Below are 234,996 nucleotides of genomic sequence, written 5' to 3'. Positions count from 1 at the left end.
TTGCTGAGTACCATCTATAAGATATTCTCCGCTATCTTGTTAGACCGGATAGCCCCGTAGGCCCAGAACGCCATAGGCCCATACCAAAGAGGCTTCACTTCAGGCAAATCAGCAACAGATCAGATTTTCTCTTTGCGGTAAGCGATGGAATATGGACATCAGTTGCACCATCTCTTCATCGACTTTAAAGCCACCTATGATAGCATAGCCAGGATAAAATTGTACACGGCCATGAGAGAATTGGGTACACCGACGAAATTAATAAGACTGACTAGGCTGAGCCTGACCCATGTGCGAGGCCAGGTAAAAGCAGCAGGATCACTCTCAAGAGCATTCGACATCAACAACGGTCTTCAACAAGGGGATGCCCTATCATGTGTCCTCCTTAACCTGGCCCTCGAGAAAGTGATCCGTGATTCTGAGGTAAATGCAAGAGGTACGATCCTCTTTGAGTCCACCCAACTACTGGTCTATGCTGACAATATCGACATCATGGGAAGAATGACCCGAGACGCACAAACTGCCTTCATCCAGATCGAGCAGGCGGCGCGAGATCTTGGACTGCGCATCAATGAAGGCAAGACAAAATATATGGTGACAACCTCAACACCAAAAACCACTGGTCAAACGAGAAGAATAAAGATAGGAGACTTCAACTTTGAGACCATTGATAATTTCTCCTATCTAGGGTCGAAAATCACAATCGATAATGGCTACGACAATGAAATCCGCGCACGGTTGTTGTCAGCCAACAGAACCTATTACAGCTTACAAAAACTGTTCCGCTCGAAACGTCTCACCATAGGGTCAAAGCTCTTACTGTACAAGGTTGATCTTGCCAGTCCTCATGTATTCCTCGGAGACTTGGGTTCTTAGCAAGAAAAATTGCGAACTCTTGGCCGCGTTCGAGAGAAGAATCCTCCGACTAATTTTTGTTCCCCTAAATCAGGAGGAGGCTACATAACGACGAAATCTATGAGCAATACCATGACCGTCAGGTTGTGAGTAAAATCCGGCTCAATAGGTTACGGTGGGCGGGTCACTTAATCCGTGTGGATGAGGATGATCCAGCCTGGGAAGTCTATGAGGGCAATATCTATGGTAGAAAAAGAAGACGAGGCAGACCCTGTTTGAGATGGAGCGATGGCGTAGGTGAGGACGCCAGACAGCGCTTTAGAGATATCGAATTGGTGGACCTCGGCGCAAAACCGGGATGTCTGGAGTTCCTTATTAAGGCAGGCCTAGACCGGATACCGGTTGTTGCGCCGTTGATGATGATGATGATGATGATGATGTTACTTCTTAAAACCAAAATATTCAAAATAAAAATGAAATATATTACTTACTAATGAAGTACTAATTTATCGACGTTCTGTTTTCATGAGAAAAACTACTCTTAATTTCTTACTACAGAATACCGATAGAGAAAACTTGTACTATTGTACAATTGAAAGCAGCAATTATAATAAAACTGAAATTTACTATTTTCAATCGTCTAAACAACAAAGATTGAACGGAAACCAACCAGAAAGTAATAGTTTGGCTATTCACAGAGTATTGCAAACTTAATACGGTCTCAAAGATATCAACGGTAAGACCATTTAAAATTGCGAATGCTTGCATTACTGGAGTTATTGAATGAGACCACTGAAACCCTTACTGCACCTACGGATACTTTTGCACCTATTACCATTGCAACTTCCTGTCGCATTTGTATCGTACAGGGTTGTCAGTCTTCGTGAATCTGAATGTTGAACAGAATGGATTTGCTACCAATGGAGCTTTGGGTGATGAATTATATGGAACATCTGGGCTTCAAAAAACTTTGCTAATATAATATTATCCCTTTTATTTTCAATGAGACTTTGCTTCAGTTTCATTACACTTAATGCTGAGCAAATGATAAACCTAAAGTAGTAACACAATTACAAAGAAGAACGCAAGGTGCACATAACGACCGGGAATCGAACGCGAGGTAATGAGATTGAGAGACTAATCGTCAATTAAGCCAATCATTGCACCCTTAAGGAAGATAGACGAAAAATAGATTGTCAAGTTTGAATCTGGGTTTTCGGAGTCCTGAATTGATAGTTGATAGTTAAGCCATCATGAAAGCCTTAGAGCTGGCGCTTATATAATCCAAGTTGGAATATGTAGGTAACCTAGGTAGTTTGTTCAAAGTCACTTTCCCAAGAGTTCTCTGCAAACTAGCCAGGTGATGTTATTAGCCTTTCGGGGTGCAGTTTGCGTAGGAAGTGTGAAAGTCTAGACTAGCCATAAAAGTGCAAACGCGTACAAGATCATGATCGTCTGTAGTTGGCAATGATCTTTTGGGATAATATCGTTCGATTCGGAATATGCAATGCGCAGCAGAGCAAAGCGGCATCCTCATGTACTTTCTTTGTGACTAACCAATTCTAACTAGGGCCAGGAAAACCGTTCTTGGCGACCTCAAGGAAATTTCTAACCATGGGATAAAGGGGTTGATATATCTTGTGATATCACAAGCTGAATCTAACAACCATATCCCGTCGGGGTTTCTTTTTCCATTGCCTCCGTAAAGTTGTCGTAGCCTTTAGGATTGTGGCACAAGGACCGCGTAATATATCACTGCTTGTGCTATTAGGCAGCCCCTCGTACAGAAAGAATGGCATTTATCATGAGTTGATTTAAAACGTTCTGAATGCAGCTGAAATACTGTTATCGAAAATTTCAATAATAAACTCAGTTAAAGAAGCTGTTCATAGAGAAATCACGAGTACTTGATCAAACGGGAGACACGCAACGACAAGATAATTAAACCCTAGCATTGAGGAAGATGAGAAATAGTCGCCGAAATATGCATATCTGCAAAGGAATTGTTAAATATTTACAAGCAAGTGTGTGGAAGACCAATGTTGGCGCTCAATTGATGTCGAAGATACATTGACTTTTCCTAAAGGAAACTTTAACACAAAAGTAATCTCTAATCTTCCGCTTATTTAACTCCACAATCAGTAAAACATTTTTCAATATTCGGAGTAAAAACTAAATCTTACTTTTCACAGTTAACGGAGATATTAAATCCAATAATTTGTAGCAACCCTTAAACAATTATGTAATAACAATTTTTCTCATAATCATGGACGAGTACCCAGTAGGAGGGGCGGAATGTCGATGAGTCCCTCAGTCAGTATGAACAGTTGGGAGTGGGAAAATGAAAGTAGACCTCACTCTTCTATCGAACCGTGAAATATTATTTTAGAGATTTCGCAGAACGTTTAAGTAAGGGTTTTGAGTTAAAATAAAGGACTAGGTCAACTTCAAATAAATTTCCTTTTAAAAGTTCGATAACAATAAAGCTTAGTTACAAATCAACAGTAGTTTTTTTCTATTATTACTGGGAACCTACCTCAAGAGTATCCTTTTACGGATTGAGCCCGCTTGAGGTGATCGTTAGATGTTAGGGGTAGATTAACATTAATACCGAATCAGGGCGAAATGTAGAGGTAAGTGCGGTTTTGCTTTCTTAGAATTTTCTTTAATTAAGACGACAGAGTAAAATTTACTTTCACTATTAACTCATTTCTCATGCGATATATCGCATGGAAGACTTTCAAGATGGCGACGATCCTGACTTCAATGCAGGGAATACTGTGAGGGGACAATTGCTTCGTTAATAAGCTCAAAAGATGATACTAAAGCAATGCACTATGTGGTCACTGTATCTTTTAGCGATATCAGAGGCCAAGCCAAACACCTTGCAGCATCAATGGAACCTACAGGAATTAAGCCGCTTTGACGGCGAACCACACAAGCAGGCACAAATCCAGACCCGCAGTTATTTGTATTGCGAAAAGAATCCAATTGATCCGATAGGGTTAGGATTGGATGAGTGCCCTATAGTAGAAAGTAGAAGATATCGCCGGGAACATTTTTTGCCTGTTCCATTTTGTAAGAGGGTTTTCCACGTGTACCAAGGGAATAGGGTCTTAATGAGAAATAATTTGCAAAATCGTTCACATTCACTGGAACATAGGAAATTCAGGTTAACTGATTTACACTTTCTGGGTACCTATTGTATTTGTGGTATGTGGTCTTACTAGAATTTCCTACCCGACAATACTCTTCTCCTCCGTTTAACTTCCAGCAATAGTTTAGTTTTCTAATGGATATCTAGCGCAATGCTGACCACATTGTCTCCTACAGTGTACTGTAGTGTACCATTACGGTCTTGAATGAAGTGCTCTAACACACTTCAAGCCCTGATGCAATTGGATTGTCGCAACAACGATTATTATTATTATTATTAATGGATATCTTAGTATAACTAAACCTAAGGCAGAAAGAAAAATGAAATAAGGAGCAATCTGTCCAGGGGTTTGCTTCCCATAATAATCGTGGCATAAGGAGAATCTTTAATTATCGTGGGTGTCCGCATCTCAACCGAGCATATCGGTAAGTGTTCTCAATTGTAAGATTCCCTACTGTGTAAATACAATTTCCGTGCATTGCAACAAGTAGTTCATCCTAGAGATCTATAAGGGATCGAAATTGCTGGCTGAGAAAGCGGCGAGCAAGTTCAGCTAGTTGGTTTAGTTTACTGGGGGGAGCCGCAGTTTCGAGCACTCAGACCATTGTTAGGCCCATTGTACTATCCCCGTAAATCGCCTATTCAAAGGCTTCCCGCCTACGGTGTTCGCAGGCTTTAGCGAATCTGAGAACATTCTCCAGAGGCAGAGAGTGTGCAGATTCTTCATTGAAGAAAACCTTGCCAAGGTGTCTTCGTCTGAGATCTGAGGAGGCCGGCAGCTGCATAAAAATTTCGGGGTCGCCTCTTCCTCCTCCTCACTTTGGCTGCACATAGCCGAAACCGCTACCCCAATCTTTTCCATATGGTAGTTTAAGGAGCAGTTTTACCCTTAAAAGCCCTACTAGGGTTTTCATGTTCCACTTCTAAAGCGACAACAAAAATGCCGCTCCAGTGGCCCTAGGTCCTTTCACAAGGATTTTTGCTTGCCGAGAAGAGTCTAAATTTCTCCATTCGGCTGCGTGAACCCTTGCAATTTCACCCTTCAGAGTAGACTTGACAGTAGATGGTCGGATTCCAAGAGCTGGTTCTGGCCCCACAATTGTGGATCAAGACCCTTGGCGAGCCAATCTGTCAGACTCCTCATTACCAGCGATGTTAGAGTGCCCTGGCATCCACATTAGGAATGTTTCGTTCAGTCGGCCAAATTTCAACAGTACGTGATGACAACTCCACACCAACTGGCTTGATATGTCGTTTCCATTTAGCGCTAATAATGCCGCCCGACTGTCGGAACAGATTCGAATAGTACGACCCCTCCACTTTTGTCGCAGACATTCTACTGTTGCCAATGAAATGGCATATATCTCCGCCCGGAATATGGTCGTCATTTTTCCGAGGGGTCGGGCCAGATCTATAATCGGATTCTCCGAGAACACCCTTGCCCCCGATCCACCCTCCATGACTGACCCGTCGGTGAAGATTATTAAGTCTGTAATCTGAAAAGGCTCATGGCCATTTGTCGACCATTCTTCTCTTTCGGTGATTACGACAGTGTATGTCTTTTCAAAGACGAATCTGGAAACCATATGATCGGGCTACCGGATGTTTTGCAAGAAATTTCCAGATAGACGCATGACCGTGTGATTGGCCGCTATTCCACGCCCCAATAGTATCAAACCTATATGCGTCGTTGGCTGCTTTCCGTTTCACCTTCAAGTGAATGGAGGGTAAATTTAGAATAGGTTCAAGTGCCGCCGTCGGCGTAGTACTCATTGCTCCAGTAATACTTAGACAACCAAGCCTCTGAATCTGCGTTAGCAGCTTCCTGCTGTTAGCAAAGTTCAGTCTTGGCCACCAGACGATGCATACATACATCAAAATGGGTTTTATTATGGATGTAAACTTCCAATATATCCGTTTAGGTGAAAGTCCCCAGGTCTTACCTATCGCATTCCTACAGCACTAGAGCAATCTGCAGGAATTCTAATATTGTTCCTGGATATGGTGCTTCCACGTTAACTTGGAGTCGAAATGTACTCCTAAGTACTTGACTGTTTGTGCCAGCTGGATTTCCGTCTCTGCTAAGATGGGTAGCGTATAGTTGCCCCACTTGACGTTCCTAGTGAACATAACTAGTCCAGTCTTCTTAACATTCACCGTGAGTCCATTGCCGTGAATTTCATGCAGAGTTGCATTTAAGCGGTCACATATTGTGTCCGCAAACTTGCCGGTAATTATTACGGCTAGATCGTTCGCAAATGCTCGCGCGAAGACTTTTTTGTCCTCCAGGAGCCACAGCAGGGTATCCACTACCAACAGCCATAACAGCGGAGAGAGAATCCCTCCCTGTGGGCAGCTCCTGAGACATCCTGCTTCAAGAGACTTCTGGCCGACCGATATGTGGGTTTTTCTCCACTCTAGCATGTGAAGGATCCAACTGATTAGCAGCGGTTCGATTCCATGGTATCTTGTCGCATCACAAATTGCCGCGAATGAGGCATAATTGAAGGCACTTTCGATGTCCATGAATGCGCCCAAGGGGTATTCTTTTTCGAACATCGCCTTTTCAATTTTTGCCGTAAGTTCATAGAGTGCTGTATCCGTGGATTTGCCTTTCTGGTAGGCGTGTTGCCTATGGTAAAGTGGCCACTTAGGAATGTATGTATCCCTTATGAACCGATCAGCTAGTCTTTCTAGTCCTTTTAGCAAAAAGGACGTTAGACTGATCGGTCGAAAGCTTTTTGCGTCTGGGTGGGTGGGTTTTCCTTGTTTGGGAATGAATAACACCTTCACATCACGCTATTTAATTGGAATATAAGCGTGTGCTAGGCATGCGCGATATATATTCCGAATATGTAGACCCAGGGCATCCACTCTCTCTATTACTTGCGCAGGAATGATGCCATCCGGACCTGCTGACTTGTATCTATGGAACGAGTTAAATGCCCATTTTACTCGCTCCAGTGATACTACTTTGCATGCCAGATTCCAGTCTCTCGGTTGAGGGCTGTATGCACTTGTTGGCCCCGAGATTAGATTTTGGATGCTGGCTGGGAAGTGCACTTCAAGCAAATGGTTTGCCGTTTCTTCATCGCATTTTCGTGAAAATTATTGTCCCACGTTGATTTATTTCTTCCAGTGTGTAATAGTCTTCATTTTTGATTCTTATTACTGACTTTTCTCTTATCACTACACATTTTTTAGCATCGCAATCATTGCATTGCAATAAAAGATTAATTTTTTTAGCCATAATAACGTTTATTGTCTTTTTAAAAATACACTGCCCTTATATAGTTTTTAATAACAAATTCATCAAGTGTTACATAGCCTCTAGATAGATAGAAAAAATAAAAAGGCAATGTCTCTTTTTGTGTGTTTTCATGATTACTTTCGTTATCTCTTGTAAATTCTACGAAGTGGTAAATTCTTTATTTCAAAAAGCAATGCTATTAATATTTTATGCAGAAATTTTTCAAAACAAGATTTTCTAATGCAATACTAGGACGACTGTGAAATTACAGAAATTTAGTTAAATAGATGGAAACACAATACAAAATATATATAGCCAACAATCACGTTGTTTACGGAAATTACCAAACCAATTATTTGCGAAAAACGAAAAAAGATTTCTTTTGTAAATACAGAATAAACATTTATCTAGCTATAATTTAGAAAAAAACGTTGTTCATGCAGTGTCCTCATTCATCCATTAGTGTTGCGAAAGACGTAGCTGCTGATAAAGAAATTTTGCGTCGGTCTTCATCCAGTTCAAGAATCTTCTCAGAGTTTTCCTTCACGTAAATGCAATCTTCGGTTGGTCGTCTCTCGCGTTCTAGAGCTTGCAGTTTGAAGAAATCTTTCTGGCTAGCTTGCGATGGAACTAAGAAGACGCTTTCCTATTGATTATAAAATAAACATTAGATCTAGCATATTTACAAAACGAATGTTTATATTTTAGGAGTTGAAGAGGATGTTCATTTGGGATGAAGTACCCAAATACTCTTCGCAAAACATCGACTGATAAGAATTTAAGGCTCAGTTAAAAAGAAGTGGGGCTCAAATCTTACTTCTTTTTTTCCAGCAAAAGAAGAAAAAGCCTTTTTAAGCAATGTAGCGACAAATTGTTGATGTGGAAATAAAAGCCATCAAGCACGTTCTTTATAACGCAAGGAACAAACACAATATCATCGAAACTACATTTGCTTATTGCGGCTTGGACGCCCATGGAATAAAACTTCATAAATTTGTAAAAAATGAAGAACAGTTCCACGCTTTAAATGTAAGCCATCAACACATATTTTACAGATGCTACAAATTTCTTCTTGAAAGCTGATGAAAAGCCAATTCATGTTTTGCTCGATAAGTATTTGGTACGATTGCAGAATAGATACATAAATGAACAGCCAATCATAATTACGGAAGTATTTCGAAAGAAAATAATTATCCTAACATTGGAGATAGTACTAAATTACTATTTAATGTTTTGTTATTTTTGGATAAAAATATGTCATGAAGCGAAATGCAAAAGTAAATGACAAACGCAATGTAGAGTGGTTTTTATGTTCATTTAGGTTATTTGAAAGCACTGAATTGGAAGAATATACTAACGAACAACCCGCCTTGCAGCAGCGTTAGTAATAAAAGGGTAAAAAATTGCATAATTTTTTCTTTGCATTTAGTTTAGTGTTTTGAAAACTATAAGAATATTATTTCTTTAGGCAAAAAAACTTGAAAAATGTATCTTTAGAAGATGTGGAATTTGACTACATACCTTGGTCTCCTTTGATGTAAGCACCTCCATTTTATCATAGATAATTGCATGCAACCCTAAATTCTTCAAGTGCTGGATGGTTTCCCTGCTGTTGTTGTCATCACCCCAGCAGAACATTATAAGGCCTAATTCTCTTGTTAAGCTCACCTGAAATAATCAAGAAAATGTTTTCATAAACTAAATGAACAATTGAGTATGTACTACTACTATAAATCATACTGAGTGATATTAATTATAAGTTTGTTAACTTTTGTGCACAATACATTACTGTGCCATTCAAGAGGTTCAAGGGGGCATACATGTGGAAAAAGGGCGGAAAGGTGCACTTGGAAATATTTCCAAAATGAACCCTTATTGAAACTCAAGCAAGCACATTGGTTGATAAGATCGGAGTTTATTTTTAACCTCCTTCTCTAAATCCGACCACCTTTACACCTTCTTCCGGTGTGCGGAGTTTAGATCACCGCTTCACGTACTCTGCACCAGTTTTCAGGGAACTTCTGAAAGCCCGAACAAAGAGTTGAATGACCTAAGCAGAAGAAGCATTCTGGAGAAACTAATAGCTACCTTCACAGACACAATTAACCGCCCACCTTTATAATTCGTCGCCCTGTCTGTTTACGTTTACTCTGGGTTATCTGAAGAATTTTTGGCTCCCTACATAACGACGAAATCTCAGGTGTCAGGTGTCAGGTTGTGGAAAAAATCCGGCTCAATGGGTTACGGTGGGCGGGTCACTTAATCCGTATGGATGAGGATTATCCAGGCCGGAAAGTCTATAAGGGCAATATCTATGGTTGAAAAAGAAGACGAGCCAAACCCCGCCTGAGATGGAGCGATGGCGTAAGTCAGAACGCCAGACAGCTTTTAGGGATATCGAATTGGTGGACCTCGGAGCAAAACCGGGATGTTTGGAGTTCCTTATTAAGGCGGGCCTAGACCGGATATCAGTTGTTGCGCCGTTGATGATGATGATGGGTTATCAACTGTTTTGTTTTTCGTCAAGTGGATACCTTTGCAATTACTTTAACATTAATACCGTTATTTCGTTTCCTAAATTTGTGTCACTGAGGGGGTTTTTATAATTTAGTCGTTGTTTGACATAGTTGAAGTTGTGTTACTTTATTAATCTTTCACGTTCTTTTCTGATATAATATGCGAATATTGTTTCATTTAAGTTTGTACAGTTCTCTTATTATTTGTGACTGTAAAAAATACCACTCGATGCAATTGGTGCAGCTAGAACAGTAGCTGACGTTGGGTACGCCAAGGTCGCATCGCTCGTACACTCGATGTACCTCGTATTACGATACGAGATGCCATTAGATGATTTTGGGAGACAGGCTCATACACCCGCAGGATAGATCAAGGTCGACATCGATGCATATCAACTCAAGATGACCGCTTCGTTGTCAGCAACGTGTTGAGAAATCGTTTTTGCACTACTATTTTCAGGTGAGATTTGCCAGTGTGAGTGAACGCACCATCAGAAGAAAACTGTCAGATAGAAATCTGGCCGCTTCTTGCCCAGCTTGCGCCCGTCAACTACTCCCGAAAAGCCGTACTGAGGAGGGATGGAAGGACGTACAAAGCAGAATAGCCTTAAGAATTCCAGATGGACGTCAGCGTGTCTACCGGAGCTAAAATGAGAGGTTTGCTTCGTGTGCTATATTCGAAACAGTAGTTCATCAGGGAGGTTTCATAATTGGTTTGGGGAGGTATTTCTTACGCGGTTTGTACGGATCTTGTTGTGTTCGATAGAGGTAGTGTGACCGTTCAAAGACGCATGGAAGATGTTCTTCAAGACCGTGTCATACCTTTCTCATCATCCTTTGCTGACAACTTTAGATTCATGCATGACAACGCACGTTGCCATACCGTAAGATCCGTCACGGAGTACCTTAACGAGGTCGGGTTGCAAGTTTTTCTTTATCATGGCCGGCACGCAGCTCCGTTCTTAATCCAATTGAACACATTTGAGACAACCTCAAAAGACGTGTACGAGCAAGAGTACCATCCCCTATGACCCTAGGAAAACTCTTACTGCGATGGTAGAGGAGTGGCATAATATATCCTAATCGATTATCTAACATTCACGAAAATATTGCCAAACCGGCTCCAAGAAGTCATACGGGCCAGAGGCGTCAACACCCATTACTAATTTTAATTCTTTTACTGAAAAATTTCTTTTTTTTTTCATTTTCATCGAACATATCCACAAAATTTTTAATAAATATCCTTTAATAAACGACTTTTTTGCAAGACTTGTCTTTTTTATTATCCCAAAAGTGGTTTTCAAAACATCTCCCATAAATTATCCTCAACATTTGACGATTTCTGCAAATTGAAAGAAGACCGGAATGTTGCATCGAAGTAAAACATCAGAGGAATTGGAAATCGAAAGCGGAGTTCACTAGGGTTGCATTTTGTAACCGACATTTTTCTTCTGGCTGTCGGTAACGTTCTTCATGCTGACTTAGCTGGAGGACGTAGAGGACTTCAATGGATCATGTCATATTTCTTCGAAAACCTCGACTACGCTGATGACAGTCATAGACTTTGATCAAATGGATTTGGAAAAGGAGGCAAGTAGAGTGGAACTGAATGTAAATACTAATAAAATCAAGGTTTTCTTTATACGCATCGCATTCTTCTTATCCGGACTAGGTAGAATATTGCAGGGGTTAGATAGCCTTGTTTCTACCGGGTCGAATTTTATAACATACGACGAACTTCAATGTTTGTCTAGAATCTAGAACTGCATCTTTCTCAACATCGACATCAAGTTGGGGCTGTTTTATGGCAACGTTCTCTCTATGCTATTATGTGGGTATAGTACACGATAAAAGACTAATTTTGGGGTACGTCGCACCGCTTCGCTGAATGCCGCGCGGCACAGCTTCGGTCAAGCGTATATTGTTGCCTGCAAAATCGTCGCGCCCCGTAGCGTAAATGCGGTCATACCTTCACTTGGAAGCTCCAAGCTTTTATCAATTCATCCTGTGCCGTATCATTCGGGTATTTCGGCCCAGGACAATTAAACATTTGGAAGTTGTGTCGGCGTATGGGGCTCATAAACGTAGATATATTGATCAGAAAGTAGAAGTGGTAGCCGGTAGGTTGCACAGTAAGAAAGGGTGGCACCTACTATACTAAGATGACAGAAAAGTGTGTCGTCCTAGACTTACGTAGCGTAGAATAATAGTGTAGGAATGCAAGCTTCTCAGAAGATCGTATTGAGAGTTAAAGCACGTTACCAGGAACCAACAGCAAAGCCCGTGGATGTGCTTGACACGCTATGCTGAAGCAGAGTTTATGCCATCTATATATTCTTGTGAGCTTTGCAATGCAGTCAAATCAATAGCGTCCTACAGGTAACAATCCAAGAATGCACTTTTCTTTATACATATATACAGGATTGGGCGCGAAAATCCGGACAAAAATCAATTTGAAATTCCCGCAATACTGTCCAAATGATTCAGCGTGTGTGGTAAATGAAATCGACCGTATATAATGTCCTTGCGAAGAACAATGAGCCACTGAAGTCCAACAGAGGCTTTGCAACAGCGGCCACGAAAACACAATCGAAGGAGCGCATTGCATCTAACGGTCTTTGAAGCTGTACCATAAATTAGGAGAATATAATTCTGTAATGTTTATCTCGTTATGTATGCGTTAATTTAAGTGCTCCAACTCAAACAAAATTCAAATACCTTGACATTTTTGATGCTTTAGTCTTTGCAAAAAATGATCCAATAGATTTTTGAATATGCTATAAAGGATAAATTTTACCAAATATGTTTTGTTAGATATAAATCAAAATACGTAGATTTCAATGTGCTAACGTCCTTGAGAAGAAAACTTCCAAATATTTTATTTTAAGTGATATAATAGTTAAATCTATTTCAATTTTTCTCTGACTGGAACACCATTTATCTGCCAGGGAAAAATTAAAATGACTCTATTACACTACTGTCGATAGATTTCGAAGTTTCTTTGAGCAAAATAGTTAGCACATTGCAATCTACATATTTTGATTCACATCTAGCAACACATCATCATCATCCACGGCGCAACAACCGAAATCCGGTCTAGCCCTGCCTTAATAAGGAACTCCAGACATCCCCGTTTTGCGCCGAGGTCCACCAATTCAATACCCCAAAAAGCTGTCTGGCGTCCTGATCTATGCCATCGCTTCATTTCAGGCAGGGTCTGCCTCGTCTTCACATACTTGGTAAAATTTGTCTTTTACAGCGTGTAGACTTTTACTGGTTATTTTTCTGAAAGGCTATAACCCCCACCTTATTCTAGAGAAGTTTCTTTTGAGATATTTTCAACTCGGCTAATAAGATAGTGCACATTTTCTATCTTTTCTCTTTTTTTGCATTTTTGGCAAACTCTATTCTTGATTATATATCTCTAATTCATATTATTGATTATTTGATGCGTTGAAGCAATTATAAAAATTTAAAAGCAAGAAAAAAAAACCAACTTTCAATTATCTGGACATCATTTTCCAACAGGAGAAAAAATCCGGATCCGGGGTGGAAACTATTCTGGAAAACTGGGGTGATAATTTTGTGGCCTTTTGATATCGATTCTTTATACTAATATTTCTATTCCGATCACCTGTGGAGAATCCCCCTTTTTCGAATCCTCCCCCTCTCGTCACGTGTAACTAGACAAAATATGCAATTTCTAAAAACCACCTCTGCGGAAAAAAATTAATTTCACGTTGTAGAGAACAAAAGATGGCATAAGTCATAATTTTAGTTGAAATTCAAGGAGACTATACACAGGAGGTGAAACTTGTCAAAAAAAAAGCAGGCCACAAAATGAATCATTCGGTTTGAGGCCGAGTCAAGATCGCAGTGCGTTCTGCGCAACTGTCAATTTATTGTGTGTCGGGTTTTTGTAGCACTTCTGTGTGCGAATCCCTGTAACTAGGCAACCAGCTAAAAACAACCAATACATACATACCTAAATATAATAGGAAATTGATAAAATGTCACTGCAATATTATTCGGATCGCCGCCAGAGGCGTTTCTTTCCACGGACCTTTATTTCAACATCGTCATTTCAAAGGCAAGTATCTCGGTTAACGAACCACGTGCCTGGCTTGGTGAACCCGAGGGTTCCATAGGCCGCTTTGTGAATCGTGTTTTCAACTTGATTCCACAATTCTTCTATATTCATAGCGGCTGATAATCGCGTAAGTGAGATAATTTCCTCCTGTTTCTTACGAATGGCTTGATTCGCAAGACGGCAATCAATGGTGGATGTTTTATTATTTCCACTATAAAATGTAGAAAGATGAGACAATCGTTTGATGAACCATGTATTCACAAGTACAAGGACAATACGCTCGCCACCATCATTGCGCGTTCCAAATTCTTTTCCCCCGTGGTACCTGTTACCATCTGCCTTTTCATCCACTTGACCATTAGGATCGACCGCAATAACGATATAGTCATTAGTAGGCACGTTACAGGTCTTCGCATCGAGAAGTTGCCAGAAGGCATCCTTCTCGGCATCAGGTCGAGCTAAAGTGAATAGAGCGATCAGCTGATAAAATAGTGAGTTTCATCAGCCGGTCATCAAATCGTTTAACTTGTTTAATGGCATAACGGAAACCCTAAGAGATGGCAATGCCAACACCGTATAGAGTATGTGGGCTACCAAAATAGAGAACTTAATAGCCATTTTTATCGCGTTCGCGTTCTATGCACCATACCATCTGGTTTCTTGAAGAGCGCGATTATCAACGCGCCTTTTTTGAAGAGCTCTTGCGAGTTTCTTGGTCTTTCTAGTGAGGGTACCAACATTTAACGTGCAGGCACGTATTTGCTTTGCTCTAACTAATTTCCTTTCGTTTTGACGCCGTCCATACGTCAAAAACCCTTCCTTATTTCTTGACAGGACCGGGGCCTGCCCAGTCGCGTCTCCTGGGGTGAATCCTTTCGCATTTCTCCGAGGTTTAGGATCTGTCAACATGATCATTTTTTTTTAAATGACATTGGATGCATTTTCTTGGCCGGCCTGTCGTGGGACCTGTTACTAAGAGAGAACAGGTAGAATTTAATATAGTGGAGCACCCCAACTATACTTTATTGATCCCTTTCTCTGATCTCAGCGTTTCATTCGTTTTTTTGTTTATAATTCACCATCATTTTTGGCAAAACTTTTGTTTATTATTCCATTTCAAGAGCAATACACTGTTCGCAGAATTCCTCCAATATTTCAACACTCTTCGTAAAGCAAAATTTGCCGAATACTTCAAAATATACTTTTGTTTGCTGTTTAATCTCTTCATTGCAGTAAAATGTCTGTAGCCCTCTCCTCAATCAACAAGTAATAGCTGAGTGCCATGTCTAGGGAATATGGTAGTTTAATTTCGTCACTGTTTTTCCAGATGCGTGAATTGGTGCATTATAGTGGTCGTAGTTAAATTATGGGCATCCAAAAAAATACTTCTCACTTCTGCCGAAACTGTTTACTGTTTACTTTATCCAGTCAATGGAATATTGTGGGGTAAGATGAATCTCTAAGATTACGTGAAAACAGTTTTAAGCAGGCTTTAAAAGACCCGCACTTTGTTGCTTTTGATCGCTTGTGAGAAAATCCGGGAACTATCGCACACAATATTTTTTTTCATATGCAAATATTGAAAAAATATGTTTCGAATACGTTCTTTTAAGAATGGATACAAGCGGGTTGCATTGAAAACCGGATCAAAAGGAAATTACACCAGGCCTCAAGACAGCAACTTTCAACACTTCTCCGTGAGGCGAACAAAGAACTAGACAATGGGTAGCATCAACCTACTTGGGTCGGACGCAGAACATCAAAAGCCGGCTACACAAACGTGGATTCCCAGCCACCTGGACCAGCAGACGATACTTAGGACCCAGTTACAATGTGTCAAGGACAAAAAAGAGTATTTTGCGAAAATGCGGCATTTATAAGATTTCCTGCCTAGACTGCAACAAAATTTATGTGGGGCAAACAAAACGGCTAGTTCAGACCAGGGTGTTAGAACACATAAAGGAGCCCAAATCCGCTAAAAATAAGAATAACCCACACATAAAGCCCGCGGTTGCCAGACATATAATAGAGCAGGGACACAATTTTTTGTTGGAAAACGCCAATATTTTGAAGGAAGTGAACGATATTCGAAAACTAGACTCCTACGGCAGTTTTCACTTCTCGAAAATTCAAATTGATAAAAAGGCTAAACACGGACATGGGCAACAATTTTTCCACCTTTTTGGAACTCCCCCTCGGACACCACCTTGTCGTGGTGGGGGAGCCTGTAGTAGTTTACTACTACACTAAGGGTGTCCAAAAATATGAATATGGAAACGATGGATTTAAACTCTCCAAGTGGTAAGAAGTCACAGACTTCGAATCCACCCGCGACCATGAGCAATCATGTCGCGGCCGAGGCGCGGATTTTGGAGGCCTCACCACATTCATACTCGCCTACAGATCAATCTGTAGAAGGCATGCTTTCCGACTCAGTGGAAAGTTTGCACTTGGTGCCTACGGCGAAGTTAGCCAGAAAGGAAAGTACGGAAACTTTCAAATTGGGAGAAACTGGAAATCCGACTGCGGCTGAATTCTGCCTGTCAGAACCTTCTCCTTCATCCTTACCAGGAAGAGCGGAAGAACGGGAAGCTGGTGACGTGGACGCTACTGGTTTAACGCCGGTGTGTGGAAATGGATCCAAGCGGTCCGGACACCGTGAACCTGGAAAGGCCCGAAGCCGACGGCAGAAGAGAGCACTGCGAAGGAAGATGAAGCACCTTGGAAATGAGGACATGGACGTGGCTGTACTACTAGGCGCGGTAACGCCCAGAGAAATCGGACATGTGGCGCGGCAGGATCTGTAGCATTCGAAATTTATTTCGAATGTTGCGGATGCGGACGGGTAGATGGCGCGGAACTCTCCACTCGCTCATTTTCAGAACGCACCAGGGGAGTGGAGAATTAGCCGTTGGTTGGGACAGTAAGGACCGCATGGAAATAAGCCGGTCTCTTCTGTTTCCAACCGCGGCGGCGTAAACATCGCATCATATATAAACGACATCAGTTAGTGTTGGTGACTTCTGTATGCGACCAACAGAATTCATATGCCGACAAGTTGCAACCGTTTTACAAAGTGGTGCCCCGATATATTCAGAAAGCCCGACACTAGAGCCCGCACAAGCGCCGCCGCCACAGACATCGCCATCGCAGCAACGGCCTCAAGTCTGGTGATTCCGCCATCGTCATCCTCGTGGATATTAAGTTGGAAAATTTTGTGAATACGGAAGCATACAAAATCCCATCGAAGTGCTACGAAAACATCATTGCTACGAGCCGACGACGTAAACAACGCCGCATCGCAACCCATCAGCACTCTACAACGGGCACAGGCAGACACTTCGAATAAACTTTCTTCGCTTCAATTTTCGTCGAAGGCGCATAAATCTCCATCCGTCTACGGGTCCAGTCAGCTTGGCTTGAAAGTAGCACACGCAAGGAGTTTCGCAGGAAAGTCAACGGCCATACCACAACGGTCCACCGGTTCTCGTCCGATCACCGAAGTTAAGCGTTCATTCCAAGAAGATAGCAATCATCAAATTTAATTGTTATCATTAGTTTTGAAATATTCGCACTAATTGTTAATTATATTAGTAAAAGTTAAAATTGTGATAATAATAATTAAAAATCGCTGCAAGAGACGGCGTTAGGTGTTTCACATTGCGGGTTCTCTATTTCCTTAGTGGTGTTTTTGGTCTGCGCTGGAGAGCGTCCGCTTCGGTCGTAATTTTCTCTGTTCGTGCGTGCATTTGTGGGTGCGGCCTGCCGTGTCGGAGTAAAATTCACCGCGTTTCGTTATAAATTCACCGCGTTTCGTTATAAATTCACCGTGTCTGCATTACAACTCGTACTTTTCGTTAAACAAGATGTCGTTTGACAGCAAAGACGCGCCAGGCCCATCGGACCCACAAGTGACCGCCCTCGCCGTACGCGTTCCTCCGTTTTGTCGGCGGAACCCCGAGCTGTGGTTCGTGCATTTGGAAGCGCAGTTCCAAATGTCCGGCATCACATCGGACGCGACCCGCTTCAACTACGCGGTGGTCGGCCTGGACGAAGAGTCCATTCTTATGGTGTCGGACGTAGTGAAGTCGGCACCATACACGCAGCTCAAGAGTGAGTTAATCAGGCGCCTGTCGGCAAGCGAGTCGGCAAAATTAGACCACTTGCTGGCGGGTTTAACGTTGGGTGATCGAACTCCCAGCCAATTGCTTCGCGAAATGAGGCAATTGGGTGGGAGCAAGATTGGCGACGACCTGATCAAGTCGCTCTGGCTGCGACGGCTTCCGAAGGGCACCCAGGCGATTCTAGCTTGCGTTTCCGGTTCCTTGGAGGAACTGGCAGCTACGGCCGACCAGGAGGTGTACGTTCGCCCAACCATAGCGGCCGTTCAACCACAGTCGGATGAGGTGAGCGACTTAAGGCGCGAGATAGCGGCTTTAACGGCCAGCGTGGCCGAGATGAGAGCGACGTTGGACGCTCAGCGTTCGAGTGCCAGATCGCGAGCTCGCTCACGGTCTGCCACAGGAAAAGGGCGTTCGGGTAGCAGGCCGTCAAGACAGCCTGCGGACAAAGGTATTTGCTGGTACCATCGTAACTTCGGAGATAAAGCGACAAGATGTACGCTACCTTGTAAATTCGCGCCTACCGCAAAAAACTAGGTCCGCGGGGGGTCTTGGCGACGGCCACCCAGAGCGCAGCGCCACGTTGCTAACTATTTTCGACCCCCTCAGCAGGCGCAACTACCTCGTCGACTCGGGTGCGGAGGTTTCGGTTCTTCCCGTACCCCGGCATCATCGACTATATCCACAACCCCTCAAACTGGCGGTAGCAAATTCCTCCCGCATCAATACTTACGGGTACAGGCAAGTGGACGTGAGTCTTGGCTTGCGTAGGACGTTTTCGTGGCGTTTCATCCTGGCGGATGTCAGCTTCCCCATATTAGGCGCAGACTTCTTGTGTCACTATGGGTTGCTGGTGGACTTGCAAAATAAGTCCCTTATAGACCCCACAACCAACCTTAATTTGTCGGGCCAAATGGTATCTCACGCTGACAATAACCTTTCCGTTTTTTTGGAAGACATCACCGACTCTCGTGTTCGGACACTCCTCCAAAAGTTCAGCCAGATTACTACCGAGTGTAGTCTCTCGAAACCAGTGAAGCACAATGTGCAGCACCACATAAATACTACTGGTTCCCCGATTTTCCCGAAGGTGCGTCCTCTACCACCCCAGAAACTGGCTATCGCGCGGAAAGAATTTGAACAACTTGTTCAACAGGGTATCTGCAGGCCCTCAAACAGCTGTTGGTCTTCCCCTTTACATATGGTCCCTAAGCCAAATGGCGAATGGCGTCCCTGTGGGGATTACAGAAGGCTAAACGCACAGACTGTTCCTGACCGATATCCGATTCCACTCATCCACGACTTTGCGCATCATCTCGCGAATTGCCGCATCTTTTCGACCTTGGACTTAGCCAAGGCATACCACCAAATCCCAGTAGCTCCTGAAGACATTCCAAAGACGGCAATATGCACACCCTTTGGACTCTTCGAGTTCACCCGAATGACTTTCGGATTGTGCAATGCGGCGCAAATCTTTCAAAGGTTCATTCACTCAGTCCTGCGAAACCTCGATTTCTGTTTCGTCTATTTGGATGATGTTTTGGTCGCTTCTTCCACTTAGTCTGAGCACTTAGCCCATCTCGAGTGCATTTTTCAACGTCTCCTTGAGGCCGGTTTAGTCCTAAACGTTGAGAAATGCAAATTCCTTCAACAACAGGTGAGATTCCTCGGCCACTCCATTTCCTCTGAAGGAATACAGCCCGACCCAGACAAGGTGCAAGCAATAACAAGCTTCCCGCGTCCAAAAACAGTGAGGGAGTTGAGGAGGTTCTTGGGCATGCTAAACTTTTACCGTCGTTTCCTCCCCAAGGCCGCCCATCACCAGTCCGTTTTGAACGCGTACTTGTCTGGCCCCAAAACAAAAGACACACGAGAGATTGTGTGGTCTGAAGAGGCTGTCCGCGCGTTCAATAAGTCCCGACAGCAACTGGCCGATGCTACACTTTTGGCATTTCCTCAGCAAGATGCACCCCTAGCCGTTTTTGTTGATGCCTCTGACATCGCAGTAGGTGCTGCCCTTCACCAAAAGGTGGATTAAGTTTGGCAGCCGTTGAGCTTCTTCTCGAAACAGTTGAATCCCGCTCAACGGAACTACAGTAACTACGATCGCGAACTGCTCGCCGCGTACTTGTCCATCAAATACTTCCGTTTCTCCCTAGAAGGCAGGCCGTTCACAGTGTTCACGGACCATAAGCCTCTCACGTATGCTTTGAAACAAAAGCCCGACAAAGCGTCCCCTCGTCAGCTTTGACACCTGAGCTTCATCAGCCAGTTTACGTCAGACATCCAGCACGTGTCTGGCAAGGACAACATAGTTGCTGACGCTTTGTCTCGTGTCTCCGAGGTTAACATCCCCGCCTCACTCGATTTCTCGGCTATTGCCAAGGCGCAGGAGGATGACGCAGCACTTCAGAGCCTCAAGTCCAACCCCAAATACAAATTTCGGGAGTTGCCCATCTTCGGCTCAAACCTCTCGCTCTGCTGCGAAGACTCGGAAAAGGGACCTCGGCCATACATTCCGGCCACATTTCGCAAGGAAGTGTTCCACGCAGTTCACGACCTTCGACGCATCCCGGCATCAGGACAACAAACCGGTTAGTCACCGGAAAATACTTCTGGCCCTCCATGAACAAGGATATCAATTCCTGGGCCAGAGAGTGCATCGCATGCCAGAAGTGTAAAGTCTCCAGGCATGTAAGGAAAGAAGTGGGCTCATTCCCCCGCACTACCAAGCGTTTCCACACGATACACCTCGACATAATAGGGCCTTTGCGAGACTCGCACGGTTACAAGTATTGCCTCACAATCATCGACAGGTTCACGCGGTGGCCTGAGGCAATACCTCTGAAAGACATTACGGCGCAATCTTGTGCCGAACCCCTCTGCCGAGAGTGGATACCTCGCTTTGGCGTCCCTGCAGTGGTCATCACTGACCAGGGAATGCAATTTGAATCCACCCTTTTCTCCGAGTTAGGCAAACTCCTGGGTTTTAAACGCCAGCGGACTACGGCATACCACCCGCAATCCAATGGGATGCTGGAACGTTGGCACCGGACTCTGAAAGCCGCCATTATGGCACGTGACGACCCGTCCTGGACTCTAGTCTTGCCCCTCGTCCTACTCGGCCTTCGTACAACCCGCCGAGAGGAATTTGCTGCCAGCCCCGCGGAGCTGGTATACGGGGAGAACCCAAGACTCCCAAGCGTTTCGGTCTTCGACAAGAGATCGGGTCTCACGGAGTCGGGGTTGGTGCGTCTGCTGAGGGACAATCTCCGACGCATCAAAGCGCCACCACCCACTCGACACGCGTCCATACCTGCTTGTTCGCCCAAGGAACTGGACACATGCACGCACGTGCTGATCAGGACGGATGCCGTCCGGAAGCGGCTGCAGCCTCCATATGAGGGCCCGTACCGCGTTCTCGAGAGGGGAGAACATTTCTTCCAGCTCGAGATCGGTGGTCACAAAAAGGCGGTCTCTTTGTCCAGGCTGAAACCCGTGTGCGCCCCGAAGCAGCGTCGTGTCCGCTTTGTGGATTAACGGCGAATGAAGTTCCGGGATCCGTCGCCGAAACCCCCTAGGTTTCGTCTGGGGGCGGAGTGATGTGGCGCGGCAGGATCTGCAGCATTCGAAATTTATTTCGAATGTTGCGGATGCGGACGGGTAGATGGCGCGGAACTCTCCACTCGCTCATTTTCAGAACACACCAGGGGAGTGGAGAATTAGCCGTTGGTTGGGACAGTAAGGACCGCATGGAAATAAGCCGGTCTCTCTCTGTTTCCAACCGCGGCGGCGTAAACATCGCATCATATATAAACGACATCAGTTAGTGTTGGTGACTTCTGTATGCGACCAACAGAATTCATGTGCCGACAAGTTGCAACCGTTTTACAGACACAAGGAAGCGGAATCTCCGGCGGAAGGTGGGGATAAACTGGAAACCCCGATAAGATCCACACTGGACGCACCAGACTCTTCTGTCAGCGGTAATGCGCGCAAGAAACGTAAGACCAACACATCTGCTGTGGACAACGCTTTATTGAGCTCCGCACCAGGGCTTATATCCACGCGTCTCGCGGGGATTAGGACCGGTGTGCCCCCCGTATGGGGGCTCGCACTGGAGAAGGGACTACAGAGTGAATCCTACCTGCTAGTAACTTCTCCTACACCTTCCAAGGAACAGGCGGAAGGAAGGGAAGCCAGAGACGTGAACGGAACTGACTTGATGCCAGTTCGAGTGATCGAATCTATGCAACCCGGACACCGCAAACCAATTAAGGTACTAAGTGGAGAACAGACGAATGCTCTGCGGGATGAGATGAGATCTTTCGTGGATGAGAACATGGGAATTGCGGTACTTCCAAGTACGGCTTTTCTCAGAGAAATCAATCACGAGGGGATCGAGTCTCTGGCGGTACGGTGTGGGGGAAACCCCGTCATACGCGGACTGCCGCATACGCTTCTAACTGTTTTCCATAAGACAATAGACTAAGTTTATGTCGAAAAACATAAAGATTGGTCAAATCAACCTGCAGTATGCCAAAGCTCCCTCCTACCTGTTGGCAGCGAGAATGACAAAGCTGCAGGATTTCCCCTATATCTTTCTGGTGCAAGAACCGTGGGTTCGATTTAACAGAATCTGTGGCATTGGATCAGTAAAGGGGGCTAGGATCTTCTACGACGAAAGATCCATAAGACCGAGAGCTTGCGTCCTGATGTCAAGACGGTTAGAGGCAACTATGCTGAGACAATATTGTTCCCAGGACTTAGCTACGGTCATCATACAATACCAAATAAATGGCGAGAGGAAAAACATCATAGTTGCCTCCGCTTATTTACTCTATGATTCTTTGTATCCTCCACCGACGCAAGAACTTAGGGAGCTGGTGGCGTATGCAGAATCAAGTGGTCTCGAACTCTTAATAGGTTGCGATGGGAATGCTCAACATATTTTTTGGGGCAGTAGCAAATGCAATCCAAGAGGAGAGAAGCTATTTGATTTCATCACTTCAGCTGGTCTTATGACTGCAAACGTAGGGTGCGCCCCTACGTTCGTGGGACCGAGAAGAAGCGAAGTAATTGACCTAACAATCTGTACCCCTGGAAGTACACCACCCGGGAGAACGGGTGAGAGAAGTGGTAGGGGGAGAGTTGACGGTTCTTGCAACCCCTTCAACACGCAAGTGTTGCAAGGGGGACTGGAACACTGTGAAAGCCGTTGTTACCCATGAAAAGGTGAGAGCTGCCATACTGTCCTTTGAACATTTCAAAGCACCTGGCATGGATGGCATCTATCCGGCAATGCTAAAGGAGGGTATGGAGCATTTAGAGCGACCTCTAAGAAATATTTTTCGAGGATGTCTTGCTCTGGGCTACCTGCCTTCTTCTTGGCAACAGGTTAAGATAGTTTTCATACCGAAACCTGGGAAAGATGACTATTCTAATCCAAAGAACTTCAGACAAATCAGCTTGACTTCATTCTTGCTGAAAGGTTTGGAGAGACTGGTGGAGCGTCACATTCGTGGAAAAGCACTTAGGTCACACCCACTTAGTGAAAACCAACATGCTTACCAACGTGGAAAGTCCTGTGAGTCTGCTCTTCATTCTTTGGTCACAAAGATAGAGGATGCAACTTTGAATGGTGAGTACGCGATGGGGGTGTTCGTGGACATTGAAGGGGCTTTTGACTGTGCTCGTTTTCAAAAACTTTGTGATGCCGCCAGAGCGCATGGTGTTGATGATGCTTTAATTAAGTGGATCCATGCTATGCTAACGCAAAGATTGTTGTGCGCTGAGGTAGGGGTCGATCGCTACCTGACTTCGGAAGCGACGAAGGGCTGCCCCCAAGGAGGTGTGCTTTCGCCGCTTCTGTGGAGTATGCTGATCGACTCACTGCTATGCGAACTGCAAAATTTGCCAATACACGCTCAAGCTTATGCTGATGACGTGGCTGTACTTGCTGTTGATCGGGATCTTGGAACGGTGTGTAGGAATATACAGCGTGCCGTTGATTTGATAGACAGCTGGTGCCTTAGACATGGTTTGTCAGTTAATCCAAATAAAACCACAATGGTTTTATTGACAAAAATTAGAAAACTGGATGGACTTTGTCTCCCTGAGATGAGGGGTACTACCCTTCAACTCTCCGAAGAAGTGAAATATCTGGGGGTCACTCTAAATAAAAAACTTCTTTGGAACAAACTTGTAGAGGTAAAGATGAAACGAGCTCTCACAGCTTATGGGCTGTGCAGACGGACCTTTGTCTCGACATGGGGACTCAGGCCTCATGTGGTAATGTGGATATACGTTGCCATCATTAGGCCGATGTTCGTATATGCATCCGTAGTGTGGTGGGTTAAAGTGAGACAAAAAGGTTTTCACCATAAACTAGCTGCACTGCAAAGAACTGTTTGTCTGGGTATCACTGGTGCCATGAGCACGACATCCGGCGCAGCTCTGAATGCACTACTCAATTTGCAGCCCCTGGATATATTTATTCAAAGCGCTGCAATGAGAGCAGCTCATAGGCTAATTCGATTAGATCTATGGGAAAACAACGGATGTGGGGGGCACAGAGCATTGGAAGAGCTACTGAGAGGACTGAATCCAGTTCTTACAATGCCTTCCGATTCTCGTGTCTCCATACATCTGTTTGGTAGAAGATATGTAGTTACCCTGAAGCGTAGAGAGGACTGGGAAGACCCAGAGGAATGCGTGGCGGGATATACGGAAGTCTTCTACACCGATGGCTCAAAAACAGAAGAGGGTTCTGGAGCCGGAGTCTACCTCTCGAATAAAAACGAGAAGTGGGCTTTTCCTTTGGGACAATATGCAACGGTTTTTCAAGCCGAAGTTTATGCGATCCTAAGGGTGGCAAACTGGGTGATTGACGGGCGGTTGAAGGGCAGGCGCATCGCAATCTGCAGTGACAGTCAAGCTGCACTGAGGGCATTGAGCAGTCCTTTGATCACCTCGAAAATCGTTCTGGAATGCAGAAACCGTTTAAACTCTATGTTTAGATTCAATACGGTGGAACTACTCTAGGTACCTGGTCACTGTGGCATAGAGGGAAATTAAATCTCGGACGCTTTAGCGAAAGAAGGGTCAATCTCCCCTATGCCGGGACCGGAGCCAGCAATTGGGGTATCAGTAGCATTGGTTAAATCTGTTTTCAAAAACTGGGAACAAGTTTCCCATAACGACAGGTGGCAGAGCCTAAATGCTGCTCGACACACCAAACTTTTCCTGCCAGAACCCAACATACGTACCGCAAAGTTTATCCTGTCGAAAAGCAGGAGGACTTGCAGGTGTATTGTGGGCATTCTGACAGGCCATAATTCGCTAGCTGGGCATATGTTCAGAATAGGAATTACCGAAGATGATACGTGTCCCTCCTGTAGTGAGGAAGCGGAATCTACGGAGCATTTCCTATGTGAATGCCCCGCCTATGGACGCATCAGGCATCAGATCTTTGGTGCCGATGTCCTCCAATTGCGACGGGTAGCATCACATCCACTAATGGAAATCCTGCGATACGTTAACGAATCCGGAATATTCCGTTAGACGGGGGAGGCGAGTACAATGGGCCAACACGGCCTGAGTGCTCAGAAGCTGTAGCTTCTCCCCCACCATACACACACACACACCTTTTTGGAACCTTTAGAACGGACTAGGAGAAAAAAAAATCATGATTAAGATATCATAATTACAGGAATAGCTTTAAAAACGTAAATTGTCAAGAAAATTTTCAAGAGATAAAACACTGAAGAAGGAGCCAGTTTTTCCCCGAAATACGTATTTGTATACATCACCAAAATACTTTTAGGCAAAAAAAGGAAAATATCTTCAAACCCAAATCTTTCACTTATCTTTAAGAAGTTTAAGGTCATTTAAAGCGATGCAGTGGATTTCGTCCATATTTTCTGAAGTGTTAACTTCATTCGGGCTTCTGAGTTACCTACTGAATATCTGAAGCAAGAAAAACATGGATTGAGGATATGATCCCGTCGTGAATCTCCCCACTCGATCGCGGGACACGCATCTCCAGTGTTTTTTTCATTTTGCCGTTTTAATTTCGGGTTAGTTGCGTGTCAACGTCGAACAATCTCTCTATTTCAATTTTAATTAATAGCAAGTGAGGGACTGAATTGTCCAAAAAGACACTACATTCTCGAGTCTGGCTAGCGGGACGCTTCAGTATTCGCGGGTGGATTTTCACAGCCAGTTTCGTCATCTTTTTAGGTTTTTTGGATAATTTTGCCCTCATGGCCGATCTTGACCAACTAGAATGATCTCCTGGCTATCGCCCAATCCATTAAATCATTAAAAATACATATACGAAAGAAAACAGTTTGGGGGCCTCTTCTCAGTACCACGCAGCTCTCCGCGTGATATGGGCGCAACCACCACGAAATTACTTACCATAACGTGACCAACTGCAAATAACCGAGCTGAGAATACATCTTCCAGGAATTCTCCTGGAGCTTATGCTCTTAATGGCCATCCCGGCTCCCATGATACCAGATAACTTCGTGGCAAGAGCCACTTTATAAAAGCCCCATTGCCAACTCGGGTCTTATCGCCCTCCTCATGTACGTGGGATGAATGATCTGATGATAAATAATTTGCGTTTATCATTATCAACTAGAAATATCTACAGAAGATGATCCAATTTGAATATTAATGTGGCAAAAACAATGGCGCCAGTAGTTTGCATTATGTAATTTCTATTAACTGTAGGATGTTTACTTTCATTTCTAACTTCCATAATTAGCATATATTCATTAAATTATACAATTAGAATTGCCCACGAGATTTGAAACGATGGTGAGAATTATCAAGATGTGTCTGATCTATGTCAACAACCGGAGAAGAATCTGTTGTTTCATCAGAATCAATAACTACGTATTCATTTGCTTGGAAGATTTTATGGGATAATCAAATTTGTGATTACAATTGAATGAAGTTCACGCTTTAAACTGTTTATTATTTCTAATCATTTTCAGTCGCTCATGATACATATATAAACAACTTTGTAAGTGAATCAATATTTCAACTCGACATTCTCGGGCATGAAACTGGGAAAACACAATTGCGGCTCGGTTTGACCACTGTGAAATAGTCATGCTCGACCGATCGATATCAAACTTGTTATTACATATTAGCAGCTCCTAAAGTAACATTTATCATGAGACTTTGTTTACAGCGATATTATATGCTGTGAAAGTCACGTTTTTCCCCGATGAAAGCATTGTGAAGTTATTTTTTTTGTAAATGTTTTCCAAATTGAAAACGAATAAAATGAAAATTATGGAGTGACAATATGGTAAATATTATGGCCTTTAATAGAATTGTTCTCACGAATTGACGGAACATAGGGTGTTTGGCAGAAAATGTTTAATGTGCTTCCATACTAAAACAAATTGATGCGACAAGACGTTAATATTGGGGCGTTAGTTGATATTTGTGTATATATTGTGTATGCATTGAAAATTTTCCACAATAGGACATTAAATAAATTCTCATTTTGTTCGAGGTCAATATACCAATAGCTCGAATAACATGGCTGTTTCACATGTTTGTGTTAGAATCATTCTTTCGGAATGCCGATATCACGCTATCAAATTTGGGAGATTATAATCAACTCACCTGCGTTGGATCCCTCAATAAATCTTCAGTATGTGCAACTATACCAAGAAGCTCCATACCACGAGAATGACATGCAGCCTTTTCGATCGAATTACATCTTGGATCGTTGTACAATGGATAACGGCTCGTCTGTCCAAGTGTTAGGAACATAACTGGATACAAATTTTGTTTGAATCTCAACATTGCACAAATATCAGGATCAAAACACGAGAACACAATACGTCGTGAATTTGCCTTGGAGAACACAACATCCAAAATGCAATCTAGATAGAGATTTCGATCAACATTCTGCTCCATTTCCATTGATCCGTCAATTAATTGTTGGGACCATTTAATTTCAATATTGAAGCCAACATGACTGTCGATCGCATCTAGCGTATCAGCCAAAGTTGGAAACGGTTGGTGTTCCTCCATACTATCGTTATCAAAATTACGTGGTTCACGAGTGCGGCCCTCGACCAGATGGTATACCTGTAAGAATATGTACTTTCTCTAGGTTGTCCAACACTTATATGTAATTATGAAATTACTTTTAGATTTTTCAATTGTTCTAAAGTCAATTCTCGCATAGGCAGCTCGAGAAGGTCATGAGTATCAATAGTTTTCTTGGATCGTAATGACACATAAACATGAAAGTCGTGATAAATAACGGGCACTAAATCTTTGCTTAATTGAACATCAAATTCAACCATATCAGCACCATGTGCCACCGCATTTTTCAACGAAGCAATAGTATTTTCACGAATCACAGCCTCTTTGGTTTTAAAGCTAGTTCCTGATCCACGATGTCCAACATCTAGGCCCGACCATTTCTTGTTCCAATATCGGGAAAAGGATAATTTCATATCGAGTACGTGTGAAGTGAATGGTTTGATCTGGAAGCGAGAGAGACTTGCATTAGTTGCAATTGTTTAATATATCTGCAGAACTCAATTAACTGCTAATTTTTAGATTCGTATATTTTAGATAGAACTTACCAACAGGTAATCCAAGCGCATTGTTCCAAGTGGCCGGTGTTTGGTTGCGCACGTAATTGGCATCTCCAATTTACCTTCTGATCTTTTCAGCAAGTTTGGTAGGATATAATGATATCCCAAATGATACGGGGGTTCTTCCATTGAAGCTTTCGAACTATATGTGTATAAATCGACTAGATACGCAACCGAATCGATATCACCAACGGTAATATGGAACACGACTACATCATTCGGTGCGCATGGAACACCAAACTGCGGTTGCGGCTTTATGTCACAATCATCATATTTATAACAACAAACTTCAGCAAATCCGTATGGTGCTTGCTCACTACCGTTTTCCCGAGTATCATTTGATAAAGAATCTTCTAATGGTGAAATCACGTTATCCGATGTATGTATACGAAGATTCATTGGTGTTACCTGTAACGGAATTCTTGATATACTGAAGCAAAGGAAAGGATTTTCTTGTAATCCTTGAACTTACCTTGATGTAAAGTAATCGTGATTTCATTCTTTGCTTCAAAGCAAATGGTGAGTTAAAAAATTTCAATTGTACTATAGATTCTGTGGTGAGCCAGCCCCGGTCAATTTTTTCTTCGCCTTCGACATCGCCAAAAATATCATCCGATTCAGCTTTATCGCCCATTTCAGGAATAGATCGCGGATGTAAGTGCGTCTCCCAGCGTCTTACATGCTTGCTCTCGGTAGTTGGATCGATAGAGCAAACGAAAAAGCGATAGTATACCTGACGATCACGCGGTATGTTAGTTGTTAGCGACCAATCATTCGTGCCTGAAAATAAATATGAATATGTCAGTATTATTGCTTAAAGATATTTCAATAATTGAATAAAACAGTTCTAGGTAATAAATGAACGTTGTATAAACTCATATCATGGTCAAACTCGGGCGGTCAAAGGGTAGTATAGGTCCCAGGGCGAAACGTGGGTTAGTATTAACGATGAAGCATAAAACCTGGGAAACGCCTGCTGAACCAACACCAACAGCTCAACCAAACCCTATCTCCACCTCCACGTGGTGATAGCTGCGAGTTCTTTCTTCATAAAAAATTGCAGACAGAGAAGAATGAAGGGCAGTCTCTCGCGCCTAAAAACGGGACAAAATATACCAACTGGTCCTCCGGGTTGGGTAGGGCTAACAACCCTACACGAAAAACCGATGTTACGAAGCCACGGAAGGAGCGTCGGACAGGATGGGTTTTACAACGACGAACCCGGCAACGACAATGGATTAACGATTTGCGCATTTTCTCATGGAACGTGCGCTCCCTGTACAGACCGGATGCTGCTCAGCAGCTAGCCGATACCCTGCCCCAATATAAGGCCGATATAACAGCGTTGCAAGCGATGCGATGGACCGGGACCGGTCTCCTGGAGAAGAGCCACTACACCATATATTATAGCGGCCATCCAGTAAACCATGTGCTCGGAGTAGGTTTCTTAGTCAGCCAAAAAATGAAACCTGCTGTTATCGGCTTTGAAAACATAAGCGAACGGCTATGCACTCTGCGTTTGCGAGGCAAGTTTAGAAGTATAAGCCTCATAAACGTTTACGCCCCTACAGAGGAGACTGCAGAGTCGGAGAAGGATAACTTCTACGAGGCAGTTGAGCGGGCCCTCCAAGCCTGTCCCGAGTATGATATCAAAATCACACTTGGAGATTTCAACGGACAAGTAGGGACGGAATCCGTATTCAGGCGATACGTCGGCTCCCATAGCTTACATAGGAATACCAATGATAACGGACTGCGGACTATTCAGTTAGCAGTATCGCAAGAAATGGTTGTTGGAAGTACCTGGTTTGCGCGGAAAGCGGTCCAGAAACATAAAAAGGCCCCTCCAGACGGGACCACTTGCAGCCAAATTGACCACGAGCTAATCAGCTCGGCGTTCAATCGAACGCCGCCACCTCTCAGCCTTGATAAATGTCAGAACATATAGGGGGCCAATATAGACTGGGACCACTATCTCGTTGGCATAGTGCTCCGAGCTCGAATTAAGACACCACCTGCAATCCCCTCTGACAATCAGGTGAGAGTGAATACTGAAGCCATTGACAACACAGCCCTTCGCAACGCCTATAAGGGCGAAATGGATGCCGCAATAACCGCAATCAACAAAGATCCTGGAGATGGAGCATCAACTAATGATCTTCACAAGCACCTGAAGAACGTTATCATTGATACGGCCACAAAGATACTTGGCCCAGCCGCAAGAAAAACCGGAACGGCTAGTTTGACAATGAATGTAAGCTAGCAACGGAACGGCAGAATGCTGTATACCAAGTAATGTTGCATTCTCAAAGAACGCGGGCATGTCCAGGGAATTATCGCGAACTCCGTCGAGCGGAGAAGCGACTTCACAGATAGAAAAAGGAAGCCAGGGAGAAGCAACAAGTCTGTGAACTACAAAAGGTGGTTGCGCCCATATCACGGGGAGAACTGCGTGGTACTGAGAAAAGGCTTCCAAACTGTTTTGCTTCGTATATGTATTTTTAATGATTTAATGGATTGGGCGATAGCCAGGAGATCATTCTAGCTGGTCAAGATCGTCCATGAGGGCAAAATTATCCAAAAAACCTAAAAAGATGACGAAACTGGCTGTGAAAATCCACCCGCAAATACTGAAGCGTCCCGCCAATATGCGCTAGCCAGGCTGGAAAATGTGGTGTTCTTTTGGACAATTCAGTCCCTCACTTGCCATTAATTAAAATTCAAAATAGAGATTGCTAGAAGTTGACACGCAACTAATCGGAAATTAAAATGGAAAAATGAAAAAAACTCTAGATGCGAGTGCCGCGATTGAGTGGGAAGATTCAAAACGGGATCACATCCTCAATCGATGTTTTCTTTGCTTCAGATATTCAGTAGGTAACTCAGAAGCTCGGAGTAAAGTTACCACTTCAGGAAATATGGACGAAGTTCAATCCATCGCTTTAAATGACCTTAAACTTCTTAATAAGCGAACGGCTATGCACTCTGCGCTACCGAAGCAAGTTTAGAAATATAAGCCTCATAAACGTTCACGCCCCTACAGAGGAGACTGCAGAGTCGGAGAAGGATACCTTCTACGAGGCAGTAGGACGAACTCTCGAAGCCTGTCCCAGATATGATATTAAAATTATACTTGGGGATTTTAACAGCCAAGTAGGGAAGGAGCCCGTATTCAGGCGATACGTTGGCTCCCATAGCTTACACGAAAAAACAAATGATAACGGACTGCGGATTATTCAATTAGCAGGGTCACACGAAATGGTTGTTGGAAGTACCTGGTTTGTGCGGAAAGCGGTCGACAAACATACGTGGGCCTCTCCAGACGGGACCACTTTCAACCAAATTGACCACGTGTTGATCGAACGCCGCCACCTCTCAGCCTTGATGAATGTCAGAACATATAGGAGGGCCAATATAGACTCGGATGACTATCTCGTTGGCATGGTGCTCCGAGCTCGAATAACAATACCACCTAGAATCCCCTCTGACAATCAGGTGAGAGTGAACACTCAAGCCATCCACAACACAACCCTCCGCGACACCTATAAGAGGGAAATGGATGTCGCAATAACCGCAGTCAACAGAGGGCCTCGAGATGAAGAATCAACAAATGATCTTCACAATCACCTGCAGAACGTTATCATGGGTACGACCACAAACATACTTGGCCCCAGCCGCAAAAGGAGCCGGAAAGTGTGGTTTGACGATGAATGTAAGCTAGCAACGGAACGGAAGAATGCTGTATACCGAGTAATGTTGCATTCTCAAAGAACGCGGGCACGCGCAGAGACTTATCACGAACTGCGTCGAGCGGAGAAGCGACTCCACACACGGAAAAAGGAAGCCTGGGAGAACCAACAAATCTGTGAACTAGAAAAGTATAGGGAGCAACCGCACCAGGCGCGGAAGTTTTACCAACAAGTCGGCAGGATGAAGCCTTATACACCTCGATGTTCATCCTGCCGAGACAAAGAGGGAAATCTGATTTCCGACAGAATGGGAATATTGGAGCGATGGGTTGAATATTTTGATGAACTGCTCACCAACTAAAATATCGGCGAGTTGGAGGTCCCGCCAACTGAAGTCGATGGACAAATATTGACACCACCAAGCATAGAAGAAACAGTCCGTGCAATTCATCGGCTTAAAAACCATAAGTCGCCAGGAGCCGATGGAATTACAGCCGATTTGGTTAAATATGGAGGCGGCCAATTACACCAAGTGGTTCATCAACTGATGCTCAAAATATGGTACAGCGAATCAATGCTTGACGACTGGCAACGAGGCATTATCTGTCTCATACATAAAAAGGAGGATACCACACAGTGCAACAATTATAGAGGTATCACGTTGCTGAGTACCATCTATAAGATATTCTCCGCTATCTTGCTAGGTCGGATAGCCCCATACGCCCAGAACATCATTGGCCCATACCAAAGAGGCTTCACTCCGGACAAATCAGCAACAGATCAGATTTTCTCTCTGCGACAAACAATGGAGAAGCTGTTGGAATATGGACATCAGTTGCACCATCTTTTCATCAACTTTAAAGCCGCCTATAACAGCATAGCCAAGATCAAACTTTACACGGCCATGAGAGAGTTCGATATTCCAACGAAATTGATAAGAGTGACTAGGCTGATCCTGACCAATATGCGAGACCAGATAAAGGCAGCAGAATCACTGTCGAGACCATTCAACATCACCAACGGTCTAAGACAAGGGGATGGTTTATCATGTGTCTTCTTCAACCTGGCCCTGGAGAAAGTGATTCGCTATGCCAATGTATATGCGAGAGCCACCATCCTTTTCAAGTCCACCCAACTACTGGCCTATGCAGACGATATCGACATCGTGGGAAGAACAACCCGGAATGTACAGTCTACCTTGATCCAGATCTAGCAGGCGGCGCGGGATCTTGGGCTGCACATTAATGAAGGCAAGACGAAGTGTATGGTCGCAACGTCAGCGCCAATCAAATCGAACAACATCGAATCGCACTGGTCAAACGAAAACAATGAAGATAGGAGACTACAACTTTGAGACCGTTGATAATTTCTCCTATCTAGGGTTAAAAATCATAACCGATAACAGCTATGACGATGAAATCCGTGCACGGTTGTTGGCAACCAACAGAGCCTATTTCAGTTTACAAAAACTGTTTCGTTCGAAACGTCGCATCATAGGGTCAGCTCTTACTGTACAGAACTTTGATCTTGCCAGTCCTTATGTATTCCTGGGAGACTTGGGTTCTTAGCAAAAAAACCTGCGAACTCTTGGCCGCGTTCGAGAGAAAAATCCCCCGAAGAATCTTTGGTTGGACGATTCCATAGCCTACATAACGACGAAATCTATGAGCGATTCCACGACCGTCTGGTTGTGGATAAAATCCAGCTCAACAGGTTGCGATGGGCGGGTCACTTAATCCGTATGGATGAGGATGATCCCACCCGGAAAGTCTATAAGGGCAATATCTATGGTAGAAAAAGAAGACGAGGCAGACCCTGCCTGAGATGGAGCGATGGCGTAGATCAAGGCGCCAGACAGCTTTTAGGGCTATCGAATTGGTGGGCCTCGGCGCAAAACCGGGATGTCTGGAGTTCCTTATTAAGGCAAGCCTAAACCGAATACCGGTTATTGCGCCGTTGATGATGATGGTCAAACACGAGAAGTCTCTCATACATTAATGAATGTACTTCCTTTCAAAGAGCCCTTAGCTTCCAACAATGCATTTTCCTATTCGCTAAAAACGACTTCTTTCTTGTTTGCATACCATATATTTCTTCCACACAGTACTCGCATTACCTAATGTGTGATAATCAATCATTGTTCCGTGGAAGTAAAATCAATTACTTTCTCTACAAAAGCATCATTACGTTCATGGCATGTGAACGTATGATATATGGGTCATATTAAATGAAGAATGGAAAAGCTATTTCGTGCTTTGCTGCATAATTCTGATTAATCCACAGATAATAAGCTGGGTAAGTTGTACGAGAAAACCACTTGGGAGTAAATGATATTGAGCCTAATGATTTGAAAATATATGCTTGGGGAAACTGAATAGCAAAGGCATTCCACAATACAATGTGATAAAATATTACAACGAACTTTTCAATGGAGAAACATTTTATGCCTTGACATTATGTTTTCGGAGATAATGATGTGTTGTTACGACGATTTCGGAGGGAGGCTTCTGATTTTTCGACCTAAGCTGGATATAAACTAAAAGGAAAATTCAATAAGTAGCTAGGATTGAGAACTTGAAGAGAGAGAGATGAGGCACAATTTTCAAGCGTCCGAAGGCGGCCGTTTTATAAGGTCATGTCACGATTTTGAGAAATCGGTCCACTTTTGTCCTTTTATGACATAAGCCGACAAGGCGTGACAAAAGCTGGTCCACTGAACCACTCTCGTTTACGACAGCAGAAAGCGTAAAACTCGACAAAGAATATGAGCTTGTTTTATTCTTTAGGTCTTGTGTAAAACCAAAAGATACTAAATCAGTTTACTGCTCGTACGTACTTTATCTGAAAATATATGTATATATTGTCACACAATTTAGTAGAGATGTTGGGGCTAAGATTGAAAAGTCTGGATTCCCGACCATATATTGCATATATTTATCCATCAGAAGATAAGACTACTCTCATTAATCACTTGGATCGGCCTTTCGTATCTGGCGTGAATAGGCGAATCTATGATTTTTTTAGCCTTTGCCCCGTCAATACATTCTTTGCTTACAAGCCATTTAATATCGACGTGTCATAGTAGTTTTTACAAAGGAAAAAACCAAGTTTCGTGCAGTGGCTGAATTTTTATTTTTGGAAGGTTTAAAAGCAAAGGAAATTTATGAACGAATGTTGAAAGTGCATAGGGACTCTTTGCCTTCAATTAGTCCAGCATAAAGATGGTTGCTGAATTTAGATGTGGTCGTACAAGCCTTGAAGACGATTAAAGATCCAAAAACAACAACAACACCAGAAATCGTAGAAAAATGCAGAATATGATATTGGAAAATCGTCGAGTGACTGAAAGAAATTTAGGAGAACCCTTAGGCATCTCATTGGGCGGTGTAAGCAACATTTTGATTTAAGTATTGGGTTTAAGAAAGCTGTGTCCACAATGTGTACCGCATTCGCTAGCAATGAAAGGAAACCATATTCGAATGCGAATTTCTTGGCAACATTTAGAGCATTTTCGAAGGGATAAAGTGGATTTTGTGGGTCGATTCATTACTATGGATGAGACTTCGGTCTATCACCATGATCATGATCATCAAAACAAGAGACAAAGAGTGGAGTGAACCTGGTTCTTAGGGTCCAAAATGAGTTCATGTCTAGAAATTGGCCAAGGAGGTGTTAGCATCAGTTTTTTGGGATGCGAAAGGAATTTTGTTCGTGGATTACTTGCAAATTGGTAAAACAACAAACTCTAAATATTAATGCAATCTTTTAGGACAGCTGAAGGAAAAAGACCAGGTTTGCTGAAGAAAAAAATTCTTTTTCATCAGGACAAGGCACCGTGTCATAAGAACATTTTGGCAATGGCTAAAATCCATGAATTCAAGTTCGAATTGTTGGAGCACCACCGTATTCACCCCTAGCGACTTCCATCTGTTTCCAGTCCTACAAAATTCATGCATGGAAAGCGTTTTTCATCAAATGATGAGATTATAACAGCTATGGAAGCGTATTTTTCAGTCTTTTCAGATTCTCTCGTCAGGGGTGGAATTTATAAATTGAAATCTCGTTGGAACAGGTGTATTGATGTTCACGGAGATTTCACTGACCAATAAAGTGAATTTCAAACCATAAAATTGTGTTTTTCTTATCGAATCGCAAAACTTATTGAACAACCTGGTATAATGGTGATATTTAACGGAGCTAAAAATAAAGGAATGGTATTTGAAGATACAGCATATTTTCCAGCACTTGTAACAGCTTGGGAGGATGAAGAAATTTGATAATTGGGTTCTACATGAATTTACTAAGCAGAACATAATGCTTCGAATTGAAATTTGCAGTTCTCTGGTCTTCCCCAACATAAAATACCTCTTTCTGAGTAGAACAGCGGCTATAAAACATATGCCAAAACCGAGCCTTCATCTTGAGAAGGTAATGATGACTATTTGATGGTCTGTAGCTGGAGTTGCCCGCTATTCTTTTGAAACACCGCTATTCTCTTTTGAAGCGTGATGAAACCTATAATGGACAAAGCTACTGGGGCGATGAAATGCATTTCAAGTTTAATATTCAATGCCTAGATTGTTCAATAGAGATGAAGTGATACGGCTCCATTGGAACGCACCACCTTATATATACAGAATAATGGCCTAAAAATCATACGAATTGTAATATGCGCCGCTTCGACCGTATTCATCATATTCTTTTTATAAACATTTGGAACCCTTTTTGGGAGTGAAACAATTTAGCAATGAAGCAGCTATCAAAGTTGCCTTCTAGGAATTTCTTCACACTAGAAAGCCCAACTTCTACGAAACTAGCGTATACAGTGCGCGCAATTTCTATATACGCACCCCATATATTGCTCGTTGTGACTATATAGAAGCCTTGAGAAATACAAAGTTTATATGATGATGTATCTTTATTTTAGTTTAGAATAACAAAAAAAATTAACAAAATACATCTTCATTTTTTTTTTAAATTAACAAAAATTGCATTTTTATTGCGCAATTTCTATATACGTACTTGCACTTTCAAGCCTATTGAAATAAATAAACGCATATTGACTGGTTGCTAATATTGTTTTGCCCCCATTGGACCTTATGACTTCGAAAATTCGATTTGGCGTTGAGGCTGTGAAATTTTTGAAGTGTTTTCTACGATTTGGTACCAGCATTCTAAATTTTTTTTTTTGTGTAAACACAAAACCTTATTAAAATCGGTTTACTGTCTGTCTGTCTGTTTGTCCGTCACACGCATTTTTCTCGGAGACGGTTACAGCGATTGACACCAAATGGTAGAAAGGTGGGAACTGTGAACGCTCACGCATACAGTAAGTTACATTCTTTTACGTTGAATTTAAGGGGGGGTCCCCATACATGCAAAAGGGGGGTGTAAAATTTGTTTTCATTAGATATAGTCGTGTGTGGTATCAAATTAAAGGTCTCGGTTAGTACTTTTCGAAGTTAGTTTTGACATTTGTTGGAAAGGTGGGGAGTACGCGGGGTTGAAAGTGATCCTTCCTTTAAGGGGGCCATTCTTAGAAACTACTAAACCGAAAAATCTGAAAAAAATCAGGAGGCTGCCACTATATGGTGCCTGGGCTCCGAAATACCTTCTATATTGATATCTGTACAAATAAAGTTAATAATAGTATATTACTATAATTTTTAATAATTGGCTGGAAAACCCCTCTTAAGTTCATGTTAGCACCATGAAATTTCGCAGTAATATAGGGTGTAACATACAGCATGGTCTCACCAAGTTTGATGGAAATCGCACTATTTCTAAGTTACAATACGTCAAAGTTGTCGCTTCCTTGCAAATTCAAGTCTATGAATGTCAATATCATCCGAAAGTGGATATTCTCACATAATATATGCATATATTACGTGCTACGTTCTAAGAAATACACAAAACCTTTCGTACCTGAAGCGTCCTGCTTCCGGTTTCCCGACTTGTTTTTAGATCGTGCCAAAATGTGCTAAATCCAGCTGAGCTGTAAAGCTTGAATTTCTTCTCATCCGAAAAAATTACTGCCTTCCATTCTTCTTCCCATTTCATCCACGATCTAGCTAATTTGAGACGAGCCTTATTATTTGTCGGTGTGATGAGGTATGAGGTACTTTAGCAGGTTTTTTATAGTTAATGCTGTTATCAGCAAGGAAAATCTGTTGCAACCGTCTCTTTTTAGTAGAAGTAATTTCGGCATGATCTGGAACGAACTAAAGTTTATTTCTTGTAGCTTCCTCTTTAATCAGGGCGATTTCTCTTTTACCGATTTTTTTATTTCTACGCATATGCTCTTTTGTACCGTATTTTCCCTTTAATCTAAAGAAATTCCGCACAACTCCGTCGGGTCTACTAATTTCCCTCAACATCGCTCTCATTGTGCAGCCCGAATCTTCCATTCTGGCAAGTTGGGCTTTTTCTTCTTCGATTAACACTTTTCCACGAGGCATCGCTATAATCCAAGCTAGAAAAGTTAAAGTTGAGCTCTGTTTTACGTAGAACTCTACAAAATTTCACGTCACACCTTTTAATTACAAAAAAAAAATTTCAAAAGTAATTTTAGACACGTTTTAGGTACCTGCGTTTATAGAAATTGCGCACTTGCAAATGATTGCTTTCGACCAGAAACAAAATATCATGCAACATTTTTCAGCTGATCTAAATGTCGCTATCATAACGAATTCTCAAGAAACCAAGGAATTTATATTCCCTTCAATTGTTTCACACAATCTTCGCTTTCTATGCATTTTCTAAGAAAAAGAGAAAAAATGTGAGTGCGTATATAGAAATTGCGCGCACTCTATGCACCTGCATGGGGCTGGAAGAATTGTCTCATATATACTGGTGCTAATTTTGACTATTAAAATAAATATTCATAAAAGACAGTTTTTTGAAATTTTAGTACTTAATCAGACATTTCATCTGCTACAACGTAATATAAGTATGTATCTGCTGGAGTACCTCAGATATTAAAGAGAGATTTAGAGAAAGTGGCAACTAGCACTGAATACGTGCAAAAGGCAAGATTTTTTTTTAAACAAAACTGAACTACTGGCATCACAGTCACGCCTGCTTCAGCAGAATGGCATCTGCTGATGGATTAAGTGCGCGCAGTTCCTTTTAACCTGTTGAGATATATTATTGTTCTTATTGATTTCGAGAAGAATATTGATAGAATATCATTTCTAACTTGTACGAATCGACAGAATATCGAACAGTTTTTATATCCTGTAAGATTTGTATTCGCTCCAAGCAATTCCTTATGATTACCTGAAAACTGACATTAATAGAGGCAGGTTCGTGTCAACCTTTTCAAAATTGAACGCTTCTGTCACTCACAGGCCCCATTGTCTCGCTTTTCTTTCTACTATGCATCAATCCAGGGTCGTCACCATACTTAACTTCGAATGAAGTATGCAGGGGATATGAGTTGGCCTCTTAAATAGGGGATACCGGATAGGTCATATATTAAGGACGATGTTATTATAAGTGTCCAACAACTGACTGAGAAAAACAGTATGACTCAAAGAAATTAAAAAAGAGCTGTAAATGGAATACGTAAAAAATATGGTTCTCGGTAAATAATATCCTTGGCTCTATGAAACAATGCCATTCTTTGTTGCACAAGCGTCTAGGTATACAAGATTCATCCGGTGCTTAAATTTTAGTATTTAAATTGGAATAAGTTTTGAAACTTATATAATAGGTATGGATTCCTTAGGCTGAGAACTGTCGCTAACTGATAGGCAATAAAATCAGCAAGTTATCGTTATGAATGTAAAAATACTTGTTATTTTTTTTCAAATCGAATATGATGTGAAGTATCTATGGATCTGTACATTATATTCGCACAGCTAGATGGATACATTACGTAAGGCGTCCGATATTTTAATATACGTGCAAATTATTTCAAGAATATCTTCTGTCACGATTAAAATTTGCTTTTCTGATTCTCAATTTTATTGTAAGAACATATCGTTGGCGTTGGTAACACGCAATACAAAAGGAAGCATTTATTTTGTTGATCTTCATGTTTTATGATAATGGATGAATTTATATCGTTTTTCACTCAATTATTCAAGATATATTATTATTAATGAGGCGCGAAAAATTTTCGAAAGAAACCGGGTGCGTTGAATATAATGGAATTTTCACATATTGAGAATTCTCACCAAACTACGACCAAATGTATTTGCATCGAATGATGACCTTTCCATCACCTTTATTTTTGAAAATCAATATCCTGCATATTACCGGGTGGGTGACAAAGGGATACGACAATAAAGCAACAGCAGAACTCAGTTTCCACTATAATGATAGAATATGAGTGTAATGCAATTAGCCTGTCATTGATATGATTTATATTTCGAGACAGTAATATTGATTGTTGTGATTAAACCGAACGAACAATTTAGATTTGGATGGATATTTCAGTATTAGTAAAGTGTATGATAAGATTTTGTATCGGTGACTTATGTAATTACTGTGCTTAAATTTTTTTTATCCAATTTTTAAGATTTTATGTTAAAAGAAAGCCTTATTAAAATCAGTTTACTGTATGTCAATCTTTTACAAGTACTTTTCTCGGAAACGGCTAAACCGATTGAGATGAAATTCTTTGGACATATGCAGACTGTGAAATGCAACGCAAACAATGAAATAATTAACGTTGAAGAAACAAGTTTATTTTGAAAGCGACTCCAAAAAGAAGCTATCCCGAAAGAATAGAAAAATCAGCAAATGGTCGTAAGCTTCCAAAGATTACTTGGAAACTCTTTTTCGTTTTAAGCGTAACTTAATTTACTACTCTGAAAACCCCAAAGAAATGACAGGTATATGAACCTCTTTCCTTCCTGTTTTATTGGATGACTGAATGGGAAATTGCACTGTACTATTGTTAATTGTAACATCAAGTTATCTGCCGTTCTTAAGGCGGTATTTGATTTTAAAAATTCTGACAAATCGATTTTTTTTTAAATAATAAAAACTTGTTGTTTCTTTTTCGTTGGTGTGAATATTTATTCTTGCAAATACCGATATTTCGGGAACCACTTGTTCCCTTCATCAGGGCTAACAAGTTTCTTGGGGATTTTTCGAAATTATATTTTTTTTAGGAGTTACAGTTAACCATAAAAACGGTTTTTGAAACGATTGGCATATCTCAAATTCTACTCAACCGATTTGTTTGCACAATTTTGCACAGGGTTTCTTAATATATTCGAAATTCGTTTGAAGAGAGGTTTTTTTCAAACATTTTTGTACCACTTTGAAGAAATTTCCACACTTGAAATATGGAGCATATAAACTACATACTTTCTGTCCACATGGCCGCAATTTTAAAAATATTTTCGTTTTAAACCGCTTTCGTCAAACGAAAATAGCATCTTTACTTTTTAAAAATTCGGAAAATTTTTTAATTTCAGATTACCGCGACGATTGGAATCATGTCAACCGGAAGATATCTTTTTTTTGAGTTCCTATTTTGGCCGCCTTGGCCAATTTTCAAAAGTTTTTGATTATTTTAAAAATTGATAAAAAAATGTTTTTTATTATGGCTAAAAACAAGGGAGATTGGAGCAAAAAGGTAAATTTTCAGTATTTATTTTTTTCGAGTATTAAATTGTTGCACACATATAATGATATTCATTTTGTAGGGTAATATGTCCTCTATGATTGTTATTACTATTTTGTGATTATTTTTCGAAACTATCGTGTTATGGCCTTTTTCCGAAGTGTAAATTTTTTACCATTTTGCTCCACCGTGGGTATTTATTTATTTCAATATACTTCAAAAAGAGAGTGATTGCAGAGTCTAATTCTTGCGTCGACGGCCGCGTTTTTAGGAGCAGTGTCCTGCCTTTTCTTCCGCACTGCCAGTCAAAATGGCCATCGTGCGTCGTTTTCTCCCACGATTAGATGATGCACGCGATACCGCTTTTGGATAACGGCGAATTGATTCAAGAGCCCTTTCAAATTCAGTTTCTTCTTCAATGCTTGAACCGATTAAACCTGTCACACTCCCGAAAAAAAAAATAAAAAAAAAATCCAAAACCTACACATTCCCACTCATACCAATTTCTTGAAAACACGAGTCTACAAGTAGCTCAAAATACAAGGAAGGAGTGGTACTAGTAAAGAAGCAGAACGAAATTCCAGAGATATTGACGGAATATCTGCAAACGGTTTGGAAGATGTGTTAGAGTCTCACTCTCCGATTAAACCCTACTCCCCAACTAACAGCAAAACGAATCGACAGAAACTATTGACGAAGGCTTGGATAGTTTGTTAAAAAATGGTGTGTATAGGCAACGAAAAGGAGGAAATATAAAAAGAATAGAATTTCGAATTATTTAAAAAAAATTCATTCAGGATAGCGGCTCCAAGTGCGAAAACTTACCGTTTAGAGAGACTAGTGCACCGCACGAGTACCAGGAGGAAATTAAAAAAAAGACAAAAGCCCAATTAAGCGAAGTTTGGTGAACACGATATTGCTAACGCACCCTAAAGGACGGACTACTCTCCGACTGATCGCAGATGTGTCAGACATGGGAATCAGTTCCACTCTCAAAAGCTACGACCGGCTGATCGGCGGTATAGCATGCACACCCGCGAACTCTTAGCGATACACCAAGCTAAAAAGCAATTTAGACGCCTTCCAGAAAGACGACTCTTCGTGATCCAAACTGATTAGAGACCACTGGTATATTGTTTTTTCCAAACATCAGACAAAACATGCCCTAGGCAAGCTTGCTAACTAGATCTCATAGGGCAGTTTAGCACCAACATCCAATATGTAACAGACGGGGGTAATGTGGCCGTAAACGCATAATCAAGAATGGAAGCAATAGAAACAGACATCATCGATAGTGAGAAATTGTCCGATGCCCGTATGTCATCACCCATGACCAGTGCAGTAAATGTGAACCTCAAGTATTTCACAGCTCTAACCTGTTTAATTGGTTGCAATGGAGCAAGGGAACCTTGAACATTTGGATGTCAAAAAAATTACAACGCATTCTGCCTGAGCAATTTACTAGAAAAGAGAGGAGGGAGTTGCGTAGCGGCTCCAAGTGCGACAACGCACCATCAAGGAAGAGAGGGATCGATACTAATTTCCAGTCCTACGCCGCTGTTATAGTTGCATATGATGTTCTAATAGCACCCACCTTTACAAGCTTCTTTATAAAATTTGCTAACGTTATGTTAACTAGTTCTAAAGTTATACTACTTTGCGTGACGTTACTTTCTTTAATGTTGGAAACATGATTAACAAGGATTTTTTTGGGCTAATTAAATGTCGTTTTTGTTGGCTAGCCTGTGAAGTACAGGGAGCAACCGCACCAGGCGCGAAAATTTTACCAACAAGTCAGCAGGATGAAGCCTTCTACACCTCGATGCTCATCCTGCCGAGATAAAGAGGGGAATCTGGTTTCCGACCGTATGGGTATATTGGAGTGACGAAGACGACGAAGGCGAGGGACAAATGCTGCTACCATCAAGCATAGAATGGCTTAGTGAATTGCACGATTTTTTGCTTCCATCTTTCAAACATAAGTCGCCAGAAACCGATGGAATTGGAGCCGAACTGGTTATATATGGAGGCGTCCAATAACATACTGGTTTACCAAGTGATGCTCAAGGTGTGTAATAGTGAATTAATGGCTAAAGCATGACAATGTGGCATTATCTGTCCCATACATAAAAAGGGGGACCTGGCAGTGCATTATAGAGGTGTCACCTTGTTGAGTACTATCTTGGCTATCATTAGCCCATAGTATAGAGACTTCACTCCAGGAAAATCAACAACAGATCAGATTTTCTCTCAGCCGCAAACGATGGAAAAACTGTTGAAATATGACCATGATTTGCACCATCTTTTCATTTGGGTGAAACTACATATGGCCATTAGAGAATTCGGTATCCCGTTGAAATTGATAAGATTCATTAGGCTGACTTTGTTCAATACGCGAGGTCAAATAAAAGCAGCAGGGTCACTCTCGAGACCATTCAATATCAAAAACGGTCTAAGACGCAGGGATGCCCAGCCATTCGCCCTCTTTAACTTTGTCCTGGAAGAAGTGACCCGCGATGCAGATGTGAATGCAAGAGGCACCACCCTCTTCAAGTCTTGTTGGGTTCTTAGTAAGAATAATTGCGATCTCTTAGCCGCGTTGGCGAGAACAATCCTCCGAAGAATTTTTGGCCCCTTACATGAGGATAGACGATTCCAGGACCGCCTGCTTCTGGATAAAATCCGGCTTAACAGGTTGCGGTGGGCAGGTCGCCTAATCCGTATGGATGAGATCTATGGTAGAAAAAGAAGATGTAGCCAGACAGATTTTAGAGATATCGAATTTAAGAACTTCGGCGCAAAACCGGGATGTCTGAAGTTTCACTAAGGCAGGCCTAGACCAAACACCGGTTGTTGCGCTGTTGATGATGATAAAAGATCCTAATGATATTAACAGGACAGAGAAATATCTTGCATGACCATTAACTCCTTTACTATATGCGCTGCTTGGAGTTGCTTCAATGTAATCCTAGCGAATTCATATGACGAAGATCCAACATTACATACCACAGTTTAATAAGCAATTTGCAGAGTGGTTTGAACCAAGCGAAAGATAGACAATTGAAGGTGCGAAAAATAGCTGAAAAGGTGTTGTATTTTTGGAGAGACAAATGGATTTACTTTTACAGATTACCCCGGAGAAGAAAAAACGGTTATAGGATATTGTGCTATATCACTGGAGCGATTGAAAGATGAGATCAAGAAAAAACAACCGCACATGGAAAAGAAATGCTTTAAGATAATCCACCACCTGGCACATTAGAAAAAGCAATGACCAAATTAACGGACCTGCACTGAGGCTTATTTTAAGGGATCAGACAAGTGTAGAAATATTAGAGAAACGCCGAGAAAAATGTATTGCTCTTGCAGGAGATTACGTTGGGCAAGGAATAAACAATTTTCTGAAAAAAATATTTTTCATTTCGAATTCAAGAGGCTTTCACCCTCTGTAATATTTCTGATCATGTATAAAAACCGTTTTTAAACTTATTTCATAGGATTTCGTAAAATTCTGCTGTCACGGAACGGATCTTGAAAATTCCGTATAAGTGCTTTCTCACTTTGCATTACTTTGTTTTGCGCCGGGTTGCCTGATATAATTGCCCGCTTCTTCTCTATAAAACATGCAGTTCATGATCTAGCTATTGTTTTTCTATAAAAGTTAGTCTACATCGACGTATATATTTTTTCAACAAAAGATGTTCTTTAATACACCGCGCCATTTTTATTATTCTCAACCTTCAACTATCATTGTAAACTAGGAGGTTATCAGACATCTTCTCTTGTTTGTGTATTTGAATAATAGTTCGTAAAAAGAGCCCATGTAAAACTGCATCTTTTGTTGAAGAGACCTTTATGACTAATATTTTTTATATTTTAAATTTTCGTCCTGCTATTTCACATTTACTTATCACTTTTTATCAGCGGTTTGACTGCACTTTTTTCGTAGCCATTTTAAGTAGGAAGTAAATCTATTGGGTCTATGAAAATTATTCGCTGCTATTTTATGCAATTTCCTCAATAGTTAATGAACTATCTCCCTTATTTTTCAAAAAGATCATGGAATTCTAGAAGGTGGTGTATACATACTATACAATTCATTTATATTCTCAATATTTTTTCAAGTCTAAGCTAATACAGACTCTTTGATAAAAGAAATAGTTCCATTCCGGGATAGACATTTTCAAACCTATAATAAAAACAACATTGAAGTTGACATGGAAAGATCAAAAACTGTTATTACGGTTTATAAAAGAAATCAAGAGAGGGAATAAATAACTAAGAGATTTCCATTATCTTTCTTTGTTAATTTGGCGGTCGGGCTACAGAATTAAAAATAAATTTAACATCTGGTCTATCACATCTTTTAGTTTTATTTGGTGCCTCATCAGTAAAGTTAAATAAATTGAGTTCACTTTCTACAAAAGGAAAAGTCAGCAGTTTTTGTAATAAATGAGAATGGGAGTATTGCCGAGAGACGAAATCTAATTAACAATAAATAATTGATGTGATAGTTTGGCTTTCAATTCATAATTGCTTTAGATATTATTGTTTAGGCTTTCAATAAAAGCTATCGGTTTTTACAACTCTATAAAATAATTTACAACAACATAAGCATTACCAAATATAACCACAGAAAACTGCCAGAATTTGAGCTCGTTTATTGAGCGTTTTTACCCAATAATCACTTGGAGTGTATTGAACTGCGAATGGAACAATGGAATCTGAAACTCAATTAAACAGATGAGATGTAAAGTGTGCACTTGCCAGAATAAACTAATTATATAATACTCCTATGTTGTCCGAAACAATAATATCAGTTATAATGTTATAATTTCTCGTTATTATTCTGTTCTCCTGTGCTTATTTCAGATGTAAGGTCCTCGACCTTAATGATTTTGTGAATCATTTGTGTCGTTTGCACGTGAGTACCTTGGCAAGTTGCCAAACTTTAAATATCTGTTCCAAAAAATAAGCAAGCAATATTCTTGCGGAATAAAAAAAAAACTAAGTAACTAAGCAGGTGGGCGTACAATTATGTTGTTGATAATTTGTTAGTCTTCAGCCAATTAAGTAATCTCAGAAAATGATTTAATAGGAAGGAGGAGGAAATCCTAACTTAACTGAAGTTCGTCAGTTTGCTGTAAGCGGTCACAGATAGATTTTAGTGACGATAAGAGAGAGATAACAAATAGACCATTGTGAATATATGTCTATACTCCGCCTTACTAATATGAGAGGTTATCAAATTGCGCCAGCTGTTTGGTTATATGTACATATATTACAATACCAATCCTACACCTCCCATTATTTATTATTTTAATTTATTTATATCCTTTTTTCAAAGCTCTGTAGCATTAAAAAGCAATCATCCAGAAAATTTTATTCAAATTAATGTTGCAAGTGGAAGGCCGAGATGGATGGTGGAGTGGAGTGAACAGGGTTTGGAGAGATACTTCTCTCACCGACGAAAACAAAACAAAACGCTATAAATGATAATATGAATAAACGAATTTCCTGCCGTGAACAAACGAAGCTGGTAGAATCAAGAAGCAGTAGATCGAGGCCATGCTGCTCTTTCGCTATGATTCCTTGACGTATCTCTCGAGGATTTTGGTGCAAGAGGAATAGAGTGAAACAGGACGATAGTTCACCGCTAGAGTCGAGCCCCGCTTTTAAGATTAGGGTCAATAAAGTTTTCTTTATAAACATGAAGAAAGTAGAATTCTTCGAGATTTTTGTTAAAAATCGTACATAGAGGAAGGAAGACGTATTGTTTACAGTTAACTGGGACGAAGTTAGGAAGTATACGTCCAAATCCGATATTGTTGTCAAGTCTGTGAATAAGAAACTCAACCAAGGAAGAAGTTGAAAGACGAATGAAGAGGGAACAAAACATCTAGTAGAGGCATAGAGGCGGTGAGGAAGTAAACACGGAAGGGAGGTAAGAACCCAATACGTCACAGAATGGTTATGAAGAGTTAATAGTAGAGCCAGTAACATTGATGGTAGGGAAAGATTGAATGGGGTTACGAAACTTACGAGTATCGGAACAGAGAAGCATTAGCCATAGCCCTCCTTCGTCTCGACTTCAAGCGATACTGCACAGGTTCAAACGAGGTGCCTTACTTGTGCTGAGAAACAATAGATTTCCAACAACAATCGAAAAACCGGAAAGCTGGCTATGTCGAAGCGGGTCGAGAATTTTGACATCAAATTTAGGACACCTTTAAAGGAAGGTATTGTTGAGCGTTTGGAGAATTGGCGGTGATCTGGTTTATGCTTTCAAGTGGTAAAAACATCGCCGGTAATTGTACACTGATTGAGAAGCGTCAGTTTTTTTTGTCATCTGGACAGTAACAGATCACATACTACAGAACAATAGGCGCCAAGTGTGAAAGGTCGTTGAGAATAACGGCAACTATTATATAGTCAGATGTCTTTCTGTCTTGGAATTCTTATTCAAATCAAACGTCATATGACCCATTTTTTGGGGTAGCCTACTGGAAAATTACCTTCGCTGCCCATACATTTTGTCATGAATTATATGTTTTCTCATCAACGAGTGTAATATTCATTGGTAACCTTTTAAAGTCTCCGCTTTCAATCCAAGTTGGATTCACATGTTCTATGTTACTGTCAATCAAAATCGGAGCCTGTGAAACCCATGTTGACCTTTCCAGTGACATATCAATAGAGACAAATTTTTTCCATTCAATTGCTATTAAATATAACAAGCAGTTCCTTTTCCAATAAACTCGGCAAGTACAAATAAGGATTCAAACGAGATACTTCCGTCCTTGCATTCAATGTTTAGTCAACAAATTGCATGCTCAAATTCAACATTGTCGTTCAAGTTTTATACAGCTTTGTCCAATAAATTTCAATCTGTGAATTAAATTAAATCAATTTTTGTCCCCGGGTTAAGGTTGTTGTCGGGAACAAAACAATCAACGCAATTCATGTTACGCGAATTCAATGGATTTAATGAAATTGTCTGATGCAATTAAGATATTAAGGGCAATTTACATGCGAGTTGAATGAATGTTTTAGTATGCAAAACAAACAATCAGATGATAATAAAGTTTTACAATTTTGAAATGTTTTTACCTGTTAATTAATCGAGTGAATAGTGCTTGTTAGTGTGTGCTACTATCAATACTAAATCGTCTAGAAAGAAGAACATTTAGCATAGGCACAAGTACCTGACCCACAATTCAATGCCAAGAGCGCAATATGATATAAATAGATCAATGCAAGAAGTGGTGTCAGTAATCATAAACTCAGTCTAAAATTCTCATAGTGCAACATTGACAAATTCTATTTTAAACTAAATGGCGATCTTAGATGTTCAGGAATAGCTTTCGTTTAGTTATTTGGCAGGCCTGCCTTTTCCGCTAATAAATTCTAATTAAAAAGGAGAATGCAATAACCCCCATATTTTGAAGAATTTGCATATATATGAATAGAAAGAAAAAGTTCGAATCAATATGTGCAGGTACTGTTTCAAACAAGTTAAATCTTTCTCCTTTTTTGGAAGCACATCACAGTCTATAACACGAATTAATAAAGATAGGCAAACCATTCCCGCAGTCTTTTTGGAGTGGAAAACACAATCTCAAAGAAAGGGAGCTATTTGCCCTATTTTTCGAAGAAATAACCACCTGCTAACTATCTGAATTCCACTGTGTGCGATCATGTTGAACTAGATAAGTTTTAAGAGGTTGAAACCATCCAAATAATGGCTAATTGGAGAAAAATAGAAGAGTCCCTAATGCTTCAGATATCAGAGGTTTTATTAATTTTTTATGCAAGGATTATTCTGTGCACGATGGTTCTATCTGCATATGCTCGTATGTAGCTGATGGTGTATATTTATTGAAGTATGTTCGATTTTTCACTTCAGTGTTATATTGACATTTTATGTCTTAGAATGATGCAACAGCTTCAGGCCGAAGAGACAACTTGGACCTAATGAAGTTTTGTTAATAATAGTGAGATTTTCACCAAATTTTCCAGTATCATACTTAACCGCGTGAATTATATTTCAATTCTACGATTGACTTTTCTGACGATTTCGTTTACGAAGGTAAACATAAATGTTGCTATTAACGCGGTAACTTTGGTATTAATTCCGAAAAATCGTAGGAATCATGTACATTTGTATTCACTAAGAAGGAAAGCTAACTCTACCATCATTGAGTTTATTAATTATTAAATGGTTGAAAAGTCGAAACATTAATTGTAGATCTTGGGGTCAGAAGGCCATTCGTCTTATAGGATGACTATTTTCACAGTTCACAAATCAGATAATTTCCACAAAATCTTTCCAATTTCCTGCCATTAAGAATCCCAGCATTGTATAATCAAATATCACATTGACGCCAGAGGTGCACCAGTTGCTAAATGACCACGCTGCAGCTAAAAAGACGAAGCAGCTAAATTGTAATGGGATAAGATGGTTGAAGACAGAATCTCTCGTCCATGAGCTAGACCACTATATCCTAGAAGTCTCAAGAATGCGGCATCTATTAATGACATTGAGTCATCCGAACACCAGATAGGTACAATATTTTACGTACAATGGATAGAGAATGTTTGCGCCTGTCTACGTGATCTGGGGGTCCTATCATGTACAAATCGCCGAAGAAGCTGTCTAAAAAAACTGCAGTCGTAACACCATTTCAATTATACGAACCCGTCCACATCCACTTTGAATTATTAATGCAGCGCAGACGTTTCAAGGATATATAGAAACGATTCTTCGAGGTCTAGAAATCTGCTTCGTGCACCTCGATGACATTTTGGTCGCATCCAAGGAACATCTCCACGTTTATTTCACTACGTTCAACGAAAATAATATCAAGATCAATGCAACTAAATGCCACTTTGGTCAGAAACAGTTTCTGGATCATTTGATGAGTGCTAATAGTATACAACCTCTTTCATCGAAAGCAGATACAATCAGAAACGTTAAAAAGCGGGAAATCATTGTCGAGTTGCGAAGATACTAAGGAGCTCGTAGTGTATATAAGTTGGATATATCCGACATTCAATGCGATGTTCTGTGGTGTTTAATCTCTTAGGGAGCATTAATTTGACGCGAAAGTAACAGCTTTGACCTTCTATAAACTTAATAATAGTAGGATTCCCACCAAACTTTACAATATGATGCTTCCTACTAAAGTCTATCTTACTGTAAAATATTGTGGATCCAGGATGAACTTAAGGGAATTCGGTGCAAATTTTCAAAATATAATAACATATTATTATCAACATTATTTGAGCAAATATCGGCAGCGAACAGTATTTTTAATCCTAGATACAATGTGCATGGACAAGTATGATTTTTTTCAGATTTTTCGGATGGATAGTTTCTGAGAATGGGTCCTTGAAATAATTCCTTTGCAATCAATGCCAAAACTGATAACTGTATTCAAAAGCACTAATCGAAACCTTTTATTTGATACCCCACATGGCTATATTCACTGAAAAAAAATGTTGCGCTCTCATTTAGGTATATAGGGAGACAACCTTTAAGTTCAACGTGCAGCAAATAACTGGATGGACACACTGCCAACAGTTTTTCTGGGACTTTGAACTGTTATCAAAAGAAGAACTTAAATATTCGCCCGCCGAAATGGTTTATGGAACGTCACTAAGTCTTTCAGCAGATTATTTCGTCGAAGACAATTCACCATCACATCTAATAATTTTCAACGAAAAGTTCAGATGTCGATCTAAACTGACACCAGCATCACATCGCTGTTCGGACAACATCTTTGTTTATAAGAAGGTAAAATCTTGCAGTCAAGTCTTTTTGAAAATCGATTCGGGGAAAAAACATTCCAGCAACCATACACCGGCCTCACATTCAAAAAGACAACAAGCAAATCAATGTTTCTATTGAATGATTGAAACCTGCTTTCGTATTAGAAACAGCGATTTGGATTATTCTCCGGAAAATGTTGATTTAACATTAGAAAGACCATTTGGTAGTAAAATATGCCCTACTTCGAAAAAAATGAGGTCATTTCGACAATAACTCTTCCTTCCAGCTAGCTGACACCAGTAGCCGTAGAAGAGACGCAGTATCTGATAGGTTTGTCTTCGTCCTGGCGAATGCAATCGCCAGCAAATACTTTTTTGAAAAATTGGATATTCACTCAAAAAGTATGGTCCCTGCACTGGAAAGAAGGAGGAAGTCCCTCCACAAAATTAGTGTAGTCCGCCGTCTACATCAGAACCATTTTTTAAATTTAAGTGTTCCCTATTAAAACCCTCCCCTGCTTCACAACAGAAACTAAAATTAAAGCCTATTTCAGAAAGTACAAGTTGAGACCTTTTATTGAATACCCAATATGATCACATTTGGTGAAAAGTAGCATTACATCCCCCCTTTTACATATACTACTGTGTGCAAAAGTAAGACCAATTTTCAATTTAAATTGCACGAGTAAACCACACATCAATTTTTTTCCTAAATGATAAAGATAACAAAAAAGCCTTCGGGGCAATGCTTTATCACAAAAAGATGTTTACAAATAGTATAAACAGTTTAAAGAAGGTCGTGAAAGGGTTGAAGACTAAGAGGGTTCCGGGCGATCACCAACCTCTACCGATCAACAGCACGTTAAAGAAAATTGAAGAACTTGTGCCTGTCAATCGTCGAATGACTGCTACAGACTTTGCTAATGTTTTTGTTATTTGGGAAGGGTCTGTCAACACCATTTTGAAACATATTTTGGATCCGAAACGTGTAAAGTCTCAACAAGTACCAAAACGACTCAATTTCTTAAAAAAAGGGCGTCACCTTAAGGTCCGTGAAGGTATGCCTTCTGACTGTGAATCGGTGGTGAAACGGATTATTACTAGAGATGAGACTTAGATTTATGCTGACAACCCGCCAACTAGCGATCAATCCAGTGAATATCGTGCAAAAGATGAAGCCAAACCGAAAAGATCATGTTGACAGTTTTCTTTGATTATCGTGGTTTTGTTCATTCAGAATTCCTTCCATCCGGCCAAATAGTCAACAATGATTATTATTTGAATGTTCTGCATCGCAGCTCTGAATTATGGGCAGACAATTCTTTGTTTATGCAACACGATAACGCATCTTTTCACACTGGACTCGTTCTTCGCGACTTTTCCGCAAAAAAATCGGGGCATATCGTTCCACAACCACCGTATTCGCCAGATTTAGCACCGTGTGACTTCTGGCTATTCCCAAACCTCTAATGATCGCTCCGGGGAAATTGTTCTGAGACGATAGAAGAGATACAATGTGATTTGCTACGCGTTCCGAACGCTATCCCGGAAGGCGACTTTATTTCTAGTTCCGAGAATTGGAAAATATGTTAGGTCGGCGTAAGTTTATTGTAACCAGAGGGGATAAATTTGAAGACGACGGAATAGATTTCGTAAAATTAAAAAAAAATGGATTTTGAAATAAATAAAATTCCAAACTTTCCATCAAACAGATGTAACTGCTTCTGAGAAAAACACGTGTGACAGTAAACCGATTTTTATAAGATTGGAATTTGGATAAGGTTTAACCCCTAGCCACTGAACCATAATCCGCTCATGGATCTTGCCAAGTGCCGAGAGAAGGGATATGGCTCTGTACGAACGGAGATTTCTCAACCACCTTGACAGTCTTCCGGAATGCAGGAAAATAACTCGCCCGTAACCAATACTCAAATAGACACTGGACATGAGATCGGATGGCTCGCCAGATGGTTTTGTACATCTCGCCAGTGTGAGGTGTTGTGAGACCGCTAGGCTCTCTTCGATCTCACAGCACCTCAGGGAAGGAATTTCTTCCCACCCATCAGACCGTCGGCAGACATCGAAGGTTTAAATCTGGGAAATAATTCACTCAGCAAGGCACAAAGACTATCACGCCATATCAACATAGGTTTTTCGTTCACTTTGATGCCGGCTATATCATGATTTCATCTCCTTCTACATATCCGGTATACCCTTCCCCAAGGGTTATCACTGTGGTCGCCGGCGAAACGCCTCCAGTCTTCCTCTTTCGGTTGTCTCAGCAACTATTTATACGACGAAACACCTCGCCTATAAGCGAGCCTAAGTTGGTCAACATTAATATCAGGATTGACAGCACTTTAACCGAAATGACCGAACAAACAAGGTATAAACTTAGATATAAACGTGCGTATCATATAATGAGCAAAAAGTGCGAAATTATAGTCAATTTTTAACTAAAAAGAAGATGGTATAGTACTGCGTCTACCTCTCTTTTTAAATGGAAAAAGTGAGAAATGTGATATCTTCAAAAAGTCTCGCCAAGAATTCGTAAACGCGTTTTTTTCAAAATAAGGATTTTTGCGAATTAGCCATTCTATAAGTCCCAGTGTTTGCCACGCTGGCTCCTGACAGACAGCATTATTTTAAGATGTTTGATGGTTAATAATTTTTCGATCAATCTAACCATTAACTCGTTAGAGCGTGACAGTACTTCCTAGCAACTGCCAAGTTGGCCAGTTACCATGATTTGGCCTAGTAAAACAGCCCAGTGACTGGGATGAAATTGGCGGGCTTCTCACTCGAGCAGTTTCAAGCACTGAGGCTCCGTGTGTATATCACAGGGGCTGTCAACAGCAGAGAGATCATTCTGAGATCTGACGAAAGCAGGCAGTTGCATGCGAAACCTAGGGTCGTCTCGTTCTTTTTCTCACATTGTTTGCAGATAAAGATCCTCTGAATCTTAGTTAATGTTGAACTAAGATAAATTGTTTATTCATTGAATTGCAAATTTATTTTCTTCTTGTAATTAAGTGTGTTCAAAAATAAATGCACTGTTTTTGTAAGAATGGTGATTTCTTGAAAGAAAATTCTTAAATAATAACAGCAATTTCTTTGTAGAAATAAGCAGGAGAAAGGAAATATTGGAAAGAAATTTCTTACATCGTCAGCAATCCAATGACATGATCATTAATAAAATGCTAAATTTTACTTCTTTTCAGACATGGTCGCTAAAGCTGATAGGACAACCTTGAGTTGATCTTACTTAAGGTACTTGATAATTTGATTTTATTAATTTGGAATATTTTTCCTGTTTTCTCAAGATCCACATCATTTAATTTGTTGTCTGGAAATTTTGTTTATTTTCTATATGTACTTTACATTTGTATGCAGATAAACCTGGTTCGTTGATCTGAAGACATGAAATTAAATTAGCGGAGTCAGAGATTAAACTAATTTGTTGCATCTGAAGTTGACGTCATTGGAAAAACATGACAGTATGAACTCAGTATTCCATATGTATAAAAGAAATACCACTCAAAAAAATAACTGAGTGTTTATGTTATCATTGAATTTCATGATATACACGTTTTATTTTGAGAAGATAATTCTAAAATTTTGAAATAAGAATAAAAATTCACTGCATTTACGCAGTAGCAGTACAGTAAATCATACAAGCGAGTGTAAATCTATCAAAAAGCGTACATTTGTTCGTCATTATAAAAATGGTAAGCGTGAAAATCGTTAGCGTCAAATTTAGTTAAACGGGGGCAATAAGTGATTGGGGATGAATAACCACATCTCAACTTCCATTTTTGTCAAGATTAATGCTAATCGAGTAATATATGGATGGTTGGGTTATCAACATTTATCTTAAAATACTGGGATATCGGTGCAAAGTATTCGTAACTACATAAATAATTGTTTGAGGTTATTATTCCCCAAAGGTAGGGAATATTACAGAACAGTTCTGAAAGAAGAGTTGGAAACGTAATTCCAACTACAAACAAATATGAAAATGGCATTGCCAAAATCATTTCAGAACCCTAGATGAAACCGTCAGTCAACTTTTTTTAAAAAAACTGCTTGTGTTGTTTAACCCAAAAATTTTTCCCCATTTGAGTTTGGGGAAATTTTTTTTGTGAAGATAAAACACTGAAGAAGAGAGCAGTTGGTCCCCGAAATACGTATTTGTTTAAATCAGATACTTTTAGCCAATAAAACGGAAAATATCTTGCAAGACAATCTTTCTTTTCTACTAGTTGGGAAGGGAAAATGCGACATAGGAACACTTGCTTGTAGGGAAAAGGCGTGAAACCTAATACATGAACGATGAAGTCAAGTGTATATGGAACCTAGCCGGGAACAATTTTGAGAAACTATTGTATCTCTATCCGATACATCAAAACGACGATTCCGTGGGTCGGAATAGGCTATCTTTCACTGGTGTATTTGTTGGAACCAAATGAATTTCGAGCCATAAACCTAGGAATTGTTAGGCTCAATCATAATCAATAATAATATTGGATTGCTGAGGGTATCCAAAACTTTCTTGCAACATTTATTTTCTGTTGCTTATTTCTAGAACAAAATTGATGTAGAAGTTGGGGGCGCTTGTTTTCTAAAATCAGTTAATTAATGTATATTAAATCTGTGCATTTATTATTTACTACCTTCATGTTGAAAGTTGAATTTAAGTTCAAAGATTTACGAATGTATCTTATTCGAGTAGTCGCTAAATTTTGAATGACCGTTTCCATCAGTATTCAGAAATTATTCTGGCTTAAGGGGCGCCCATGCCTGTATTAAACTCAATATCTCAAAAACTTTGAATGCAAATTTCTTGAAAGGCATGGTGTGTCTTTTTGGTGCGCGTTAATGTAATCAAAACTCATTTTATGCCTAAAGTAGTGAAAAACAAAATTTTCCACAAATACTGAAATATGTACAAGAAGCTAGTTTCCCACTTTTGTTTAGGGACTGAGAGATCATAAGTCCCATTTTGTCGGATGGAATGGATGCGGACTTAGGATCCCTCAATCCTTAACCAAAGTTCTAACTCCGGCCAAACTTTGGTCTTTTAGATTTCCATAAGTTCGGCGCCAAGGTTTTGATATCGGCGATTTTTCGTTGTATGGCAAAACCTACAAACCATGTCTTGAATATGGCCACTTTGAGACATTTCAATAAATGAGCTGCAACTCATTTCTCATGAGTCCAAGCCAGGTCTGATGAGAGGAGGATTTCACTCGCGCCTGGAATCGAAATTTCAATGAAAAAAGGGGTTAATTTGGGGTTCCGCATAATTTTCACTCCAAACCAGCGTAACTTTTGCGCATAATTCGATTATTAGTGAACACAGTTAAGAAGCAGCTTTCTAGATAGCGTTCGAACTCCTTGATGGCGATGAAAACAGTTCCCGGCTGTAGGAATAGAGCGTATCTCTCTGTATGACTGCTTTCTGGAGAAAAATCCCACTTGCCTTCAGGTGCCACCAAGAAACTCCTCCTCCTCGAGGGCGATGCAGATAGTAATATTGGAAGTACCCATTCCCAGGGCTAAGGAGGTGTTCGACTTCAGGAACAAAGTTGTAGTAGCATTGGCGGGCGCTGGTTTGGTGTTTCAAAATAGATTTTTTGCCTCGTGTATCCACGCTTCACGCGCTCTTGCGTTCTTGGCGGGTGGCTCTTTGAGTAAGTGTTTTTCAGTAAGTGAACTACACCTGCTGCCCTCACGAATCGTCGGAGCTGGATGACCATGTCCGGTTTCGAAAAATCTACGATGTCTTCGATTTTTCGCAATGGATACCTTGTACTGAAACGTTGCAACGAGGTATTCTACTAAGGTACTGTCACTGTTCGAAGTTCACGCTTCTAATTTGGGTGGATGCATGGCTTTACGTGCACGCCGTAATTGTTGGAGGTGTCCACCACGGTTACCGGAAGTCATGAAAATATGGTCCAAACAATACTTGACAAATGAAGAGCATGAATGAGGAATGGATTGTGGACAAGTGATGCTCTTGCAGGCTTAGATGCGGGGACTGGCGAGACTGCGTGGGTCGGTTTGTAGGAAAACCAGCTGTATGAATCTCGCGGTACACTGGCCGACCGGAAAGCGAAACAATTCTCCTGTCTTGAAAACAGACGTCCTTGACTTTTAAAGCAGTAAGGATGTGTTCATCACTTGTATCCATCTCGAAATTTATATTATGCCAGACTAGTCACTTTAGTATAATACCCACATTCCATCTTAGATTGCAGTAAATGAAGAGAGGGTGGTGGAAATGGGGGATTATTCCAGGGCCCAGAGTGTTCTCGAGAGCTTAAAATAGAAATTCCAACGAAAAGAAGAGATAATAGGCGTGCCAACGTAATTTTTTCCTTAGATTCGTATAATTTTAACTACGGGTCCCATTTTTCACATAATTTTCACCTCGAGTCCGAATTTTTTACCTACGGTTTTAGACCAAACGACTTGGTATTAGCAGCTCAATTGTAGTTGGCAATTATTTTCTTTTCAACGGTAAATTTAATCGAGCTATAATAATAATCGTTGGGGCGAGAGACAATCCAATTCAATTAAGACTTTGAAGTGTGGTCAGCATTGCTTGATTTTAATCACGTTCTCATTCACAGCTGAAGCGACTGGTACCCGTCTTCTAATCATAATGCAAATCTCGCTGCTACCAGTGAGATTGGAACCGAGACTTCCACAACGACATCCTAGCGCTTTAATCACTGAGTCATCCGGACATCGAGTTATCGCCCTTAGAAAAAAGGCTTGACAACTTAAACACTTTTCATCTACGTATTTTCATTTTTTTATTGACAAAGAAAAATATATACATTATCATAGTCTTTTCATCAATTCTTCTTCTTTTTCTTTAGCCTTTATCACTTTTAAATTGAGTAAAAATAAATCTCTTTTAAAGTTTGAAATTCGGTCTTCTGGGGCTGGGGCCTTTTAGGAAGCAAAGACTCATCAATATTGAAAATAAAATAAAAATACTACTACCCATTGGAGCTGTTCCATCAAATTATTCAGAAATTTTTTTAGGAAAAAGCTGAAAATGCTTTTCTCATATTTTCCGGTAGGTTGCTTCCTCTAAATGGTTTGCTATTTAAGCTATTAAATACATTGAATGGCTGAAAATTGTTAAGCATATAATTAAGAACAATGCAAAATCAGGCTAATTCGTCTGCAGCACCTGAATTATATTTACATATTATTTAGGTTACCGTTATTTTCATTCATGCCTTTTTTGTTAGGGGCTCTAAAAGGCATTATAATATTTTGTTGTTATCACTTTGTAAACAGAATGAAATTGTTTATCAAATTTCAAAACGTGAGTAGTTTGTTGAACTTTTTAGGAATAAATTACTAGGAAACGTAGCTATAATTCATGAAGATTTTTTATTACTATGTATATCTGAGTAGATAATGGCTGCATTTGTAAATATGAAAAGTTCAGATTATAGCACTTTTTGAAAGCCATCAATTTGCTTTTTAATGTTTAGACATCTTATTAATGCAAAATGTCAGCGGAACTCATCTTGAACTGGATTGCGATAACAGGTTCATCTACATGAATTTTATAATTTTCTTTTATTTATAATATTGGCCTACTAAAAACCACTAATTGGCTTAATTTTGAATGAGTTGTATTCAAGTGAAGACTACACTAAAATCGAGATCAGTTGCTTCGAAACGTAAATCACTATTTGCTACTGTTCGGTGAACTTTTAATTTAGGATATTCTTTAAGTGTACAAATCTTTATCTCCGCAATTAGTTCATCGTTTGTGACAGATTAAGCTGATATATTTGAAGAAATCTATTGTATTGTGTTGTTTTTCGGATCGAATATATTCTTCCCTTTTTGCATTTTAAGGTCCAAGATCTTAAGGGGTTATTCTAGTTAAACACTCTTTTCCATGTTTTTTCTTACATATTTTAATATATTTAGGGATAACTGTAAAATGTTATAAAACGTTAAAAGTTCATTTTTCATTTAAATTCTACCTACCTGCCTTCTAAAGATGTGTGTAAATTTTATTTTTCTCTTTCAATCAAACTTTTAAAATGATACTCGTTTTTAGGCGTTTAACGCTAAAATAACCCCTTAACTGTAGTGTTATATCATTTTTTAAACAACCTTTCACACTAGGTGAATTATTATTATTATTAATTGGCAAACGTCGTAGTAACCCAACATTGTACCTATTAGAAAACTCATTCTCAATCAATAATATCTCGGAATCAGTGTAATACGATCATTTTTAGAAATCATATATGTGAAGAGTTACATATAAACTAAAACTCAAATCAAATGATATACGGTTTCTGGATTATTTGTTCATTGTTTTTTTAGTCATGTCGAAATATGATATGGTTTGTTTCTCAAGTATTTTAATCTATCTAATTGTTTTAGATAAAGTGTTAAAACAAGGAAGCGTGCCCGATAAAGTAAGCTGATAAGATTATAATTTCGGGACGACTCAAAGTTTACTTAGCGACAACACATTAAATACTGTTTAATTTGGATATAATAACTGTTAATAAAATCATTTAGAAAAAAAAAATTCCAAAACAGCATAAACAAAACAATCGAGATGTTATCATAGGGGAAATATTATTCTTGGCTTTAGAAATGAAATTAAATTGTAGGCAATGACCTTTGATAGATAATAGCGGAAAGAACTTTTTATTCGTAGAATGACGTATTTTGTGCAATCGTTATCAACAAATATAGAATAAATTGATTTGTAGAGTTTATTACTGCAATCAGTTGAATTTACTTTCGGAAGGCATAGTGTTACTTTTCTGATGCGCAATGTACTCAGTTATATTCATATGTAATGTGTATAAAAATATTTGTTCATTCGATCTTTTGAAAATATTGTTGCTAATTACCAAATATCATCGTAGTCTGGGAAATAAATTCAAACAGTGTATTTTCGCTAAAGGCCGTCTAAACTATCCGCATATAGAAATATATTTACAAACGCTTGGAAAGAGAAGAATCCACTGAATGCTAGATTGGCATAGACTAACCATCATCATCACCGGTACAACAACAGTAAAGAACATTCCGGTTTTGCGATTCCACCATTTCGATATTCTTAAAAGCTGTCTGCCGTCCTGACTTACACCATCCATCCATCTGAGAGAGAATTTGCCAAGCTTATTTCTACCTTTTCTATCATAGATATGGTCCTTATAGATTTTCCGAGTTGGATCATCCTCACTTGTACGGGTTAAGTGACCCACCCCCCACAGAAACCTATTGAGCCGGATTTTATCCACAACCAGGCGGTTGTGGTATCGCTTGTCGTTATATAGGATATGGAACTATTCATCCTCTTGTAGGGGCCCAAAAATTCTTCGCAGGATTCTTCTCTCGAGAGCAGCCAAGAGTTCGCAACTTTTCTTGCTAAGAACCCAGGTCTCCGAGGAATACATAAGTACTGGCAAGATCGTTGTCTTTTACATTAAAAACGTTAAACCTATGATGCGACGTTTCGAGCAAAATAATTTTTATAAGCTATTAACATAGCATGCTGGTCCCAAGCTCAGATGTAGGAGGGGGGTTTGAAGCAACGTACTTTGTACTACTTGGTTCCTCAGTAAAACAAAAATAAAATGCTGAGACCAGGGGAAGAGGTAAATAGTTGGAGTTATTCCACTATCCTAAATCCTATCTGATCTCTTTTGGTGACAGGTCCCGGGACAGGCTGACCAACAAAATGTTTCCAATGTCGTTAGAAACAACATGACACTTCACTCAACGGGTCCTGTTGAGAAATGGGCAAGGGTTCTTGATGCATGGATGGCGTCAGGACATAAGTAATTTAGTCCAAGCAAAACAAATAACTGTCTGCATGCTAAATATTGGCACCCTAACTGGAAAGACCGAGGAATTCGCAAGAGCCCTTCGAAAAAGGCGCATTGATATTTGCGCCCTGCAAAAAACCCGATAGTCTGGTGCCAAAAGCTGCGACATTGAACGCACACACGGTAAAAATGGCTCGATTTTGTTAGTCCACGCACTCAATACGGTGTTGGCAACGCGATTTCAGAGGGTATTAGTAATGCCATTAGATAAGTCGAACGGTTTGATGACCAGCTAATGAAGCTCGCCATTATATCAGCTGATCGCACTATTCACTTTTTCACCATGTACGCACCATAGGCAGGTCGACCTGATGCAAAGCGAAATGCCCTCAAGCAAATTCTCGATGAAAAAGCTAGTAACGTGCTTGCTGACTACGATATCATCATTGCCGGCGACCTCAATGGCCATGTGGATGAACAGGCAGATGGTAACATGTGTCATGGCGCGTATAATTGATTTTGCTTCATTAAACGATTGTCTCATCTTCCTACATTTTATAGTGGAAACAGTAAAACACAAATCGAGTATATGCTTATAAGACGCTGACATTTATGAGACCACCGCACCTCAACATCGGCCGTTGATTGCCGTCCTGCGAATTAAGCCACTGATAAAACAACGTGAGGAACGCACTGCTCCGCCGCACATTAAATGGTGGCGATTTCGTGAGAAGAAAGAAGAAATGATCTGACTTACGCGATTACCAACCATTATTAATGTCGGAGAATCGTGGAATCAAATGAAAGGCATGATCCATAAAGCGACCTCTGCAATCTTCGAGGTCACCAAGCCAGCTAAGCGGTAGATCAACCGAGACACTTGGCTTTGGAATACAGATGTTCAAATGAAGGTACGTGAGAAGAGACGAAACGCTCGCCCATTAGCAAATTTATAAGAATGCCAGGAATGCCATGAAGCAAAGAAAGCAATCGCTGTCACCCGAGAGGCCCATTACAAAAATCTTTACGATAATTTGGACACTCGGGATGGCGAGGGAGATTTGTATCGACTTGCCAAAAGCCGAAACGAACGTACACAGGATATCGAACATTTCGGTTGTGTTAGTGAGAAGAACGGTGCTTTTCTTACCAACCGTCGAGCAGCGACTGATAGATGGCGTGAATATTTCGAGCAGATTTTAACAGAAGAATTTGTTCATCCTCCCCTTCCACAATCATTGCCGATATTTGCACCAGTTCCACCTGCCAGTGCAACTTAAGTGGGGGACGCAATAAAACGGATGAAATCGGAGAAAGCAACAGAATCTGACGACATCGCATTTGAGCTCTGGATAGCGAAGAGCTGGAACCCAAAACTGTGGCCCAGTGAATTCTTTAATTGTATTTTTCAGGAAGGAAGAACACCATCTGACTGGCAACAAAGTACCGCAGTTCAGTTCATCAAGGAAACGCCCTCTCACCACTACTCTCTGTTCTTGTTATGGACACCGTCACACGGGATATCCAACGTCCAGCGTCCTATATCCTGCTTTATGCAGATGATGTTTTCCTAGCATCTGATAGCAAAAATGATCTCGAGCAACTTGTCCAAAAATGGAATGATCGCCTCATGCAACACGGTCTCAGATTGAACCTGAATAAAACTAAGTTTTTGCCGACCGATTCCCATGAAACAGGAACAATCACAGTCAGCGGCAGTGACCTGTCCAGAACTGAGCGATTTAAATATCTGGGGTCAATACTATCAGCCAATGGAGAACTGTGTTATGAAATTGCTTCACGCATTAACGCATTCTGGATGAAATGGTGTTCCACAACTGGTGTCCAATGTCGTCCGCTCTGTAGCTCTCTATAGTTCTGAGTGTTGGCCACCTATAAAAGACAATGAATGAATGAACGAGACGAAGATGTTGCGTTGGACCAGCGGCGTGGCACGTTTTGATTAGATCCGAAATGAAGAATCCGCGATCGATATGTAGTTGCCCCGATCGTGCAAAAACTGCAAGAGAGGCGTCTTCGATGGTGTGGTTCTGTAATTCGCGCTAATGAGAAACTATTTGCCAAGATTGGTCTGAACATCGAAGTCGATGGTAAACGACCAAAAGGCCGGCCGAAACAACGGTGGTTTGATACGCTGGATGGGGATTTAAAAGCCTCGCAATTGCATCCATATCAGCCATTTGTTAAAATAAAATGGCGAAACCGACAAAAGCTAAAGAAAAAGAAGAAGTGGAGCCTAGCCCGGAAGAAGGTTGGAAAATTTATGTCAACTCTATTTGGTAAACCAAAAACACTGTGGGGAACATAAGCTGGCTATCTTCCACAAGTATACCGTCATGCGGCTTAATGGATATCGGGCCCTATGTTGATCACTTTTCTCTTTTTTTGAGGGATAGCTGTGATAGATCACCGACCATAGACGTACCTTAGCTGCTTTAAGCTGACTGTTATATAATGAATGAAATTCAATTGAAGGTTGGCAAATTAACGAACAGAATTTAAAAAAGACGGAATATAAAAGGGTGGCATGAGACGGCATGGTGCCACCTATGTCCATTGCTAGGGACGCAATATCTTCTTGTTTACTAGGATTTATGATTATATTATATTGCGAACGTCAAAATCATGTTCTGTTTCTTGAGGAAGTTCTGTATGTGAATCCGATTGATGACAAACCACACTAATTGTGGAAAAAACGTTTCTCGCTTGGTTTTACCACGGATACCTATTTAGTTTTTGACTCGGGTTAGTATAGGGTAAAGGCAACTTATCAGAAGTTGATTTACCTTTGCCCTTGGAAACAGTGGATGGTAAATCTTTTTGTTTGGGTCTAAGCCTACTAATACTTTTCTAATTAAAGAGTCTTAAGGCTGCATCAAGTTCACGACAGAGCATACCGGGCAAAACGATCCAGTTTTTCAAAAATTATTAATGAAAGGGAGTAACCATTCTGGTTGACATTTATGCACGATGACGCTGCTTCCAAAGAAAAACTGAGACGACGTGAATAGTTGCCAGCACGAAACATTTTTATAATGCGTCTTAGAAAATGTAATGGAAATATGATAGGTTTAGCAATGACAATCATTCCTTTTTGTGAGGAAGCTTCAATTTGTCTGTTTAACTAATAGTTCCGATTTCCTTTTTGTAATCCAAATTAGCTAAGTAGACGCAGAGATACAGTCTCTACCATTTTCACCCAAAAGGTTCTAATGAAAAGACGAGAACTCAACTCAAACTCTTTCCCGGATATATATAAATACTGTACACAAAGCGAACCTAAATGGATAACACGGATTAAACGAAGATCAAAGATCATCGACGAAGTATGATGATAATAAACTAGCAGCAATCTGACAAACATTTTCAGGGTCAAAAAGCCGGTTATGAATTTCACTCTTCTATTGCACTTAGAACTCAATACTTCAATTTTACGTACCTTCTTCATGATTCAATAACACGCTCTTTGTAAGCGACCAGTTGCCAAGACTTGCACAGCTACCAGAAATACCCAAACATTCATTCGGTAGTAAATCATGATTCATTACAACCTTGAAGGTCCATTCTCTCTCTTCACCGCTGCTTTCCAAAGTCTTCTTTGATCGAGATGATGCGGCTGAAGATGCATCGCTTTCTAATATCTCATTGTCATCCATAAAGAACCAGCGCTGCATTTTGGTTGGTTGTACTTTATCCTTAGATCTGTAAAAGAAAGAAAAACAGCCTTTGAAAAAAGTATTTAACGAAATTGTTGAATTTTAAAAGGATCCTGGAATACTTCTTAAAACTGGGATATAATGCGAAACTGCTAATCTGTTGTTATCTCAGATGTCAGAGAGAAATTCCCCGGGTATAGTTGTGAAACGTGTCCATAACTGTGTTACAATAAATGACTGATTTTGTGGTTTGGTCTACGTTTTACCAGTATCTCCCAGCTTTTCAAATCTTATCTTGAACTCAATTTTCCTTCAATTCGTAGATTGTGTATTTAACATGGGATCTCATTAATTACTTATATAACCAACACGAAAGCTAGCTTGGAAGCTGGAGCTAGATAGCAATAAAGACTATAGTGCTTTATTGAAGTTATATTGTTTTCAATTCGATTCGATTACTCTGTTTTGGCTTATATTTTCCTTATCTCCAAGGGGCAGAAAAGAAAGAATTACGACTGTTGGAATGTGTAATTAAATGTCATTTGTGCCGTGTTACAGGATACGAAACAATCTTTTTGAAATTTAGGTAAACTGGATGACCTCCTCGCTCCATTTGTAGTCCTTTGACTTAAGCTTTAGTTTCATCTATTGTCTCTTCTGCTGAAAACTTTAGTGTAAACTGTTGCTCAGTAACTCAATTATTTTTTTTCCAAGTTTTCCCAGGATCCAAGTTTTTCCAAAATCACTGGCCTCTCTGAAGTGGTCCATAGTTTTAGACGAGCACTTTAAATCATCTCATCGATCTCTAATCACCTGACTTATATTGTATTTGCGAACAATGAATAATATTTCAAATGCTTTTATCAAATATGGTTGACCGGTAGTAATGGTAGATACGGTAGAGTATTTGTCTCTACCATGGTATTTTATTTTTAGTTGCCACCTTTTTAACACTATGGACTCCGCATGCCTTTTAATCTGTATTTAAAATGTGTTGGTACTGGAGCTAGATAGTTTCACTTATTATAACACATCCAAATTGGAACATTTTTTATATACATCTAAAGAAATTGGCCTTTCCATCAAGAGATGGCGGTGGCATTAAGGCCGCTTTTGCTTTGAGTAAGAATGATTATTTAAAAAAAATAATACGCTGCTTATTCGGCGTTACAATCTTGCAAAAGCGTCTAAATATAGGTGTAGTTATAATTTGATATTTGATTAAATAATTCTTGATACTGCTTTTGCCCCATTCATGGATCCTCTAATTTCGAATTTCTAATCTAATGAATTCTTCGATGTTTGCGTTAATTTTAATTTGAGGTAAATTTTAAAAATTTCATATAAATAAATAACAGGCCAGAATACTTAAACATATCATGAGGTCAGAGAAATGTAATCAAAGTCTATACATCTGCAAATTTTGAAATAATTCATTCAATTCCAGACAAAAAACATGAAGTTTGCATATGATATTATCTTGAAATTGAGTAAACAATACTTTTTCTTGTACATAAGATCTTTTCACACATTTTCTATATTTCAATTAGTGAATACATAGAAATTGGTATGCTGTTCTCATATCCATGCACCAGTCATGACCATGAGAAATGCTGCATTGCTTCTAGCATTGTGGAACATAAATAGCAGAAACAAGCATGCGCCGTAGTAAATATCTGCAAATTCTTCTTCAAACTCAATGGCAACATGTTTTCACAATTTTTGTACATACGAAGTTCGTAATAGCAAGAAACAAGGCCGAAGTGAGTGAAAGTTTGTGAATTAATTAATATTTTTTATCGGATCGGATGTATTACCATGTATGTTTGCATTGATGCGTGTAACGACAGTACACAATACATTCACAGTAAAGGATTAATTAAATATTCAATTTAGTGAATGTTCTCAGTTATGGCTATTGACTCATATATTTTGTAAATTATTATAAATTAAGAAATATCTGGATTTGAATTTATGTAAAATATGTACAATTAAATAGATTTGCATTCGACAATGTTTGGAATGTGGATGATTTACTGAAATAACTGATTTCAACAAATATTCCGACCAATTGATTCAAACATTAGAGCCCAAAAACGACAACAGCTCTGTAATTCTGGATTCTAAATATTATTAACAGCGATCTACAAAACCTGCGGGTTTTTTTCAACTAATCTGTGTGTGCACTCAAACGGAAAAATATAGTGCGCTTCCTCAAAACCTTCTTTAGAGAGAAAAGATGATAATGGTATCAAATAGCAGCAAATGAATAATAGATGTATACAAGACATAAGCAGGCAATACATGCAATATCCCAAAAGCGATATTACTTTAAAGTGTAATATCACATTACTATTATCGAGCGCGATCTAAACATCACAACATTATTTAACATTACAACATCACCACAATACCACCCAGTAGAGAAACTATTATGGTATTACTCTTGTGAATTTTGTTATGTCCGCGTCGAAGTGATATCACATGACAAAACATCACCAAAACACTATTGAGTAATGCTGTAATGAATTGTTCGATATATCACAGCGTTCGTCTTAGTACAAAAGCCGGTTGTCGAATGTCAAGTCGATGCCGACTATCACTTGTGAATCTGTTTTCTTAACTGGCCTGAAAAAATGCTTTCTAGCCTGTGCGATAAATTTTGACTACTTCTTTGTAAGAAGTAGAATATACATACTTTTAGGTGATAAGTAATTCTTGTTCGAAGAATTAGGATTCCCTATCCTTTGCATGTGAAAATATCTTATTTATGATATATGGGAACTTTTGCTTTTTTTCTTCTCTTGCGTGAAAGATTCATTCTTCATTCATATCTACTTAGGGCTGCCGTACATTTTACGTTACGAATTCGAAAAGTTCAGGGTAAATATCATTCTAGTGGTAATTAATATTTGGTCGCCAACTGTAATATGTGATGTTGGATGGATTACTTGTACGGTTACAATAACGAAAGGTGATGTATTTGTGATATTACTTTTCATTAAACTTTTTGTGATATTAGTTTGTGATAGTTACTTATCTCAAAAAGTGATGTGTTATAACAATACCCACTAAGATGATGTTTTGCGCATTCTAATATACGGCAGTGTAGTAAAGATCAACCGCGCAATCGTTCTCGGTTATTTTGAATTTTCCGTATTGACCTTTCTGTTTAAACCGTAATAGTTTGAGAAAAGGAACCACTATTTTTCCAAATTGTTACCTTCTCAAAAGATACTATTTGTATATTTCCCCTAGTTAGCTTTCCAAATGTGAATATAACTGATGAGCGGTAATTAATCTTTAAGTTCGGCGAATTTTGAATGATGTGGCATTCCACAAGTGCGATACAACTAGAAACAGAAAACTTTTTAGGAATCTGTAGCTTTTTAAATGTTATTAGGATATAAACCTGCTCCCATTGCAAACTTGCTCCCATTGCAAACTTGCTCCCATTGCACTTCAATAACAAAAGGAGAATGAATGTGTTTAATCAAAAGAAAACTGGTGGACCAACACAAAAGGGAAGGAATATGAATGTTACTTGTTGGAGACATTCCTCAGATACTAAATTGGAGTCCAAATGTGATTGCAAACTTGATAAAAGAAAAATGTGGGAGGTGACTTCAGATTGAATGCCAACGACGTATGATATCAACGAAGTAGGGAATATATAAATATGCGTCAGAACCTTTTTTTTGACAAAAAATAATTTAGTTGCAATGACCTCGATGGGATATCATAGCTTGCGGAAACAGCGACTAATGCTGATATGGGAACAACGAGGAGATGATGAGGGTATGATATGCGTGCCAATTGGATTTGACGAGAAAAACAGATCCGTAGCGATTACAGGCCGTTAGCAGGTAGCACAGAACACTGAAAATTGCGTGAAACAAATGCAAGAAAATTTAAGGAGGTTTGCTGAAGTCGAAGCAGGACGATTTTAACATAAATAGTGAGATGGTTTTCTTTTTGCTAGAGGTTATTTACCTTGGCAGGCATATACCGATATTTCGGGAATAACGTGTTCCCTGCTATAAGCCCAGTACTGAAAAAAAGTAAAGATTCTTCCCAAATATCGGCAGATATGTTACTTACCATAATAAATAACCACTAGCGAAAAAAAAATCGCCCATTATTTACATTTAAACTGATCGCTAGAAACGCCGCAGTAATACTTTTGGTTGAAAGACGATGTTTAGAGGCGAAAAACTCAACTAGTGCCTGGTTGACATCGGCTCTAGTTTTGAATTTTTTCCCCTGTAAAAAGCTTTGTAACGAGAGAAACAAGTGATAATCGGAGGGTGCTAAGTCTGGGGAGTATGGTGGATGTGATAGAATTTCCCAGGCTAGCTCTGCGATTTTCTGACGAGTAGCCAAAGCAGCATGTGGTCTGGCCTTATCATGATGCAGTGTAACGTGCTTCCTATTGAACATCGCCGGCCTCTTTCCTCTTATTGCTTTATTTAAATGATCCAATTGTTTACAGTATCTCTCCGAATTGGTCCTTGGATGTCTACCATATACACAACACTCTCTTCTTTAGGGATAAGGTCCACTTAGAAGTGGAGGAAGCAGTTTGTCCGGGCTTGCAATATCCTCTTTTCCTCACGATTTTTTCGTCACCAGTTATCATCCTGTCCGAGAATGGTTCATTTTTGTACCGAGTAAGCAGAGATGTGCATATGACGACTCGATCATACAAATTTTTCTCGCTTAACTCATGAGGCACCCATCTGGAATATTTATAGACCAATCCTAGCTTCCGAATATGGTCGACAATGGTTTGTTGAGTTGAACTCAGCTTCTCAGTAATCTCCGATGGTCTCGAAAAGGGATCTTGCACTATCATAGTCGTGATAATGGCGTCATCGATCAAAGATGGCCGTCCTGAATGTGGCTTGTCACTAAGGTCGAAATAACCTGCTTCAAATTTTTCAAACCATCGTCCATCTAAAGTCCTATCCGAAACTGCACTAGCACCAAAAACTTTCACTAAATTTCGATACGCTTCTGTAGCATTTTTTCCTTGTTGGAACTCGAACAAAATACAGTGGCGTAAATGAATTTATTGGTAGCCATGTTTTCACGATCGTGTCTCACTTAATAATGACATGAGCCATCTTTGTTTTAGTTTATTTAGGACAGTACATGTGTGTAAATGTATTAATAAGGAGAGATAATCATATATGTCTCAAATCAACATGCGCATATAGATTGAAACTGAAGTGACACTATCGGACAGAACCTTCCGGTAGACCTAATATTTGAGTGCATTTCATTTGTACGTAGCCCGTAATGTAAGTAGCATGTCAGACTACTCACCTTAGTGCTATATTGATATTTAGTGTATGGATTGCAGTAAATTTACAGGATAAAGACAACTTTGAACTAAAGTAACTTTAATAGTAATAGTATGATTCTGATCGAACTTGAGGATAACATGCATCCTACTACAATCTATATCAAGGCTAATTTTTATATCAAGACCTTCCATTTGATACTCAACATGACTAATCGGTGAAAAGAAAATGTACACCCCTGTTTTGCATGTATGAGGAAATTTGCAGAAGTGAAAGTTAAAAAAAATGCGGTGAGAAGGATTGCTCGGGATGACAGAAAAGAAGTTCTACATGTTTGTGATTAATTATCTGAAATAATAAAAAAAAAACTTTTTTTTCTTTTTCGCTGGTGTAGATATATTTATTTTTGCAAACATCAATATTTCGGGAACTACTTGTTCCCTTCACAAGCGAGCGAGCGAGAGACTTCAGTGACTTGTTAGCACTGATGAAGGGAACAAGTGGTTTCCGAAATATCGGTATTTTCAAAGACAAATATATCAACACCAGCGAAAAATAAAAAAACCAGTTTTTTTTTATTATTTCGGTTCTACATGGCTTCCACAAAAACATTTGAATTGAATGTGATGTGTGGTTTTTGGGAAGAAGGAAGAGTATTGCCTCGAAAATATTTTGCGTTAACGTCAAAGCATTTTTTTTTAAATTCTGATAATAATTGCTCAATTGGACATAGAAATCAAATGAAATGGAAATAGTGCTGCTGGTAATAAACCCTCCCTCCTCCTAGGCCATCTCCATTTACGATGATCGATACTATAGATGCCGAGGTAGAAAGGGGACTTTAACGACCGCTCCTCATTGCCATGTGAGGGAGAAGAAATACTGGATGGGATGATTTGCCATGCTTTTGCTCTTGAGTTTTACAGCTCCACACTCGTCGAGTTGGTATTTTCTTTTTTGTTTTTCCCATTTAGCTTCGGGTGCATTTTTCGGTAGATTCTCCCGACATTCCTCCTTCACAACCTGATGCAATCCCAACAAATCATGTATGAGGTACGTGAAGTTTATCCTTGCCCCCATATTCCCGAGCCTAGCTATCACAAACCCGCAGCGCTGGGACACTCTAGTGAATTTGAACCTACGCACTGGCAGGACTACACGATCAACTGCCGTCATTCTTTTTTCCTGGGATAGCTTCGCTCCCGTCATTGGCCATAGACAACCTGAATGAGCATTCTGGGCCTTCCTCAGCTTCAATGTTCATTTCAGTCCCTAATTTAATTTCTTTATACATATTTATAACAGTTTTTTATATCGCATGTTCGGGCTTATCAAACATCTGAATTTATGTTGGAGTTTTTGTCGCACTGAAGCTTGCCGAATAGAAAACGAAGCTGGTACTTTTTAGAAAGCAACGAAAACGAAAAACCGTTCATATCTGCATCGGCTCACATACCGTTGGGAGTAACTTTCAACTCAAAGCTTACTTTTAAACACTCATTAAAGGTTACTGGACAAAAAGCGGCGACCATCAGCTGGGCATTAGCAAGGATAAAGGATGAAGGCGAAGAATGGTCCATGGACATACAGGGTAATCCCGAACATATTTATTTTACACAAAACCTTAAAAATGAACCGAGTACAATAATCCCAGGAGCAAAAAATCATTGGATAGGCCCATTCAACTGTCAAAATCAGTTGCGAAGCAGAAAATCTATTGATTCAAGTTCCTGTTCTGGATTTGCGCGGTTCAGAGGGGTGTGATATATTATGAGTTCCTAAAACCGAATGAAACCATAACTGAGGATCGCCGTGTCATGTATTAAAGGTAAACGACCAGAATATTACGAAGAACACGAAAAAGTAATTTTGCTGCACGAGAAGTGTTTATCTACAAGTTGCTAAATTGGTGAAAAATTGTGAGCCCCACCCAGATGCTAGCTTCCGTTTTCTGGCTATGACTTCTATAAGTTTCAAACAAGCGATTATAATGAAAAGGCGGATCTTTTTAAAGAACTATAGTAACCGCTTTTGCGTTCTTAGTAATGCTTTAAATACGACAGTTTGGATATAAATATAGGTATGGACATAAGAGAGCTTTTCAAAATATGGCAATTGGGAATTTACCAAAATCTAGATTTTTCAACTGGCAACATTGATTAAAACGGCTGTTATTTTGTAGAATAAAGTTTACAGTATATAAGTTCTTAGGTAACAACCAGATAAAAGTCTTAACGAAATGGTTTCTGGCTTTTAATATTGATAATGCAATTTGAAAGGTCAGCTTTGGATGATGTTTATAAATATTATTTGTAAACATGGCACAAATGAAAGTTGAGAAAGTAAAACTCAAGATAACACACCTATCGGATTACACGATATGATCGTATTTCTGTCTACTAAGCCAAGCACTGAACCTTGGGCTGCAGCAGTTAATAATTGCGAAATCTCTCACAAATCAATCAGCAGTTAAAATGCGATTAGCTTTTTCAAGGCATTTGCGGTGTCAGATATGAAGATATACATATATAAACACATAAATAATAACGCATATTTTTGCTAATTCTTGGATATGATCTAGTTTGGACTGCATACTCTACACACAATATACACAGTATAATGGGGTTTTGGTGTCAGTTGTTGCACATGTTTTGATGAGAAGAGCAGATAAATTTGAATCATTGCTGATCATTAATATGTACGTATATAATAATACATTTTTTAAAATGCTTAATAGCCGGCAAACACCAGCGAATACATACTATCTGTATTCATCTCTGACCTTGCATGGAAATTATCAGTGTTTTGTTGTTGTTTCATGAGCAAATCTAGAGGATGTTATCAGTTTCAAGTCACGTCGTTTTGTTGTTTTCAATAAGAAATTTCATTTCAAATATGAATAATGATATAAACTAAACGAAATAAATCGCTAAATCTCTAAGGTGTGAAGCAAAATTTTATTAAAATCGGTTTAATGTAGGTCTGCCACACACAAGTTTATTTCAATGTATTTTTGAATTTTGATAATAGTCCGTTTTGATATTATATAAATATTTTAGTATCCGGGTAGCTGAGTGGTTAGAGCACAAGGCTGTCGTACGGAAGGTCGCGGTTCTAATCTCACTGGTGACAGTGGAATTTGTATCGTGATTTGACGTCGGATACCAGCTGTGAATGAGTCAAATCAGGGTAATAATCTCGGACGAGCGCAATGCTGACCACATTGCCTTCTACAGTGCTCTAACACACTTCAATGCCCTAATCCAATATGGATTGGTGCGCCAACGATTATTATTATTATTATAAATATCTTAAGCCAAATTCAATTTAAGGTTTATTCCAAGTTTACAGAGATTATTACTATGGATATGTTAGAAATCTGACACACATGCAATGTTGACACCTCGTTGCTGAATTAATTCTTGTCATTCATGAATTTCGCAAATGTATGCCAATATTTCACACTATATTTAATTTTAGTTTCCCAAAACTGCATAAAACCTTTAATAAAGCCAATAAAATATGAACCATTGAGGACAGACATTGAGGTGCTTGTATCGGTTTTTCTCGGTTTCCTTTACTGTCTGCTAGCCCCGTCGGATTGAAGATGGGAAAACTGGCGGTGGATGCTTATTAAAATTTTGTATATAAGGCGACAGTATTGTAACAGAATGTGTGTATGAGCTGTGGTTTTAATGTTTTCAAGATGGAAAAAGTCGGATTTAAGACCAGTCGCGTTTTGGAAAGCCAAACGTACTTGAAAGTGACGAATTATGAGTGGCATTGTTGTTGAACTATCAGAGAGGTTCCATGTACACCTTAGCACCACAGAAAGAAGAATCGGATCCCTAAGTGATGATGCGCAATTTGTTTCCTGGGTTCCCCAAGAAATATCTCCAGAAACAACGAAGACCGCCTAAACAATTGCGGTTCATATCTGAATAGACAAAAATTGGAAAGTTTTCTTACCTATTTGGTCACTGTAGATGAAAAGTGAGTTCATTACAAAAATGTTGAACATCGTAATACCGTTTGTAAGAAGAACGAAACATCATCATCGACATGAAGATTAGGACCACACCTTATGGGAGTATTATTGTGCTGGGTGGGCTATTCAGGGGATTATTCACTAAGAACACTAACAGCCAAGCAAACCCTAACAAGGGAAGTATGCTATTCGTAGATAGAAGGTTGCGTGGCGTTTGTCCCTGGTCAATAGATGAAACGTCATATTTCGCGATGACAATGCTATATCTCGTACGGCCGCACTCGGAGTTAAGTTGGCGGTATGTTCAGTTCAGCCTGTCAGTTACGTCTGAAGAGTCCACAGTCGGTGATCGAATGAAAAACGATCGGGTCAACCAGCCAGACATGCTTGTTTTGGCTGCGAGCGAGGATTCCACTGCTATTTAAGCTGTGAGCGAGAATTTTATGGGTATCATTATCGTTCTTGAACATTTTTGGTAAAAACCTTCCACATCCAGAACTAATGATAGTGCAGCTTGCCGATACGCAGATGGTGCTTCCAGTTCAATTGGCGACCGGGTGCATTACAATCTAAACACCCATCAAACTGTGTCACCAAATAACAGTACAATTTTTGTAATTTTTTAATTTTTCCTTTTGAAGATTTCTAGATAAGGTAAGATGCGACCAAAACGTCGATAATGGTAATACCATGAAATCTCCCATAAGACTGAAGTCGTCAAACATGTAATGGCCTGTTTTAGTCCTCAAATTTCTTATCAAATGTTATCAAACAGATTTGTTCGTCTAAACTTCGCTTTTGATTTCAAGAAATTTGGTTTTAATAAAGTCAAACGTACAGTCAGTTCGTGTACACCCATGAAACAGATGATTCGTTTCAGTATCATTCAAAATATATGATCTTGTTGATCTAAACATTCAATAATTACATAAACAAAGCACTGCAGATTAACTACATACTTAGATTGTCGGCTTCTGAAGAGATAATCGTCTTGATAAAATATGGAGCTGTAAAGCTGAGGTCAGTATAAAGAGGTCCAAAACCGGAAGCTCGACGCTTCACGTATGAAAAGTTTTGTGTACTTCTTGTGTATAAAGATGAAATATCTACTAAGGTATCAATAAACTTATTGATATGAAATTAAGTGGTTATAAAAATACAATAAGTAAACATTTATTGATTTGTTTTTTTTTATTTTGTGGCTAATAGAAGTTTTAAAAAGTTTTCAATTTATGATAATCAAAAACATTTTTTCTAATAATATATAGGGGCCATGTCCTTTCGCCTTTGTCGCTGGCTCGCATTTGCGTGGCATAGAGTTTACAATATTAATCAGGACATTACGGACAATTACGTGCCAAAGGCCTGCCAACGAGAAAAAAATACCAACGGGTGAGTGAGAGGAGAAGTACGAAATACAAAGCTTGCCGGAGAGAGTTGTAAAAGGCAATCCGATTATCAAATGAAATTCCTCTAAGGAACAGTGCGAAGAAGCCAACATCAACTTGTTGGGAAGAGCCTATAGAGCGGTAATAACTAAGCTGAAAGTGCCCAGTTTTTTATCATTTTGTTTCCTCTAAAGGATATTGCAGCTATAATAATAGATGAACTTACTATTGCCTGCGAAAAGTCTAAAAGCGGCTAAAAAAGCATCCGGGCTGGATGAAAAATCGAACGTGGCTTTGAGGGTGCTGATAAAAGCTGATTCAGTGGAAAAAGCAGGTGCTGGTGCTGCTACCAAAGAGTGGCAAATCAACTGGTGAGCCATCGTCGTATCGCCCCATTTGTTTACTGAATAGTATGATCAACCTTTCAGAGCCACCAATTGTAGGGAAAAAGCAGACGGGACTGCACAAGAGTACGGTTTTCTCTCTGCCCAATCAACAATGGATGCCATTAAGTAAGAAGTAAGTGCATGTATTAGGTAGCAGGACGATACCAAAAAATATTGTGCTATGATCACCTTCAATGAGACGCTTTCAACTCTCGCAATGGCGGGATGTTATAACATCCCTAAGCCAACTGGATGTGTCCGTGTAATTCAGGTAATCACCATGGACGAATTCGTGGATAGAAAACTCCCCCATGACACCGAGATAGGTCCAGTTTAATATTTGGTAAACGACGGAGTGCCACAAGGATCAGTAGCGGACCCATTACTCTGGAACGTGATTTATGAATCGGTGACGCTGATCAACTAGTAGGTTTAGAATTGGTGCAGCACAAAACTGAGGCTGTACTAATCAGCAAGTTCAAAGAAGTTATAAAATGTCGTGCCGGTCAATATATGAGTCTCTTTGAAAACTACGTCGATAATCTTTATTCCGGAAAGGAATGAACATGGGACATACAACTATAGCCTGCCAAAAAAGTTCGGATGCCTTTCCTCCTTTCAACGGACTTTCTATTTTTTACCAGCAATAGTTTGCAATTTCAGTCCCTGCTTTAAAAAATGGCATATGACTTTCCTCTGTGTTGTGGTATTCAGTCTTGATCCAAATTTCAAATCTATTATGCTGATTTTTAGGTAATAAATTTTATATTGAGATGCTAGTGGCATTTATATTTTTGCTTATTACAATAAAAGTCGTCAATTATTGGCTTCCTTTGAGTGACAAAATGGAAATATATGTGCGGAAAAAAATAAGGCCTGAACAAAAGACTAGTCAACAAACTTTTAGAAGTGACGGCAGATCCGCAAAAACTATAAGTGATTTTGGTAACTCATTTACAACTTATGATTGATTGATGATTCCCAGTCGTCGTGAATGCTTGTGTTCGCCTTATTAGGTTCTTTCCAACCGTAATTTGTGATCAGGTAAACACGCGATTACAAAACTCACCCCGTAGAAAGTCGAATATTAGATTTTGATCAAAATTTGCATTTATATTTAGCTGTAAAATGTTAAATTGATGAAGGTTTTGATCGACACCGAAAGCCTATAAGCGCCTTGTTCTAAAATTTAATGTCGTAGCTAACAAGGATCCGAATTTCTTCTTTTTAGCACATGTGCCCTTTAGAAGGAGTATCGATCGTTTTGATTGGCTGAAGCATTTTTCTCGGTCATGGGCCTGATATGGATGGAGCCGAGAGGCTCTCAAATCACCACCTAGCATAGCAAGTCATCGTTATTTCGATTGGCATTTTGGTCGTTTCTCTCAGATTTCCATGTTCGGGATGATCTTAGCTTGTAAGTTCCAGTTAGCTCGAATCACGGGATCTTGTTGGTAATTTGCCATAACGAGTAAACTATCTTATTGATCGCAGAGATGTTCTAATTAGAGATTTTACGCCACGGGTGTAACCAACATCTTAGTTCTCTTTACCGCGACGCGCTTTCCATTACTGTTGATAGTCGGCCAGCACTTAGAATCGGACGAAGCTGCAGTCGATTTTGGATTTTAGACATTCGTGTGTTGATACCTCGATCAAAAGACACTCATTATTGAGCAGAACCTCCTCCAGTTCATTGTGGACTGAGAGCATTGTCCCGAAATTGTTGCACTGCTCAATGCCTACTTCATTGGGTTCGGTTGTTAAAAAAATCTATTTTGTTACACTCAGTCTCAGACCATACTCCATGAGGTGATCACTCCACAAGTTCTTCAAGACTATTGATTTGTTGTAAAAGGAACATCGACTGCATAGAGCAATGCTTCCCAATCTTAATAATAGTGTGTGTATTTAAGTGTGTATTTAAGTTTTTAATCATCCTTCATAATTCATAACTCGGGGTCCCTATCATTGTAACTATCAAAAACAAGCGTTTGAATTTTTTTAGATTTGGAAAAGAAACAAGAGTAAAATTATATTTCATCGCTATTGAAGAGCGATTCTTTCATTTGTGTACTACAATCGACTCAGTACGGCATTTTATTTAAACTAACTTGAGATATTCATTTCTTCTCTTGCCACTTTTAAAAGTCAGCAACGCTTAGTGGTTTTTAACTGTTCCTTGAGGCTTGAAATTTCTTTAGAAAGTGAATTATGTACAAATCTCATTCTCTCGTCAGAAATCGCGTGATGTGGGTCGTCAGTGATAACAGAAAAAAGCGATTATCATTAGTGGCAACATAAGGCTGAAGTCCAAGTGCCTTGTTACTTATTTAACTGTTATCGTCAATTCAGCGCTGCAGAATATTTTGTCGTAAATCCACGCAAACTTACTCAGGCAACCAACATACGGTCTCTGCATTATAGTATCTTTTTTTACGATTTGAACAATGAATTTGTATTCAAGTATATCTGGCTACCTTGTGTCGGTCTTGTATCACACCCACCCCCTCTAGCTTCTTGCTTGAATCGACTATGGCAATTGATAAAAATAAAATAAGAAAAGAGCTATTCGCAAAAAAATCAAGGTGAAACTAAACGAAATGAAAAAAAATATTCAGATTTACGTCATGAGACAACTTATTTCATTTCTTTCCAAGAAATAAATATATAACATTACAATAGCACTTTATTTGTATGTAGATGCATTTGGCTCAGGAACAAATTAAGCTATTTTTTAAGATGACGTAAATATGATTGAGAGACAATTTTGGAAATATCAAATAACAAAAGATTTGTACCGGATTACCATAATAGTTCAGTAAAGGTGTATGACATTGATTAATTCGAATCACTTTTCACGAGGGAAGCAATTGGAACACACTGTACAAAAATTTAGTTCAATAAGCCTGATACTAATCGACCCCAAAAGATTGATTGGAAGTAAACAGTTTGTTCAGGGTTATGGGGTGGTTACAGAATTATGCTTTATGACACTAATAAAATGGATATGGTGCGCAGAATACAAATACAGGAGATTTTCGATAATCCGAGTTGCGTGGGATGTAGGCTGTAAAGGACTAGTGGGAGGCAAAAACATAACTTCAACACCTTTGACGAAAATCGGGGCGTGATGTCACACCCCGGGCGGAAAAAAAAAAACAATTTTCAAAAATTATTGTGTGCATTTAGGCATTTATCTAGTTTTTGTAAGATGGAGGAACCTCGGCAGCATTTTCGTTACTGAATACCCTAGATTTCGTTTCTTTTCCTGTCATAAATAATCGAAGCTGGTATATCCCAAGTGCATTTGAACAGCGATGCTTTCTATGCTTTCTATTTAAAATTCAATCCGGTCTCATCACAACTACATATGCAACTAGTTACAAATGTACCCCTCTTCATGAATAATTGTCGTTCATCTGAACGAATTTTGTCGGACAAGCCCAATCAACTGAATATTTTTCACTGCTTATTTGTAGCTATACCACTTTTCCATTTATCAAGCCATTCAGCATTGGTAGTAAAAGTCCTTCTAAGTGTCGATGAAAATATAGCGCCTTTTCTTTTAATATGAATCCGGGAATCGGTACAAACTTGCAGCCTTAATTGAAGATTCATGCATCCAGTGCCTTAATAACTTTTTCGTGTCCCCCATTTATTCAAGAACTAAATGTTGGACCACCCTCTAAATAAAATGCTGCGCTTCCAATCGTAGTAGCTGCTCTCTGGTACTGTTCTTAGGAAAAAAAATCTTGAACAATTGGCAAGAAAGTTTCTTATTTTACTTTTCAAATCATAAAGACATGTTTCCTCTTACTCATAATATCTAATAAATGATAAGGTAATTTTTAACCTGACCCCTAGAGGAGGTAAAGAGTGTACGGAAGGGAAGAGGAAAGGGAAGGTCTCCCCCATGAATCCCGATGAAAAACGGCCATCCCCTTCCATTTCTTAAAAAAATGTATTGATAGCCATTCACCCCTTGATGAGGTACAGCGCTTCAACCACACCTACGCACCATCGTTCGTGTGTTGGCTAAAATGCGCTTAAACTTTCTCAGGACAACCCGGGATACCCAAACTCCTCTTTTGTTCGGCGTCAGATGCTCTTGAAATTTTGAAGGAGGAGACAGGTATGTAGGATTAAGAAAAACGTCCCTTCTCTCTAGTCCCATTGAAAAATTGCGGTCACCACACGATAAAGTTTGATTTGCCAACATCACTCCCAGGGGAAGGGGGAAAATCAAGGTCCTCATTCAACAGCCTCTTAAAAGAATTGCAGCAATCACCTTCTCTTGTACGTCGCTCCAAAAAGAGGCTATTTTCATATTAATAAAAAGAATAGCGGTTAAGGTAGCCATCGCCGCGATTTGCAGGGGGGTTGCAGAGAAGAACAATGACTGTCACTGACTCCCTTGAAATGAGGCATTCAAATATCTCCGATCGGCTTCAAGCATCAGCGCAATTTGGATGAAATGGCCTTCCACAACTAGTGATCTTAGTGATCCACGCATCAATGAACGTTTCGAATCCAAAATTTGCCGGGGTGTAATTCGCCCTGTCGTCCACTATGATTCTGAATGCTGCTTTATTATCAAAGACAATGTATTGCGCCTCGCGGAAATGGAAACAAAAATGTTGTATTGAACAGGGCAATGATAACATACGAAATGAGGATATCTGCGATGATATTGGGTTGCATCGACAGCGGAAAAATTTGCGATAGATGCTCTGGAAAGGCTGACGAGAAGAGCTTAGACTGAGTTGATCATCGAGGTTGGTGGAAATCGACCAAAACAACGATGATTTGAGATTGCTGATCTGAACCGGTTTCCAGATCAGGCCGATGACCAAACAAAGCGATGCAAGCGATGACTCGATCCCACTTCTGGGCGGGACACAGGCTAACGAAGAAGAACAAAGAATTTAATTTTATTTGTAAAGTCACAAAAGTATATTTTCCCTATTTATAATAGATTCCCTAACCTAAAATTGAAAAATTTCCGAATAATGGAGTGGTTAGGTTATACTGTTTTTTTTTGTGCTGGAAATTCAGATTATTGTAAATTTCGATTGTTAGACCTCCTACTTTACTAAGAGATTCTACTTGACTATGTATATAGAGAAATCGAGCGTATTAGACGGTCGAAAGGCGTGAACAAGGGTACCTTCAGAAAGTAGGTTTTAATGACGAATATCACTTCAATCTAATTTTTTTATTGTTTAAAAAAAGAAATACCAACTGGAAGCAACGACGCAATTTTTCATTCTAGGCATATCAATATTTTGAAGCCAGATAATTCCTCCTTCAGTGCGTTTTACAATTCCATAGAAAATGACAAATAAAAAACAACTAAAAAGATATAAATCCAGAAAATACCATGGCTACATATTTTTAATATCATTTATTACTTATTCAGCCAGATGCTTTTTATCAATTTTTAATAACAGATCACAATTAGCATTTTCATTTTTACCCTTCACTAAGAATTAATTCATTTAGTTTACATAACTAATCGGAATAATAATTTGTTTATAAAAAACATAAAACACAATCAAGCAACAACATAAAGCTTGCTATCTCGGGGCGTAAATGTGGCACCAAGTCATCTTGTTTACATTCGGTGGGTGTGTTTCGCCCAAACTCAATGATAAATTGTTTACTCGGTAACGTATAGGCTTTGTACGTGTGATATGAAACGATTATTTCCGGAAATAAAGTGTGAACGCTACATATACGTGACGTCAACATATGAGCAAAGTTGTTATGAACATTTGTAGAGTCCACAGTCCAGTTCTAGGTTATCGACTGTGACAAACAAATGGAATTTCACAATATCATGAGACTTTTAACGTAAATCGAGAACGTGTTTTCCACCTATTAGAACTTTATTTTCTTAGTTCTGTCATAAGAAGCACGTATATCTGTAAGAAGCTACTAAATTAGTAAACACAGTTGAGAAAACACGACAAGATTGCCATTTGGCTTGCGATATTCACTAAGAAGCTAGTCAGCAATTTGATTACAAACTGATCCATCTAATGGGGGCAATCAGTTCTGGGGCCTGAAGGCCTGTAGTCCGGAAAACTGTAGACTATATAAAAGTAATCGCGATATGATAAGAAAGTCAGTACAATCCAGAAATTTGTATGTGTCAATTCTCTGTCTTAAAAATTATTATCCATATCTATTACGATCTAGTTTCAAAACCCATTTATATGAAAAGACTGCACAATTATGGTCCGATCTTAAAGAGGTCGACGTTCTGCAACCATATGTGAAAGCCTAAAAAAGGCAAAAAGTGATTGAGTAATTCCAATCAAGTGGCTTCGCCCAATGGGGCCGCGCTAAATATCAACAACTGTGTGAAGCTAGACAATCCGACTCCAAGTGCTCATTGACATTCAGACTGAGTAGAACAACGTTCTGATGTATTATTGCACGGTGATCAGACGCTTAAAGATGCTAAATCACTAGATTCTATCCGATTAACAACAAAGAGCGCGTTGGTGTACAAGGTCCACCGCTGAGCGCTGTGAAGACCTAGAACACTAACAAATTGATTCGAATGGAAATTTCTGGTTTTACCTCAAAAGTCAAATGTTATGGTGTCTGATAATGGCTTTTTGGGTGGGAATCGATTGAAAATTAACGAGATTACGTAAACTAACTTTTCAGGAAATTCGTCACGTATGTTAAAGCTATTGAGGGGCTTGACAAAACGACTTCGAACTTACTTTTTGGCAAATCTATTCTGACGAATCATATATGTAAGGAAAAGTACTGTTTTCACATTGTTGATAATGTGCTTAGTAATAAGCATATATAATATTTCGAGATTAAATCAAGATTGCATCGAGATTCACAGAAATTGATCCTATAAGAAATTGATCCTATAAAGGATGTGCTTCAAATCTCATGGTGGCAGAGGAATTTGTATCGCAGTAGGGATAGAGATGAGCGGAACCTAATGTGGACAGTTGACAGTGTACTAAGAAAAGTATAATTGGCGATCGAAATGCGTCGTTTTAGCAAAAGGCATGGATAAAATCAACAGAATTGAACTTTAAAGCTAAGAAGAAATATTTAATGCTTATCCGGCCGCCTGTTGAACTGAAACATCATCTACGTACCGGCAAGCCAGACGGCACCATCAGTTCAAATCTGGCCGCCAAAGGCGTTAAGACGCATTCAATAAATAAATAAATATATTAATAAATCTCCATTACGGCCTAAACTGCCTGTAAAACAACCGTAGAAAAGGCACATCACCGCACACACGTACTAGTTTGCCTTGTCTCCTTTCCGCCCGCCGGATATACGAACTATTTTTCAATCGGTCACCAGCCGCCTGAACAGTCCAAACTGACAAGGCAACCGGATTCCACTCATATTCCGTCGTCGATCAACTCTAAACTATTCAGGCGTAACTGATAGGTTGATCTGATCGTGCATGGCGCCCTTAAGTTGATATGGCCGGAAGGTTGAAAGCGGCTTTCGATCAGTACAGGCCGCCATTCATAATCAGTTGAACAATACACAGTTGACCGGCAGCCGGAACGTGAATGAGAGGCGGTTGACCTGTCAGTTTGGATTGTTCAAGCGGCTGGGGATTGAATGAAAAATGATTCGGCCATCCTGCTAGACGCAAAGAAGATAAGGCAAAGCGGTACGTTTGTGTGTGGTGTTTTCAGTCCAGGAGGCGGTCGGATAGACTGTTCAGATGTGACTGATGGGCCAGAATGACCGGAAATGGAGACCTTTAGACAATAGGTACACTATGAAATTGGAGGCTGATGTCCTCAACTTTTCATTTAATTTTCTTTATAGTGGGGTGCCCACTGATTTCCACCAACCGTCTATGCCTAATAAATTGAGCTCGGTTCTAGACATAGTTCTTGCTAATTCTGCTAGTCAATGTTGGCAGTGGATAAAATATCTAATAGTTACCACAGTCCCATTTGCATCTCTACGCAGGTGCTAATGTTTTACCTAAATTCAAGATTGATTCAAATAAGTTAAAGGCGCAGATCAAACTTGGCACTTCAAGTTTATATTTCTGCTCTTACCAACACTTTAAAAATTGAAATTTCTGATTCAATTACACCTTGCACTAATTACATGGGCCAGTTGAAGACGTGGTGGGCCCCGGAGTTTCAATTGTACTTTAAGGGGGTCATCCCGTGTGAAAATCGGCTGCCACCATAGCCAAACGAAATGCTTTGAAATTTACACGGTCCGAAAATTAGGATAATTGCGATTCATTCAGTAGTTTTTTTATTCATTAAAGAAGCCTTGAAAAAACCCCAAATTTCACAAAAAAACTTTAAAAAGACGCCAACAATTTAGCTTTTAATCCTAGTGTGCGGACTGTAGTTAAGTCTGCACGTTAAAATGCCGTTTCCTTTTTTTTTTCTTTTTTTAAGATCGCAGCGCCCTCTAACGTGGCAGCAGAAAAACACCTTTTTGGAGATGGGTGTATAAATTGCTCTGTATTTCAATAATGAACTATGCTATCGAGCTGGAAAAATTACTATACATGCTCAAGATATTAATAAATATATGGTGAAAAACTCGCATTTGTCCCTTTATCTAGTTCTTCACAAAAAAATTTATAAAAAAAAGCGAAAAAAAACGGCCTTGACAAGGGATGACCCCCTTAAAAGGAAACAAATCGCGCATAGGCGATTCAGGGCTAGATCCAACACCACAATTTTTTTCCTATTTGAGGAGGCCAAACGTCTGTGGAAGATGGTTGTTGCTGACGTTACTTTAGCGACAAATTCCCATGTTGGGATCCTAAGAAAAGCCTTGAATATCTTGATTTTCTGGCTAGGCAGTACAGCCCTCCTTCCCCTTCTCTTTCGGATATTCTTAGATATTCCACTGTTACTCAACCGCTCTCTCTTCAAGAGCTGACTGCTGCTTTGCTTAGACACACGCGTGCCTCCACCCTTGGTACGGATAATATCACTTATTAGCATGTGCGCTGGCTGGCGACAAAATCATTTTCTGCGCTGCTGCACTGGCTTAACCTCATCTGGTGCAAGTTGAGTCCTCCTGGGGATTGGTGTATTATTCGGTGGTACCCATCCTAAAAACAGTTAAGGACCCGGAACTTATGACCAGTTACCATCCTATTGCTCTCAATAATGTGTTTGCCAAATTGCTTAATTCTATGATCAAGGTTCGTATCAATAAGTCCATTGATGAATACAAAAATTTGGCAGGCAAATCTGTCTGCTTTCATTAATGATATCCTTTTGCACATTTCGACAGCAAAAGGTAAAGATCAGCAGGTGTTGGCTGTGGTGTAGGATGTGAATAACGCCTATAAAAAGGTTGATCTGACTACCCTTAGCGACATAATGTCATATTTCCGCTTTTCTGCAGAAATTGTTTTATGTGTGTCAAGGATAATGTCCAATCGACGCCCACAACTAGGGTTGGACAGCGTTCAAGTTGGAAATGGCATGTTGTTTCATGTCTATACAACAACCCTGCATACTAAATGCTCTGCTGGCATCTTCCAATAGCGTACGATTTCCTCATTTTGGCCACTGGAGGCGATCGGTCAAATATTTGGAAAGGCAGGTAAATGCGTTTATTGATGAATCCAGAAGATTGGGCCTACTAATCAACATATCCAAATCTCTATCTATATCCTTCAATAGAAGCAGGGTAACACTTGTTTATTAAAATTAATAATCGTACCTTGCCCATGTCAAATCCATCACCTTTTTAGGTAAGAAGATAACGAGGATGTGTTCGGTCAAGGACCACTTGAAGTTCATTATTCCTAAAATCGTAAAGGCAGACAGGTTGGTTAATTTTTCAAGTGGTTTTTCTTGGGGTCTCACACCCCGTAAGGCCACTGCCGCTATGTCCACTATGAATCCGCCACCATACTTTGAAAACAAGGTCATCTGCTTGTATCCTGAGATGTTTGGGGCTGACCAGAACCACCCCAAAGCATCAAATTTTTGCTTTGGCTAATGAGCCGCATCTCCGTTTCAGAAGGATCGGTTTTGGCGGTTGAAATTTTTGGCCGTGTTTCAGACCATCATGGTGGCTTTCAGGATGGGTGAGGAGAAGGTTGCTATCATAACAGACTTTCTCCATACTTGTAAATTACTCAAACAAACTACGCCATCGTATCATCTAGTAGGCAAAATACATGCCCTTACTTCTGAACCCCTCTTTGTCTTTAGAAGTTAAAGAAACTCGCCCACGTAGAGGCCCGTAAGGCTCTGGGTTCTAGTCCCACAAGTTTGATCGAACCTCCTCCTGTAGATGTTCTGAAGGCAACTCATGAACACTTCTATAGAGAATGGAAGGATGACTGAATCGTCTTCAAACCAATCACACATATAACAAAGTTTTTCTCAAAAAATTTGAAAACATAGATTCGGAGAAATGTAAACTTGCATGGTTAGAGAAACTATTGAACACATAATCTTCGGGTGTAAGTTTCGGATTAAGCATAGATGGTATGATACATTTTTCATCTTCAACAAATCTTTTTGAGTAGAGATCCTTGCACGATTGATACCCTTTTGTATATCTTTAAGGAGACTAGAGTCAGATTATAATACTAATGGTTTCCGTTTCTTCGCCGCATGACATATCCTGCCATCGCCGTTCTTGTTTCTTGCATTGATTCATCATTACCCCTCGGCGGTCCAATGGTCAGTAGAGTCGCGGAGAAGTACCCGATCCTGTGAAGAGTTTTAGTCTGATATACTAGATTCGCCTTACGAATTTCTGCCAGAAGGTTTCGAAGCTGTGATTAGAGTTAAACTAGGCGAAACTCAAAAGTGTTTTATCACTAAGTACATAGCTAGTAGTTTCCGCTGAAACGAGCTACCTAAAGAAGAAACCGGCTCCGGCTCTAGTTACATTTGAGCCACTGTTGGAGGACGACTTCAATCACGAAGTGAAATGCATTAAGATGGGCAAAAATGCGTCGAATTTCGAATGCACAAGCAACGTTGCCTACTCCAGTGCCTTCAATGCTTCAAAAGCTGCGGTAGGTTTGCTGGTTGACTGGCGAATCTCCTTCCTTCTAAGTTACTTCATACTGGTTGGTTACGAGTATAAATGAATTCCTTTGACTATGGCTGACAAGGAATGCGTTTCTTCTTTTTTAATGAAATATTCTACGAAACTGTTTGCTGACTAAAAAAGCTAGTTTGGTTCCACCACCGCTCCATTTTGGCTGAACCTTTAGAATAAAGTTGTTAAGAGCTGACGTGTTTTTCAAATGACGATTAAGTAACTAATATGTCATGATGCAAGCATAGCGGAAGTCCAAGCCTTTCGAACCCTCCAAACGTGGAGAGCGAGTATGAAATTAGTGATGCCAGATGACCCTTGAAACTTGGAGCGCAGATAAGCGCGTGTGTGGATGAGGAACCGAATTAGTCGAACATAATCAGGCAGAATAAAAACGATGAAACAGTATCTTTTGCCATCTTTAACGACTCCTGATGGAATTTCCGGAATATCAGGTGCACAATTTTGCGCAAGTGATGGTTTCAGAATTAAATCTTCGGTCGTTTCAACATTGACTCTGAAAATAATGACTTTCGTACCTGGACTGTGATCGCGACCAACAGCGTTTAGGTCTGAACGACTTAATAGAGTGAGTCTTTAATTTGAACAGAGTAGTTAAGGCGATTTATGTCTTTCCATTAGGTTGTTGCACGTGAAATGGCCGATTTGGCAATCACGTGAAGTTAGTTGCAATTTTGCTGTATCAAACCACCACCAGTTGGCGCTGTTGGTGTCAGATAATGAAGAATAAATACTCCTACATTTAATCAAGGAGTCATTTTAGTTTTGACTATCGTTGTGATAACCGTGAATAAAAAGGAACAAGTCGGGAAACCGGAAGCTGGACGCTTCAGGTACGAAAGGTTTTGTGTATTTCTTAGTACGTAGCACGTAATATATGCATATGTCCACTTTCGGGTGATATTGACATTGATAGTCTTCAATTTTCAAAGAAGCAACAACTTCGACGTATTATAAATTTGTTAGTAATAGTGCGATTTCCATCAAACTTGGTATGATCATGCTCTAAATTATAGCCTACATTACTGCAGAATTTCGCTAGGATGAATTTAAGGGGGGTTTCCAGCAAATTACAAAAAATTATAGTAATATACTATTATTAACTTTCTTTGAACAGATATCGGTATGAAAGGTATTTCGGAGCCAAGGCACCATATAGTGGCATCCTCCTGATTTTTTTCAGATTTTTCGGTTTGCTAGTTTCTGAGAATGGCCCCCTTAAATGATCACTTTCAACCCCCCGAACTCCCCACGTTTCAAAGAAATGTCAAAACTAAGACCGGCTTCGAAAAGTACTAATCGAGACCTTGATACCCCACATGACTATATTTGATGAAAAAAAATTTTACAGCCCCCTTTTGCATGTATGGGGACCCCCCTTAAATTCAACGTAAAAGGATGTAACTCTCTGTATGTGTGAGCGTTCACAGTTCCCACCTTTCTACCAAATTTGGTGTCAATCGCTATAACCGTCTCCGAAAAAAATGCGTGTGACGGACAGACAGACAGACAGACAGTAAACCGATTTTAATAAGGTTTTGTGTTTACACGGTTTTGTGTTACGGCGGATTGGACTGTTTGGTGGTCTACAGCTGGATTTATCCACTATTCTTTTTTCATATATCCAGAAAAACGGCTCAAAAGTTGAACGAATTGCAGTATGAGACTCGACCTCATCCACCATATTCACCGGACCTTTCGGCAACCGACTACCACTTTTTTAAGCATTTGGATCATTTTTTGGCGGAAAAACAATTTAGGAATGAAGAGGCCATCAAAATTGCCTTCGACGAGTTTATCAACACCCAAAAATTTGACTTCTACGAAACTGGCAGACATGCTCTTGTATCTCACTAGGAGAAGTGTTTTGAATCGACTGGCACCTATTTTGATTAATTAAATAAATTTGTGTAAGCTTTACAGTCGTTTCAAATTGGCCATTTCATGTGCAACAACCTAATAGTTCGCAGCAATTAGCAGTGCCACCGTATGGACTAATGAAATAACTTACCAAGGTTTTTACCTTGGTCTTTTGTCAGTACTGGAAAGCAGGTACACATACCTAAAACATAAAAAATAACATTTTTTAGAATTTCTTTGCTTGTAATTCAATGTTTAAAAATTTCTCTTTCAAGCAAGGGCCACAACTGCTCAACTGGATTTAGATCCAATGATTGAGAGGGTGTGCGAAGCTGCTTAGGAACATTGTAGAGCAACCAAAGCTTAATCATCTCAGTTTTATACTTGGGGTCATTATATTGCTGAAAGTAATAGACATTCCCTAGTCGTAATTTCTCAGCGCTCTGCTTAACACTACTTTTCGAGATATTCACATTTCCATGCTTATCCATCGTCGACTCCATAAAAACTTGTCTACCCCGCTATTTGACACATACTCCCAAACCAGAACACCGCCGCCATCATGTTTTTCAGTGGAAATCAAATTTTGAACATTTAACGCTGTGTTCCTTTTTCTCCGCACTAATTTTTGTGTCAAATAGACAAAATTTACTTTCATCTGAAGAAAAGGACACCTTCCCAGAATTCTTTTGGCATGTTGACGTAAGTTTTTGGAAATTCCATTCTATACAGGCGATTTTTAACTGAAATGAATGGTTTTTTGAGTGCTACTTGACTGTGGTAACCGCATTTACTAAAACTTATAGGACCTAGTTCATCGCATATTGTTTTGTTGTATTTCTCTTTTATTGCTTGAATAAGTGGAATGCTGCTAAATGAGGGTTTCCTTTGGTAGAATTTAAAATACTTCGACGTTCACGCACTGTAATTTTAGGTAGATGCCCTGATCGATATCGTGAAGTAAAAAAACGGGTGATTTGTAGTTATCAACTACTGTTTGCATCGAGGACTGGATTCTCCCAACTAAATTCGTGATTTCAAGGAAACTGTAACCTTTTAGTCGCAAATTTAGGATCAGTTTACGCTGACAACCTTATTTCATTGCCACGAACAGCCATAATTAAGGATACTTTTTAATTTACACATTATTAATAGTCATTATGTATTACCAATGGATATTTAGGGGAATCCCCGAATTTTGTGATCTGTACGCGAATGCAAAAAGTATTTGCTCAGAAACTTGCAAATATTTTATTGTGATTGTTTTTTCATCGAAACTGCTTTTATGCAATCCCAAGATAGCGTTGGTTTTTAGAATGTTTAAATCAAGGACATTTTATTGATTAATATACTTTCCTCAAGATTTAGCACTTCTATTTTCTGGAGAGATATTAAATCCTCCTGCCTAGACATATAGTCTAATGAATTTTCACATATGGGACGATGTAATGAAAAGCTCAAAACATATGTTCTTGGAAGACATAGGCTTGGCCTATTCCTAAGGTAGCATTCTCTCACAAATTAAAACACAACACATTAGATTATACTGTTGCGAGTTTTAAGCTTTGTAGAGGCTTACCAAAAAGCCCAAAAATTAATTTATTTTTGGAAGGCCACAGGACTGAATACCAAAACTTCCAGATTTTTACTGCACGCTTTTCCACAAATGCAGATTGTTTTTCGGTTATTTTCTTACTCGGAATATGTTCTAAAAGTGTCTACCAAGTCCAAGTTGGTATAGTAAAACAAAATATTTCAATTGTTATTTTCATGGATAGAAGGCGCTAACACTGTAATGGTCTATTTTAGCGACGCAAGGGCATTCAGTATTCAACAACATAACTTGTCGATATGTTGATATGGTAATCGGAATGTCAACCATTCAAAAAGCCACTACAGTAGAAGAAGCAGCAAATTTTTTCGGTGGAAATCCTTCCAAATTCTGTCGTTTGCCTATTGTGATCGCAATCGCAATCCTAGGAATTGGTTTCAAGGTTAATTTACTCCATAAGATATTTTTGCGACAAAAAAAATTAACTTTCCAGCAGATTTCGATAAGTAGAAACAAATGCAACTTTATATTTTTCTCCAATACATTTTTTCTAGGAAATATTACAGCCAATGTGTGGAAAAAAATGGTCTTTTCCAAGAACACCAATCTAGACATTTCATATTACCCTCATGTTCTGTTCTGGCCAAAAAATACAATACGAATTGCAGACACTGCAAGATTCGTATTACCCAAGGTCGAGAACAAATTGAATTCAATCGTTTGAGTTCCTAGAAATACATATTATCGCAAGTAATTGTGTACGAATGCTAAATTTTCACTTGACTTTAGCAGTTTTCAATATTTCGCAGAAATTCAACATTAACTTATTTTGTTAATTCTTAACCCTTGTGTTTGATGAAACCACAACCACTGATGAAAATACAACTCTTGTACAGCATTAAGGGTATGATAACAATATTACGGATAGTCTCAATTAAAAACGATGTAAGAAAAAAGTAACAATAAAAAGAGATTGCGAATATACCTTTACTCTAAAAAAGACTGAAGATCAGATACATTATTGTTCATCAATTAATCTAACCTTTGTACCAACGATTTTCTAACAAATTGATTTTTGCCAAAATTTGGCAAACATTTGACGATGAAATGCGGCATTCACAAACCACAACTTTCTGATACTTCATTGACAATTCTAATCAAATACATTTTTTTTCAAGAATTAGCTTTTTATATGCAAAGCAAGGTCGGGAAGTTACATCCAAATCAACCTATCAATTTGTGATATATCTTGCCCGCCAACGTAATTTTAGGAAAAACGCGTTTAGCCCGTCACAATAGTTTGCTGGCTTGGCAACTTTCCAATTTGCAAAAAACCAAATAAAAATATGTCTACTAATCCGCTTATATGTTTAGCACGATCTACATATGATAATGAAAGTATCTGTTTTATTATATTCAAGGCCTCCAACGAAAAAAGAGGTGTGGCAGCTCGAGATCAGTTGCGTACTGCATAAATAACATTTCTTCAATTTTGGGCCGATTAAAATGAGACTTTCAAAAATTTTTTTCGTATGCTATGCGAAAGGAAAGTGTTGATTCCTGGTATCAATATTTTAATCCTTCTGATAGCAATGGGATCTAGTGAATTAATAATTATATTGAAACATTTGACTTTATAAATTTTCGAACTAATTTAGCCAAAATGCAAAAACGGACTTTGTTCGGCACTGTTTGGAAGTGTACACCTGTCCAAAAGGGGATAACCAACCAACCAATCATAAAGTTTTATTATAATGTTATCAATCAATTTTTGAAGTATTTTGTACTTTTCCGGGGCATTATATTAGAGTAAGTTCATATATTTTAAATTTACCATTGGAAAAAATTTTACATTGTTCAAAATATTCTTTATTCTAATTTCACTGACAAAATTTTCAAAAGGAATAATTGACAGTGAAATAGTGGCATGTCTCATATTCGCTAGGTGAAAAATCGTTTATAATGAGATACATCTGGCAAATAAATTTATTCGGGAAAAAATTGAACACCACAAATCTCTAGAGAAAGGGACATGAAAGAAACAACAAAACCGAAACTTTTTGCTCGGTTCCCACCGCATAAAAGAAATCGGGCAAAACTAATACCAAAAATATGTAAGCTAATGATATGACTGACAATCGGATTGTATGAGCAGCAATTGATTATCGGATATCTTCACATATGCAAATGTAAATCAGGCTAAAAGATAAATTGTTTCGAGCAGTTAAGAAAACAAGTTGGAACCGGAAACTCGACATTACCAGCATGAAAGGCTTTATGTATTTTTAATGTAAAGATATGTCAGTATACGCCGTTTCCTAGCGTATAACAACGGACTTTCATTTTAATGTGATATTACATTCTAGACGTATTGTCTTAGAATGCAGCAAATTTACACGAAAAAGACAATTTTGGTCTGCTATAAATTCGTTAATAATAGTAAAATTTCCACCAAACTTTTCAATATCATGTTTTATATTATAGCCCATGGTATTGCAAAATTTGACGATTGCGGAATGTGCTCAAGGTTTTTTTTGTGTTCCAACATATAAGTATGGTATGTTGTACTACATACAGGCAACCAGACAAACAGTGACCGATTCCAATGTTTTATCTCACCAACTCTTTTGCCCGTCGATGAAAAACTATATATTTTATACAATAAATATCGCATACACCCATAAAATATGGGCTTTAAAATGTACTGTACCAGAGGCCAATGTTCTTACATGGCCAACCGACATTCGAAAAATTGAGGTAAGAAGAAGAGTATAGAAATGGCAGAACCTTCCACGCCAGGAAAACCGATTAGAAATAAAATGGGTTTTTTCTTTAATTTTATTTTATTTTCTTATTCTCATGATACCTTACCGAATAGATCATTGATAATTGAAATAATCAGGAAAAGGGTTACATTTGATGAAAAAAATTCAATTAGGGAAAATGTTCACTTGCTAAAGGTTAAAACTTTATTACCTTTAAAATAAGTCACTAAAGAACGGAAAAATATGAAACGATTATGTTGGGAATAGGGTGTTTCGCAATTACATTGATTTAGTCAACGTTTTAATTTTAATCAATTGTGAAAATGAGTGAAACTATACGTAGAAACTGCAACTTTATTAAAGACATGGCAAAAGCTACTGAGGCCATGCTTTATCAGGAACCTTTTATCAACGAGAAACCCCAACATCAATTATGTGCGACCCTCCGCACACGGTCATAATGTGCCTGGCAAATACGAAAGGCAATTGAAGAAGATAAAAATAATTACGAACATAGTCCAATAATGCCAACATAATATTTGATGCAGTAAAACCATTTTCTAAAGATTTGAGTAAAAAAGATGAGTTACTAACGCATTGTTTGGACGAATTTATCCAAAACTTGAACAACAGTTTTAATGCGATGACATGGCTAATGGTTTCTTAATCCGGTTTCAGTAGCAAAATTGCCCTTAATATTACCGCGAACCTTGCACTGATTTATGCATGGTGAAATAATGAATGTTAAAAAGTAACTGGACGTAAAAATTGGGCTTCACTGAAGAAGTTAAGACAGCCTGTAGAGCATACATTTCATCAAGGAAGAACAGCTATACAGGCAGAAGCAAACCCAGACATCACAAATTAAAAATATTAGGTGAAGACACCTTTACGATTTCTTACCAGGGCAGAGGCAAATCGTGAGACGCTGCCTCACCTCTGCCTTGGGAGTAGCGTGACCGATGCCACTCGCAGATGTTTATATAATTCGCAGGACATGGCACGACTGCGGCGCAACAACCGATATCCGGTCTAGGTCTGCCTTAATAAGAACTCCAGACATCTCGGCTTTGCGCCGAGGTCCACCAATTCGATATCCCTAAAAGCTGTCTGGCGTCCTGACCTACGCCATCGCTCCATCTCAGGCAGAGTCTGCCTCGTCTTCTTGGCCAGAGCTGCAAATATATTTTTTTTTAAAGGATTGAAGGGTCCTAATTCCACGCCCACTTGATGTCGCCTAATATTTTTAAAAGTTTGGGTGCTTAGCCCTAGACGAGGAGTCCGTGGATCAAGAAAAGGAGAGTAAGATGCTGCCCATTCGGTCCGGTCAGACATCAAGTGGATGCGGATTTAAGACCCCGCAATCCCTAAAAACATCACAAATTCCAGTTAAAATACGAATTTGCTGAAAATTTAAACATTCGAAACTTTAAACACGTTTTTCTCGAAAAACTTTCAGTGATTCAAGTCCAAATTTGAACTCCAGCTTTATAGTAATATTTCCTAGTGAAGTAGGTAGGATTTTCTCGATTGGCACACATTGTCAACTTTATGATCGACTTTAGACCAACTTTTTCATAAAAAGAACAACTTTTTGAAAGCGATTATCACTGCGAAGCTTATAAATAAAACTGTCCACGAAATCCACTCCACAATTCAGCATCTGTCAGCTCCCCCCCCCCCCCCCCCTCATGATCCGAAACGATCCATGCAAATTGCCTCCTAGCATCAAGCGGCATATCAATTGGAGCAAAGACACAGCAGGCTTCGAGAATCGAACTTATTTAACAAACAAGTCGGAATACTGGAAGCTGGACGCTTGGGGTATAAAGGTGGTGTGTCCTTCTTGTTGAGAAATTCCCTATTCACGATTTCCCGTACACGTATACCTACAATTCAAAATCTTCCCTGATAAACATATGTATTTCCAAACTCCAACTCCACCGTTCATATAACTTTCTTAATAATAGTTAGATTTTTGTCAAACTTCCCAAAATTATGCATTATATTGTTACTTATAACCGTGACCAATTTTGTGTTTCTAGAATGAACTTAAAGCAAGATTTCGGATAAATTTCTAAAATATGGCAATGTTATATTATTAACTTTATAAAATGGGGCATATTTTGAAGAATAGATTTCGTATGGATGCAACATTGTGATTTGACTCAGATGGTTCGATAGGTTCTGAGAACGAGACCTGTTACACTTTTTGGGGCACACTGATAGACAGACGGACAGGCATTCTAATAAGGTTTTATTTTACACAAAACATCACCATCCAAGAAACCGTCGGTGCCTAAAAAGAACCTTGTGGCACCCAGTATTCGCAAATATCATGGCCACGGAAGGATTGGTTGGGCGAGAGTATATTCAATTTGCATAGCATTGAATACGTTTGGCATCTTCGAGACTAGCTGCATAACCGACAAAGAAACGCAATTTTGCCTGAACTAAATCCCATTCAGTGCCAGTAGAATGAGTTAGATGGAAGAGTGCGAGCCCAGAATTATAGACTATCAAATGACTTGGGTGAGTGGCGAAAAACAACAGAGTGGGCCGCCTCGTGAATTAGTGGACTTCATGCTGTCACGATGTGCAACCGTGACTACTGCATACAGAAACGTTGCTTCTTCATATATAAGATTAGTATTTCACTGGTATGTTGATTATGACGTCAGTAGCTTATTTCCGCGATTCCAGATGCTGTAAAATCGCGGGAAATAGGTAAGTTTGAGTTGCTGTAACTTTAACACCAATAGCCATATTTCCAGTTTCCGGTGTTATGATAGTAGTTCCTAAGCGGAGAGATCCTTGACCGATATTGCAAATCGGGTGAGAACCGATGCAAAACTGGTAAGGAACGAAAAGTAGAACAAGGGTGATAACCTAGAAGGCCAGTTGTATAGTGCACACATTGCAGGTTAAATGTAAAACGAATTTGTCCATATTTTTGCGGTTTTTAAAATATGTTTTTCTAAAAACAACAAATTTCAAGTTGGACGGACCGATAACTCCAAGAATTTTTATCCGATTGGCTTGAAATTTTTCCTTCATATTCAGAACAACTTGCTCCTCTACAATCAGTAGGTTTTTTTGTTTTTACTGATAAAAATTGGCACATTTTTATAATAATCAGAGTTCGGCCACGCAGCTATGACTATAGAGGTTGGGGTTAGAAAGTCTCCATCACTCACCATATTCGTCAAAACTCGCAACCATTTGTTTCGAAATCTGAACAACTTCTTGGCAGGCAAAAAATCAATTCTGCAGACATTGTGCAAACGGCCTTGCAACACTCCTGTTTGAGGATCCGCATCCACTTAATGTCGGATCGGACCAAATAGAGAGCAACTTACGTCCACATTTTTTGGCCCATAAAATCCTCGTTTTGTTCTTAGCACCAAAGTATTCAAAAATTAGGAACGAAGGTTCAACATTAAACAGATGAGGACTTGAGACCATCTTCCAACAAAGGTCTAGCCCCGGTGGTTATAATTCGCAGTTATGTTGTGTTTTGGGGGGAGTGTTGACGTATGTACGCCACGTCGGTCATACTGCTCCCAGGACAGATGTAAGGCAGCGTCTGATAAGTTGCCTTTGCCCTGAATGAAACCATAAGCTGCCTGAAGCAGGTTTTACAGTAAAGTATAAAGGTGAACAATTTAAATAAAAAAAAATGGTCGAATTTGGACTTGTTATTTATTTAATTCATACCAAAATGAACCCAATTCGTCATAGATGTTTTTGTTCCTCCTTGCGCTGTCTCACTGCTGTAGCCTTATGACTTGCACGATGTGATGATAACGAAACTGAAAATCGTTTTGCATTAATAAGTAAACAAGTCGGCAAACCGGAAGCTAGACGCTTCAGGTATGAAAGGTTTTGTGTATTTCTTTTATAAAGAGATTGAGTGTGCATTTGTCCCATTAGCATGTAGCACGGACATGTAACACCGGATCCACGCCAACGTTTCGGCGCTCAGGTTGTGAAGGAAGCATTCCCGACATCACTTTTGCGTCGGAATCTCTGGCATCATCGGTGGACGGGTGGCGAGTCCTAGAAGACTTCTCGGCAAGTGATCATCAGTACATTGCGTTCGAAGTGTTTGACGCTACTTGCCGGCGAGCACCAACACGACGTTCCCCCTGCGTGTGGAATGTCGCGAAGGTGAACATCGGAAGGTTCGTCGAAGCTCTTGGAACAGGTAGGGCCGCGCTGGGGGGCACTCCGGGGGGTGGTGGTGTCGCAGCTGACACCGTCGTAAATTCAGTGATGAATCTGATAACGACGGCGTGTGAGGCTTCCATGCCCCGGAGGGGCCCCAGGCGCGACAAGCCTTCTATGTACTGGTGGACGGCGGAAATTGCCGACCTACGGAAGGAGTGTCATAAGCTCCGCCGTTTGGCACAACGTTTGTACGCCAACGAGGAGGCATGTGCCATAAAGGCACAATATAGATCAGCAAAAAGGAGACTCCGCAGCGCTATAAATAAAAGCAAAGCTCGCGGCTGGCAAAATCTTGTTAATGAGGTGAATGATGACCCGTGGGGACTAGGCTATAAGCTTGTCACTCGGAAAATCGGGGCTCTGCGGAAGCCCTGCATACTGAGCACCGACCAGATGGACCGCATTGTTCCCCAGACACCCTGTACGGGTTGATGTAAACAGCGCGGAAAGCCTCGTGGATTGCCCCCTTTTCACAATGGGAGAACTCGAAGAAGCGGTTCTCACTATGAAAAACAGGAAGGCGCCAGGCCCTGATGGCATCCCGGCGGAAGTTTATAAACTGGTGTTCCGCCAACGGCCAGAATTGCTGCTCGAAGCGTTCAACGCGTGCTTGAAGGAGGGCATTTTTCCTTCTCGCTGGAAAGTGGCCAGACTCGCGTTGATCCGTAAGGGTAAAGGAGATCCGGAGCTCCCGTCTGCATACCGACCGCTGTGTATGATTGACACGGCCGGAAAAGTGCTCGAGAAGCTCATCAGGGGTAGACTCGCTGAAGCGATCCGTGCTGCCGGGGACTTATCCGCAAGGCAGTTCGGGTTTAGAACAGGGAAATCTACAGTGGATGCTGTTATGGAGGTCGTAGATGCGTTTAATCGACCCGGGGCGCACAGTCGCCGATCTCGACGGATAGTGCTCCTCATAACGCTTGACGTCAGAAATGCCTTCAATTCCGTAAGATGGACAGATAAGCTGGGCACACTAGAGAACTCCTTTCACGTGCCAAGCTATCTCTTGCGGATATTGAGGGATTATCTGAAAGACCGCTCCCTGTTCTATGAGACGCTAGAGGGCCAGAGGAGGATGGAAATCACGTCGGGAGTAGCGCAGGGATCCATCCTAGGGCCGGACCTCTGGAACGCTTCCTACGATAGTCTGCTGAGACTCGATATGCCTGAAGAGTCGCGCCTGGTCGGTTATGCAGACGACGTTGCGGCACTTGTTGCCGGACGCACTGTTGAACAGGCGCAAAGCAGACTTGGCATATTGATGCGACGGGTAAGTGGATGGATGACTGCTCACGGTTTCAACCTTGCGCTGGAGAAAACCGAAGTAGTCATCCTGACCAGAAGGAGAATCCCGACCTTGCGTCCCATATCGATCGGCGAGTTGACTATAGAGTCAAAACCAGCGGTTAAATACCTTGGTTTAATGCTCGACTCGAAGATGAGCTTCTTCGAGCAAATCAAAGCAGCCGCGGACAGGGCTGCAGCAGGAGTCGCGGCCTTGAGTCGGCTAATGGCGAATGCGGGTGGCCCTATATCAACTAGGAGACGTCTCCTCATGGGAGCAACGCAGTCCGTCCTTCTCTATGGTGCGGAGGTATGGGCTGATGCCCTGGACAAGGAGGTGCATCGTAAACGCCTAGCTCAAGTGCAGAGGCGGGGAGCTTTGCGAGTGGCGTCTGCTTATCGCACTGTCTCCGAACCGGCTGTGATGGTGATTGCGGGAGTGATCCCCGTTGCCCTCCTTGCCAAGGAGCGCAAAGCTATCTATCGCCGTAAGGGCGAAAACTTAAGAGAAGTGGTTGCCCGTGAAGAACGTCAACGCACCCTTAACGAGTGGCAAGTTTCTTGGCAAAATGAGCCAAGGGGCAAGTGGACTGCGCGGCTCATCGACAAATTAGACCCATGGTTGAACAGAAAGCACGGTGAGATTGATTACTTCCTTACCCAACTTCTAAGTGGGCATGGAGGTTTTCAGTCTTACCTGCACAGGGTTGGGAAGGCGCGATCTCCTGATCGTGTGTTCTGCAATGGAGTGCCGGATGACGCTGAACACACCTTTTTCTCTTGCGAGAGGTGGGATGGCCTCCGCCAGCAGCTTTATGCAGACACAGGGGAGCTCTCTCCAGACAACATTGTCAGAGAGATGCTGAAGAGCGCTGGCAGCTGGAATCGTATTGCGCATTATGTTCGGGCTCTTCTTACTACGAAGAAGATTGAACTCGACCGGCAGAGGAATCGGACGGTAAGGGGTTCCCTGAACTAACAACTCCCTTCCTCCCCTCCCCTCCCCTCCCGTTGGTGAAAGGAATTCCCTGACTTGAAGGCTCCCAAAGCCGGGAGAGCGGGAGGGCTAGCCCGAAGTAATGTGTCAAACGGTTCCAGGCTAGTTCTCTGATGACAGGGAGGTGTTTAGTTGGTAGTCCGCCAGCGTGCTTTTGCGGGAGTCCAACACTCTGTGCGTAAACGCATTCACCTACCCTACTCCAAAAAAAAAAAAAAAAAAAAATGTAGCACGTAAAATATGCATATATTACGTGAAAATAGGCACTTTCAAGTGATATTGACATTCATAGTCTTGAATTTGCAGAGGAGCGACAGTTTTGACCTAGTATAACTTTGTTAGTAATTGTGCGATTTTCACTACATTTGGCAGGATCATGCTCTATACTGTAGCCTACATTGCCGCAAAATTTTGTGATTCTAGGGTGAACTTAAGGGTGGTTTTCCTGTCAATTACTAAAAATTAAAGTAATGTACAATTATTACAGGTATCGGTATGGGGGGTATTTCGGAGCCTAGGGACCGTATAGTGGCAGCCCTCTGATTTTTTTCAGTTTTTTCGGTTGGGTAGTTTCTGAGAATGGGTTCGTTAAAAAAATGACCACTTTCAACACCCCGCACTCCCCACCTTTTCAACAAAAATCAAAACTAAGACCGGCTTCGAAAAGTACTAGCGAGACCTTTAATTTGATATCCCACATGACTATATTTGATGAAAAAAAATGTACTCCCCCCTTTTGCATGTATGGAGACCCCCTTAAATTCGTCGTAAAAGGATGTAACTCACTATATGCGTGAGCGTTCACAGTTCCCACCTTTTTACCAAATTTGGTGTCAATCGCTATAACTGTCTCCGAGAAAAATGCGTGTGACGGACAGACAGCCAGACAGACAGACGGACAGACAGTAAACCGATTTTAATAAGGTTTTGTGTTTACACAAAACCTTAAAAAGCGTCTTCTGGAATAAAATGTATCAATATGCGGCTTTCTTTTAACACATCATCGCGGGACCTGACTGATTGAGGGACTTTGGCACGTTAAGTCCAGCTGAACTTTCGCCATCAGAAATGTTGGAACACTAAATTTTTGCAATAACATATATAATCGTTGGAAACACCGCATAATTTCACTCTGAATAACATATGGCAAAATTTGCGCTGAATCCATTCATATGTAGACATATGCAGTTATATACAATGCGGCGTAAAGAGATAGTCAATACATCCCCTCTAGTTTCAAGTTTTTTCAAGCAAAACTTTATTAAAATCAACTTAAAGTCTTAAAGTCAACTTAAATGCACTTCATTCGGCCAAAGAGGTAATTATCGACCGGTGACGCTATGATTGCCATTTCTTATGATGCTCATGGAAAATTATAAGAGTAAAGTGAAACAAAAAAAATCATCACTTTCTTCAATTTCTTATCGATTTGTCGATTTGCAGGATAACAAATAATGGTGTAAAATTCCAATATTATCAGAATATAAGAAAGGATGAATTCTCTCGCGTCGAAAAACGAGTTCGATGTTGGCTATACGAGATAACCGCAGTACTTAAAGTTGAGTGTCGTATTACATAATTTAACGTTGAATAAAAAAGGTCAAGGATGCATTCATCGATCAACGGTAGACACAGAACGTGAAGTGATAGTTAAGATAAAAGATATCTGAAATATTTTTCCTTTCACACTACTATACTACCGAATGACGTTTGCTAGCTAGATGAACTTTCTTGTCTTAAGTACTTTAAAGACTATACAATTTTAACAGATTTTTTTTTATTTTGGTCAATACTGCAACGGAATTACGGGCATCGAGGAACTAAGAATTTCCATGGTTTTCTTATTGACATGTTTAAGGTTTTTTTGAAAACGAGCAAACGGCAGACTATTGACGGTAATTTTCTCTATTGGATATGGGAAAATAAATTCGAATAAACGACTTAATCCAACAGGCTTCAATTAAAATTTAATTAAAGCGAAACATTTTCTATTTTCCTTTCAAACTTAACTTTGAAACGAACCCAACAACCATAAATAATTAACCATGTCAGATATGTATGTAAAATAGTGCTGCGTTGCTTCAAATTATTGCATAACCTGACCTTCACATCAGTTCAAGGCTCGCATCGATCTTTTTCGTTTGCATTATTTATGTGGTTTGAATCACTTCTGGTTGGTAACTGCTAACCGTCCCCACACTCTCATTCAATACATTTATAAAATAGCCGGGAATGAGGGCATATTCTAAATTTTATCTTGATTGATAATTTTAAACAGAATTTCTACTAGTCGTGGTGCGCTGTGAGGGGTATTTGAAACATTGTAGTTGACTTGAAATACATCCCCCACTGACATTTATAAAGCAAACGATGCAATTAACATTTAATGTACACACAAGCTAGAAATTTTCGACCCCTCCTGTTTGAGTTGCATCGCCTTAAGTTCTGTTCCTAATTTAGGGAATTCTAAACTATGCAAATGAATGCTTGATGCAATTGCAACTCAACTTTTAAATAATTCACACTCTACTCTTGAAAACATGTGTTTTGAGCATACTAATTACAACAATGGTCCTCCTATTTGACTTTGTTGACATTTAGATCTCCATAGTTTGCAAGTAATTTGTTACTCATATGACAAGCAATTTGCAAGTTACTACAGGCGTAAAAGGAATATTTTCATATGATGCCAACTTTATGTAATATATTTCAGCATTGTAGATAGAAATTATACAACATTCAAGATAACACATTGTTACAAAAACCTAATAACCACACTCTCGAGCTATTTTTATTAAAAATTATTAAAAATAACTTTTCTAAAAATATCAAAGATGACAGCTAAGTGCTTATAAAATTAAAGTGTGCATCGTTATATCATTGGAACAAATCAATAATGATTAATGGAGCTGACGAAATTGAATTAGGACTTGAGCTGTCTGGCACTTTCGAATTTCTCATTTTAAAGCGTATTTCAAATGCGCAAACGTTCGCTGGTTGGTGGAGATTGTGAGCGCCGTAAAAATTCACGTGAATATTTTGGCGATTTTCGACACGTGATGTGAACGCAAAATGTAAATGAAAAAAGTATACATAGCAGACGATAAATATTATAGGTCTATTTTGGTACGTTTTCTAATTGGTTTTGAAAACATTTACATTTTATTATATATAATACATATAATATAATATACATAATTTGGAAATAGTGCACGGTTATCTTGTAGATCCCATTTGGTACCTGATCTAGAGGAGTTTTCAGTGAAATACTGGGTGCCGGTTGCATATACTAGGTGTTCCATAAAAGTTGGAACTTTTCGCTTACTGCTACTTACAGATACAAAAACTGTAGAATTAAGCCAGTTGAAAATATATTTTAGATACATATTGCAGGCCTACAACATTTCCTAATAATTATTCAAAAGTTCCATTCTCTCGAGGTAGACAATAACCTGCTTCTATGAGTTTTGGGACACCTTTCATAATGTATTTGGACTTATCTCTCCAAACGGAGCCTATCTTTCACTTTTAACCCGAAAAAGTCGGGTTGTGTTGAATCGGGATTCCGAAGGGAAGGGCGAACAATTGCCACCGAAATACATTATTTTGCATCAAGTGGCAGTTCTATTCTTCCAGTTTCAATAATGCAAGGAAGTTTTGAATGGTATATTGATAGCGTTCGGTATGTATAGCTCTAATGATACTACACTCTGGCGTCGGCCAGTTCAGTTAGTTCACCATACCAGACTGACAGATTTTATTTTAAAATTTGGAAAATATTTATTAGTTTGTCTCATTCTGACATAATTGATGGTCCATGATCATATCACGGGGCCCTTACGTCAAAAAAATTGATTAAATCGGTGATGAAAATGTCGACACCTTACCCAGCATGATGATTCTTTACATATAAGGGCGATTTGGCATGGATAAACGTCTAACGCATGTAAAATGTTACGAACATTCACAGTTTGCTCACACTTTCCATAAAATTTTGCCCACGTAAGTATGTTTTTGCTCGATATTTTATTTCACTCGCGCACTAGAATGCTTACTATTAATCAATGTTATCAACAGGGCCTTGAAGTGTGTTAGAGCACTTCATTCAAGACCGTAACGGTACACTACAGTAAACTGTAGAAGGCAATGTGGTCAGCAATGCTATTTCCGAGAATGGGTCCGCGAAAAAAATGGGCAATTTCCACCCCGTACTCCCCACCTTTCCAACAAATGTCAAAACTAAACAACTTCGGAAAGCACTAATCGAGACCTTTCATTTGATACCTCACATGACTATATTTTATGAAAAAAATGTACACCCCCTTTTTCATATATGGAGGCCTTCACCTTAAATTCTACGTAGAATGATGTAACTCACTGAATGGGTAGACGTTCACAGTTCCCACCTTTCCACCAAATTTCGAGTCAATCGCTATAACCGTTTCCGAAAAACATGCGTGTGACAGACAGATGGACTGACGGAGAAACAGACAGACAGACAGACGGGCAGTAAACCGATTTGAATAAGGTTTTGTTTCACACAAAATCTCAAAAACGGAGCTGTTCTCCGTTGGTGGTCTTTAAAGACCATACTGAAGAAATGTCACACTTACAAGTTTCAATTAGGCTATGTAAAGAAAGTATCTGATGCCACGTAAAGGTAGAAATATGTAGACCTTGGAAATATTAGCAAAGAGCACTTACGCAAGAAACTAAGAGGGTCCTTAATTTTCTCTTAAATAAATTAAAATTTGTTCAAAACGATTCACTCAGCGGACGTACTGTCTAATCTCACTGCTCTGAAGGATGGGGGATATTTTCTAAAAACATGAAAGCAGCAAATCTTACTCATTAGACAAAGGAACATGGGCTAGATGCACATTTAGAGCAGACTTTTTAAGCGTTGAATCAGATAGCAAATGAAGGAATACCAGACAGATCAGCTACCAATACTGCAAGTAGTTTAAATGGACTGGACAATGAAATCACAAACCTAAAACACAGCTGCTAGAAAAATCTGATGCATTTTATCTGAATAGCGCAATGAAAAGTGGAAGAGGTCATCATACCTAAATTAGGAAAACCACCAAAGCAAGCTAAATCATCAATATCACTACTCCTAACTATGGCAATACTATTTGAAGAGCTGCCGCTGAAAAGATTCTAGCCAATTCAGAAAGAATCCTTAAACCAATTTGAATTTTGTGAGAAGCATTTAGGTCACGAGTAGATGGACGGGATTACGGATTGAATTGACTTAAAACTAGCCAAGAGAATGGGCAGGTACGTCTTCTTGATGTTGACCAAGCGTTTGACTTCAAAAAGGTCTCCCGGGAAATTTATATGAAATATTTAAGTCCATATTTCTGGACGTCCTTTCAGAATCAAATACCAAGAGTGATATTTAGGCCTGTAGGAGATTGCAGGAGGTGTACCGCAAGGCAGTGTGTTGGGTCCTGTCGTATACCTTATATACACTAATAACCTACCAAACTGTGCCGAAGCTAGAATAGCGACATTCGCTTATTTCACGAGTATTTCCACAAGCCAAAATCAATATTAAAGAAGTGACAGTGGAAATGCAGTAGGCTTTCAACTACAAAAAGAACCAAAAAATGAATGAAATCAAAATCAATTTCATCAAAGCCAAAATCAACAAATAGGCACACTAAAACTCTGAGGTAGCAATCACAAAGCGAATCTAAAATTAATATAGACATTTTTTCAGCATGCATTAATCAGTTGTTAGATCTACACAACAACCACAGATTGTTGACGGAGAAAAGAAAGGCTAGACTTCCGACATGCTAGCTTGTTATATTACAATGGAATTGTTGGACTCCGTTTTCATATGGTGGTTTCAGAAACCTGCAGCTTCATCCTAGATAACAACCTATGTAACGGCGACACAACAACCGTCAAATTAATCATAAAAACTCAGCAGAGAGGTAGAAAGAATTCATTAGATCAATCCGAATTGCAATAGTAAAGGCATGGGGGTACTAGCAGAATGAGATATTAACCGTCATCATATCTGTTGGGAAAGTTCTAACATCAAAACGAGAATGTGAAGTCCATTCGAATATCTAGTAGGAACCGAACTGCGGATCCTCAACTTGGATAATCAGCATACTTTCTTCAATGAAATCAGGCGAAAGGTCATCGGCATCACGGTGGCAAGAGAATATCCAACGATATCATACTCTCAAAACACAGGCGCGTTGCTTCCGGAATGGGCATGGACTCACCTCCATTTCGAAATCCGCGGAGGATAGAATGGGCGAGGTCCTAAATAGAACTGAGCGCCTGATCCTTGGGAGACATTCGACATTGGAATTGAGATATGAATGCAGCTAGTAAAAGACAAATGGAGCTCTAAACTGAATACGCCAAAAAGGGGTAAAACAATGTGGTGGAACTCAGATTTGGAAAAACAAAGAGAACACAAGATCTTTGCGCAAAAATTTTAGACGTTTAAGACATAATAATTATCGTCAACCGACGCTGTATGGGAGCGTTTGAATACAACTGGTCTAGTTGCGCTCACTAGGAACGTTAAGTAGAGCAGCTACACGCTATCCACCTAATCAGAGGTAGAAATCCAGCTAGTACAAACTGTCAAGAACATATTTAGTATATCTCGACTCCAAGCTAGTGTGAATTCCGGCAAACTGCTTTGGTGCTGTAGGACTGCGATGGGTATTACCTGGGGACTTTCACCACAACCAATTCATTGGATGTACAAATTCAAAGCCCATTTTGATGTACGCATGAATCGTCCGGTGGTCGAGTTTAAACTATACTAACAGAATGGGGATGCTTATGCAAATTCAAAAGCTCGGGTGCCTAAGTATTACTGGAGCAATGATAGTGGCCCTCGAAGCTATCTTAAACTCCCTCCCACAAATTGGTTTGACAGTAACATTCATTCATATAGATGAATTCCCACTAAAGTTGCTGGTTTTGTGTTATTTGACCTTGAAAATACCAATTTTTTTAGACATTATGAATTTACGCTTGACGAGCTATAGCTGAGTCCATATTGCACCTATTAAGGTGTCTCATTCTTTTTGTTATTTAATATGCTTCGTTTCGAGTTATTTGCAAAAACCCTCTGAAAAATATGCATTTTTTCGATGAAAAAACGATATGCTCGAACATGAATTAAGGTTTAATGACTGGACTATGTTCCGACAGTTGGCCAACGTTATCAGCACTAAATAGCAAAAACATCATACCAGTTGGTGTGGAGTTGCCACCAGTTGCTGTTGAAACTTGGCCGACTGAACGAAACATACGTGGTGTGGGTGCACTCGAAAATCGCTGGTAATGAGGATAGAGAAAGGACAAACGTAAATTTTTGTAAAAGAACCGGGGGCCTCTACAAGGCTACTGTCCCTTAAGGTATGGGTCATGAAAACTCTAGTAGGCCTTTTAACGGAACACTGCTCCTTAAACTGCCAACAAAACAATTCAAATGATGGACTCGGCTATATATAGCCAACGTTAGGAAGAAGCGACAGTCTTTCATATGCAGCTGCCCGGTCTTCCCAGGCCTCACACGAAGAGGCCTAGGTAAGGTTCCCTTCAACGAAGAATCTGCGTAATCTCTACCTCTGAAGGGTGTTTTTCGATTTGTAAAAACTTGGGAACGTCACAGGCACGCGGTCATTGAATAGTCAATTTTGGAGGAGAGTACAATGGGCCTATCAAAAAGCCTAAGTGTTTGGAACTTTAGTTCCCCCCACTAAATTAAACTAACTAAGAATATAAACATTACTACATAAAAGAAAGCGTTAGCCAATATGCAAAAAAGCACCCGGAACGTCTGGTTTATCATGAAAAAATTGCCAAGTTTGGAAACTTACAAACGATACGAGCTTACTCAGACGACTAAAAAACTAAAGAATAATCAAGGCCACTATAGGACTATAAATTTATTAGACAGCTACAATAACGCTAAACAAAATTCTGGGATTGACCAGTTATTTACAAAAGAAACTGACGAATGGCTTAATACATTCAGTTGCATCATGGTGTGGGGTATTTTAGTGGATAAAGATCTCAGATTCCGGGCAGTCGTCTCTCCTGGGGTCTTCTCGAAGATTTTCATCTCATCAAGAAAATATTTGTATGTTACTTTCGTAACCTTTGGATACCACAACACTATTTTGATGTTCATCTTCCACATACATTTCCTCAAAGTTTCATCAACTTTCGCGATTTCTACTAGCTGCCTCATTCTATACTTTTTATAAATCGAACATACATCACATTTAATCGATAATTATTGGAATTTTCTTTTATTTACATACTCGCACCGAAGTGACTAATGTCACTTTCTTTTGTACTTCGCGTGCGAACCTATTCAGGACATATTTTTCTCCTCAGACTTCTATTGTTTTATTTCGTAACCTTAGCGTTGCCCACCTTTTTCAGCAATTTTTTTGGTCAATACTATTTTTTATTTTTCTATTTATATCCTTCCCAGCTATAGTATTTATTGAATTAATCCTCAATCAATATTCATAATCTTCCAAAAAATGAAAGAGAACCACCATCAGCTTTCGAATTGGACGTGAAAGTTTCATATTGGCTTCATCACTATTGGCGGGGATTCACGTTTCATTTTAATATTATCACACACAGAAATACTCATATCATTATCATTGAAGTGAAAACTTTAATCTCCATATCACCCATACACGTCATCAGCTTGAGCCTTCATTGCAACCCATTGTTATTTCAATTTGTCCAATTTTTACATGGAAACGAGTATGTGAGCAAATTTTCAATCATTCCAAATAATATTGACATTGAACACCATCTGGACAGTCAAGTATTTTTCTTTTAATTTATTTATTTCTACTCTAATGGTAGCTACCTAATTAGTAATATTAGCGAGTCGTATTCAAAAGTCTTAAACCATTCATTTGTAAAATGTAGCAACTAATTGCAAATTATAGACGGAATTACTCTTAGAAACAAGCCAAAAGGACTCATTTATGACGTTTGTCTTTTTACTGCTCAATTAGAACGAAAAACAAGAAAATATATTAATGGTAATTTCTAAATAATTTTTTTTATAAACTAGATAAACTTGTGATTCATCAGATATCTGAATACATTTCGACGTGTTGTCAATAGGACAAAATTTCTATTTAATTTGGTTCATGATGTCGGAGAATTGTCGAAATTCATGTTATGTCCCTCTTTATTTTGCTACTTTTCATATTCAGCGAGGTGATATTTGTCAGCATCAAAGGACCCTTCAACTACGTAGGAGAATGTAAACGAAAAGAGAAAACATAGTTAATTTTAGGGCATACATTGAGTGTTCATATCTGTCCATTATTAGATGTGATTAGAAGATTCAGGACATAATGCCGCATCAAAATGGATGGAAGTTTCAATTTTTTTATAAAGTTGAAATTCTATTGAAATGAAAAGGAATCACGTTTTATGATGATAAAACTTGGTAAGGTCATGCCAGCGCCAAATGAAGTGTATTGTGTCCACATTGAACTTGTTTACATTTGATTTGTGAAATATTTATTCCAGTTCAATTCACAAAGTATTATAACTCTTAGAATCTTGCATCTTACTGCCCATCGTATACATATCTGTGCCGCTAAAGGACGCAGATAGATAGAATTGTGTAACATGTTAAAGTATATTTAGATTTGACGACAGTGAGAAAAGGATTAGCTATGATTTAGCTTTAAGGTTAAATTAAACACGATTCTAATTTTAGATAGAAAACCAACACCTGCATGACGTTGCCACTTTCATATTCTTTGCATTAGCAATTTCATTCATGTTGGCTCTTTTGACATTACATAATCATGGGAAAGAAAACGATTATATATCATGCAAAATGCTTGTGGCTGAGATATGTAAGGTATATAGTACATATAGATTGGCCAGATTTCTAATTTTCTCTTCCTCAAAGCATTATGTTACGCATTCTACACGCCATGTCGAAAGACTTCGGCTTCACTTGTAAACCAGACACTTAACCGAGTGAACAAGAATTTCTATTGTTTCAAAGTTCTGCTTGCGCTCAATTCTGTATATATAGAATAGTTCTCGTTAGCAAATATTCGATGGGTAGAGGTGTACCATAGGATGTACAATGAGAACTTTTCTTTACATTTTAAAGTCCTTTATTTGAGCGCGAACGTAGATGTTGAGGATGACCAAATTGACCATCCAGGCTGACTGGAATCAACCACTGGGCAATAATCGATGGCGCAACAATTCAATTTGAATATAGGTCATGAAGCATTTTGGAGCTCTTCATTCATCCTAGTGTACTATCTAAAAGGCCATGTAGTCTTTACGCTCGCCCGGGATTATTATACTGATTTAACTCAGATATCGTTCAACGCTAATTTGACTGGTATTCTAGCGCAGCGGGGTTAACAACATTCGTCTCTACTCTCCCGTTCATGAAAAATCTACTTCTCTCCAGCCTTTTTAAGGTTTTGATTAAACACTTATAAGTAATCTAAACTTACTAATAGTATATTACAAACTTTTAGGAATTGGCTGAACAGCCCCCCTTAATTTCATCCTAGGAGTACTAAATTTCGCATCGGCATAGAGGCCAGCATCGTACATAACCACGGCTATTAGTGTCAAAGTTATCAATTTTGTGCGAGTTAATTGCATCTTAAGTCATAATTAACGAGAATAATTGACCTTTGAGTGAAATATTAAATTTCTATTCATGAAGAATCCACTTCTTCCCAGCCTTTTTAAGGCTTTGTTTGCGAAACAAAACCTTATTAAAATCGAAGGTGGGAACTGGGAACGCCCAGACATGCAATGAGTAACGCCTTTCTACGTTGAGATTAAGGGGGGAGGGGGTTCTCATACACCCAGCCAAAATATCTTAAAAAAAAAATTGTGAAGCTACCTCTATACGGCGTCCACTGCATATCATACTCCATATCAATATCTACTCAAATTAAGATAATAATAGCGTATTATTATGTTATCGAGAAATTGACTACTCCCTTAAGTTTATCTTAAAGTTATAAAATATTCCTGAAGCGTCGGTTTCTCGACTTGTTTGTATCTATTGTAGGTTGTCTTCTTCACATTTGTTAATAATATTGAACTCCTCATGTGAATCGTATGAGGTTGACTGCTATCAAAATAGTACTTTCCAGATCCAATTGTTTGTGTAAATGGTTTTTAGAAAGTAGAGTGCAATTGAATTTATACACGGAGCTGTCGTGCTCTCAACATTCCTCACTTAGGGAAGCACAAAACCTTTTACACCTGGAGCGTCTAGCCTCCGGTTTATCGACTTGTCAACTAAGGAGGGATTAAATTTTCGGAGATTTCAACTCGCTTGAAGATACAGTCTGGAGATGCTACACTGTCCCAGAACCCGGTGTTTACTTGAACCAGACAATTTAAGGGAGGTCGAAAAAGCGCATGAACTGAAACTAATTACTATCGGCAAAGATTAAATCTCACGGATGGCAACATTCGTTCCGTTCTAGAGCTTATCTAAAGTAATCGCCAAATAACTGTTAAAGAAATCGCGTATTATCAACGGGAGTGCTTATACTCGTAGTTTTGTTTACGATCGACGTATGCTGAATGCAGATTACTATTGCCAGAGTACTTTAAGAGTCAACGAAAGCCGCTTACCGAGGCAAAAACGAAGTATGACCATCAAAAATACATTCTTCTGTATGACAATCGCAGGCCACACACCGCAAATTTGATAATTGATAAATTGGGTGAGATTTACTGGAAAATCCTTCAGTGATACTCTCTGCAGATTTGTTGCCCTATTTGCCTCGCTGAAAGAGTCGCTTGAAGGCGAACGCTTTGAAAGCAGGATAGCCGTCGAAGAGCATCTGTGGAAGTTTTCCTCAAAGTATTAATATCAAATAAATGAAAAGAGGGAACTCAGGATTTCCCCTGAAAAATTCTCAAGGACGTCTATACAATTTCTGAAAACAATGACTTTTAATTTATCATTTACTTTCGCATTAAAACCGATCAATTTTGGTCTTTTGCGACAAGTCATCTTTTTGTAGCAATATTTTCCATTGAATGGTCTATACGAGCATGCGTGTTTGCTACTGAACCCGTAGATTCAAATTTTGGCACTAAATTCGCAATCGTGTTCTTCGATAAAATGAAGCAAAACACACTGCGTGGTTACCTATGGAGAAACACCGTGAGAAGCATCACCATCTTTACATTGCATCTCTGGATCTAAAGAAAGCGTTTGACCGTATACCACACAAACTAATCTGATATTTTCTAAAACATCTAGTACCAGAAGATCTCGTGCGCTGGATTAAATTGCTCTACAATAATCTGAAAAACAAAATTCAAAGTGTGGTGGGTGTATCGGGACTGCTTCGTGTGTGTGGGTTGATCGCATCCGTTAACGATCTCCTCCGGAGTAGAGACAAGTCCCTCAGTAACTACTGTGGCCGTACCAGCTCCGTCGTTTTGGCGTGGGAGCCGGGCAGCATGGTTCCTCCAGTTCCAGGCCCAATTCACTTTGGCCGGCGTCACAGCAGATGCCGTTCGCTTAAATTACGCACTGGTCGCAGGGGTCGTGCTGGACAGCGAGGGGGTTCAGCTTGTCTCCGACGTCCTCGAGGACAACTCTTACAAGCGACTAAGAGAACAGCTCATGAAACGCGTGTCAGTAAGTGAGATGGCTAAATTTAACCACTTACTGACAGAGCTAGCACTATGAGAAATGAAGCAGTTGGGTGGTGACAAAGACGGTACCTAGCTGCTACAGTCTTTGTGGCTGCAGAGGCTTCCGGAGAGCACATAAGTCATCCTGGCATGTGGGGATTCGGGATCTGTGAACATGTTAGCCGTCACCGCGGGCAGAATTCATGAGGCCTACATGCGACCCATGGTTGATAAGGTGGCTCAGCTACAACAGAAGGTGGAGGCGTTAAAAGCCAACGCCTCTGAGTTGGCAGAAGCTGTCGGTGCGTTAGGTTCGGGAAATAGGATTAGATCAAGGTCTGGATCCGCCTCCCGAAATGGGCGATCGGATAGTATATAATCGGGACCTTCAACAAGTACCGGGCATGCTGGTGCCATTATAGGTTCGCCGAAAAAACAAAGAAATGTACCAGCCCACGCAATTTCGAACCGAAAAAACCAGACTGGTCGGGAGTTCTGGCGACTGCTACCCGAAATGCAGCAACACGTCACCTCACAATCTACGACCCCTTGAGCCGGCGCAACTACCTTGGCGATACAGGCGCTGAAATGTCGGTTCTTCCCCTATCTCGGCATCATCATTTAATGCCGCAATCATTGAAACTCGCAGCAACAAATTCTTTGTCGATCCGCACGTATGACTACAGGCAGGTAGACTTGAGTTTAGGACTTCGACGAACGTTTTCTTGGCGTTTCATTATCTCGGACATAAGCATACCCATCTTAGGCGCGAATTTCCTGTGCCACTATGGTTTGCTAGTGGACATAATAGGTGCCCCATTGACCCCAGAACTTCCCTTAGGTCATCAGCAAAAATCTCACCCTGCTCACCCAGCGCTTTTCCATCGTTTTTGAAGACGTTGCCGACCACCATCGATTAATCCTTAAAGATTGTCTTGTCTGGGCCGAAAATCAAAGACTCGCGTCTGATTGTGTGGTTTTCAGAGGCTGATCAGGCGTTTGAGACCACCAAGCAACAGCTGGTGGATACTATACTGCAAGATGCACCCTTCGCTGTATTCGTCGCCTCAGACATTGCCGTAGATGCTGATCTTCACTAAAAAGTGAATCAAATCTGGCAATCGTTGAGCTTCCTCTCGAAACAGATGAATCCCACTCAACGGAACGACTGAGCACATTGTTCACGAACCACAAGCCACTCACTTTTATTTTAAAACAAAACCCGACAAAGCGCCCCCTCGTCACTTCGGCACTTGAGCTTTTTCAGACGACGTGTTGGACGGACGCAAGTGCGAAATGCGGTGGCCATGACGTTTTTGACAGTGAAAATTGATTTTCGGTGGTGATCTAATTTCTTCCTTTTTGGCTCGAATGCCCTTTAATAACTCCATATTCGCACGGTTTAGGAAATCCCGACGGATATGCCAAACTGTTTTTTCCAACTTGGAATCAGAGAATTATATCATGATCATGGCATTGTTGCAAACCTTGAATTTTATATGTATAGTAGGCTTCTTGCAGAATGTTCCAGTGATTTCACATCAGGGTTCACAGTACCTTTTTGATGTGAATAGAAGCTTTGAAATTTTTTGTTAATTTTATTTATTTTATGGTAACATTCCGGCCCAAACCAAAACTTATTTGGAACGAATTTACGATACACACATGAGATTTGCTTTGAAAATTGACAGCTGGCTAGCTATAGAAAGCGTCGATCATATGAGCCAAATGCTTGGGGATAATGCACTTATTTTAGAACACGCCCATCATTCAAACATCTCATGTGAAACATCAGAATGTTCTTATTCATCAATAAGTTTACAGGAATCCAGACCATAATACAAGTGTGACGAAGCTGATAATATTAGTTCATTGAACTCAGCGTACGTAATCTACCAGACACTTGAAATCTAGTTGACCAAAAATTCGTTTCATAGTCAGGAAATTCATCAGTTTTTTTTATATGAAAATATGCCACAATGAATACTTCATTACTTACGAATTAATATAGCAAGTGCTCATAAAGTGCATAATAATCTCAAACATCGACAAATGATAACGTCTTTTATCAATAGTACATTCCCCTTTTGGTTTCGCTATGAATAAATGCATATTGTGACAGTATCTTTTGTTAAATTCGCCTAAAAGTTTGATGTGTCAGCGCCTCGAAAAATGAAACATTGATTAGAGTGAACAATTCAAATACAAAGTTCCTGAGGGAGTACATAACACGAATTAGTTTGATGGTTCCTGCTTGTGCTGCATAATTTATTATTTATTCAAATCAAGCGCCCAAATTGACCATAAATTAGCATCAGCAATAAATAGCGCAAGTTTATCAATTTCCACCTGAAGAAGCAAGCATAACACTCTCCCTTATAGCCCCAAATTTAATTAAAATGAATACAAGATTCACAGCACGTTCGCCAAATTATTTGTTTCGAGTTCAAGATATGGTCAATTCGGAACGTGTATGACATTCTTGTTTGACTTTTTATTAGGTTATTCTTACTGCTTTTTTCGTTGAAGGTCCTTAATTTCTCAAGGTCTTACCCGTCGATCCGTGGCGGCAGCACACTACTGACGAATGTTTCTAGCGAATCTCATAGAAACTTCCCGACCTCTTTCTTTTCGAACTGCAAAAGGGGGTGCTTCGGTAATGAGTTGTTGACATTCTTCGCATGGTTCGTTTCGTAAGCAATTTAGATGAATGGTGCTCCTGCAATCTCACATAGTCGGGGAGAACATTCTCCTCAATTGCCTTTAGCTTTGTTTTACTCGTTCCCTGGAATGATTTCAAGTTCGCTTACACCCGGCCATGAAATATTGGCACATTTCTCATCATCAATTAACCTTTAATTGAAAATCGATTTCGAATTCAATTATTAAGACAAAGTAGGGACAGAGGTAATACAATGGAATTTATCATTTTAGCAGAGGGTCGCCTCTCTAAGCGACAAACCGATATCTGAACGTTGACTATCACCTCATCTCTCCCGCTACAATTGCAGGTTATTAATGTTTCCTGTTCACTCCTTGGTGGAGTATAGGACATCCACACAGGTTACTAGATATATCCATATGTTTTTTTGGATTTTAACCATTTACTTCCACTAGAATATATACAACTATCAATATGCCCAAATGGCTTAGTAATTAGAGCGCTGGATTGTCGCAGCGGAAGGTTGCGATTCAAATCCCATTGGTGGCAGAGGGGTTTGCATCGTAACTGGATATCGGAAACCAATCGACTCAACTGTGAATGAGTACCTGAGTAGGGTGGATTGTCGCGTTGATGACAATTATTATTGTCAATCAAAACATTTGCTTCGTCCATCTTCTAGACAAACCCCTTTTCCGTGAGTCCATTCAAGCTCATCATATTTTGAGAAGTTCTACTGATCGACCCTTGATTTCTTTTGTATATACTTATCAGTTAATAGAATCTTCAGCTTCTTTCGGTTACGCTACTCTCAGGAACCATGGGGTTACGTCAACACGGCGGGTAGTCACGTAAATCCACGAGGACCTAACTTTAATGCAAAGAGTACGCACGGTCGCAGTTGAGTAGTACAAAGGTTTCTTTACGGTTCTCCGCATTGGACTGATTCCGTTCAAGCCGTTCGAGAGTGCCGGCACCACGTACCCGAGAAGGCCGATCAGACCCAATTCTGCAATGGGATTTAATCTGAAGTGACTCTTGCGACTAAGTCACACCGGAGATTATCTGGTACTATGGGAACCGGGGTGGCTCTCTGAGAGCATATGCTCCGAGATAATTCCCGGGGTATGTGTTCTCACATGGTTGATCTCCTTCTTTCCGCGGACGGATCTCCTTGTGGGCAGATGTGCTAGATAGGCCTCACATCCACTAATATGAGTGCTGAGCCTGCACGCAGTATAAATCAGTACCGTTGTGTCGGTGATGGCAGACCTCTGATTGTAATCTCTAAATCAATCTGTGTTCGAAGGAGACCGTAGGATTATGCCTACATGGCACGTACTCACATTAAGCCCTACATATAATTGCAAAGAGATGCGCTTCTGAGGATTTAACCAGTCAGTTTGCTTTGTTGTTAGTAGAGATTCATTAGATATTTGAGAACGCTGTGAAAATCATCGAATGATCGAAGCTTATATCAAGGAAGAGTTGTAAAGTTAATTGGTTTCTTTTTACATTTATTTCTATGTCCCGAAGGTTTTTGCGCCTAGGCGAAGTTAGTCTCGATCACCCTATCTTGAAGCAATCTTCTAAGAGCGCTGCAGAGATTTCAGGAAGATCAGCTTCGATTTCAAGGTCTAACATTACTAGTCCTTTGCCGTTTTTAGGCTGTCATGTGTAGCAGTTTTTCTTTGCTTTCGCGAAGGACATTTTAGCATGATGCATTGGAAAAACGCTTTTCGGATGCATCGTAGGTCAGACAGAGCACCTAGTCGACTCTCCGGACTGGTATGCCGTCAAGAAAGTGCGTAGAGGCCAAATAATAAAAGATACTATCGCCGCTTAACTCTGTGGATGGGAAAAACTGAAAGTTTAGCAAAATTTGACGACCAAAGTAGATTTTTTATCACTTCTAATTTGATGTCTCAATGATTAGCAGTTGAGCTCGTTCTAAAATGTGTTCAATAAGAAAGTATTCGACCAAAATTAAATTTAAAAAGGAATTTTATTTCAAATTATAAATTTTATAATTTACAAAGGCTTTTCCTCAATTATTCATTATTATTCATATTCATTTCAACATTACGTCCGAATATAGATGCTTTTTATCGTTCTCCTCTTTCCAGTTGAACAATCAATTTGCTGAGACGGCGACAGACTTCAACAATACTTTCTGGTATAAATTCTCCATAAACTCTGCATCGATGATTCCGATAAAAATATAGTGTGTACCAAATCCTTGCTGAGGGATATATCCGTAATGATGCTGGATTGCAAAATTATTGTCATTTTTTCTGGCGCTCCTTCGCTTCCAACAAAGACTAATCGTAAAAATCGATTTGGCAGTGTAGGTTTTCTCGTAGTACTCTTGTAAAAGACACCGAACTCCGGGCGTCTTTCCCTAATTGTGTTTAATGACATCTTAATGTTCCTCTTCCGTAATTTTTCTTTTGCTTCACGCAAAGATAATGTTGAAGACTTCATGAACAAAGCGATAGTGCATGAGTTTCAAACCTACTAAATCATTTGGCTACGAATATCTTCGGAGCTTTTAGATACCCAGCAATCTGGGCTAGACTCCATTTTAGGACATTTTTTAACATACGAGAAACGTCACTTAGAAACTTTTTTGTCCTTGCAAGAGAAAGGACAGGTGCATTGTAATCGGCAGCGATAGTTAAACTACTAAGGGCGTGAAACACTTCTTGATCGCCTGAAATATCATTCCGGAATGTAGAAACTATTTGAATTGTATTTCTAGATTCAACACGGTAGAATTACTCGGGAGTACTTGGTCCCTGTGCTGTAAAGGGAAATGAAATCTCGGATCCCTTAGCAAAAAGGGTTAAATCTCTCCATGCCAGGACCGGAGTCAATAATTTGAATGTCAGGCTAATGTCACTATCCAAAACTGTGAACAAGCTTCCCATAAGAACAGATAGCAGAGTTAAAATGTTGCTAGACACCAAACTGTTCCTATTACAACCAAACAAACATATTGCAAAGTTTGTCCTATCAAAAATCAATGTGTACCCCCAGAGCATTTCCTATGTGAGATACCAAATTTTTGTTACTGATGTACTCCAATTACAACGATAGCATCACATCGACTAACGAAAATCCTGGAATATATAGAGGAATCTGTGATATTCCTTTGGGCTGAGGCGTCGAGTGCAATATACCACTACGGTCTGAGTGTTCTCCCCTACCTCAAACAAACACACAATCTGACAACGTTTGTTTTGTTGAAAATTGTGAAAATTACCGTTTTGGCTAATTCAATCTTCAGATGAAGTGAGCGGGCAATTCTTAAACTTCTTTTGACAGAATTTTCCACCGCATTATGTGTCAGGATAGCTCAGTGGTTAAAGAACTAGGCTGTCGTGCTGAAAGTCGTGGTTCAAATCTCATTGTTAGTAGGGGGATTTGTATTCTGATTTGACATCGGATGCACTGTCGACTACTGTAATACGGTCTTGTATCTTTCAAGGCCCTGATACAATTAGGTTGTCGCGCGTTTTTATGGAAAAAAATTGAATATTAAATTCAAATCTCACTGGTGGCAGAGGGATTTGTTATCCTGACTTGATGTCGGATACCAGTCGACTAAGCTGTGAATGAGTACCTGAGGCTGATTCCGGATTTTACCTTGGACTTGGTGTCAAGTAGTTAGTCTCGGTCAATTCTACTTATTCAAAAAGAAAAGGGATGCTTTGATTATGTTGGAAGGCACTAGGTTATTAATGTCAGGCTTATTGTGTGGATTATTGCGAAAAATTAAAACTTGTCGGTATCAATACAAGCAGTAAGCACAAATATCGGGTTTCCGTGATCAGCCCATGCTTTTTTGCAAGGGTCTCCGGACCACCGAAAGCGCAGTCTATGCAGCACTATGCCTATCCGTGTGTTGCACCGGTCGCAGTGGCGACAAAAATGAGATGGTCGAACATTTCTAAGGACGAACCATACATTTTGCACTGGTGGCTTTTCACCAGTTTTTCATTAGACGTTTTCTATAAGCATGCTCTGAGCAGTACACAGAAATTTATACGTCTCAGCAGATGTTTGCTCATCTCATGTGACAAGCCATAAACAGCTACGCAATGCCACAAGTCCGCAACCACGTGGGCGCCAACCAACCACCACTGCATCACATACATGCCTGCAACCAATGCGCTGCATCACATACATGGCACTAACACCAGACCTTATGCACGGAATTTTCCTCTCGTAACTACCATCACGGTCGAAAATGCGCAATGATTTTTCTCCACATAAAATGTGATTGAATCTCCTGGTCTTCTTGGTCTGACTTCACCCCACTCGAAGGATTGAGGAACCGATACTTCACGCTCAAACGCGCAGCAGATCGACTTACCAGTAACATTGCACCGCAACGTCTACCACCCCGCATAGCAACGTTTGGGTTTTACGTTCGGAATTTGAACATAATCTTCAACAACACAACAATCGGTATCCGGTCTAAGTCTAGGGAACCCTAGACATTCCGGTTTTACACTATCTGAAGTTGTTGTTTTCTATGTTTTTGGTGCTGACGCTGCCACCATATTTTAGTCTTACCAATAACGTGCAGGCCAAAATCTCGCGCCAATCGCTGGCTGACCGATTTGGATGACAACGTCGATATAATCTATACAGGTCAGTAGTCGGTTGAATTCAAAGAGAATAGTACCTCTGGGATTTAAATCAACACCACAGGTCGCATTTTCCAAGTCCAGATTATAGAGGATGCATGATAGGGCTATCGATGGCCATATTTCAAGTTTTACCATCGCTTGCCGGACAGAAAAAACCTGATCTGTTACTGATTTACCTGCAGTTAAGTCTCTTTGGTACGGTCCGATGGGGTCCTATGGCGCTATCCAGCCTCGCAAGATAGAGGCGAATATCTATATATATAATTGCTGCACTGCGTGATGGGTGTATAGGACAGATAATGCCTTGTCGACAGTCATCAGATATTGATGTCCAGATTTTGAGCACGTTGATGAACCATTTGGTGTGGTTGGTCCCTTTCATTTTTAACCACTTCACCTGCAACTCCCTCGGCTTTTGGCGACTTATAGTTCTGAAGCCGGTGCCCCTCTGGTGATAGCTGATATTCGCTTCAATATGCCCATACGGTCGGAAATCAGATTTCCCTCTTTATTTCGGGATGGTAAGCATCGATGTGGATATGGTTTAACCTTGCTGATTTGTGGATAAAAGATGCCAGATGCGGTTGTTCACTGTACCTCATTTAGCATTGCCGGATGCCAGGTGCTTTGAAATGTTCAAAGGACAGTATAGCAGCTCTCACCTTTTCATGGGTAACAACCGCTTTCGCAGTGTTCCAGTTCCCCTTGCAACACTTGCGTGTTGAAAGGGTTGCAAGAACCGTCTACTCTCCCCCTGCCACTTCTCTCACCCATTCTCCCGGGTGGTGTTCTTCCAGAAGCGTTTGTACTGAATCCAGCCTAGAGCTCATGAAAGTACTGTCGAGTTTTCTAAGAGAGTCCAACTTGGCCGACTCATCTCTTTTAAGGACTCTGAACAGCCTTAAAGTCTCTCTTTCGCCTTTCAGTTTCACCGTACGCTCTAAAGGAGTCTTGTTTCAAATACCAAACGAGCCTCTTATATTCACGCTGTGAGTTCCTAAAATTTAACCAGTTTTCGTTCTTATTACTTTCGCAAGCACGGTTCAGAAGTCGCCTGGTTGATTTCCCGAGTTTTTGCAGTTCTTGGTTCCACCAAGGAACCGTTTCACCGCTTTGGCCTCGAGAAATAGAACAAGCCTCTTCATAGCTCTCTAAAAATGTGCAATTCAGAGTTTTCAATTCATCTTTCAGCGCTAAAGGAGTCCTTAGTCACCTAGGGAACTGTACTTTATTACCAAAAAGTTCATTGAACTTTGTCCAATCCCTTTTCCTAGGGTTCCGTCTTTGTACTGCATACTGTTCGCCCGCAATAGTCAGATTGAATTCTAGGTATTGGTGATCTGACAGTGAGACCTTATTTAGCCAGTGTGTAATCAGCTCTAAGACTTTTGAGGTGCGGATTGTTAGGTCAATTACTTCGCTTCTTCTCGGTCCCACGAACGTAAGGGCGCACCCTACCTTTGCAGTCGCAAGACCAGCTGAAGTGATAAAATCAAATAGCTTCTCTCCTCTTGGATTGCATTTGCGACTGCCGCAACAAATATGTTCAACATTCGCATCGCAAACTATTAAGAGTTCGAGACCACTTGATTCTGCATACGCCAACAGATCCCTAAGCTCTTGCGTCGATGGAGGATACAAAGAATCATAGGGCAAAAAACGGAGGCAGCTATGATGTTTTTCCTCTTGCCATTTATCTGATATTGAACGATGACCGTAACTAAGTCCTGGGAAGAGAACTGTCTCAGCGTGGTTGCCTCTAACCGTCTTGACATCAGGACGCAAGCTCTCCGTCTTGTGGATCTTTCATCGTAGAAGATCTTAGCCCCCTTTACTGATCCAATGCCACAGATTCTGTTAAATCGAACCCACGGCTCTTGCACCAGAAAAATGTAGAGGAAGTCCTGCAGCTTTTTCGGCCTCGCTGCCGACAAATAGGAGGAGGCTTTGGCATGCTGCAGGTTGATTTGACAAATCTTTATGTTTTTCGACATAAACTTAGTCTAATGTGTTATGTAAAACAGCATTCGTCTGTTTTCCACTTAGCACCCTGACTGGTTTGCGGTGTCCGATTTGCATAGATTCGATCACTCGAACTGGCATCAAGTCAATTCCGTTCACGTTTCTGGCTTCCCTTTCTTCCGCCTGTTCCTTGGAAGGTGTAGGAAAAGTTACTAGCAGGTAGGATTCACTCTGTAGTCCCGTCACCAGTGCGAATCCCCATACGGGAGTTCCGTACCTGTATGCACTATTCTCTGCGCGCAGCTCCATTGTGGGAGGGCACACCAAAGCCGAGGATTCCTTCCACTGCCTCGTAGAAAGTATCCTGCTCCGACGCTCCAATCTACTCTGGTAGAAATGTGAACTCTAATGAAGTTTGTATTTCAAAATTTAGCTCGCAAACGCCAAGTGCATCGTGAATAACTTTTGTTTTGAAAGCCGATTAACAGTAGGCCTCATTTTTTGATTGACTAGGAAGCCTACTTTGAACGCATGGTTCACTAAATGGTTGTCATAATATGTATATGATGTAGTGGTGCAGGAAACAAGTTCCTGTCCAATGTTGTGCCTATTCGGCCCTTAACATTTCATCCCCACTTTTATCTCAGATTCTAAGCGTGGAAGTCTGAATTCTCAGGATTGCACTTTGTTTTGGTTTCTTACTCTACGACGGAGAACAGCTCATTAGGTGATTCTCCTTTACTATTATGTTTAGCGCAGCAGTTTTTTCTCGTGCACATAATGCAAACAAATATTGGATTGAGGTGGCATTTTGGTTAGCCGTGATTTCTTCGGAAGATTGTTGGCTAAAGAGTTGAAAAATCAGAGAGAATTATATTCTCAATTATTCCAGTCTGAAGATACCTAAGTAAGGTACGGACCACAAAGACCACATCTCCTGAAGATCCGAGGTAGGAAAAGCTTCGATTTATGATGATTGACCGCGGGACTACAACTTTGTTCTTATTTCAACATGATATATTTTCATCAGGTTTTGGTGCGGTCTCACACCCCAACTAAAGGACATGCAGTAAACTTTGCTGTAGACGTGAGGGACCAAGATGCTTGTCGACAGGACATTTCAGATGAGGTTCACTCAAGTGCTAGCGGCATTTCACGATCTATTTCAGCATCTTTTTTAGGTGTTGAGATAACTCAATCTTTGTGGTTGATCCTGACCGACAGAGATTGCAATTTAATCATCCCGCATTTGACGACTCGTTATGACGGCTTATGGCTGAGATCCGAATTAGATTGTTGCGACATCGATTATTATTATTATACTATTTCAGGGAACCACTTTAATCTGATGATCCCATGATCTGGCATTAAGCCCCCTGCAACTGAAAACTGTCTGTTTATGTAAAAACCGATCCTTGGGTAGGCTCATATTATATGATCTACCAGAGGTAATCTATGTCCCTTTCTCTCCCCTTTGTTGCTACACAATGGGTGTTTGACTCACTGTCCTTGAAATCCCAATAACATCATGAAACGAGATAGCTTTTTTCAGATATCAGTCGATCTATTTCGCACTGCATTTTTTTATTTTAGGACCCCAGTAGAATTATGTTAAATGAATTACTGGGGCATTGATAGATTTGCGCAAAAAAAAACCAAATGGCGCTGATCTTTTTATGAAAGCAAAGCAAGCCCCAAAAAACAATGCACATTTCATACTTTCTACGTATTTCAACACTGCAAATATGCTCAGCGGCTATGCTGACCAACAAGAAACTATTCTCTCAAAATAATCATTTTCCTTGAATTCTTTCACTTGCCAACTCGAAAGAATTCCCCGAAATCAATAGGAGACCCTGATCTTCTAGATGCCAACATATAAATAACGTCATGGCAGCAGTCACGGGACCAGCAAATCGTACCATCATTTTTGCAATAAGCTCTGATTCCTCGAATCCGTAAGCGAACTGCGTCGCAGGTGAAATTTCGCTGGTGTTTGCCAATACGACGTTCAAAAGAAATTCAACAAGGTGAACATGTCTTATCAATTGAATTTTAAATAAAAATGAAAAGAGAGCGGTCGCTCATGTAAATTAGGTTCAAAGTCCAAAAGTTGGTGCTACTTTGAGTGCGGAGCTGCCGGTTGTGGTAAGATCAAGAGATCAGGCGCAATGTTTTCAATTAGAAAGGGAAAATAGGAATTTTCGAAAGAGAGTTTAATGGGGATTTTTGCGGAGGATAGAAGATGATGCTAAGGTGATAAAACTGGCGTACACAGACTGATTTCGGTTATTGTAGGCAGCCACGAGCATATTCAATATTGCAAAAAGTTCAAGAGTTCAGAACTCACAGTTTTCAAGTGTTCTTCGGAAAACCTGCTTCCTTTAGTCATCAAATTTTCAATTTTAAGGCACGTTCTATGGAGGTCCCGCGTTTAATTTTCTCTTGAATTTTTTACTCTGCCGAAAACTTTCCAACTGTCTAAATATTTCTTATTGGATTCTTCCGGTCTATCAACTGTATCTTTTATCTCACTTAACTTTTGTGAAAGTTGCTTGTTCAGTACCCGCACCAGCGACTAAATGGTCGGCTTCAAATGAAGTCCTCCTATAAATTCTCGATAAAATATCGACGTGGATAAGCAAGTCTAGCGGTAACCCTGGCTGAGGGGGTCGACAAACGTTGCATTTGTCCGTCTACTTCGCACCGCCAGCCGGCCAACGGTTTTGGACGCGATAGCCAATCTGCGAAATTTTGGTGACTGTTCCGGGAGGGTGGAACGTTGCCAGCTCCCAATATGACCAGAAATAACGCATCACAACCTACACAAAGCCACCCAAGAGCGGCTTTGGGACCGACAAAGCGCTGACCCGCAAGTCGGACTTCGCTCGAGCGCCTGACAACGATGCAACCTAGCCCAATTCAGCGGCATCTAGACAAAAGGACAACGCATGCACCCAATTAGGGGAGACGCGCCTGTATTGACTTTTTTGTTAAGGGGACTCTGCAAGGAACTCACCTCAAATATCAGCAACGAATCTGTGAACGGTAGAAGTTGCGAACAGGATTCCGCTCGGGCTTTGTTCACTTTCTGGATTTTCAAGCCCCACAAAAAGCGTTCGCTCCGGTGACCTTTGAGCGCTTTCGGGTGTTTTTCTTATCGAAGTGCAATTTTTTGGATGAATCAACTTTTTCTTGACGCTGCTTCTGGACTGTTTTCAGTGACCTCAATCCGTGGAGTTTGGCGAGGGAGCACTGGACGGAGTGGCTTCTGCTAACGTTTGGCGTTGGAGCTGATGTAGCGATATACAGTGCGCGAATAACGAGCTATTTTCTGATTGCGATTTAGCGACGCGTAGACATTTTGTGGATCACACGCGTCCCGGAAATGATGAAAGACGAACAAAGTGATTTCAATTTTACAGAACAAAGGAAAGGAAAGTGGATGTTTCGCCTGCGTTTGTTACTTCAGGGGGAAGGAAGTGTAGAGGATTTTCGAGGATAATCGACTGATTCGAAACCAAATTAAAGAGAATTAAGGGCGGCAGGAAAATTCAGGGAGCTCATTGACCGCGACCGGACTCACACACGTTTCCCATTTTTTTCTCTGAATACGAAAAAAATGCTTTTCTAGAAGGATGTGGCTCAGCACATAATTTCGACGTCGTTGCGGACGCGAATTATCCGATTTTCACTAGGCGAAAATAACTGGCATGGCTATTCCGAACGGAATTGTCAGTTTTCACGCACTCGGCGGAAGCGAAACGCGCGCTTAATCACTTGTTCTGGAGCCTGCAATTAACCCAAAATGAAATAATTTTAATGTTTTTTGCGCGACTTGCAACGTTCGAAGCTGCTTTTGACGTCTTGCGTACACACGGACTGTTCTGCGAATGGCAATTGACGTGTGCCTGGCAGCCAGGTGACATGTTTATAATGGTTTTGATGGTAGTGGTGAACGGAAACCTTTTTTATGGGACCTCGGGTGGAAATTGGTAAGGCAGTTCGTTGACGCGTTCTGTAAGAGAAATTCGGGTGTTTGAATTAGATGGGGAAACGGTTAGGAGATTTGCTAGAATTTGTGACATACTTCCGGCCGTTAAATTCAAATTTGAATAAATAAAACATTGAGAATTATAGGTTAAGTTAAAATTGCCTTTACAGGATTTGAGAAAAAGAGAAAATATTTCTTATGAAGGGGGTCATCGCGTGTCAGATCCGATGAATATTTATTTTGGAATCAATTGTGTCTAGATATAGTAGCTGTGTTTCGTTTGAAGTTCACAATGTTTGCGAGCTTGGCGGAGTGTCCCGTTTGAGGTTTGTAATTAACTTAAGGGAAATAGAATGAATGGAGGATCATTCTAAGTGGCCGAAAATGACCAAGAGGGTTTGCGAAATTAACCGTGAACGTCCACCCGCAAATACTGAAACTCCATCAAAGTGCTCGATTGAAACGTTCTTGCATGCCTCTGTGCTAGCCAGGCTCGGGAATATGACGAAGTCCTTTGAGCGCTTTGAACCCACACGTGTGATTAATACAAAATTAATGTGTCTATACCGATGTGTGGGTCAGCATCCGATTTAAAAATAAACAAATAACGAAGGAATTCGCGACAGTCTAGCGAAAAAGAAACCAGAACCCGAGCTAAAACTGGAAAATAAACAAAAGCGGCTCGACCGCGTGCGTGAAGCCCTGAGTCTCCAAACCCGAGTGCCGCGGTCGAGAGGGAAGATCCACGACGGACCACAATCCCGATCATGGTTTCTTCTGCATCAGATCGTTATTGAGGCGCGGCCCGTGAGGTTTCCTCTCTTCCTTGGCATCCTCAGGCCATTATTTAGAGGATGTCCCTAATAAGGTTTTGCGGGGTCAAGGAGGAAGAAGCCGTCGGCACCCTGACCATCATTGATACTGGTATTGGCATGACCAAGGCTGATTTAGTCAACAACCTCGGTACCATCGCCAAGTCCGGCAACAAGCTGGCACTGACATCAGCATGATTGGTCAAATCGGTGTGGACGCCGATAAGGTCACAGTCAGATCGAAGCACAACGATGACAAGTCTGCTGCCAGTGGCTCATTCATTGTCTCCGCCGACCAGTCCGATCCATTGGGACGTGGTACTAAGATCGTACTGCACATCAAGGAAGATCAGATGGAATACTTGGAAGAAGCCAAGATCAAGTCCATCGTCACTAAGTACTCTCAGTTCATTGGTTACCCCATCAAATTGTTGCTAGAGAAGGAGCGCGAGAAGGAAGTCAGTGACGATGGAGACAAGGACAAAGTAGAGAAGAAGGAAGGCGAAGGCGATAAGCCAAAACTTGAAGACGTCGGTGAAGACGAAGATGCCGACTCCGCAGATAAGAAGAAGAAAAGGAAGACAATTAAGCTCAAGTAAACCGAGAATGATGAGCTAAACAAAACCAAGTCCATCTGGACCCGCAATGCCGATGAAATCACCAAGGAAGAGTACGGCGAATTCTACAAATCCTTGACCAATGGCTGGGAAGACCATTTGGCCGTCAAGCACTTCTCCGTCGAAGGTCAGCTCGAATTCTGTGCCCTCTTCTTCGCCCCACGTCCAGTTCCCTTCGATTTCTTCGAAAACAATCAGAAGCGCAACAACATCAAATTGTACGTGCGTCGCGGCTTCATCATGGACAACTGCCAGGACCTCATCTCTGACTACTTGAACTTCATCAAGATTGTCGTCGACTCCGAGGACTGAAATGCTCTAACAAAATAAGATCTTCAAGGTCATCCGCAAGAACTTGGTCAAGAAATGCTTGAAACTGTTCGAGGAGAAGTTCTATGACCAGTTCAGCAAGAACTTGAAACTCGCGTGCACGAAGACAGCCGCAGCTGGACGAAACTCGCTAATTTCCTCTGATTGCACATATCGGCTGAGAAGAAGAAATGCGAAGAGAACAAGGCCAAATTCGAAGGCCTCTGCAAGGTCATGAAGTCGATCTTGAACAACAAAGTTAAGAAGGTCGTAATTTCGAACCGTCTCCTCTACTGGCCCTGCTGTATCGTAACCTCGCAATACGGGTGGTCCGCCAACATGGAACGTATCATGAAGGCCCAGGCCCTCCGCAACTCGTCCACCATGAGGTACATGGCCAGCAAGGAGCACCTCGAAATCAACCCCGACCATTCAATCATCCAAAGCCTGCGCCAGAAGACCGAAGCCGACAGGAACGACAAGTCTATCAAGGATCTGGTCATCGTGCTGTTCGAGACCTCACTCCTCTCGCCTGGATTCTCAGGATCGTCCAGACCCTTAGGTGCACGCGTCACGCACTTACCGCATGATCAAGTTGAGCTTGGGTATCGACGAAGACGAGCCAATGGCCATCCGCGGTCACTACAGGTTTACGTCACACCGTATTACGTCGCGGGGCAGGATCAGTTATGAACTGCGGCTCCTGTCGTTATTTGTAACTTTCCTCCGAAGCTCCTCGCTCCTCAGCAGATTGTGGATCGCCTTCATTAATTTTTCCACCGCCCTCCAAGATGTTTCAGAGGCCAGCATGTGGTCCACGATATTCTCGGGTGTCAACCGTGTCCCGTCAATTTCCGCCTCCGCTCTGTGTGCGGCTAACTGCGGGCAGTTAAAAACAACATGCTCGCATCCTCCAGAATCATCACGCATGTCGTGCAATACGGGGAGTCGTCACGCCCGAAGCGATAAAGGTATGCACGGTACTCTCCGTGTCCGCTTAGGAATTGAGTTAGGTGGTAACTAACCTTACCGTGCCTTTTGTTTGATCCATTTAGAGACATCTGGAATAATCTTCTGTATCCAGCGTCCTTTAGATGAATCATCCCATCCTTTTTGCCTTTCCAAAATAGATTCATTTCGTGCCAATTGCCGACGATAGGTATAGGACTCGCCGATTGCATATGATTGGTCATAGAGGCGTCGACCCTCGTTCGCCAAGATGTCGATGGGAACCATGCCTTCTATCACACAAGTTGCATCGTCTGAAGTTGTACGCTAATCGCACGACGTTCGCAATGCACTCAGTCGGTATGGGGCTGTGATTTTTCTTCTATTTGCTTCCAACTTCAAAAACGGTGCCCAGACTGGAGCTGCATAAAACAAGATGGAGCTGACAACTCTCGAGATCAGGAGCCGACGGCGTTGCCTAGGACCATCTATATTTGGTAATATTCTTGCCAATAATGTAACCACTTCGGAAGCTTTGGTTGCAAAATTTTCAAAAGGGGGCCTGAATCTCAGTCTTCGGTCAACCATGACTCCTAGATATTTAAGCGTTAGTTGCGACTGTATGATGTGTTTACCAATCCTGATCTTTATCGACGTCTGCTTCCTTCGCTTGGTAATCAAAACTACCTCAGTTTTATGCTCCGGGAGTGTCAGACCAGCCTCTTCTAGCCAAGACCTGATTTCAAAAATTGCCTCGTTTGTGAGTACTTCGATCTCATTAATATTTTGTGCCAAGATAGGTTAAATATGGAGGCGTCCAATTACACCAAGTGGTTCATCAACTTGTGCTCAAGGTGTGGGACAGTGAATCAATCCCTGACGACCGGTAAAACGGGATTATCTGTATCATACATAAAAAGGGGGATATCACACAGTGCAGCAATTATAGAGGTATCACGTTGCTGAGTACCATCTATAACATATTCTCCGCTATCTTGCTAGGCCGGATAGCCCCATACGCCCGGAATATCATTGGTCCATACCAAAGAGGCGTCACTCCAGGCAAATCAGCAACAGATCAAATTTTCTCTCTGCGGCAAACGATGGTAAAACTGTTGGAATTTGGACATCAGTTGCACCATCTATTCATCGACTTTAAAGTCGCCTACGATAGCATAGCCAGGGTAAAACTGTACACGGCCATGAGAGAATTCGGTATCTCGATGAAATTGATAAGACTGACTAGGCTGACCATGACCAATGTGCGAGGCCAGATAATGGCAGTAGGATCACTCTCAAGTCCATTTGAGATCAACAACGGTCTACGACAAAGGGATGCCCTATCATGCGTCCTCTTTAACCTGGCACTCAAGAAAGTGATCCGCGTTGCTGAGGTAAACGCAAGAGGTACGATCCTCTTTAAATCCACCCAAATACTGGCCTATGCTGACGATATCGACATCATGGGAAGAACCACGTATAAACTGCCTTCATCCAGATCGAGCAGGCGTCGATTGGCGCGGGATCTTGGGCTGCACATCAATGCAGGCAAAACAAAGTATATGGTGACAATCTCAGCACCAAAAACCAACCAACCAACAACATCGCAGACGGTTGTTTTCAGCCAGTAGAGCCTATTTCAGCTTACAAAAACTATTCCGCTCGAAACGTCTCACCAGTCCTCTTGTATTCCTCGGAAACTTGGGCTCTTAGCAAGAAAAATTGTGAACTCTTGACCGCGTTCGAGAGAAGAATCCTGAGAAGAATTTTTGGCTCCTTACATGAGGATGGACGATTCCGTAGCCTACATAATGACGAAATCTATGAGCGATACCATGACCGTCTGGTTGTGGATAAAATCCGGCTCAATAGGTTACGGTGGGCGGGTCACTTAATCCGTAAGGATGAAGATGATCTCGCTCGGAAAGTCTATAAGGGCAATGTTGATGGTAGAAAAAGAAGATGAGGCAGGCCCTGCCTAAGATGGCGTAGGTCAGGACGCCAGACAGCTTTTAGGGATATCGAATTGGTGGACCTCATCGCAAAACCGGGATGTCTGGAGTTCCTTATTAAGGTATACCTAGACTGGATACCGGTTGTTGCGCCGTTGATGATGAATTATCAATTAAAGAAATCTGGAAACATTTTGATATTCTCAAGGCTGTTGAAAATATCGAAGCTTCTTGGAAAGAGGTAACTAGGGGCAGAATGAACAAAGTCTGACGTAAAATCTAGCCAGAAGCGGTTGAGTCTCCTTCTGGCATTCATGTCGACAGCGATTCAGAAATCAACAGAGAACTTCTGAAGATTGCGAAAACTATAGGCTTTGACGAAATCTATGAAGAGGATATATTTGACGTAATTAATACTCCTACAGTGCCACTTTCCAACGAAGAATTGTTAAATATTGTAACAGATGACGTAGAATTGGTACAACAAAATTTAGACGGAGGAGAAAAAGAGTTTCCAATCAAAAAAATTTACAAATTTTTTAAACACATTGAGAAGGCTTTGGAGTATTTGGAGGATGATCGAGGTAATGAAAGAAGGCAGACGGTGTCCTTTTCAATAAGTAAAATTGTTGAATGTTATCGGGAATTGTACAAATCGATAACGCTTAAAGCAAGTCAGACAACTTTAACTAAATTTTTCGAACCGTTAACATCTGGGACAGCTTCTCAACTACAAACCTCAGCAGGGATTCATCGTGATTTGTCATCAAGTAGTAAGGAGGGGCTTACAAATATTCACATTTATATACATGTGTACTTTTATAATATTTTCTAATAAATCCTCTTTATTATGATAGTATGAACTAAAAACGTTTACAGTTTTGTATGCATTTTTCTATGTATTGCAAAATGTTAGTTTTGGTACTTCATAAGCAACAAGCGACAATTAATGAAGAATTATACTCTTCTTTACCCTATGTATAAGATCATGGCCAAGGGTAGTATAGGTCCCAGGGCGAAACTTGGATTGGTACCCACGATGGAGCGTAAATCTGCGAAACGCCTGCTGAACCAACACCAACCCTACCAAACCCTATCTCCACCTCCATGTGGTGACCGCTGGGAGCTCTATCTTAACGAAAAGTTGCAGACGAAGAAGGATGAAGGCGAGTCTCCTGCACCTAAAAACAGAACAAATTGTACCAACTGGTCCTCCAGGTTGGGGGTTGGTTAGCGCTGACAACCCCACACGGAAAACAACTTGTTACGATGCCACAACAGGAGCCTCGGACTGGATGGATAACACAACGAACTCGGCAACAACAAAGGAATAACGATTTGCGCATTTTCTCATGGAACGTGTGGTCCCTGTGCAGAGATGGAGCTGCCAAGTAGCTACCCGATAACCTGTCCCAATATAGGGCTGATGTAACGGTTTCCTGCAGAAGAGCCGGTACACCATACATTATAGCGGCCATCCAGTAAACCAAGTCCTTGGAGTAGGTTTCTTAGTCAGCCAAAAAATAAAACCTGCTGTTATCGGCTTTGAAAACATAAGCGAACGGCTATGCACTCTGCGCTTGCGAGGCACGTTTAGAAATATAAGCCTCATTAACGTTCACGCCCCTACAGAGGAGACTGCAGAGTCGGAGAAGGATACCTTCTACGAGGAAGTAGAACGAACTCTCGAAGCCTGTCCCAGATATGATATCAAAATCATACTTGGGGATTTTAACATCGATCGAACGCCGCCATCTCTCAACCTTGATGAATGTCAGAACATATAGGGGAGCCAATATAGATTCGGATCACTATCTCGTTGGCATGGTGTTCCGAGCTCGAATAACAAAACGACTCAGAATCTCCTCTGACAATCAGATGGGAGTTAACACTGAAGCCATCCACAACATAGCCGTCCACAACACCTATAACAGGGAAATGGATGCCGCAATAACCGCAGTCAACAGAGGACCTGGAGATGAAGCATCAACAAATGATCTTCACAATCACCCGAAGAACGTTATAATAAATACGGCCACAAATATATTTGACCCCAGCCGCAAAAAGAGTCGGAAGGGCTGGTTTGATGATGAATGTAAATTAGCAACGGAACGGAAGAATGCCGCATACCGAGTAATGTTGCATTCTCGAAGGACGCGGGCACGCACAGAGACTTATCACGAACTTCGTCGAGCGAAGAAGAGACTTCACAGACAGAAAAAGGAAGCCTGGGAGAATCAACAGGTCTGTGAACTCGAAAAGCACAGGGAGCAGCCGCACCAGGCGCGGAAGTTTTACCAACAAGTCAGCAGGATGAAGCCTTATACACCTCCTGCCGAGACAAAGAGGGAAATCTGAGTTCCGACAGAATGGGCATATTGGAGCGATGGGTTTAGTACTTTGATGCACTAATGAACAACCGGAACATCGGCAAGTTGGAGGTCCCACCAACTGAAGACCACGGATAAATACTGCCACCACCAAGTATAGGAGAAACAGTCCGTGCAATTCATCGGCTTAAAAATCATAAGTCGCCGGGAGCCGATGGAATTACAGGCGAATCGGTTAAATATGGAGGCGATCAATGACACCAAGTGGTTCATCATCTTGTGCTCAAGATGTGGGGCAGTGAATCAATGCCTGACGACTGGCAAAGAGGTATTATCTGTCTCATACATAAAAAGGGAGATATCAAACAGTGCACTAATTATAGAGGTATACCCCTGCTGAGTACCATCTATAAGAAATTCTCCTCTATCTTGCTAGGCCGGATAGCTCCATACGCCCAGAACATCATTGGCCCATACCAAAGAGGCCTCACTCCAGGCAAATCAGCAACAGATCAGATTTTCTCTCTGCGGCAAGCAATGGAAAAACTGTTGGAATATGGACCTCAGTTGCACCATCTTTCCATCGACTTTAAAACCGCTTATGACAGCATAGCCAGGGTAAAATTTTACACGACCGTGAGAGAATTCGGTATCCCGACGAAATTGATTGGCTGACTAGGTTGACCCTGACCAATGTGCGAGGCCAAATAAAAGCACATTCATCACTTTCAAGACCGTTCGACATCAACAACGGCCTACGAGAAGGGGATGCCCTATCATGCGTCCTCTTTAACCTGCCCCTGAAGAAAGTGATACGTGATGCTGAAGTAAATGTGAGGGGTACGATCCTAGGCGGTTGTGGATAAAATCCGGCTCAATAGGTTATGGTTGGCGGGTCACTTGATCCGTATGGATGAGGATGATCTCGTCCGGAATGTCTATAAGGGCAATGTCTGTGGTAGAAAAAGAAGACAAGGCAGACCCTACCTGAGATGGAGCGACGGCGTAGGTCAGGACACCAGACAGCCTTTAGGGATATCGAATTGGTGGACCTCGGCGCAAAGCCGGGATGTCTGGAGTTCCTTATTAAGGCCGAATACCGGTTGTTGCGCCGTTGATGATGATGATAAGAGCACATATTTCTTACCCTTCGACTTATCACATTTTCGACTTACAGCTCACTTTCATGGAACCAATTAACGTGATAAGTCGAGGTATGCCTGTATTTTCAAGATCGGTATAGAAAAAGCGAATTTTGTATAATGACACGTGAGTGATCGGAGCCGCCAAAGGGATCCCCTCCGCGCATTCACGAGGCTGGCTAGCACAGAGGCGTGCAAACACATGTCGACCAAGGGCTCTGATGGAGCTTGAGTATTTTCGGGTGGACCTTCACAGTCAATTTCGCCAATTTTTCAGGTTTTCTTCAGGTTTCTTCCCTCTAGGTCATCCTCGGCCACTCAGGATGGTCGTGTGACCATCTCTATCCCATTTAGTTCATTACAGTATGTCAATGATAAATATATTTACATATATTGTTAAATTTCAACCTGGTCAGAGTTTCGAATGGTTTGTTTTCCATATCTCCACGTATTTATTCACATTTGAATGCTAAATACCAACTAAAAGAAACAGAATCTCAAAGTTCATACAAAACAATTTTAAAATGAATCCTTGACTTGTACCGAAAATATGAATACAACAATAACAAACACCTATTGACCACCAACGCTAAATTGTCTTCCGGAGTCAAATATTAATAGCAATTCCGCGTGACAAAGGCACTCTGTGTATTCTTAGCTTGTCAAAAGTCAAAAATGTTCAATAACAATTTATAATTTTAGTATGCAAAGGGGCGTATTTGCTATTCCAGCCAGAAAACGCTAATAAAAATGCATTTCACGTGCAAACGTGTGACATTCGAATTTCTTCCAGCCCACAGACCACTTCTAATTAAAGTAATTATGAACCGCGAGCGGCTGAGGAGTTGGCTAATGCATATGTACACTGGAAGTAGGTACTCCGTAATTACTGCAATTACCTGGATATGCAATGAGATTAAACGCATGCACAAGATTGGGAGACTTGCAAGAACCAAAGTTCCAAGCGCGACCTTCGCGGATATTCTGGGTACGAAATCACATGTGAGTCAGGTGGGACAGAGTCGTACAGACATAGTAACATCACAGTAGTATTAACCCCTGGGAATGGAGCTCGGCGGTAGGCAACGTTGACGAGTGATTTGAATAACGTATGGGAAATTAGTAGAAGTGGCACTAAAGTCAGTAGCTGGCGGGCACAGCATTTTCTTAGGCGGGCTCAGAAAGCTTCTCGAGGTGGTAATCAACAGTTGGTTGTCTGTTTTCGCGATTGTTGCAATCTCTCTAATTGACAAGACCGCATCTACCGATTTAGAGTTTGCAGTATTTTCGCAGAACGTGTCTATTTCGAAACAGTGCCCGCGACACCGCGTTTACGCTTATACTGCAAAAATTAGCGAGTGTTAATTTGCTTTGACGCGCGATATTTGATTGGCATTGATAAAAATGCAGTCGGCGTATGCAATTTTGATATTCTCCGCGTGTTTGTTTGGAGTGTTTGAAGGATGTTTTGGAGCTTTACGTGAGTGATTTTATGGTATTTATAGTCTAAGATGTTACCCTAGATCCGCGATTCTTTTATTCCACCTAAAATGATCCTGCCCCTATGCACTTGCTGCATTCATATGATTCGAGTCTAGTGATTTCAACGGTCCTTCTCATAATACTATAATTCTTGGACTATGTGTTGTCGGATTCTAGCTTCAGCATTGGGTACTTTGTTACTTACATTTGCTGGTTAGCCTTGAATAAAGTTTGAAGGAAATGTTTGTGTTTGAACTGCGAGGCCAAGGCAAATTATAGTGAGAAGAATGTATTGTGGGTGGTTATAAAAGATACTTTATTATCATGTTAATGAAAAAAAAGTTAGAAACAACGCCTTCGACGACGTTAGTCATGGTTTCGTTCAGGGCAGGGGCAACAACAGACGGAAATCCTTTCGTTTTATATAATCGCAGATGGAGAGCAACTTATTCTCGCTTTTTCGGTCCACGGACCCCTCGTTACTGTCACGCTGCCCCAAGTGCAGAGATGAGCCAGCGTCTGATGAGCTGGCTTTGCCCTGGACGAAACGGTTACTCATATTTCTTTCTACTGTTTGAATACTTGGGTTCTGTCCCCCAAAACCAGGGATCATCATCATTATCATCAACGGCGCAACAACCAATATCCGGTCTAGGCCTGCCTTAATAAGGAACTCCAGATATCGTGGTTCTGTGCCGAGGTCCACCAATTCGACCAGTGCAGTGTCTGCCTCGTCTTCTTTTTCGACCATAGATATTGCTCTTATAGACTTTCCGGGCTGGGTCATCCTCATCCATACGGATTAAGTGACCCACCCACCGTAACCTATTGAGCCAGATTTTATCCACAACCTGACGGTCATGGTATCGCTCATATATTTCGTCGTTATGTAGGCTACGGACTCGTCCATCCTCATGTAGGAAAAGAGGACGCATGATAGAGCATCCCCTTGTAGTAGACAGTTATTGATGTCGAATAGTCTTGGGAGTGATCCTGCTGCTTTTATCTGGGCTCGCACATTGGTCAGGGTCAGCCTAGTCAGTCATATCAATTTCATGGGGATACCGAATTCTCTCATGCCCGTGTACAGTTTTACTCTAGCTATGCTATCATAGGCGACCTTAAAGTCGATGAATAGATGGTGCAACTTTTGTCCATATTCCAACATTTTTTCCATCGTTTGCCGCAGAGAGAAAATCTGATCTGTTGCTGATTTGCCTGGAGTGAAGCCTTTTTGGTATGGACCAATGATATTCCGGGCGTATGGGGCTATCCGGCCCAGCAAGATAGAGAAGAATATCTTATAGATGGTACTCAGCAACACCTCTATAATTGCTGCACTGCGTCATATCTCCCTTTTTATGTATGAGACAAATGATGCCTCCTTGCCAGTCGTCAGGCATTGATTCGCTATCCCACACTTTGAGCACAAGTTGAAGAACCACTTGATGTAATTGGTCGCCTCCATATTTAACCAATTCGGCTGTAATTCCATCGACTCCTGGCGACTTATGGTTTTTAAGCCGATGAATTGCACGGACTGTTTCTTCTATACTTAGTGGTGGCAATATTTGTCCGTCGTCTTCAGTTGGAGTTGGAGGTCCCCAACTCGCCGATGTTCTGGTTGTTCGGTAGTTCATCGCTCCAATATTTCCATTCTGTCGGAATTCATATTTCCCTCTTGGTCTCGGCAGGATGAGCACCGAGGTGTGTAAGGCTTCATCCTGCTGACTTGTTGGTAAAACTTGCGCGCCTGGTGTGGTTGCTCTCTGTATTTTTCGAGTTGACAGACCTGTTGGTTCTCCCAGGCTTTCTTTTTCCATCTGTGAAGTAGCTTCTCCGCTCGACGCAGTTCATGATAAGCCTCCGTGCCGCGTCCTTTAGGAATGCAGCATTGCTCGTTAAACCATCCGACTCTTTGCGGCTGGGGCTAAGGCCAAAGAGGAATCGGTATTCCAAAAAGCGAGAATAAGTTACTCTTCGTCTGGTCCAGTCCAACATCAAGTAGATGTGGACGAAAGTTGTTTGTATTTTGCATCTTAGGAAAACGTTGCTACGCCAGATTGCAGCAGTGTATAGGATTCTCATCCCCTAAAACCATCTCTACTTCTCCGCCCATATTTCCGCCGGGATAATTTCAAGCAGATTTCAACAGAAGAATTTGCTCATTCTCTACTTCCACAATCACTGCCGATGTTTCGAGCAATTTCATTTATCAATGCCATCGAAATCTAGGAAGTAATCAAACACCCAGAAGATGTCGTGGTTGAGCTTTAGAAAGCGAAGAGCTGGGGTCCAGGACTCTGGCTTAGTGAGTTCTTCAATCGGGTTATTCAAGAGGGTATAATACCACCCGAATAGTAAGAGAGCACGAACGTTCCAATAGTGAAAAAGAAACGCAGTTCAGCACTATGTTCAAATTACGCATGATCTGGTAGGCACATCGTTCAAATGACAGTGAACCAAGCCGGGTTGGTCGAGAACTCTGGAACTACTGATGCAATACACTCTGCATGGTAAAATTTCGTGAGTAGTTCTCTCTGGTTTGCATTACTCTATCTAGAAATTATCCATGGCTTACTTTGCTAATAGGTTTGCTAGGTCGGGATAGTGGATTAAAACCTAAAACTTGAAGAAGTTTATATACTTAGTCAGGATATAATACTTAAAGCGCCCTCAAAATCAGCATGGAGAAGAAGATAAAGAAAGATCAAAGTTGGGTACTGCGATGGAGCATGACCAGAAGAAAAAGAAAAAATCTACCACCGTCGGATTGTCTGCAAAACCAATTAATGTTGCATCCTTTGGCACGCGGAGGCCGAGCACTCCGTCATACATTATGTTCCACAATACAGGGGCCGCAGTGCGGGCCTCGGGGAACACTTGCTGCCAAAACATATTCCTTCGACCCACCGTCCGTCTCGTACTAAAGAACTCTCTCCGAGAGATACTTCTCGATTAACTGAGCTAAGTAACCAGGGACATCCAGTCTAGCCAGGGTGCCCTTAATCCAACCCCAGTTGGCCGAGTTAAAGCTATTCCTGACATTCAACGTCACCTCGCCCAGCACTTGCCAGCGGTCTATGCCTCCCGGGCCAGGTCTACGGCCGTTGCTATCTTATCGACTGTGGACCGTGTTCTTCACTAGCGGAAGCAGCCTGTTGTAATATCATTCTCTACAACATCTTCCCCATAATGTTTGAAAACAGATTGAGCGATATGAAGAGGATGCAACAGGTGGTTTGTGGGGCTTCAGTGGCAGAGCAAACCTCTGCTTTTCCATTGGCCGGAGAACAGTCCTTCCACCATTCAAATATGCTTATGAACCATGCGGGCCCGATTCTAGTAGCCAACTTTAGGGCTTTGCTCGGAATCCCATCCAATCCCGGAGCGAATTCGGTCACAAATCTCTCGTAGTTCCTCTTCGGTCACTCCGGAGATTATGACGGCGTCCTGTTGAACCGTTGACTGAGGTCCATTTTCTTCCTGTTGGAGGAAAACGATGGCGATCATTTTGAACAAGAGTTGCGGGCACGTTACTTGAAGTGATTTTTGTCCACGAATCTTGTTCATTACAACCTTGTACGCAGCGTCGGACTGGTTCTTATTTGCCTCAAGGCATAACTACTTGTAGCAATTCTACTCATTTTCCTATATAGCCTCTTAAGGCTACTTCCAAGATCGCAGAATTTTTTCTCCGACACGATGCTCTCAACAGTGCGATTTCTTGGTTCCGTTAGTAAATTGGTTGCCTATTGTGCTGGAACTTTTGCCGTGGCATTATAGAGTTGCATGGCTCAGTTGCCCGCTTACCTAACTGGCTCACTTTTTCCAACTCGGCTCCTTTTGGGTCAAGATCTCTTTCTAAAGCCACCAGGAAAGCTCCAGTGAACCACCCAATTATCCTGGTTTTTCCACTTCTGTTGCTTACTCGACCGTCGCCTCCCCGTTTTTGATGTCGAGAAAGATGGCCTGGTGGTCACTGTGGGTGTAGTGTTCACTCATCCGCTAGACTATGCCTCTCCCCAACGGGGACCTGAGGTAAGTTAAATCGACGATTGAGCCTCGCCCCCTGGAAGGTGGCTATATATCCAACGTTGGGTAGTACGATGGCCAGCTCGGCGAAGATTTCAAGCAGGGATTAGCCCCTGACCGCCGGCAACGATTTTGTGGCTGTAGTTTCTAATGTTCAGAACGAAACCATCTAGTATCTCCTCATATAGCGCTAATATTGTATAGTGTAACACCTGTAGATATGGACGCTGTTGACTTTTGACCTCACAAAACCGGCTCCCGGAAATGCCATTGTTTCTTGAATGGCTTACCGTCCACATGCCAATATCGCGTTCACCCATGTAGCACTAACGTAATTTCGGGAAGATTCACAGATTACCGCCATGTCCGCATTTGACTCTCGAATGGTTTGCGATAGCAAGTTTGAGCTACCTTGCAGTGGTGGAGGTTGATTTGTATTAAACTCATTTAGCTCGCGGTAATCAATTTAATCCCTGATTCAACCGGGAAGCTAATTATAGCGGTCTGTGCACCTCCATATGCTTCCTTGATTCTCTTTATCACGCTTTCTTCAATTGCGCTAAGGTTGAATTGTTCTCTTAGCGCAGCACAGATAGCCTCTCGGGATGTGACCTCATCTAGATCTTTGCATTCGATTACTATCATTTGCTTTCGAGCTCCTATTTCAGCTAGCATCTTCTCCATCTGCCGCGAAAACTATCCGTTGTCTTATCGCTGGATTTTTTTTAGCTTCAGCATCAAATCTCCCTTCTACGTATGCCTGGTAAGACTCACACTGCCGCCCGGGTCTGTTAATTCCGGATCGTGTTTGACTTTCCGAAGGATATCAGCATAAGACATATCTCCGTTCTTGGGAATAATGATTATTTCCGAACGAATCTTCTTTTTCTCTTTCTGCCCCTTTTTGTCGCCTTTGCCCGTTGTTCGGGTTTACGAATTGTAGACTCTTCCCCTTTTGTCAAAGCTAGAGCCATAATCGAGCAACTACCCGAAACCCCAAGGGGTTCCCTTATTCCGTCGCTATTCCATTTTCCCGCGTTCTCATCTACCCTGGCGTCACCTGCTTCTCCCGCGTGACTTTGCCACATGACGCTTGGGTGCTTTTCTCCTCTACGCCCTAATATAGGACAACTTAATGCTTCGTATCAGAGCCTTGATATTTTGGTAGATATTCGGTCTCTCCTTGATGAACTCACAAAGTTCATTTATGCGTTTCCTCAGTGAAACAAACGTTGTTACAGTTTACTGTCTTCCAAGCTCGTCTTTTACAGCATTGTCAATCATGTCAATTCGGGCACTACACAAGTTTCTTTCCGAGTTCCGCGACGAATCTCAACTGCTTATGGGTAATGTTGCCCTCAGTGGTGACCTCCCAAGAAAAGGATCCCGTGTAGATCTTATTTCTACTCCACTAAGATCTCTTATAGTATTAGATGACAAATTAGCCCACTAATGAGGTACTGAGGCCGCCGGATATTAACGGCCATGAACCCGCTTGCCTACTCCCAAGAACTGCCGGGACTGGGTTAACGAAGCCTTGCTGAGTCGACTTGTATTCGACGCCAAATCAAGATAAAAATCCCACTGCCACCAGTGAGATTTGAACCGCGACCTTTTGTATGGCAATCTTGTGCTCTAACCACTCAGTTATCTGGACACGTCCTCGTCCTCCCTATTGGGTTTAATTTCTGGGTGTTCTTCCCATAGCCAATTTTTATCCACGGGTGGCTGTTTGCTTCCCACCTACCCGGCCTGCGCATAAGCATGCGTGCATGCACATGCCAATGACGCATCCACCGAACGTCCCCTTATCCGCATGGAGGGACGCGCCCCATGGGAAATTTGGCAACTCGACATAAGGTATCACAATATAACAGAGATTGTGAGTGGTCCACATGTGTCGATAGTCTGATTCAGGTTATGTTCGATTGATTCTACTAGTTGAAGGAAAAATATAAGGTGGGAGACTCATATTATCGACCGTTTCCTTGGTATCAATCCTGTTCGATGCTGCTCACCCTGCATGATATTTGGTTTTTTTGATGGACGACGAGTTACAATTCCATCACTCCGAATTCCTACCCTAGAGGACCAGGCCAATTATTTTATATCCCCTTGACGAAGGAGTGTAATCAGGTAGGATCCAGAATGGAATTAAGCCGAGCGTCCGTCTCCATTTTCTTCTCGCTTTCTCCGATCGCGGATTTTTTCCTGACGATAGCATTTAGCGTCAATCCCTCCTTCTTTACCTGGCTGTACCTGCTTCTCATATTAATTATGGCTGTTTTTGAAATTTCAATGGATTACTATACACAAAAAGGCATGGGGTACTCTTAAATAGTGGATGAAGAGATGTCGTAGTCTGAAGGAAGCCAATCGGTGCAGCGGTTGAAGGAATGAATCCCTGCTTTTTGAGCTCTCAAAAGTATTAACGGGAACAGCCCTCAGGCGAATAGGGGACCATCTAGAAGGCATGTTTCATACTAATCCAAGTTGGTCGTTTATGTGACCACAAATTCATATTTCTTATTAGTCACTTTTTGTTTCGTAAGATTCCATTATTCTTTCATTACCTTCCCCGTAGACTTAATATAAAAAGCGAAATTTTTACTAGTGGTCGGCTAGTAATGAACACACCCGGAAACTATAAAAGGAGCGGTTAGGCCGTAAAAAATATTTTCTTTGAAAGTGAAGACTCACTTTTATTTTTCAATTGTTGATCAATTTAGAAGATATCCAATATTTGCTGCTTCCAAAGTAGGAAATTCTAATTCTAGACAAACAGTTGAATCTAATTAATATTCATATTGTAAATATTATTGTGGTCTCAAAATTTGTGAATGCTTTGAGCATTCTTTTATCCATTTAGTGATCAGAAATCAGAAAGTACATAATTCAAAACGAGAATTGAAATAAGGCCGAAAACTCTATAAATGAATACTATGAGTTCACCGGCTACGCCCCAAAAGATTACCACATATCTCATCGAGGAAGAATCGACGAATGAGACTCAAATAATAGCGGGAAATCCCAAGAATAATAGCATAAGCTGCCTTACAGCAAAGGGTAATTTGGCATGCACCGTGCAAACCAATGATGCCACAAATGGGTTCTTTAAACTGCGTAAGAAATGGTTTGCGGACTATCGAAACTTTCTCAATAGACTAAATAAGAATGATTTATTGCAAAATGATCATGAATGATAATAAACCAATTTTAACTACTCTCAAGATATCTATAATTAATTAAATTTTTAAATTCCTTTTTGGGTGAAAGGAAAATAAAGAGAGTAATTATATTTGAGGATGTCTGGCATCCTGTGAGTTGGGGCTTAAAAATACACTCAAATTCTTCCCTGTTTGTCGTAAGAGGTGACGAAAAGGGATAGGGCCTCTGAGCACTAGTGGTCCATTGTACTCGATCCCCCCGTCTAACGGAATATCGCGGATTCATTTATATATCGCAGGATTTCCGCTAGTGGATACTACCCGCTGCAGTTGTAGCACATCAGCACCAAAAATCGGATGTCTGATGTGTCCAAGGACGGGGCACTCATATAGCAAGTGTTCCGTGGATTCCGCTTCCTCATTACAGGATCATCTTGGATTAATCCTATTCTGAACACATGCTCAGCTAGTGAATTATGTCCTGTTAGACAGTAGTAAACTTTGCGGTATGCCTGTTAGGTTCCGACAGGTCAAGTTTGGTGTGTTTAGCAGCATTAAGGCTATTATGGGAAGCTTGTTCCCAGTTTTGATCAGCATTAGATATGCTACTGACACCCCAATCGCTGGTTCCGGTCCGGGTATGCAGGAAACTGAGCCCTCTTTTGTTAAAGTATCCGAGATTCATTTACCTCTACACAACAATGACCGGGTTAGTAGCCCAAAGTAGCTCCACCGTATTGAATCTAGGAACAGAGCTCAATCGAATTTTTCATTCCTGAATGATTTTCGAAATGATTAGAGCACTGCTCAGCACTCTCATTGCAGTTTCACTATTACTGCAGATTGCGATGCGTCTGTCTTTCAACCGCTCGTCAATCATGCAGGATGGCATATTGTCCCAAGGGAAAAGCCAACTTCTCATTTTTATTCGAGAGGTAGACCCCTGCTCCAGAACCCTGTTCTGTTTTTGAGAATAGAAGAAGTCAGTGTATTCTAACACGTTCTTCTGGTTCGTCTCAACTTTCTCTGCGTTTCAAGATAACTTCATATCTTCTACCGAACAGATGTATGGGGATCTGAGAATCAGAAGGTATTGCGAAAACTGGATTCAGTTCTCAGAATTACTCTTCCAATGCTTTGTGCCCCCACGCCCATTGTTTCTCCATAGATCTAATCGAGAAGCTAGTCCCATTGCAATGCCCTGAATAAACAAATCCAAACAAATCAGCGAAAACTCTTTTGTTTCACCTTAACCCACCACCCATGCTATTAACATAGTATGCTGGTCCCAAGCCCAGGTAAGGGAGGAGGGTTTGAGGCAACGTACTCTGTACTATCCTCAGTAAAACAAAAATAAAATGCTGAGATCAGGGAAAGAGATAAATAGAGTATAGTTGGAGTTATTCTACTATGCTAAATCCTACCTGATCTCTCTTGGTGACAGGCCCCGCGACAGGTCGACCAAGAAAATGCATAGAATGTCGTTACAAACATGATGATCGGATTAAGTCACAGGCCTCGGAGAAATGCTAGGGCGTCCACCTCAGTCGACGCGGCAGGACCGGCCCCGGTCCTGTCGAGAAATGGGCAAGGGTTCTTGACGCATGGACGGCGTCAGGACGTAAGCAAGTTAGTCCGCACACAACGAACAAAACAAATACGTGTCTGCACGCTAAATGTTGGTACTCTAACTGGAAAGACCGAGGAACTCGCAAGAGCCCTTCGGAAAAGGTGCATTGACATCTGCGCTCTGCAAGAAACCCGATGGTCTGGTTCCAAAAGCTGCGACATTGAACGCGAACGCGGTAAAAATGGCTACAAACTTCTCTATTTTGGTAACCCACACACTCAATATGGTGTTGGCATTGCCATCTCAGAGGGTTTCCGTGATGCCATTAAAGAAGTCGAACGATTTGATGATCGGCTGATGAAGCTCACCATTATATCAGCTGATCGCACTATTCACTTCTTCACCGCGTATGCACCACAGACAGGCCGACCTGATGCCGAGAAAGATGCCTTCTGGCAACTTCTCGATGAAAAGACTTGTCACGTGCCTGCTGACGATTACATAATCATTGCCGGCGACCTTAATGGTCATGTGGGTGAAAAGGCAGACGGTAACAGGTGCCATGGGGGAAAGGGGTTCGCAGCGCGCAACGAAGGTGGCGAGCGTATAATCGATTTTGCGGACACCCATGACCTTGTACTTATGAATACATGGTTCATCAAACGATTGTCTCATCTTCCCACATTTTATAGTGGGAACAATAAAACGCAAATCGACTATATTCTCATAAGACGTCAACATTTTACCACTGTCATTGATTGCAAAGTCGTTCCCTATGAGACCATCGCACCTCAACATCGGCCGTTGATTGCTGTCCTGCGAATTAAGCCACCGATAAAACGGCGTGAGGAACGCACTGGCCCGCCGCGCATTAAATGGTGGCGATTTGGTGAGAAGAACGAAGAAACGGTCTCACTCATACGATTGCCAACCATTACGAATGTGGATGAATCATGGAACCAAATGAAAGACACGATCCACAAAGCGGCCTCTACAACCCTCGGGGTCACCAAGCCGGGTAAGCGGTACATCAACCGAGATACTTGGCTTTGGAATGATGATGTTGAAATGAAGGTCCGTGAAAAGAAACACCTCTACCACAAATTTCTCGACGATAAAACGCCTGCTAATTGGCAAATTTATAAGAATGCCAACCGGGAAGCAAAGAAAGCGGTCGCTGTCACCCGAGCGAACCATTTCAAAAATCTTTACGATAAACTGGACACTCGGGATGGCGAGGGAGATCTATACCGACTTGCTAAAAGCCGTGATGAACGCACACAGGATATCGAACACTTCTGTTGTGTTAATGACAAGAACGGTACTTTGCTTACTGATCGTCGAGCCGCGACGGATAGATGGCGAGAATACTTCGAGCAGATTTCAACTGAAGAATTTGCTCATCCTCCACTTCCACAATCATTGCCGACGTTTGGAGCAGTTCCACCAGTCAGCGCAACTGAAGTCGAGGAGGCAATAAAACAAATGAAATCGGGGAAAGCAACAGGACCTGACGACATCGCATCTGAGCTCTGGAAAGCAAAGAGCTGGGACCCAACACTGTGGCTGAGTGAATTCTTTAACCGGGTTATTCAGGAAGGAAGAACACCATCTGACTGGCAAGAAAGTACCACTGTTCCAATATGGAAAAAGAAAGGTAGTCCAGCAGAATGTTCAAATTACCGTCCGATCCGGTTACTTTCCCATACCATGAAGATTTTTGAACGCATTCTTGACAACCGTATTCGCGAAATCGTTGAAATAACCGTGAATCAAGCCGGATTTGTCAAGAACTGCGGAACTACTGACGCAATACACGCTGCGCGGTTACTCATGGAGAAACACCGTGAGAAGCATCGCCCTCTTTACATTGCCTTTCTGGATCTAGAGAAAGCGTTTGACCGTGTACCACACGAACTCATCTGGTATGCTTTACGACAACACTTCGGGCCAGAAGAACTCGTGCGCTGGGTTCAATTGCTCTACCACGATCCGAAAAGTAAAGTTCGAAGTATGGCGGGTGTATCAAAACCGCTTCGTGTCTCTGTTGGAGTTCATCAAGGAAGTGCCCTCTCACCACTCCTCTTTGTCCTTGTTATGGACACCGTCACACGGGATATCCAACGTCCAGCGCCCTACACACTGCTTTATGCAGATGATGTTTTCCTAGCATCTGATAGCAAAAATGATCTCGAACAACTTGTTCAAAAATGGAATGATCGCCTCATGCAACACGGTCTCAGATTGAATTTAAACAAAACTGAATTTTTGACGACCGATCCCCATGAAACAGGCACAATCACTGTCAGCGGCAGTGATCTGCCCAGATCTGAGCGATTTAAATACCTCGGGTCAACGCTATTAGCCAATGGAGAGCTGCGTTATGAAATTGCTTCACGCATTAACGCAACCTGGATGAAGTGGCGTTCCACAACTGGTGTCCTTTGTGATCGACGTATCAACGAACGTCTCAAATCTAAAATTTACCGCAATGTTGTCCGTCCAGTCGCTCTCTATGGTTCTGAGTGTTGGCCGACCATAAAAGACAATGAACGGCGTCTCGCGGTAATGGAGACGAAGATGCTACGTTGGACTAGTGGCGTCACACGTTTAGATCACATCCGAAATGAGGATATCCGCGATCGTTATGGGGTTGCACCGATCGTGGAAAAGTTGCGAGAGAGGCGTCTTCGATGGTATGGTCACGCAATTCGTGCAAACGAGAATTCACTTGCAAAGATTGGTCTGAACATCGAAGTCAATGGTAAACGACCAAAAGGCAGACCTAAGCAACGGTGGCTTGATACGCTGGATGGGGATTTGAAAGCCTCGAGATTGCACCCAGATCAGGCATTCGATAGAGCCAAATGGCGAAGCCGATCACGACGAGCCGACCCCGCTTGTGAACGGGACAAAGGCTGAAGAAAAAGAAGAAGAACCCACCACCCAGATACATAAACGAACATCGGCGTAATGATTGCAGCATATATTCACATTACTACCTAAGGCCTAAATCTCCATGCCGAGGCAAGGGGCGGTCTACACAGCACTTACAGCGTAGTAAGAGCTAATTTTGTCTTCACATCTACATATTTGTTCCAAAGAAGCTTTTCATCTAGAGTTACTCCCAGATATTTCACTTCTTCGGAGATTTGAAGGGCTGTACCTCTCATCTCTGCAGAGCAAATGCCATTCAGTTTTCCCCTTTTTGTAAATAATACCATTGTGGTTTTATTTGGATTTACTGAAAGTCCATGCCTGAGCACCCACTGCCAATCAAATCAACGGTGCGTTGTGTATGTCTACACACGATTCAATTACTGCGTTAGCATAGAGTAGATCCACTTCATTAAATTTTCATCAACGCCATGCTCTCTGGCGGCATCACAGAGCTTTTGGAAGGGCGCACAGTCATACGTCCCTTCAATGTCCACGAAAACTTTCACCGCGTACTCGTCTTTCAGACTTGAGTCCTCTATTTTTCAACGGTCTCAAAGTTGTAGTTTCCTATCTTCATTGTTTTCGTTTGACCATGTCCATATTCCAACAGATTTCCCATCGCTTGCCGCACAGAAAAAATCTGATCTCTTGCTGATTTGCCTGGAGTTAAGCCTCTTTGGTATGGGCCAATGATGTTCTGGGCGTACGGGGGTATCCGGGCTAGCTAGATCGCAAAGAATATCTTATAGATGGTACTCAGCAACGTGATACCTTTATAATTGCTACACTGCCCGATATCCTCCTTTTTATGTATGAGACAGATAATGCCTCGTTGCCAGTCAGGCATTGATTTGCTGTCCCATAGCTTGAGCATAAGTTGATGAACCACTTGGTGTAATTGGTCGCCTCCATTTTTAACTAATTCGGCTGTAATTCCATCGGTTCCTGGCGACTTATGATTTTTAAGCCAATGAATTGCACGGACTATTTCTTCTACGCTTGGTGGTGGCAGTATTTGTCCGTCGTCTTCAGTTGGCGGGACCTCCAACTCGCCGATGTTCTAATTTTTCAGTAGCTCATCAAAGTACTCACCCCATCGCTTCAATATGCCCATTCTGTCGGAAATCAGATTTCCTTCTTTGCCTTGTTGGTAAAGCTTGCGCGCCTGGTGCGGTTGCTCCCTGTACTTTTCTAGTTCGCAGACTTGTTGGTTCTCCCAGGCTTTCTTTTTCGTCTGTGAAGTCGCTTCTCCGCTACGCTGCTTTTCGTCTGCAATAGTCAGATTAAATTCTAAGTAACGGTGATCTGAAAGTAACAACTTTGAAGTGCTGACTGTTATGTCAATTACTTCATTTCTTCTTGGTCCCTTGATTCTGCACACCATAGATCTTGCGTCGGCGGTGGACACAAAGTAGGGTAAATAATCAGAAGCAAATAAAACGCTTCGCTTCTTGCCATTAACCTAATATTGTAAGTTGGCCGGAACTAGATCCTGTAATTATCTCAGCATGGTTGCCTCTAATAATTCTGACATCAAGATACAGGCCCTCCGTCTCAAGGATCTCTCATCGAAGAAGATCCTAGTCCCCTTTATTTATTCAATACTATAGACTTTGCTAAGACGAACCCATAACTCTTGAGCTCGAAATATATAAGGACAGTCCTGCAATTTTGTCAGTTTTGCTGCCAGTAGATAGGAAGAGACTTTGACATGCCGCAGGTTAATTTGACTAATCGTTATGTTTGTAGATATAAGCGTCCTCTAATAAGAAAATCGCCTCTCACTGAAAAATCTGCTGAGTCCCGCGTGGATCTCACCGGGGTTACCAGCTTGTCCTTACCTTCTGTAGAAAGCTCCGCTTTCTTGCGTCCGATTTCTATGGATATCATCACACTTAGTGGTACAGCAATGCCCACGCCCACATTCTCAAGAAATTTCACCTCCTTTTGCAGTACTTTCCGTTGTCATCAGCTGGGAGCCCCCAGGTTCACGGTTTCGTGAATCTGTTTCCACGAAGGCCAGTTGGTCCGTTTCCTGGAACGGTGTCACCGACAAGCCGGCCGTAGTCAGGTTTCCAGTTCCTCTCATTAAGGGAGTTGCTGTACTATCCTTTCGGGCTGACCTCAGATGCAGGTTTTCGACTAATGTGAAAAGCCCGCCAACAGATTCCCCCGTAGGGGAATATGAATCTGGTGAGGCCTCCAAAATTCGTGTCTTGGCCATAACCTGATTTCTCTAGGCCGCGCGTGGATTCCAAGTCTTCTTACCACTTGGAGAGTTACAATCCATTGCTGTCATCCTCATATATTTTTGGACACCCTTAGTAACTACAAAAGGTTCCCCACCACGACAAAGGGAGAGTACTCCTCTCCCTCTTGCGGCAATGTGCTGTATTCTGGAAAACCGATCTAGACATACGGATGTAGGGTTGCTTCTGACGGCTACCACAAGGCGCTCTCCCTTTGCCTAGGATCCGGTTTCTGATTTTTTCTAACTGCAAGATTCCAGTCCAGGTTAAGGAGCATCGTAATTGTTCAATGTTAAGCTCCAACGGAGAATTACGATGTAGTTGAGAAGAATGCTTTCACGAGTAATTACACGCAGTTCAGGGAAGGTTTTCGAAAAATGATAATATAATCGCGATGGGTGGTCTGAATGCCAAGGTGGGCTTTAACACACCTTGCTCGGACATGTGATGGGGAAAAACAGTTTAACCGATTGGAACGGTAATGGTGAGAGGATCGTGGTGGAGCACAATCCCTGCAATAAGGTCAGTTGAGTTTCAACTGATTGACGCCATTCGAGAAATCAGATCAACTATTTGGCGATCAACTGTAGATTTAGGAGTTGTCTCCTGGATGCGCGTTACAAAAGAGGCGCTGACATCGGTCTCGAAAGGGATCATCATCTGATAGTCGGTTACGTTCGTTTACGTATTGCCTTCAACGCTTTTCGAGGGTTGGAGAGCTGCGGACACCCAAGTTCAACATCGACCGCTTGTATAATAAAACTGTCGTTCGACAGTGGGAGAGCTATCTTACTGATCGAGTGGCAGATATATTGGGTAACTCGCCTGAGAATATCGACGAACATTGGACTGCTAGTAAAAATGTTGTTTTCTCGGGTACTACGTAGGTTGTCGGCCACATTCTGAAGGAACATCATAAGATTTGATTGACTAAGGAATCGTGGAAATGGATCGATGAATGGAAAGAGTTGAAGGCTGTATCGACCGCTGCGAGTGATGGCAGAACGACGCAATTGAAATCATTTTGAAGCCAATCATTTTTCGATGTTAATCAATGCCACCTCCGGTTACAAATTGTTTATGGTACCACCCGCAAAACAAATTTCGCTGGAAATGTAGGAGGTGTACATTTAGCTGATCCAATGATAGCAATAACATCACAATTATTTTAATGACTAAAGAATGTAATTAAATTTATACTAATGTCGGGTGTCAATGGGTAATTGGAGCTAATAACAGAGTAGAGGCCGCAGTTAATAAATCGACCAGTAACAAAAAACGATAATTCTTGTAGTGACTATAATATGTAATCAAACGGAATTTCCCCCGCCTATGGAGTGAAATAGTTTAATAAAGACCGGGACCGGGACTATGGACAGCCATAAGTTTATATCGGGGATGATTTCAAACAAAACTTCAGTAAACTTTTCATTATGAGAAGTCTTTTGGAATGCCAGTTTGCACACTTTTCATTCTTTACTTTGCCAGGAAAGTACCAAACACACTGCTGGTCGCGGTGTTTCCTTCTTTCTTGTGAAGACAAAGAACATTCAAGGTAATGCAAAAACATTGCACCTTATGACTTCGACCTGGAAGGAAATATTGACTTCAGTCTTGAACATAACATAAGTAATACCTCTTAAGAACAGATAGTGCTAAAAGATTCCATTATTTCACTTGTATTTGCCAGAATACAGACTTAACATATTTCATTCAATGACTTTACTCAACTGACTTTCAGATCAAGTTCAAGACTATTAAATATCGCGTTTACTTGCATAATTAATCGAATCTACCTTCATGTCTAAATGAAAACTTACATATATGATGCATGATAAGTTTGACACCGAGACAGATAGTAATTAAAAGGCTTGAGCAACATTGCTTAGACTAGTCTTGTAACTGAGCAAGCGAAACAGTGATTCAATCGGGGTTAAACTTGTATGCACATACGTATGTTTGGATGTCCATATTCCTGTAATCATCGCACAATTTCGTATTGCAATGTCTCTTACCATTTCTATAAACGAACTAGCGATTAAAGTTGCATCTAGATCACTATATCTTGCAAGTCAGTCAGTGACTTGAATCATCTAAGTTTATGGACTATCATGACTTAGTATCTGCGAATGTCCACATGCTTTGGCAACTACTTTCAAATTTATAGGAGAAATTAATATAAAAAGTTTATTACGTTTTTTCATGCAGCGAGTTTGAAACGTTCAGTAACAATGACCGTAATAAATGAAGCTTTTGAAACTCCTCAGCAATATTACGTCGTTCATTGAGGTGTTATCTCAGTAATAAACGGCAGAAAATGTATCAGACTGATTTCTGGTTTATCTGTTTCATTTCCCGGGAAACCAAGTGATGATAACTTTGTTGAATTGCTACTATAAAACGTAGACGATATTTCTCTCTTATCAAGAGACACTTCAGAAGGCGAAACTTCGTCAATTGACGATAAGGAAAATTGGAAAACATTATCCGTATTGCACACAAAAATAAAAGCTCGACGAACTGCGTGCCTGTTAGGCATGGAGAACAGTGGGCGAAGGGTATAGTATCTAAAATGGATCACATGTCACTTGAATCATCTGTATGGTCTCAGATGAAGTTGGAGCACGGTCTTCTTGGGGTTCGTACCCATTATTTAGTTACATTCGTATTTTTGTGATGAATAAACTGCCACTCATTTACCGTTAGATATCGAGAAGACTCACGCCACACCGATCATTTCAATTCAGCTCATTTGAACGCCGTATAACATATTCTTAATTTTGCCTTACTTTTCCGATCACAGGGGAAAATCTCGTTCAAAATCCACGTGTCGAGCAGGCACTATTTCCCCAATTTTTCAGCCAATCTGTATAGGGAAAGTGAACTTTTGAATTCATTATAATGCTTTTCCTGGGGGAAAAACTAAAGATTTGGAAAACTGATTCCCGAGATAATGTATTTCTTTCAATGAACCACTTTAAAGCTAAAAACACGACAGTCTTATTTGCCTTTATCACTTGAAATATTGGTTACCAAATCACTCCGAAATAGTAAATATCAGGATCTGTATATTTCCCGCAAAAAATATCACTTTTCTTCATTGTATAAAACTTTTTACCAGGCGTAGGAGGAATAAAGACTTGATGACATCGCCACTCGTCAGATAAGGCTTCTTTCGGAAATGACTTGGCAACTCTCCTGGATACCGAAATGGTCGTTGTTATACAGTCGAGTTGCATAGGGCAATTATCCTTAGTGTTGATTACGTCGACGTCTTACAGCGATACCTCGTTCCCAAGAGGACTACATTCTTGGGTATGTTTCCCCATCGCAAGCATCACATACACCAACACTATGAAAACGATGTATAAAACTTTTCATACGCAAGTGGTTGAAGAGCGTCGAACATGTGTAATGCTTTTCTTCCACCATGCTGCGTCTCCTGACGCATTGCTCAATGGGACGAATCTTCTGTATGCAGTCCTCGACTCTTTCATAGATCACCGCATTCGGTACTATCAACTCCGATCCGGACAACATTTTGGTTTATTTGGTTTCTCATACATCGCATTTATCACACCATTCGAAATTAGATTCATGCCTTTAATGAATTTTGGGGAGCACTATAAAGTATCCTCTCGCAGCTGGCATAAATTCAGCATCCCCAATTTCCAAGTAGTTCTGTTAAACAAATTCCACAGCCATATCAAGGCGAGAAATCAAATTCTGCCCAACCCCGATCGTCTGGTATACCGGACTTCAAGTTGCTCCTCATTCCTTCGTAGGGATATTCAATCTTGTAGGTATATCTTAGAATTGGATTTTCATTAGTGCGTCATTGATAGTATTGACCAGTTCAGTGCTTACAGTAGCATCTTGGAAATGGAGGGAGGAGGAAATATTAACGACATTATTCCGCGAATAGTGAACAGGGGATGTTCTTCATATTAGCTCATTGATATATACTGAGGGAACATCATCCTGAACGACAGGAAGAGAATCGTTAAATTTAACAATCCTCGTACCAGTCTTGCATTGCTGCCTCAATACATTTCAATCAAAGGGTAGTATAGGTCCCAGGGCGAAACGTGGATTAGTACCTACCATGGAGCATAAAACCTGGGAAATACCTGCTGAACTAACACCAACAGCTCTACTACCAAACCCGAATCCACGGAAGGAGCCTCGGACCGAATTGAACACACAACGACGAACCCGGCAACGACAACGGAATAACGATTTCCATTCCATTTTCTTATGGAACGTACGCTCCCTGTGTAGACCGAATGCTGCTCAGGTAGCCGATACTCTGTCCCAATATAGGGCTGATGTAACAACGTTGCAAGAGTTGATCTGGATAGGCACCGGTCTCCTGGGATAAATGCGAGGGTCACGATTCTCTTTAAGTCCACCCAACTACTGGCCTATGCTGACGATATCGACTTCATGGGGAGAACAACCCGGGATGTACAAATCGCCTTTATCCAGATCGAGCAGGCCGCGCGAATGAAGGCAAGACAAGATATATGATGGCAACGTCAGCACCAAAAACCAACCAACCAAAAATATCAAATCGCACTGGTCAAAGGGGAAGAATAAAGACAGAAGACTAAAACTTTGAGACCGTTGGTAATTTCTCCTATCTAGGCTCGAAAATCACAACCGATAACAGCTAAGACGATGAAATCGTCCCACGGTTGTTGGCTGCTAACAGAGCCTATTTCAGCTTACAAAAACTGTTTCGCTCGAAACGTTTACCCATAGAGTCAAAGCTCTTACTGTACAGGACAAGTCCTTTGTATTTCTCGGTGACCTGGGTTCTTAACAAAAAATAAATTGAGAACTCTTCCTAAACCGAATACCGATTATTGCACAGTTGATGATGTTTATTATTATTATTATCTTACTAGTTTTGTGTCCTGCGCTCGATAGTTTTAGCAACCGCCTTTCCGGTTCTCATGCACCACTTCCTCTGACGAGAGGATGCTCCCCGGATCCGCTGGAACTTCGAAAGATAAAGGCCAAAGTTTCACAACGCCAACCTGCTTCTCGTGAAAGCCATGGATGAACAGTGAAGGATTCTTCCACTACCTCTTGGTTGGACCTTGTAGACTCGTGTCAAAGACCATTTCGTCCGCGACACGCCCCGTTCTTGCAGAAGACCAACTGTCCCGGTCTGAAGATTATGTAGATACTCTCTAGTCCACCTCTGCTGGAAAGTCTGATGTATCACCATTGGTTACAATTATAACTGTGATTACTATAGACATCGAGGCAAAGACCACTTCTTCTTGAATGAATCTATTAAATGCTACCGAGAAATCGTTCGCTACCCCCAAATGTACCAAGAAACAGGAGCAATAATAGTCTCAATAACTATTTTTCGCGTGTCTGGCACAGGTCACACAATAAAAGAGTTAGCTCTGAACCACCTCCAGTTCGTTCCGAATTCAATATCACATTCTTAAGTGATTTCAAATAGCCGTCGCTCCCTATTTAGAATAATTTTATGCCCCTCCTATATTACCAGAAATTTATTATAATATGGCGATCCTGAGGAAGTAGAATGAGATGTTTGTAGCCGATCGCAATGTTAACATCACGCAGTCTATTTCTATCCTTAGCCAGCCTGGCTTGTCAACGAACGGATGCAGGTTTCGTCGTTTCTTCAGCATGTACCTGGAGTTCCCTTCCGATTTCCTTGGTAAAGACAGGCCTCTCTACTAATTGGATTACCCGAAGTCGGTTTCGATCATATTCTTCGGGGACATTGTACCTATTAAATGGGTAGTGAACTAAAGAGAGTAAACCACAGCTCGTACTAACTTCAAAAAATTTAAAAATCTTTCTAAGAAATTAAAAATGTTATTAACACTGATGACCTCCTCAGTAATCTGCATGTCCGATAGCCATTTCCACTACAGAACGAGATTCATCAAACTGCGAGGACTTATGCATCTGAAAGCACAATTTGCTGGGTTTCCCTTTGACCTGAAGTGGCTCCAAATTGAAGAATATAAACCAAACATTTTTAACTAGGCTATATGTTTGTTAACACCACTATCCTAATTTTGGAAGCGTGAACTTCCGTTTTATTGGCTTGTCAGGAATCATTATGTGAAGTAATCGTACCTTATACATTGCCCTGCAATATATGACCGAAGCATATGCTGATTCTGAAACATCACAAAAGCCTTGGACTTCTTGTCATGGATCCATCTTGGCACCAAGCGCGAATTCATATCTAAGCTTAATTCTTCAGGAACATTTTTCATTCGTTACTACAGATACGGGCTTCCAGAGTGCCTGATTTTACCATACGTTAGTCATATCTCTTCCAGAATATCCATTGCTTCATAGTTGTCTATAATTCCTTCTAACATTGCTCGCCTTTATTACTAAATGAAATTTGTCTACTCTGTTTGTTCTAATCCTCTAATCCTCATCAAAATCAATGAACGAAAGTGGGGTTTGGTGTGGATGAGTCACGCTGTAAGTTCTAGGAAATTTATTTAACTACCAGAAGATAGTTAAAACTTTATAGCGCATGGCAGCCCAACAGAATGGTAAATTTTTTCGAAGTCCTGAAAATAGTTAAGTCACTTTCTCAAAAGCGATGTTGAGATATTTTCAGTTTTGATATTAAGTTTAAAATTAACACGTTACAAAAATCATATATTTTTTACAAAACGATTTTACCTTGAAGTAATAAAATACAAATAAATAAGGAACATATTTACCATAATTGGATTGTGCCCAAGATACGTCCAGAGATATACCCTGCTCGTCGTTTTTAACCTTAGCGAAGTTATCTTTCAGAAATTAGTAAAACACTCAGGAACTGAGTGGCAGCCTGTAAATCATACATTCATAAATTGTAATTATAATCCAACCGAGTTGATTAACGAGGCACCGTAGAATCCTCGATCTACAGAATAATTGAACTAAATTAGACTTTCAACCTCGCACCGACTTAGAATACCATTGAGTCTGCTATAAAAGATGTCGCTTCGTTTTTAGAATGTGTTTACAATCATATATGTTAAAGAATGAGAATCTCCTCTAACATGCGTTTGAAGTTATCGAATTCCATGAATACAGAACGCACTACGTTTATCTGATAATGCATTGATGCTTGTGAAAAACGATACCCGCAACTGCATTCCAGCGTGTGTGCTAGAAATTTGTTATGCAATTCCCAACAAGTACTTATGTTCCAACATTATTTGCTAATGATCAAGGTAAGACAGGTGCGGTTTTGACCCTAAACTAAGCTTTTTGTTGGTTACCTTTTGCGAGTTTCTCGCTTAAATCTTTTGTTTTGTTGGTCATCTTTTCCGAGTTTCTCGCTTGAACCTTTTGTTTTGAAGGAAGTACCTACATGTAATGCAATGTATTTATAAATTTATGTTGAGGGATATGCATTCTACGTTAATTGATGAATTTTAATGCTACAAATTTTTCCTTTTCTAGCTTCTTCGATAAAGACATGTCCTAGAAATCATCCTGATCCGAACAGATGCATTTTGGATGCAGTGAACATTGTGCGTCCCCTACTTGCGAAAGGTGACTTAGGAGATGGATATCACACACCACCATTGGAGCCTTTGTATTTGGATAATATCGAAATGGGACGTGGTAACGAATTTCGAGCAGTATTCAGTGATATTCAAGCAAGAGGTGGAAGTAACTTCATTATAGAGAAATTGAAGTGAGTATAAATTTTGAAAAAGATAACCGAATAAGGGACAAAATCATGTTGATTGCATTTCTTTCTCCGGAGTTTGATTTTTTGGAAATTAATTTAGAAGCCAGTCTATCATAGACAATTAAAATTCGTCCAATGAAAAAAATATTTGGAATACGAACGTGTGCAGTATGGGCCCTTTTATCTGCTCATATTAAAAATTTGTTTCCTTGAATCAAAAGAACATTGGATCGCATTCTGTATTTCTAAGAATTATTTTCTTTAAAATATTGAATTTGCAAATATTTATACGTCTCTCAGTGACTCCTTTGTTTACAATAAGGTTTCCAGACAGTATGGTAATTTTTATACTGTTTGACTTTTCATGGAGCTATAATTTTGAATCCATATTCAAAGAAAAATCATCAAATAGCTGAGGTCGTTACCACCTTCAACTTTGCATCCAACACCAACATTTCGTTAGCGAGTTTACTTTGTCCGACAACTCACATACTTTGACAGTGTTCCTGAACCTCGGACAATGGGAGGCAACATGCTCCGTGTTGTCGGATATAGTGGAACATTCACGGCAGTGCAACCCGGATGTTGACAGCCACAGAGAGGTTCTCTACAAAACCTGTCAATGTTGCTTCCTCTGATGCTCGAAAGCCACGGACTCCATGATGTCTAATGTTTCGCAACGACTTACTCTCATAATGTGTTCTTTTGACCCGCGGTCCATCTCAAAACAGAGAAGTTTCTCCAAGATGTAATTCGCCAATGCCTCCTGAGCCATATCCACAACCATTGATATTGCAACGACTGTAAAACAGACTGGTTTCAGCAGCCAACATGGCCGCTTTGTTCAGAATCCTATTCAATCCCGAGGCATTGTTATCTTCAACATATCCATAGACGTCCTGTTAAATCATAGATTAAGGCCCGCATTTCTTTCACTGTTGAAAGGAATTGTAAGTATTTTGGACAGCGCGGATAAGTCGTTGGTACTGATCTTTTGCATACGTATCTTATCCATTGTAACTTTGTAGACATCGCCCTACACCTGCTTGTGGCAACTTGGACTGTATTTCCGCAGGGCCGTTTTAAGGCAACTTCAAAGATATCGGCATTACCCCTTTAGCTCCTAGAGTTCAGGCTTCCTCTTTACTTGCCAAAATCTTCTCGTTCAAAGGCAAGATGATCTCGTCATCGAAACCGCAGTCTCCAGTGACAAACACCAACCTGACTAGCATCTCCTCGCATTGGGTATTACTCAAAAACGGATAGGGCTTTAGAAATATGGTCAAAGAGAGTGTGCATGGTTGTAGAGTAGTGGCAGATTTGAGTGGTGTTCCGTTTTCTCGAAAAATCCTTCAATCAGATTGAGAACGTATTCTCCTAGATCCACGTAGATTCTCCGTACTAGATAATGGGCTTTAACAGGGTCTTGTAGAGAATCTGTTTAAACTTGGCCATAAGACTCACTTTTTTTGCAAAGAAGATAGTAGATTCTACGAAGTGCGCCGCGTACCTTACTGATAGCTAGCTCCAGGTGCATTTTGGCCGATGCTTGACGTGAAGATAAGCATATTATCAGCATATTGGATAATGTCAGTCCCGGTCTCGGGAATGAAAACGTCAGCCGGGAAAATTTCTATAAGGTAGGCATTGAAATGGATCCTTGCGGTATTCCTCATTCTTGATGATCGCAATTAGTAAGTTGTTTTCGATAAGTTAGTATTTGAGTCCATTTATCCATGCAGTGACCTAACGAATAGAATTTATTTAGTTTATTGGTGATGCTACGTCTAGAAACGATAGTGTTGTGCAAGTAGCTCAACACGGAACGGATGAAACCTGAACTGATGATAAGAGTTGGTATTTTTGAGATTACAATGCTGAACAAGTCCAGTTGTCCAAGCTCTCTCAAATAATTTTCCAAGGTTGCAAAGTAGGGAAATGGGTACGAAATTGTTTGGATCAGAGAAGATGCCTCTCTTTCGGATGACAACGATTTTGCCTAACTTCCAAACTGTTAAAAGAAATTTTAGGATAATGCAGTACTCGTAGCCGAAAAGATTTCTAACGAATTGGAATGCTCGGCGTAAAAATATTTGATTGTCGCTTCAACAATCGCATTTAGGGCCGGATTGTTTCAAGGTGGAGGGTTATTGACCTGAGTCTCAAATGATTCCGCGAAGACTTGCACGTTTCTACCTTGTAGATTCGTCCTTCTCAGCAAGAGAAAGTAAGTTTCGGGACTTGTGTTTACCCATCACCTGCTTATATTCTGAAATATATTGGGCCTGTTTGCTAATTTCCGGGCTAATCCTTAATTGCTCAAATTCGTTATAATTTTGCGGATTTTTGTATTCAAGCAATTAATTCGAGAAAGCATTGCCTTGTATTCTGAACTAAGTTGACTTCCATATTTGTAACAGAGGATCTGACAGTGAAAGGATGAGGTAGGTTGGAGTTCATCTGCAAAATGGTTACCTGCTGATATTTTAAAGGATTTCACGTAAAAACAGACAGCAGGAAGTGGTCATAGATGCACTGACTACTCAGTTTTGTTGGTGTATCAGGCAAAACCATCTCAATATTAGTTAGCTAAGAAGGGTCACTTTATCAGGGTTTCGCTATTTATATTGACTATTTTATCGCCTCAGGAAGGGTGTCTCGAATTGAAATCATCAACAAAAAGAAGATATTTTGACATTAACTGCAGATTGCCCAAAACTTCCAGGTCATAGTCAAGTTGCTCAGTTTAATGATATAGGCGCAGTTTTTTTTTTATGTAGGCTTAAATTTGCAAGATTCGTTGTCATGACAAAATGAGTTGGAGGTGGTCAAACGATCATCCTGAATGGTCGGAGATGACCAAGGAGCCAGAGCTATCTCAACCACCTGAAAAGTTGACGAAATTGACAGTGAAGGTCTGGCGGAAAATATTGAAGCTCCATTGGAGTGGTCCTTCGACACGTGCCTGCATGTCTTTCTGGGGAGGCCTTTGAGCACTTTGATCTCTCGGTGCATAGATTCGTAAGGGATCCTGAAAGTTCCACGAACAATGGGATTCGCACGAGTCTACCGGCAGATCAACACGTGAGGTAAAACTGACAGATGAAAATAAGAAAAATAACGGCACGACCGCACGCCTGGAGCCGGAACACTCTGGACCCAAGCTCTGCGATCGGAAGAGAGGATCCACAACGGATTATATCTTCAATCGATGCTTCTCCATAGAATGAAACTTTTCTTCGAAATCACTCGCTGTTCTGACACAGGGCAGGATACAAGACACAGGTGAAAATCGCTTCAACACCTCTCTTAGCTCGTCTCGCATTACTCACTTTGGTAAAAACGCCATCCCTAAATGCACTTTCTCCATTCTTGATGATTAATAATTATTAACTTAGAGTAATTCACAATTTTTGTTATAGGGCAGAACTCCACTCCTCCTGAAAGACAAAACTGACCTCCGTTCCTGCGTCCAGCTGCCAATCTCATCAGCCTGCCAACGAGGAGGCATGTGCCATAAAGGCACAATATAGATCAGCAAAAAGGAGACTCCGCAGCGCTATAAATAAAAGCAAAGCTCGCGGCTGGCAGAATCTTGTTAATGAGGTGAATGAGGACCCGTGGGGACTTGGCTATAAGCTTGTCACCCGGAAAATCGGGGCTCTGCAGAAGCCCTGCATACTGAGCACCGACCAGATGGACCGCATTGTGCGGGCATTGTTTCCCAGACACCCTGTACGGGTTGATGTAAATAGCGCGGAAAGCGTTGTGGACTGCCCCCTTTTCACAATGAGAGAGCTCGAAGAAGCTGCTCTCACTATGAAAAACAGGAAGGCGCCAGGTCCTGATGGCATCCCGGCGGAAGTTTACAAACTGGTGTTCCGCCAACGGCCAGAATTGCTGCTCGAAGCGTTCAACGCGTGCTTGAAGGAGGGCATTTTTCCTTCTCGCTGGAAAGTGGCCAGACTCGCGTTGATCAGTAAGGGTAAAGGACACCCGGAGCTCCCGTCTGCATACCGACCGCTGTGTATGGTTGACACGGCCGGAAAAGTGCTCGAGAAGCTCAGCAGGGGTAGACTCGCTGAAGCGAACCATGCTGCCGGGGACTTATCCCCAAGGCAGTTCGGGTTTAGAACAGGGAAATCAACAGTGGATGCTGTTATGGAGGTCATAGATGCGTTTAAGCCGCACACAGCCGCCGATCTCGACGGATAGTGCTCCTCATAACGCTTGATGTCAGAAATATCTTCAATTCCGTAAGATGGACAGATATGCTAGGCACACTAGAGAACTCCTTTCACGCGCCAAGCTATCTCTTGCGGATATTGAGGGATTATCTGAAAGACTGCTCCCTGCTCTATGAGGCGCTAGACGGCCAGAGGAGGATGGAAATCACGTCGGGAGTAGCACAGGGATCCATCCTAGGGCCGGACCTCTGGAACGCTTCCTACGATAGCTGAGACTCGATATGCCCGAAGAGTTGCGCCTGGTCGGTTATGCAGACGACGTTGCGGCACTTGTTGCCGGACGCACTGTTGAACAGGCGCAAAGCAGACGTGGCATATTGACGTGACGGGTAAGCGGATGGATGACTGCTCACGGTTTCAACCTTGCGCTGGAAAAAAACCGAAGTAGTCATCCTGACCGGAAGGAGAACCTCGACCCTGCGTCCCATATCGATCGGCGAGTTGACTATAGAGTCAAAACTAGCGATTAAATACCTTGGTTTAATGCTCGACTCGAAGATTAGCTTCTTCGAGCAAATCAAAGCAGCAGCGGACAGGGCTGCAGCTGGAGTCGCGGCCTTGAGTCGGCTAATGGCGAATGTTGGGGGCCCTATATCAACTAGGAGACGTCTCCTCATAGGAACAACGCAGTCCGTTCTTCTCTATGGTGCGGAGGAATGGGCTGACGCCCTTGACAAGGAGGTGAATCGTAAACGCCTCGCTCAAGTGCAGAGGCGGGGAGCTTTTGCAAGTGGCGTCTGCTTATCGCACCGTCTCCGAACCGGCTGTGATGGTGATCGTGGGAGTGATCCCCGTTGCCCTCCTTGCCAAGGAGCGCAAAGCTATCTATTGCCGTAGCGAGTGGCAACTTTCTTGGCAAAATGAGCCAAGGTGCAAGTGGACTGCACGGCTCATCCGCAAAGTAGACCAATGACTGAACAGAACGCACGGTGAGATTGATTACTTCCTTACCCAGGTGCTCAGAGGCGGCGGCGAGGAAGATGGGGCGGCAACCCTATCGGCCAAACCAAAACCAAGTGGCCGAGGAGAACATCCATAGTGGTGGCACCGGGAGACGCTGTAATCACTTTGGTTTGCCGGCCGTGATTCAGTAGGCGAATGCTCCAAAGGCCTAATCAGGGCGATCAGACCCGAGTTTGCACGGGGTACCAGGGGTATACTGGTATCATGGGAACCGGGAAAGCCCCTGGACTCACATACTTCGGGTGAACTCCTGTTCTATGTGAGGACAGCTCAGGTTATTTGCGGTTGGCCCCCCTAGTGGGAGTTTCATGGTGGTTGTGGTTATGCTCAAGCGAGAAGAGACCTTCGGGCCTCGACGTGGTGTTGCGTATCAACACGGGTGCCGTACTCCATAGTTCGGTAGAGATTTAGGTAATTCTTGCATCCACCAGTATGAATGCTAAGCCATGCACTTGGTATAGACTGGTACCGTTGTTGCTTGTCTCAGCGGGGCTCTGATTGTGGTCACAAAATCAATCCGTGTCTGAAGAGGACCATAGGATTAAGTCTCACGACAGGTGCCTACGTAAAACACCATGGGCTTCACTTCCTTACCCAACTTCTAATTGGGCATGGAGGTTTTCAGTCTTACCTGCACAGGATTGGGAAGGCGCGTTCTCCTGATTGTATGTTCTGCAACGGAGTGACGGATGACGCTGAACACACCTTTTTGTCTTGCGAGAGGTGGGACGGCCTCCGCCAACAGCTTTATGCAGACACAGGGGGCTCTCTCCAGACAGCGAGAGCGAGAGATGTTGAAGAGCGCTGGCAGCTGGAATCGTATTGCGCATTATGTTCGGGCTCTTCTTATTACGAAGAAGATTGAACTCGACCGGCGGAGGGAACGGACGGTAAGGGGTTCCCTGAACTAACAACAACTCCCTTCCTCCCCTTCCCTCCCCTCCCGTTGGTGAAAGGAATTCCCTGACTTGAAGGCTCCCAAAGCCGGGAGAGCGGGAGGGCTAGCCCGAAGTAATGTGTCAAACGGTTCCAGGCTAGTTCTCTGATAACAGGGAGGTGTTCAGTTGGTAGTCCACCAGCGTACTGTTGCGGGAGTCCAACACTCTGTGCGTAAACGCATTCACCTACCCTACTCCCAAAAAAAAATCTCATCAGCCGGTCTATTATTAATAAATACAATTGTAATTGCACAAATTAAAATGGCTTCTTGGGTTCAGGGGATAGCTACCGTTGTTAGTTTTTTTTTCTAATAAATAAAATTAATAATTTTAGATGTTAACTAAATTTTTTATATAAATGAATGTCCGGAGCTCCAGAATTGTTATCACTCCGGATAATGCTTTTAAGGTAGTAAAAGTCTGCATTGAGAGTTCCGATTAACAGTGAGTGAGATCAAGGACGTGGAGTTAAATGTGACAATAATTAATTCCATAAATTAAAGATGGGTTTAATTGCAACTTACCATCTAGCCACCTATCTTTTATATACTACCTAAACAACTTGCAGGGAGCCCAACTTGGCCGCAGTTGCAACAATTGCAGCACTTCGGTCGTAGGTCTTGAGCATTCCCTATATAGGTGGTTTTTTGTGTATTTAACGCATCTGTAAACCATCGAGCAATTTAGGGCTATATGCCCGAAGTTTTGGCAGCTGTAACAATGCACTTCCTTCACTGGTTTCCCCTTTTCGGGAATAATGTTGAGTGAAGGACATATTTTACTTAGCTCTTGGGAGGGCTGAAAATTGGCTATCAAAATACAAGTTTGAGATTTGATAAGGTGCGAACGATTCTTCTTGTAGGGGGCATTATCTTTCCTGGGCATTGCAATTTGCAACCGAGCAAATTTTCAGGAGTGGGTGCTCCGAAGTAGGTTCCACTATAATTTTATCTGGGCGAGTTTCCCTGTTGAAATAACAGAGAATTTATGGACTGGGTCCTAAGAGATGGAGGAGTCCTAGTAGTGGTATTGAACTTTTGCTGTTTAATGAGCGCAAAAGTGTTCCCGACCCCCGGTATATCCTGCAAAAATAGGAGCTCTACCACCACTTTTTAGGGTCGCTTTACAGTCCTTGTCTTTTAAAGTAATTCCGAGACATTAATATCATATCCTGTAATCGTAATTAATATTAGATGCTGTAGATTGTGTATTAGATTTTACCCGTTGCTTTTTGCTCTTTTTCCGCCAATAGTCGAAACCCAACGGATCTTCTTGTTACTCCTACAAGATACATCTTCTCTGCTTCGGATGTTATATTTAGTTTATTCATCCGCTATTGGTTAACAGCGGAGGTAGGAACTTCCTCTTGGGTAGGCACAGGTTGGTGGCAGTCCATATCTGCTGTCCACGGCAACTATATGCAAGAAGAGGATCTCACAATGCGTGCCAGATGAGTTTGTGTGACTTAAGGTCAAATATCTTCTCTAGATTTAGAAATAAAATATTGAGAGGACGATGTTTCTCCATAAGAACACTGGCAGCTTGCATATATGTATAGAGGATATTTGCAGCTTTCTTATGCAAACCATGAGATTTATGTCACCTTGTTCTTCAGTAACAAAGAAGTGGTAAATTAAATTTTTTTAGTTGCGACAGTGACACTCATTGAGATATCTAACGAATCTTATTTTTCTCACATTTAACTTAGCTTTTAGATAATATCATATTCCGAATTGTTGTTCACGCTCAAATTTTGATTGACACAACTAAAATGTTCAAATATAAATCTCCATTTAAAAATTGTTTTTAATATTATTTTTACGTTATTTTCCTTTAGAGCAAACATAACGAACCTTTCATTCGATGTCTATATCTTACTACCAAAAATCGAATTTGTTGGCAAATATTCCTTAAAAATTCGCTTACTTTTACTTAATATAAATGGAAAAGGAGATATGCGTGGAACTTTCAGTAAGTTCTCTTACCTACTCATATGACAACTACTGGTATTCATTATTTATTCCTCATTTCAGAAAATGCTCGTGCGTATGTTAAGATGCGTGGCATCAAAGTGCATAAGGATGGCAATGATTACGTTAAATTCAAGGAGCTGCCATTGAGAATCAAAGTGGAAGATGCGCAAATTCACTTGGACAATCTTTTCGGTGGAGACCCAGTTTTAGGTCAAGTTGGAAACAACATTATCAATGACAATCATAAGTTGTTCCTGGCTGAAGTGCTACCTGGTTTGGAAAAGGGTCTTTCGAAGAGTTTCGTTGAAATTTCTGATAATATTCTGCAGACGGCAACATTCGATGAAATGTTTCCGTTGGAATGATTCGATTTTAAGATATATTTATTTTTTTGTAAAATTATTTTCTGGAACTAATTTAGATATTGTAGGTTTAATATTGAGAGGTACCGAGGTACCAAAATTTGTTATACCTTAATTACACCAAATGGTTTGTTTTGTTTGTTTAGTCTTGTTAGAGATTAAACGGAACGTTTATAAATTATTCTAATAAATAGATTACTAAATTAACCTTAATTTTTTAGAATAAATTTTCTTGTTTCTGGAAACAAAGAAAAATAGCAGCTCCAGAGATTGTCAATTTTTGAAGATTTTGTTGAAGACCAAACCTTTTTATTAAGGTTTTGTTGAAAGCAAAACCTTTTTATTAAGGTTTTGTTGAAAGCAAAACCTTATTAAAATCTATCTGCCTGTCTATCTGTCTGTCCGTCTTCTCTGCCTGTATGTCACACACAATTTTTCTCAAAAACGGTTGTACCAATTGACACCAAAGTTGTTGAGAAGAGGGAAACACTTGCAAAGAGTTACATCGCTTCATGCGGAAATTAAGGGGGGGAGGGGTCCCGTATATGCAAGAAAGGGGGGTAATTTTTTTTTCACCGAATATAGTAATGCGGGGTAATGTCTTAATGTCTTAGTTTTGAAGCTGATTGTGAAGCGGAGCAGTCAGGGAGTCATAACTACCAGGCAGAAAAATTTGAAAAAATGCCCTCCACACCGATATTGCCCTTAAGTTACTCCTAGACACGTAAAATTAATATAGGTTTTCATATGAAGTAACCTACTGGAAAGTTTGGTGGAATTCCTACTGTTATTAGCAAAGTTACAGTAGGGCAAAGTTGCTTCTTTTAGGACGCATTGGTACTCCATATGAGGTAAAATGTCAGTACCACATCGAACTGAATATCGGGTAATTTCAACGTATATACACTACGAACTATGTATAAATAGAGTCATCGTGTACCCGAATATTATTTTATGAAAGATCAACAAAACTTTTCATACCTAAAGTGTTTCTTGAAAACAAAACCTTATTTAAATAGGTTTACTGTCTGTCCGTGTTTTTTTAACGACGTGGATATCTTCAAAAGACCCTGACCTGGACACGACAGAGTGTGGAGTTTTTTCCCCCACTAAAACCACCCTCGACTTTCCCCTTGCTCAGTGGAGCCTCCATTAGGTGTTACATCATTGGGCGTTCATCACTGCACTCCTGAGGTACATCATCGGCGTTATCCCAGAGCGTGCGTTCTCGCAAGTAGCTGTCTACAATGGCAGCGAGGTAGGTAGGTACACCAATCGTCGCTAATTGGCCGAATTGAATGCATTTTTTACGTCCAAGGTTGCCACGCAATATTTGCTGCATTTTTAGCCAATGTGATGGCATCAATGGTTGATTTGGCATGTGGGTCTATTTGGAGGGTGGCTCACCTGGAAGTTTGCCTATCTTAGGCAGCAGTACCAACTTCTACCGCTTCCATGCTGTATGGAATATTCCCACGGACATGTATGCTTCGAATAACGTAGCGAAAATGTTCGGTCTGAATTTCACGGCGAGTTTAATTGTTCTATTCGGTATTCCGTCCAAGCCCAGAGTTTTGTTGTCAAATATTCTGCTGCAGATCTCCGAAAGCTGGTCTGCGGTTACTGCTGGAATTGCCGGCATATTCAGAGTTCTCTGAATAGTATCAGCGTCCCTGTCTTGCGAGGGCAATCACCCCTGGATGATTTTCAATCATATTCCGCTGAATAGTCAATTTGCGATTTTTGCGGGCTTCTTTGTACGCATGGTCTTGTTGCATCTGATCGATTCTACGTTCCGCCCTCTGAGTCGCTCTTCTGGTTCTGTGGCAGTCAGTGCAAGGCTAACATTATCTTCGTTGGCCAGAACAATATTTAACTGAACAAATGCCTTTAATAGACTTCAGCCCTTTACATTATTCTCTTCGCTTCCCCATTTCAGGGTCCACGCATTAAAATCGCCGGCAGTCACCTTCGCACTTGGTCCCCTCGCGCCGTCAGCAAGGTTTTCCAATATATCCTCAAATTCATACAATATGAGACTGTGTGGGACGTAGCAGCTGCACATGTACATGCCGCTTATTTTTGCTTACACAAAGCGGACCGATCGATGTCGTTGGTGCATGCTTCCGCAAAGTGTCCAGCTTGGTGGACGTTATGCTTATCCTTAATGAACTCTCTCGTCTATATGTCTGTCTGTCACACGGTCATACTGATTGACACCAAATTTGGTGGGAAAGTGGATACTGTAAACACCCATGCATGCAGTAAATTACATCGTTCAATATTGAACTTAAGGCGGTCCTCCAATATAAAAAAAGTTCACTGTCAACCCACAATGTAGCCGCTAGGCTTGTACCTTGAGTGGTGAATCCTGTGCTGTCCTACATCGCTTTATAGAACTGCATGGCAAACCGCATGTAATGTTAACAAGATGAATGCAGTATACAGGAGGGTCGTCTCAAGAGTGTGATATGCGCTGTATGCGGGGTATGGTAGGTGAATGCATTTATGCACACAATCTTGGACTCCTGGTTCGGTACGTCGTCGGACTACCAACTAAACACCTTCCCATCGTCAGAAAGCTAGCCTGGAACTGTTTGTCACATTACTTCGGGCTAGTCTTCGAACTCCTCCGCCTTGCGGAGACTTCCAATCAGGAAATTCCTTTCCACAACGGGAGAGGGAGAGGAGGAACTGTCAGTTCAAGGAACCCCCTGCCATCCGACACCTCCACCGATCGAGCTCTATCTTCTTAGCAAGGAGAAGGACCCGAACGTAATGGACAATCCACCTGCCAACAATCCTCAGCATCTCTTCGACAATCTTGTCTGGAGAGAGATTCCGTGTGTTTAAATGGAGCTGCTAACGAATCTCATCCCACCTACCACAAGAGAAAAAATTGTGATGGGCGTGGTCCAGAACTCCATTACAAAACACACAATCCGAAATCGTGACTTTCGAATTTTGTACAGGAAGACTGAAAACCTCCATGCCGACTTAAAAATTTGGGTAAGGAAATAGTCAGTCTCACCATGCTTCCGATACAGCCACGCACCTAAGTTGCCGATGAGCTGCGCAGTCCATCTGCCTTTAGTTTAATTTTGTCAAGAGAGTTGCGACTCGTCTAGAGTGCGTTGTCGTTCTTCACGATCAACCACCTGCCTTGGCTTATCTCACTTGCAACGGGCAGCGGGTATTACTCCCGCGACCACCATCACGGTCCGTTCAGAGACAGTGCGATACGTAGACGCCACCCACAAAGCTCCCCGTCTCTGTACTTGCGCGAGATGCTTACGATATGCCTCCTTGCCAAGAGCGTCAGCCCATACCTCTATGCCGTAGACCAGGACAGACTGTATTGAACTCGTCAGGAGGCTTCGCCTGCTAGACGTAGGACCATCAACATTTGCCATTAGCCTACTTAATGGGGAAATTCTAGCTGCAGCCTTGTTCACTTCTGCTTTGATTTGCTTAGAAAACTCATCTTCGAGTCAAGAGTCAACGGCCGGGCGCGACTCTTCTGGCATGTCGAGTTAATGTAGACAGCGCTAGGATGGATTCCTGTGCTACCCACAACGTGACCTTCATTCTCCTCCGACCCTCTAACGTTTCATAGAGCAGGGAGCGGTTCCTCAGATAATCCCTCAATATCCGTAAAGGATAGTTCGGCACGTTGAAAGTATTGTCTAGTGTGCCTAGAATGTTTTTCCATCTTACGGAATTGAAGGCGTTTCTGACATCAAGCGTTACGAGGAGCACCACCCGACCAGTTCGGCGACTATGTGCCTCCTCTCGTCGAACGGCATTCACGACTTGCATGACAACATCAACTGTGGATATCTCTTCTCTAAAACCAAACTGCCGGGGAAATAAATCTCCGACAACGCGTATCACTTCATAGAGTCTACTTCTGATGAGCTTTTCGAGCACTTTTCCAGCAGTGTCAAGCATATATAGTGGGCGGTATGAAGATGGCAATTCGCGGTCGCCTTTCCCTTTGTTGATTAGCGCAAGCCTCACCACCTTCCAACGAGCAGAGAAAGTGCCCTCTTTCATGCAAGCGTTGAATGCCAGTTTGTATACCTCTGCTGGAATACCATCGAGTCCTGGCACCTCTTGCCATTCTTAGAAAGGATTGCCTTTTTTATAGAGAAAAGTGGGCAGTCCTTCGCGCTTTCCGCCTCGACGTCTTCATCCCATACGGGGTGCGCAGGGAATAGGGCCCTTAAAATGAGATCCGGGTTACTTGTTGATGTTGTGTTAAGCGGAGGAGCCTGTGGCATTCCTTCGCAGAACTAACAGTCCTGTTCTTGCCGCCATTTCCAGAATTTGTTTCCTTCTGGAGTCTGTGTCAGACACACTAAAAAACGTTATCCGTGAACACAGAATCCAGACAAAGCCGTCCCCTCGGCCTTAGGTAAGAACCCTCAGGAGAGTGCCATCCCGAACCCAGATGGCAGCGGTACCTGATAGGTCAGGGTGTCATGAAACTGGGTCCTTGTTTTGGTACTGCTCACTGATGAGAACTCCGTAGCAAACTGCGCTAGCAACTCGTGAGCGGTTGCACTCCGATGCATATTGATTTGTAGGACCTGAATTACGTTGACCGCCTCCTAGCTCTTTCCAGTTCTGCTCTGAAGTTTGGACACCGTCTCGAACCCGCAGTGTGCGCAACGTTCTTATCAGCCGTACCATCATCCCTACATAGGACGCAGCTTTCCTTTTCATTGCAGGTGTTCGCTTTATGGCCTGGCTGACCGTATTTACGGTTGCTCTTCTGTCAGGTCCCCGACGTTCATTACCTCTTGGACGATGTAGTACAAAGGCCAGAATGACACCTATCAATGACACCTATCGACATTCTGGCACGTGAAAACCGCCGAAAACGAAAAATAGTTGAGCATGTGGTAACAACGATGAGGACGGGTAGCAGAGATCAATGCAACCACAGATTGATTCCCGACTTTACGGTCTGGATGTAGAGAGAGCATCGAGAGAACTACGATCTCAAACAATTTCTCACAGGGTATGGAAGATATATAGTTAATAGTATAAGTTTAAATTAAACAGTCTACCTAACATTCCTAGCTGCGACAGTGATTTGCGGAAAAAAAAGGAGTTGCGACGGTGAACTAAAGTTTTAGAGATTAAAAATGCCATGAAGAATGGTAGCTGCTATCATCTGAAAATTTCAGGTTTTAAGTAGTTTTTGAGTATAATATTTTATTGGGGTATTTTGACCAAATATATTTTCAATTGAAATGCGCCGGTGGTCATAATTAAGTACAACCATGTTCAATGTTTTTTTTTAAAAAATGCTTTATTTAAATTTGAATCTAACTTACAATCTATCATCAAATTTTCTGTTCCTAAAGGGAACAGTACAATTGCATAAGTTGTCTATACTTTCACCTCAACATGCACACAGGCAAGACAAAATTATTAATAAAAAATCACTTATGAATCATTTGGTAGTAAACAAGTTTTGGATAAAACCTATCAACGGAAACTTATCAATATAAATTTGGCACCAGTCTCTAAAGTTATTAAATTTATTAAAGAAATCGCAAATGAAAATTAAAAAATTGGGAGGAAATTTTATTTTTATTTATCATTAAGATATTTGATGGTTTTACTGTTTAGCAAAACCGAATTCACCCCAATCTTCAACGAATTTTTGGTGGTCCAAAATTTGTGGGTACCAGTCCTTTCCGCTATAGTCAATTTTTGGCAACTTGCCTCCATATTCAACGGGAAGGACATCAGGACTGAGGTATTTATGTAATGATTTCATATCGCTTCCGTGGAAGAATATCTGAAAATATAAGAATTAATTTATTAAATTGTCCAAAATGTCTAAAAAAATAATAATCTAAATTTCAGTAACTTTGCGTACAATTTCACTGTAACTTACCCTCTTATTGAGCTTCTCCCTGATGAATGGTTTGAATAGTGACCATACCATTTTGAAAATGAAAGGTTGCTTCACGATATGAATTTCCTTAAGTCGGATTGGCATACCATCTTGAATGAAAGTCAACAATAACTTGGAGAACGAAGGCGACAATGCTTTCACTTGCGACATTGATAGCCCATCAAAGTCCATGACAACGACTGCTCCGCGCACTTGGGTTTCAGGTTCTAATTGTGCGCCAATGTGAATCATGTACAAAATTTTAAACAAGGAGTCGGAAGATACAGCTTTTGTATCCCATGTTCCACCTACATTCATAACTAAAACACGTCTACCCTTCTGATCACAGTTTGCCAATATGTTGACGGTGTTATGCTGGGTAAATGCAACTTCTTCGTCCTGTGGCATAAGGTGCCATACTAAATTTTTGTTAGCTTTTCGGAACTCAGCAACGGTACGCATCTGAAAAAAAATTTATTGTATTATTATATGGATATCATTTCATATTTTATTGAAAGTAGTGTTTAGTTTCTATTTCTATAGTATATTTCCAGAAGACGTGGAAGTTTGTATGTATATACATATATGTAGTAATAATGCCGTGTCAATGGAAGGTCCTGTGTGTCCTAGAATTATAGTGAACCTATTAACTATAGAATGTTGATCAAGCGCATAACCAACAGGAATTTTAATATGTTCCCCACATGTATTTCAGCCTGGCATCCAGTATTAAGTGTTCTCCCAGGTGCGTTAACTTACTTTGCCAAAGTGCGGGACACTGTCCGAAAACATGTCTGGAAGTCACTATCCTCTTAGAATCTGCAGATAGCATCCGTAGATGTTGCTAGTTTCCCCAGGCGATAATTCAACCTGCAGTGACCAGTGATGATCCTAAGGCTCTTCCTGGTTAAGGGTAAATAATCATTCGAGTCCTTGGGTTCGTATCGCCCCATGAACAGGTGCTAGGTTCGCCAAGAATAGTTCTCTCATATATGTAAAATAATATACTTCAATGAGTAGTAGCCTTTTCCATAAAACCACATAGCCAATCAATGCTCATGCATGAAGAAATGTGGTCATTAGCTTGATATATCTCAAACTTCGCCTTCAGAAACGGGCTTGGCCACCAGCGAATGGCCAAACCTTTAACCGAATCGACCACGTGTTGGTTCTGAAAGCAACGGGCGACTCGCTCGAATTCCGAGATGCTAACTGCGAGTTGGATCATTATTTACTTATGGAAGTCGTATAACTACAACTCATAAAAAAAGCCACCCCTTTCAAAAAATCCTACACCAATTGACTCCAGAATGAACCCTTAGCGCAGGCTTATATATAATCTTTGGAAAATTTAATTCTACATGAGTTCTCCGATGGATGGAAATAGAATTTAAGACCCGGCGCAAGTGAAACGATTAGTTTGACGATGAAAGCGACGAAGCCTTACAAGAGATAATCGACCCTGCCGACAATACATATGACGACCTACCACAATGAAGAATGACATGAGGAGGTAAGCTAACAGGCTGTTTAGACATCAGAAGAGAAAACATTTTGATCATACTCTGCGGAGCACTGACAGTAGCTTTGTGATAAATAACATCAAATCAGCATTTCAAGCAAAAACTACCCCTTGTAGAGACATGATGATAGCATTATCAGCGGGAAGGATTGATAAACAGAAGAGGGGCGTCCTACTTCTTGGAACTTAAAAACCTTGCCAGTACCCCAGCACCGACAAGGAGTTATCTCTAGAATGTGAACATCCTATCCCTGTAGTTGACCCTCCGTCCCTAGAAGAGATGGATATTACCATCACTAGCCAGAAATCAAAACAAAGCACCAGGCATTGACAGCATATCCCACTGAAAAATGTAACTTTATACATGAGCGATCTATGATAGATCAACTATTTACGGTGATGTAGGTTTTAGAGAAAAGCTGAGAGTAAAATAATGACGCCTATCTACCTACCATCTTTGTGTTTAAAAAATGTACCCCCAATGACGAAGTGGCGGATGGTGCTCTACATCGGAAGTCTCCGTTGGGATGTGGCGCTACACTATTGAGATGTTCTTCATATTGTTAGTCTTGTTTCTACTACCCAGGTCACGAGGTAGGTTTGCCAGAATATAATATCACCATGTTGGCAGAGGGAGAGTAATACTGCTCAGAGCCCCACCACCTAGCCTCATTTAATCTGAATGTGCTCACTCTGTATCGCTGAGTCCTTCGATGGTAGCCTTTTCGAAATCATAAAGAGTTCCAGAATTACAGGTTGATAGCCCACGAGTCTTTATTCCTTTCAGTCGCCTTTTATAACAAGCAGGGACTTCTTTGAGTAACTTCTACACCCCACAGCTCGCATCATTTATTTGAATAGAAGGTCCTACAGAGAATATTGGAAGCAGTCTGTGCATCAAGTGATGCACCAACGGCGAGCCAGAACTCTCGACAATGATGTGAGAATATCCAAAGTAGTATTCAAGGGAAAAATCGTCGAAAGGAAACTAGTCGGAAAACTAAGGAGCAGATGCTATTTAATGTGAGAAATTTAAGAAATTGGAGGATGCAATCACTGGACAGAGAGAGTTGAAAGTAAATGTTAAAGGAAGCAAGGGGCTGAAAGGTGTTTTCCCCTTTGACTTGGATTCGAAAGCGCGAAGGGAACTTTGAGTTGCACAACTCTGTTGAAAAATGAGCATAAATAAATAGAAGCGTCTTCTACCGATTAACTTAACCTAACTAGCTTCATTAATGTCAATCGATTATATAAGGTAAACCAAAATTAATGCCCCTATTGGAAGAATACACTTTTGCAAATGGCGTCGAATATTACTTCATTTATGACGTTTGTAAATTAGAGTCTTTGTGAAGAAACCAGGGAATTGCATTTCTTCTGAGCAGTAGGCGGAGGCAACTCCGTCGCTTGAGTTAGAGATTCTAAAGGGTGCGCCGTCTAGGAAGTTAATCGCTTTGTTGATATAGACCAATAGCACTTATAGGCACGGTGAATTATCTTTTAATGAGCTTTTGGGCCAATCTAAGGAAGAAATCTGGAAGCATTTTGTCGCTGAGAATAGTGATGATCTTTGGGAAAGGGTCAACCGAGCATGCAAAGGGAAACGAAGCCACGACATTGCCGGCTGAACGGAGAGCCTATGCTTACATGACACGATAGTGTTTGCGCCTTGCTAGGTGGGCTCGTTCCATACAGGGCCATATCTCTTCTGCCGGTCAAGGTCCTGGATAGAATGATGGTCCCGCAACTCCATTTGGCATCGGACAGACAGTATGGTTTCCGAACTGGCAGGTCCACCATCGCCGCCTTACTGCACGTGAAAAGTATTGTTATCCGTTGTGTTAAAAAATATGTCCTTGGAATCTTCGGAAATTTCAAAACAGCATTTGACTACCTGAGTTGGTCATTTGTGTTGTCGAAGCTCTGTAGAAGAGCCCATGGTAGAAAACCTTCGTCCAAGGTGTCAGAGAGCATGTGTGGGTTAATATGGAGCGCAGTTGCGCACAGATATATATCGCAAGACCATTCATATTGAACCTGTTGGCGGATGATTTATTTAGTGAGCTTAATGCGTGACTTACGCTCATGATCTCCTCGTTCTTGTTGAGGGGAACAACCGACTTTACTTTGAGCAGTGGAGTACTGAGTGGATGCATATTGTAAATATGTGGTCTGGCATCGCGGTCTCAAAGTCCGTTGCGATGTTGCAGAAAGGCAAATTGTGTCGTCCACCCCTAGTAAAGCCAGACAGAGTAAATTTAAAATACTGGCAGAAAGTCGAATACTTAGGAGTCACAAACTCAGAATGGGTATGCTTGTGCCCGCACTTGATCCAGCTCAGGATGCATTTAACCAAATTGGTATGTATTATATATTGGGGCGTGTGATGAGGTATGAATGAGATATATATATAGGACTCTTCTATGCATCCTTTGTTGTAGAAGTTAACGATGACGGTGCAGGGCAAGAAATTGTTCTACATTTATCGGCGAGTGTCGTGTCTTCCTGTAAGTCGTACGGTTTCAACCAACGCCATACAGGTTTTGTTCGGTATTTCTCCTCTTGCTCTAGAGGTAGTCCAGCATTCTGCAGCCTACAGGATTAGGAAGGGCGTACCTTTGCTGCAAGCTGATTTATTACGGATTAGGTGGAGGAATTAGGACTGGCCTGCAGTCGAAAGTTTGTTAGACGAGATTGTAATTTCTAACTTAAGTGGCAATTCAGATGGAAAGAATGTAGGAAAGGTCGGGTCACATATGAATATGTTAAAACTGTGTCTGCCAGAGAAAGTTCTGTCGGACTTTCGGCTTCGGATGGACTTCCTCCTGATGAGGCATGGCAGTTTGAATGAGTTTCTCCTCTCACGGATCCTTGCTCCCAGTCAGGATTGTATTCTGTATGAGGAAGATTCAGAGAACTGCTTTCATGTTCTCTGTGTCCCTCTAGCGTACTGTGATATTCGCAATTTAGATGACAAGGACGTTCAGATGGTGAATGGTGTCTCCGATTTTCGGCTATGATGCTTCATCTGCAGTATGATGGACGATTGGCCTGTTTCCTGTCAGTCTCATGTGTAATATTGTACACAGAGTCGCAGTTGATTGGCGACAAAGGTTTCGTTGCAATTCTCTGCACCAGTCCCCACGTATTTGGGGAATACGATCAGACTCGAATTTGCGAGGGACTTATCTGAAGCGGCTCTTACTACAAAGCCTCACCGGTTATAATCTGGTACCATGGGAACCGAGATGGCGTTCTAGGAGCATATGTTCTAGGGGATTTTCTGGAGGATGCGCTCTCGGTCTCCGTTATTTGCAGCGCTCTTATGGGAGCTTCATGGTGGTTTTGCCATATCAAGAGCTGAGCTCCTTGTGGACTCAAGCGTAGGCTCGGGTGCCGCACTCCTTAGTTCCTGTAGAGATTGTAGGTGGGCCTTGCATCCACCAGTATGAATGCTGAGCCTGCATTCAGCATAAACTGGTACCATTTTGCACGTCACAGCGAGTTTCCCTTTGTGGTACTCACGTTAAACCCCCACGATGTTTTCTGCAGCGCGTTTTGTAATTCGAATTTCGATTCTAGGATGTTTCCTTAGAAAGTGTATCATCGGCTACTGCCAGTTGAGTATAAAACATGCTTGAGACCTAATAATACAATGAGTGCTAAGAAAAATGCCTAATTTTTTTGTCAATACTAATTATGAGTGGCGAAGTCAATTTTCATCTACTCAAGGCGTGAAGGAAGAAAATTTTCATTTCTGGGGTTCTGAGAGCCCCCGTATTATTCATAAAGAACAACTAAATTTTCTGGAATTCACATTATGACGTGGAGTTTACTGGAGGCGTGATCAGTCCATTCTTTTTAGAGCAACGTAGATCAAAGGGTTACTATTTTCTCGTATTACAACTAGATGAATTGAGACTGAAGAATAGCAGCGTTTCTAAGCTGTTTATTATCGTATTTTGGCAATATCCAACAACTGACAAGATTACCAGATTAAATCGTTCTAGACTTCTTTCTCTGGGGCTTTTTGAATTCACAGACTGCTTATGAAGAACATCCTTCACAAAAACCGGAACTTACTAGAGGTGTTGCTAAAAGCAAGTGGTAATGGTGCGGTGCCCACTTAATTGTCATCACTTTCAAAACATAATGGAATGAATCTGAAAGCCCAAAAAGATATTTGAAATAATCGCACCATCTATAAGGAAAAAAATGGGTCATTTAATTTGGAGCCACCTTTTTCTGGAAGGGTTAGGTTATGGTTATTTAAATTATGTTAGGTGAAAGATGCAAGATTTCCACACAATAAGTATGTGTTTATTTTACTTTCTTAGGAAATCTAGAAATCCTAGGTCAATGAATCCTAATTGAACTTGAATTTTATTTACTGATAATATTGTCGGAGCCTGAACTTGATCGTCCATGACTCTCCAGCGGTAAACTTTAGTAATTTCTCTTGTGATTATAAATTATATGATAAGAATTAGACTTTGAACCATAATGCACTTTTAACTGAGTAGATCATGTCCATACTTTCACTGGAAATATTATGTTATCTTTAAACCATTTCTGGTTTTTATATTTGAAGTACTAGAAAAGTCATAAATTTGTCTTATCGACAATTCCACTCTAGACAGAAGGTCAAATTGATATTCTTTCGTCTTTATGTGCTTTATCACTATCAGTCGATATGTTCAATTTTACATTAATGATAAAGAAATACCACATATGTACATGTCTGTATATAGTTTGTAGAGATGGGTTGACAACTAACTAGCTGCGGATTTTTCTTATGAATGGATTTGACCATATTTTTGCTCAACAATTTGGCTCATCATTAATTTTCCATATCATCATGGAAATTACAAAAAAATTAAATAGATTAATTGCGGCAAACATTCGGTTTCCAGTGCAAAAATGTCCACATTTTATAAAGATATGTTGTTACACTCAATGTACATTTTCAACGTCACATTATGAGGCATTGTTTCACTCCTCCCTAATTTCGCTTTAAGGTTTTATACCAAACAAAACCTTATAAATTTTAGAGACTGGCAGCTACTTAGCTACTAATCCAATATATAGTGGCAAAAGAGATTAAAGATTGTATATTCGCCTGTTCATAGAATTTTCTTATCAAAAGCGATGTACATTCTCCGCTAGACAACCGGCCTATGTAGATTGGACAAATTGAAGATGGTTGGGGGGTATAAATAGAATTTATTACCCCCCAAGTGGTAGTTGATAATGGATTTTTTAAAAAAAAAGGAAAAAGGGACGGCTGTTTACAAAAAAATTAATATTTCTTTGTCAATTTTTGACTGATTTAGCACTCGACCAAAGTTTAAAAGATAAGGATAGGATTTTTAGTCATATCTTTTTGAATCACTGATAATTCTTTGTTTCAGTCTCGTGTTTGTTGCTTGGCAAACCAGCTTGAAAAAAAATATTGATAGCAATCTCAATTAATCTAAGAATGTTTCAATTAGTCGTTAGAGTAGGTCGACGTCACTGTTTGAAAATGTAGCTTTAAAATGAATCATCAATTTAGCCTTGATTGAGGTCACTAGTAATGACTCCGAAAATTATCCATTGAAATGTTGTAACGCCAATAAGGAATCTTTTGTAGCTCTACTATCATCGGTCAAGGGTTTGCCTATTTAGGCTTGCATGAAATATTGTTTATAATTATTACAGTTGAAATAATCTCAGCCAACTATGTATTATCAGGCGTGAACCTGGAACCTAAATATTATTTTTATATGAAATAGTTTTCTGGCTGATAACTGACGCCAATTCAGTAAACAAGACTAGATAAGACTCGAAATGAAGCGAGACAATATTATACGGAATTTAACCTAAAAAAAATAGCAAGAAAATATTTCCGGCAAACAGTTGTTTGCAATCATCCATCAACGTGGATTGAATGAAAATTTGAAAAAATAATGTCAATTATAATAGAAAGATCTCTAAATTAGTGCTTTATTAGTACTCTATACCTTTTGAAGGATTTTCGTTCTTTGTTTAGTATGTTTGGGGAAGATATGGTTGAACATGTTGATTATGAGACTAATGTCCTTCTTGCACAAGGAAGGACAATATCATAAACCATGATTACTATAGTAAATGCAATCAAGTTATCATCGACGGTACAAGAACCGATACCTGGTCTAACTCCAAACATCCTAGTTGTGTGCCGGGGTTTATTAATTCAATGTTCCGGCTTGATGTCCTCACCTATCACTCCATTTCAGGCACGGTCTACCACGTCTTCTTTTTTTACTTGAATCACCTTGAATCACCCATACGAATAAGGTGACCCGCCAATTATGATCTATTCAACGGGATTTTAGTGGCAATTCGTTATATAGGCTCCGGGATCGACCACCCTCCATGAAATTTCTAAGGATAATTTTCAAATATAACTACGTGTCGAAGGCCCAATTGATTGCCAAAGAGGTAAGTATAATATGAACCTTAAAAAGTCATCTGGGCGGGAAATTATGCTTCTCTGCAAAATCTTACCAAAGATCACAGATGGAACACTCGTCAAGTGCCTAAAAGACGACGAATATATGGAAATCAGTTTAGTATAATGTTTTCAAAAATAGAGGCCAGAGTCGAGTTATCCTGTAAATCAATGAAACGTAGTTAATTAACCAAGTCTACGCTTTAGTGGCCCCCTTCTAGTTTACGGTCATTCCAGGATTTTCTAGGAATCTAGACACCACCCCACTATCCCATGGCATGTATTTCTACAATAAAGTAGTCACCCGCTATCCTAGGTTAGTGAATTTTGGTGCATAGCATAGTCAGTAATAAAGTTGTCTCCTTTTCTTAATGTGCAATCCCTGTGTAAGCAGGCATTGTTTGGAATAAGACAGCAGATATTCAGTAATTTTGACAGAAGGTTTCACACTGTGTACTTAATATCCTCGAATTGTAAAAGACGTATATACAGAAACGATAGGAGGGTACAAATTTCATGATGAATCCCAAAACAACAGCCAGGGAATGATCGACTTGCCAACAGATAGAACATTTTTGTATCCTCACCAGGCTTTCCGTATCTCAGAATCAAATAAATGAAATGAAATCGCCGGATGAAAACCTTCCACCGAATTGACCCCATCACGAAAGTAGTTGACTCTCATATTATTGATGTGAGGACCTTTTACGTTGTTAATTGTTATGCCGGAACCACACGTTTGCCAGGTGGCGAGGAGGAGACAGGACAGCGACCTTGTCAGCTGAACAAAAACCAAGTGGCCGAGGAGAACCTCCTGGAGGGTCGATGCATTTAATATTGATCGAAGATTTCTTTTAAAAAAACTATATGAAAATATAAACTAAACTAACCAAAGCGTTTTCTTTGAGTTAGAAAAAAAAAACAGGGAGATAGTCTTGCTTTCATACCCTCGTAAACCCCGTAGGTAAATAAATAAGACAACTCTTTTGGTGAATTTTTAATCATCAACTCAAAAGAGAGTCACTTTATCAATGAAGCATAGTCAAGAAATTTCCCCACTTACTGCCTAAGGTGACCAGGCCTGTTCGCTTAAACCACGGTTAATTCAAGGCTGAGAGAGGGAAAGAGCTTTGCAACTTTGAAAATTCCCATTGAGGAAGCTCAAATGACAGCTGCAAATTAGGTATAGAACCTACCACCAACTAATGAGAAGAAAGAAGAAACAAAACTTTTACTTTTGGTACAGATAGCTGATTCATGCTTCGTAATAGACAGCGCCAGCACCTCCTGCGGTGGAACGCCAGCCTCATATCCGATAAACTCCCATCCAAGCAGCTGTTCCCACCTCCCAACAACTTCAAATCTATTGAATCCACCTTTATCGCCTTGGTGACCCAATCATCCACGGTCTTAGTTGCTTCCATCTACTGCCCTAACCAATCACTTGACTCCCACGGGTTCATCCGGATCCAGCCGTTCTGCGCATCACAATCCTGCTCTTCTGGAAAGTCTTGGTTTTTAATAATCGGTGGTGACTTGAACGCTAGGCATAAATCCTGAACGAGGAAAATCTCCACGGCTTTCTGACAACCTTGCATTCCTCTGTCAACTTAGCCCATTACAGCCCGGCGCTCCCCATTTTAAACAAAGGCTACTACCACTCCTATCTCGACCACATCCTGATTAGCAGTAATTTTAATTTTTCTTGCGCAAACTGGAAACACGTCAAGCAAACCTATAAATCCAGTTTCCAGCGACATCATCGACCAAACAGTTCGTCTATATACTGAAGCAATTCGGTAAATATTTGGCGAACGGACCCCATCCCGTTCTCTAAACTACCGCAGCCTCAACTCCCTCCCGGGCGATATTATAAAAGATATCAAATTCAAAAGGACCCTCAGGTGGAGACTATTTAGAAATTGGTACTTTTCGCAATCCTCTCACTTCCGTAAGGTGATTCACGATTTTGACTAGTCAATCCGTATGAGGATTCTCACACTCTACACGAACTACTTCCACAACCACCTCTCCAACACTAAACTTAATCCTGGCAAATACACTTATGAACTTAGGAAAATCTGCCCGCGTTTGGGTAAACCAATTCAACTAAACACGTCTTTTCCTCAAATGATCTTCCCGTACAGAAAAGGTGAACGCTTTTGCTGATCACTTTCTCCAATCCCATCACCGCAACCTTCATATATATGAACCATACTCTGAGAACGATGAAAGCAAAGCCATCACCCAACTGCTTTCCCACCCCACTTTTAATGTCCCCTGGTCCTATGGCAACTCTTTCTCCCAACCGATCACTGACCCTAGTCGGCAAGTGAAAACCTCCCCCGGCCTCTTTGTCAGTCCGGATACTATCTCAGCGTCCACCGCTGCATCCAAAAACAAAGAAACCGGTTGTACTAGTCAGAATTCCTTCAACACCTTTAACACCACAACCTTTCCTCCAACATCAACCACTACTTCATCAACAGATTTAAAGGGTGCTCGGACAGTTCTCATCCCAAAAAAAAACTCAAAATCCTCTAAATTCTAACTCGATCCTATCGTCCTCCGCCAAACACTCGGCTGAGCATGCATTACTCGTGCTCAAATTGGACGTCCTTTTGAAACCCAACCGGAAAACACCGACCATAACCCGCCTCCTAGACATAAGGGAATCTTTCGACTCCGTATGGCAGGACAGACTTGTGTACAAGCGAAGTATTGAAGTTTCATCCGATCCTCTGCAAGCTAATCCTTAGCTTACTAGATAGGCGAACACCTCAAGTATAGATTCAGTGACATCTCTCAACTCCCTATACGTGTCCAGCTGGCATCGCACAAGGAGCAATCATCTTCGGCACCTTATTTTCCCTGTTCGCCGCAGACTTGCCGAAACCAAGTCCACACCCTACCACAATTCAAATCTTCCAATACGACCTGGTCCTCGACACCTCCATCAAAAACATTCCTGCCGGTGAAACATGCCTAAATTCTTCATTGGGTTAGCTTTATCGGTACTCTACACGTTGGAAACTCTCCCTAAATCCTCTCAAGTGCGAAGCCATAGCACTCTATGTGAATATCAAAATGACGCCGAAAATAAGGAGAGACATCACATCATTATCTCTCAGAATCAGCAACACATCTATTCCATCCGTGATAGAAGTCATCTACCTAGGAGTAGCCATGAACTTATGTCTCTCACACATCCCACATATCTCTAAGGCACTTGGTCGTGCAACCGGTGCCTTCTAGGCCCTATACCCCATCCTCAAATACTACATTCCAACGACGGGGAAGGTTAAGCTGTTTTGTTACAAACAGCTTATCTGGCCATTTCTCATCTTCGGCTTCATTTTCTGATGCGACTGCTTCCCCTTTCCAAATGGAACGGTTTCGCCTCAAAGAACGTCGAATCCTTTGCCACTGCTTCAACACTTTTAAGAACGAAGACCGCTACAAATACACCTCCAACCAGCTCCTTTATTATTCCTGCCAAACTTCCCGCATCAACGCGGTTCTTTCCTTTCATGCCCTCAATTTCCCGACCACATGCCAAAACCATCCTGAGCCACTCATCCCTCAGGTCATGTATATTAAGATCCTCTAAGAAAATCTTCTGCGAACTTATTTGTTCACTCAAATGCTCATATCTCCCACATCCCCACCATCACAATTTTCAAAACCCACCCATCCCTGCGCCCATCTTAACTTCTTTTCTCTAATTCGCATGCTCCCCATCCTAATCCAATTCATCTTTCCTTCCCACCGCCCTCCCTGTTTTATCACAATCTCAACGAGTGGAGGTTTTTTCGATTTTTCCTCCAAAAGAAAATTTATGAACTTTCTCTGGAAGTAAAAAGTTATTTAAGACCTTAGATTGGGTTTATATCTTCAATTAAGTTAAACCGTTAAGGTAACTCCTAAATTAGTTTTAGCTTATCTTCATGGTTTTATAAGTGAATAAAAAAGGTTGTTTTCCGTGAAAAAAATTGGTTATTAACGAGATTCGGTTGAAGATTGCAAGAAATACTTTCAATTAGGGTAATGAAGGAGAAAATCTGGTCCGAGGTGAAAAGTATTTGACGATCCTCCTCCATTTCTAATTCAAACTAAGTTCGTTGAAGGCACGATGTCGTCTCCCGAGAAAACTTGGGCCCCTTACCCTCCCCTCGACGGGCTTATTTTCCACTATCTACTTGCACTATCCGGTCTCGAAATATAACCAAATTGCAACTATATAAAGTCGATATTTCAGTATTTCCAAAAACAACTGTTTACATACCTTTTCAAGGGCACTTTGTGGGTACCAATGGCATGCCCTAAGGAAAATTGTCAAAAATTCGTCATCATCGCGATAGTGAAGATCTGTAGCCGCATGTAATAAATCTCTTAATTCTACTAATGCCTTTTCCTTGACTTCTGGTGTTTCCCGTAACTCTTGTCGAGCCAATTCAACTGTCTCGGGTGCGAGGTAGTTTGTTCGCAAATGAAAACGCTCTTCTGCCATCCTGAAAAAAAAACATAGTATTAGTAATTTACTTTAAATTAATCAGCAAATGAAAAATTTAATTAATTGTAAAAATGACCATAGCTTAAGAATGAAAATGTGGTTGTTATTGGTTATTGTTATAACAGTGATTGATTGTAATACTGATATACTGAGTGAATGGCAATAAGTGGGTACTGTAACATAAAAAGATACAAATGCAAGAAGTTGTTAGAATTCAGATAACAGTTGATATTGAAGATGATAATATTTTTCAATTAATGTTTATGACATTCTGAAATATTTAGCGTAAATCTTTTACTATTTCTAAAACTATTGTTCCAGGCTAGCAGTAATTATACTATTTTCAAATTGATAAATTTAAAAATTGATTATTCATATTTCCCTTCAGCGTAATTTTCTAACTGAATCTAATATTAGAAATAATTTGCAATTACCTCAAATATCCAGCAAAATAAGTTTAATAATAATTTATGACTATAATATCAGAGTTTGATAAGTTTGTAGCTTCATGATTTATTTGCATGCTTTTGTAGCAATTTAATTTAGATGTCAAATTTAATTTATATCGAAGAAATATCATCGTAGATAATTTGCATGACTATAATAATTTGATTTGGATGCTAAATTTAATTTATAACAAAGAAATATCATTTGAGATTGTCAAATATTTTGTAATCCTTCAATAAGCTTATGTAAGTTAGACTATGCACTTTCATTAAAAAATAATCAGTTTATCAAATGCATTACGCTTATAATTTATGGACCCGTTCCAATCCAAGATTGCATGTATCGTTATCACAGTCTAAATATTTTCAGTTTTAAAGAGGTGAAAAGGTGTATCAACGACCCTATTATATTTGCGGCCATTTTTGCCGGGGTTAACTTTGTTATGATAAGAAAATATGAAGCCAACTGAAAAGCAAAGAGATACTACATATGTATATGTATACACTGTTATAAAATCCGATTGATACTAGCTTTACTAAAACTACTGAAATGCTGCACTCAACTGCTTTCCACACTCTTTTACGCTTCGACTTTCATTCAATTCTGTATGGAGCGATAAGCAACAATTATTGGGAGGACGTGACAACTGTTAACCTTCAGACACGTTTCAGTTTCACAAACATTGCATGATACAAATCGCAGTTAAAAGGGTACATATTAGACTAAATGGCATAAATTCAATATTTGGATACAATAACCTCGTTCCAAACGATTTCTGGCTTACTATTGCCTGATTCCACCTAGAGTACCATAGCCATGATAGGTTGCATTATCTTTAACTCAATAAAATTGTTCAAAATTAGCAGTCCAACGATCTTATCTACTTTGTTTATTGAAAAGAAGATCTATTGCTTAAACTTCAATCATAACACCGCTAATTATCAAAGTAAAGTACTTAGTGCGGAATAAGCCAATTAATTCACTTCAACACAATACATTTCATCGGCGTTCACTAAAATTTGATTGATTTTGCATTAGATAGAGCAAGGTCATGGCTTCGTTACATACATATTATAAGTAATGTAAGCGCCGCTTCTTAAATATAATTACATTTGAATAGTAGAAATTAAACATTGTAATTTTTTTATTTGTTGGCTTCACAATTTCTAGGTTAATGCCAGGCAAATTTGTGAATTCGGCATACGATTCAGTCCAAAATCATTTTCCATTCAACATTAAATCAATTACAAATCACATTACATTTCCACTATCACTTTTCCAAGTTTATTCATCTTTTGAAGTAATTGTAGCACTTACTTGATATTAAAAATAATAAAGTATTATGATCTGCAAAGTCTAAAGCACTCCTTTACCAGGAATATATCTTTAATTGTTCAATTAACACAGTTCTGTCAATTTCTTGATCTGAGACCTTAAGCAACTGTTCAGATCAACGTTCCGGTAACCACTGACTACTTCTTAAAAATTTTCAATACGATTACGATTTTTAAATAGGTTTTGCTGCTATTTGATGTTAGGAATAATAACGTCAACACAAAGAAAACTTACTTCGCGTCGGCGACCCCTAAGATAAAGCCAACAACAAAACCACGCACAAAGCAAGGTTCAAGATACACTTATTTTCTGTAATCAGTAAGATTGTACGAATCTGAGAATTTATTTGTGCTATTCATCGAAATGTATGAAATGTGATGTGTAAGTAATGAGCGCATGTCGGTTGATTAGACAAGAGGGGCTAGAGCACGGTCAACTAGTGGACGCTTATTATCAGTAATACATTTAAATACATAATATATGGCTGGGGTGCTCGATAACCAGAGCCGCTGCTTTCGAATGCAGCTATACATGCCTATAATTAGTATACTTAATCATAAATCATGGAGGCTGAAAATGTTATGGGACAACTAACTCTATGGGAAGTTAGAAGATTTCGGGAGATAGTGATCTTGAAAGGTCAAGGGTAGATCGAAAATGAATGGAATGCACTTAACTAAAGAAAAATTGTCTTCAGGATGATAAACAAAATAACTCTCTCCAGTATATTTTTAATTTAATAAAAGTTGAGTTGAGTTAGTGAAGAACCTTGCAAATATTTTTAAGGTTTTGCGGAAGACAAAACATTATTAAACTCGGTCCGGTGTCTTTTTTATGGAAGTAGTAAGCATCGAAAAACACAGTATGGCGCTAAAACTATTTCTCCTCGCCAACCATCTGTAAATATTATATAATAGACGACAATTTGGCCTACCTCACCATTCGTTCTAGGGCGCTCTATCTTTGGAAGTTATTCTTGAATTCAGCGATTTGCCACTTCCAGCCTTCGATAGTTTTTAGGATCTGAGCATTTCCGGAGTGATTGTCTCTGATTGTAATAGTCTCCTTTAAATTCCATGGCCTAAGTTCCTCTTGTTAGCAAATCTCGGACATAGAAGCGAATATACTTCGAATACAAAGGATGTTCAAGTTAGAAAACCAAACAAGTCGGAAACCGGAAGCTCGGCGCTCCAGGTATGAAACGTTTTGTTTATACTTTGTGTAAGGATGTTTGGGCACCCGATGATTCCAATTATACATAGCTCGTAGTGTCTGTACGCTGATATTCAATTCGAAATTATACTGACATTTTATCTTATGGAGGTGGTAATTTGACTTGAATGGGACAATTTTTCCCTACTATTACTTTGTTAATAATAGTAGGATTGCAATCAAACTTCCCAACATGCTCCCTACTAAAAGTCTTCCTTACTGATTTTTCGTTTGGGTAGTTTTTAGGGTAGTTTAGGGCATATTCTGTAAAAAAAAGTAATTTACGGTTCCCACCTTCTCAACAAGTTATGTGGCAGACAGTAAATTGATTTTCATAACTTTTCATCATCATCACCATCATCATCAACGGCACAACAACCGGTATCCGGTTTAGACCTGCCTTAATAAGGAACTCCAGACATCCCGGTTTTGCGCCGAGGTCCACCAATTCGATATCTGGCGTCCTGACCTACGCCGTCGCTCCATCTTAGGCAGGGTCTGCCTCGTCTTTTTTTTCTACCATAGATATTGCCCTTATAGACTTTCCGGGTGGGATCATTCTCACTCATATGGATTAAGTGACCCGCCCACCGTAACATATTGAGCCGGATTTTATCCACAACCGGACGGTCATGGTACCGTTCATAGATTTCGTCATTGTGTAGGCTACGGAATAGTCCATCCTCATGTAGGAGGCAGAAAATTGTGTAATTTTACCATCGAATTTGAAATTGCAAACTCCCTGCGCGGTCGGTCGGTCCTTTTAATTTAGTCAAAAAGATGTTCATTTTAAGTTTATTGCAAAATAATTAAAAGTGTAGTATCAAATGTGGAAAGCGATATTTATATTATATTCCTCTTTGATAAAATTCGGAGAGTTCGCTAGACATTTAAACTCTTTTACCAATATTTCTAAGACCAGTTTTCCTCTTCCTTACTGACTTTTGGTTGATTGGTTGGTTGGTCGTTTCCTATCGACTCTGATCTTCTTTTTCTTTGTCCCGTGTACAAGTGGAGTCGGCTCGTCGTGATCGGTTGCTTCATTTTTTTTTCTGTCATTTACCTGATTTGGATGCGGTCGTGAGGCCTTCAAATTCTCATCCGGCGTATTAAGCCACCGTTGTTTCAGCCGGCCTTTTGGTCACTTACCATCAACTTTGATGTTCAGACCAATCTTGGTGAGTGAATCGTCGTTAGCGCAGATTAAATGACCATACCATCGAAGACACCTCTCTCGCAGTTTTTCCACGATCGGTACAACCCCATATCGATCGCGGATATCATCATTTCGAATGTGATCAAAACGTGTTACGCCACTAGTCCAACGCAACATCCTTGTCTCCAGAGAAACTGCATGATATCATAGTTTTTCTGTGGGTTCATCGTCTGAGATGGTTCTAAAACCACAACACATTCTTAAGGAGGTCCTTCTATAAATCGGGTTCACCTTTTGATTTTTGTTTGCGATATGGCCCCCAACAGCTGGTATCACCCTTGCCAATGCCATGCTCGCATCTATCATCCCTCTAAGGTATTGCTGATTTTGAAGTGATGATATGTTTACCCATTTTGATACGACCAATGGTTTCCTTACGCCGCTTCATGATGAGCACCCTTCTGTTTTATCCTCCGCGACTGCAAGACCGCATCTTTCAGCCTCGCAGAGACAATGTATACTTTCATTCCATTGTCAGTGTCGTACCAGAGCGTGTTAATTAGTTATCAACAATCACAGTTAGTCACCAAAAGCCTTCCGCCGATTAGAATGCATTTTGTACGGCAAGGGTAATCATAGAAAAATATAATACTTGCTAGCGCCACCCCTTCCGTGAATCGCATTTTCAGCCAAGTCAGTGACCAGTTTTATGGCGTCGACGTAACCGTCATTTGGCTGGACGGAAGCCGAATTGTTGGTCAGATAAGCCTCCCAGACTCTTTATAGCCGCGAGCAATAGTTATAGATTATTCGATCCAACATTTTCCTCATGGTGTCCAATAGACATATAGATCTGTAGGACGATGGTTCATCAGAAGGTTTACGATGTTTAAACAACAATACTAGCCTTTTATTTTCCATGTCTCATACACCGAGCATGCTCCAAGCAACTCTACAAACATATCTGATCTCAACTTAATGGCCAGCTTGAGGGTTTTGTTTGGTATTCAGAATGTAACCCCCGAGCTTTCCAGAAGAAACAAGCCCTGAATAATTTTCAGTAGGAGATCGAAACATGTAATTTGTGGCGTCCCATCACAACCCTGGAGTTGCTTCCCCATAAGCCTATATCCGGCTTTGCGTAGAGTTGTTTGAAGCAGTCCCTCTTGTTTCGCCGTATAGGCGCCTTCAAGTTTTTTCAAGCTTCCTTGCTGCTTTACCTAGCGACCAATCACATTACTCGCCGCTTGTCTGGCCCGAGGACATGCCAACCGAAGAACAGGCAATTCAGTATTCAGTATTTGCTACCGACTACCCACCCAATAAGCACAATGGATGCTCCCGCAAGCCACTCAAGTTGAGATGCTCCATTAAGGCAGTGCAGATTTCCACCTTAGAGTGAATCTCATCTAGGTCCTTACACTGTATAGCGATCTCATGATTTTTAGCTCGTGCAGTAACACTTTCCCCGGGTAAATGGATCTTTTCAGTTCCAGCATGAGGTTCCCCTTTTCGTTCCCCAGAATCCTGATTACATTTCCAATCTTTGAGATCAGGGTCCGCTTTCACCCTTCCTATGGCCCAGGTCTTTTCGACTACTGTAGAAGATAGGAAGGTAAATTGAGACAAAGGAAAACTTGCTTGAAACCTTGAAAAAGACGTAAAGCCTAAAACTTGGAAGATGAAGTCAAGTGTACGTGGAGACTAGCCGGGAAAAATGTTGAGAAACTATTCTTTCTCTGTCCAACACATCAAAACGAAGAGAAGGAATAGGCTATCTTCCACTGATTCAAGTAGAACCTACTTACTCACTTTGCCCCATCTCGTGCTTTAACATACGTACATTCCGACGGTTTTGCTTCAGATTCCAACTTATAGAGATTGTAGATATTCAAGCCAACTTTTACATCTGTACGCTTGTATACAAAAACTGTTCAAGTATGCTTATTCCGAATCTTCTTCTTTTTCTTCAGCCTTTGTCCAGTTCACAAGCGGAGTCGGCTTATTCCGAATGTCTATGAAATATCAAATCTGCTGTGTATAATCCGCTCCAACGTTTTACCTATAGTATCTAGAAAATATACGGGCCTATAAGAGGATGATTCATCTGGAGGTTGACCAGCTTTAGGCGGCTGTACCAGCTTCTGGTACTCCATAATGCAGAAAATATCTTCTCAGCCATACACGCTTCGGACAACTCAGCGAGCATCTCTGACCTAGATCCCTCGGTGAGCTTCAAGGCCTTATTCGGTATGCCTACTTGAGATCTCTAGCAACTCGTCTCTGGTGACCGTTGGAATTGTTGTCATATTCAGAGGTCGATGAAAGCGATCACTGCCCCCTCTTACTGATTGAATAATTCCTGGATCATTTTCAACAAGAGAACAGGGCAAGTTATGTGAGAGATGAGTATCCAACTAGGCAAAGATTTCTCGCAAACTGCGTCTGTTTGCATTAGTTTCTCTGCGCCTCCGCTTGATGGCCCACGCATTTAAGACACCAGCAATTACCTTTGAACTTGCGTGGAGAGCAAGATTGTGTAGCAAGTCTTCAAATTCAGACAAAGTGAGCCTTGATGAGGCGTAGCAGCCGCACATGTATACCCTGCTTATTTTTGCCCACAAAACGCCACTAGTCGACTGACTCATGGTATTGTATGGCTTGCATTGCATTCATTGGCAATATGTCCTTTCTTCTCACAGTTTCTGTATCGATTCGGCTTTTTTTATCAATGGATTCTTCCCCTAGTTTCTCCAAATTGTTGCTTCAAAGCAGGGGGAGATCATCTCATTCGCCTTGCACTATAAATGAATCTCATGTTTTTGGAAACCTACCCTGACTTTCTCCCCAAGTGAGGTTATGACTTGGTTGCAAAAATCGCCAGTTTCTCCCACGCTGGGTTTTTTTTCCACCCTAAACATGAGATTTCTTTTCTGGATCCTACGGACCGTGCTGGTATTTCCGCCTAGGTCTTTTAGGTCGGGGTCTACTTTGACATTATTTAATACCTCCGCGCACGACAGGTTACCCTTCCTCGAGAAGACACTTTCCTCAAAGTGAAATCCACTTTTTATTCACAACCTCGGTCAATCTATTGTTTCCATTCCTTTTTTGTTTCGCTTTGCTAACCATATAATTATACACTCGGTGTAAGTATACACTCGGCACTGAAGAAGAGAACAAGTTGTTCCCGAAACATCGATATTTGCTGAATACAAAAAAAAATCTACCAGCGACGGAGATGGTGTTGAATTTTTATCCCTAAAAACTTTTTTCCAGCTTAAATTTCCTTGCTGCAATTTTATGTCGTCAGATTGCTGGTGTTATTTCCTTCTAGTTATGTTTGTGGTCAAATGTCAAACTCATCCCATTTTTATTGGGTTTGGAGTTCCAACGGATAAAGGATACCATGATTTCGAGGGCGAAACATAGGTTGGTAGTCACAATGAAGCATAAAACCTGCAAAACGCGTGCTGAACAAACACCAACAGATCTACTACCAAAACCTATTTCCATCTCCACGCGTTGATCGCTGGAATTTTTTTCTTAATGAAAAACTGCAAACCGAGAAGGATAAAGGCGAATATACCGCGTCGAAAAATTCAACAAATGGTACCAACTGTTCCTCAAGGTCGAGAGCTGACAATCTTAGATGCAAAACTAAAGTTACGAAACCACGCAAGGAGCCCCGGACTAGATAGATTTTACAATGGCGGACCGACAAAGAAAACGGACAAACGATTTGCACATTTTCTCGTAGTACCTGCGCTCCCTATACGTAAAAGGAGCTCCTTCAGGCAATATTTTTGATAATTCCGAAACTAATTATTTTCTTTCGATATCGATTAAAAGATGGGAAGGTGAGAGGCCAAGAGTAAAAACTAAACCGAAAATTCGAAAAATTGCATGTTATATAAGGCTTACGTTTTCAAAACGGCATATTCCGATAGCGTTCGATATAATCAGCTAAAAACCCCTCCCCTCCTCTCCCCTCATTATGCGAACAAATAGTATAATGTAATCAACAAATTCGAAAAATTAGGTGCGAATCGTACTATTATGATAAACTATATGTAGCCCAGGAAAGTTTTTTCAAAAAAAAAAAAGAATGTCGTTTTCAAAAACCGTAAAATACTTATCATAATGAAGTGTAAATTTTGAACCCCAATGAACTAAATCTCGTTATTAAATAATAATAAAATTGTTGAGCTTTGGATTCAGCTCGTTGGCAGCTTGATACCATAAAGATAAATATATTACATAATAAATCACTTGAAAAGCCAGCTAGAAATGCAGAATTTCTGTACAATCACTGGGCATCAAGCAACAAATCCATCCAACACAATCACTGTCCATATCTAAAGAACCAATCCTCGTCCTATCTTGAAAAGTTTAGTGCACCTAAACTTAAAACTCTTTTAATGATGTTGCATTCTACAGGAATTTCAAAGAGGGTGACCTGAAGCCGAAAAACGCCTTACGAAATGGCTCTGTAAGCACAAGAAAATCAACAGAGTACCACCAAAAAACACCCTGTATGTAAAAAAGTTACCAAGCTATCAGATGGGGGTACTACGGTTGAATAATATTTATGATTAGGTTAAACTTTCTCTCCGATACTTAGTCACAATTTGATAAGAATTATGACAAAGTACGTTGCATATTATTGTATTCGCACACTTGCACGCGTGTATCGGTAACCTTAATTGGCGCATAGAAGTTCCAACTGAAGAACGAAAGATATACAAAGTTCGTAAACTACGTGATTACCATGAATTTGACCGAATTCTAACCATAACAAAACCTTTAGCTAAAGCTTCATTCAGATAGACAGCAAAGTGTTTCGGATACTACAGTAGACTAGACAGTAAACACTACATATGTACATGCATATATACATGTTTGTATCTATAGACAATGTATCTATCGGTTCATTATCAGTTCCCACCTTTATTGAACGCTATCAGCTGTGATTAGTAAACAAATACCTGAGAATAACGCAAAAAGCACCGGCTCAGATACACCTGTGCACGCTTCTTTGTCATGTTCAGGTGTGAGTGGTATCTATGCAAGCAATGAGAATTGTCTTTTTAATAATTCTTGTGTATGGGTGTTCTTTGTTTATGAGGGAAAGCATTTAATAATGAATGAATTGAAGCGAACACTTTTGATATTAATCATGCAAATAGTTGAGAAACGCAGTTTGCGATATTTTTGTAAAAATGGATAAACAATGACAGTAGTATCTTCAAAAGCGATTTTTGAATTCTGACTCATTGTTAAATTATAATGCGTTACATTGACAAAGAACTTGTATCTTTCAAGGTTATTGGACTTACTATGCAAACGTAGATGAACTTATTATTATTATTATTCTGTTAAGGGAAAGTCGCACCGCGTCCTTCAAGAACTATTGTGCCCCTTTTACTGGTTATAGTGTACCTATTGATGATAGTATCTCATGCAGGCCTATAACCGTCAGGAACCTTAGTATGTTACCTAATTCCAGATCTTTCAGCTTTGCATCTGGTATTAAGTGTTCTCCCAGATGGCTCGATCTGAGGTGTGTAGAGGTTTCATCACACTCCACACAAAACCTGCAGGCAGTGTCCGTAGATATCCCTAGCTTCCCTTGGTGATAGTTTAGCCGACAGTGACCAGTGAGAATCCCCACTATGATTCGAGGTTGTTTTTGGTGAGGTTTAAGCAATCCTTTGTGCGCATGGGTTCGTATCCCCCAATAAGCACGCTGGACTGCTCTATCCCTGGTAGGCCCGCTCAGTATAGTTTCCTCAACCGTTCCTCTTCATTTCTTAGAGTCATAGTCATGAAACCGTTTCCGATTCCACAGAAGGGTTCTGACCCGCGTAAAAACGTCCCTGCTCCCTTCTTGGCTAGTTCATCCGCTGCCTCGTTGGCTTCCAACCCAGCATGGCCTGGAACCCAAAGTATCCAGACCTTGTTGGATGAGCCGAGTGTATTCAGTCTCTCAAGGCATTCCCACACCAGTTTAGCGTTCACCTGGTTGGACCTAAGTGCCTTGATCGCTGCTTGGCTATCGGTGAGAATAGCTATGTTTTGCCCCTTGTAGCACAAACGTATTCAAAATTGAGTTAGTATTATTCGCATATCAAAAGTTCTCTATGTAGCCAAATAAGTGTGTAACTATGAACACATAACTTTCTTTATATACAGTAATTCAATAATTGCTTATGTAATATATTTAGTAAATATTTTACTTAAGATCTGTTGTTTTGCTTCTCCTGTAGCGCTCCTTATTGAAACATAAGACCTCCACCTCTCCCTATGGACCTATCCTACGATGTCTGCTGATTTAGAGTTTTTTTGCTTTGTTGCTAACTCACCTTCGAAGAGTGTGTTCAATCGAGTGCTACTTGCGTATTCCAATTTGAATTGCTATCAGTTCATCTTTCGAGTTCTACTATGGGTATCTAGGTAGGTAGCAGTGGTTGCCCTGAGGAGCTTAATTAGCGCGGTGGTGCGCTGTTTTGATGCCAAATTTCCTAACACCATTGCTGCTGTTACAAGAGCAAGGAGGCAGAGTCCAGCCGGTTCAGATCTTCAGAGCCAGCTCGTTGCATTCACGAAACAAAGCAGCTCTCCCAAACTACAGCTAGAGACCTCTCTGAGGTGCTCATAGAATGCTTTACCTAGTTTCCTTAACCTGACACTATATGGGTCTGGGCAATTGCCAAGGAAGTGCCTGAAGTTTTCTCCCACTTCTTCAGAGCATCGGCAATGCGAATTCTAGGGAATGCTGAGTCTGGCCGCATAGTCCCTTATAGGACAGTGCTCCTTGCCGACCGTCGTAACCTTGTATGCATTTGCACACGTCGGAAACAAGAGCTTTTGCGATCGGCTTTTGTTATAGGCGGACCAAATCCTCTTTGATTTGGCACAGATGGTGACCCTTCGTCATCTGGGGTCCGCGGCTGGTAAGAAGTCGCCTGCGAGACACAGACTGTACTCGTCGAAGGACCGCCATGAGCAGAGCCCCGCCTGGCCAGTCCGTCAGTCCGCTCATTCCCCTCTACGTTCTGAGCATTTCTGCACTGCCCCATCAGCCTGGATGATGTCGCCGCTAAGTACAATGCTCTGGCCCTCTAGCGCCTCACAGACCAGGAAGCGATCTTTCAGATAATCCTTGAATATCCGCAAGAGATAGCTTGCCCGTGGAATAAGTTTTCTTATGTAGCTACCATAGATGTCCATCTTACGGTATTTCTGACATCAAGCGTTATGAGGAGCACTATCTGGCGAGATCCTGGAAGACTTCTCGGCAAGTTATCACTAGTACATTGCGTTCAAAGTAGTTGAAGAGACTTGCCAGCTTGCCAGTGCATACTTGGGGCAACGCGGTCTACTAACACCGGTTCAATGCACATTACCCGACCATGGTCCCGAAGGGGCGGGCTGCTGATACGGGTTACAACCGCCCCCTTGTCCGAGCTAGGCTCACATACCCCATCGACTCCGAGGAGTCCCAGTGTGTCCCGATGTATACCGGTCATTCGCGGTTCGGTTTTCACCGAGAAGCTTTCTCAAGGCTACTACCTAGAACGCAGGCATACTGCCAGCTAGACGGTCAGAACTACTTGGCCGGGGACCCTGGGGGACGTCACACCCCATGTCGGAGCATTGGAATAGTTATTAGGAAAACCGAATTCGATTTTCGCAATGCCTTCTGATTTTCGAATCTCCATACATATAATTGGTAGAAGATATGAAGTTATCTTCAAACGAAGAGAAAACTTTGATTAACCAGAAGAATGCGTGTCGGGATATACTGACATTTTCTACGCCGGCGGCTCAAAACCAGAACAGCGTTCAGGAGCAGGAGCCTACCTCTCGAATAAAAACGAGAAGTGGGCATTTCCCTTGGTACATTCTTGACGGTCTTTCAGGCTGAAGTGTAGGCGATTGATGAGCAGTTGAAGGGCAGGCGCCTCGCGATCTGCAGCGATAGTCAACCAGCATTGAGGGCGTTGAGAAGCACTTTGACCACTTCGATATTCAATAAGGTGGAACTACTAGGGGCGTTGTAGTGCAGAGGGAATTGAAATTTCGGATGACTTAACAAAAGGAAGTTCAATTTCCTCCATGCCCGGACCGGAACTAGGAATCGGAGTGTCAGTAGCATTGACTAACGCTGCTATTAGAGACTGGGTACGAATTTCCCATGATAGTAGGCAGAGGAGCTCTTTAGAAGCAATAAACACACCAAAATTTTCCTGTCAGAACCAAAGAAACACACTGCAAAGTTTATCCTGTCGAAAAGTCTGAAGACTTGCAGGAGTATTGTAGGATACTGACTGACCACAGTTCACTAGCCGATACGTGCCAATCCTGTGATGAGGAAGCGGAATCCACGGAACAGTTTCTATGTGAGTGTCTCGCTTATGGATGAATATGACATAAGAGACATAAGATTTTTGGTGCTGATGTACTCCAGTTGCAACGGCCAGCATCACATCCACTAATGTAAATTCTGTGTTGCATATTATTAGCTACTACTTAAAAATTTGTAAGTGCGGAAAATTTAGGTTCTTTTTCATTATTTCGTACACTATCATTTCCTGGTAGCCATAGAACAGTCGCCGGCCAGCTCAAGAGCTGACCCTCAATATCACCCAACGTTCGGCTACTAAATTAATAGCTGGAATATCTACATTCATATTCAAATGATATTTTTACTGGTGAATCAGATAAACGTTGAATGTTGCATCGCGAGCAAAATCGACGGTTCCATTTGTACATATCGCGTAGTATGTATGCATCAAGTATGTCTACTATTCACTTTAGTGTGATGCTGACTTTTTATATGATACCTTAGGGTAAATCTTCGTAAAAAAACACAATTATTACTTGATATAACTTTATTAATAATAGCAGGATTTTCACGAAACTTTCCAGTGTCTTATTCCATATTATTGTCCATTAGCGGGTATTAGAGTATATGTAGCGTATAATAATATACTATTATTAACTACCAAGTTATCGGAATGGGAGGCACTTTAAGGCCTAGATACCATATCGAGGTATCAATTTGGTGTAGCTTCTCACCATGAACCCTATACCCTATAAATTCTATTTTATATAAAAGTAGGATAATTGATTTTCAAGGTTTTCTATTTTGGAATTTGCATGACAAAAAAGAATAGTTGACTTTTATTTGATTGGTTATTTTCTTTATATCAATCTTCAAAAACTCACTACAATAAAGCTCTGCCAAGAAATTTCCAAGGTTAAAATAACGCAATTAGCTGCAGAAGTTTTCCGCTTATTCTCTATAAAAAGGTTTTGCCAGTTGACAACAGGCTCATATTAATACAATTTACGAATCTTATTTCAAATATAATCACTGTATATCACATATTTATATAATTTTAATAGTAAATTATTTATAGCGTTTCGTTTTTGTTTTTTGTTTTTATGTTTTTAAAATCATTTTTATTTTTAAGAAATAGGTAACAATGGTATATAGATTGGAAAAATGAACAATAAAAAACAATCTTTTAAAATAACAAAAATAACTTAAATCTAATCGCCACTGTGGGCTCTCAAAATTTTTGAATAACGATTTACAGACAGAGAAGAGAAACAGTAAGAAATGAAAATCTAATTTTACAATAAGTTGTCGGGAAATTATAGCGTTTCGTCATGCACGCATACCTTCCAGACAAGAAAAAAAAATTCCGAAACATTTGCAAATTGCATGTTGTTGTTGTTGAAATTTGACTTATTCAAATATTTTATACGTTTATATAATAATTCAAAATTATTTCAGTGTAACTACTAACGCTATATTAACACAATTTTGTCATAATATAGAAGATACTATTTCACCAATTCAAAGGTAAATGGTAGCTGATAAAGTCTATTAACCCAATACGTCTCATATTAACCTGATATAGTGAAGAAAACATTCTATACATATGGCATACTGAGGTATGATTTTTTAGAAATATGCTGTCAACGATAACAAATTAGCCTAGGAATGTTCGATAACGATAGTTATAGGCTTCAAATCAGTTTTCAGATAAAACTAGCAGACACTTTGTTATCACCCATTTGTTTAGATAATGGGACTATATCAAATGAGGAAACAATTTTTGTTTGCTCATAGTTACGCCAATTTCCCAAAACACCGAGCAGTGCAATTATATACAGATATGCAAGTACAAATATACGTAAATACATATGTTTGTTACCAACTACAACTATTCGAAAATAAACCAAAAAATAATTCAGCAAAGGGACGTAGAATGGTGAAATCACCTGAAGCCTGTCAATCTCTAGTAAATGACGTGATTTTTATCATCCAGCACCAAATGGCTCTATCTACAATTCGTAAATTATTCCAAAGTGGGCAGAAGTAACTATAATAAAACTCTTCAATTAACACTGAAAATCAGTTAACCAAATTTGTAGAATATCGCTTGGTCTAAATTCAAGATTCAATCCATATTTTCTCTCACCTCCAGCGGTCCGATTCGGCTCTTCTATGTACCCACCTTGTGTTTTATCTCTCCTTAAAGGTGTCAATACATATATGTATATTATTTGGAAGGAGCAAACGTGTAATGTGGCAAATAGTTTAAAATGTATATTTTTTACAGAATTTTAAACTTGAAAATAAGGACATGAAGTTTCAACTCTAATGAATGGTTGAATACTCCTTACTCAACTTGTTTTGTTCAAGCTTTCATTGTTCCCAGGACAGGGGATGTCTGATGAGTTGCCTCTACCCTGTACAAAACCGTCAATCGTTTCTTTTCCCTCCACCTCTACTATCCTTTACTTTCCCTCACATGTGTCCTATTTTTAAAATCGACCTTAAATCTGTAGAATAACAATAATAACAGCGACAAAGAACTTCTATGTACTTTAATCAACGTTTTTAGCTCTAACCTAAGCGACACCACATTTTCTTGCCTTTAGGTCTCCTTATCAGTCTAAACGTGAATATTTGATTTTAAAGGGGGTCCCCATACTTCTTAAAGGGAGTGTGATTTTTTTCACCAAATATAGCCATGTGAGCTATCAAATGAAAAGTCCCGGTTCGAACTTTCTGAAGATGGTCTTAGCATTGACATTTGTTGGGACAGTGGGGAGTGCGTTGGGTCGAAAGTGATCAATCCTTTCACGGACCCATTCTCAAAAACTATCCAACCGAAACATCTGAAAACAATCAACCGCTATCTGGCGCCTAGGCTCCAAAATCCCCCCCCCCCATAGCGATATCTGTTCAAATCAAGTTAGCAATAGTACATTACTATAATTTTTAGTGATTGGCTGCAAGCCCTCCCTCCCTTCATTCCAGCAGCATTTTGCAACAATGTATGGTATTACGTAGGGCATGATAGGTACCAATGGGACAAATATCCACTGAAAAGCTTTTATAAAATAAATACACAAAACCTTTCATACCTGAAGCGTCCAGCTATCAGTTTCCCGACTTGTTATTTCTGGATTCTGAATTATTATTGATTTCTTGAATCATCTTTCGGATAAGCGAATATAGCTTGTCAATTGACGAGTCTAGTTCCATATTCCATGTTCCAAAATTACCGAAAATGTGTTAAGCGTGGTACTTGATAGTCCATTTGATACCGCATTGAATGATAAAAAAACTCTTTTCTGTATGGTCTCAAAGTCAGCAGTCAAATATGTTGGGAATCAATTTTTCGCGTCATGTCGGGAAAATTTGACTGGTCCATTTCACTGGCATCGTATCGGTGGGAAGTTAGGGAATTAAAAGTGCAAAGATGATCAGCTGTTCAGGGAAATGGTTTTCCGGTCAGAAGAAAGTTTAAATCTCAATCAATTTAGACTGCTAGCATTTTTGCTTGATCAAAATCGTTAAAACATTTAAATATACATATTTTAATCACATTTAGTAAGGTACACTTTGCTAGATTTATCTTCAATAGTGTATTGAAAAATTCAAAGATCATTTTCCTGAAAGGCTATAACCGGGACTTTAATAACCGGCATAGCAGTGATTTAACCACAAGAATACGCCAAAGTGTAGAATAGGAACTCAAGTAGTGATGAAGTCATCCACGGTGTATTTAGATCACTAAGCTGGATTATACCAGAGATCATCGTAAACTGCGATTATGGATAATTTTGGCAATAAACGAATGATGTTTTTCTGGCGGAGGAAAGGAAGGGGGTCCATAATTAAGCTGTGTGAGCAAAGCCCGGATGATTTAGTGGGCCAGACTTTCAGAAATGGTTCAACATCCTTCTTTAGGTGAGAGTAAGACAGAGTAGATAACAATCTCAACATTAATGTTATTGTCCGTAAATATACTACTTTTCCAGCAACTCCTGAAAAAGTTATCAGGTTAGTTTCTGTTGCACCTTCATAGATGTTCAATTTGAAGAGATGCTTCATAGCTAAAAGCTAACGGACAAATCGGAATTTCGGGTGGAAGAAGAAGGTAAATGTTCTCTCCATCAATAAGTTTTTATTTACAGGTTGTTATGAGGAAAATCTTCAGCATCTGCGGGGTTGTCTACTTTCGAGCCGAAAATCCAAGCCCATTTTGTAGAAATAATTATAAAGCAACTACTGAACGGTGGAACGTCAGATATATTACGAGCGATTTTCGCTTTCTTACTATCTGCTATTGTTTAGCACCTCCACCTTCCTCCTTTCAAACTCCTAATTCCTATTCCGAATTCAAATTACACAAAGACGATAATGTGTTTTTAACATTCAGTTCTAGATGATCATTTTAATTTCTCCTTGAAATTTCTGTAACAAAACCTTATTGTCTTAAATACCTTCTGAAACGCTAAAACTAATTTAACCAATGTCCAATTACAAATATAATATTTTCAAACATCGGAATGCTCATTAACTTTTTTACTCCCATAAATGGCATCGTTCCATCATTTATGTGCGTATGCTTATTTCCTAAAAATGAAGTTTTGCCTAATGGATCGGCGCAGGCAATTGTGAATTTGTTTATGCACTGCTGTATAGCAGCTGAGTGCATGCAACTGCAAATGTTATTATTGTTGTAGTGCTTGCAATGAAAAGTTGTTCGAGAAGAGTACCACTGATGCTTTGTTTGTCAGCCTCGGGTAACTAACAGAATCAGAACAGGTCAATTGAGTGAAAGATGGAGCAGAGATGATGAGTGAACCTTCAACGGCTATTTTGGCGTTTTCTGAGTAACTCTTACTCTGGAGTTTGGAGGAGTAGTATTCGAACCCTTAGTTTTTCCCCCAGTGTGAATAATTGAAAATTAATCCGAAATCAATGCGTATCAATGCGTATGGACGTTTTTGTGGAATTTTTATGTGGCAATGTTTCCATTTGTATCATAATTAACTCGTAGTGTAGTGAGTACGCCGACTATTTACCTCGATTTAATTCTAACATTTTATGTCTTAATTTGCAGTAACTTCACTCGAAAGAGGCCTATTACCTATTATAACTTTGTTAATAATAGTAGGACTTCCACTAAACTTCTCAGGATCATGTCCGATGGTATCAGAGGTCTGCAGTCATTTTCTAAAATATAATAACATACTATTATTAGGTTTATTTGGATCGACACCGCGATGGAGATTACTTCGGGGCCTAAATACCGTACACGGGCACCACGATGTCTTTAAAATAAGTGACCATTTTGTAACCATTCGGATTCCTCTTGAAAAACAATGTCATTCACTGTATGGTCCATACTTCCAACCTTTCCCCCAATAGCATGCCAATGGGTGTTTTTAAGAAAAGTGCTTGTTACAGACAAACAGAGACAACCTCTTTGGGAAATTGCGGAAAGATAAATGCCGGTGTTAAACGAGATTAGCAAAACTTACCATTGCATCTGCTATGCCAGGGTTGTAGTGTTCTTCTTCATCCCAGAGTTAATTTTGGCTTTTGTCAACCAATCGAAGGTTAAATCCTTCTGGAGAAGGATATATGCCTGAAAAGGAAATGACTAAAGCCCTTGAAAAATGTAAAGTTAAAGTCGGCAAACTGGCTCCAGCCAGAGCTGGTACTGAGAGTGGAAGACCCTGAGTATTGCTCCTCTCAACAACAATAAGCAATGCAAATATTATGTCAGTATCCTGTGAAGAAAGAGCCAAATCCTCAGTGCAGTATTTGTACTCGTCTTACCCAAAAGCTCTTGCGATCAGGCCAGGATATAGAAGAGCCAAATCCTCCTCGAGTTGATGACGGTAGGAAATCTTCGCCATCTTAGTTCAACGTCTTTTAAGTAATGCGAGTAAGTTCCACTTTTGAGAGTCGCAGTCGGGACGCCGACTATCAAAGAGTGAGAATCACTACGTTACGCTTGGGGCTCGGAGCATGCCTTCACCATAGAAAGGTTTACAATATCCCCAGAAGCTCTGTCCGAAATATACTGGTGAATTCTTGAAGACAGTACCTTCAGCGACGAATAGTGTGTCATGACCTTGCAACACGATGCGGGTTTTTCACTCTGCCCTGATTGGGAGCCCACAGCAAACGGTGGAGATGCCCAGAGTTCCCCGCTGTCCAACACTCACGTAGTCTGACAGCAAAAGTCCTGTTACAAGCGTGGAAAACTAAACAACCCGTCTCAACTCTTAGTTCTTTGTTTAAGTTAAAGTTCAGGGTTATACCGAGATAGTTTGCATTAGGGAAAGTGTCAATCTTGCTCCATTTAGCCGCCGAAGGTGAAATTTGGGTACCCTTGATTTCGTGATAAACAGCATAATTTCCGCTTTAGTTGGATTTATGCCGGGTCCCGCGGCCTACACGTACACCTTTCCCAACACACCTTCCATGATTTCATTCTGGACAGAGAGAAAAATCCCTGGCACCAATATGACCAAGTTATTAGAGCATCGGACAGATGACGACCGTCCTTCTGTTTACAGCTTTTGGCAAGTGACTACCTCCCAGATCAGATTAGATTATCCTGGTTTTAAGCACGAATACTGTCCAATGCATAAGACACCTTTCCAATGCTACTCTGGTTAGAGCCTGCTTTATGCCCAGGAAAGCAACTAGAGTATATTACTTTTATTGTAGCGACTATTTTACTGAGGTAATTACCTCGGCAAGAGTTTTTTCTACGGATTTGCCTTTAAGGTAGGCATGTTGAGACTTAGAAACGGGTTTCGTCTTCATGATAATCCTTAAGTGGATGCTCATGACTTGCTCTAGGACCTTCAACACGAAACACGTTCATAGAATCACTTTTACTGGATAGTTGGCTCTGCCTATTTCTGTGTCGATTTTAGTAGAAGCATGAGTTTATCTTTCTGGTAAGATGAGAATTATATATTATCTCATTGATTTTCTGATTCAAATTAACAATCCAAGTTACTTTATTTACTTGCTGGAAGCAACTGGCACGCGAGGCTACTTTTCAGTCCCGTTAATTGACTTGGAAATGTAACTTGGTTGTTGCTGTATGTAACTCGGTTGCCGCTGTCTTTTCTCGAGCGGGTCTCGAAAACTCAATTACCTTGTAGCATTCTTTACTTTCTAGTGGCAAAAAAGGGGAAAAAACCATTTGCTTGAACGCAGCACTTCCTCTCCTTTCCATTTTCGTCTTCATTATCCCATTTGCAATTTCCTGCGTCCCATCGCGATGCAACAGCATTTAATGATCAAATTAACTTCGTTTCAAATTTTTTACTCGAAACCCCTTTGAACTATCCGGTAATCCTAAATCTTATTCACTGACTTTATAGTTGTACAAATTTGGAAACAAAAGTGATCAATAACCGTTTCTTCTGACATTTGGCATTGCAATCCTATGTACTCAGACTACTCATGATGTGCCCTAAGACCTTCAACACGAAAGGGGTGAGGGGTGAGGCTAATTAGTCGAAAAACCTTCGTGGACTCAATATATGGTATCAATATCGTGTGTGCTTGTCTCCAGGAGGGTGGTACGTATTCAACCGAAGTACAACTCTGGTTCTGGCTCGACTAATCGTTTAGCGCTAAAGTCAGAAAGTGTCACTCTATATGTTACTCCCTAAAATCCTCACCCACTTCTTTCTCCTACTCTTTTAACGGGCATTCCTTATCCTGCTTAAATTCCACTCAAAACCTCGGAGTCACTTTCGACAATAAGCTCCGCTTTAACACCTATTGCCTCGATGTCATCAATCGAGCTGCAAAATTGTCAGGCTTTATACTTCGCTCCTCCTCTGATTTTGACTCCATCCAACCCTCCTTAGCTCTCTTCAATTCCCTCGTAAGGAATACCCTCGAGTATTGCTCCGTTATCTGGTCTCCCTCTCGTAACTGCGATTGTCTTGCCCTTGAAAATGTGCAACGTAAATTCACCTGTTTCCTCTTCTTTAAAAAAAGTTTCACCCGTGTGGACTACCCCTCTCGCCTCCGCTTTCTGAACCTTCCCTTCCTACAACAGCGTAGATCCTATCTGGATCTATGTGCATTTTTAAGGTTTTGTTTGCAAAACAAAACCTTATTAAAATCGGTTCAATGTCTGTCTTTTTCTTTTTCTTTTGAGAAGGTGGAAATCTTCAAAAGACACTGGTCTGGACACACCAGCGTGTGGGATTTTTACCCACTAAAACCACCTCCGACTCCGTCCCTGCCCCGCGGAACCACCATAAGGTATTACCTCACGGGGCGGAGTCAGCTCACTCGAGCTTAGTCACCTTTCTTCTATGCGCGGCGCACTTGACCGCATTTTTCTCCTTTCCTCTGCCTTTCGCAATTTATCTGGAATAGATGCGATCATGGAGTTGACCGCATCCCAATTCTCTTGATGTGCCAGCATTTTCAGCACCAGATTTTCTGGTACCAGCACCTCTCCTAGAGTCTCCTCTAGATTCTTCCTTTCTTCCACAAATCTTGGACAGTGGAAGAATACATGCTCTGGGTCTTCCGGGGCTCCATCGCAATTTGGACGGTCGGGTGAGGTCTCCAATTTAAACATGTGAAGGTATTGGAGATATCCTCCATGCCCCGTGAGAAACTGGGTGAGATTATAATTAATCTCACCGTGTCGTCTCTCCAACCACTCCTTGATGGCAGGAATGAGCCTGTGAGTTCACCGACCCTTTCCCGAGCATTCCTACCGCTCTTGCTATCTATTTATGAATCTCTCCCCCTCAGTCTTCTTCCTTCGCGATGAGGAAGAGGTTGGCTTCGCATTGTGTATATTCGCCATCTCATCTGCCAAGATGTCAATGGGCATCATTCCAGAGATGACGAACGCTGCATCATCTGAGACAGTCCTGAAGGCAGAGCATACCCTCAAGGCTGTCCTCCTGTATACTGCAGTCAGTTTGTTAGTGTTAACTGACATCTGCAGTGCCTCCCTCCAAACTGGGGTCGCATAGAGCATGATTGAGTTCACCACCCTGGCTATAAGCAACCTAGAGGTATGCCGTGGCCCTCCCACATTCGGCATCATCCTCGCCAGGGCCATACTAGCAGTGGACGATCTATCGCAAACATACTGCACGTGTTGCTTATAACTGAGCTTCCTGTCTATCACCACCCCCCCCCCGTCTGTCCGTCTGTCCGTCTGTCTGTCTTATTTTTTTTTTTTTTTTTGAGGAGGTGGAAATCTTCAAAAGACACTGGTCTGGACACACCAGCGTGTGGGATTTTTACCCACTAAAACCACCCCCGACTCCCCCCTACCCCGTGGAACCACCTTTAGGTATTACATCACGGGGCGGAGTTAGCTTACTTTAGCTAGGTCTCCTTCCGTCTTCCCGCGGGGTCCGTAACCGCGCCTTCCTCACTTCTTCTGCTTTTCGCAGTTTCTCCTGGATCACTGCGATCATGAAATTGATCGCATCCCAGTCTTCCTGGCAAGCTACCATTCTCCGGACAAAATTTTCCGGTGATAGCACTTCACCTAGAGTTTCCTCTAGGTTCCTCCTTTCTTCCACGAACCTAGGACATTGGAAGAATACGTGCGCTGGGTCCTCCGGGACCCCGTCGCAGTTTGGACAATTAGGCGAGGTGTCCAATTTAAACCTGTACAGGTATTGACGGTATCCTCCATGGCCGGTGAGAAACTGGGTGAGATTATAATTGATCTCCCCATGCTTTCTCTCCAGCCACTCCCTGATGGAAGGGATCAACCTGTAAGTCCAACGACCTTTTTCTGACTGGTTCCATCGCTGTTGCCACCTGCTTATGGATCTCTCTCTTTCGGCTTTTTTCACCTGCGATAAGGGAGAGATGGACCTGGTGTTATAAATGTTCATCATTTCGGTTGCCAGGATGTCAATTGGCATCATTCCCGAGATGATGAACGCTGCATCGTCTGAGACGGTCCTGAAGGCAGAACACACCCTTAAGGCTGTTCTTCTGTAAACCCTACTCAGTTTATATACATTTCCTAAAACCTGCAGCGCGTTTCCCCAAACTGGGACTGCATACAGCATGATAAAACGATGTTCTGGAGTATATAAGGAGCAAAGTTGGTTTACTTTCTCCTCTGTCCTGCATTAAACTCACAAAAGACGACAACACCGGCCGGGTCATTGCATCGTTCAAGGTTACTTACCCACACGAAGTTGATGTCCTCGGCAACCCTTCTTTCTGGCCTGAAGGAGTATTCATAAAGCCGTACAAGCGCCCCAATTCGCGGGTAAATTTCAGGGCAACCCGCCTGCCTCGCCGAGCTATATAACTGGATCCATGTTCACTGTCCGTATGTTTTATCAGAACGTCAGGGGTTTAAGAACCAAGCTGGGGGCCTTCAATTTATCCGCGCTGGCTCAGCAACACCATGCCATCAGTATCACCGAAACCTGGCTAGACGATGCCATATTATACTCCGAGCTCCCCGAAGGGTACTCCACTTTCCGTTGTGACAGGGACCGGGATGCTTCTCGTAAGTCCACTGGCGGTGGAGTCCTAATTGCTATAAAAGATTCACTCCCCGCTGAACTCGTCTCCTCCTCCTCTGGCTTTCCTTTTGATTGTGTTGCTCTTCGTGTCTCCCCGCCCAACTTCCTCCCGTTCATTGTTTCGTGTGTTTATGTACCCTGTGCTAGCCCTTCTCACCTGTATGAAGAATTGTTTGACAGTTTGTCTGATCTCCTTACCGTCAGATTCCCTTCCCTCCCTTTCTTCCTTTGTGGAGATTTCAATCTCCCCATGCTCAACTGGCCTAATCATCCTAGTCTTCCAATTCCTTCCAACAACCTCTCCCATCCTTTCCTCCCACTTTCTTCCTTTATGTATACTTGCTCTGCCCTGAATTTCAACACCACCAAAAACTCCTTGGGCCGCACTCTCGATCTCTTCCTTTCCAACCTCCCTGAGCGCCACCTCTCTTTATTTCCTGGCACATCCCCGTATGTAAAAACCGACGCTCACCATCCCGCGGTTGAATTTGAAGCGGAGCTCCCTCGTTCAAAACCCAAAACCAAGCGTAAACCCACTAAGTTCAACTTCCGCAAAGCCAATTTTGACGGTCTGAACTCAGCTTTAGCGTCTTTCAACTGGGTTCATTTATCAAGTAATTCATCGTGTGATCAAGCTCTTAACACCTTCTACAATATCCTCTCTGATCTCCTCTCCTGTTATGTCCCTTCTTCCCCTCCCTGCCTACGTTCTTTCCCAACTTGGTTCACAACGGAACTTCATATTAACATGCGCTTGAAACATACACTGAGGAAGAAGTTTCGGGCTTCTAAAAATGACGCCGACCTTGCTCACTTTAAAGCTATACGATCCACTGTGAAGTCAATGGTCAGAAGGGCGCGTAAAAGGTACCTATTGAGCGTCGAAGCCGCCCTTGCCCGCGGTAACTTGAAACTCTTTTGGTCTCACGCTCGCAACTCTCGTAACCCAACTCATTCTGTCCCTTCTTCTATCAGCTTCGCTGACTCCACTGCCAACTCCCCACAACAATCCTGCGACCTTCTCTGCACCTACTTCTCTTCAGTGTTTTCTCCCTCGAGCCCTTCACCCTCTACACCTTTCATAACCACAGACTCCTCCGAATCACTACCCATTCCTCTCCTTACGCCTTCCTTGGTTGAGTTCCTCATTGGTAACCTTGACCCCAATGTTGGACCTGGCCCCGATGGGCTTCCTAATCTCTTCCTCCTTAACTGTAGAAAACACATTTCCCTCCCCCTGTGTATAATCTACAACAAAAGTCTAGACAAATGCTACTTTCCCCGTCTCTGGAAAGAGGCCCTCATCATTCCTATCCTCAAGAGCGGTGACCCTTCCCTTGCTGTGAACTACCGCCCCATTTCCCTTCTCTCCTCTTGCTCCAAAATCCTAGAAAGATACGTCAACGACTGGTTGACCGCGCACTTCGGTCACCTCATTGTCAAAGAGCAGCATGGTTTCGTGAAACATAGATCAACGGCCTCAAATCTTCTGGTCTTTACCAACTTTGTTGCTAAACGTTTGAATTCACGACAGGAGGTACATGCTGTTTATACTGATTTCTCCAAAGCCTTTGACACCGTTGACCATAACATTCTCCTCTCTAAACTTTCTTCGCTAGAGTTCCCTCCCTCAGTCATCTCCTGGCTTTCCTCCTATCTCTCATACCGTTCATACAAAGTTTCTTTTCATGGTCACTCATCTCGTTCCTTCTCTCCTTCCTCTGGTGTTTCCCAAGGCTCTATACTTGGCCCGCTACTCTTCCTGTTTTTTATCAATGACCTCGCCTCCATCCTCACCTGTCCGTATTTGCTTTACGCAGACGACCTTAAATTGTTTGCCTCTGTTTCCTCTCCATTGGACTGTGCTCTCTTACAATCCAACCTTGATAATTTAGCCCGTTGGTGTTCGTTCAACAAGCTAACACTGAATGTCAACAAATGCCACTGGATGCGCTATTCCCTGAAACCCTCCCTATCATCCTTTTCCTATTCTCTCAGTGGTCAACCCCTTTCACTACTGACCTCCTTCAAAGACCTGGGTGTAATATTCGACGATAAACTTCGTTTCAATTCCCACTTCGTTGACATCATCAATAGAGCTTCCAAAATGTCTGGTTTTATCCTACGTTCCTCGTCCGACTTTACCTCAATCCAGCCCTCCTTAACACTCTTCAATTCCCTTGTCAAAAACATCCTTGAATACTGCTCTGTAGTCTGGTCCCCCTACCGCATCCGTGACGGCCGCGCTCTTGAAGCTGTACAACGCAAATTCACCCGAACCCTCTTTTACAAAAAGAACCTTCCACGGGTTGATTATCCGTCACGACTCCGCACCCTCAATCTCCCCTCCCTACAGCAACGCCGTACTTTCCTTGATATGTGTACTCTTTTCAAACTCTGCAATGGTCTGATGGACTGCTCCGCCAACTCGGATATTACTCTCCGTATCGCCTCGTCTCATGACACACGTAATGCGGACATTTTTGATGTGCCCTTCGCCGAGCTCGAGATTTACTTTCACTCTCCAATCCCGAGGTTTTGCCGGTCGTACAATGCCCTACAGCTTGGTTCATTTGACTCTATGTCCCTCTCTAGCTTTAAGCGCAAAATATGTCATTTACTTGCTCCTCCCTCTGAGGACAATATGTAATAAGAAATTTCTGTGTATTGTCCTCATTAAATAAATAAATAAATAAATAAATAAATAAATGATAGAACTCACCACCTTGGCTATGAGCAGCCTGCAAGTATGCCGCGGTCCTCCTACGTTCGGCATCATCCTTGCGAGAGCCATACTCGTGGTGGATGCTTTTTTACAAGTATGCTCTATGTGCTGCTTAAAATTGAGTTTTCCGTCTATCATCACCCCCAAGTATTTGATGGCCGGCTTGGAAGTGATGATACGATCCCCGATTCTGACGCAGGCGTAATTTCTTTTGCGGCGCTTAGTGATGAGGACCGCTTCCGTCTTTTCCTCCGCGAGTGCCAGTCCAGCACTTTCCAGCCAAGCCTTAACAGCACTGATTGCTTCGCTTGAGTACAACTCAGCATCCTCGAGATGCTTTGCGACCACAACCAGTGCTATGTCATCGGCGTAACCCACCACCGTGGCCTCCTCCGGAACCGGAAGGTTAAGCACATCATTGTACATGATGTTCCACAGTAGTGGGCCCAGTACAGAGCCCTGTGGGACACCCGCGGAGACAATGTACTCCTTGGGTCCATCATCGGTATTATACCACAATGTTCGCTCGTGCAAATAGCTATCTATGATAGTGGCAAGGTAGGTGGGAACACCAATCGTCGCCAGAGACTTTCGTATAAGGTTCCAATTGGCCGAGTTAAAAGCATTCCTCACATCCAGGGTGACCACCACACAATATTTGCTGGTAGAACCCCTTCCGTGAATTGCATTTTCGGCCAAGCCAGTAACCATTTTGATGGCATCAATGGTTGATCTGGCTTTGCGGAACCCATACTGCCTATCTGAAAGGCCGCCTTGGCTCTCGACGACTGGGAGCAGTCTATTATAAATAGCCCGCTCCAACATTTTCCCCATAGTGTCTAGAAGACATATGGGTCTATAGGAGGACGGTTCCCCTGGCGGTTTGCCAGCCTTAGGCAGCAACGCCAGCTTCTGCCGCTTCCACGTCGCTGGAAAGATACCCTCGGACATGCACGCTTCGAACAGCTCCGCGAACATATCCGGTCTACATTTGACGGCAAGTTTGAGAGCCTTATTCGGTATGCCGTCCAGACCCGGGGCTTTGTCGTCGCCTATTCGACTGCAGATCTCCAGCAGCTCGTCCCTGGTGACTGGTGGAAACGGCGTCACATTCAGGGGACGCTGGAAAGTGTTAGTACCCCGCTCTTGCTGGGGAAATAACCCCTGGATTATTTTCAACAAGAGCATAGGGCACGTGATCTGCGGTGATGATCGGCCTCTGAATCGCCCTGTCACGATTTTATAGGCGCTACCCCACGGATTTATGTCCGCTTCTAAACAGAGCTCCTTGAAACATTCCCTCTTACTCCGCTGGATGGCGAGCTTGAGGTTCTTGCGGGCTTCCCTATAGGCATACTCCTTTTGCCTTTGATCCTACCTATTGCCCTCTGAGCCGTTCGTCTGGCTCTGTGGCAAATCGATCGAAGACTGGCAAGTTCACTATTCCACCAATAATTGGGTCTTCTAGTGTAGAATGAGCATCTCCTAGGCATCGACGCGTCACATGCCTTGGAGACGCTTTGTGTAACATGGAGAGCTCTATCCGTGGACGTGCCGGCTTTGCTAGGCAGGTCTAGCCACACTTCCATGAATGTTGGCTCATCCATCGCTTTTGCAGACAATCCTGGTGTTCCTGTGGATTTCGGCTTCCGGGGTGCGGGTCTCCTGCCTTGTGGCTCGGTCCTTAGTTCAAAGATGATCGCCTGGTGGTCGCTGTACGTGAAGTCCTCGCTAACTTGCCAGGACATGCCACGTGCCAGCGCAGGGCTGACAAAAGTCAGATCTACAATTGAACCAGTTCCCCCTTTCCGATAAGTGTTTACATCGCCTTCGTTGGCCAGAACTACATCTAACTGGGCAAATGTTTCTAATAAGCACCGCCCCCTTGCGTTAGTCTCTTTGCTGCCCCACTCGATAGCCCACGCATTAAAGTCACCGGCTATCACCTTTGGACCTCGTCCCCTTGCGTCATGAACAAGATCATCTAACAATTCTTCAAACTCAGGAAGTGTGAGGCTCGTGGAGCGTAGCAGCTGTATACGAATATACCGCTTATTTTCGCCCACACAAAGCCACTAGCCGCCTGACGCATACTATATTGTATGGCTTGACGACCGCACGCCCATATCGCCGCTCCACCAGTCGCATCTGTGACCCATACACCACCGTCAAGATTTCTGTACGGTTCACTAATGATAGCAACCTCCATCGCGGATTCGTAAGTGGTCTGCGCAAGCAAATCTTGTGCGACCCTGCAATGATTAAGATTTATTTGTATTAACCTCATTTTTTCACTGCAGTTAACGCCTTCCTAAATTCTGGGCATTTACCACTTCCGGCAATATGCCGGTTATCCCTTCCCTCCTTTTCTTCACACAGAATGCATTTGGGGTCTCTATTTCACTCCTTGGCAATATGTCCTTTTTCCCCACACCTTCGACATCGATCGGACCGATCGATGCCGGTAGTGCATGCCTTCACGAAGTGTCCAAACATTAGGCATTTGAAGCACCTTTTTAAAGAGATCTGTTCCCTTAGTCGGCAAACAACCCATCCAATCCGAACCTTCCCACGGCCAACAACTTCTGCGCTGACTCCATTGGCAGTCGCAGTGTGGCCGTTTGAGTACCGCCATAAGCTTTTCTTAGGCTCACGATAGATGCTTCCCCAAATTCCTCCAACTTGAATTGTTCCTTCAAGGCAGTGCAGATCTCTTCTCTGGATGTTACCTCATCGAGATCCTTACACTGGATATAGATCTCATGTTTTTGGGAACGAACCGCGACATTTTCCCCAAGTGAGTTTAAAACTTGGTTACGAAAGCCGTCAGTTTTCCCCACGCTGGATTTTTTCAGTTCAAACATGAGATCCCCTTTCTGGGTCCTCCGGATTTTGCTGACATTTCCGCCTAGGTCTTTTAGGTCGGGGTCAGATTTCACCTTCTTCAGTATCTCCGCATGTCCTTTGCTGGAGATTACAATTGCCTCCGGGCGAATTCGCATCTTTGGTTTCTTGTCTCTTTTCTTGTTCACGACCTTAGTCCAACCACCGCTCTTATTTTCTCTCGGTTTCGCTTCGCTAGCCGACGTTCCTACTTTGGGCACTTTGGGCCCTTCTGAACTTTTAGTTCCGTTTGTTGGACTAGTCGAGACTCCTTTCTTCCTTTTTGGTGCCTGTTGATTCACCAAAGCTTCGCCCTCTTTGTCTCGCACTCGCTTACTTGATCGAAGATCGGTGACCTTCCGCTTTGGTGTCACTTGGGTCGCCTGTGACACTGTTGAGGCTGGAATGTCCGGCTTTTCTTTAGGCTTTGTTACTTCTTCCTGGGACCTACTGTAAAGCACCCTGATGGCTCTCACCATGTTCTTGATGGCTTGGTGCACGTTGTGCTTGTCCTTGATGAATTCGGACAGCTCAACTATTTTAGTCCCAAGCTGCATAAAAGGTAGTTCTTCTGGGTCAGGGCTCTGTTCTCGGTGAGTCCTGGCCAGAATACTCCTTTTACTGGCTCCTTCACATTTTTCAATTGCTGAGCTCCCATGAGCTTTCTCTTTTGCCGACTTTGATATTGGAGGAGATCGTAAAATTGATGAGCTTCTCCTGAATGGATCTATTTGCTGCTGCTGGAGTACCTCTTGATCAGATCCGATGGGTGTCGAAATCGCCTTTTCTGGCCAGCTATCTCCTTTTAGTCCATCATTCTTAGCCTTTGCAATTGGTGTTCTTGGCAGAGTCGTGCTTCGTTTGAACACCTCCTTCTCCAAATCTGTCTGTCTGCCTGGCTGCCTGTCTGTCTGTCTGTCACAACCACTTTTCTCAGAAACGGCTATACCGATTGACAAAAATTTGGTGAGAAAGTGGTACCTGTGGACCTCCAGACATGCAGTGAGTGATATCCTGCTGCGTTGAGATTTAGGGGGGTCCCCATACATATAAAAGGGGGGTGTAAAATTTTTTTTCACCAAATATAGTCATGTGCGGTATCAAATGAAAGGTCTTAATTAGTACTTTTCGAAGCCGGTCTTAGTTTTGAGATTTGTTAAAAAGGCAGGGAGTGGGAGGGGTGGAAAGTGATCATTTTATTCAACGGACCCATTCTCAGAAACTACCCAACCGAAAAATCTGAAAAAAATCATGAAGCTGCCTCTATATGGCATCCAGGCCTCAAAGTACTCTCCATATCGATATCTGTTCAAATTAAGCTAATAATAGTATATTACCATTTCTAGGAAAATTGAGTAAAACCGCCCTTGATTTTATCTATATAGTAGTATAAAATATAATATAAAGCATATTATCTCCAAGTTTGACCAAAATCACACTATTAGTAGCAAAGTTACAGTAGCTCAAAGTTGTCTTCACCGTGTAAATTTACAACCCGAAGTACTAAATCTGAAATGTTAAATGCATATCCTTATCGGGCTACGTACAAATGGGATAGTTCTACACTCAAATATACTCACACGAGAAGCAAACAAAACCTTTCATACCTGAAGCGCCCAGCTTCCGGTTTCCTGAGTTGTTTAAACTTTCCTCGAGTCTGATGGACTGCTCGAAGTCTGCTTTCATTCCCCCATTCCTAGGCTTTGCCGAAATTACAACGCAGAACAGCTGGGTCCTTTGAACTTCTCTACTTTAAGTAGTTTTAAACGTAGGATAAGTTTTTTGCTTTCTCCTCCTCCTGAGGACAATAATTAATTCGAGTTTTCTCTGTTTGTTGCCCGTTAAATTAAATAAATAAATAAACTCTAGTAAATCTCTACAGTCCATGATACAACTTATTCCTCCTGTGTCTTAAACATAATTGGTATTATAGGAGCTTCCGACTTTCCAAGGCTCTCCTTCGCTAGAATCTTACTGAGTCTCGCAGGTATGATTCGTACTATCAGAGATTTCACTATTTGTAAAGGTTGCTGGTCATCCGAACCCCAGAGTGGGTACTCTGCTCCACTTGTTCTGTTATTCGAACTCATTCAGAAATTCATCGCCTGGTATTTAGGGAAGTCCTTTTTATTTCGGTCGTCGCAGGACTGCAGCTCCGCTCGCATTATTGTTGGCCTTGGTTCCTTGATGGATCCTCGCCAAAAAACTGTTGCTGGTTCCCGGGTTGCGGTTGGGTTATTTATTTTACGTTTGGAATCCATAACTTGGTACAATAAAGAATCCGTAACTTGGTCCCACCAGTAATTATTTGTAATTGAAGGAAACCAAAGTATTCAGAGCCTACATTCTATGTTAGAGACCAATGCTGTTCCACTTAGGCTTGCGGTCCTATTAGCATATTTTACAGTGTAAGGAGGACGGTACCCGGCTTGTTGCCTAAATTTATCCCTTGTCAGATCCATTTGCTAGTCAAACATAACCCGCAGGTAAGCAAAATCTCGCCCGTTGGATGAAACTCCCCTCAACCATTGGCCCATCGGAAGACGCTTCCAGTGGATACCACGGAAAGGTCGTATGTGAATCTTAACGGTTTATGCAACCTCAACCTGAAATATATTCAGATCAGGCCGCCAATAAAACAATACTGTTTAAACTCCATTCATGAAATTGTTGAAGTTGGACGTAAAGCTGAACATTTGGAAAATCGGTTGATGCTAATATAAAGAAAATTATAATTAACTTCCACTTCCGCAATGCATTTTTCTATTCGTTTGTTCATTCATTGTAACTGCATTATAATAACCTAGAAGCAACTAAATTCCCTTAGGAACGACCGATGCACTGTAACTCTTGCTTTTTATCGGAATAACTGATATGAGAAAAGTCTAAAGTCATTCTGTGAAACAGAATTTAACGTTGTTGTTTTGTACTTGATCCGGAGATAAGTCCCAGTGCATTTAAGAATAGCTTGACATACTACAGATATGCATTTGTCGGAATTTATAAAACATTTAATCTATGACAAGGAAAATTATGATACTTTCACTTAACTCACTGAAAAATCTAACCGATGATGGTGACCGTAACAGTTACATATGCCGGTATTTGATTCAAAGTTTTGTTATTGAAACTAGCCGGCGATCTGAATTTAAAAGAGATAAGAATTGTGCATCTGCTCTTAATAAATAAGTAGCAAATTCTACAAATCAGTTCATAGTGAACTTAGTAATACAAAGTGCGAGTAAAAATGTACTGAATATTAGCTGGCAGAGTAAAGTAGAAAATATATTCTAAAGTCTGTTCAAAGTCCAATGTTCATTACGTCATACATGACTTTGCTCGTGCACAAGTGGTGAATCGAGTGATTCCCGGTTAATTTAAGATAACAGAGAAAGTTTGCTGATTCATCCCTTGAAAATTCTATCTCGCTCAATTTTGTAACTTTCATTTTTCATAGGATGTTGCCTGGACTTTGCCCGAATTTTACCGTATTTCAGAATGTAACCTCGCCTATCGGAGTTCCTATTCTCATTTTGGCACGTAGTCAGTTCTTGTACATAAATGTTTTTGCATTTGATTCAAAAGATTACTTATGCTGCTATGCGGACATGGAGATAATTTCGATTTTGAATGTATGTAATTACTACAAATGTGTATCTGTAAGTGTTCAAAGTTCATACTATTTAGTATTTCAGTTTGATTCATTGTTGACACTTAATCATGTTCTGCCGGGTCTTAATAGCTTTGTATGTTCGCATTTGCTTTGTTTTGGAATGTTGCGATCTTAGGGAGAACTTCGAATTTCTGGAATGGCAAAATGTAAGTCATTTGATGATTTTTCTAGCGAAAAAGAAAAATCGTCTAATTATTTAATAATAATAATCGTTGGCGCAACAATCCATATTGGATCAGGGCCTTGAAGTGTGTTAGAGCACTTCATTCAAGACCGTAACGGTACACTAGGAGGCAATGTGGTCAGCATTGCGCTCGCCCGAGATTATTACCCTGATTTGACTCAGGTACTCATTCACAGCTGAGTCGACTGGTATCCGACGTCAAATCACGATACAAATCCCACTGTCGCCAGCGAGATTTGAACCGCGACCTTCCGTACGACAGCCTTTTGCTCGAACCACTCAGCTACCCGGACACTATTAATCTAATTATTTACATTAATTTAATCACTAGAAACATCGATATATATAACGAAGCTCTGTCAAACGGAAAGACTCGGAAAGTAAAATCTTGACCCAACTCAACGATCTAGAATATCAACAATAATGTGTCGATTTGCATACTAAGTTAATGCTTGTGTCTTCGTGTCTTCGACACCAACAAGTGGCTCAGGCAATACTGCTCCTCCCACAACAATGAGTTTTAGGGTGCGCGACCAACCCTGAAAAGTGCTTCCTCTGGCTTCCAGAAGAAGAGCGGAATGGTTCTGGGGTTCTGGAACAACTTGGTGTGCAGAATAACTTCACCACGTCCACCTGGATGCTGCTAGGTAGCAAAGCAGGAGAGAGAACCGACAGGCCGGCAACCTTTCTCACTATCGGCGTTCCCGAACCCGATGTTAAAAGGGATGGGGAACAGTTGCCAGTACTACTATGGGGTAGGAACCATCACGTTACATGTGTTGACTCCTAAAACCAATGAAGAGGCCCCTCGACATCTTCATCTGAAGCGTAGATGAGGTGCAAATTTTTAGCATTGTAAAGCGGGGACTACATTTCTCAGCCGTCGGATCAATAGCTGCATGACATTTATATTCCTCATTGAAGAGTGGGTTGTTGGTGGGATAGTCCGGGTGACTAAAATTCCAACATGCTGACCTGTTGTACAGAAGTGATCGACCGCGCTCCCGCATGGTAGTCTCAAAAGACTTCCAGGCTAATTTGGTTAACGACCTTTGTGATGGCGACATCACATCGGCTAAACTAACATTAAAAGTCAACAGGGAGATAAAATTCCCAGTGGAACATCCATCAGTGCTATCAAACATTGTAATGACCGCGGCTGCGCGACGGGAGTGGAATCTCATTCGGCTCTTTCTTAATTAATTTACTTAAACAATGCATTTAATAAAGTGTAATTGCCCTAATGTTCGCCGCACATTGCACATTATTGAATGCATTTGGGCGAATTGATCTTGACAAGAGGCGAATGATTTGCCGCATCCGCAGGTGCATGCGCATGTTGCCGCAACATTGCCTAGCGAGAGTTGACGGCTATGTAGCGGCAAATGAAGCGGTGCGCGAGAGAAGAAAGAGGAGGCGAAGCGGGACAGACTGGAGAATGAAAAAAACGGAAAGGAGAAGCAGTGAAGTTTTTGGTTTTTTTTTTGGTGTTTTTTTGGCGGAGGAGTGAAAAAAAGTGAGAGTTGGATGGTAGAAAGCAAAGTCGTTTTGGGTTTTTGTTTTGAAAAGAAAAGAAGTCGTTTTGTTGGAGAAAAGGTGAAAATATTGTCGCGAAGAAAAACGGAATGTAGAGAGCCAGGAGGAGGTTTTTTCTTGTTTGGCTGGTGAGGAAACGGTGGAGGAGAGTGAAGTTGAAAAGAAAAGAAGTCGTTTTGTTGGAGAAAAGGTGAAAAGATGGTCGCGAAGAAAAACGGAAGGCCGAGGGCCAGGAGGAGTTTCGAACGTTAGGGAGAAATTCCGGAAAGGTTGTCGTTCGTAGGAAACGACAGATTTTGAGCAGCTAAGAAACGTGTGGATTCTAATATAATACATTAATCGTTTCTGTAAAAATTTAAGCAATACGCCTGCTTGGTGCCAAGTGTTTCATATTTTGCCCGAGAAGGAATCGTCAAGTCTGAATAACATAAATAGATACATATGAATTAATTTTTCTTATAATTGTTTTTATAAAATATTTTAGAATTTGTACACCAGAATCATTCCGAGCTAGGAGTGACGACCTGGGCAAGTCTTTTTTTTAATTTTTTTTAATTTCTTTTTGTTTTCAATACATATTTTTTTGTTTTCTCCTTCTATATAATTCTTGCATTTAATTTAACTATTTTTTTTATTTTTATTTTCATTTTTATTATTTATGTTTATAAATTTGTTTTCATTTTCTTTTATTTGAATGATAATATAATTATGGTTGAGTAATTCTATTGTAATTTGAGGACTTCGTTCCTCTCTTTTCCTTCTTTCTCCCGCGGAACTTCTAACTAGGGACATCCTCAAAATGATAAACCAGCCTGAGGATGTCGAGGAAGGGTGGGAACCTCAGGGGCCGCGCCTCATTCAAAATCTGAGGTAGAAGAGGCATTAATTGGGACTGTGATCCGTCGTGGATCTTCCCCTCCTTGATCGCGGCACGCGGGTTCGGAGACTTACGGCTCCACGCGCGCGGTCGAGCCGTTTTTTTCCTCCTTTCTATTTTCCAATTTTAGTTCGCATTCTGATTATCATTCGATAGGCCGTCGCGAAGTCCTTATTAATGTCTATTTGGGAATCCGGTGCGGACCCACGCATCGGAATTGACACGTTGCTTTGTAGTAATGAAGGGTGACGGATGAAAGCGCCCAAAGGACCCCCCCACATTCCTGAGCCTGGCTAGCACAGAGGCGTGCAAGAACGTGTCGACCGAGCACTTTGATGGAGCTTCAATCTTTGTGGGCGGACCTTCACTATCAACTTAGCCAATTTGTTTAGATTTCTAAGATAGCTCTGCCCTCTAGGTCGTTATCGGCCACATAGGATGATCGACCTGATCCTCCTATTGCCACTTTTACCATTACAACATGTCAAAAGTAAAGTAATAGCAGGATGTGATGGCAACGCTCACCACATATGCTGGGGAAGTTCCAACATCAATCCAAGAGGATCGAGACTACTGGAGTATCTAGTAGGAACCGATTTTCAAATCCTTAATTTGGAGATTGAACCCATTTTCTTCAAAGCGGTCAGGCGACAGATCCTCGACATCACGGTGGCAACCCCTAACGATATCATGCTCTCAGATTACAGACGCATTGATTTCGTAATGGGCATTGATCCACGTCTACCCACTCCATTTCTGAATCAATCCGCAAAAGACAGATTGAACGACGTGTAAAATAAAACTGAGCGCCCGAGTCACGATACCTGCGGAACGCATCAAATCCATTGCTAGAGTTGAGAAGACAACCCAGATCACTAAAACACCATGATGGAACTCGGATTTGGCAAGGAACGACAAGGATGCTCCTCAATCGTGCTCTGAAGTGTGATTCAGACGTAGCTGGAAATGCTATAAAGAGGCACAGAAGGCTCTAAAGAAGAGCATAAGATCGGCTAAACGATCATCATGGAGACGCTTTTGCGAAGAGATTGACTCTCTTGAAGCAACTTCAAAGCTGAAGCGGATTTTTGTTAAAGAACGTAACCAAAAGATAGATTATTTACGTTTACAGAACGGGGGGTACACAAAAAGCTATGAAGAAACGGCAAACCATTTGTTTGAAGTGCACTTTCCAGGCAGCATCCAAAATTTAATCTGATAAAAATCAACAGGTGCATGCAGCCTTCAACAGAGAGATTGGAATCTGGCATGCAAAGTAGTATCACTGGAGCGAGTAAAATGGGCATTTAACTTGTTCCATAGATACAAGTCTGCAGGTGCGGATGGCATCACTCCTGCGCTGGTAATAGAGGGAATGGATGCCCTGGGTCTACATATTTGGAATATTTATCGTGCATGCCTAGCACACGCTTATATTTCAATTAACAGTGTGATGTGAAGGTGATGGACTATATCCACATAGGACACCGTCATTTTATGACTGTTAATGACTTCAAAGCCGCTCCCTATGAAACTATTCTAGCTCAATGTCGGCCGTTCATTGCTGTCTTGCAAGTCAAGCAACTGATAAAAAAACGTGTGGAACGCACTGGTATACTGCGAATTAAATTTCGTAAGAAAAGAGCGATTGCTAACGGTTAAACTGAAAAGATGACTCCCGAAACGACCTATGCAACCTAAGTCTCTAACTCCGGTTTAGCGGTTCATCAGCCGAGATACCTGGCATTAAAAGGACGATGTTCAAATGAAGGGCCACGAAGAGAAACGCCTTTATCGTAAGCTTATTATCGATAAAACAGTTACAAGTTGACAAATTTACAAGAATGCCAGCCAGGAAGCAGAGAAAGCGACTCCCGCGAGATGCAGCTGAGCTTCACAAAGTGAAGAGCTGGGACCAAAAAACTGTGGCTCAATATCGCATTCGAAATGAGAACATGCATGATCGAAATGGTGTAGTACCGATCGTAGGAAAATTGTGAGAGAGGCGTCTTCGACATGATATGGACATGTAATTCGTGCTAATCAGAAATCACTTGCGAAAATTGTTTTGAACATCAAAGTCAAAAAGAAACAATCAAAAGGCCGAAACAACGATGGCCTGATACGCTGGATCTGCACTTATATTATCATACTAACAGCAGCAGATGAATTATCTTTCTGGCAAATTTGCCCATGGGGCTAGATGAAACTGCCAGTTCAAGTCTTTTTAGGCAACTCTTGTGTGAAATTATGAACCGAATGTTCAAAGAGAATGTTCAGATCTTGTCTTTTGCAGGGTTATTGCTCTCGACCTTGACATTGGACAACCAAATGTATTTTTGTTACCAAAGCAGTATATATAGTCTTCAAGATAATTATCAATATATGTCAAAATTGATTGTCATTGATATTACAGAATTAATACAGTTGATGAACAAAAGCAGAGAAGAAATAATAGCATGCACCGCTAACTTTGGAACAACAATAGTTCGACCGATATAAATTATAGGTGCATGGTAAAAACTAGAGTTGTGCAAAACATTAGTAGTTAATGTGATATCACATCATTTTTTGAAAAAAGTGACATTACAAAGTGATACAAAGTAATATCACCTTTCATTACCCTAACCGTATATATGACATTAAATCATCAACCTCGAATATTAGCACTCGGCTTCCGATATTACCAAATAATACTTATGATTATATTACTTACTAGTATGATGTGCACTGCATTAATTACACTCATGGTGGAAAGGGTACAACAGCGCCAAATAGGTATCAATGAAGAATGAATGAAACTTTCATCCAAGAGAAGAAAATAAACAAAAGATCCCACAAGGATACAACAATTCTGTTGTGCAATATTTTCACATGCATTCGATTAAAAGTTATATTTGCTGGGTATAATTAAAAATTGAAAGTTGTTTTAAATGTTAGGTAGACCAACGTCATCTACATATCAACCAGTAGACAACATTCACTTCAATCCCTACAATCACAAATAACCAACCCAACCCATATTCACAAACACCCAAAATCATCTTCTAGCCAAAGCCAGTCTGAAACCAGCCCAAAAACCTGCCCAAAGCCAGTTAAATATTCGTAATCGACAACCGCGACCGCGACGTATACTACGACGAACATTAATGTTAGGCGAAGCTTGGAAATAGGATATCATATTACAAAATCACTTTTGTAATGCTGAGATGTTTGGTAGTACAGTGATGTTAGGTGATGTATTGTTTGGTAATGTTTGCATCGCGCTCGGTGGTGGTGATGTGATATTACACTTTAAGGTGATATCGCTTTGGTAGTATTACTTACATCACTTACCCATCTCTAAGAACCTACCCTTTAATGCCCAGTTCTATTATATTTCAAAACTTCTAAGAAATCATACAGACAATTATTATCATTATGTCTACAGGTTACTAATATTGTACTAATATGCATCATATTTTATTCACACAGATCCACGGATCAATGCAAACTCCCTGTTTGCAGGCTGCAACAATTTGTTTACTTATAGTTACTTCTGTTAAAGATGAAAACCTGCCAAAAAATTTGGGAGTGTTATCTTGGTTTTTTTAGAAATAGGTATTGGAAGTAGCTAACATAATCATGAGAAAATTCCAGGACCTTGCCATTTTTTGAGAGGGTAAAATATAAATTCTTATGTAAAACTGTGTTTAGTTGCATACCATACACCAGTAAATAAAATGCTAATACAAACAATTCAACCTCTGAAAATCGAATTTTGCTAACCGTCCGATAATAAATCAGATCCCAGTGTTTATGGCAGTCAATCTTAGCAACAAATTCTTTTCCGATAATTTTCCTCAATTAACCACACTATTGTAATTTGTCTATCAATTTCCTTTCCACTACTTTATGATCCACCTGCCCAGTTCACGCAATCTAACTTGGAGGATGACGGAACGACCTCTAACGTAATTGAATTAATCTTCACTGGACTTTGAGCTTCGTAGGTCTTTTTATCATTACTATTAATCTGCTCCGATAAGATTGTGATATATTATCAATTCCAAAATATGCCACCTACATGATTTATACTAAGAAGCTAACTTGTAGGTCCCTTATATTTGATATGGATCTAATAATTTATTTTTACACTTCGTGGTATTGTATCAAAAATATTTTGTCACTTTGCTCTCTTTTAAGATTACCCCCCAAATTAAAATATATAAATAAAATAGCAACTTCATGATATGGTTATTTTCTTCTTATTTTTTTAAAGGAAGTTAGGAAAGATAAAGACTTATTGATTTATTTAAAACAATAAATAATTACATAATTTTTGAAATCAATGGGAGGAAAAGAGTTCAAAAAAGCAGACTGCAATTTAGAGGTGGCATATATTGAGAACTAATAAGTAATATAAGGGGTAAATTTGATTTTGAAGATATTTTCCTCTATTGGCTCATCAGTAAGGACCCTCTGCCAGACTCCGTTAAAAAAGTGGAAAAGGCTTTGGTGGAGTGCAAAACCATCATTAAGAAATCAGCCGAACTGAGAATTCTTCAATCCATCTTTGCCTAGAATCAAATGCCTCCCCAAAATACATAAAGAAGGCAACGAGGGCAGAGAGATAATAGCAGCAATGCATTCACCAACCCAAATTATTGCTAAGTGGCCAGCGCCACCTCCGGAGAGGGAGAGGATAAAGAGGGTAAGCGGGAGGAAGAAAGCCCCTGTAACATTATTGCAGAATTGTAGCAGCTATTCCTTGTGGAAAAATTATGATGTCCCGAAAAGAGGTTATTATCGTGACATTGGTAGAGTAGTAATCATTGTGTAAAGGAAGTTACAGAGGGGCTGCCCCGTTACTCTTGACCCTTCTCATCAGCGGGGGTGCGGAAGGAGGTAGAAGGTAAAGGGGCAGCCCTCCGCAATCCCCACAACGCATATCGCAAATATGAAAGCTCTATCAATTAGCTAATTTATGTTACGAAAATAGCCTCTCTCCAGCTTTTTTCGGGGGTAGAAAGGAGGAACTTTCTTATTGCTTCGTTCTTTACCTCCTTCTTTTCTGATTGCGGAGTAGGCAAAATCAAACCTTACCAGCACCTTAATTTTTTTTGATTTTTCAACTACCATTAATTTGCATCGGGTTTAAAGAAGAGGCATCTCCTCCCCTCCCCAGCTTCTAGAAATAGCGTCGAAATTATAAAAATTTTTGAAAATGCCACCTAAATAATCGAATATCGAAAAATTAACTAGATATACACGGCAACTGTCAGCTAGAAGAACTACTCTGGAGAACAAGACACGCAACTGGTAACAGAACCAATCAGAACCTCTCTCTATTTCAAGAGCTGCTGAAAGATAAGAAGAACGAGATGCATGATTGAACAACCTGCGAATTTGGGCTTCTAATTTGAGAGGTGTCGAAACATCTCGACAACATGGTGTACAGATTACAAATCTTCGAGCAAAAGTGCCTTCTTTCAGAGGTGCTGCTTTTACGAAAAGCAAGAAAAAAACATTTGGGAAGATGAACTCTCACGACATGTTCGAGTAATGTTGAGAATCGATTCCCATAAAGCAGCATTTAATGACAATGATGACTACGGCTACGAAATGTGCCAAAATGCCAACATTGATATAATGACTTTATTATGCTTAACTGCAGCGCTTTAAAGTTTCAGTAAGAAATGTCTGCTATGTGTTATTCCACTAGCAGCGTCAATTGGCCATCACTGAGCCACTTCTAACTTACCTTTCTATTCAAGAATCCAGATACTTTTAACAACATATTCGGATAATTAATACATGATTTCAAATGGAATACATCGCATCGCATAAGATCCATTCATTTTTCTCAATATATGTTATTACCGTTCAATAAAAATGAAAATGTTCTAATATATATTATTGTTGAATGTTGTATTTCTTAATTTCTCTAGAATATACCATAATTAATTTGATTTCCTAGAATGAGACCTGTTTCAATTTATAATGCTGGCATTCACCATCATCATCAACCGGTATCCGAACTGGGTCCGCATTTATAAGGAACTCCAAACCCCGGTTCTGTGATGAGGTTTACCAATTCAACAGCCCTAACGGTGTCTGGGTACATTGCCATCACTCTATCTAAGGCGGATTCCTTTGTGTCTTTCTTTATACCACAGATATTGCCCTTCTAGACTTTCTGTACTGGATCACCCTCACATATACCAATTAGGTGACCTGACCACCGCAGCCTATTCAGCCCGATTATGTCCACGTCCATCGTCCTATTAGGGGCTAAAGCCTCTTCGAAGAATTCTCATCTCCAAAGCTTGTAAGAGTTCGATGTTTTTTTTGCCAAGTTTCCAAGGCAGGTCTAACTCTCCTGGGCCCGGTGAAATATGAAATATAATTGGGCTCGTATTATTTTCACCACAGACCCGTCTAACGTTCTTCCCTAAACTGGATTTCCCCTCTACAACCCAGCTCAGAGGAATACATTAGGGAACATTATCTGGTACAGTGAGGGATTTGACTTTTTTTATACGCTACGGTATGCTCTCTTGGCTGCCAACAAGCCTGCGTAGATTTTGTAGCTAACTGCTATCGGCTACGATTTCCGTCCCCAGTTAGGAGAAATTTTCAATGGTCTCAAAGTTGTAGTCTCCTAGCTTTACTGTTTTGGCGTGGCCAGTCCTGCTTTTGCTTTCATTTTTAGTGTGTGCATTGTTCAATCAATTTTAAAATTTTCTAAAAATTAGGTTTACTTTTTGAGTTTTTTCATTTAATATCCCAGATGAACATATCCTGAAAAAAATCGTCTGTTCTTTTTTGCTTGTACAGGAAGCACGTCCTTAACTTCAACATTAAGTTCGCAGACTAGATAACTTTGTGACAATGGCTATAGACAACGCTCAAGTATACAGTGAACTACATCGTCTGCGTGTAATTTAAGGGGGTGTAAATTTTTTTCACCAAATATAGTCATGCGGAGCATCAAATGAACGGTCTGCATTTAATATAGAATGAGGATCCTCCCTCCGCTGAAAATTTGTCATTTCTTTCCTGGCCCCATTGTCACAACCTTGGTAGGTTGTGTGAAAAATCTAAAAAAAGACAGGAAGCTGCCACTACCGGGTGCATAGGCTTCAAAATATCCTTCATACCAATATCTGTTCAAATAATTCGTAGTTCCGCCTAATTCGTTCAAATTTTTTTTAGTAATTGACTAGAATACCCCCCTTAAGTTCATCCTGGAATCGTGAAATTTTGCAGTAATAGAGATCATAATATAGAGGATGATCTTGGTGGTTGTCGCATATATGTCGTTATATTTTGTCAAAATTGTGGTTTCAGTAAAAACTCTAAGATTTTGGATGTCAGTATTACGCGAAAGTGTATATTCCAACGTGTCCACTCAGATGTTTTTATGAAAGAAATACGCAAAACCTTTCATATTTGAAGCGCCCAGTTTCTGGTTTTCCGACTTGTTTAATATTTTGCAGGGGGATTTTCGTCCGCATGCCATTTTCAAGACCTAATTCCAGCTGCTTCTCGTTGTCCGAAATTGGTAAATGATAATCTAATTTTTACCTCAGAAAAGCAAGATATTTTTCTTTCTTTCTAATAGCATAAGTGAATTTGAAACGCACTATGCAATTGGAACTGCATGAAGAATTAGAAAACTCTGTGCATTTTTAGTTGAGTTTCCCAGCCCTAGTTCCAGCTAAGTTTTTGTATAATGTATAATGTATGTATGTAATGTATAATTTATCAATGATTTCGTTATTTGGGATCAACTAGTTGAGCAACACACAAATCATGGTATATTGTACACGTACCAAAATTGGCGCCAGAAGTTATGCAAATTATGGCAGTATATATATATGTGTAAATCACATCCGTCCTAATTTGCATACTTACAGTCGATTTTGAAAATATAGTCGTTTGCTTAGATATATAGTATATATATGCAAATATTGCACAATCTAAAAAGGAAAATAAATATAATAGGTCCAATAGGGTTGAAAATAATTAGGTAATAAGAGAAGAGTGGTCAGGGGTTGATCTCCCTCGGAATAGAAATTTCAGTGAAAAAAAGAACGATAAAAGGGATGTTCTGCCAATTTTCATTTCACAGATCCATGTAGTCATCACGCCGGGCCTAGATTTTCTCTCAACGGCCCTGAAAATAATCTATTTTCTATCTACGAAAAAAAGCACGTTAAGTTGCGATGTTGAACTTTTTTCAAAATCAATCTATCTAGGAACCGGGAAACCGGAAGCTAAATGCTTCTGGTATGAGAGGTTTTGCGTAGTACTTATATAAATGCATTTGAGTGGGCATTTGCTCCATTTGTACCTAGTTCGTAAGGTTCATACATTTGGTTTGTCAGACCATCCACTTTAGTGTGATATGCAATGTAATAAATTTACACAAAAGTGATAACTTGGGCCTGTTAGAACTACGTTACTAACAATGCGATTTTCACCAAAATTGGTTGAAGCGCCTTCTATAATATAGACTTTAATACTGCAAAAGGGAGGCTCTTAGTCAATTTATGAAAAATGTATTTATAATGAATATGGTGATATACTATTAGTAACTTTATTGAAACAGGTATCGGTATGGAAGCTACTTTATGTCCTGGATACCTTGTGCAGAGACCACCATATTTTTTTCAGATATTTGCTTTTAGTAATTTCTGAGAATGGGTCCTTGAAGTAATTAACTCCTTTCGGACCCCGCACTCCTCCTGTTTGCAGCCAAATTTCTGTTTCGGAATGTACTAAGAGACATTTCCTTTGATACCCCTTACTAAAATACTCGCTTGAAAAAATTGTACACTCCTCTTTTGCATGTAAGGGCACCCGGTTTAAACTCAGCGTGGAACTAAGTTACTCACTGCATGCAATGAGATTCACAGGTCCTACCTTTTTACCAAATTTCGTATCAATTGGAGTAACTGTTTCTGAGATAATAGGCGTGATATTAATAAGGTTTTGTTTTACACAAAAAATTAAAAAAAAAAAAAAAACAAAGGAAGAGAATTGAGAGCTTAATATTTTGTCGCATATCCAATAAAGACTGCATTACAACATTAAAGCATCGAGTCAACATGCCAAGCAATCAGATTCGGTCCCGCCCAGCCTTCCTATGACGGTGGGTTTTTCTTTTGAAGTTACTTTGCCTGATCTTTCTTCCAACCATTTATCAGAAATATTCGAATTACTAAAAATTATATATATTAACTTTATTTGAACAGATATCGGTATGGAAGCTATTTCGGAGCCTCCATATGATGGCAGCCTCCTACTTTTTTTCAGATTTTTCGGTTGGGTAGTTCCTGGGAATGGGCCCGTTAAAGGAACAAATGTCAAAACTAACAACGGCTACGAAAAGTACTAACCGAGGCCTTTCATTTGATACTACACATGACTATATTTGGTGAAACAAAAATTTACATCCCCCACTCGCTGCATACGTGTGTTCATAGTTCACACCTTTCCATCAAATTTGGTGTCAATCGCTATAACCGTTTTCGTGAAAAATTCGTGTGACAGACAGACCTGTGAGGAATTGCCACATTTCCTATCAAGCACGACGCCAGTTGTTGGCGGATAGACGCATACCTTTTAATGATCCGAAGGAGCAGTTCGAGCTGGAAGAACTTGCTGAGGAATTTGTTGTGGGTTTACGAAAAGCCTACGGTGGTAGTCAAACGGCCACAATTCCAGTACCAGCGGAGGCAGCGCAGAAGTTGCTGGCAGCCGGAAAAGTTCGTATTGGATGGGTTGTCTGCCGTTTATGAGAGCAAACTTCATTAAAGGGATGCTTTAAATGCCTCATGTTTGGGTACTTCGCAAGGACATGGAATGGGGAGACAGGCCATACTGCCTGGGAGTGCGATGGAGGGGAGGGGGGACAGGGGGACAGTTGTAAATGTGTGGAATTTAAGAAGGCGCTCACTGCAATAAGCAAATGTGGTTTATTCAAATAAACCTCAATCATTGCAGATTCACTCAAGATTTATTTAAGCAGGTCGTTCGAATCTGAGGTGGAAATCGCAATCGCAAGTGAACCGTATAGAATCCACCAGGGTGGCATGAGTCACAGATTCGACTGATGGAGCGGCCATATGGGCTTGCGGTCAACAGGCCGTACAATGTACTGCAAGTTAGGTAGCCAGTGCCTTTGTGTAGGTGAAAATAAGTGGTGTATATGTATGCAACAAGTTTGGCACTGTCTCAATTCGATTAAATGCTTGATAATCTTGTTCTCGATACAAGGGGAGGAGTCCAAAAGTGATTGCTCGTGATTTTAACACTTGGTCTCTTGTGTGGAGCAGCAGAGAATCAAATACAAGGGGGCGAAATTTCTTATAAGATTTTACGCAGATGGACATAGTTTCAGCTAACTAAGGGGCTGTAAACACTTTTCAAAAATGAGGCTAGATTGTAGAACTGACCTTTGTCAGCTCTGCGCTGGCGCGTGGTATGTCCCGGTGCGTCAGCGAACGCTACACCCACAGCGATCACCAGACAATCTTCTCTAAGGTATGTGTTTAGCCATAGGGTAAAGACCCATCATGCCCGACGGAGAAAAATGTCAGGCTGGTCTGCAAAAGCTTTGGATGGGCAGACCTTCCTTGAGGTGCGGTTAAATCAAGCTGATAAATTAGGCGCCTCTATGGAAAGAGCCGTCCATGTGGCCAAAAGCATCGCCAAAGAATGTGATCCGTCCATGCCTGAGAAGTGCTCATTCTCCAGCATGAGTTGACCAGCCTTCGATCAGCCTGCCATCGATCCAGAAGAGCGACTGAGAGGGCAGTAGGTTGGGTCGATCACGGAAAAAAGAGTGTGCCTATAAGGCAGCCCGCTAAACCCTCAATCTCGCAATCCAGCGAAGCAAGAGAAAATGCTTTAAGGCTCTGCTTAGAAGCAGGCGTAACCCCGTGGGGGAGCCCTTATAGAATCGTGATGGGACGATTCAGAGGCCGTTCTCCGCAGAAGACGTATCCTACCCTCTTGCTAAAAATCATCCATTGGTAGTGCCCCCCGCAATAGAAGGGCACCGACACATTCCAGCCATGACGACAATTCCGCCAGTCATCATAGACTAGCTGCTGGAGATTTGCGGTGGACGGAGTACCAAACAAGGACCATAAGCTTGCCGTGAAATCCAGACCGAACATGTTCGCTGAGTTGTTCCAAGTATATATGTCCGATTGAATATTTTCAGCAGCGTGAAAGCGGCTGCCTAAGCCTGGTAAACCTCCAGGTGAACCATATTCATGCAAACCCATATGTTTTTTGGACACTGTGAGAAAAACATTAGAGCAGGTAATCTATAATGGATTACTCCCAGTTAGGTTTCGTAAAGCCAGATCATCCAGTGATACCATCAAATTGATTACTGGCTTGCCCGAAGATGCAATTCACGAAAAGGGCAGTACCAGCACATATTGGTGTGATAGTACCCCTGAACGTGAAAATGCATTCCATTCGGCCAATTGGAGCCTCTAATACGGAAATTCCTAGCGAAGGTTGCTACTCCCGCCTATCTCGCTGCTATCGTCAATATGTTACTGAAAGGAGGCATTGGTATGACACCGATGAAGGACCCCAGGAGTACGTTGTTCTCTCGGAGTGTCCGGAAAGACCCCGTATTGGGCCCATTACTGTGGAAGATCATGTATAGCGATGTACTTAATCTTCTCCTCCCGGAAAAAGGCACTTTGGTGGGTGGGTCAATCTCACCCTATTTCTCACGGGGCACGGAGGATATCGCAATACATGCACAGGTTTAACTTGGAAACCTCACACGACTGCCCATATTGCGATGGAGTCCCAGAGGCCCCAGAGCATGTATTCTTCCACTGTCCGAGATTTGTGGAAGAAAGGAGGAATCTAGAGGAGACTCTAGGAGAAGTGCTGGTACTAGAATATCTGGTGGCGAAAATGGTCGCACGTCCAGAGGATTTCGTTGTGGTCAACTCCATGATCACATCTATCCAGAACAAACTTCGAAAGGCAGAGGAGAGGAGGAAAGCGCGGGTGCCAAGGTGCCAGTTGAAAAATGTTGAAATTAACTTAGGTACCAGCTCTTCATCTGCTCGTATGTTGGGCATCCTATGGAATCAATCAACGCTATATATATATAGTATATTTCCAAATTATACACTTCAATGCCGAACTATAATACATAAAACTGCTAATAAAATGGATAAAAAAACATTGGACAAAATACTTGGTTTCACGAAATTTTTGCCTGGTTCAAAATGAGTCAATGATATTTGGTGTTTAAATTTATATATTTTGTCACCGGTTTATAAAGTTATTAACTTTGATTTCATTTTTTAACACTAAGGAATTGTATTTCAATAAAATTTAAAAAAATATTTAGTTAACTGAATAAACAATTTTGAATTGGGACTTTTTTCATTTTCGAATGACATTGACTTTTTGCACCATATCTATATCTACATCTGAAGTCGTCAAACATTTTACTCGGTTTGGACATGGAGGCCTGCTTCAATCAACAAATGTGCCCTCAAATAAGTTTGATAATGTGAACCGCGCGTATCTGTTAAGTGTCGGGTTATATTTTTGAATACACCGCATAGTATTGGTCACAATCTAACATGTTCTTGTTGAAGAAAGATTACCCCCAACGTTTGCCTGGTGGAAATGACATAGAAACGAGGTATTCACCGATATTCATCTTTTGATCCTGGGAAGGAGCACTCCACCCATATCGGTTTCGAAATCATGTAAACGTTTGCTGAGTGGAGTCGGGCTCACTATACAGAGCGGGACGAATTAGTAGGTTTTTTCCCAATTTTCAAAATTTCAAAATTGCTGAGTGGAGTCGGGCTCACTATACAGAACGGGACGAATTAGTAGGTTTTTTCCCAATTTTCAAAATTTCATAGGCAGAAAACTCATTCTGCATCTCCAACCGCGAAGTTCGAAGATTGCGGTAGGTATTTTAATAACGAAAGATTAAGTACATTAAGCAGCATCTGATGAGTTGCCTCTACCCTAGACGTCAATCAGCCGTTTGTTTGTCAAAAAACTTGAGTGTTTAACTCAAAACGAGGGGACCATGGACCACAAGAGAGGAAGTAAGTTGCTTCCCATGTGGTCCGGTCTGTCATCAAGTGGATGGAACAAAAAAAGTACATTATATTTTATGGGGAGCTCCTGAAATCAAAAAGCAATTTAAAAGTGACGAAATAAAATATATATACAATACAATTCCTCTAATTTTGAGAAATATGTACATAAATATTATATTATACAATGGACACATATGTACATGGCTAACATTTTTCGGTGGAATCCCGAAAGGCTACTAGTTAGTATCATCTGTCAGAATCTATTTCAAGATTATATTAACTTATTTAGAGTTCAATCTACTGCTTGGTGCTAAATGCCAAATGTTAGAAAAGTAACACCCGCCATATAAAATACTTCGAGCTTCATGTAATTTTAAGAATTATCTAATATGAAATATCTTATTCCACGCATGTGTTATAGTATGACGAGATGTCACGTTCAATTCAAGATATTTGGAAAATGCTTGTATGCTATGCTTATTGGGAGAATGTCGTGATGATATACATCCAAGAGTGATATACATGCAAAAGACACATCCAGTTTGTTTAATCAGATTTTAAAATTAATCCAGCACAAGCAAAAATTTGAAAAAGCTAAGTCCCATTACTGCTGCTAAAAGTAAGCGGAGATTGGAACTGTTTCTATGCACTCTGCAGCAACCAACGTGTAAAGAAGTATCTCTAAGTACAAGGCAATGCAATCTTATTTTACTTTCAAAGTGCGACATTGACCACAGTGTAAAAGCCTTCATTGACTTTCTTCAAGTATCTTCAAGTTCTCACCACAAAAAATTACCAATAACCGGGTCATCCATCCACCGTACCTGCATTTCCAGTTTGAATTTCCAACTTCACTTCCACGTTGCCGAAGTCATTCAACGACCTTCATCTTATACAAACCAATTATTAAAGTTCAATAACTCGTCTTCCGAGTTGAAGCTGAATCCAAGTATCTCCAATTTGTTACAGCGCAAAATCCACGGCCAATGTTAGTAGGTTTGATTCAAAGATGAAAGTAATTAAGACTTGTGTAATATTGTTATCTTAGTTTTTCGCCCTAGGAAGTTAGTTCTGTTTGGGTTCATGAAGCGTGGAAGTCATTTAGATATGTGCGAACCCATGATCTGAAATTCAGAAGGTAGAAAACGCAAGATGTGTTACAAGTTCACCGTTGTTTACCATGGATCGCCGCCAATATGTGAATGCACTTACAATGCTTGTTCCTACTTTTAAGTAACTGGTTTTTACCTTCATCGATATAAGTCTACCCACACTCTTCCTATTTGAAACGTACCTCTAATTGCAAACATTTGGTATTCTTGTAATCTACCATTTGCAGAGCTCCTCAACCAATTTCAATTACTCAAGTAGTACAAATATCTCAAATTTGTGAATTGGTTATTATCTATGACATAAGATCATTATTTCTAGAATTTTAGACATTATGTCTTCAACTATTGTAAAAAATATATTCTATGGGGTCGTAATTATATAGTCTTTTTCACAGGATAGAATTTAGTATATTATGTAAAAAAAATTTCATTACGCCTGTTCCCTTTGGTAACCTATAGAAGTAGGATAATTACGAGTTGATTTTTGAAATTGTTAGTAAAAAATTTTTTAAATACATCTGCAGGTTATTAAATTACACGTGTCCCTCCTCTGCCACGTACTTGATCACCATGGATTTTGTAACCTTTGAATAAAACAAAACCTGATTAAAATCCCATTTAGTACTATCACGGCGGTATCGATATCGTCCAACGTAAATTACAAAATGTGGTCAAAGGAGAAACTAACTAGACAATATTCAATCGCAAAAAAATTCAGGACGACGCGGCTATATTCAATCCAGGCCTTAAAATATGTCCCATTCCGTTATCTGCTCATATAAACTTAATAATAGTAATTGAAGTAATAAAAACTTGTTGTTTCTTTTCCGTTGGTGTGGGTATTTTATTCTTGCAAATACCGATATTTCGGGAACCACTTGTTCAACAAACAACTTGTTTGCACTGATGAAGGGAACAAGTGGTTCCCGAAATATCGTTATTTGCAAGAATAAAATACCCACACCAACGGAAAAGAAACAACAAGTTTTTATTACTTCAATTAATTAATCGTTGGAAACACCGCATAATTTCACTCTGATTAATAATAGTATATTATCCATTTTTCAAATCAGCAGGAGAATCCCCTTTAAGTTCAGTCAGCAAACGCGGTAAAAATGGCTACAAACTTCTCTATTTGGGTAGGCCACACACTCAATATGGTGTTGGCATTGCCATCTCACAGGGTTTCCGTGATGCCATTAAAGAAGTCGAACGATTTGATGATCGGCTGATGAAGCTCAGCTGATCGCACTATTCACCGCGTACGCATCATAGACAGGTCGACCTGATACCGAGAAAGATTCCTTCTGGCAACTTCTCGATGAAAAGACTTGTCATGTGCCTGCTGACGACTATGTTATCATTGCCAGCGACCTTAATCGTCATGTGGGTGAAAAGGCAGACGGTAACAGGTGCTATGGGGGAAAGTGGTTCGGAGCGCGCAATCAGGGTGGCGAGCGTAGAATCAATTTTGCGGACATCCATGACCTTGTACTTAAGAATACATGGTTCATCAAACGATTGTCTCATCTTCCTACACTTTATAGCGGGAACAGTAAAAGGCAAATCGTCTATATTCTCATAAGATCGCGACAGTTTACCACTATCACTGATTGCAAAGCCGTTCTCTATGAGACCATCGCACCTCAACATCGGCTGTTGATTGCCGTCCTGTGAATTAAGGCACCGGTAAAACAGCGTGAAGAACGCACTGGCTCGCGACGCATTA

At 40.9% G+C, this 234,996-nt stretch overlaps 3 protein-coding genes and 1 pseudogene across 6 annotated transcripts; 2 read left to right on the top strand and 2 right to left on the bottom strand.

The window, feature by feature from the left end:
- Window positions 1–7,249: 7,249 nt before the first annotated feature.
- Window positions 7,250–125,886, bottom strand: LOC119648817 (glycerophosphocholine phosphodiesterase GPCPD1). Of its 3 annotated transcripts, XM_038050691.1 has the most exons (9): window positions 65,302–65,424; window positions 64,963–65,225; window positions 29,099–29,406; window positions 28,615–29,034; window positions 28,168–28,512; window positions 27,638–28,108; window positions 8,784–8,930; window positions 8,621–8,631; window positions 7,741–7,908 (listed from the first exon to the last, which is right to left on the bottom strand). In XM_038050691.1, exons 2-9 carry the CDS (start codon window positions 65,195–65,197, stop codon window positions 7,893–7,895), a joined length of 1,953 nt encoding a protein of 650 aa, XP_037906619.1. In that variant the 5' UTR covers window positions 65,198–65,225; window positions 65,302–65,424; the 3' UTR covers window positions 7,741–7,892. The 3 variants fall into 3 exon arrangements, with proteins under 3 accessions (XP_037906612.1, XP_037906602.1, XP_037906619.1); XM_038050684.1 differs by lacking the exons at window positions 8,621–8,631; window positions 65,302–65,424 and adding an exon at window positions 125,003–125,886 and having other exon boundaries at window positions 7,250–7,908; XM_038050674.1 differs by lacking the exon at window positions 8,621–8,631 and having other exon boundaries at window positions 7,250–7,908.
- A 987-nt stretch (window positions 125,887–126,873) lies between these two features.
- Window positions 126,874–127,880, top strand: LOC119647006 (annotated as a pseudogene).
- Window positions 127,881–135,141: 7,261 nt separating this feature from the next.
- Window positions 135,142–165,928, top strand: LOC119646693. Its single transcript, XM_038047257.1, has 4 exons — window positions 135,142–135,567; window positions 157,004–157,241; window positions 165,224–165,357; window positions 165,420–165,928. Exons 1-4 carry the CDS (start codon window positions 135,492–135,494, stop codon window positions 165,722–165,724), a joined length of 753 nt encoding a protein of 250 aa, XP_037903185.1. The 5' UTR covers window positions 135,142–135,491; the 3' UTR covers window positions 165,725–165,928.
- A 5,097-nt stretch (window positions 165,929–171,025) lies between these two features.
- On the bottom strand, window positions 171,026–186,077 carry LOC119658144 (clavesin-2). Of its 2 annotated transcripts, XM_038065418.1 has the most exons (4): window positions 185,907–186,077; window positions 183,915–184,140; window positions 171,636–172,097; window positions 171,354–171,536 (listed from the first exon to the last, which is right to left on the bottom strand). In XM_038065418.1, exons 2-4 carry the CDS (start codon window positions 184,137–184,139, stop codon window positions 171,354–171,356), a joined length of 870 nt encoding a protein of 289 aa, XP_037921346.1. In that variant the 5' UTR covers window position 184,140; window positions 185,907–186,077. The 2 variants fall into 2 exon arrangements, with proteins under 2 accessions (XP_037921342.1, XP_037921346.1); XM_038065414.1 differs by lacking the exon at window positions 185,907–186,077 and having other exon boundaries at window positions 171,026–171,536.
- Between the last annotated feature and the right edge of the window lie 48,919 nt (window positions 186,078–234,996).

The sequence above is a fragment of the Hermetia illucens genome, chromosome 1 (genome assembly GCF_905115235.1).
Source record: "Hermetia illucens chromosome 1, iHerIll2.2.curated.20191125, whole genome shotgun sequence".
In the NCBI taxonomy this organism is placed as follows: domain Eukaryota; kingdom Metazoa; phylum Arthropoda; class Insecta; order Diptera; family Stratiomyidae; genus Hermetia; species Hermetia illucens.
This window is presented reverse-complemented; position numbering and strand designations above follow the sequence as displayed.

What these genes read in the sequence shown, in the direction of transcription:
- LOC119646693 (XM_038047257.1), top strand. Translation starts at nt 135,492, where the DNA reads ATGCAGTCGGCGTATGCAATTTTGATATTCTCCGCGTGTTTGTTTGGA. An exon ending in TTCATTATAGAGAAATTGAA is followed by an intron (nt 157,242 to 165,223) that starts GTGAGTATAAAT and finishes ATTTTCCTTTAG; the next exon opens with AGCAAACATAACGAACCTTT. An exon ending in AGATATGCGTGGAACTTTCA is followed by an intron (nt 165,358 to 165,419) that starts GTAAGTTCTCTT and finishes TCCTCATTTCAG; the next exon opens with AAAATGCTCGTGCGTATGTT.
- LOC119648817 (XM_038050684.1), bottom strand. Translation starts at nt 65,197, where the DNA reads ATGCAGCGCTGGTTCTTTATGGATGACAATGAGATATTAGAAAGCGAT. An exon ending in CACGATTACTTTACATCAAG is followed by an intron (nt 29,035 to 29,098) that starts GTAAGTTCAAGG and finishes ATTCCGTTACAG; the next exon opens with GTAACACCAATGAATCTTCG. An exon ending in TATTGAGGGATCCAACGCAG is followed by an intron (nt 8,931 to 27,637) that starts GTGAGTTGATTA and finishes TGATTATTTCAG; the next exon opens with GTGAGCTTAACAAGAGAATT.
- LOC119658144 (XM_038065418.1), bottom strand. Translation starts at nt 184,139, where the DNA reads ATGGCAGAAGAGCGTTTTCATTTGCGAACAAACTACCTCGCACCCGAG. An exon ending in CACAAAGTGCCCTTGAAAAG is followed by an intron (nt 172,098 to 183,914) that starts GTATGTAAACAG and finishes ATTTTTTTTCAG; the next exon opens with ATGCGTACCGTTGCTGAGTT. An exon ending in GGGAGAAGCTCAATAAGAGG is followed by an intron (nt 171,537 to 171,635) that starts GTAAGTTACAGT and finishes TTATATTTTCAG; the next exon opens with ATATTCTTCCACGGAAGCGA.